Source organism: Gorilla gorilla, chromosome 6 (assembly GCF_029281585.2).
Source record: "Gorilla gorilla gorilla isolate KB3781 chromosome 6, NHGRI_mGorGor1-v2.1_pri, whole genome shotgun sequence".
NCBI lineage: Eukaryota > Metazoa > Chordata > Mammalia > Primates > Hominidae > Gorilla > Gorilla gorilla.
The window spans coordinates 57,178,864-57,467,221 of NC_073230.2; the positions used below are offsets into that span (position 1 = coordinate 57,178,864).

Here is a 288,358-nt window from a genome sequence, read left to right on the forward strand (position 1 = left end):
AAACTAAGATGCCATGTGTTTTTTTCATTGTCTTGTTTTCTCATGAATTAGTTGAGAAGTGTTCCAGAATCATAGTGAGGTATGATTATGTAATTTCTCTGATGACTGAGGGGATGTATAATTATGTATTCTAGTGATTTAATTTCTAATATGATATTGTTAGCAGTAATGCATTTTAATAAAACCTCTTCGGAGTCCTCAATAATTTCAAAAGTAGAAAGGAGCAGGAAGACTAAAAATTTGATCACTATTATTTTAGGCAAATAATCATGTTCTCAACACTTGCAAGAGTTAATTTCTTTTTTTCTTTATGGCAATGGTGCACTGTCCAAACATGTACTGTCCAAAGCCTGATTTGAAACATATAATGCATAGTTACCACATTTACTTACGTAGGATTGCTGTAATGAGCCTGCTCCAAGATTGGTTTTTCATGCTCCAGCATTCACTTTTTTGCAAGAGGTCTAAATGGCTCTTTCAGGAATCATTTTTATTGAAATTATTCTCTGCTTATACATTTTAGTGTCTTTGACTGCAAGTACTCAAGCATCACCTTGTCTATGATTCTTTATCTGACCAAAATATTTTAAATGGCTAAACCATTGTCACGACCCACACCTGCAATACTATATAATATATATATTATACAAATGGACAAATCAATATAAAATATATTTAGATATAAATTGACAATGTTGAGAGAAAAGTATGTCAGGGAAAGGGACTAGGAATACAGGCAGTTATGGGTGGGTGACAATGGTTTCATTATTTTAAATAATTTTATTATATATATACAATTTTTTGTTTTTATTTTATTAAATATAATAGATATGTACATATATATATACACACATTTGTGTCTTACCTATATGCATGTTTACTTTATATAATTAAACGGAAGCTCCAAGAAGAGCTGTGAAATTTTTCTGTTTTGGTTTTTTCTTTTAGCAATGACATGTACGCCGTATTTATTTAATGAATAAGGAAGAAAGAAGTTCTATTTATTAAATTCCTTACTTTTAATTTTTTAAACTAATAAATAATTGTAACAATGTCTCAGAACACAAGCTGAATATGAACGAGTCAATTTTATTCCTTTTTTTTAACTTTTATTTTAGTTGCAGTTTGTTATATAGGTAAGCTGTGTGTCTCAGGGGTTTGAAGTACATACTATTTTGTCACCCAGGGAGTAAGCATAGTACCCAATAGGTACTTTTGATCTGCACCCTCCTTCTCCCCTTCACTCTCAAATAGGCTCTGGTGTGTATTGTGTCCTCCTTTGTGTTCATGTGTACTCAATGTTTAGCTCCCATTTATAAGTGAGAACGTAGGGTATTTGGTTTTCTGTTCCTATGTTCATTTGCTTAGGATAATGGGATCCTGCCCCATTCATGTTGCTGCAAAGGACATGATCTCATTCTATTTTTATGGCTGCTTAGCATTCCATGGCATATATGTACTGCATTTACTTTAACCAGTCCACCATTGACGGGCATTTAGGTTGATTCCATGTCTTTGCTATTGTGAATAGTGCTATGACGAACATAAGACTGGATGTGTCTTTATGATACAAAGATTTATATTCCTTTTGATATATACCCAGTAATGGGATTGCTGTGTCAATTGATTAAGTTCTTTGAAAAATCACCAAACCACTTTCCACAATGGCTGAACGACTTTACATTCCTACCAGCAGTTTATAAGTGTTTCTTTTTTTCCACAACCTCACCTGCATCTGCTGTCTTTGACTTTTTATAATAGCCATTCTGACTGGTGTGAGATGGCATCTCATTGTGGTTTTGATTTGCATTAATAGATATATACACAATTAAACAGTAAACCCTTGAAGAACACAGGTTGGAACTGCATGGACCCACTTACGCATGAAATTTTTTTCACCTCTTCTACCACTGAGACAACAAAACCAATCACGTCTCTTCTTTGTCCTCCTCAGCCTACTTAACGTGAAGAAGACAAAGATAAAGACCTTTATGATGATTCACTTCCACTTAATGAATAGTAAATCGTTTTCTCTTTCTTATAATTTTCTTAATAACATTTTCTTTTCTCTAGCTTACTTTATGGTAAGAATACAGCATATAATACATAATATACAAAATATATGTTTATTGACTATGCAATCAGTAAGGCTTCTGGTCAATAGTAGGCAAATAGTAATTAAGGTTTTCAGAGTCAAAAGTTATATGCAGATTTTTGACTGTGCAGGGGTCATCACCCCTAACTCCCATGTTGATGTTGTTCAAGGGTGAACTTTACATATACAAATAGAGGATCTATCTATCTTTTTATATCTATCTGTCCATCTCATATAATATACCAGATAGATAGATAGATAGGTGATAGATAGATAGATAGATAGATAGATAGATAGATAGATAGATAATCTCTCTTTAGAGGTTAGCACAATCCTGAGTGCATAAACATATAATATTAAATTAAGGACATATATAATATTAAACAAGGACAAAGGCAACAGTACCAGCTATATTTCAATGTCCCTAGAAAACTGTAAGACAGAGATGCAACTTAAAAGTAAACGTGATGCATATTTTTACAATTTTAAGTTTTTAAAAATTGTAAATATGTAACAAAAATTTCCATTTAAATAATCTTAAAATGTACAATTTAAATGGCATTAATTATATCTGCAATGTTCTGCACCTGTCATTAATATCTATTGTTAAAACTTTTTAATCACCTTAAGTAGAAAGCTCCATAACCACCTAAGTAATAACACCCCATTTTCTCCTCCTCTAGCTCTAGCTAACTTCCAATATACTATCTCTATAAATTTGTCTCCTCTAGATATCTCATATAAGTGGAACTATGTGATATTTTTCCTTTCATGTCTGGCTTGTTTCACCTAGAGAATGTTTTCAAGGTTCGTCTATTTTGGCATGTATCAGAATATTTTAGTTTATCTGTTTTTTGTTTTATTTTTTGTCGTTCTGTTCTTTTACTCTAGGAAACCATTGCCAAATCCAAGATCATGAATATTTGTCTGTATCCTTTCTTCTTCAAGTTTTATGGCTTTAGCTCTTAAATTTTGGCTTTTGATCCATTTTTGAGCTAATTTTTGTATATAGTACAAGATAGATGTCCAACTTCACAATTCTGCATGCAAAAATCTAGTAGTCCCAGAACCTTTTGTTGAAGAGGGTATTCTTTACCCATTGAATAGTCTTGGCACCTTTTTCCAAAATTAATTGGTCATGTATATACGGTTTATTTCTTCACTTTCAATGTAATTCTATTCCATTGGTCTATATGACTATCCTTATGCAACTACCACACTGTTTTTATTATTGTAGCTTTGTATTAAGTTTAAAAATGAAGAGATGTGAGTCCTCCAGCTTTCTTAATTTTCCAGATTGTTTCAGCTATTCAGACATCATGCTACTCCATCTGCATATGAGGATCAAAGTTTGTATTACTGCGATGAAGGCCATTGGAATTTTCATAGAGACAGTGTTGAATCTATGTATCAATTTGATATGATTGACATCTTGACAATGTCAAGTCTTTCAATTCATAAACACAGAATGTCTTTTCATTTATTTAGGTCTTCAATAACTTTTTTCAGCAATGCTTTGTAGTTTTTAGTGTATAAGCATTTCATCCATTTCATTAACTTTATTCCTGTTTTATTCTTTTAGATGTTATTATTAATAAAATTTCTTTGTTAATTTTTTCAGGTTGTGTATTGCTGGTGTATAGAAATGTAACTGATTTTTGTTTGTATTGAGATTGTTTTGGAATCTAACATATAAGCTATCCTGGAGAATGATCCTTGTGGACTTAAGCAAAATATGCGTTCTGCTGTTGTTGAGTGAAGTGCTCTATATATTTGCTAGATATATTTGGTTTACAGATGTAAGTCCTCTATTTCATTATTAATCTCTTGTCTAGATGTTTTATCCATTATTGAAAGTGATGTATTGAAGTCTTCAACTAAAATTGTAGAACAGTCTATTTCTTACTCATATTGGGTTAATATTTGTGCCATATATTTGGAGCCCTTTTGGTGTATTGTGTTCAAAATTGTAATATCTTATTCATTAATTTATAATGTTATTACTATGAAATGTTTTTTCTTGTTTCTTGAAACAGTTTTTGGCTTAGTCTCTTTACATGATGCTGTTTGGTTGGTACAAAAGTAATTGTAGTTTTTATCCTTTAAAAGTAATAGCAAACCACACCAGCATATAGTTGAGTCATGTTTTATTTATTCATTTGGCCAATCTCTGACTTTTTATTGGAGACTTTATTCTATTTACATGTAAAGTAAATACTTATAAAGAAGGGCTTAATTCTGCCATTTTGTTACAGTTTTTACATATGTCTTATTACTTTTTGTATTTCATTTCCTCCATCACTTACTTCTTTTGCATATAGTTGATTTCAGGGAACCATATTGATTCCCTTCTCATTTCTTTTTGCACAGTTTAAAAATATTTTTTATTATCATGTGGATGACATTTAACATATTAAATTTATATTGGTCTCATCTGAATTCATTTCATTCAATTCATTACCATGGAGATAACATTTAACATTTTAACCTTATATTAGTCTTATTTGAATTCATTAACATGTAAAAACTCTACTGCTACACAGCTTTTTAACACCCTTATATTATTGTTGCCACAAATATATCTTTATACATAGTGCACCTCATAACATATATTTACAATTACTTTATGTGCTCATCCTTTAAATCATATGGAAAATAAAAAGTAAAACCAAAAATACAATAACGATGTATAATGGATAATTTTATATTTATCCATATATTTGCCTTTAGTAAAGACCTATGTTTCTTCCTATGGCTTTGGGTTATTATCAGTGTCCTTTCACTTCAATCTTTAGGACTCTGTTTTTCACTTCTTCCAGGGGAGGTCTAGTGGTAACATACTACCTCAAACTGTGTTTATTAGAAAATGTCTTAATGTCTCTTTCATTTTTAAGGAACAATTTTTCTGGGGGTAAAATAGTTGACAAGTTTGTAGTAATGTTGTTTTCCTTTCAGCACTTTAATTATGTTAAACCACTGCTTTCTGCCTTTATGGTTTCTGATGAGAAGTTGATTGCTAAACTTATTGAGAATCGCTTTGTAAGGGATGAGTCATTTCTTTCTTGTTAATTTCAAGATTATCCCTTTGTCTGTAGACACTGATTGTAATGTGTCTCAATGTGGATCTCTTTGAATTTATCCTACTTGGATTTCATTGAGCTTTTTGGATATGTAGATTAATATCTTTCATCAAATATGGAAAGCGTTTGGCCATTATTTCTTGATATATTTATATCCCCTTTTCTCCTTTTTGGAATCCTAAAATACATAGGATAATTTGTTTGATAGTTTCCCGCAGGTCCTTTCTTTTTTGTTTGCTTGTCTTCTTTCTTCTTTTTTCCTTTCTGCTCCTCAAACTTACTAATTTTAATTGTCCTTTTTTTTAAGTTTGCTGCTTCCTCCTTCTGTCCTCTCATATCCATTGCTGAACCCATGTAGTGATTTTTAAAATTTTATTTATTCCACTTTTCAGCTCCAGGATGTCTGTATGGCTCCTTTTAAAATTGCTTTCCAGCTTTATTTAGGTATAATTGACAAATAAAAATTGTGTATGGTTAAGGTATATTATATGATGATTTGATATATGAATACCTTGTGAAATGATTGCCACAATCAAGTTAATTAATACATACATCACCTCACCTAATTACCTATTTTTTGGTGGGAAGAACAATTAAGATGATACTCTTCCTTTGTCTTAAAGGGGCTACAGAAGGGCAACAGTCCATCTTCTGTAACTGCTTCCTGCTGAGTTTATGGGCATAGGTCGTTCCTAGCACAGGAGGAGTAAAATTCTCTGGATACCTGATCTAAGAGGCCCAGAAGCAGGACCTTTGATTCTCTGGGTCAGTAGATAGGATGGATTAGAAGCCTTGTGCCAATATTATCTTTACGTGGAACTGCTGTAATTTAGAAGACACAAACTTTACTAAGAGGTTAAACTAGCAAGGGCCAAAGATTAGTGATAACAAGACAGCAGTAAAAACCAGGTGATATTTGGGAAGACACTTTTGATAGTCAACCAGGTGGGGGTCAGTGCCCTGATTATTCTTATGTAACAAAGTAGCTCTTTGTTGTTAATATATGTGCAGCAGGTTTTATTAATAACTGCACAGACTCCAACTTGTTCAGCTAGTAAATAATCCAATTCTAGCTGTTATATAGAACTACATTTGCCAAAGAGCCTGGGGACACTTGAATTCCCTTTAATACCTGACTTGTATTCATGGCTGAGAATTTTAGGGTTTCACTTAAGTTTTCTTAGGGTTAACTCATGATAGGCAAAGCTACTCCAGAGTACTGCTTATTCTATTGCTGCCTTGATTTTTGCCAGATTAATCCTGTAGCTCATTTACTATAGGTATTATGGGTCTTATGGGTTAAAGACTGTGACTCTTAGAGAAGCAAGGATAGCCAAAATACATTCAGCTTCATTCCAACTTTTTGATATACGATAGAAAGCTACTCCTAAAAGAACAGGTGGTTCCTGGGGTTGCCAGGATTGGTTATGAGGGAGGACTTTTTTCCCGGTCATGGCCACAAACAGAAACCAGACCAGTTGAGGTGCAAATAGAAGACCTACAGGGTGTGATTTCTATCCATTGCTGCCAAGCTGGGTCTATAGAAATAATCTTTCTTTGTTCCACTGGGGGTGGCAGAACAATCTTCATTTTCCAGAAGGGGATTGGAACCTTCCCAAATCAGGAAGTTGCTGTTGTTGTTTCCTGTATGTTCTGATCTGGGAGAAGGCACCACATATGGTCTCCTCACATACAAGTGGAATCCCGTTTACCTTGCTGCAGCCTTGGGAACTTGGCAACTAGAGTTGGATCAGAGCATTGCAGGAAAACATCTGCTTTTGTGTCACTAGCGCAACAATGGGTACAAAAGATAGAATCATTAGTTCACTGGAGATATAGATACTCAACTTCCCAGGCTAAGGTAATAGTGGCAGTGGGATAAGGGTTTCAGGTGGAATCCATTGAGTGGGGGAGCGTCCCATCTAACAAGTAGGGGTCTGGGTTCTTAGGGGTTGCTGTGGTTAGTTAGAAGATCTGGAGAGATGGCCATGGGATTTTCTAGATAAGCCAGAAGATGGAACCCTCTATCTGGGGATGTTGATGACAAATCTAGCAACCATTAAGATGATTCCATGATGCAATAATTTTTTAAATATTTGCTATAGAGTTTCATTCCCATCCACACTGAATTAGGGTAACTGGGGGACCAAACAGGATTCACAGTGACAGCATGGTTTCCAGCCGGGCCTTAGAGTGGCCTCTACACCTGACAGGGAAAAAAGAGATATTTTCAAGGAGGAGGAAGCTGGCTAAAGTGATAGAAAAGAAGCATTTCAGTCTGGAAGAAGAGAAAAATTAATGCTCCTATTCCTATGCACAACATCACATTATCACTCCTGGCTGAGTGTTGATTATTTTAAATAGGTAGTGGATGTCATCAAAAGGTTTACAGATGTAGGTCATAGTGTCCTTCCTTTGTCCCTGTGATTCATAAGAAACAATTTTAATATTTTACAAGTATACTCAAGTAGTTTTTTCCTGATGTTTAACAGAGGTGGGGCTGTTTAACAATACCTGATAGGACCTCTTTTATTTTGGTTATAATTAATTTTCAGGAGATCCTTCATTTTACATTTTTTGGTTGGAGGCAATATTTTATTTCCATGTTCTTGAAGGGCCTGTGAACCTAGCCTAAATTTTAAAGGGAACATAGTAAGTCATGGCCAGCCCCATTTCCCATTATGGGAAATCTCTGGGATTTCCTTTGACCAAGGAACTTGGAGTCAAAAGACTCATAGGCAACTAAACATCATAGGTCAGATAGTAATGGAGGTGGTAAGGCACTCATTAGCCCTGAAAACTCTAAGTAATATGAGTAAAAATTTAAAACTCCAAATTAAGTTTACACATAAAGAAAAACAAAGAGCATAGAATTAGATTATATTGGGGAAAACACTACTCCCATAGACCTCTAAGGAAAAGCACTTTAGCATCAAGCCACAACAATCATAAAAACTCACAGGAGCTGATGAAAAATCCAAAGGAGAGAGTTACATGAATCAGAAAAGTTTTCAAAAGAGATAGATTATAGGAGTAAAAAGCAATATTTATGGTAATTTCGTAAGTTGATACCTTAAGAAGTTGGTTTTAACATGTAGACCACTCTTTAGAAATTCTATTATAAAAAAATTCCTTTTAATTACAGGTAGTTTAATCACATACAAGATGCCTTTCATAAATTCCCCTTTATGAACCTTACCCCAGCTTACACACACCTTTGACAATACGCTTGGACTTTCCTAAATAACCAGTCATTTTACTGTAGGACAAAAATTTACTATACAGGATCCTTCCTCACACATAATTATGTTTTCTTTATATTATTACTTGTAAAAATGCAATTTTATCTGTAACATTTTCTACATGTCTTTTTTTCTTCTCACTGGCTCCTTCATATTTTGGGTCTCCATTTTAGTAACTTCCCAGTTAGACAGAAATTATTTTTTCCCTAATAAAGAATATATTTATTTGGCACATTTTAAATAAACCTAAGAAGCAAGAAAAATCACTGGCATTCTATCGATGAGAATCACTTTATAAAGTTAAGATTTTAACTCTACAAAAAACTCACTATTTAAGTATATATTCCTACATGTATTTAACTTTTTCACTTTTAAGAGTTTCATCGAGACCACCTCCCAAGAACCAAGATATCACACAAAGGTAGTAGCCATTTAAAGCCATTTTAAACATTTTAAAGCCTATGAACATCAGTGATTTACCTACGTAAAAATATTAGTTATATTTTAGAAGAGGCCCACAACATTCTCTTCAAACTAATAAGTTTAGACTAGTCTTGTTTAATTTATGAGTGCTCTTTTATTTATCATCTAATTTGAGAGTATGCTAGACACAACACATATCACAATACCTGGATATACACCTAAATAAACACATTAAATAAAACAACTTATAAAAGACAACTGGATTGAAGTTATTTACAAAGTTGAGACCTATCTACGTGATCAAATTTTTTCCCCAATAGGTACACAAGACAGAAAGAGGTAGGTAAGGGGACCCCATAAAATCAAATAAGGAAGGGAGGGAGTAAATTGTGTTGCTCTAGGGGAGACCCCAAAGTCCCAAGCCATCAGAGAGCTCACCCAGCAGTGGAGAGACTGAAGAAAAATGTTCAGGTGGCTGCTTGTCTGCCACTCCAGGAAGCTGTCTGTTGGGTTAAGGGTCCAAGACTCACAGTAAACTTACTTGAGCAAGGCAGCTCACTGGGACTAGTGGAAGAATGTTATCTCTATTATTGATGTGGAGTTTTTTTTTCATCTCTCACACATGAGAAAGTTAGGACATTCTCATTGTCAGTGACCCTTTTGCTTATAGTAGACTCACTGATTCTGGCCTGGGGGCCTGCAAGTTGGGGACTCTTGTCTGAGTATCCCAGATGCCAATCTTGTGGCACTTTCTTGAGACAGGTAACCAGGAGCGGGTAAGGGACTTTAAGCATTTGCTAATAATTGCACTTTTTTCCTCCTAATGTCAGAGGCAGATTGAATAATGAAATATATACCCAGCAGTGCTTGCCATTCTGGGGAGTCTTGGTCTTCAGTAGTATATTTCTTGAATGCCTCAACTAAACAATGCTGAAACAGAGATGGATTTTCATATTTTCCCTGAGTTATTTCTCCAATCTTATTATAATTGGCTGGCTTAACCACACACTTTTTTCTGTACTTTTTTCCATGGCACAACAAGTAGACAGCAATACTTACCAGTCATCACAAGTCGAATCAAATAACACAGGCAACTTAACAAACATTCTATAAACTTTTCTGTATTCTCTGAAAACTGGATAAATGTTTCCTTGTGTGAAGCCAAATTAGACACAGAAAATGGCACATGTATTCAAAATGTTCTTTATTTCCATCAGCTACCTCCCACAATGGACACAGGTTTGACTTTAGTGACTGATATGGGACCTCCCTTGTGGTGGTACTGATTGAGCTTTTCCTTGGGCAGCAGGGGGTACAGGCTTGGGACAGCTGGATAAAAAGGGATGGTGCCTGATGAATTTCGGGTGGAATCCTTCATTAGAGAACTGGTGGGAAAGCCTCAGAATTGGGGAACTAAGGAGGAGTACTCTGGGAATGGCATAGGCAGGGAAATAGTTAGGAGAGGATTCCTTCACTATGGCTTTCTGATCCTGGAAGTAATATAAGGCAGTTAAAGGTGATAAAAGCCTGTACATAAGGGAACTCTTCTCCTTTTCCTTCTTTTTACAGAATAAGTCCAATTGTAAAATATCATTATAATATATAGAACCATGTTTAGGCCAAATCTGTTAGTTTTCTAATTTGTATTGACCCTAAATGGTTTTGCAATAGAACATGGATTCATTTTTCTTAACACCAAATTTGGATTTTCTCAAATAGCCTAAGACACCCTAATGGCAAGTCTTCTCAGATGCTCATCATTGTCCCCATGACTAATACGTAATTTTACTGGACACAGAAATTTTTCTAAGTCTAATGAGAGGCAAAGCAACTGGGCCTTTGCTATGCTTTTTCTTTTATATTTTCACTTAGTGCAGAGAAGGTATAATTATAGGTAATAAGTCATTACAAAAGTGGATTATAAGTGTTCGCCAGGGAGTAGAATATGAGAAAAGGTGTATTTTTAAAGCAAAGTATAGAAGGAAAAGTGTAAATAAAGTGACAACAAGAAAATAAAATGCAAGGTCAGGTGCAGTGGCTCATGCCTGTAATTCCAGCACTTTGAAAGGCTGAAGTGGGAAGATTGCCTGAGCTCAGGAGTTCGAGACCAGCCTGGACAACACAGCAAAACCCCATCTCCACAAAAAACACAAAAACTAGCTGGGCATGGTTGCACATTCTTGTAGTCTCAGCTACTTGAGAGGCTGAAATGGGAGGATTACTTGAGCCCAGGAAGTGGAGGTTGCAGAGAGCTGAGATTGTATCACGACACTCCAGCCTGGGCTACTGCACCCTCTACTGAGGGAGACTGTGTCTCAAAAAGCAAACAACAAACAAACAAAAAAGAAAATAAAATGCTGTTACAGAAAATGATATCTTAGGGCAGAAAACAAGAAAAAGCAAGACAAAGATCCCCCTAGGGTGGTCCTTCAACCCACAATCCTAGAAAGAATGCCATTGCTAAAAATCCCGGAGCATCCGGGGGGCAGCCAACAGTATCAAATGCTGAAAACCTAGAGTACCTGAATGTCAGCCAGTGAGGACCCCCATACCAAATGCCAGAAATGTGAGTCTGGGGACTAGCCAAATACCAAACACCCTGGAGAATCAGGAAGTGACCAAACCCCAAGGTACTAGTTAGGGCCACAGAAAAAGGTGACTCTGGCATCCCAGAGTTAACGCAATGGGATATCTCTCACAACCAATTGTCCTGCCTTTTATAATTGCACAGGGAGTTAAAGAAAAAAAAAAAGACTTCAAACGAAGCATTCATTTTAGGACTGAAAATAAAATGACTGCTGGAGTCAGAGGAGTAAGGACCAGGGGAAAGGATGACAGGGACATGTTTCAGGGCACTTATCCCATCATCCCATAATCTTGCTACCTCTCACAATCTCGCCATCCCACCGCTTCTCTCTCTCTCCAATTGCTGTCTTGCCATATTGCCTCTCCACTGATTGTTGTTGTCTCCACTGTCTTGCTGCCTCTCACTTGTTGTATTCATCCCTTTGTGGTTGGCAGACGATGCCAGACAGGTGAGCCCCAAAACTGGGGCTTAGCCTGGAGGTGGTTCTTGGCTTTTCCCAGGAAACAGTTCAAGGGTGAGCCAGTGGTATTAGCACCTTCGATTGAAGCAGTAGTGTACAGCAGCATCAGAGGTACTGTTGCTTGCAGAGCAGGGCTACCCCATAACCAATGTGCCCAGAGTAGCAGCTCAGTGGTAGTTCTGAAGTCATATTTAAACCATATTTAATTATGTGCAAATTAAGGGGCAGATTATGCAGCAATTTCTAGGAAAAGCATGGTAACTTCCAGGTCATTGGTTCCTTGCCGTAGAAAGGGGCAGTAAATTCTGCATGTTGCCATGGCAATGATAAACTAACATGGCACTGGAGGCCATGTCTTATGGAGCGGTGCTTTTCTCTCGTCTTCATTAAAGTCCAGAGTCTAAGCCCTGCCTCCAGAGTCAAGACCCATCTCCTACCTTGGAATCATCCTTGGATTCCAGGTAAAGATCGGATTTGGTCATGGTGTATTATTTTTTTAATGTGCTGTTAAATTAGGTTTGCCTTTGTTTTCTAGAGGATTTTTGCATTTATGTTCTCATCAAGGATACTGGCCTATAATCTCTTTTCTGGTATTGTTTTCATCCAACTTTATTATGAGAGTAATGCTTATCTAGTAAAATTAGGTTGGAAGTGTTCTCCCTTCTTCAAATTTTTGGAAGAGTTTGAGAAAGATTGTCATTAATTTTTCTTTTAATATTTGTTAAAAATTACCCATAAAACCAACTGGTTCTGAGCTTTTATTTGTTGGGAATTTTTTGATTACTGCTTCAAACTCCTTATTTGTTATTAGTGTGTTCAGATTTTCCATTTCTTCATAATTCAGTCTTCATAGGTTGTATGCATCTAGAAATTTATCCATTTTGCTAGATTACGTAATTCATAGGTGTATAATTGTTTATAGTAATCTCTTATACTACTTTGTCTCTCTGTAGAATCTATTGCAATACCTCCTCTTTCGTTTATAATTTTGTTCACTCGAGTCTTCTGTGTCTTATTGCTTAATTAGATTTGGCAATTGTGTCTATCTTTTAAAAAAGTCAACTCAGTTTTGTTCATTTTTTTCTATTGTCTTTCTAGCCTGTTTTAATTTCTATTATATTCTTTCTTCTACTACCTTTGGGCATTTTTTTTTCTTTTTCTAGTTTCTAGTATGTTAAATTGTTTATTTGCAATCTTTCTATTCTTTAATGTAGGCATTTATTACTATATAATGTCCTGTTACAACAGCTTTTGCTTCATCTAATCAGTCTTGCTATGTTGTGTTTTTATTTCAGTTTCCATCTTAGACTGGAGTTGGGTCACAGAGTATTTCAGGGCCCACTGTCAGGATCAAGACTAGAGAGCCAGTTCTCTAAGTCATGGGTGGATATGACTCCTCTTGGGTTCCTTGATAGGTGGTGCTTGTGGCAGGCTCAAGGCCAATTGGGGCTGTAGCTTAGTCCACATAGGGATGGAACTATTTCTGGATCTGTAGCCAGGACCATGGTTGGTGACCTTTCTTCCTAGGTGCAGACCTGACTTATCAAAATGGCCTTCTTTGGTCTTGGCTCCACCATGATTTTGAAGCCTCCTATTTGGATCCCAAAGCTCCCATACATTGCTTTTGATTATGGACAGCTGCAAAAATTTTGGTGCTGTAGAGGAATATAATTGGAGTCTTAGCCTGCCAACTTACTGAAGTGTTTGGTCCTTTTTGTAATTTTTATCTATTCATTGAAGTTTATATTTTGTTTATAAATAATTTTTCATATTTCTTTTAGTTTTTTGACCAGGTTTCAATTCCATGCTTTGGGCATATTTAAGACAGTTGTTTTAAAGTCTTTGACATGTCCAGTGCTAAAGACTTTAAGGTAAGGCCATCCTTGGCCTCATCAAGGACGGCTTCTGACCATTTATTTAGTTTCTGTTTTAAATGTGTATAAATTTAAAGAATAAAAGTACAGTTTTATTACATGGATATATTGCACAGTGGTGAAGTCTGGATGGACTGTTTTTTTTTTTTTTCCTTTTATAGGCCATGCTTTCCTCTTTCTTTCTGTCCTTGGTATTTTTATTGTTGAAATCTGGACACTTGAATGTTAAATATAGTATGGTAACTCTGGAAATTAAATTCTCTCTCTTCCACAGTTTTTTTTCTTTTTTATAATTGGTGAAGGTTGTAGTAGTCCATTTGTTTAATGACTTTTGCCAACTACATTTGCAGGGTCTATTTTTTTTGTTGTGTGTGGTAACTGAGTCTCTGTTTCTTGTGTGTGTGTGTGTTTTTTTTTGTCATTGTTGTTGTTATTTTACAGAGATGTTCTTGAATGCCAAGAGAGAGAAAGAGAGTGAGAAAATGATAGAGAGAAGGAGAAAGAAGAAAAGAAATAAAATCTCTACTGGCCTTTGCAGATTGGCTATATACTGAGGAATTGTTTCGAAATTTATGCAGGCTGCATTGAACCTAGTGATTATCCTAATGTGAGACTTGCAGTCTTCTTAGGTCTTTTCTGAGCATGCATCTTGCCCTGGGCATGTGCTTGGCTTTCTAAATTCCCGCATATACACAGATGTTTTTGAATGCCCTACTTTCCAAAAGAATCTCTCTCCCCACATTTTCCTTTCAGGCTTTAGGAAGCATATTGTATGTCTCAACCGTAATCTTTTGCTCTGGACAGCTTCAAGTTACCTGATTACTTACAATGTTTTTGAGCAATGCCCACTGCTTTTCCAGCCTTTGTAAGTTGTGCATTAGGCAAAACCTAGAATCACGTTGTGCAAGTTCTTTAGATTGACCCCAGGCCGGTTATAACAGACGTAAGCCAGAATTGCCAATAAGATATCCTCTGTTCCCTCTGAAATAGGGACTCACACTGCTCAGGGATTATGGGTTGATGTCTGCAAGACTGCTGCCACATTAGACATGGGGTGAGGCCTGGTAAGGGAAACATACTATAAAGCTTTTTTTCCATTTTTTATGTTGTCTTTTTCTAGTTTTAGCAGTTACTTGTTGCTTAACCTTTGACTGTTTTCCAGAGTTCTGACAAAGTTAGTTCTTACTGTTTTTGCTTGTTTTTCGATGTTTCTATGTGATGTATCTACTCCATCATTTTGCTGACATAACTTTGCCAGGGATTTTTAAGTAATTTATTTTCCTGTATCTTGCAAAGATACGAGAGGTTGCAGAAGCTAACTTAGGACCAAAGACAGGATGAATATACCAAAATAATATGTTTAAAGAGATTTTGAAAACTCCCTTCTTAAAACTTTATTGAATACTGGTAACAGCATGACTGATATAATAGCAAGAATCCCAGATTCAGAATGAACAGAACTGAGTTATGCCCCCGGGCTCCCTGCTTACTACTTGAGTGTTCTTCCTTACATATGTCATTAAACCTTTCAAGCCTATTTTCCTGTTTCTAAAATGCTAATAATATTAATTACTTAACACTCTTATAAAAAGATACTGAAAATTAAGAGGAAAAAAATCGAGATCATGGCTAACATATAAAGTTCTATTAAAAATAATTTATAAGAATAACCATTCCCTTACCTAAGTGTTGTCACAATTTCCATCGTAGCACATTAACTTATTTCTTTATATTTTTCAACTTTAAAATTTTCATGTGAAGCTTATTTAAAAAATCAAAATCACTTTCTTAGAATTACACAATGTTTCATATGTAAAGAATCTGGTCAATTTACTAAAATGTCTACAGCTACAGGAAAAAAAAAATACACAGAAGGAAAAAGACTCAATGGACCTGTTCCTGAATCTCTGAGTACACTAGTTCCTCACACTTTGACGCTATTCTACTTGGGTGCACATAACTAAAAGTAGAAAAAAAAAGTAACATCAGCATTAGTGAATTATTTAGGTTTGGCTCAGAAAAGTTCATTTTAATCCACTTTAAATTACATGGGGAACTTATCTCAAATAGCCTTCAGATTTAAATAGAGAGCTTACATTTTTGGGGGTTCACATAGAGCAAACAATCCTTTCCATATATGAGAAAATCAAAGGTAAAGGAAATGTTTTCATAAAATTTGCAATGCTTAAAAAATACCCAAGAAATAATTTTAATGCAGCAAAAATAAGGTTCCTGATGTATAAATGATTCATTGTATGAGGGATTAATGCATAGCTGCTGTGCCTTTATTGATACATGAATTAAATGAAAGGACATTTCATTAGATCTCCAAGAAGTGATTGGCCGGTTGGGTTCAAATCACAAAGATGATTATTTCTAACAGCAAAGAATACTATTGGCACATCAGTGTTACAGTCTAACAATAAAGGATTTTTTTCAACTTTCTACTTCAGACACATTTTTAAACACCCTAATATTCACATTTTCGTTGTAGAGGAAACGCTGAAATATATTCCCACAAATCTATCTCCAAGATCCAACAATTATGTACAAGAATTAATCTTGTTTCATCTTGCCTTTCTTATTCACCTCCTCCCCCAACCCCCACATTCACATACACAGTGGATTATTTTGAAACAAATTCTAGAAAGACAAGCCAGTAATTATATAAATACTTCAAAATGCTTCTCTTAAAGATAAGGGATCTATTTTTAATATAATGTAAATAACATCATAACAACTAAAAACAATAATTCTATATTGTTTTAAAATATTTGATCAGTATTTAAATTTTCCCCATTGTTACATTTTTCAAATGGTTACTTATTAGAATCAGGATCCAAATAAAATTCATATATTGCATTTGGTTGATGTGTTTTTGCAAGGTTGTTTTAATCTGCAGACTTCTCCATTCTTCTTTATTTTCCGTTTTAATTTATTCGTTAAAGACACTAGACAGTTTTCTTGTAGAATTCCCTGCCATCTGAATTTTATGGTTGCACATCACCTTGTGTCATCTCATAAGTTCTCTGTCACGTGCATTGCTTACAAAATTGTTGTTAAGTTTACAGTCTTGAAATATAAGATGATATACTTTTGGAGAATACAAATCTCAGTTCACAAAATCCAATTTACAAAAAAAAATGACTTTGTTCTTTACAATTCAGCATTAATTCTGACTTTAGGCTGGCAGAAAAATTAACTTTCCTATTTTCCAAAAACAAGGCAAAATGGAGAACTTATAGTCAAAAGTAGCATTTCTTAGAATAAACAGATGTCATATTTCTTGCATACTTACATTTGCAAATGAGTCACACTAACTCATGAGCAATTTTTTCCTATATCCTTACACAAGCCCCTTTGCACATTTTGCATATATTTATGTATTAATTACCTAGAAGTGGAACTACTGGATTTCAAAGGTTATGAATCCATATATTCACTGACCTTATCTAATTTGCTTCTGAAAAGTTGCTTTGGTTTACACCTCATTCAAAATTGTCCCCATTTTTAGAAAATGTATTCACTGTTAAATTTTTAATTAGAAAAGAAATTACTAAGGGCCAATTTCTTTCGCATATGCCATCTCATTTTGTTATTATAATAATTTTATGAGTTAGATCACAAAGTCAATTTGTAACTCCACACAACTTCAAGTTTACAAAGTGTTAGTTGAACCTTAATCTGTCAACTCTAAACTCATACCCTTGGTACAATCCTAGGCTACTCTCTTAGGGCTAATTGCTAAGAGAGAGTTCTTTGAGAGTAGAACAGATAGGCTAGTCTTTTAGGAGTTGTTTTAGAATAACAAGGTGTAAATGTGTAAGTTTATAGACCTCTATAATGTAGAGGACCTGAGATGATAGTTATAACCTTAATGACCTTTATCTGACCTTCCAGGTTAGAGATTTAAGTAAAGAATCAAAATCCCACATTATAAAACTCTAAAGACATTTTCATCTGGCATATATTCTGATCAACAAAGAAGTGTGTGTGTGTGTATCTAAGAGATAGTGCTTAAGATATTTAATGCTTTATTCCCTCAAGGAAGTGATTTTTTCTGTTATTTTTTGAAATAGGTGTTGTTTGAGGGATTTCAGACTATTTTTCCTTTTTGTCCCTACAAACAAATAAATCATTCTTTCCCAGAAAGTTCAGTCTTTCATTTGTGACAAATTTAAAAACTGACTGGCTGAAAAATGGGATGGTTTATTTTTCTTTCCCTTTTGCGAATGAGGCATTAAGTCTGAAATTGCCTTCAATGACAAATTCCTTTCATCCTTAATCCCTCATAGAAATACCTTAGTGAACTATAAGTGACAGAAGGCTTCAAAGAAAGAGGTGGGCTCAGTCTTGTAAATAAACCTATCCGAAAAATGGAAGTAATAAAGATAGGCTTACCTTATAGTATTTTATTTTTTAATTGGACTTAAATGGTTGAAAATGTAAAACAAAGTATAGTTGCATCATCTTCTAATTATTTTGTCATCTGAGTTTAATTTTTTACTCTCTATTATTTATTTGGGAATATGAAGAAAAAATAGCCGTGACTTTTAATTTCTTTAAAATTGTCAGTGTCGTTTACAGAGGAAAGTCCTTTAAATGTTAGTATAATGATCAGATCTGCTAAAATCTGATTAACATCTTAAGCTACTTTCATACACTTTTACTTATTGAAAGATATGTTGTTGACCTATTATGTGCTGAACATTGTGCCAAGCCCTGAGAGATGCTGAGATAACTAAGATGATGGCCTTAGTCCAAGGACTATACCACCATCTACAGACTTAAACATGGAAAATTGACCAGGAGTAGAAATAAAATGCATGTGTAGTGAAATTGCTTTGAATGGCAATCAAAAGTTCATTGTTTTGCTTTTAACTAGACCTAAAAGAATGAAGAGGCACATGTGCTGAAATTAGAGTAGAAATAAAGGAAAGGCAATATAGACCAAGGAAACACATCTGTAAGGTAAAACAAGTTTTAAAAGCACTGCAGAAATTGTTCTCTAAGACTTTGTATGGAGAAACTGGAAATTAACATTAATGTTTTAAGGTCAACTGGCAAACAATTTAAGGAGTAAAATGTAAATTTGAACTTGATCTATGACAAAGGGGTGCAAAGACTGCAGTAATTGAAGAGAATCCTGGACTTCTTTATCAATATATTGGTTTAAACTGGCTTAAATTTGGATAAAGATTATTTTCAAATATTCAACTTAAAATCTTGAAAACAAATTGAATAAAAGCAACATTTTCTTTAATTTTTAAATATTATATTTGGTAAATGGGCACTTATGTTTTCTAAATGGTTTGAGATATAATTCACATATCATAAAATTCTTCAATTTAAAATGTGCAATTCAATAATTTTAAGTATATTCACAAAGTTGGGCAGTTATCACCAGAATCTAGTTTGGAACAATATTTTTTAATTTACAAAGAAACCCCCTACCTATTAGCAGTCACTTTCCATCCATTCCCATCCTCCAGCTACAAATCTGCTTCCTTTCTCTAAAGATTTGTCCATTCTGGACATTTCATATAAAGAAATAGTACAATGTAAAGTTTTTTTGTGATTTTCTTACTTCACTTAGCATAGTGTTTTCAAGGTTCGTCTATGTGGTTTCATCATATAAAAGTACTTCATTCTTTGTCATTACTTAATAATATTACATTGTTTGAATATACTACATTTTACTTATTCATTTATATATAGATTGATGGACATTTGATGGGTTGTTTCCACTTTTTGGTTACTAAGACTAATGCTCCTGTGAACATTCATGTGCAGTTTATTATGCGAATGTAATGTGTTAATTTTTCTCCTGGTGGATTTTCTTGATCATGTGGTAACTCTATGTTTAACCTTTTGGCAGAATTGCCAAGTTATTTTCCAAAGGGGCTATATCTTTTTATACGCCCACCAATGATATAGAACAGTTCTAATTTCTCATGTCCTATCTAATTGTTATAATTTTGTTTTTCTTATACCCGTCCTCATGGGTGGGAAGTGGTATCTCAATGTAATTTTTGTTTTTATTTTCCTAATGACTAATAATGTTGAGTATCTTTTTATGTGCTTATTAGGCATTCATTTTTCTGATTGACATGAGTCTATTCATATAATTAGCTCATTTTGAACAACTTTATTGAAATCCATTCATACACCAAATAATTTACCCATGTAAGTGTGCAGTTCAGTGTTTTTTTAGTAAATTAGATTCTTTTTAGAAAACTGTGTGAAAATATCTACAACATAAAATTTGTCAACGTAATCACTAAGTGTATAATTAAGTAACATTAATTACATTCATACTGTTGCCAATTTGTATGTTGAAATCTTAACCCCCTAAGTGATGGTACCAGGAGGTGAAGTCTTTGGGAGGTGACTAGGAGCTGAGGGTGGACCCCTACTGAATGTTGTGTAACCATCATAGCTATCCATTTCCTCAAACTTTTAATAACCCTGAAAAAAGACTGTGTAACCATTAAGCAATAATTCCCTGTTACCCTTCCCCAAACCTTGTAAACTCTTTTGTAGTTTTTGTCTCTAGAATTTGCCCATTTATGTACCCATTTAAGTGAAATAATAGAATATTTGTTCTTTGTTGTCTAGTGTATTTTACTTACCATATGTTGTCAAGGTTCATCAAGTTGCAGTACATATCAGAACTTCATTCCTTTTTACGGCTGAATAATACTCCATTATACATAAATGCTATATTTTGCTTACCCATTCATTGTATGATACACACTTACGTTGTTTTCACCTTTGGACTACTGTGTACAATACTGCAGTGAACACTAACATGCAAATATTTATTCAAGTCCCTGCTTTCAAAATCTTTGGGCAAATATCTAGGAATAGAATTGTCATATTGAAATATGGTTCTAGGTTTAGCTTTTTGAGGAGCTGCCAAACTATTTTTCTATAATGACTGTAATATTTCATATTTCCCAGCAGCAGTGTACAAGATTCCAATATCTCAATATCCTTGCCAATACTTATTTTTCATCTTTTTGCCAATAGACATCCTAAAGGGTGTGAATTCGTATCTCATTGTGGCTTTGGTTTGCATTTCCCTAATTAATAATGATACAGAGCATCTTTTATTGTGATTATTGGCCATTTGTATATCTTTTCTGAAAATATCTACTCAAATCCTTTTTATTTTTAGATTGGGTTGTTTGGTTTTTCTTGGTGGGTTGTAGGAGTTCTTTATATATTCTGGATATTAATCCCTTATATGTTGAGATTTGTGAGTATTTTCCCTCATTTTTGGTTATATTTTCACCTTTTGATAGTATCCTTTTAAAAAAAATATGAAGTGTAATAAACCTGTTATTTTCCTGTATTACCTGTGCTGATGATGTCATGTCAAAAAAAAGTTGGCAAATCCAATGTAAAGATGTTTCTCTATGTTTTCTTGTGACGGTTTTATAGTTTTAGCATTTAAGTGCAAATTTTTAATAAATTTTTAGTTATACTTTATGTATGGTATAAGGTAAGAATCCAACTTCATTCTTTTAAATGTAGACATCTAAAATTTACAGCACCATTGTTGAAAAGACTGTTCTTTCCCCCACTGAGTCATGTATTAATTTGCTAGGACATTGATAACAAAATACAACAAATTATTTTTAAAACAGTAATTTGTCTTTTCGTAGTCCAAGAGCTAGAAGTCCAAGATCAAGTGTTGGCAAGGCCATGCTCCTTCTGAAGGTGTTAGTGAAGAACTTAATTCAGGCCTTCCTCCTAGCTTCTGTTACTTCCTTGGCTTGTGGAAGCATGACTTCAATCTATACATTGGATTCTCTTTCTATCACTACTTCCAAATTTTCCACTTTTATAAGGATACCAGTTATATTAGATTAGGGGTCCACTCTATTCCAGTATGGCCTTAACTCATTACATTTGCATTGGACCTGCTATTGCGCAAATGTTTGTGCTCTTCCTTACAATTTGTTTGTTGAAAGCCTAACCCCCAAAGTGATAGTACCAGGACGTAAAGTCTTTGGGAGGTGATTAAGAGCTGAGGGTGGACCCCTATTGAATTAGATTTGTGCCTTTATAAAAGAGGCCTCAGAGAGATCTGTGCCCATTCCACCATGTGAAGATACCAGGAAAAGGCAGCTGTCTGTGAACCAGAAAGTTGTTTCTCACCGGACACTGAGTCTGCTGGTGCCTTGATCTTCAACTTCCCGGTCTCTGAACTGTGAGAAATACATTTCTCTTATTTATTATTTCTGTTATTTATTTCCATCATATTTAATAAATTTGTTATTTATAATTTATTATTCTGTGGCTTATAAATAGTATAGTATACTCTATTTATATAAAGATTAACAGTATAGTATATTACAGATACACAATCGATAGTAATTTGTTAGATTAGCACAAATGGACTAAAACAGGCCTTATTTCTAAGTAAGGTCACATTCTGAGGTACTGGTGTTAGGATTTCCACAGTGAATTTTGGAAGACACAATTCAACCCATAAGAGTCTGCCCTCTACTCTTCCCAAATTCATGTTCTTCTCACATGCAAAATACATTCATCCCATTCCATCATCCCCCAAATTATTAACTAATTTCACCATCAACTCTAAGTGCAAAATCTCATCCAACTGTCTTCTAAATTAGATGCGGGTAAGACTCAGGTCATGATTCCTCCTGAAGCAACATTTATCTCTATCTGTGAATCTGTGAAAGCAGGCAACAAGTTAATCTGCTTCCCTGTATAGTAGTATGCAAAAAGGATTGATTCTAGGACTCCCTGTGGATTACTAGGTCTGGAAATACTCAAGTCCCTTAGCTGGATCCGCAGTCAGAGTTATAGGAGGAGGGTCGGCCCACTGTATAATGGTGGGACAGATATAGATAGCATAGATATTCTGATTCATATCAAGAGAAATTGGAAGAAGGAAAGGGAATCAGAGGTTCCAAGATAGTCTGAACACTGTGAGAGAAAACTCTGTTATGTTTTAAGGCTTGAAAATAACCCTCTTTAACTAGATGATCTGCCCTCAGGCTCACCAGGGTGGCAGCCACCCCCTGCCCTGGGTTGCAGCCCCACTCACTGGAACTGAGGAGGTAGCTCCGCCCTCACTCTCATTCTTCCCTTTTGTGAAGGATAACATGGATCAGCCTGTTTCTTGCCAATAGAATCCCCAAAATCTAGCAGCCTTCCTTCATTATGCCTCAGTTATCTCCCCTTAATCCAACCTGTCAGGGTTTCTGTTGAGATGGTTGGTTAGATCCTCAGGTTACAGGTCACATGCCTAATCTCTTTAGCGAATGGTTGTCCAGCCACACCCTTAGTGTTTTCTCCAGAGCACATTCTTTCAATTTTTTTTTTAAAAAGGTGATAGACTGATAATTGCATATTTACATTGCAAAAATCTTCTAAGTTCATATTTATTTTTGCTTGGGATTTCCTTTTTCAATTTGTCTCTTCCTCTCACATAAGTAGCAATGAGAACAAGGCTGTGAATTCCAAACTTTGGTTGCAAATCTCCTCAATTAAATATTAAAGTTCTTCACTTACATGTTTTACTTTCCACAAAATAGTAAAACGCATATCAACCTACCTCTCTGTCACTTCCTATTAGGATCACGTGTCCTCCAGAGTCTAATAAAATTTACCTTATTTCTGTCTGAGACGTTACCAGAAGTACCTTTAACATTCATATTTTAGCAGCACTCTGTTTATGATAATATATGTATTCCCTAAGACCATAAGAACTTTCCCTCCAGCTTTTTTTTTCTTTCTGAGCCCTTAACTAACTTGCCTGTCACATCAGTATTTCTACCAACCACCTCTTTATGACAATGTAGGCTTTTTCTATCATGCATCTCAAAACTCCCAGCCTCTATTGATTACCCAATTTCAAAGCCACTTCAACATTTCCAGATATTTATTAGAGTCATACCCCAATTCCTGCCACTAATATCTGTATTAGTTTTCTGGGGTTACCATAATAAAGTAACACTCACTGAATGGCTTACTACACAGAAATCTGTTGTCTCACATCCTGGAGACTAGAGGCCCAAGATCAAGGTGTCGGCAGGGCACTTCCCTGTGAAAGTACTAGCAAGCATCGGTTCAACAATTCTGCCTTACCTTCTGGAATTCCTTGGCTTTGGGCAGCATAACTTCAATCTTTACAGGGCATTCTCCCTGTACCTCTGTGTTCCAAATTTTCCCTTCTAATGAAGATGTTAGTCATATTGGATTAGAGGCCCACCCTACCCCAGTATGATCTCATCTTAACTAAGTACATCTGCAATCACCCTATTTCTAAACATGGTCACGTTCTGAGGTACTGTGGATTAGTACTTGCACGTATAAATTTGGGGAAAGACAAAATTCAACCCATAACAAATTATCTTGGCAGCTTGGTGAAAAATCGCTTGACTATATATTTGAGGGTTTCTTTCTGGGTTTTTTTAATTCAAGCTTTTGATCTATATGCCTGTTTTTATGCCAGGACCACACGGTTTCAATTGCAATTGCTTTGAAGTAAGTTTTGAAATCAGCAAGAGTGTGTTTTTAAATCTTTTTCTTTTGTTTCAAGATAGCATTGGTTTGGGGGAATTCCTTTATATTCCACATAAATTTTAGGATGGGTGTTCCTACTTTGCAAAAAAACTTCATGTTCTGATAGATATTAAATTTAATTTGTAGAGCGTTTGGGGAGTATTGTCATCACAAAAATATTAAGCATTCTAAAGCACAACATGGGATGTTTTCTCATTTATTTACATCTTTAATTTCACTCTAGAATATTTTATAGAAGTCTCATCTACCTGGTTATATTTTACATGTCTCACCTCCCTGGTTAAATTTATTTCTAATTACTTTATTTTTTAGATTAGATGCTCTTATAAATTGAATTTTTCATTTAAATATTTTTGCAGATTGTTTCTTTTGAGTGCATAAGAATATGATTATTTGTGTCTTGATTTTACAATCAGAACTTTGATGAATTTATTAACTCTAACAATTGTTTTGTGGATGCTTTGGGTTTTCTACCTATAAGATCATAATGTCTGCAAACAGAGACAATTTTACTTGCTGGGCTTTTCATATATGGCGTTTATCATATTGATGAAGTTTCCTTTCATTTCGAGTTTGTCGAAGGCTTTATCACGAAAGAGCGTTGAACGTTGTCAAATGTTTTTTCTGCATCAATTGAGATGATCATGTCATTTTTGTTCCTTGATTCTACTAATGTTATATTTCATTCATTTTTGTATGTGGATGCATCCTTTGCATTCCAGGAAAAAAATCCCACATAATCGTGATGAATTATTCCTGTAATGTGCTTCTAAATTCAATTTGCTAATATTTTTAGCAAATTTTAGCAATATTCACAGGGGATATTGATCTAAATTTATTATTTTTTTCTTCTAATATCTTTGTCTGGTTTGCTACTAGAGTAATGTTGACATAATAGAATAAAAAGAGAAGTGTTCCTTTCTCTTCAATACTTTTGGAAGACTTGAGACTAAACGGTTTTAATTTTTCTTTACATGGCAGAATTCACCAGTGATGCCATTTACCCTGGGTTTTTCCTTCATTGGGCAGGCAGTTTTTTATTATTGATTCAATCTCTTCACTGATTGTATATCTATCCAGATTTTCTATTTCTTCTTTAGTTAGCTTATGTAGATTGTATATTTCAAAAAATTTGCCCATTTCACTTAGGTTATCCAGTGTTTAGTGTATATTATTCATAATATTCTCTTAGACTTCCTTTCACTTCTATAAAACTATTAGTAATTTTCCTACTTTTAGTTCTCATTTGCTAATCTGAGTTTTCTTTTTTTTCTTAGTTTAATATAAATTTTTTCAAGTTTGCTTTTCTTTGGTAAAGGACCAAATTATTTTTGCTTATTTTCTTTATTGCTATTTTCTCTCTCTTTTATTTATCTCTTCACTAACCATTATTATATCTTTTCTTCTTCCTTCTGCTAGATTTGGGTTGGGTCTGCTTTCACTAGTTCTTAAGGTTATAGTTAGGTTACTGATCTGAGATTTTTAAAAGTCTGATTGTGGTATACTATTTTGATTTCCTTCTTTTTCCCTCTCTTGTATATTTTTCCAGGCTTAATGAGGAATAATTGACTAATAAAAACTGTGTATATCTAAGGTATACAAATTGACATTCTGATATGCATATGCATTATGGAGCAATCACAACAATGATGCTAGTAAACATATTCTTCACCTCACATAGTTATCATCTTAATTTTCTTTTCTTTTTTTCATGGTGAGGACACTGAAGATCTACTGCTTTAGCAAATTTTAAGTATACAATGCAATATTGGTAACTATAGTTACATTGCTGTACCTTAGCACTCCAGAAGTTTTTCATCTGACATAACTAAAACTTTGTAACCCTTAGTCAACATCTTCTAATTTTCCCCTCCCCGCCGTGCCTAGAAATGATCATTTCACTGTCTGTTTCCATGAATTTGACCATTTTAGTTTCCACATATAAGTGAGATCCTGCAGTACTTATCTTCCTGTATCTGGCTTATTTAACTTAGCATAATGTTCTCCAGGTTCATCCATGTTGTCACAAATGGCAGGATTTCCTTCTGTTTAAAGGCTGAATAGAATTCGTGTGTGTGTGTGTGTGTGTGTGTGTGTGTATTTGCATGACACTTTTTGTGTCTATTTATCCATTGATAGATAATTAGCTTGTTTCTATATCTTTGCTATTGTGAAAAGTGCTATTGTGAAAAGATAGCTAGGAGTCCAGGTATCTCCTCAAGACAGTGATTCCCTTTGGATATATACTTAGAAGGGAAATTTCTGGATCACACGCTAGTTTTATTTTATATTTGTTTAAGGAATCTCTGTACTATTTTCCATAATGGCTATACCAATTTACTTTCCCACCAACAATGTATAAGAATTCCCTTCTCTCTTCATATTCACATCTTTTGTCATTCTGCTGTTGAAATTTGGTGATATTTCTGGAAATGTTTCTTATACAGAGATGGATAGCAATGATAATCCAATTGTGCACAGAAGTGACTGTATATAAATATATTTTTAAGTCCAAATTAAATGGATCTCAATTCAGCTTCCCTTAGCTGTATCTCTGAAATGAATTCTGAATCATTGGTTGTGGTTACAAAAGAACAACACAAAAATTCTGTGTTGTTGGAACACAGTATCTTTACTGTGGTGGTGGCCATAAGTGAAAATAATATATACAGCCAAATAGGAGAGAGAGAGAGAGAGAGATTAGTACAAGTAAAACTGGGGAAATCTGAATAAAATCAGTGCATTGTATCAGTGTCAATATCCTGGTTGTGAAATTGTACTGTAGTTTTTCAAAATGGTTCCCTTTTCTCCACAACCTCAACATTTATCTTTTGTCTTTTTGATAATATCCATTCAAACATCTCATTGTGGTTTTGATTAGCATTTCCCTCATGACTAGTGATGTTGTGCAGATTTTCATATACCTTTTGCCTACTTGTATGTTTTCTTTTGAGAAATTTCTTCACAAGTCCTTTGCCCACTTTTTAATCAGATAATTTGTTATTTGCTATTGAGTTATTGGAGTTCCTAATAAATATTTTGGACATTAACCCCTTATCAGATCCATGGTTTACAGATATTTTGTCATTACCGTTTCACACTATTGCTTGCCTCAGTTGCTGTGCAGAAGCTTTTTGGTTTGATGCAATCCCATCTGTCTATTTTGCTTTTGTTGTTTATGCTTTTGGTGCTGTATCCATGAAATCGTTGCCAAGCCCAATGTTAAGTAGTTTTTTCCTTATTTTTTCTTCTAGGAGCATTATGGTTTCAGGTCTTATATTTAAATCTTTATTCTATTTTGACTTGACTTTTGTATACAATCAGATATAATGGTTCAATATCATTCTTCGACATGTGGATATTCAGTTTCCCCGATACAGTTTATTGAAGAGGCTGTCCTTGTGCCATTGGTGCCCTTGTCAAAGATCAATTGATCATAAATGTGTAGATTATTTTCTGGCCTTATTTTGTTCCATTGGTCTGTATGTCTGTTTTATGACATTACCATACTCTTTTAATGACTAAATTTTGAAATTAATAGATGATCCTCTAGCTTTGTTTTTCTTTCTCATAATTTCTCTGACTATTCCGTATCTTTTGTGGTCCCATATGAATATTCAATTTGTTTCTTATATTTCTGTTAAAATGCCACTGGTGTTTTGAAAAGGATTGCATTAAATCTATAGATCACATTGGGTTATATGAACATTTTAACAATATTAATTATTCCAGCCTATAAACACAATATGTCTTTGAGTGGCATGGATTCCAGACTATTTGTTAGCTGAGGCCTTAAATGTGCTATTCAAATCTTTCCTCAGATTTGCAAATTTTCAGCCATAAATCCTCAAATATTTTTTTTTCCCCTTTCTTTCTCTCTTCCCTGTCTGGTATTCCTACAATGTGTATGTTGGTAAGCATGGTAGTATTTCACTGGTTGTTCAGCTATATTTATTTTTCTCATTCTTTTTTCTTTTGCTCCTCAGACTGGAAAATTTCAAATGTCTTCAAGCTTGCTGCTACTCTCTTCTGCTTGTGTGAATATACCATTGAATTTCTCTAATATGGTTTTAATTTTAGTTTTACTAAATAATTTATTAGATTTTCCAGAATTTCTTTTCTGTTTATTTATATTATTTTTCTTTATTTCTTTTGATATTCTCATCTTGTTCAGACATTATTTTCTCTGATTTCTTTGGTTATTTGTATGTTTTCCTTTAAACCATCAAACATATTTAAGACATCCGACTTAATGTTATTGACTAATAATTCTAATGTCTGCGCTTCCTCAGGAATTCTTTCAAACAAATTCTTTATTTTCTGCAAATGAGCTGTATTTTCTTATTTTTTATGTTTTAAAATGTTTGTTTATAACTGGAGGGAATTCTGAGTAATATGTAAGGTAATTCTGGAAATGCAATAATCTCGTTTTTCAGGGATTGCTTGTTCTTTGCTTGTTTATGGCTGAAGCAATGCTATTGTGATTTTCCAAACTATTTTGCAATCATATTTTGCAAACCATTTATTTGCAAACAATTTTGCATATTTGTCGTGTATGGTCGCTGAAGTTTCTGTTCCATTCTTCCATTTTATCTTCAGTCATTGGTTACCTGCCAATAATTCCCTTAAATTTCTGGTTCCCAAGTGGGTAGGGAGTGAAATTCCTGTCTCTTTGAATCTCTTCTTGTCTATAAATCAATTTCATCACACTGAGGTTGAAACAAACTTTGCTAAGCTCATTTATTGCCTCTAATGTTTTTAGTGGATTCTTTAGAACTTCCTGTGTACAAGATGCTATCATCTGTATATAGGTGTAGTTTCACTTTTTTTTTTTTTTGAAATCTGGATATAGTTTGTATCATTTCCTTTCAAATTACCCTAGGAGAACTTCCAGTAAAATATTGTATACAAAGAAATGGCAAGAACAGAAATTTTATCTTGTTTCTTATTGTAGAGAAAATGTTTCCAGTCTTTCACTTTTTAGTGTGAGGTTAGCTGCGGGGGTTTTTGTAGATGCCCATTATTAGTTTGAGGAAGATCTCTTCTATTCCTAGATGTTCAATGAATGCTTTTTATATGAAAATGTGTTGGATTTTGTCAAATGTTTTTTCTTCATTTGTTGAAATGATCATGTGGTTTTCATTTTTGCTCTTTATATTTTTAACATGATGTATTGCATTGACTGAGTTTTAAATGTGAAACCAACAGTGGTTTATCAGATTACATCCCTCTTGGGAATGTTTTATTGTTCTTATATCCTACCTCATTTCACATGCTGATATTTTACTGAATTTAATTGTGTCTATATTCATAAGGGATATTAATCTGTAGCTTTCTATTTGATTTTTTTTTCTTATTTTGGTATCAGGATTATGCTGATAAGAATAGTACTGAAAATAAAATGAGTTGGGAAATAATTGTTTTTTTTCTGTGTTTATGGAAGACTTCATAAAGAATTTGTATTAATTCTTTTTTAAATGCCTGGTGGAATTTAGCAGTGAATCCATCTGGGCCTGAACTTTTATTCATGAGAAGTTTTAAAGTCATTAATTAAATCATTTTAGTCATTACAATTATATTCAAATTTTATATTTCTATTTGAGTCAGTTTTTCTAGTTTGTGTGATCCCAGGAATTTTTTTTCATAAAGTCGCTTATGGTATTCTCTTTTTCTTTGTATTTCTTTAAGGTCAGTAGTGATATCTCCTTTTATTTTATATTATTTTAGTTATTTGAATCATCTCTCCTTTGTTCTTGATCAGTCTAGCTAACAGTTTATCAATTGTGTTGATCTTTTCAGAGAACTAACTTTAGTTTTCATTGATTTTCTCTATTGGTTTTTACATTTTCTACTTTATTTATTTCTGCTCTAATATTTATTATTTCTTCCTTACGTCATTTGGGTATAGTCGGCATCTCTTTTTTCCTTTTTTTAAGCTGGAGTGTCATGTTATTGATTACTTATTTTCTAACACAACTATAAATTTTCCTCTGAGCACTGGCTTATCTATATCCATTAAGTTTGGTATATTGTCATTCCTTTTTATTCATCTGAAATTTTTTTTCTCCTTTACCTTGTGATGTATTCTTTAATTATTGTTATTTTCACATAATTGTGAACTTTTTACATTTTCATATGGCAATGATTTCTAATTAAATTCTATTGTTGTTGAAGAAAATACACCATATGGTTTGAATTCTTTTGAATTCATTGATTTTTGTTTTGTGGCCTAGCATATGGCCTATGCTGGAGAATAATTGATTTGCACTTGAGAACCATGTTGTAGGATAAAGTGTATTCTGTTGTTGTTGCATAGAGTGTTTTAGAGATATCTGTTTGTTCTAGTTGGTTTATAGTGCTCTTCAATTTTTTATTTTGTCATTATTCTTCTGCTTAGTTGTATCTGTTATTGAAAGTGGGACTCAAAAGTTTCCAACTAATATTTTTATTTTTAAAATTATCCTCAGAGTGCATACATGTTTATGATTTTTATGTCTTCTTGATGGAATGAGCCTTTTATAAGAAATTTGCTAATTATTAAAATATTATTTGTTTAAATTTTAGCTTAAATTTAAGTATTTATCGAATGTCAGTATGTGCCAGGCACTGTTAAACACTTTAGAGGCTACATAATGAATGAACATATACAAATTGTTGTTTTTATGGAGCCGGCATTTTAGTTGAAAAGTCAGATCATAAGTAATATAAATAAGTAAATAACATGTTAAAGTAGAAAAAATAATGAGCAAGGTCAGGAGATCATCAGCACTAGTTGGAGATGGTTGAGGGATTGAGAGAGCTACAGACTACACTGGGTAGTCGGAGGGTAGACCATAACAAACACAACTGAGATTTATTGTTAGGATAGTAATCCTGGATTTATGGTTTGAAATACTAATGCACATTGAAACGAAATGCAGGTGTAAGAAAAAGAAATGAAAATTAATTTGAGTAACTCATATCTACAGCACTGTTTTAAGAGTATCATAAGCACCATTGTACTGAATTTTCATAGCTCTATAGGGTGTTGTTCATTATTATCCTTATTTTACATTGGATAGATTGAAGCTTAAGGCATTTGTTACCTGTTCATGGCCATAGTATGAAGCAGGGTTTCATTAGATAAGCTAGGCTGCAAAGCTTTTGATAGAGGCAGGAGGCAGACAAATGACTAGGGATATAAGGAAAGGTCTCCAGAGAATCTCCAACCCAACTCACAAGTGTTTACACCAAATTTTTTGTGCAGCTACAGGAACCTGCACAGCATCTCGCTTGGGCATCCCTACAACAGACTGGAGGCCCACATGCACTCAGGGAACAGGGTGGAGCCACCAGGAATTCGCACCTTATGCAGGGGAGGAGCCTGGTCTCTTCAGCTGTTGTGGGAGTTCTGGTATTCAATGTGTGAGGTGGAAACCTGCGTGGAAGACACTTCTCTTTTCTGAAAGTTTTCCTTTCGCTTAATAAATTCCCCACTTCTCTCCTTTCAATGTGTCTGCGTGCCTAATGTGTCCTGGTTGTGAGACAAGAACACAGATTTAGCTGAAATAAGGAACAAAAAAATCCTGCATCACTTTTACATGACTTTATTAAATATCAAATGTGATCCACACATATTCTATAATATTTTCAACAAAATTGTTTTTAGACAAAATCCTTCATATAAGTTATTTTAAATGATTCTCTCAAAAGGGCAATATAAAAGCACTAGAAAGCTGTTTCCATTTAGAGTGATTTGTTAAAGTAAAATTCCAGAGTATGTCTACATTTTGTTTAAATAATTATTATTTATGCACCCTTCTGTTTGTTTCAAAATATTAAAAGTAAAATGTGAGTCCCAGTAAGTAAACAGCCTACATATTTAATGTACCTACTGGTATGTCCAAAAATTCAGCCTAGGTATTATTTATACTTTAAGTTACTTCCATAATACTGATATTAAGAAATAGTAAAGTTTGAAATCCAATGGATAATATTATTCACATTTATTATTTAGGTACAGACACAGAACAATCTTGTGTGTGACTAGAGAAATTATTTTTGGCATAATCTGACATATCTGTCTCTTTCAAATGTTTTCTTTATAAGTATTCCAATGCTTTTAGGCACTGGATTTCAGACATGTTTTCAAGCACATGTTTTTTTAGTCTGAAGCTTTTTAAATTATTAAGTAGATTATCATGCATTAATTTGACTTACTTTCATGAACAAGTTAATTTATACGTCATTAAGTGGGAAACAAGATAAAGTCCAAAATAAAATGAAATCACTACTAACTCATTATATTAATACTCTTATTAGGATGAGACACTTCAATTAAATCTATAAACTGTCAGGAAGAAATAAAGATAATAAAAGAAAGACTCTAGAGTTACATATGTATAAAAGATGGAGGCATAAGATGGTAATTAGATTTTAATATTAGCTGATCTTATTTAGGGCCTTAAGGAAGAAATGAATCCTGTCAATATTATTATTCCATTTAGAAAACACAGAAAGAAAGAAATGAATAAGTATGTAAAAGTGTAATGGACCATCGTTGTTTCCTCCAGTTTTATGCATTTTCAGCATGTCCCTCAATGTCCATCTTCAACACTGCTTTGATATGAATCCATGTGCTTTATTACCTCAACTGTTCACTTCTGGAGGAAGAGACAGATGATCTTTATGCATATTTATTTATTATCCCAACCCAGCTCTGCCCCCAAATTCTTACCTAGGATCTACCAAAATCTTCCTTTGGCACATTGATAAATAAATGAGTAGTTGTACCTGATTTTTATTGTTTAGATTTATATATTTATTTTTGCCAGGTTTTCAAATATGGTAGTATTGTACCAAAATTCCTACTAATTGCACTGAAGACTCACCAAAATCACTCTCGAATGAAAAGCTTTGATTTCTTTAGTTGGGGTTTGTTAATATTGATGTCTTCCAGTGAGTTTGATTCCATATCACCCAGAAGCATTATGAGACAGCCAAATAAAAAGGGCTACCCAGATAATCTCCAACCAACCTGTGCACTAGGTGGACAAGATGGGGCCTCAGGATTTTCACAGCATTTGCAGGAGAGAGGAGCATGGCCCCTCTTATACCTGTGTGGTAACCCAGGATTCAATCTGTGAGATGGGGGCTTATTAACAGGAACCCCTCTTTCTTTGCTGTGTTGTTTTTTGTTTTTGCCCAATAAATTTCATAACCCCCCTCACCCTTCAAAGTGTCTGTAAGCCTAATTCTTCCTGGTTGTGTGACAAGAACCCAGTTTTTTCTACAAATTATCGGGTGCCCAACATGGGGCCTGAGGAAGGATGAGTGAAATGGGGACCCAAAACCTCTCACTTTCACTTCTGAGCCTTTTGGTCCTATGGCATTTATCTTCTTTTTTTCAGGACAGTAACAGCACCCATCTTTTCTTTTACAATACTGGAGGTGGTTCACATCTGCCCCAATGGCCACAGGTGCATACACAGGATGGTTGGGCAGGGAAGCTCCCTGACCCCACTTCCCTACCAGCTGGGGTGCATAGCCATGTCTCCCACATGTGTGTGCAGTGTCCAACAGCCACACAGAGCAGGAATGAGCCACAGTCAATGCCCAGGCCCCAAGATGCCCCACGTGGCTGGCTGGTGATCCCTGCTATGCACTGTGGAGTCTCCCTCTTCCATAGCTGGGGAGTCCAGGTCCATCCCACAGCAATTAAGCTTTTCTCCCTGGTGGAGGAAACACTGCATAAGAATAGGAGGTTCTTCCCCCTGGGATAGTTTTCTCTTCTCCACTCTGTCAGCAGTTAACATAGCCCTGCATTTAAGCAGTCTCATCCTTTTCTCTACCCTGTCAACAGCTGACTTTTAAATGAGGATTTTTTCTTTTAGAAGACATTTTGCTGGACCAGGAATGATGAGGATCACTGTTTTTAGTTCCCATAGAGTTTTAATTGTGAGAAAGGATATGTGAGGTTAGTCTTAAGCTGTAGCCAATCTGGTTTGCTTTGTGCATCTTTCTGTACAGTCCATACCAAGCTTTACTACAGGCCTCCATCTTGTTTTATATCATTTGGGGCATGGCCTGTAACCCAGTGGCAAGCTTTGTTTAGCTTCCATGTGGCCCAGATTCAATCCTGGCTAGCAGATGAGTTTCATATCTGCATGACCTTTTGCTATTTGTTGATTCCCTTCCCCTCCATGAAATGCCTTGGATTTTCCTTTCTCTGAGCCTTTAGGAAAGTTTGAAAGGCAGAAATATTGGCCACTTGGCACCACTAAAGTTAGATAATAGGGGAGTTAAAAGAATTTTTTTGAGAAGTGCCCAGCTCAATTAAAGGTGGATATCCAACATATAGTAATATTTAAAAGACCTTTATGTTTTCCTTTTTTTGAACCTTGGTTTGCTGGAAAAATACATGGTTTTTTTTTGGTAAACTGAATTATTTTTCTCCATTTTGGCTTGTCACTTTTAATGCATGCATGAAAGGGGAGAGACCTCTGTTTTCCTCATGAAATCCCAGGAATTAAAAGCATCTGAAGGCCAATAATTCAAATAGAAGATTGGCAAATGGAAGATCTTATGGGGACTGGATTTTCTTCTGCTGGTCTGCATAGTTACATATGCATTGCATGTGTGATATCTATAAAAAGAGCTTTAATTAATTGGCCTAAGGGAAGATAAGCACTTGGATCAAATCTTTTGTAAAGAGAAGACAAAAGCTGTGGTACCTTTCAGTTCATGTGACTTAAGCTTATTCTTTGTGAAATAAAAACCGCCTTAAAGATTATCAGTAAAAAGCAAATGTCATCAAAATATAAATAGGCAGACTAAGTTATGCAGGTCAGATACTATGTATGCTAAATGTTTTAAGGTTATAAACTGCTTTTTTGGTTTTTCAATATGCCGGCTTCACAGTTGGTAAGGCCAGAGGACATATGGAACTAACCATACCCTTAATTATGCTGAGAAGAGTCAAACCTTGGCTGGACGTAGCACATAATCAAAATAACTTACCAGATTTTACATTAAAGTTAAAAATTGCTAAAAGTTACCATTATGACATATAAGTGAGACTGCTGGAAATAGATTTACATGTGAGGTGTGTAAGAACAGTAAAATGTGCTTTTAATAAACAGTTATAAGAAGGCATAAAAGTGCAAATTCTTGACTAGGGTTAAATAATTGTTTTAAATTAGATAAAATAAAGCTAAAAGTTCAAACAAGTGGTGGAAGGGTTGTAAGAATTAATCTTGCAAAAATTCCATGTGTGAATGCATTGACTAAATTCAAAAGGGTATTATTTGGTTTTTCTGTAAATTGAACATTAAAATAAAAGCACAACAAGGTACTTTTAAGGCACCAATCTTTTCTTTAGTGAAATTTGTAAAGAGTTATAAAAGGTTTTTGTTTTTTTAAAATTTCTGAGTCATTCAGGCAACATGAATAATTTATGGTAACCTGGAATTCTGTTTAATAACATCAAGTTTCTTAAACCTCTAACATATTTAACAGGCTTCCCAAATCAGACTTCAGTTTCAAAATTGTCTTTCTGACATCTGGCTTTTTGGATGCATCACAGGGCCCCTGGAGTATCCGGAAAAGGCAGGTAAAGAGGATTATTTGACATGTTTAGGTACATGGGATTGCCAAAATGGTGCTCAATCTTCTTTAGGTATATTTTGGTGAATAATACTAATATATGTTCCAAAATTGTATGGAATTTCTAAAATTCTAATGTCTGAGTATATGCTATCTATCTTAATTAAGGTTATTATGTTAAGTTATTGTAAACCACAGAGATAACCAAACTTCTTTGTCAATTGTGTTTCTAACTGTAACTACCCTGGACATTTTGTTACTCACAAGCACTTGTTGCCTTGTTTTAATCCTTTTTCAAAAGATGGTTTATAATAAGCTATGTAAGTTTGACAGGTGAGGTCAAATACAGTTTTCTAATAACTTTGGAGATTGTGACATTGGAATAAAGGAAAAATGTACAGGACTCATAAAGAGCTGAAATGTTCAACATATCAAGCAAAACAAGACCGAATCTAACGAATTCAGAAAACAGAAGCAATCTTTTTCACTTTTGCTTGTAATATTGCTGATCCTTGTGTTAGTTTTCAGAGTCAAGGAAACTTATTTTGACGTACTTATGGTCTTTAATAATTGAGTAACATCTACTTCTGTGAACAAAATTTGGAGCATGTTTCTTTCTCTCTGCCTGGTTTGTCCAGAATTTGGAAACGATCTGTGAGTATTCTTAACTTATGGCAATATAGGTTTTTTGTTTTTTTGTTTTTTGTACTTTAAGTTCTAGGGTACATGTGCACAATGTGCAGGTTTGTTACATATGCATACATGTGCCACGTTGGTGTGCTGCACCCATTAACTCGTCATTTACATTAGGTATTTCTCCTAATGCTATCCCTTCCCCCTCCCCCCCCCCCCCCCACAACAGGCCCCGGTGTGTGATGTTCCCTGCCCTGTGTCCAAGTGTTCTCATTGTTCAATTCCCACCTATGAGTGAGAACATGTGGTGTTTGGTTTTCTGTCCTTGTGATAGTTTGCTCAGAATGATGATTTCCAGCTTCAGCCATGTCCATACAAATGACATGAAATCATCCTTTTTTATGGCTGCATAGTATTCTATGGTGTATATGTGCCACATTTTTTTAATCCAGTCAATCACTGATGGACATTTGGGTTGGTTCCAAGTCTTTGCTATTGTGAATAGTGCTGCAATAGACATATGTGTGCATGTGTCTTTATAGCAGCATGATTTGTCATCCTTTGGGTGTATACCCAGTAATGGGATGGCTGGGTCAAATGGTATTTCTAGTTCTAGATCCTTGAGGAACCACCACACTGTCTTCCACAATGGTTGAACTAGTTTACAGTCCCACCAACAGTGTAAAAGTGTTCTATTTCTCCACATCCTCTCTAGCACCTATTGTTTCCTGACTTTTTAATGATCAAACTTAGGGCAATATAGTTGTTTGCATCAGTGCAATAAGAATTTATTTTCTTTTGCAACAGGATGCAATTGGATGCAGTTATCTTACCAAAGCTTTGACTGGAAGGGTATGCCTCCTGTTAAAAAGTCAAGCTCAACCTGACCTGTAGTCAGTGAAGAATGTCACCTTTCAATAGGCCCAGGAGCTCCAAGTTTACATTGGGACCTTAAGAGGATAAGATCACCCAACTCACAGGAATTTGAGAATACAAACCCATGTCTGGGCTCAGCTTTAAAAGGTCTTATCTGAGATTCCTTGTGGAACAGAGTTCCATCAAAGCCAATCTAAAATGCTATGTAGAAATAATTATTCTTGCTGCAGGTTATGCAAATAATTGGGCCAAGTGTAAGTTTAAAGCTTATTTTGCAAACAACTCAGTCCTGTCATGACTTGTTTTTTTAACAAAAATGAGTACTGGAGAGAGAGAAATTATTTTTCAGAACTTATCATACATTTGTCATTAAATTCTAAACTCAGATATTTTTAAGGTGTTGCCTACATTTTAGATGAACCCTGCTTATTCCTGAGAACCAACCAGAAATCTCTGGCTGCAGCTCAGAAAGAACAAGAGGGTTAGGTAATGTAGAAATTTGGATCTATATTCTAGTTCTGAACAATTATACTGCAAATCCTGCCAGGTGATGGGAATAAATAGGATGCCCATCACCTGGAGGTTTCCTTTTTGGGAAAGTAAGACCAAGGGAGCTAACAAAAGCCAAGCAGTATGTACCCAAATCCTAGCAAGCGTAACTATAACCACCAGTTATCTGGGCATGTCACAGACATTCTTTTATCTCCCTTGTTGGAGGAGGACTCAATTCCACAGCTTCACCATAGCATTTGGCTTATGATAAGGAACCCATGCAATCCCCACTGAGACACATTTTTATCCCAAACGCAATTCCAAGCTTCATGTAAAAGCTCTAGGAAAGAAAACTGGATCTGAAGGATCCAGAGGCAGACAATAACAGAAGTTAAAAGGCACAGTGCAGGTGAGTGTGGCTGATTTCTGACAGTTAAGCCATGCTTCCTGTTACATGGTTAAAGGCCATGCTAGAATCCATGGCAAAAACGAGGTCTAGAGAATTCAAAGGCTATGGACAGCAGGGAAGACAGGGCATGCATGGGTAAGAGTGGACATTCCCACTCTCTAGGCTCCCTGTTAACATGGGTAAAAGCCACTTTAATACCCATGGGTGGCACTCTGTCACAGTAGCCAGGACTCGGGGATATAAGGAGGGAGGAAAGAAACAGGAATGCCTCACTTTCCCTCCCTCGTGTACCTTGGGTATTTGCTAAGAAGGGAAAGGAACCAGGGATGCCTCAGTCCCCTCTTTCTAGATGAGTAGCCATTCATCTTCAGTCTGTACCCCTTTCAAATGCATCCTGAACCTCTGGGACTCCCTTGAAAAAAAATCTTTCTTTTTATTTTTCTTCCTCTGTCTTCTCTTCACTCATAGGTAATTGTGCCTCCGTACTATGGGACACTCCCCTCAGAGTGCATCCTCCAAACTGGAAAGTGTTAGTTTCCTAAACCTGGAACTAGTTGGCTTAGGATCGGGCTCAGGGGAAGGGAACCCAGAAGCCTGACATGCTGGCAAAAGGGAAAACCTTTTTTTTTTTTTTTTTTCAACTAGTTGAGCTTTTGGCCTCTCTCTCCCTGTGCAAACTGGTAAAAGGACTCAGAATTTTTGAGCTGTCTTTACCCCTTCCCTTGTTTTATTTTGATACATGTTTTCTAATAACCCAGTTTGTCTATTCTTCCCTTCAGGCCATTAAACTTCAAAAGGTCATGCAAACAGATCCTCTGACGGTGGCCCCTTCTGCCAGGGACCCTTAGATTGGCCTCTGAGTGAGCTCTGACTGCCATTTCCCCAAACTAGCTCTTCACAACAGCAGGAGGCAGTTAAGATCGGTCTTTGTCCTTATCCTTATCCTTATTCTAATGGCAGTTATATGTATTTCTTTAGAGGAGGGAATGAGACAGCCAAATAAAAAGGGATCCCGAGAGAACCTCTGACCAGGCTGTGCACTGGGAGGACTGGGTGGGTCCTGGGAAGTTTGTGTTATTTGCAGTGGGAAGGAACCTGGCCTCCCCTGTTTTTGGGTGGTGACCTGGGATTCAATCTGTGAAATGGGGGCCAGTGAATAGGAACACCTCTTGCTTTGCTGAGTTTTTTTCCTTTTTCCTTTTCACCCAATAAATTCCATAACCCCTCACACTTCAAAGTGTCTGCAAACCTTATACTTCCTGGTCGTGAGACAAAAACCTGGTTTTTTACTACAAAAATTGGGTTGAAGAAACCCTGGACAGTTTATTTAAGCTTTCTGAATATTAATTTGTTCAATTATGTGAATCTAGTTATGCCCACTTCTAGTGCTATGGTGATTAAAATACATTGTAACACAAAGTGCCTAATGCTTCTAATTACTATTATTCAAACATAGTGATTTTGTTTCTTTCTAATGATCCTCACCACTCTCAGAGTTTACATTGTTGTTTTAAATGAGGGAAGGCGATAGCAGTGAGATGGAGAGGGGAGAGATTATAAAATTAGTGCAGCTTAACAGAAACCAAGTAATGAGGCACTTCATTAACCCATGAGATTGGAATGGGATCCTGTCATTGCATAAATTTTCTTTTTCTTTTTGGCTAGATGTATGTATCTAAGCAATCACAGAAGAGAAATTAATACATTCAACAGAAGAACCAAAATTATCATATTTCATAACATAATTTTTCTGTTATTTGATAGGCTGTGTTTACCCAAGTATTTAGTCTTTTAAATTAGTTAACTATCCACATCATCAACATTTCTGAGATAAGTCATAAAAGTGCGAGCTGAAAGCTGCTTCAGAACTTTTAGGAAGACAAAGAGCTTAAAGGAAAATTCAGACTTTATTTTAAACTGAAAGGATATACCTTGGACAACTGTTAAAAGTGTAAACTAAAATTCCTTTCTTCAAAATGTACTCATATTAAGTTATAGCACCTTTCCAGTCCCTGAAGAAGCACCTATGTTATATAACAGATTGAAGCATGTGCCCTTACTACTTTCTGCGCTGTCTAAATGCTTATGGTAGCATATCGTGAATACATGTTTATGGAATTGAACTGAAATCAATTTAATTGAATTGAGGAAAGAATCAATACACAGCTCCCCAGTGGCTACCCTCCAGAGTCTGAAAGCCCAGATAAGTTTTAAAAAATATTCTCATTGTCTTTCAAAGTGTACATTAAGAATGGCAACATTATCTTATTTTATTTTTCTTTTAAATTCTGATTCCAGAAATTCATTAGAAACAAAGAAATCAGAATCTTTGGCCATCGCCCTCTTAAAAAGCTCGTTAAGGTGATTTCTGGGTGCAGGGAAATTTCAGAACTGTTTTGTCAACATAAATAATCTCTTTTATAATGAAATAACTTTCTCCCCTCCTTGATAACAGCCATGATGACAGTATAAGATAAACATACCTTCACATATATTTACATACGTGTGTGTGTGTAGCCTGTGGTATATGGATCCAGATATAAATTAAATGTCTGTCTTTGATGATTTTTATAATACACCCATTCTTATGGGCAGCAGTGCGCTTTCTGCCCATGCTCAGGCCCTGGTGCCACGGTCTTGCTGTCTCCTGCCTGCAACATCTACATCACCATGAACATTGTCCTCTTAAGGCTGACCCTGAGCTGTGTGTGTGTGTGTGTGTGTGTGTGTATGTGTGTGTGTGAGCGTGCATGTTGGTTATTTCCTGTAAAATTCTAAATATTATTCTTTCTTTTATATACTTTTCCTTCTGCTTTCATTTTCTTTAAATACTAAATAACACAAGAAGTGCTGCTGCTCATGCATTTACTGACGACTCTCCACCTGGATGCTCTTTAATCCAATATTTGGTCTCGGGTGAGATTCTGTCTCTCACTCTAATGTTTAGGTAACAAACGTATAATAAAATTGCCTAAATTTAACTAAATTGATAGAGATACCTCCACAGCCATCTCAATGAGTATTCTTAGACTTGGGCTAGATTCCAGACTTGACTAGAATAGAATCTAGTCTTGGAATAGATTCTAGACTTCAACTAGATTCTAAAGAACTGCCAGTTAGTCAATGGAAGCTACGTGTTGGATAAAGAACAGTTAACTGAAAGGTAAACTAGGAGATGATATGGAACTTCAACCTGGATTTGTGTAATATGATGTTAATTACCACATCTTTACTACTTATCTCTCAGGTATATAATTCTACCCCGATCATCTGTTTCACATCTCCGCCTATCTGCATGACACCACTATCACACCAGCCTACCTGATTATTATATTATAGAGGCTGACAGCTGCTCCTCTTCATGATTTATTGATTTCTTTTTAATCAACTGCCATTCAAGATATCACACCATTAATTTCAAACATTATTATTATTTTTAATTAATAGACTTTATTATTTAGCACGTTTAGGCTTCCAGTAAAACTGAGTGGATAGTATATCACCCTCCTCCTCAAGTTTTTTCTGTTATAAAGATCTTGCATTAGCATGGTACATCTGTTACAATTGATGAGCCAATATCAATACAGTATTATTAACAAAATGTTATAGTTTACATTAGGGCTATATACTATACGGGTTTTACAAATGTATAATGACATATATCTGCCATTATGATATCTTGCAGAACAGTCTTATTGTCCTAAAAATCCTCTGTGCTTCAACTATTCATCTTTCTGGCTCTCTTTCCCTACATCCTTGAAATCCACTGATCTTTTGATTGTTTCCATAATTTTGCCTTTTCCAAATGTCATGTAGTTGGAATAATACAGCATGTAGCCTTTTCAGACAGGCTTCTTTCACTTAATAATATGCCTTCAAATTTTCTCCAAGTCTTTTCATGGCTTGATATTCATTTCTTTTTATTGCTGAATAGTATTCCATGGTATGGATATACTACAATTCGATTATCTGTTCACCTATTGTAGCATACATATCTCAGTTGTCTCCAAGTTCCACCAATTATGAATAAAGCTGCTATAAATATTTATGTACACTTTTTTGTGTGGATATAATTTTTTTACTCATTTGGGTAAATACCAAAGAGCACAATTACTGGATCATATAGCAAGAGTATGTTTAGTTTTGTAAGAAACTGCCAAACTGCCTTTCAAAGTGACTGTATCATTTTGCATTCCCACCAGCAATGAGTGAACAATCCTGCTGCTCTATGTCTTCATCAGCATTTACAGGTGTTAATGTTTTTGGATTTTAGCCATCCTTGTAGTTGTGTAGGATTAAGTCACCATTGTTTTAATTTGCAGTTCTCTAATGATACATGATTTTGAATATTTAATCACATACTTATTTCCCTTCCATATACATTCTTTGGTGAGGTGTCTATTGAGATATGTTGCCCATTTCATTAAATTAGGGTTATTTTCTTGGGGAGTTCAGAAAGTTTTGAAAATTATGGTTGCTAGTCCTTTTTTAGTTTGTTTTGCAAAAAATATTTTTCTCGTAGTGTGTGGTTTGTCTTTTTATCTTAACATTGCCTTTTTCAGAGTAGAATTTTTTAGTTTTAACAAAGTCCAACTAGTTAACATTTTCTTTTATGTGTTGTGCTTTTAATGTTGTGTCTAAGAAGTCATTTCAGAACTGAATAAAACTAAATTTTAGAATGCGTTTGTTAATATCTACAAAATAACTTTCTGGGATTTGATTAGGATTTCATTGAATCTATAGATCAAGTTGGAAGGGATTGATATGTTTACAATATTGAGCCTTCCTATCAATGTACATGAAATATCTCTCTATTTATTTAGGTCTGTGATTTATTTCATCTGAATTTTAAAATACTTCTCATACAGATCATGGACAGATTTTGTTTGATTTATACCTAGGTATGTAATTTTGATATTAATGTAAGTGGCACTTTATTTTTCATTTGAAATTCCAGTTAGTCATTTCTGGTATTCAAGAAAGCAACTGACATTTTTTTTTGTATTAACCTTGGGTAGCTTCTCTATGATGACTTATTACTTCCATGAGAATTTTTTGTTGTTGTTGATTCTTTGTTTTTGTTTTTGTTTTTGCATAAACACATGACATCTCCAAACAAGACCAGTTTTATTTCTTCCTTCCCAATCTGTGTTCCTTTTGTTTTCTTTTTTTCTTTTTTCTTTTTTTGCCTTATTGCATTCACTTGGAATTCTTGTACAATGTTGAGTAAGACCAGAGATAGTGGCATCCTTGCCTTGATGATGATCTTAGGGGAAAACATGCAGCTTTTCACCATTAGGTATGATGTTAGCTGTAGGTTTTTGTAGGTGTTCTTCATCAAGTTAGGCAAGTTCTCTATTTTTAGTTTGCTGAGCATTTTCATAATTAATCAGCATTTTCATAATTAATAACTATTTGACAATATAATTATTAACTTATTGTCAAATAACTTTTCTGCATCTCTTGATATAATTATATTTCTTCTTTAGCCTCCTGATGTGATGGCTTGAGATTTTTAAATGTATAATTGACTTTTGAATATTGAACCATCTTGCATACCTGGAACAAATCCCACTTGGCTGTGGTGTGCAAACTTTAGTTATTATATTAGCCAAACATATTTTATCCATGTATGGTCTTTTTCCCTAGTCAGCATTTATTTTTAGTAAATTCAACTTCAAAAATCTTTCTTGTCTGGGTTCGGTGGTTCATGCTTGTAATCCCAGCACTTTGGGAGGCTGAGGCAGGAGGATCACTTGAGGCCAGGACTTCAAGACCAGTCTAAGCAACATAGAGAAACAATGTGTATTAGTCCATTTTCACACTGCTGATACAGACATACTCAAGACTGGGCAATTTACAAAAGAAAGAGGTTTAATTGGACTTATAGTTCCATGTGACTGGGGAAGCCTCATAATCATGGCAGAAGGCAAGGAGGAACAAGTTGTATCTTACATGGATGGCAGCAGGCAAAGAGAGAATGAGGAAAATGCAAAACCAGAAACCCTGATAAAACTATCAGATCTCATGAGACTTATTCACTATCATGAGAACAGTATGGGGGATGATTCCCTCATGATTCAATTATCTCCAACCAGATCCCTCCTATAGCACATGGCAATTATGGGAGTACAATTCAAGATGAGATTTGGGTGGAGACACAGAGCCAAATCATATCACTCCAGCCCTGACCCTTGCCAAATCTCATGACTTTACATTTTAAAACCAATCATGCCTTCCCAACAGTCTGCCAAATTCTAAACTCATTTCAGCATAAACTAAAAAGTACACATCCCAAAGTCTCATCTGAGACAAGGCAAGTCCCTTCTGCCTATGAGCCTGTAAAATCAAAAGCAGGCTAGTTATTTCCTAGGTACAATGGAGATACAGACACTGGGTAAATACAACCATTCCAAATGGAAGAAATTGGCCAAACAAAGGTGCTACAGGGCCCATGCAAGTCTGAAATCCAGCAGGGCAGTCAAATCTTAAAGCTCCAAAATGATCTCCTTTGACTTCAGGTCTCACATCCAGGTAGTGCTGATGCAAGAGGTGAGTTCCCATGGTCTTGGGCAGCTCCATCCTGTGGCTTTGCAGGGTGTAGCCTCTCTCCTAGCTGCTTTCATGGGCTGATGTTTAGTGCCTGCAGCTTTTCCAGGTGCACGGTGCAAAGCTGTTGTGGATATACCATTCTGAGGTCTGGAGGATGGTGGCCCTTGTCTCACAGTTCCACTAAGCAGTGTCCCCGTAGGGACTCTATGTGGGGGCTCTGACCCCACATTTCCCCTCTGCACTGACCAGCAGAGGTTCTCCATGAGAGCCCCACCCCTGCTGCAAACTTCTGCCTGGGCATCCAGGTATTTCCATACATCTTCTGAAATCTAGGCAGAGGTTCCCAAACTTCAATTCTTAACTTACTGTGCATTCACAGGCTCAACACCACATGGAAGCTGCCAAGGCTTGGGGCTTGCACCATCTGAAGCCATGGCCTGAGCTCCATGTTGGTCCCTTTCAGCCAGTGCTAGAGTGGCTGGGATGCAGGGCACCAAGTTCCTAGGCTGCACACAGCATGGGGACCCTGGGCCTCCAGTCCTGTGATGGTACAGGCTGCCCTGAAGACCTTGGACATGCCCTGGAGACATTTTCCTCATTGTCTTGGGGATTAACATTGATTCATCATTACTTATGCAAATTTCTGCATACGGCTTAAATTTCTTCTCAGAAAATGAGATTTTCTTTTCTATCACATTGTCAGGCTGCAAACTTTTCAAACTTTTGTGCTCTGTTTCCCTTTTAAAACTGAATGCCTTTAACAGCACCCAAGTCAACTCTTGAATGCTTTACTGCTTAGAAATTTCTTCCACTAGATACCCTAAATCATCTCTCTCAAGTTCAAAGTTCCACAAATCTCTAGGGCAGGGGAAAAATGCCACCCGTCTCTTTGCTAAAACATAACAAAAGTCATCTTTGCTCCAGTTTCCAACAAGTTTCTCATCTCCATCTGAGACCAACTCAGCCTTGATGTTATTGTTCATGTCACTATCAGCATTTCAGGCAAAGCCATTCAACAAGTCTCCAGGAAGTTCCAAACTTTCCCATATTTTCCTGTCCTCTTCTGAGCCCTCCAAGCTGTTCCAGCCTCTGCCTGTTACCAAGTTCCAAAGTTGCTTCCACATTTTCAGGTATCTTTTCAGCAATGCCTCACTCTACTGGTACCAATTTATTGTATTAGTCCGTTTGCAAGCTGCTGATAAAGACGAACCTGAGACCGGGCAACTCACAAAAGAAAAAGGTTTAATTGGATTACAGTTCCACATGGCTGGGGAAGCCTCACAATCACGGCAGAAGGCAAGGAGGAGCAAGTCCCATCTTACATGAATGGCAGCAGGCAAAGAAAGAATGAGGAAGAAGCAAAAGTGGCAACCCCTGATAAAACCATCAGATCTCGTGAGACATATTCACTACCAAGAGAACAGTATGGGGGAAACTGCTCCAGCGATTCAATTATCTTTCACCAGTTCCCTCTCACAACATATAGGAATTACAGGAGTACAATTCAAGATGAGATTTGGGTGGGGACACAGAGCCAAACCATATCACAGTCTCTAGAAAAAATAAAAATAAAAGAATTAGCTCGGTGTGGTGGCGTGTGCTTGTGTCCCAGCTACTCAAGAGGCTGAGATGAGAGGATCACTTGAGCACAGCAGGTCAAGGCTGTAATGAGCCATGATTGTACCACTGCACTCCAGCCTAGGCAGCAGAGTGAGACTGTGTCTCAAGAAAAAAAAAAAAATTTCTCTCCTTTGCATCACCATTATCAGATTTTAGTACATATATCCTCTGTAAACCAAAAAGTACCTTAGGCAGGTTTCAATCAATTTAGAGGTTTATTTTGCCAAGATTGAAGACATGCTGAGGAAAAAGAAACACAAAACCACAGGAACAATCTGTGATCCATGCTTTTACCAAAGAGGATCTCTGGACATCAATATTTAAAAAGGAAAGGCCAGACAGTATGGAAAAGAAGAAAGAAGAAAAGGGGAAGTGTAGATAAAAGCGGAAAGCGGTTGCATTTTTTTAAGGCTTCCATCAGCGTTCACTGAATCCACGTTTTACATGTGAAAGGAGTGGAAAGAAGAATAGTCAATTATGTATTCCTCTCATGCTCAGTAAATGAACAATTTACATAAGATAAAGTAAACATAGAGTAGCACCTGTGGAGACATCTGGCCTTCTATCTCCAGCTATTTGTGTGACTCAGCTTTCAGTTTAACGTTTCCCTTTGGCATAGTGCATTTAAGGTCCTGAGATTTTATTTTCCTTTCACAACTGCTAAAGTAGTTTAAATCAGACTCATTACAATAGCTTTTAATCACTTTCTGCCCTTACCTCATCGTTCTGTCTGCCCCTGGACATTAATTATTTCTGCTAAGCAACAAATATTGCAATGTCTTATTCCTCTGTCTGGCATGCTTTTCCCTGATCAACAGGGCTCCCTGACCCTGACTCTGGCTTATCTTCTCTAGGAGCCTTTTTCTAATCACCCTAAGGAAAACTGCAACATCCTCTACCACCAACATTCCCTCTTCTCTTCTATGCTTTATGCTTCTCTGTAGTATTCTCAGCATCTGAATTAGCTTTCTATTGCTGTCATAAGTAATTTCCACAAACTTAGTGGCTTAAACAAAGTAAGTTGGGAACTCACTGCACTGAACTGAGCACTGCACAAGGCTGTGCTCCTTTCTGGAGGCTCTAGGAGAGAATGCACTTCCTTGCCTTCTTTAGTTTCTAGAGACACTCACATTTGTTGGCTCATGGCTCCTTTTTTCAAAGCAAGTGATATATAATCTCTCGGATCCTGCTTCTCTCATCACATCTCTTCCAACTACAGTGGGAAAATATTCTTTGCTTTTAATGACTTCTGTGGTTAGGTTGGACTCAACTAATAATCCAAAATGCACTTCCTATTATTTTAAAGTGTATAATCTTTATCCCATCTGCAAAGCCAAGTTTCATGTAAAGTAACATTTTCCCAGATTCTGGGATTATGACGTGGTCACTTTGGTGGGGGGAATTATTCTGCCTACCATCCATGTAGAATTCTAAGCTTTCTATATTCATTTTTATTATATATCACCAACAACTAAAATGTAAATTTTATAGAGACAGCATAGTTGTTTTAAATTTTGTCTGTTTCTGTTTTGATTTTTGCTGTATTTCCAGATAGAGCCTGGTGCATATAAATAAGGTACTTAATAAACACTTGCTGAGTGAGTAGATATCACTTACTACTTTGGGTCCTAGTGCTTTGGGTACATGTCTAAACTTGCCATTGATTTGTACATTTATTAAGGTCAAGGCTATGCCCTATGCCAGCAAGTTTTCTACATATCCTGCTAAGTGATCAATATGAATAGTGTGTGCTGAGTAAACAAGTTTAGAATGTAATGAGCTAAAATATCTTCTGAATTTTAAAAAATGGTGATATTAAAAATGCCAACCACAGTATTATATTGGCTAAAACCAAAATGCCATTAAGCAATAGGATTGTTTCTATGACAATAATGCAATCCCAAAATTTGTTCACAATGTTTTGTAAATTATTTGGATGTTGGCATTTTATATATTCTTAAAATCATCTAATTTTCCAAAGACTTCCAAAATAGCTTCTCTATGAGTATGCTCACACCCTATCAGTTATATCTTTTCGAGGCTCTGAGGTCACATTCTTTTTTTCTCTAATGGTATCTCCTGTAAGTGAGCCCCCTTCTACCTCAGGACATCAAGGAAGAACAAACATAGTTATACCTTTAATTTGTGAAATGCACTTAAATCTACATTATGCATCTTTCTTAATAGCTTAATCTCCCTTTTGGTAGAATCCCAAGTACTTAGTTATCTATTGAATATTAGGTCTGGGGGAGGACACACCTGTGTCTATGAACCTCCTTGTTCTGTGCCTGCACTTTTCAGGTTTTCTTGTCTCTGTTAACACCTAGGTGGGGACATATATTGACTGCCCCTCTGCCCTATTAGCTGAATTCAATGAAAATGGAAACTGATGTATTCAACCTGGTAAGGGAGGACTTTTCTGTTGCCATATATTCCATAATAAACAAATGCAATATTTGTAGCAAGAGCAACCTCCATGACTTCAAATGAAATTGTTATACCAGGACATCCTCTTTCTCTGACAGGACATATCCATATTCCCGTTAATTTCTCTAGCACAAGAAGGAGAAGGGAGTTGAGGACCTTTCTGAATGCGTAATGTATGCCAGCATCCTATGAAGTTTAAAATAAGGAGGACTTTATTCTATTGCTTGTGGGAATATTGGTGTCACCTATTACATATCTGCATTTGAAAGATGCTTTCAAAACTTACTTTAAATGTGGTCTCAGTTTCCTCATCTGTAAATTGAAAATGTAAAATGATTCTTACTACATAATGTTTTTATTAGAACTAAATTAAATAATTGATCTAAAACAATTACATGGCTCTGCTCAGTAAATTGCATATTTATGACTATCATGTTATGTTGTGCAATTCTTCACAATATATAAAGTAGACTTCCACCAATTCACTTTATTGGTGAATTGGTTTTAACATACATATTTAAAAATTACATATCAGTGTTCTAAACTTAGTTCCCTTTTCTTTTTCACATTCTCAGGGTACCACACCCATTCCTGTTGAGAAATAATCTGAATCATTTTGATTGTTCAGTAATTGTCACATTATTTTCATCAAGACTGATCACCTCCAGTAAGGGACTAGTTAGATGCTAGAAATGATCTCTCTTAAACACACACACATGCTCACACAGACATGCACACACACACATACACGGTCTTGCTACCAGGATGATTGTATAATAAAAGAAGTATAAAACAGGACTGCAAAGCATACAAACAAGAATTTTCTTTTCAAATTAGAGACTGACAACTTACAGCTTCCTCCTGAAAGCTTTTTGGAATTCGTTTTGTCTATCCTAAGTAAAGTTTCTCTAAGATGCTCTTGGTTGAATGGTTCCATCTAAAGTGAGTATAATGTTATTTTGTTGCTGTATACCAAACTTCTAGGTAGATAAGGCAACAGAGTTTGCCTTTAAGTGGGTTACCCAGGACCAAATAGAGTTCAAGATCTAGGTTAATACTCCAAATGTGCAACAGGTGTGGGCACATCACATTTTTATACCCATTCACCTGAGATATGGAAGTAACTCTACCAATTTATAGCCAGCCATTTATCTTAAATATAAACGTCACTCACTTCAGTTATGAAAAATTATTCCTATCTACTGTCATTCTAAATACAAAATCTCTGATGAAGGTTGAGATAGCAGGAGTTCAAGAACTTTGGAGATAGAAAGCCTACTCAGAGGTCTTCAATGCTAACTGTTCATTTTTGGTGTGTGTAACCCTGATTAGGTTAATCCAGATTTCAACTCATCAGCCTGGATTTGCAGGTTAAGATTAACTTACAAACAAATATATTGCACTATTGTCACTTACTATTTTAAATTATACATTTTTTAAATGGATTACAGGCAATTAACAACTTCCAGAACCTGGAAATATGTTGTCTCATATAGCAAAAGCAACTTGGCAGATGTGGTTAAATATTCCAGCCCTGAGGTGGTGAGATAATCTTGGGTTTTCCAGGTGTGCTAAATCTAACCATGCAAGTCTGTAAAAGCAGAGAAGCTTTACTAGCAGCAGTGAGAAGGAGAAAGAGAGATGTGAAAATGTAAGAAGGGTAAGAGCAGAGTCCCTGGCTTTGAAAATCTAGTAATAGAAAATTCTCATTTACGCCCAGCTTTCAATAGCATGAGTATTTCATGAAATAGTTACCTATGAAGAGCCATGATTACATGGCAACACATTTAAGATGTGTGTTATGAATTTGAAATGTTGAGTTGGTGAAATTTGCAGTATCATTTCATACCTTAGGATGCACTAGTGAAACAGAATCACTTGCAGAAAAACGAGACGGTTCTGGAAGAAGTCCCAGATCTTTGCAACAGTGCAGAATCTAATGTGGGATAGGATAAATTTCCAGCTCAGACAGAGGTGTGAGTGTCCAGTGTGCAAAACTGTGTTAAGAAACTTTGAGTTTGCTTATTACTCCTTTTGTAAAAGTTTCTAATTGAAAATATAGTGCACATTAAATAATTTCTGATTAATATTAGTTTTAAGCTGGCAAATAGTCATGATTCAAGAAGATATTAACTTTAAAGAAACCAAATTAAATAAACATAAATTAATGTGAAGAGTGTAAAGCCCAAAGAAGGCTTGCCTGCAAGTCAGAATGCAATTCATTCTGACAATTGCAAGAACATATCTGTTGGGTAAATTCAGGAAAAATTAATTTATCCAGAATTAATCAATCACTACTCCCTTCACCTCATGGAAATGCTGCTCTCAATGCAAGTGTTCCACTGCAGTGGGATTATCCAGGTATCTTCCTGTGCCCTCCAAAATGCAGGAGAGATGAAAACCCTGGAAATCATCTTAACAGAATTGTCACTACTGATGAGTGATTTGTCAATAAATCTGTGTTGAATAACTAAATTCTTCAATACATAAAAAGTAAGCTGAATTATCACACAATACAGATCAACTATGAGATTTATTACAGTTCCTTTCTAGATTTGTATTGGTTAGCTGAAATAATGGTGACCTACATTACCTATTTTCATTTCTCGCCACTAAGAGCTTATAAATTTGTTAGTACTCTTGCTTATCTTTAATTTTACAATTGTGCTGCATTTTCAGTCTATTTTCTAATTCTTTCCTATAGCTGGGAAAAGTTCTCAGGTAGATATGTACACATTGGCAAATCTCCACTTGCCCCTTTCCTCAGACCATTGTCCGATCTGTAACTGGAAATGTCCACTCTGATTATTTGTCATTTTTCTCTCCAAAGCCAGGTGCCGAAAGTACCATCAAAATCATTCATTTTTGACTGATGCAAAAACCTCTTGTGAGATTAGAGTGTATAGGGTGATGGTCAACAGAGGCAATGATATGTAAACAGGATCTTTAAAAAGCACTATAATTGGTGATAAAAATTCAGATTTCAATACATTTTTATGATGTCAAATATAATGATGTTGTTGTAGTATTTACCAAGATGTTATACTGCAGTACAGCAATGTTACTATAGTATTCGTCATGGCAAAGTTTGTCCTTCCTAGCCACAGCCCACTTTTTCTATTTTATGCTCTGCCCATAACCCGGTACAACCAGTGCTGTGAATACAGCAATCTGTCCATATGCATAATGAAACAATGTTCCTGCCTGCTTTGAGGCTTTGATCTCCTTGGCTTGATATCTGAGATATCCTTCCATATTTTACTCTCCTACGTGAAATCTCTCTAAATTCCCAAGACTCAGTGTGAAAAAAAAACAAAAAAAAAACAAAAAAAAACTTATTATTGAAGAATTATTTCCCCCAGATTGAATTATTCATGTGCACCTATGTTTCTTAGCACATTGAGCATATTTCTATGTTATTATTATTAATTTCCTTGAGAGTGGGAAGTAAATACCTTGGTCATGTCTGCACCTCTGCTTTGCAACAGGGCTTGGCACTAAGTAAAAAGCACAGAAAATACTTGTTGAGCATTTTTGAATTGAATCAGATTAAAGTGAATTGACCTGATTAAGGTTTATAGAATTGCCTGGGATGAGTTGGCCTCCAAAGAGCTGTTTTCCTTTTTTTTAAACAAATAAATTCAGACTTAATTACAGCAATTAATTTCATTTTAAATACTATTATGGATGGGTCTTTAATTTAATATTGCTTCACCTTTACATTTACTGTAATAATGTTCTTCTGTAGTTATCAATCGGCAGTATTTATTATTTTCCCTGTGGAGTTAATTATAAAATTATAAGAACCCAGAGGATGCACTGAATTTTAGAGGGTAAAGTTATTTTGGAACCGTCAATTTTGTTCTATTTTGTTGCTTTATATGAAGTGGTAGACATGACTAAATATGCTTTAGAAATTTAGATTATTTAAAGGAACAGAACACCAGTATCAGAGACAAATTCTTGTCTCTCATCATAAAAATTTAACACATCCAGGACATGCCTTTTGAAAGGAATAGACAGAGAGCTCTGAAGTGGCCTTTCCCGTGAGTGGCTACCATCTCAAATGTGACCCTTATGTCTCACCAAAAAGCAGAAAAACCTCTTTCACAAGTTACTACTTGACTTCCAGAACTCTCCCTTGGCTCTTTCTCTGCACCTGTACTCCTCCTGTAAACCCAGCTCCCCAAAATCTCCTCCCTGTGGGCTAGATCTGTTGGGGAGAAGCCATTCCTCAGCCTGCTCACAGGTCCAAGAAAAAACTCTTCATAGCTTATTTATAGTGTCCCATGCCTCTTTGTCTGCCTCTTCCATTAGAACAGAAGCTTTCAAACAGAAGGGATTTAGTCTTTTTACGGTTAATGCCTACCACAATGCCTATAATCTTTTTACATATTGTTGTGTGAAAATGAGTGAATGACTGAGTAATGACACGGTCTGCTGCGGTGAGCTAGCCATGACACATAGGTGCTGTATTTGACATTCCAGATATTGGCAGAAGTAATCAGCAAGCAAAAGGAGAACCACTGAACCAAACAAATGCTGTCAGATTCATTTACTCTCTACCACCCAGGGGGCAGACAGTGGAGAAAACCTTGCAGAAATGGACTTCTCCAGAGATCCAAGAGGTACTGATTGCGAACGGACTCCAGGCCCTCTGAGTATGCACTATATTTGCTTTCCTGCCTAAAGCAGGCACCAATTACTGACCCAGTGCATTTGGTAAGTCAGTCTCCCAGCTAGAGGAGAAAGTTTCCAACTAAAGGGATGCCAGCATTTCAGCCTGGAGGTAGTTTTGCAGATTTAGGGACTAAGTCAGAAAGAAAATCAGAAAGAATAGCATTATGAGAAGACTTAAGAAAATCAAGACCAGTTTTAAGGTGCTGGTGAGTAAAAAAGACCCAGAGGACAAACACAAGTAGGGACAGCTCATTTCCACTGTCAATCATAGGGAAAGGCCATCCACAGACAGCAGGAGAAAAGTACTGGAGACAGCCGCTGTTTGAACTTCTCAAACTGAGTTCCCATTGTACACATCAGGATGTCTTGAAATGTTTAAGACAACTCTTGGGTGACAGAAAAAATAGGTCAAGATATAACCCTTACATAGAATACGTGCTGAAGATGAGTGAGCATATTTTCTAAAGAAGTTCATCTACTTAGATGGCACTGACTGCATTTATTTACATTTTGTTTGGCACTAATGTTCAGTAAAGTGTTATCTATTGTTCTCAATCTGGCTATGCCCTATCAGAGAGAACTGGAATACTTGCCTGTGTTCACAATTAGGCCAGACTGACAAAGGGCAGTATGGTGTGGCTGCCTTATTTTTTATTTATTCATCTACATTTATTAATTTAAGACAGCATCTTGTTCTGTCACTCAGGCTGGAGTGTAGTGGTGTGATCATAGCTCACTGCAGCTTCAGACTCCTGGGCTCAAGCAATCCACCCACCTCAGACTCTGTAGTAGCTGGGAATACAGGCACATGACTGCTTTAACTGCACAGAGATGTCCACCGCACACATGCAAGACCCAGTAACTAGTCGGCTGCAATTGTTGACTTTTCAATTAATTGCCACAATTTTACTATTAAAGAAAATATGTCTTCCTTAAAAGGGATACAATTTGAATTAAGTCTGGATGGCTTATTTTTTCTTGATTAGATTTTTGTGAATCTGATTACAACGATAGCTCTCAATAAAATATTCTCAAAAACACAAACTTTGCATGCAATTTCATGATATTCATAGATCTATAAACCTACTCATGAATAACAAGTAGAAACACTGCCCTGGAAGGAACTCTGCCATGGGGTGAAAGAGGAACCAGAAGCAGCTGTTGCAAAATACAAATTCAAAGGTCTCAAAAAATTAAAAAAAAACATTAAAAGTATGTTTGGTGAACCAGGGGCTTTGTGCTAGAGAAATGGAGGTGAACCTGGCAGTTCCTCTGGCAGAGTTCCTCTGGCAGTGTCACTCATGTCTCAGGCTGCCTCTCTAAAAGGGTGTCTGACAGAGGATGATAGCAATACTAATGGCTTCATCTCTGTCATATTCAACATGTAAAGAAAACACGGTGAGACTTGAATAAAATAAGTTTCACAATCTATAACCTCTACACAATTAATGTTAAATGAAACCAAACGTGTAAAGGGAGAGAAAGAGAGATTCTGTTTCTCAGCTTTAATCTAAATGAAGAAAATGGCAAATATCTAAAAATATACTTAATGTGGCCTATAAAATGATGAACTTGGGAAGAGCAAAGTTGATAATATAAGACTTTTGAATCAAGGAAACTGAAATAGCGAGGGATATAAGCAGCCACCCCAACTTTCTTCCCAGAATAATTTGTTAAAATATAAACTACACAGTCTGACTCCAAAATTGCCTGGGGGAACAGTTACGGATTTACAGAGAAAAGTTAAGCAATGTGCTCAGGGCCTTCCAGCCCATTCATTCCCAAGAGCCTGTGGAGAGGACTCAACAGCAGCTTGAGGTTTCTTGGCTTATTTTCTCCAGAAAGCACAGCATCAGCGCTCAGCCATGTGCATCCTCTGAAATATACTGCACCCCTTCCTTCTCCCTCATCAGAGCCTCTCGCTGCCAAAGACCTGCTTTGTGAAAGCATGTGGCCTGTCCACCTGAATTTCTGAATTGTTTGAGGTTTCTCTGATCACTTCAATGCAAGTTCTATCCTCCTCTCAAGATTGGGCAGGGACTCTGAGAGGCTACTGGAGCTGGTAGCAAGAGAAAAGCCTCAAAGGTGTTCCACACCAAAGCAATGATTGACAAGCGAATGATTATGGACATGCCAGGGCACTGGGCTTTACGAAAAGTGTCAATTTTCACCAAGGAAAGGAAAGTTGCTTTGGGTCATAGTGCAAACGTGTATGATTGTGGCCAGAATTTAATGGGCAGCATATGGAGTCACAGCAAACGGAATGTCTCAGCTGCACATTTGCAATCCTCACCACACTACTTCAGCCAAATTGTCTGACTCATGCAGAGGCTGGTGGGAAGCAGACAGGTATTGTGGCTTCCGGAGAAACATCCCAGCTAGCTGCAGCAGCAGCTGTACAGCTGGGTGAGAAATGAGAATCTATACCAGAAAATAATAGGAGTAGGGTGCAGGCTGTATGCCAGAAATGAGATTGCAGCAAAAGGTGGTAGAGGATGGACTCAAGCCTGGAAACTACTAATTGGAACAGAAAGAGCAAAGGATTGGAACAAAAGAGGAGCCAGAGACAAATTCAAAACCTGGGATCAGCCTTCCGTATAATTTAAATATAGTTTACAGGAGTCTTGAAAGTCATTTGCAATTTTTCTCTTGACATATAATACCGGCCTCATTCTCTGCCTTTCAGTTATTCCCTTTTCTCCCGCTGTGTTAGTTACATTCAGCATATTCATTATACGTTCGTGATTTTTCATGTGATAATAATTTTCCATGTTAGAAATTACCTTTCCTATTTCCTAAAACTGACAAAATTCCCTCAATGCTTTATAGTCCAGTTCAAATATTTATGCTTCTCTTAAGACTTTCTGCCTCTTCCAATGAAAATTCATTGATGTGTCTTGTGTTCCCAAGAGGTTTTCAATGCCTCTCTGAATAATTATATTGCACACTATCATAAATAATTGAAGCATGAGATGGAAGCTTGTATGCGCGCATGTGCGCACATGCGTGTGTGTGAGTGAGGGGGTTCGTGTGTGTGTACCTGAGTGGGTATGTGTGAATGAGTGTGCATGTGCATGTATGTGTATCTGACTGCCTTGTCTCTTCTAGAAGGTAAACTTTCTCAAGATAATTCCTGTGTTTTATTTATCTTTGTTTCCCTAAACATTTCCATAGTGTATTTCACATAACAAATGTTCAACTCATGTTTATTCAATAAATAGATAAGTTATATTAGACATTTTAGGCTGTAGAAATAGAATTTTAAAAACATTTGCATCCATACATGAAAACGACAATCCAATCTGTAGCCTGCTAATTTGAAAGCAAACCTTGATTGCTTTCAAATTTTTTTTTTACAAGCAACTCCTTGAGTCAATTTCAGTTATCTGAACTTCCCCTGCCAAAGCCCATGTACTCATGTACTTTCATGCTTTCAAATATCCAGCAACACCTATCTGTCATGATGAAGCCAGGAATAGAAAAAAAAATCCTCCCAACTCTATTACACAAAATTGTCATTCAATAATGACATAAATAATATAAAATCTTTCATATAAATAATACAAGACCAGAAAGTAATAAGTTGGAAACAGAAAAAAATAAAATAACTAATAAATGAGTAAACATTAAAGCTCTTTCTTTGGAAAAATCAACAAAACAGAAAAACCTTTATTATACATTAAAAAATAATAGGTGTGATGAATGGAGAATGTGCAGTATAAGAAGTAAGAATATCAAGCATTAAATAATTAAACAAAGAGAGAAATTATACATAAACATATTTACTCCAAAATGCAACTCCATAATTATTTACTTTACTTATTATTAAACTAAATATATTGGTAGTATGAAGTATAAAAAATCCAATTTCCATGGAAAAAATAGTGAGAAATTTTAATTATTTGTCCCTTAAATTTTTTTTTTTGGTTTGTTTCCACCTAGGTTTTAAAGGGGATATAATCATACTACTAAGAAAACTGTTCAAAAAAATAAAAACATTTTAAATTGTTTGTTGATGTGAGCATATTGATATGAAAACTTGTAGCCATTGCTTAAAAATGAAACTCAATTCTCATTTTTAACTATCAATGTAAAAATGGTAAATAAAATATCATCAAACAAAATCTAATAATGCATGTACCACATTATAACCAAGTAGGATTTATTCCAGAAATTCAACCCAAATATATCAAGCAGATTTTGTGAACACAATTCTTAGAAGAAATAAAAATAGCCTTGCATTTGTTAGATTTGAGCTTGGACGTGTGCACAATTGGAAACACTGTCAGTACCACCCTAAGGGCAGGAAAAAAGATGGAAAACTGCAAAGTAACCAAGTTTTTGAGCCCATTGGAAAATTAAGGTAGAAAGATAAACCACTAACTCTAAATCTGGAACGAGACTGGCAGCTGCAGAGAATGAAAACTTGAGCAATTGCCTATGGGGATAGATGCCTCAGTGTGGTGTTAGCCAGCAAGAAGGCTCAGCTAGAAATATTCAATGACTTGCCGTAGGTTTAGAGAGCTAGTATGAGAATGGAAGCTTCTAGGGGCTACAAACGTATTATGGTTTGCAACTTCTTGCAGACTTTTCCCCCAGGAGTCCCACAAGCTGTTCCCAGGAAAGAATAAATGGAGAGAAAACACTCCCATCATGGCACTGCAGGGAGAGCACCAGCCACCGCTGAGTTAGTTCTCCTTCCTGCAGTGTGGGTTGGCCTGGTGATTCACTTCTAGTACATAGAGTATGAATCAGTAAAGTAGCAGCTTTGTGCTACAGAAACCTGGCAGACACCACCCTAACCAAATGTTCATTATTAACATCCCTAATAATGTCATGTTGTTATCATGTACCCCATGATAAGAAAAGCACTTTCCCTTTGTCACCTTTTTGCCTAAAATACATAAGCCCAGTCTAACCATAAGACAACACCAGAAACAAACCCAAATCAAGGAATATTCTACAAAATACTTGCCCAGTACATTTCAGAAGTGTCAAACAAGGAAAAACAATGAAAGGCTAAAACATCTCCATTTGGCAAAAACTAAAGAAACAGGAAGATTAAATGCAATATGGTATCTTGGAAAGGATCCTGAAACAGAGAAAATACCTTAAAGGAAAATACAGCAAAATCCAAACAATGTTTGTCTTTTAGTTAATAGTATTATATCAATACTAATACCTTTGATAAATTAACCACGATTATTTAAAATAACATTAAAGGAAGCTGGATACAAAGTGTAATTGAACTCTCTTTAATCTCCTTACCACTACTTTGTGAGTCTAAGATAATTTTTAAAACTAAAAGTGAACATAATTGCCTTGACAATATGGAATAATTCTCAAACTCAGTTATTGTGGAAGAGATACAAGTTAAAATTACACTGAAATAACAATCATCATCAACTGGCAAAAATAAAAACCTGACAGCAGGTAATATGCACTTAGGTTGTGTAGAAACTGGCACTATCATATATTTCTGGTAAGAATGTGAAATTGTACATTTTTTATGGAAAATAGATTGGTGATATCTGGAAAAATGGCATATATATTTACCTCTTATAACTCTTACTTCTAGACATTTATAACAATGCATACTGAACAAAAGTAATAGTTTCTGTTATAACTTTATTTGTAATAGCAAAAATTGGAAGCACATCAAGTGTCCATGAAAATAAAATTGATTGTGTAAATAGAACCATGCAATGGTATATTATGCATCTATTAAAAAGGATGAGAAGAATCTGATATGAACTCTTGGACACTAGAGCACTGAATTTTATTCAATTAAAGAGGGTAGGAACTCTATAAAGGATACTATACTTTGTAACTGTAGATGAAAGAGGATGGGGGATAGGATGGTAGAATGGAAAGAGAGTATAGACTTCCAATAGAAAATCTGGGATCAAATGAATAAATATTACTTTATTAGCTTATAATAAGCTAATAAACTTAATTACTTCCAAATATGGAAAGAAGGAAACCATTTATTAGTAATTTTATTTATTACTTTATTAGTGCTTATAATAAATAATAAATAAAATATTTTTATATATTATATATAATATTTATATAATTATACATGGACTATATCAAATAATATAATTTATAATATAGTAAAGTAATAAATAGAATTTAGAAAGAGGAAAATAGAAGGCACAGAGATGAAGGGGAGACTTCTCTAAAATATTTTGTTAAATAATGTTGACTTGAAAATCCTTTAATTTTTTTACACATATAAAAAATAAAATTTAAGAAGAAATGACATATGTTATTAAATATTAGAAGAATGCTGAAACTAATCTAAATATATATTTTTGTGATAACACAATAATGAAGATAAATTAAATTTCAGGAAACAACATTTTGATTATATATCTTTGGTGGAATATAAGCTACGGGTACAAAGAAATCCTAAGCTTTAATTAATAAGCTTACAATAATATTAGTTTTCTTATTCTAAAACCATTTTATTTACATGGTAGAAAAATGCAGATAATTAATATGCTATTCTTGTCAGGAACCAATATTTTCGGTGTAAGAGAAAAAAGAAAGCAGCACAAAACAATGAAATTAAGTAAAACCTATATATGTAAACTTTGCATTAAAAATACTAATATGGACTTATGTTTTATTTTATAATACACATTTTTCTAGCTATGTCTGCTGAAGTATAGTGACCATGACAACCCAATGGCAAAAATCATAACTAGTGACAAGTTCACAGCCTCTAAATAGCATTTCCTCAATCAAGACCACAGACAGAATACTTTGGATAAATGATTAATTCTACATCTGGAGCAGAAAATATATGAGATCAACTGTGGTTACCTTACTATTCAAGAAAGGTAGAAGGCTATCAAAGATGAATAAGGTCACGAAAAAACAACACAAGATTCAACATAAGGGTCCCATTAGAATGGAAATTTTGTGCATAAAAATATTAATAATGATGAATACCCTTGTCAAAGGTTAAATGCATGAATAACCTATGAGGAGTTTAGCATGGCATTAAAGAAGAAAAAGAAAAAAAGAAAGGAAGAGAGAGAAGGAGAAGGGAAGGAAGGAAGGAAAGAAGGAAAGAAGGAAGGGAGGGAGGGAGGGAGAGACGGAGGGAGGGAGGGAAGGAGGGAGGAAGGAAGGGAGGAAGGAAGGAAGGGAGGAAGGAAGGAAGGAAGGAAGGACACTATGTTGGTTTTAAAATGTGTCCACAGTACTTTCCTCTCTTTAAGAGGTGAGGCCTAATTTCTCTTCTCTTGAGTGTTGACTAGGCTCAGTGACTCACTCGAAATGAAAAACTTAGAGCAGAATTGGCAGTGTATGACTTTGGAGACTAGTCATGGAAGGTACAGGTGCTTCCTCCTTGCTCACTTTCTCTTTGGGATTCTTCACTCTGGGAGAAGGAAGCCATTATCTGCTGAGCAGCCCTGCAAACAGCCTCCTGTGGCAAGGACCCAAGACCTCCTGCCAACAGCTAGCAAGGAGCAGAGGCCTTCAGGCAATAGCCATGAGCTTTCTTGAGAGAAGTTTCTCCACTCCCAACCAAATCAACTGATTATGCCAGGCCTGGCCCACAGCTTGGCTGTAACCTCATGAGAGCTCCTGAGCCAAAACCTTCAGTGAAGCTGCTCCCAGCTACCTAACACTCAGAAATTGTATGACATAATAAATGTTTGTTGTTTTAAGCTGCCATGTTTAGAGATAATTTGCTATAGAGAAATAGATAATAAATGGAGATACAGTTGGAAGCAACTAAGGCACGGAGTCCTCACTCATAAAACTAGTCTCAATAGGAATGATTGAGGCTTTGTTTTACAGTTCAAGTGTGAATTATATTTCTGGATAATCAAAGACCAAATTGATAAGGAAAAGTTTCTTTTTACAGAAGCATTTCAATTAACAAATATGGAAAGAAGGAAACCATTAGAAAATCACATTTTGCAAGCCCTAGGGTAAATGATTGATTTAGGCAACTATCAGTAACAAGTGCCAACGTTAGATTAGATGAGAAAATTTTCAATGGAGGCACTATTGCTGTCACCAAATGAGCCCACTGATTAGTTTCAGCATAACAGCTACATTGATGTGTGGCCTGTATTTTCTTCTTGTTCTAACCAACCAACAGAAAAAGCCATTATTTGACGAAATCAGTGAAATATGAATATAGTATGCGATAATACCGAGGAATTACTAATAATATTATAAGGTATGAACATGACATTGTGTTTACACAAGAAATGCCCATATTTTTATAGATGCAGATTAAGTATGTATGCATGAAATGATATGATATCTTGAATGTCTTTTAAAGTAAAGAAGCAAAGAGATAAATCTAATCTATATTGAGACACACACGGGTAGGCATACCTGTTGTTAAAATTATGTGTAAAATTTAATACAGAATTATCACCAAATTCAAGAGAGTTTTTACCACTCATACAGGGGTCTATGGAACTATGAACACAAAGCAGTATCTCAGGGCTTCTGGAGCACTGGTCTGTTTCTTAGTGTATTAGTCTGTTCTCAGGCTAATAAAGACATACCCAAGATGGGTAATTGAGTAAGGAAAGAGGTTTAATTGACTCACAGTTCCACATGGCTGGGGAGGCCTCACAATCATGGTGGAAGGCAAATGAAGAGCAAAGGGACATCTTGCATGACAGCAGGCAAGAGAGCTGCGTAGAGGAACTCCCATTTATAAACCACCAGATTTGGAGAGACTTCACTGCCACAAGAACAGCACAAGAAAGACCTGTCCCCATGATTCAATTACCTCCCACTGGGTCCCTCCCATGACACATAGGAATTATGGGGGCTACAATTCAATATGACATTTGAGTGGGGACACGGCCAAACCATATCACTTAGCCTGCATTATCTGGGCATTTAATATATATTTATTTGTTATATGCTACTTAGAGGTTTTACATACAATCTTCTACGTGGGCTCTAGTTTATAATAAAACTAAAAATGAAAACCTGTATTTGGTTATGAAACATAATTTGGACTGATGGTAAGATGTTAGTAAGAATTAAACTTTTCTTAGCAAGGAGTGAATCTATACTCTCCACATTTGAAAAATGAAGAAATAGGTATTTAGGATTTGAATTTCCAATTGTAATATTAAGAACATACAAAACCAAAAATATAAATAGTTCAGTTTGGGAGGCCGAGGCGGGCGGATCATGAGGTCAGGAGATCAAGACCATCCTGGCTTACATGGTGAAACCCCATCTCTACTAAAAAAACACAAAAAAAATTAGCTGAGCGTGGTGACGGGCACCTGTAATCCCAGCTGCTCAGGAGGCTGAGGCAGGAGAATGGCGCGAACCCAGGAGGCGGAGCTTGCAGTGAGCCGAGATCGCGCCACCGCACTCCAGCCTGGGCAACAGAGCTAGACTCCGTCTCAAAAAAATATATATATAAATAGTTTAAAATATTTACTTCTGACTAGTGAATCTAGGAGAGAATGAGACTTTTTATTTACTACTTTCCTGTAATGTTGTACTTTTTTTGTCCTGTATGTAATTTTTCTTTTTATAAATAAACAAAAACACTCACAAGGTAAAGATAGGAAGAGACTCCAGAGGATCTGTCGTGGCAGGCCAGTGAAGCTTTACGATTGTAGCACCAGCCCACATGTGGTGTCTACCTGGGTTATAGATAACATTACCAGGATCATCCTCTCCACCTGAGACTTCGTCCATTTCGTTGTTCTTGCCACAATCCTGATTTTTCTGTGCGCTGATATTTGCCATCAGCTTTCCCTTAGTTTTTGTTGTTGTTGTTGTTGTTGTTTGTTTGTTTGTTTTTGAGACTGAGTCTTGCTCTGTCACCCAGGCTGGAGTGCAATGGCGTGATCTTGGCTCACTGCAACCTCTGCCTCCCATGTTCAACCAATTCTCCTGCCTCAGCCTCCTAAGTAGCTGGGATTACAGGCACATGCCACCACACACAGCTAAATTTTGTATTTTTAGTAGAAATGGAGTTTCATCATGTTGGCCAGGCTGGTCTTGAACTCCTGACCTCAAGTGATCTGCCCACCTCGGCCTCCCAAAGTGCTGGGATTACAGGCGTGAGCCACCGCGCCCAGCCTCACTTAGTTTTTATAGTAACTGCTCGCTTGAATTTTTTCCAAATATTAGCTTTCACATAGTTTTTTTCATGGGTTAGACTTTTCCTTGGTTCTCCTGCTTTCCAGGATGCCTGGGCTCCAGTCAAGAACTCACTTCTTGGCATTACTGCACCAAAGAACATCTTATCTGGGGCAAAGTGTTTGGCTTCCAGAGTCCTACTAGAACACAGCAGCTGAGAATAACAAAAATAAATAAACAAAAATAAATCAACACAAACTTCCTGGGCCACACAGGCTTTTCTGCTTGGCTATTTTATGTTTCTTAGTAATCAGTTAAAGAATGAATTAATCTATAGGTAAGAAATAAATAAGCAAACACAAACTTATGTTGTATTATGGAAGCTTATTTAAGAAAGACATGGTTACTTCAATTGAAGCCCCCATCTCTAGGGTAAATTGATAGCTGTTTATTTCATTATTGTCACAAAACTTAATAGGTCACTGGTTTTTGAGATCATTACATTACACAGCACTGATACAATGAAATATCTTTTATCTGGAGAATGCAAGTCTTTTTAATTATTAGGCCCAGAGAAGCATTAAAATGAGATAGTAATCTTACTTTCCCCTTGAGCAATATATTCATCTCTTGAAACCACTTGCTATTATTGTCACAAATAGCTATAAATTAACTTAATACTGCCACACTGGACACTATAATCCCTACCCTGTGGCTTAACAATGTAGAACCAATCCATAATCGGGGTTATTTCTGTAAATCAATGAGAATTCCTGGCAAATAGCTTTGTATCAGCCCATTATTCATCCCCCTTTTTTGCTTTTAAAAAACCAACTTGTAACTGCTGCTAGTCAGAGTGTGTATTCAGGGCAACTTGAACCTATGCTCCCGATTGCAATCTTTACACTTGGCCCAAATAAACTCTCTAGTTATATTAATTTTGCCTCAGCTTCTTCCTTTTGGGTCTACAGAACCTTAGTATAAAATTACATCTTCCTGATTTATCCAAGAAATAGTGTTGAGGAATTGTTAACTATTTAGGAAAAATATTTATATAACATTGAAACGTTCATTTTATGTTAAAACTTACTGAAATAATAATACCTAAAGTGAAAGTTCCCCATGCTTGAAGAAAAGCACAGCTGTAGTTTAAAAATTAGTATTTACTTATATATTTTTTGAGACGGCATCTCACCATGTTGCCCAGCCTGGTCTAGAACTCCTGAGTTCAAACTATTCTCCTGCCTCAGCCTAGTGAGTAGCTGGGATTACAGATATGAGCCACCATGCCTGGCTCAAACTGATAAGGGAGTGGGGCAGGGAAGTGCTGGGTAGAAAAAGGTGGGGTCCCTGGTGAGGGCTCTACCCTCAGGCCTGTGCCCATGGACCTAGGTGAGGACAGGCATTCCTATTTTTGCGCCCAAATGTTCCATTTTCTAAGACCACCCTTGTCCTCCAAGCCCCCATCCTGTGCATATAATATTCCTGAGACCCTAGTGGGCACAGATAAAAGTGGCTGGATGTCCAGAGGAACAGAGGAACACACCGGCAGAAGAACACACCCGCTGCTGGACGTCGAGAGGATCAGAAGAGCACACTGACAGGCACTAGCAAACACTTACAGGCCATCCATGGTGGGACGACATGGATCTGGGCCAGGGGCAGTTGGAGGAGAGTCCAGACACTGGGCGGCTAGACTCCGGGGAAGACCACCTTCCCACCCCATCCGCCTTCTGGCCTCCTCATTCACCTTGCTGAGACCTGCCTCCACTCAATAAAATCTTGCACCCATCCTCCAAGCCCATTTGTGATCCAATTTTTCCGGTGAAACACTAAGGCTAGAACGCAGGATACAGAAAGCCCTCTGTCCTTGCATAAGGCAGAGGGTCTGATTGAGCTGATTAACACAAGCTGCCTGTGGAAAGCTAAGCTGAAAGAGTGCACTGTAACACACGCCCACTGGGGCTTTGGGAGCTGTAAACACTCAACCCTGGATGTTGCTGTGGGGTCGGTGCTCCCCACGACCTGCCTGTTTGCATGCTCCTCCTAGGGGTATGAGCAGCAGGGCACCAAAGAAGCGAGCCACACCCCCACTGCACGCCCTGCAAGGGGGATAAGGGAACTTTTCCCATTTCAACACATTAGTATTTATTAAATCTACTTTGAAATTGTTTTTACAGCATTGTTTTATCCTCCAGAGCAAAAAAAAGGGGGGTAGGTTAAAGGTTTCAAAAAAAGAGCTAAATTATTATTATTATTTAATCTGGGAAAACTATAGAAACTCTCATTTTTAAATGAGAAAGTGTTCTGTATTTGTAAAACTAAGTGAAGAATAAAGACAAATCTACAGAGACAGAAAGCAGATTAGTGGTGCCTGGGACTGGAGATAGTAATGGGGACTGATGAGAAACAGGCATGAAGAGTGCTTTGAGGTTGATGAAAATAGCACTGTGACAACAGTGGAACAACTGTGAGAACTTATAGATGTGATTGAATCCTACACTTCTAACAGGTGAATTTTATGGTATGTAGTTACAGCTCAATAAAGCAGCTTAAATTAATTAGCTGTTTAATAAAATGATTCAAGTTTCAGCTCTGACACATAAAGAGCTTAGAAGTCATCATCATCATACTTACAACAAAGAAAAAGCTGGAAAACAGAACATTAATAATCTCTCTTGTGCCTATTCAAAACCGAGCTTCTAGGGCAAAGTTAAATCCCCAAATCCTTTGACGCAGGCACATCCAGAGAGGTAGAAGTGTAAAGTGCTTACCTGTATTAGAAGGCAATGAAGACATAAGCTGGAAGAAACACTTAAATAGTGACAAATTTGACTAGTGTCAGAGTGAGACAGTCCAGGAGCCGTAGCACTAGGGGAGGGCATGTTTGCATAGGCTTTTCCTCCTGGTACTCTATTTGACTCTCTTGGGGAGGATCCAGAAAATATCTTCTTGTGATTTTGGCAGAGGGAAGGGAAGAGTAGCCATTGGAAGTACACTCAGAGCCTTCTCTATGACCTAGACTGATTTGAATTTGCTAAAGCTTTGTCTCAGCTGAGAAAGGAAAGTCCTCCCCACCAGGGTTCAGGGATTCCAGGAAATAAATTAGAAATATGCAGCAGGGATGGTAATAGGGATCAGGTAGAGGGAAAGCTGTACCACTGCAGAAACACTTGGGAAGGTTACACTCCAAGATTCAAGCCAACTGTAAGACTGAAATCTAATCAGATAATTACAGAATACTCCCTCTCCTACAGACCTTACCACCACATCACACCTTATTATTGTACCAACAAAATCCAATGTAATAAAAATAGATGACATCGGGAACTGAAAGACACAAACCATATCTGAGAACTGTATAGGTAAGCCCAAAGAGAAGAGGGGAGAAAAACACAAGGATACTGGGAAAGTTTAAAGCCTCTGGTACCTAAAACTACAGGAAACATCAAATACAGCCAACTCTTAGCCAGATTAGCAAAAATCCTGACAGTAAATTCTTATGGGGTTCCTATTGCCCAATACAACATGTCCAACTTTCAACAATACAGTATAAAGCACACCAAAAGACAACTGAAACTAGCATGTATGAGAAAGTTAGTTATTCTCTCTCTTTTCTGATTTCTCAAATCAGGTAACATCTTAGTTTTGGTTTGGTGGCATGACACTATAGCATGAGTGACTCCATTTTGTTTTTTTGTCTGGTCTGTTGAGGCATAGTACGGGAGCTTAGTCCAAAACGTTACCCTTCTATAAATTTTTTATTTAACAGAGCTCCAATGAGGAAAGTAGACAATATCCAAGAATAGATAGGTAAAGTAAGCAGAGAGATGGATGCTCCAAGAAGGAATTGCAAGGAAATGTTATAAATCAAACATCATAACAGAAATTTGAAAATGGCTTTAATGAACTCACCAGTAGACTCAACACAGCCAAGAAAAGATATAGATGAAATATTTGAAGGAATTATGTCTACTAAATTCCCAGAGTCAATGATAGACAACCACAGATTCAGGAAAGTCTGAGAACATGAAGCAGTATAAATACTACAAATAAAACAAAACAAACAAAATGAACAACATAGGCATATCTTATTCAAACTGCAGAAAGCCAAAGACAATGTGAAAACCTTAAAAGAATACAGAGGAGAGGTTGGGGAAAAGCTCCCAAAGAGAAACAAGGAGAAGAATAAAAACAGACTTCTCAGAATCCATGCATTAAAAAAAGATAATGAAGTAAACTTTTAAGGTGTCAAAAGATTGAAAACCACCAACATAACGTTCTATATCCATGATTATTCTACAAGAGTGAAAGAGAAATAAAGATTTTCTCAGACAGACATAAACTGAAGTAATTCACAGACAATAAATTTGCCCTTTTAGAAATGTTAAGAGAATTTCCTCAGATGTAAGGAAAATGATAGAGGTCAGAAACTAAGAAACACAGAGAAGGCATAAATGAAGGTAAAATAAAATATGTTTAGAAGAAACATCTAAAACTATAGCTTAACCTTCCACATTAAGAAAATAAAGGAGAGCAAAGTAATCCAAAAGCAAGCAGAAGAAATAAAATAATAAAAACTACATCAGAAATCAATGAAACCAATAAGTGGGTGCACAGTTCAAGAAAGACAAATATTAAAAACTCAATTGTTTTCCTATATACTGGAGTAAATAATTACAATTTAAAATGAAATAAAACATAAAGCAATTTATAATCATATACATGAAGAAATAGGCATAAATTTAACAAAATATGTTCAGGGGTTCTTTGCATAAAACAAAGATGAAAGAATTCAAAGAAGATGTAAATAAATGGTGAGATATTTCATGTTCATGGATTGGAAAACATAATATTACCAAAATTTTGACTCTTCCCAACTTGACTTATATTCTCAATGCAATGTCAATCAAAATACCAGAAAGTTATTCTGTAGATACCGGCAAAATTCTTTTAAATTTATATGGCAAAGCAAAGGACATAGAACATCAAAAACAATAGTGAATAAGAACAACCATATTAATGGATGTACACTACCCATTTGAAGGCTTATTATAAAGCTACCTCAAGACATCATGGTTTTGGAGAAACAATAGACAAATCAATAAATGAAATAGACAAATCGATAAATATAATAGAGATTTCAGAAACAGTGAAAGGCAATTTAGTGAAAAAAGATAATTATTTCAATAATGTTATTGGAGAAATTGAATATTCATATGCAAAAAAAATGAACCTAGACACACACCTTTCATCTTAAAAGAAAAAGGAACTAACTATGGATAATATACCTAAATGTAAATGCAAAATTATATCACTTGTAATAGAAAACAAAAAAGGAAATTTATGTGACCTAAGATTTGGTAACAAGTTTTTAGATATTACATCAAACCTAATCAATGAGAGAAAAAAAATTGAAAAATTGGATTTAATTGAAATTAAAAACTTTTTTCTGTGGAAAAAAAACTATTAAGAAAATAAAAAGACAAGCCAGAAACAGAAAATATTTTCAAAAATTATATCTGATAAAGTACTTGTATGCAAAATATACAAATAACTCATAAAACTCAATATTAGCAAAACAAACCATTTTTTTAAATGAGGAGAGAAAAATCCCAGATACATTAGAAAATAAGATAGATGGGAAATAAGCATATAAATAATTTCCCAGCATTATTTGTCAAATAAATTAGAAATTAACACAATAGTAAGCACTACACACCTATTAGAATGACCAAAATCTATAAAACTGACAATACTAATTTCTAGTAAGGATACACAGCAACAGAAACTTCCATGCATTGCTACTGGGAATAAAAAATGGTGCAGCCAAATGAAAAGATGTGCCTGTTTCTTACAAAGTTAGACATGATCTTACTATACAATCTAGCACTCACTCTCTTAGGTACTTACTCAATGACTTGAAAACATATTCACAAAAAATTGTGCACATAAATGTTAACAGCAGCTGTATTCATAATCAGCTCAAACTAAATAAAACCAAAATGGCTTTTAACATGTGTAAAGATCAAATGAGGTAACCCTAAAATTGAATACTATTCAGTCATAAACAGGAATGAGCTATCAAACCACATGAAGGCATGGATGAATCTTAAAAACCTATTGCTAACTACAAGAAGCCAGTCTGAAAAGGCTACATTCTGCATTATTTCATTGACATAACATGTGGAAAATATAAAATATGGAGTCAGGAGAAGATCAGTGTCTGCTAATTGATAAGAAGTGTTTACAGAGGATGTTTCAGGGTGGTGAAATGATTCAATATTATACTGTAACAGTGGGTACATGACACTATGTATTTATCAAAATCCTTAGAACTTTGTATAAAGAATGAAACATGCATATTTCAAAAACATTCAGTGGATCCAGAAGGTAATGCAGAAGTTGACAAAATAATATAACTGTATTATACATGTATAAAATAACCTCACTGAAGGAGGTTCTGACCTGAGTATCTCTGTAAATGTGTCGAGTCCATAAGATTAAAGGCAAAAAGGAACTGTACATAAGCACTGTATTCTGGTTGACAAGATTATTTCCCACATAGGTATGGGTTAACTATTCAGATACCGCTATCAATATATAAGGGAATTGAATAATTAAGTAAATGGAAGGCAGATGAGTGGGGCCAGGTTTCTCATTGTTGGAGTGAGACTTACAGATCATCCAGAGGAGGCCAGAATGATCCACATGGCAATAGATTCAACTTAGAGACCCCTGAGTGGATTTCCATTATATATTGGAATGTTTATAAATGTGGGTTAGTTTCTTCATGAACTGAGAGAGCCTAGAAACGACTACACCGTAATATCAATGAATACAACTAACTTCCAGAACTTGGTGTCTAATACCATTTTTTTCCAATAAAAGACATCAGGGCTCCTTGGGAAAATGGCTGGTTCTAGTATTGGGGCAGGAAATACAAAAGATGATCCTTGAGCATCTTATAATGCCATGGTATAAGGAAGTGCTCAAAAAATTTCACAATCACAGGAATATAGCACAAAGACACAGGGGAAACTCAAAGAGCTCCTATGACCAAAACTGGAACAATATGAATAATGAAGTAGTTGAGATGGCAGTGGACTATAATACAAAGTGGAAAATAACTATCTATGAATTCATACTAATATAGTCATAGCATACATAAATAATTAAGGGATAATACACAAATTTCCCATGCAGAAGGGTTCTGAATAATTTATGTAGGTTTTCCACCTTAAGAAGTAGAGCTTAACTTCCCACTTTGTAAATGTGGGCTACACTGTAGTGACTTCCTTCCAAAGATTATAGTACAAAAAAAGGCATAAAAGAACAACTTTACAGTGAAGAAATCTGACAAACACTATCTCAGACAGCTGATCAAATTTAACATCAACTTTGTTAAGTTATATTGATAGCATGTCCCCTTATATGATGTGATGATAATGGCACCTTAATTCTATTGCTTTTTCTACAAACCAGTAACCTGAGTCTAATCACAAGAGAAATATCAGGCAAATCCTTTTAAGAGACTGATGTGGATTGGCTCTGTGTCCCCACCCAAATCTCACCTTGAAATGTAATAATCCCCATGTGTCAAGGGAGGGACCTAGTGGGAGGTAATTGAATTATGGGGACAGATTTTCCCCGTGCTGTTCTCATGACAGTGAATAAATCTCATGAGATCTGATGTTTTTATAAAGGGGAATTCCCCCACACATGCCCTGTTGCCTGCCACCATTTAAGATGTTCCTTTGCTCTTCCTTCGTCTTCTGCCATGATTGTGAGGCCTTCCTAGCCATGTGGAACTGTGAGTGCATTAAGCCTCTTTCCTTTATAAATTACCCAGTCTTGGTTATGTCTTTATTAGGAGCATAAGGATGGACTACAGAAACATTTTACAAAATGCCTGAATAGCACTTCTCAAAACTACCATGGTCATCAAAAATAAGAAAAATCTGAGAAATTGTCATAGCCAAGAGGAGCCTAGCAAAATATGAAAAATAAATGTAATGTGATATCCTGGATGAGATCTTGAGACAAAAAGGATATTAAATAAAAACTAAGGAAACCTGAATAAAATATTGGCTTTAGTTAATAATACTAATATTGATCCATTAACTGTGGCCCATGTGCCAAAGGAAGTAAGAGGCTATTAATAAGTGATAGTAGGTACGGATTTTATGGAAACTCGTGTGTGTGCTATTTCCTCAATTTTTCTGCAAACCTAAAACTTGTCTAAAAATGATATTTAAAGATCAGTAAAGAAAATTGCAAAAGAAAATGTTCATAAATTTGACTGAATGATAGTAGAAATACACATGCATAGACGAAAAAACAAATGGAATAAAAGCATACATAACTGAAGAAAAATACATTGACAAAATATGCTACCATTTTTTCTTAATCAACGTTGCTTTAAAATTATTATATTATATAGATATCTACATAAACTGAGACAAGTTTCTGAAAATAAATGTAAAAATATAAATTAAAACTTTAGTTATATTCATACATTTACCTAAGTATTCTACTTTAAAATGTCTGACCAAAAATTCTGACATTCTGTCATTATTTTATTACTATTGATAATAAGGATTACTTTAGGAAATTCCACTAAATTTGTATCATGGAGTACTATACCTATTAAATTGCCTGAAAATAATTCTTTATGACAAAGGGAGATGCTAATTACACAAATGGCTATGGTAAGAGTGATATATATCAAATGACCCCAAAGAAGTATAAACAAAGGACAATGAAATATTTACAGCCTTATTTCAACATGGGTTTTCTTGGGATGTTTGGACTGTGATTGAAGATTGTGTTCTCATTTATAATTTCTTGCTCTGAAACCAATTATCATTATTTTTGGAATAAGGGGGGAAAGGGTAGTGAATGTAAATATTCTAATCTTGAGTTGAAAGCCCCAGGCCATCCTTTATTAATAATAGATTGTGTCGACAAAATTTTCAGCAGAACCTTTGTCTTAAGATGATTTATTTTTCTCCTGAAAGATCAGATATCCTGCCAGAATACAAAATTTATTGCAAATTCCAATGGTCAACCCAACCAGACCTCTGAAGTAAGTAACAATTTGCCTCTATCATCTCTTCACTCCTCCCTGATCATTGTGTTATCTCTGTTAACTATAGCACCTCCAAGGACCCAGGTGGCTTCCTTCCCAAACCCACAAACTCTAGATAACCCAAGCACACATCTGGGACAAGATTTTACAATAAGTATAGAAAAAACAGTGAAGTCCATTTGGATGAATAATAATATAATGCCATGAAATTGGAAAGATATTCAAGGATTAGAGACAGTGGTGGACTTTGATCTGAATCTTTAGTGGAAAATACAGTTAGGAAGTTGGTTTGAGAGAAAGTGTGTGTCAAGGGTGAGTCTGCAATATTTTTTAGGATACTCAAGTCTTGGGAATTCATTTCTCAACAATAAATTGTTCAGTGCATACTGCATGCAATACTCTTCTGGGCACTGGAAATTAACTAGTTCAGGTACGTAAGATAGACCAAAACAGAAGAAATATGGTGACAACTACACAGAAATATCTGTAGATGGAATGAGTTTTAAAAAGTCATAGTAAGTACCTTTATAAACTAAAAGTAAGGAACAAGAGAAAAGTAAGTATTGAAAACCAAAGAGAAGGTAGTAACCATTGAAAGGAAATTTCACTAGAGAAGTGTATTAGTCCGGGTGGGTATGGTGACTCACGCCTGTAATCCCAGCACTTTGGGAGGCAGAGGCAGGCAGATCACTTGAGGCCAGGAGTTTGAGACTGGCCTGGCCAACCAACATGGCAAATCCCCATCTCTACTAAAAATACAAAAATTAGCAGGGCATGGTGGCGGTTGCCTGTAATCTTAGCTACTCAGGAGCTGAAGCAGGAGAATCACTTGAACCTGGGAGGCAGAGGTTGCAGTGAGCCAAGATCATGCCACAGCACTCCAGTCTGGGTGACACAGTGAGAACTTGTCTCCAAATAAATAAATAAATAAATAAATAAATAAATAGAACTGTATTAGTCCGTTTTTACGTTGCTATACAGAAATACCTGAAGCTGGTTAATTTATAAAGAAACTATGTTGTATTTGATGCATGGTTCTGCAGACTGTACCAAAAGCACAGAGCTGGCATCTGCTTTTGGTGAGGGTTTAGGAACCTTATAATCTTGGAAGGAGAAGGGGGATCTGATGCATCATATGGCCAGAGCCAGAGCGGGAGAGAAGGGGTAGGTCTCAGGTTCATACAACCTAACTGTGTGAGAACTCACTTATCGCCAAGGAACACTCAGCCATTCATGGGGGATCATTCCCCAACATCCAATACCTCCCACTAGGCCCCACCTCCAAATTTGGAGGTCACATTTCCACAAGAGATTTGGAGGCAACAAACATCCAAACCATATCAAGAAGGATGTGGTCTGTGGCAAGCTGCTAGATGTTTAACAATGAGACCAGGCTTTGAAGTTCAGATTTTAATGTGTCATAGTCGATGACTTTAAATATGAAACAATTAGCAGCATGCCTGGCACAGTGGGTGATTGGTGAAGGGTAACACCACGACCTAGATGCCTAGGAGCAATCCTGTGGGGAGCAAAGTTGGTTAGCTATATTTACTCGTTTGATGCACGCTGGTTACTGGTTGTCCCCACTTCCTTTTCCAGAATTAAATAAGCCATGCTTCCAATAATCTATTTGATTAGTGTTATCGCCTTCATTTTACTCATTTTCCCAGTGTCTATTCCTCCTCAAACATCTTCATCTCCAACTTGGCCATCTTGGCTGCAGGTGTTCTCCTCCTCTTGAGAAATAATCTTCAGGGCCTTGGGACAGGAATGCACTTTGAGAAAGCTGGTGTTCTCTTAATAAACTTCTCTCCTAGCTCAGCTAAGAATTTCTTGTTCCTAATATTGTGTTCCATTTCCAGTGTGAAGATTGATCTCCTCAGCAGGAAAGACAGAAACCAAATAGGATTTTGAGCAGCTCTGCTTTCCTACAGTCTGTCTGTTAGTGCTGCACTTGTAGTTACACCTGGAAATAAAGACTGTAGCCAGGTATACAGACTCTGATCTGAGGTCAGCCTGCCTGTAAGAAATTGGCAGCACTGCTGCTGAGAAGCTGTGCAACCTTAGGCACATTACGTAAAATTTTTGTGCCTTAGTTTTTACCTAATATAAAACAGGAATGATATTATCATTACTGGCTATCTAGAGTTTAAAAAATCAAGTTTAAAAGCGTCCAGATGTAAGACCATTTATATGTAATCTCAAATATTGTTACATTCTGGTTTCCCCAAATCACTTTCATTTTGTTTACTATGGATTTTGAAAATGTACTAATTGATATACTATCAGTAAGATATTATGTTGCATAGGTGGTCAAGCCATCTTTTATATGTTAAGAATTACCTTGATACCTGCTGAATGATTAGGCAAATTACTTTTATTCATTGTGCCTTCATTTCTTCACCTTATAAATGTAGTTAAGAATTCTGAAAATACTCCTACATATGCCCCATAGTTTTACAAAGACATAAAATACCACATACAAAGTGCTCATCACATTGTCTGCCATATATAAAGCACACAGATATTAGCAAATGTTACCTGCAAAAAAATATTTACTTGAGTGACCCATCCTTAAAATCATTCTTTGGCATCTTCTGATTCTTGGAGTTTTTCCATGTCTTTTTATTTTCCTGAAAGCAAAGGACTGCTGTACAGAAATAAAAATTGACACAACTAGAGATATTGAACTCATAATAGTTGCAAGTTTAATAGAGGGGAAGATATGGGTTTTCATGGAAATTTATAGGCTAATTTTGCCACAAAAGACTTTGAATAAGTATAGAGCTCTTCAATATTCATGAAAATTTTGTTTATATTTATTTCTTTCATTATTATACTATACATTAAATATTATCATTACAACTCAATAATAATTCATTTAAATGGATGCTTTGCAGTTGATAAATATATTTGAGTAATAAGATGCAGAGAAAAGTTATGCAATATATAAAGAAGACATTTAAAATTAACATCATAAAATATAACAAAATAGTAAAAATATTAATAAAAAACCCTTCTATGTCCTGCATTAATATGTCTGTAAAACAGTTGAAGGTGAAGAGAAAAAGGCCATTCCTTTATTTATATTTCCATTGTAGATTTGATGGACATAGAAATTTAGGAACAGTATCCTCATTTAATGTGGCAGGTGTTTTGAATAATCAGAAAAGCATTTAAAGAGATTTTCATATTGAAGCATGTAGAGAAGCATGGATTGAAATGAGGAGACATAAACAACAAGCTGGGGAAATATTTGGCAAATGAGAGCATCTCACTTCTTTGCGTGGGTTCTGACAATTCTGTTGATGAACTGCTCCTTTGGAGTGTGTAGGCTACTCTCCAGCAAGGAGGTTAGCACTTGGAAGACACATTAATCACTGAAGTTTATTGAAGTAACCTACTCCTTCGCTTAGCAACATCTCTTTCCTGGATATATTGTGCAGAATGGACAAGCTGCCGGACTTATGGCCTTGTGTGTTGACACATTAAATGTGGGATAGATTTAAAGGGAAGCTATTTCACAGCAGGGTAAATGAGGAGAGTGAATGACAATAGGAACCCTTTACTGAGATTTATTATATGCTAATTCCCACAATAAAAACATGGCTGATCTTATTTAAATCTTCCATTACTTCTGTGAAATGTGCCCAATTAAAGATGAAGAACTGAGTCTATGAAGACCTTGTAATGGCACCCACCACCCAGCTAGTTAGACGGAGCTTCAGACAAATGCCCATGAACATGTTAGTATACTGTATTTTACTATAAGGATTTTACATTTTATGCAAAATGTTTACAAATTATCCCCTGAAAATTCTTTAAATACCTAACCTATCTATCACCATTTTCAAGTATATACATATAACCTATCTATCACTGTAGGTTATTTTATATTTTATATGTATTTAATATTTATGTGTATATACTTGAAAATAGTGATAGGTTATATTCGTAAGTATGTACATATTTTTCTGCAACAGAATCCCAGATTTGGGGTCATAAGTCATCTTTCCCTTCTTATTCAGTGTGATTTGAGTTTAACAGATACACCTATTCTGAGGTTAATGGGTGTGATTCAGCCAGGGAAATGAGAGGACCAGCTTCCTCTGGTCTCAGGGATCATTTAGATATGGGCACATGTCTCAATCTTTACCATATGTTAAATAAGGTAAAACATGGAAATGGCACTATATCTGTTGGAATGAAACATGCTCTATTTTCTTCTGCACCCTTTTTTCTGCATTGCTTAAAATTTATTAATCTGTATTTCTGAAACTTTGCACTGTAGTCCATGAGGAACAGAAAGCTGGTGCTGAGATTTTGATTAAAGAGAAACACTAGGTTGTGGAGTAACATTACAGGAACACATTTTCTCATTCAATCACCTAATCACTGTGAATATCATCAATAAAAGAGACGGTGACTGAATTTCTCTGTGCTTTTCTGGTCCTCATAGTGAGACTCAAAGCTCGATTCTTTGCACACATTTCCAGCACCATTCTACTGTTAGTGCACAGCAGTCATTGTGGGACCCCCTTAGGACCTGTCTCTTCTCTTTGGTCTTCTGTTTCCTGTTCCCCATATGCTCTTTCTTTCAGTGGCACATACACTTCAGTGGCATCCTGATACATGGTGTAAGGTAACTGCATTTTTGGAGGACTTGCCAATGTAAACATATCTCTATTCCGCCCCCACTTGACTCATGCCAGCTAGACATATAATTGTAGGTAGGAAATCATCTTTCTTCAGAATTTTGAAGGCATTGCCTTACTATCTTCTAGCTCTCGTGCTGCTGTTGAGAAGTCTCACCTTTTTCTGCTCTGTGGAAACTTATCAGATCTCTTTGTCCCGGGTATCATACAATTTCTTAAAGGCACACCTTCCTTTAGGTCTATTTAGAACTCTATTTTGGACAATTTGTGGAACCTTTCAACCTTCCTATTTATGACCTTAAATTTTGGGACATTATTTTAAATTGTTTATTGTAACATTTTAAAATTTTGTTTCTTTCTGGAACTTGTATTATTTGAATGCTGATGGTAATTGCTTATCCTTTCATTCTTTACTTTGAAAAAAAATTCTAATTCTTCTTTACCATTTCTGTAGCCTTGTGCTTTATTTTCTGGAATATTTTATCAATCATATTCCAATCTTCTTTTGATTTTATATTTACTTTATTATTAAAGATGTCTTAAAAATTATTCAATAGTTCTTTTTGTTAAGTGTTAACTTTAAAAAATCTTGTATTAATGATAGTTTCCAAAACTGTCTTCTCTTTGTAGTTTTTTGTTTCCTTTATGTCACAATTTTTTTCCACTTCTTTAAACCCCTATCTTCCTAAAAAGAGACTATGCTAATATATCTGGCAAAACTTGATGTCTTCTACTGAGTTAAGAGTAAGAAACTGAAAAGCTGACATAATGTTCTGAACATATGGACAAGCGGATGGCTTCTATCTCTGAACTTCACATAGGGTGACTGAGGAGGCTTTTCTGTTGGGGAATCTTTGTTTCTCTCAGACAGGGCTGAGTTTGCTAGAGAAGAGCGTTTCAGTCTGTGTGTGGATAGCAAATCTAATTTCCATTGTTCTGGAACTTGAGTGATAGGAAGGTGCTGGGGGAACAACACTTAGCACACATGTGGACACAGGATCCTCTTGGTTTAGCTGTGGTACGTTGGCCTCATCTGCACCTAGGGTGCCAAGTAGGGAGACCATCTGTATTGTCTTCTTTATGGAACACTCCAAATGTTTATTGCAGGGGAAAGGACAGTCACCAAGCAGCATGGAAGAGTGAAGGTTTTTTGTGATCTTCTCAAACAGCTTTCACCTATTCCTTCTTATTTTAGGTTCTTGGTGCTTCTATTTTGAGTGCCTTAATGATTCTATGGGGAATATAATGATTGTCAACTAACCTCTGCTAGTGGTAGTTCAGAACTGCTAAACTAGTTAGGACCTGTCTATCTGCCTCCCAGATAAAAGGTGTTATCTCTTCTCCTGCAGTTGTGTCCTCTCCTGTAGTTGTGTCCCCTCCTGTTCTCTCTTCTGCTGCTGCTGTAGACACCCCTCAAGATTAACATACTAAAGTCCTAACCCTCAAGATGACTGTATTTGGAGATAGGGTCTTGGGAGGTAATCAAGGATAAAAGAGGTCATAAATTGTGGGACCCTAATCTGATAGGACTCGTAGAGTTGTAAGAAGAGTAAGAGAGACACCAGAGCTTTCTCTCTCTGCCACGAGGACACAGCAAGATGACAGCCATCTGCAAATCAAGGACAGCCCTTACCAAACACCATCCCTGCAGGCACCTTGATCTTGGACTTTCAGTCTCCAGGGTGTGAAGAAATAAATTTATGTTATTTAAGCCACCCAGTTTATGGTATGTTATTATGGAAGACTAAAAAAACTAATACAGTGGCATTATGACATTTTATAAAAATATATACTTACTTGTAAAATACATAGACTAATATGTATTTGTAAAATACATAAACTATATATATAAAACTATATATATAGTATTAATATATTACCCTGAATTTCTTCTACCTGTATTTTGCTTTCTTTTCAAGTGAGGTCTACTGTAAATATCTATTATGTGATAGACAGATGTATATTTACTAACTATGGTGAAGGTCTGGGAAGAAATGAGACCAGATGTCTGTATTCAAAGTGATGTATTAATCTAGATCCCATAAATACGTTTTATTAAACCTGTGTATGTTGATACATTGTTGGGGTGTGTTTTAAATGTATTTTTAATTGATAATGATGTTTAATTTTATCAGGTGCTTAGATTGCAGTGATTGAATTGAAGCTCTAAAAGTGTATTAAGAGATTGAATTTGACTATATTTAAGCAAATGTTGAAAAGAAAATGGCAGCTAAATTTTACTGAAGAAAATAGCAACTAAATTTTACTGAGTACCTGTTGTGACTGATACCATTAACATATAGATGCGTCATGTCAGCATTCTAATTACCTAAGTGGTATTTAACACATAATAGATGCTCAACAAATATTTCTGAAATTTAGATTGTGATAAATGAATAAGGATAGATAGATGTTACATTCAGATAGACCCAAAGCTGGTCCGTTAATTCTTCCTCTTTACCATGACCTTCCTGGCTGTAATCACAGTTGTTGCCTTTTGATGAACTTTCCAGCTTTTCTCTAGATTTGCTCTGGTTTTAGTGGGGGTATGGTACAGTCAAGTGAAGGCAATTTTTATATCCCCTTGTGTGACTTTTGCTCACACACTTACAAAAATCTAGCCAATACTTGAAAGCTAGTATCTAGATATATTTCTTTTTTCTTGATCTGTCTTTCTCCTTACTACAAGATGGAAGCTGATTACTTGCAGTTCCAAATAACTCATTTTCTATTAAAAGTCAGATAGTCTAATTGCGTGAACTAGGACAAGTTAGTCAGCATCTCTGAAACTCAAGTTCTTTCTCTGTAAATATGCACGATTAGATATGTCTTACAGGACATTCAGATGATTAATGAAAATGACATTTAGGAATATATTTTAAGGATTAGTCACCAAATAGGATCTTTATTAATTATTCTGGAAGTAATGACAGGCATGTTTCTTTTTTTCTTAAACTTTCTGAAAAATATTGTAATTCTATGCAGTGCTCCAGTGATAATTCAATGTATTACTGAGTTTCTTCTACCTGTATTTTGCTTTCTCTTCAAGTGAGGTGTCTTGCTCATTGCACTGGGAAACATTTGGGTATCAGGACGAAAAGAAGCAATGGAGTTCATGAAAACTTTGTCATCAAAGGCAATAGCCTCCTGAATGAATTAAGCCTATTGTACCTGGAAGTATCAGGAGGAAAGGGAGTCTTGAATTTCCTCGCGTGTGTGATTGTGTGTGTGTGTTTGTGTGGTGCACACGTGTTTATTGGTGGTGGTAACGTTTTTATAAGACTGAGGAGAGGCAGATTTTCCTCCTTCCGGTGAATTTGGAAGTCTATTTCCTTGACTTACCTCCAGGAAGAGTTAGGTCCTAAGGATACTTAGTGCTCTCTTCACTTCAGAGTCTGTGCATACCTCTCCGCCTCTTGTTTGCCCCCTTGGCCTTGCACACGCTTCTGTAAGTGACGCTTTTCTTCATCCTTCTTCATCTTCTTCATTATAGTAAGGCAAACATGATGGTTTTTGTGGGAGTGTGGTATGGCCAAATGTTTCTCCCCAGTTATGTATTTTTCCTCATTTTCCAAATACTCCCTAGTTCATAGGGATTATTATATAACCCTATGAAGTGGAGAGATCTAAAAAGTATTTAAAATTGAATATATAACCGAACTATCAAAATGAGAGGTTAAAATTAGTTTTCAAATGTGTTGAAAAAAAAAACAAAATTGTGTTTGAATAAATAAATTTGTAATTTCAAATCTATATCCACTCCATACTAGAAGTATTCAAATAGCATGAGTATTAATCATTAAACAAACAAAAAGTACATGATTATAATCATTAAACAAACAAAAAGTACATTCATAGTACCTAGTACAATACCTTAGGCATATTATTTGCCAAGTAAATATTAGCTGTTCTTAGATTTTTATCTTATATAGTAAGTCCTCACTTAACCTCATCAAGAAGTTCTTGGAAATTGTGACTTTAAGTGAAACAATGTAGTGTGCAAGGAAAGCAGCCTTACCATAGGCTAATTGATATAAACAAGAGTTAAGTCCTATGGTAGACAGTACATTGTTTCACTTAAAGTTGCAGTTTCCAGGAACCTATCAACAAAAAAAAATGAGGACTTACTATATTGTGATAAGCAATCGTACAAATAATTTACTGTCTGTATTAAGAAAAAAGATAGTGGGCTACATCCACTTACTTAACTGAGAAAGTTACATGGAAGCTGTTCCAGGAGCCAGATACAGGTTGAGGCAATGGTAAATGTGGGCTCTTCCTCACTTTGATTCTGAGGTGATACAGAGCCAGAAAGTCAGGTGGTCAGTTGTATTAGTCTTTACTTGGATGGTTACAGCTTTAATTATCTTTATTATATATCTTTAATGTTAAATTGAGTCATCTTACAGAGCTATTTAGAATCGTTTTCTTGATATTGCCTCAAGTGTATGTGAATACTGATTCATATATGATGTAGTATATCATGTGCAATAATAATACCATGTATGCTATGAGGCAGCAGGTAATAAAAGGGATGGTGGGTTTTGCTGGATAAGAGGAAGATGACCACATGATATGCTATGAATAGCAGGACTGAATTTAACTCTGTCTTAGTGTGGGAGAGAGCTGGCTCATCTGTCTAGGCCTCTGTTATCTGTAACAGTGTAATAATACTTTTCACGGAAGCTAACTTCCTGACAAGCTCACTGCCTTTTCTCAGTGAGGGCTTCTGAGTTCTGTATGATTTTCAAAATGAAAACTGTGGGTGAGAAATCCACCACTATTTTCTAAGATGCCTATCCACGGTGCACTTAAATAATGCAGTTTTTTAACCATAAGTTATTGAGAAACCATATAATATTGTAATAATAATCTTAATTCAGTAATTGAAAGTGTCTTTCAGCCACAAAATAATTCCTTTCCTTTACAAAGCCTTTTCATGGAGTTGCCTGACAAACTCCAGAGGTTAACTGGCAATCACATCTCCAGTCGACCTCAGGATGTACACACTCCATTCCCTTTGAATGCTGAACTAACCGACTGATTATGGTAGGTCATCTGACCAAGAAGTGCTTGTTAAGAAATCACTTTTACATTAAAGACACTGACGAATTCCAAATACTGAAGGAAAAAAAAGTGTATGTTTTCTTTGTCACATCTGAGAAAAGATGCACAATGAAACAGCTGTTTAATATTGGATGAGTCACAGTGTATGCAGATGAAGGGTGCTCCTCAACTAGTGGTGCCTGTGAGAAGCAAACTTACCTGTCCAAACCCAAAGAATGGACTTAGAGACCCCGAGAATGGTGAAGGTGAGACTTTCAATGATGGTCTTGCAAGATCAGGTGTCTGATAGGCAGGCACACCTAGCACAGTTTCAGCAAGCAATTTATCCCCTAATGTGCAGGTCCCTCCCCTGGTTCCTTATAGACTGAGTACTATGGAGTTACAATCTTTCTGGACATTGCCTGTTGATTGTTGGATAGAGGCTTTAGGTGTTTTTTAGGGTTGTCTTGTTCTTTTTTTTTTTTTTTTTTTTGCAACCCACAATGCATTGCAATCCTAGTTACCTCAAGGCTTCTTTAAGTATTTGACTTACGACCTAAGCAACTGCGCAGGCTGATAAGAACAGGAAAAGTGAATTATTTTTCAGCCTAGTAAACTTCTATCTTTGACTAAACTTCTTTGGTTCAGGTGAAGGCAACTAAGAAGGGGCGGGAAAGGGGAGGCCAACAAGCAAGTATTGGCTGTCCAAGCTGGGGCCTCATATATCCTGTTTCCTCTGTAGTTGGCTGACCTAAGCCGATTCAAGGCACTTTGTCTTGGAAATGGACCACTGTATACATTATTTCCTTCAATGCCCAACTAGAAGCAGGAGGAATACACTCTACACTCTTTGCAGACAGCATTCCCACAGCAGTCAGAAGATCAGGCTAGGTGATTTCTGCAGTCTGCAACATTTGCAAGTCTGTGTGATTCTGAAATGGGAGATCTACTTAGACATAATATTGCATTGACTCTGACATATGCATTCTCTAATTAAAAATTAAATTCTATCTATTATATTAAAATACAAATTGAGTTGAAAAATAAAACAGTAAAAACAGAGCATGTAAGTTTATTTTCTCTACTGGTCTGTGAACACCTCTTCTGAAGTTAGAATGTCTGAACTATCAGCAATTTTTTTAACTTTCTGACCTTCAATTTTATTTTCCCTTATTTGTGAAATAGGGATAATTCTCATATATTCTCCTCAAGGTTTTTGTGAGGATCAAATGTCAGAGTCTTTATCAGCACTTGAAGGCAGTGATGATATATACTAATGTGAATCATTATTCTCTTCAATAAATTATAAACATCTACAAAACTGATGGTGACATAAATGCAAAAAAAAAGGTTTTGGAGTGATTTTGAAGAGAGAAATAACATAATGCTGGTGAGGTATTAGGTGGGAGAAAGTTAAGAGAGCTGAGAGATTAAAGTAGACTCAGATACATGCACCAAAGATGAGAACTTGAATGATCACGAGCTAACATGGAGTCCAGAATGTGACTGTGAATAAAGAGGATGGGGAAGCCCAGGAAAAAGGAGAGCTGACCGAATGGCTCCAGCTTAATTTAATGAATGCATTAGCTTCAGACAATAACATCCAAGTATAGCCCTGTCTTCTCTTAGGGAATTCAAGGTCAAGTCTCTCAGTAATATCTGTAAGGGAATTGCTTTTACAGATAACCTGATAACACTAGGAAATAGGCTATAGGAACATGATGGATTAATTTTATTAAGCCCTAAGAAGGTTATTCATTTTATGATGAAATTGTCAAATACTTGAGATTTTTAATACATAGTCTATGTGCAAGAAATCATCATAACTTAGCATCATAATAATTATGTGACCAAAAAGTGAAAAACAGGTTTTTCATCTAGGTAGGAAGGATATTTACTCCAAATATCAGCAGAGCCAACTATTAAGTGCAGATTGTGAAGGTATATAATATGGCAAATGTGGGAAGGTAGATGACAGGGGCTTAATCCTTTAAAGGAATACTGGAAAATCCAGGCAAAAAGGTTGGAGTCTACTAGTTTGGCTCATGGAATTAAAAAAAATAATATTAATAATTTTTGACAATTTATAAAACATGTTCTCTATCACCGGTTGCCAAAGCACTTTCACAAGCTGGGGAGAAAAATGTTTCCTTTTTATGGTTAATTAAATTATTTGGCAAATTACATGCTCACAACTCAAAACTACCAGCTCAGCCTCATCTCCTCTGTGAAGCTATGTTGGAAATACTGGCTAATTGTTCATGCCTTATACATGAAATCTATTTTCATTGTACTCTTGGGCATGGGCCAGACATGGGGGACATGAAAAAAAGTTTTGTTTTTGTTGTTGTTAAGATTGATGAAAAGCCACTGAAATATTTTAAACAAGGGAGTGGCTTGTTTGGTTATGCTGAATCAAGGGTCACCAAGTTGAGCAGAAGAAAACAATTATTGTCCACACAAGAAATGAACAGCTTGTGAAAGTGAATGCAATTCAATTTACTTCACAAAGTAATAGTACTTTCTTTAAATTTTGTACACTTATTTCATTCAATAAATTAATATTCAACTAAATTTTCTTTTTTAAAATAATTGGCATAAGCATGTCAGGGTTAAACCCAATGATTGTTGGTAGTTATAGAAGCCAGTTCATAGAGGCAGATGTTGATGAGTGTGTAAGAGAGTGGGATCAGCTGTAAGAAATTTGGGGTGCAGGAACCCCAGTCAGGATATTGCAGAGGAAAAGTGAATACTGGTCCCTTTGTTGAGTTTGGTTAAGAGGAAGGTTTCAAAATTCTTTTTGAGGGGCTAACATGATTGATTTTCTCAAAGACAGATCCGAATTCACCACCTACTCAATGTTAGTGACAGCAATGACAATGACAACAACACTAATAGTTCACATTTTTGAATCCTTACTCCCCTCTTCTAAGTGCTTCATGTAGAGCAATACCTCCTTTAATCCTCACATCAAACCTCAGCATTATTATTAAGTCTATTTTTCAAAGGAAGAGACCAAGGCAGAAAGCTGTTCAGTAACTTGCCCAAAGCTACCCATTTAAGCAGCAGAATCCTTAATTTAGACCTTATACCACTCTGCACTATTTCTTCCTAGTGTGTGTACTGCTATAGGAGTCTTTCATGGAACCTGAACTAGCCTCACTCCTTTGACCCGTTTATAAAACAAACGCAACAAGCAAACATAAAGTTTCAGAGTAGTATTATCCCTGAAGAATGCATAGGATAATTTTTTGAAGAAATAAATGTCTTTGTTAAAATCATGTAATATGGAAGAAGGCTAGGAGATCACCATGTCTAACTTTATTTTGCAGGTATCTAAATTTCCCAAGCTAAAGTCGTCAGCCCTGGCTTTGCACTCTCTATCCCTCTTACCTCATGCAGAGGCAGGAAAGAGGTCCGCTGGAGGACAAAGTTCCACTACATGGCTTCTGCCTGGCTTTAAGTTTTGTTTCCATAACATCCGGTCACCAAAAGCCACAATTAGCCTTTTTGCCCAAGTGGCTTCAATTCCACAGCATTTGTAGCCACTTTCCCATTGTATCATCATGTTCTGGGAGACAACTTATACCAGTGTTCACCCTTTGGGAGACAAACTCATTTGCAAATACAGCCTAAGTGTTTGAGTTGTTGATTTCATACCTATATGCTTCTCTTCTATTAAATATGTTCTGTGTGTCTCTCTTTCTCTCTCTATCTCATACACACACACACACACACAGACACACACAATGGGCCTGCCGTGACTAAACAGTTTACCTAGAGGCTCAGTGCTCTCATCCAGCTGACTTTTATACTTCCTCCTGACTCTCAGTTCCATCTATAAGAATAAACAGAGCATACAGCATACTTTGTGTTAGAGTTTTTCTGCGATTCTTGCCAGGACAGGACCCAGACACAAATGAGATGACAGGAGGGCCTATCATATCTTGGCTGAGAAAGTTCTGTTACTATACATTTTTAAAATTTCCTTTGCCATTTTTCAAATAAATATTAAGAGTTGAAAAGGAAATTTCTGTTTGCTTCTGTACCGGACTCTCCCTGGGAAAGAAATGCTGTCAAGTTGTTCTTTACATGCATCACTATCTGAGAACAACATCAGCAGGTGAAAAGAAGAAAAACTAGCAAAGAGTGTGAACCCTGGGGGTTATACAGAAGAAAATATCAGCAAATTTAGTGTAAGGAAAAAACTAGGAATTAACCAGTGTCTTTCCTTAGGAAGGCAAAGATCTTAGACTGCCTATGGGTACCAACCACTTTTAGATATTTGCATGTTACTTACTGTATGTATAGCATTTACTGTTTGCAAGCTATCTGCACAATCTCTCTGGCATCTTACCAGAAATGTCAAAACTAGAAAGAGCATTTGGCATTAAGCATAATTTGAAAATAAAAACAGTTGTAAGAAGGTTGTGATTTATGGCTATCAAAGATTTGGATTTTTTTAATGAAATCTGAGCCTGTTCTCTGACAGGAAGAGGCTTGTCTTGGTGAGTTTTGCCCTTTGACCTCTTTGAACTGTACCTTGCTTGTCTCTCATAGACATCATGGTTGGCTGAAAAATTTAGTGTCTCACATCAAAGTAGATTCATGTTCCTAGAGAGGCTGTTATGTCCTGGGAAAGTGAACTTTCCACTAGACTCCTAACAGTGGGAAAAGAAATGTTAGAAATCATAAAAATTACAGTATCTCTAATCCCTTGATACTTGATAGTTTTATGAAAATAAGGTATTTTGGTTAATGTTACCTTTTAACTCAGAATCAGACATGGCTATTTATTGATTGACTTCCTTGATGTTTCCCTATGAAAGAAGACTTTGCCACTTCTTTTTGGAGCTGTCATCATAGACCCATAGTTGGTCCTCCAGTTTCCAGATTCTCCCTCTGAGACCTGAATTGTATACTGCTGCTATATGGAATCATGCCACTTTCCTGTTAAAAATGCTACATAGCTTCCTATAACTTTTAGATTAAGCCAAACTTAGCTAATCATGACCAAAGAAAACAAGACCAAACAAAGAAGACTTTCGTCATACAAAACCCTCCTTTCTTCAGAATCCCTCTTGTTCCCCTCTCTTAATATGTATGGTCTCTTACTCAACTTATAGACTGTCTCCTGTTTCCATGTTATGCCCATACCCTCTCCTGATAATTCTTTCCTCTTTTACTGCTTGACTCTGTCTCATTGGCCCTTGAGAATTTATTTCACACTTCATGGACTCCAGGAAGTCCACAGTTTGCTTTAGGTGTTCTGTGTTTTCTACGTATTTTGTGTGCCTTCATAGAAACTGTTGAACTGGTGTGGTGGTTAGTTTGTCTTCTGCTTTTCCCTGATGGAATGTGATATTCTTTACGACAAGAGCATTTCATACTTATCGAATTATCTCCAGCATCAGCATTAGTGCCTGGCATTCAAAGATGCTCAATAAGGTCTATGGAATTAAATTAATTTTCCAAATGTGTAATATTTTCCATCTTTGGCTCAAAGCATAGAGGGCACAATTAAATCTATTTCCCGAGAGTAAAAAAAAAAATAAGGGTTTATCTGGATTGACGTTAAGCATACTACAAATTACTAGAGGCAGAGTTGGACAAAGTGAGGTAGCACAGGCTTAAATTTAAGGAGTAAAAGGGGCAATGAAGCTGTGGAAAATTGTTAAATTTCAACGATAAATGATAACAAAATGTGAATGTGAGTGTTCTTGTTTTATAGCACAAAAATCAGATCACCCAGAAATTCCAGAAGTTTCTCAGTCTGATATTAAAGTGAATATGTATTAAAGTGAGGGAAGTGCAGATACCCCACATAATGAATTGTTCAAATACATTTCAGCAAGTGAAGTATCTTAAACACAACGACCACTTCCTGGGAATGAACACCTTCTAGGCTGTTCCTAATCGTCGTGGGGATGTTGGTCATTACCAAGTTAACTGGGGCAAATTATTAGTCACTCTGAGAAAAAAAAAATTCTCATTTATAAAATTGGGGGACTTGAATTTGATGATTCTTAGGTTCGCAAACAACTCTGAGCTTTGTGGAGTACGCATTTCTAATCATGGAGAGGTGCCTCAGCCATAATCAGGAAGCCAAACCATTCAACCTCCTCTTTAATTCTTAAGTAATGTCAGGCACTGTCATCTGCAATTTACATTTATGACCCAGTATAATCGTCAGATAAACCCCATAAAAAGGTTATTATTTTCCTCATTTTACAGGTAACCGAAGTCCAGAATGTTGAAATGAATTGCAAAATTTTTGTAGCTATTTAGTTTTCAAAACTATTTGACAGTCTCTCTGGATAAAATTTATATTAGGTTCAGAAATATAGCAAAGTCATGTTTTCAAAGAGATTTATTTTCAAAACAATAATACTGTTAATAGTGATAAAAATAACAACCACAATGTTACCTGTGCCGGTGGACAGGTCTTCTCTGGAATCTTGATGCTGGCAGCCACCTGACCTCCTAACATGGATGAGCATTTATCGAGCAAGCCTTGCCTATCCCATCCTGTGTGAGTCACGCATGAGTACCTCTCTGGTTTCCTATTCATGACACACTGTCTGTGAGATGTGCTATTTCCATTCGCCAGTTGAAATGTCACTTAACCACTCAGAGTCTCAGATTTCTCTCTATGAAATAAAATAGCTCAATGAGATTCATCTTTAAGATTTCTTCCAGCTATTATATTAAGCTAATAAATTTGCATTTTAATTACAGCCAAACCCTTAGGCTTAAGATTTGTAAATCTATTCTGACTTTTGGGTAGGGAATATTCACTCATTTGCTAAACCACATGGAAAAATGGGGTTGCTACTTACCTTTGTAAATTCATAAAATAGACTTTTAACAAAGTTACACATCTGCGCTCTTTTCTTGTCAATCCTGGAGTTAGAAACCATATTAAAATTACCCCAACTGAGTTACTAAGCATACAAAGATTAACTATCCCCCATTTTAAATATTAGCTAGCTAATAGCACTAAGATAAGCAAATTAGACAGACATGATAAATGGAATCCGAAAATAAAAGGAACAGCAAACTACCACATAAAAGTTTCATTTTACTAAGTATAGGTTTCCTATAGTCTGACTTTAAGTCTTTTATTCTTCATAACTGTCAGCTTTTACTCTTGGAGAAACAAGAATCACATTTCACCTAGGAAATGTTTTTTAATGCCGAATACTGATTGGCAGAGCACAGTGAAATGACTCTCATGGCATCTGCATGTTTCTAGTCTGCCTCTACAGGGGCTCCTTAGATTCCTCTCTGAGTATAGATGAAGTTTTCTAATTAATTTCCCTTTCTCCATCATTGCCCCGTCAGAATCTACCATAAATGTTATCCCATGATTAGCATCTGTGTCACTTTGTTGATTTACACACACACACATACATACACACACACACACACCCCTCCAGTGGATCCCTATGGAGTGCAGAACATGGTCCATCATCCTGATACAGATGTTCAAGGTCTTCACCTTGACCATGGTTAAATTATTATCCCATCTCCAGACCTCTGGTCCTTTTCTTCCTTTTTTTCTTATGTACTCAACTCTGTACCAAAGTACTCAATGCTAATGACACATACCAATTGTATTTCCAGTGTTATGTTGCAGCTGGCTTGTGCCAGCTCACAAGAACTGATTACTACGGTTTTCAAATTTTGTGATCCAGCTGTAAACACAATCATCATTAGAAATTAAATTATATAAACTTGCAATTAAATCAATTTAAAGAAATAGTAATGCGTGCTCAGTAGTCATAACTTTCAAATTATTTTATACCCTTCACTATTGTCTAAGCTGTTGAGGTATCTGCAATACTATATAATGGTGTACTACCATTCCTCATTGCTCAATGCAATAGTTAGTGAAATCACAATTAAATTGGCATGATGGGGTAATTGCACCATGGAAATTGACCACCAATGCTACAATTCAGTTTTTTCTTCCTTCCAGAGAGACAGCTGCTGAAGTTTCTGTTTGTCTCTTACAGCCACCAGTTAATGAATCAGCATGTATCTGAACTACATTGGCATGCTTTCTGTTAACTTTATGAAAATAGCACAGTAGGAAGTGATATCACCTGTTTATAGATGACAACACAGAATTTCAGTCAAACAACTTTCCCAGCTCTAGAGTAGGAAGTGGGGCCAGGGTGAAAGGGAAGGTTTGTTTCACTTCAAGACCCATAGGCAACAGATGCCAAGAGTGGCAGTGGTGGATTGGAGAAAGGCACTAGGGTTTGTGAGACTGGTTTTAAGCAGGATATTGAACAATGTATTTTACTTTGTCTTGTGATTTTTCCTGAGGACAAGATGAAATGTGAGCTGAGTGAGAACACAAAGAACAGGATTTATCAGGGTTGGGTTACTATATTCCAGTCATCGTTCCATCTGTCATTGATTAATTTTGCAGAGAAGTGGTTCTCGAACTGTGCGAATCAGTTACTTGCAAAGCTTGTTGAAACACAGATTTACGGGCCTCAGCCCATGAATCTGTAGGGTTCAGTAGGTCTCGGGAGCCTGAGAATTTGCATTTCTCACAAGCCCAGCTGATGTTGATGGGTGGGTCCAGCCACACCTTGAGCAACACTGCTCTCCTGCACATGCATGTGATCTGCCTGACCTGTACAATCATCGTATGTGGGCTGGGATTTGAAGATTTACTAAAATATTTATATTCATAAATGACAAGTGCTTTGTTTATAAAAGCAGATCATTTATATTTTGAACAACATAATTTGGACCCAAATTTTGTTTCAAACACAGGAAATATGATCTAATTATAAACAAGTTAAATAAGTGGATAAAAATGTAAAGTTCTGGCTTTTTATTTTTTTTTTCTAATGGGCATTTTGTTTCTGTTCTTGTCATAGTGCTCAAAATGTTTCACTGTAGAATGCAGCTCAGGCTCAGAAAATAACAATTAGTTTGTTAACAGTTTTAGGTGACTACCAAAACAAGTCATACCCTCTTAATCTCCAAGATGAAAAGGGCAGCTTGTATCTTGGAAGCACATATTGGTGGAGAGCTGCCCACATTTACAGCTTACACCAAAGTGTGTGGGAGTTTGTCTTTTTATATGAGAAGGGGAGAAGGGAGTATCCCATTCCAGAATCAGGTTTCTTATGTTTTAGAACATAGGAGCGGAAGCTAAAAGAAAAGGAGACAGAACAAGAGTTACTAAAAGGTGTATGTGAATGATCAAAAGTCAACTTTAAAATATAGAGTGACAGTTTGCATTCCTAAACTACTCAAAGAGACAACTTTGACCAAAAACAGAGGAAATACAGGGCATACAACTCTGTGTTTGTCATTCAGATTTCTCTCTGCTCCAGCCAGCCAGGAGCACATGCACACTCCCTGAGTGGATGATTGCTGACAAAATCCAAATGACCTCTTCCTAAAACCCCCAAAGAGATATTGAGACCAGAGTAGTTGTTCCAGGGCCAAAGTAGAAAGATCTGGGGTCACATGGAATGGACTGAAAGAAGTGGTAGAGAAGCTTTTTTTTCCCCGTAATTTCCCAGAACATTGTATAGTTTTCAGTGTCTCCACACTGAATATTACCAGAAAATATACACTGGTACCTTGAGGAACCCAAAAGCCTGTGCACCATCAGAGGAAACAGTGTCCGGGTGAAAATAACCTACTGCCTTTAGGTGATGACCTAAGGGCATTTATTTATTTAATGAAGCAGTTTTTGAGGCACTTTCATTTCTATACCTAACAAATTTTTGTTTGTGTACATTTTTGGGTTTTTGTGTTTTGTTATTTTGGATTTGTTTGTTTTGTTTTCCTTATTTTCTCAAGTTCCAGCCACTATTGGGTACATGGATAGATGGCAAATATTAAAGCAACAGGGTTCTTTTTTTCTTGGAGTTTGCATTCTATTGGAAGAGACTGATGATTAACCAAGCCACACAATGAAGTATCACAGACTACAGGAGCTCCTAGAAAGACTAAGTGTTCCATCAAGGGGGGCTTCAGGCAGCTCTGAAGACAGCGAAAGAATCTGTAACAGGCATGATTGAAAGGTAAAGAACAAAAGAAGAAGTTTAAAGCTACCAGATCACAAGAATTCCTATACACCAATAATAGACAAACAGAGAGATAAATTATGAGTGAACTCCCATTCACAATTGCTACAAAAAAAAATACCTAGCAATACAACTTAAAAGGGATGTGAAGGACCTCTTCAAGGAGAACTACAAACCACTGCTCAAGGAAATAAGAGACGACACAAACAAATGGAAAAACATTCCATGCTCATGGATTGGAAAAATCAATATTGTGAAAATGGCCAAACTGCCCAAAGTAATTTATAGATTCAATGCTATCCCCATCAAGCTACCATTGACTTTCTTCACAGAATTAGAAAAAATTACTTTAAATTTCATATGGAACCAAAGAAGAGCCCACATAGCCAAGACAATCCTATGAAAAAGAACAAATCTGGAGGCATCACGCTACTTGACTTCAAACTATACTAAAATGCTACAGTAAACAAAATAGCAAGGTACTGGTACCAATACAGATATATAGACCAGTGGAATAGAACAGAGGCCTCAGAAATAATGCCACACATCTACAACCATCTCATCTTTGACAAACCTGACAAAAACAAGCAATGGGGGAAGGATTCCCTATTTAATAAATGGTGTTGGGAAAACTGGCTAGCCATATGCAGAAAACTGAAACTGGACCCCTTCCTTACATTTTATACAAAAATTAACTCAAGATGGATTAAAGACTTTAATGTAAGACCTAAAATCATAAAAACCCTGGAAGAAAACTTAGGAATACCATTCAGGACATAGGCATGGGCAAAGACTCCATGACTAAAACACCAAAAGCAATGGCAACAAAAGCCAAAATTGACAAATGGGATCTAATTAAGGTAAAGAGCTTCTGCACAGCAAAAGAAACTATCCTCAGAGTGAACAGGCAACCTACAGAATGGGAGAAAATTTTTGTAATCTATCCTTCTGACGAAGGGCTAATATCCAGAATCTACAAAGAACTTAAACAAATTTACAAGGAAAAAAACAAACAACCCCATCAAAGAGTGGGTGAAGGATACGAACAGACACTTATCAAAAGAAGACATTTATGCAGCCAACAAACATATGAAAAAAAGCTCATCATCACTTGTCATTAGAGAAATGCAAATCAAATCCACAATGAGATACCATCTCATGCCAGTAAGAATGGTGATCATTAACAAGTCAGAAAACAACAGATGTGGAGAAACAGGAATGCTTTTGTACTGTGGGTGGGAGTGTAAATTAGTCCAACCATTGTGGAAGACAGTGGGGCGATTCCTCAAGGATCTAAAACCAGAAATACCATTTGACCCAGCAATCCCATTACTGGGTACATACCCAAAGGATTATAAATCATTCTACTATGAAGGCACATGCACAAGTATGTTTATTGAGGCACTGTTCACAATAGCAAAGACTTGGAACCAACCCAAATGCACATCAATGATAGACTGGAAAAAGAAAATGTAGCAGATATACACCATGGAACACTATGTAGTCATAAAAAGGATAAGTTCATGTCCTTTGCAGGGACATAGTTGAAGCTAGAAGCCATCATTCTCAGCAAACTAACACAAGAACAGAAAACCAAACACCGCGTGTTCTCACTCATAAGTGGGAGTTGAACAGTGAGACCACGTGGACACAGGGAGGGGAATATCACACACCAGGTCCTGTCAGGGGTGGGGAGCTAGGGGAGAGATATAATTAGGAGAAATATCTAATGTAGATGACAGGTTGATGGCTGCAGCAAACCACCATGGCACGTATATACCTATGTAACAAACCTGCACGTTCTGCACATGTACCCCAGAACTAAAAGTATTTGAAAAAAGCTACCAGGAAGGCAAGATATATTACTCAAAATATAACAACATATTCATATTAAGTATTAGTTTATTATGTATTGCCCTTTCTTGGTTTCCGATATTTTGTTTATGAATTTTGCACTCATATTCATAAGTAAGATTGAGCTGCAGTTTTCCTTTGTTGTTGGGTTTCGGTACAAAGGATATGCAGACCTCGTGAAACCAATTGAGAGTTTAGACTTACTCTTTTTCTATTCTTAGAATTGTCTGATCAACTTGGTTATTTCTAATGGAACTAATTGATACAGTTCAACAGAGGACCATTTGTCAACATATCAAATCATATCACACCATACCATTCCACACATCACAACATACTATACCAAACCTCCTCACACCCATCCACACCAGCCACATCATCTCATACCACACCATACCAATCCATATAATACCACATGATACTATAGCACACCACACAAGACCACAGCACACCACACCAATCTATATACCATATCGTGCCATACCACACCACATAACACAATACCATACTACATACAACACCACACCACGTAACACCACAACACATAGCACCACATCACATAACATCATACCATACCATACCATAGCATAGCATACCACACCAATCCATATCGTACCACATCATACCATACCATACCACATCACATAATACCACGCCATACTATACCATACCATACCATGTCATACCACATCACATAACACTACACACCATTGTACTGTACTATACCATACCATACCACACCATTTTATAGTATACCACATCATACCATACCACACAACACCTCATAACACCACACTACACCACATAACGCCATAATATACCAAACCATGCTATATCATACCACACCAATCCATATCATACCACACTATACCAAATAACACCATTAATACCATTATACTATACTATAATATACTATACTATACTATAATACACTATACTATAATACCATTATCCTATACCGAATAACACCATATAATACCATTATACCACACTATACCAAATAACACCATACTATACCACAGAATACCACACTACACCACACCACACCACATAACACCACATGATACAACACCACAGCATACCATACCACATCACAATGCACCACACAACACCAATACTCACCACATCACACCACTCCACACGGCACTCTTTATACCGTAGAGTATAATACCACACCATACTATGCAAATGTAACACTCATTAAGTCTAAAGCATCACTTAGTGAATTATCAGCAATTGTGAACTTTATTAATTTAGTGGAGGGTATGGACAAAAAGAAATGTACAGTCAATATTATACTGGTAAAATGTTGAAAACTTTCGATTTGAAATTAAGAATGAAACTTAGGTGCTGACTATCAATGCTACATCCAATGCCAGTACCATTGTATTTTAGGTACTAGCCATAGCAGCAAGAAAGAAAACTATGCAAGGTTTGTAAAAGGTGAAAATATAATCATTAGATAAAACTCTCATTACTGATAGATGACATATAGCAATTTTAGAATCAATATGTGAGTTGAGGAAAGTTGCAAGATACATATTTAACACACAAATTGAACTACGTTTGTATATTTTGACAATAGTTAGAAATAAATTTAAAATATGCCACTTCTAAAGACAGAAGAATATTAACTAAAGTATATGTAAAGAAAGTTGTGCAAGATATCTCTTCAATTTTTGTCAAACTAATTTATAAATTAAAGTCAATCCAGATGAAGATATTAGTAGGTCTCTATTTACAGAAATAGAAAAGCTATTACAAGATTTGCATGCAAATGCAAAGGACCAAGAAAAGCCTAGACAATCTTAGTGAAAAAGAACGTGATAGGGGAACTTGCTTTACTAAACATCAAGACTTATTAAGCCACAGTAAAGACACTGTGGTTTTGACTACCTAGTTGGCAAATACTCCACTGGAATACGGTGGAGAACCCAGAAACAGAGCCACATAAGGATTGACACTTGTCCCTGACTAAGATGGCACGTCAGAGCAGTGGCAAAAGATGTTCTCTTCAATACATGATACAGGGTCCACTGGATATCAATGTGGAGAAAAATGAGCTTGACTTCTAGATCATATTACAGAAGACTGTATTTCAGGTGCTTTTGAAATCAATGTAGGAAAAGTAATATAATCAAGTTTAAAGATATAAATTAATATTTACTTGATGTATGTATTTTGTAAACAGGAGAGCAAAACATCAACAGTGAAATAAAATATTAATAAGTTACACTTTATTAAAATAAAACATTCTTTATCAAGAAACATCACCAAGTAGGTGAAAATGAGAGCAGTCAAGTTATTTGTAACAGATATAAGCAATCACCTCCAAATTATTATACCAACTGATTTCCCCAAGAGCAAGCACTATTCAGTAGACATTAACCAGTTAGGAAATCTTTGTGACCTTGGGCTAGAGAAAAATTTCTTACATCTGAAACAAAAAGCGTAACAATAAAGACATGATACGTGAATTGTATCAAAATTGAAAACTTTCGCTCTTCAGAAGATGCTACCAAAAAAGAAAAAAAGTAAGCCATAGAAAAGGAGAAAATATTTGCAAAGTATATGTGACAAAAAAAAGAACTCTTCACAACTCCATAATAATTCCAGTGAAATATAAACAAAATTTTGAGCAAACACCTTACAAAATATGTGAAAATTCAATAAGTACATGAACAGAAGCTCCACATTGTGACTCATCAAAGATTCAAATTAAAAACACAGTGAGTTCCTCTGCACACTCAGTAGTATGACTACATTTAAAAGATTAGCAATATCTTGTGTTGGTGAGGACATTATTATGGTGAGGTTAGAAACATTATGCTAGAGAATGAAGCCAAACACAAAAGGAGGCACGTTGTTTGATTTCTCTTCTATGAAATTTTAGAAAAAGCAAATCTATTCTCTAGTGCCAGAAAACAGAACAATGATTAATTGGAAGTTGGTGGGGTGTGTATTGACTGGGAAAGGGCACAAGGGTAGTTGTTGGAATGATGAAAATGTTCTGTATCTTGATTGTAGCAGTGACTCATATATTTCTTAAAACTTATTGAACTGTAGATACACTTAAAATTAATTATAAATAGATTATATTTATTATATGTAAATAAATGTGCTGAACAAAACAAGAACATATACAAATAATAGGTTTCAAAAGAAGTTTTAAAAGAGAAAGTAGATACAAATATAAATTCTTATTTTTTTTCCTGTTATCCAATTGAGTTCCCTGCACAGCCCTCACTTTGAAGACGTAAGTGTTGGATGCTGCGAATGATGGATTAAAACCTCATTTCAGGCCAGCAGCTCCAGAGAATATTGGACTATTCATCATAATAGTTACCTGAGTGGTGACCAGACATTCTGTAGAGCTCATCTTGATAAGTAGTGCTCCCCAGAATAATTTGGATCATAACCCTCTATTTCTTCAGTCTGAAATGGAGCCAACTACCACCTGTCTGACATCATGCACCTTAGCTGCTCAGATTTCCTGTTTTACCCTTTCTTCCACCTCCATATTTGGTCATTATATGCTTTGTAGCACATTTGAGTTGTCATAAACTTTATTTGACATTTGAATGCACCAGGTCATACTTTCTGCTCTTTCCCACATGCCCAGGTAGTTATTGTTGTTGCATTAAAAAAAAAAAGAGAGAGAGAGAAAGAAGTTCCAAATTATTACAGTTCACATAGTTATCACAAGGTTATTATTTAAAATATTTATCACAAGGTTATTATTTAAAATATTAATCTGTAGAGTTCTGATGTCTGCTAGCTACAGAACTGAATTAAAGAATACACTTAGGAAAGATGATAGTGACCACCTTATCCACCCAAACTCACCTTAGGCTTTGGCTCTTTCTACTGTTCCTATGGAAACAGATACAACACTAGCAAAGTTGGTGTCAAGTCCTTTAATATAATTTTTCATCACTAGTTATTTTAAAGTATCAGATTTTATTTTTCCCTGATAGAGATCATTACCTTATGTTGCAAATTAACCGGTGCCCTCACTTTCATAGAAATCACTGTATAGCTCATTTAAATGCAGTATATACATGAAGCTATTGCTTTAGAACAATACATCTTGATTCTCTGGTTTAAATGACATCTGACTCACAGTTCTGACACTGATTCCCACAGGTTGTTAAAAAGATACCCCTGTAGAAACAGAAAGAGACAAAAAATATTCCAGCAATATTGAAAATTAGGACTTAACCTTCAAAGTACCTGAAATGAATTTTTATTAACAACTAGGCCAAAGATTTGACTTCAGAAAAATAATCATTTTTTTCTCATGGCATGTTCTAGGAAAAAAGCAAGTCAGTCTGGCCCTCTTTCACCTTTTCTTATTGCCTTTACCTCGTTCAGAAATGCAAGATGTCGTTTGTTACAAGACTGCTATGGTTTTGTTTTGTTTTGAGGCATCTAGAGCAATCTCTTCCCATTCCTCCAGTTAGGCAGACACTGTGGCCCTGGACTAAGTGTCAGAAAGTTACCCTGTGTATTCTAGGTGTATACTTATACATGCCTTGTTGTGTGGTTGTGGAATGGGAGAAATGGAGAAGTTCTTGTTCTTCTTTGTGATAAAGGTTTAGAAGGAAGAGTTCCTGTGGCAGCGGTATCTTACCTTAGGGGGCTCGACCCAAGTGGATGAAAAGTGGAATGAAGGACAATTCGCACTGTTGCCATATTCTCTGAAGCTGTGGCCTGAGATTAGGTCTTAGTCCATCCTCAGAGCCCAGCACTTGGATGCTGTAAAGAGAGTATAACTCACCAATCACATTCTTGAGTCAGGTATTGTATCTGACTAAATAGTATGACAAATATCAGTAAATCCCATTTCTTCTGGAAACTTCAGTCATTTTTTGTCTCTGCTGTCAAATGAGAGGTTTGGAGTTAAGCATTTGGAGTTGAGCATTTCTCAGTCAGCACCCCCTCTCCCATCCCCCACCCAGCCTTTAACATTTAATTATATGCAGGGACAATCAGTGGAGAGTCTCATGCCAGGTGAGCCTCCTCTCCTCTTTTGTGGCAGACCTCAGAAAGCCTCTCACTTGCTTTCCTTGTACACCACCACCACTATACACTCTATCCCTTAGAACATTCACCTGCAAGCCTGGTTACAGAATGTAGCACATCCTCCTCATCTCCCCACCAGAAACTCGAGATGGCACCCACATTCACCCACTGAAAAACATTTAAGATATGGGTAATTTTCCTCATTTTTCTATGGAAATAGAGTGATAAGCTGAATAAAAGGAATGGATAATCTGTAAAGTTTAAGAATTAAATTTCTAAGATATTGACCCTGGTCAATTATTCATACATGAGTCTTAATTTATAATGGTTGTTCTATTTTAGTTCTGTTCATAGGTAGAAATACAAACCCTGAAGAAAGGACTTCCAGTGACACCTTCCCTGAACCTCTCCATGCAGTTCCTTCTACTCAGCACTCAGCCTTATTGCAGAGACCGACACAGTACTTAAGAGTCCTTCAGGTACCTACTCATCTCATGAAAGGAATTTGCATTGTGAGGTCTCTATACCCGGGATTCACATCTCTGGTTCAGAAACATCTAAGTTGCTTCTACCAGGTTCTTGTTTCTTTGGTCACATCCACCCATGGGTCCTCTGATGTCAGCTAGTGGGACTACATTTTGGATAAATTGTTAAGAAGTTATCTGTTTTACACAGCATGTTTTGTTGGTTTCAAAGGAAAATATTCATTGGATTCTTAGATCTGGTACTTGGTGGGAGCACAGACTCCAGAGAAATCCCATACACCTGACCGGGGTGGGGCACAATCACCAAGCAAGTCCTATGACATGACCATTTCTAGTGCTTCTGCTGCTTCTGCTATGGAATCTATCAACACCTAAAAGGTCACTTTGTGGTAACCACAAGAATTAAAAATAGAGTTGAAAGAGAGGCAGCACTGGCTACCCTGTGGTTAAATAAATGACATTCAAAGAATTTTCTTTTGGCCTTTTCAACTATCCACCTTACCCTGTACCCCAGTAGTAATGAACTTCCAGGGATTAGGTTAAAGAATCCACCCTTTTTAGTTATCAGTGTTCCCTTGACAAAAAGAGATATAAGTAGATATATTTCCCCACTGTGCTTGTCAGATGTTAAAGCCTCTAACTGGAAAAGCGACAAAGGAATGGAAGTCCCTCATAGCCAACTTATGCATGTATATCTCTGGGTTTGAGCTCAGGCCATAAAATGTAGGATCACTAAATGATTTGAATTGCACAAAAGCACCCATAACATCAGTAAAACTGTTATATTTATTACAGATGTTTCAAAAAGCAATGTTTTCAGAGCTAGCTTTTACACATAAGGGAAAGACAGAGCTTAGAAACCCTGGTAAAGTGAATGTATCAGGCTGATGGAACACTTGCAGCCCTCTTCTCACTGACTCCTGGGACTTATAACTCTCCCAACAACAGCAAAAATGATCTGAGCAAGACTTGGGGATTGAAGTCCTCAAATTCAGGAACTTAATATAAGTTACTGAAACCGAGCAATTTACCATTGCCTTTCAAAACTTAATGAGTGACTTCAAATAGTTCTGGGGTGTGTGTGTGTGTGTGTGTGTGTGTGTGTGTGTGTGTGTGTGTGTGTGTGTGTGTGGTGTGTGTTTGAACAGCTTTATTAAGATTTAATTCAGATATTACAAAACTTACCCACTAAAGGTACACAATTTTTGTTTTTAATATATACACAGAGTATCTGACTATCAGTGCATTCTATTTTTAGATCATATTCATCACCCCTTCCCCCAAAACCAGAATCCTTTAGCAGTCTCTCTTCGTCCTATCTCCAGCCTAGCAAGTACTAACCTACTTTCTGTCTCTACAGATTTGCCTGTTCTGGAAACTTCATATAAATGGACTTATGCAATATATGTACTTTTGTATCTAGTTTCCATCACATAGTGTTTTCAAAGTTTATATTGTAGCATGTATCAGTACTCAGTTTCCTGCTATGGATGAATAATATTCCATTGTGTAGATGTGCCACTTTTATTTATCCACTCATCAGTGGATGGACATTTGGGTTGTTTCCACTTCTTTTCTATTATGAATAATGTTACTCTGAAGATTCACTTACAAGTTTTTAGGTGGATGTATTGTTTCATTTCTCTTGAATAAATACTTAGGAGTAGAATTATTGGGTCATATGATAATATTTAGTTCCTTATCTTGAGGAATTGTCAAACTTGTCTAAAATTGTACCAATATACATTCTTACCAACAGCATTTGAGGGTTTCAATTTCTCTACATCCTCACCAACACTTGTAATAAGTAACCCGGGGTTTTGTTGTTTTATTATTATAGTTAGCCTAGTGGGTATAAAGTGGTATCCCCAGTATAATTTTGATTTGCATTTCCATAACAGCTAATGAAACCAAGTATCTTTTCATGTGCTATTGGATATTTGTATATATGTTATGGAGAAATAACTATTCATATCCTTGCTCATGTTTTAATTGGGTTATTTACAATTAGTTCAATTGCAAAGGTTTTTATATATTCCGGATACATGTGCTGTGTAAAAGATAATATGCTATCCCATTTTGTAGACTGTCTTTTCACTTTATTGATGGTATTATTTGTAACACAACCTTTTTGTTTGTTTGTTTGCTTGCTTGTTTAATGAAGTTCAATTTATCAATTTATCTTGGGTTGCTTGTACTTTTGGTATTACCTCTAAGAAACAATGACTGGATCCAAAGTCAGGAAGATTTACTGCTGTTTTCTTCTTGGAGTTTATTATTTTAGCTAATATATTTAGGTCTTTGCCTATTTTTGTTTACTTTTTGTGTATGGTGTGAGGTATGAGTGGAGCTTCATGTTTATATGCTTTTATACAGTTTTCTTAGTGCCATTTGTTGAAGACTATTTTTTCACCATTGAAAGATCTTGACACTGCTATTGATAATCCATTGACCATAAAGGTAAGGGTTTATTTCTAAACAATTATATTCTATTGATGTATATGTCTATCCTATTCTAGGACTGCTTTTTCTCTGGTACTATTGAGAGATGAAGCCAGCTGGGCTTCTGGGTCAGGTGGGGACTTGGAGAACTTTTCTGTCTAGCCAAAGGATTGTAAACACATCAATCAGTGCTCTGTGTCTAGCTAAAGGTTTGTAAATGCACCAGTCAGCACTCTGTAAAATGGACCAATCAGCGCTCTGTAAAATGGACCAATCAGACCAATCAGCAGGATGTGGGTGGGGCCAAATAAGGGAATCAAAGCTGGCTACCCCAGCCAGTAGCAGCAACCCGCTGGGGTTCCCTTCCATGCTTTGGAAGCTTTGCACTTTCACTCTTTGCAATAAATCTTGTTGCTGCTCACTCTGAGTCCACAGTACCTTTATGAGCTGTAACCCTCACCACGGAGGTCTGCAGCTTCACTCCTGAAGCCAGCCAGACCATGAACCCACTGGGAGCAACAAACAACTCCAGACGTGCCACCTTTAAGAGCTGTAACACTCACTGCGAAGGTCTGCGGCTTCACTCCTGAAGTCAGGGAGACCACGAACCCATCAGGAGGAATGAACAACTCTGGACACATCTGAACATCTGAAGGAACAAACTCCGGACACTCCATCTTTAAGAACTGTAAAACTCACCACGAGGATCCGCGGCTTCATTCTTGAAATCAGCGAGACCAAGAACCCACCAGAAGGAACCAATTCCGGACACACTATGGCTTGGTAGTAAGTTTTGAAATTGAGAAGTGTGCATTCTCTAATATTTTTATATCTTCCAAAAATGCTTTGGTTGAGGTGGCATCAGAAAGATGGCAGAGTAGGAAGCTCTGGGCGCTCCTTTCCCCAACAAACACATTGATCCAGTAACACTTCATGGACATTTATACCTTTTTGAGAAATCTTGAAACTAATTTACGAGTTTATGCGCTCCAAGAGAAGCTAAAACTAAACTGACCAAAACTCGTAGGGAGATTCAGGATACGATTCCTTCTTGCTAGAATCTCTATCCCTGGCACAGCATTGCAAAATCAAGATGACATCCCCTACCTCCCAGCTTCTCTCTGGGGAGGAAAGGGGTTGGTTGCATGTCTAGTGCCCCAATTTTCCAAGGTGGCTCCCCAGAGGACTGGCTTCTTTCTTTTCAGCCTTAAAACTCAGACAAGACCAGCACAGTTTAGCCATATGAAAGAGAGTAGAGATAGAAGGTTGAGCTGATTGATGTAGATCTTCTCACTTGGTCAGCACAGAGTGCTGCAAATGAAAAATCCCATATCTCAGTTACATCCTGGGGAGAGAGTTGATTCATGTATCTCATGTCTTAATTTCTCCAGGGCTGTAAAGATAATTAGCATTGTCTTCCTGGTCTTAGAACTCTGATGGGTCCAGCAGAGTCTGGCTGCCTGAATGACAATGGAGAAATAGAGATGGAGATTTAGACTGGTAAACACCAAAATCCACCCCTGCCCACCACAAAACCAGCTCAGCACAGATTAAGCCAAAAACAACAACAACAACAAAAATGCCAACAGCTGCCTGCTTCTCCCTAGAAAGGGAAAGAGTTGTTAGAGACTTAGAGACTCCAGAATCTCTGGTTGAGCTTATTGTTGGGAAACTTCTTCTCTACAAAGTCGGTGTCTGAAAATTGGATGAGCTATCTGCTTTGTCTAATATACAGTCACCAATGAAGAGTTTCAAGACAGTAAGGACCCAGGCAATGATGTTTTAAAAAAAGCAGCAAGATAAATCTCCAAAAGCAAACTCTAATAAAAATGATTTATATGATATATCTAACAGATAACTCAAAATAACTGGCATAAAGAATCTTATTGATATCAAAAAATGCATAAGCAAAGTGAGACTGCCAACAGAGATAGACCATATTTTAAAGTACCATATAGAAGTCATAGAACTGAAGTACAATAACGTAACTGAAAATTTTCTGAAAACCATAAGAGAAAAGCAATTTATCACATGAGGAAACATCAATAATACCACTAGTGGATTTTTCTGCAGAAACTTTACAGGCGATAAGAGAGTAGGATTGCATATTAAAAATGCTAAAAGTAAAGAACTACCAACCAAGAATACTATGCCCTACGAAACTATCCTTTAAAGCTGAAGGATAGATTAAGATTTACACAGACATAGAATAGCTGAGGGAAATCATCATTACCAGACATGGCTTAAAAAAAGGCTAAGGTGAGTTTCTCAAGTTGAAGTGAAAGGACACAAAACAGCAACACAGTAGCCTAAGAAGTATGAAACTCATTCATAAAGGTTAATATATAAGAAATGCAGAATACTTTATTATTATAGTGGTAATGGGTATAAATCATTATTAATTGTAGTATAAACATTAGAATGTAAAAGTATTAAAAATGACTATAAAATATGTTAAAAGAATACATACAAATTATGACAATAGTACCACAAAGTATGGGGAGGAAGTTAAAGTTTAGAGATTTTGTATGTGATTGAACTTAAGTTGTTATCAGCTTTGGGTGTTATAACTATAAGATATTGTATGTAAGCCTAAAGGTAAGGATAAAATAATAACTATAGACATCACACAAAATGAAAATAGAAAGAAATCAAAGCACATCAATGCCAAAACTCAAAAATGGGAAAAAGATAGAATGAGAGAGAAAAGCAGACAAAAGAACTATGAGACAAGCAGCAACAACTAACAAAATAGCATTAGTAAATCCTTTTATCTCAATGTCACTTTAAATGTGAACTCCCAATAAAAAGATATAGAGTAGCTGAATGGATTAAGAAAAACAAGACCACACCATATGTTATCTATAAGAAACTCACTTTAGCTTTAAGAACACACTATAAATCATGCTGCTATAAAGACACATGCACACATATGTTTATTGCGGCATTATTCACAATAGCAAAGACTTGGAACCAACCCAAATGTCCAACAATGATAGACTGGATTAAGAAAATGTGGCACATATACACCATGGAATACTATGCAGCCATAAAAAATGATGAGTTCATGTCCTTTGTAGGGACATGGATGAAATTGGAAATCATCATTCTCAGTAAACTATCACAAGAACAAAAAACCAAACACCGCATATTCTCACTCATAGGTGGGAACTGAACAATGAGATCACATGGACACAGGAAGGGGAATATCACACTCTGGGGACTGTGGTGGGGTTGGGGGAGGGGGGAGGGATAGCATTGGGAGATATACCTAATGCTAGATGACGAGTTAGTGGGTGCAGCGCACCAGCATGGCACATGTATACATATGTAACTAACCTGCACATTGTGCACATGTACCCTAAAACTTAAAGAATAATAAAAAAATAAATACATAAATAAATAAATAAAGAACACACATAGGCTGAAAGGAAAGGAAAAATATATGTAAATAATAGCAAAAACAGAGTGGGGTAGCTATAATTATATCAGACAAGATAGATTTTAAGTAAAAATAATCAATGAGAACAGAAGGGCATTATGTAATAATAAAAAGTCAATTTTCCAGGCAGATATAATAATTGTAAATATATATGTACCTAACATTAGAGTACCTGAAAATGTAAAGCAGAGTGGCAGAACTGAAGAAAGAAATAGATGACAATGCAATAACAGACTTCAACAGTAAACTTTCTATAGTAGAATAGTCAAACTTTTATATGGGCTCAAAATTACCCTAATACTACAGCCAAGGGCACCATAAGGAAAGAAACAATAGTCTACATTCCTGAGATAAATCTCACTTGGCCCTGGGGTGTAATTTTTAATATGTTGCTGGATTTGGTTTTCTAGTACATCAGTGAGGATTGTTGTGTGTATATTCATAAGGGATAGTGTTTTCCCAGGCTTTTTTTCTTTTTATGTTTTTATCTGTTTTGATATCAATGTAATATTGGGCTCATATAATGAGTTTGATAAAGATCCATTCTTTCGATTTTTTGGAAGATTTTGTGAGAAAATGTTGGATTAGTCTGTTTAGGATTCCTTAAAAAAATCAAACTGACTGACTTTAACAGAAGAAATTAATTCTCTCTCAGTTCTGGAATTTAGGAGCATATGATCAAGTTGCTTGCAAATTCATTTTCTCATCAGGGCTCTCTTTCTGACTTGAAGAGTGACTTCTAAATATGTCCTCCAAAGGCCTTTTCCCTGTGCTTACAGGGTAAGAGAACTATAGCAGTTTCTCTGTTGTCTCGTTTTACAAGAACACTAATCCGTATCAGATAGGGTTCCATCTTTATGTCTTCATTTAACCTTAATCATTTCATTACCCAAAATACAGCTATACTGGGGGTCAGTGCATTGACCTGTAAAAGCTGGGTGGGTCCATGTATTCAGTCCATAACAATTGCTCTCAGTTCTTCAAGTGTTTTGTAGAGTTCACTAGTAATGCAAAATGTACCTAGGCTATTCTTTGTGAAGTTTAAAAATGACTAATTCAATCTCTTAACATTTTTCTAGGTGTATTCCTATTTTTTATTTCTTCTTGAGTCACTTTGGGTTCTTTATGTCATTCTATAAATTTGTCTATTTTATCTAAGTTTCTAATTTGTTGGCATTCAGTTATTTATAGTATTCTCTTATTTTTTTCTCTAAGTTGATAATGATGACCCTTATTTCATTCCTAATTTTAGTAATTTGAATCTTACCTGTTCACTTCTTGTTGAGTCTAAAAATTTATAGATTTCATAGATTTTTTCAAATAACTTTTGATTTTTTAATGATTCTATTATTTTTGTCTGTCTTACTTTTTTGCACTCAAATCTTCATCAGTTCCTTTCTTCTGATTGTATTAGATTTTGTTTGCTTTTTGTTGTTATTGTTGTTGCTTGTTTTGTTTTGTTTGTTTTTTGTTGTCATCGTTGTTGTTGTTGTCATTTCGGGACGGAGTCTTGCTCTTGTTGCCCAGGCTGGCGTACAATGGCCTGATCTTGGCTCACTGAAACCTCAGCCTTCCAGGTTCAAGTGATTCTCCTGCTTTGGCCTCTCGAGTAGCTGGGATTACAGGCACCTGCCATCACACCTGGCAAATTTCTGTATTTTTAGTATAGACAAGGTTTCACCATGTTGGCCAGGCTGGTCTTGAACTCCTGAACTCTGGTGATCCGCCTGCCTCAGGCTCCCAAAGTGCTAGGATGTCCTAAATGCTTCTGAAGCTCTATTAATATTTGTTTATTACTTTTCTTCTCTGTTCTTCAGAGTAGATAATTTTAATTGATCTATCTTTAGGTTTACTGATTCTTTCTTCTTTAAGCTCACATGTGTTGTTGCTCTCCCATATAGTAAGTTTTTAATTTTCTGTGTTGTTCTTTTTGAATACAGAATTTCTAGTTGGTTCTTCTGTATAATTTTGATCTATTTCATGACATTTTGAACCTAGTGAGACATCATGTGATGTTGTCCTTTAGTTCTCCAGGCATAGTTTCCTTTAGTTCTTTGAACATATTTATAATAGTGGATTTAATACCATTTTCTAGTCAGTCCAAATTTGGGCCCTCTCAGGGACAGTTTTTTAAAAATCTTGTTGCTTTGCAAGTCTCATAAATATAATTTATTGTTCAAAACTGGACCTTTCAATTTATATAATGTGACAACTCAAATTATATCATACACCCTCTTTTATAGGCTTTGATGTTGTTGCTGTATTTCTTGTTGTTGTATTGTTGTTTTTTATTTTGCTTTTGTTTGTTGTTGATGTTTTGTTTTTGTTTTTATTTTTCTGGCTGTTGTGTGTTTGTTTAGGCACTTTCCTGGATTAAGTCTGTAAAGACTATGTTCTTTGTAATGTGTAGCCACTGAAGTTTCTGGTTAGTTAGCTTGATGGTCAGCTAGTAATTGGCCAGATATTTTCTTGAGCATCTTGAACAAATAAGTTTTCAACCCAAGGGCCTACAATGTTGGTGCATTCTTTACATGTTTAATTTATGAGTCTGCCTTAGCCTGCACTTCCTACTTGCACAAGACCCTAGGGTCAGTTAGAGGTGAGAGGTAAGAGCTTTATACAGCCCTCAATAGATACCTCTTTCCCGGGTCTTTCCTACAAATTTTTTATTAGGCCTTTGTTTCCTATTGGTATCACAGGTTAAATAAGTGATCTAAAAACAGTGTTTTCAAGAGCTGTGATATTGTTGCTGTGATAATGGGATTTCTGAAGAGCTCTAAGCCTGTCCATGCTAGGAGTAGTAAGACTTCTAGTTTTTAAGGCTTCAGTGACACTGGGAAAGAGAGATGGGAAGAGGTCAACAGAGCCACACACCTCTTTATTTTTATTCTGGTACAGCAGGATTTTTATGAGTAAATGCTCTTCAGATTGTTAGAAGCCTGTGATTAATATCCAGAGTTCTGATAAAGTTTATTTCAAAACATTTTGAAAGTGTTTTTACTGCTTTTATGTAAGAGCATATTAATATAAGTTCCATGCATCAACATTCTGGAAGTCATTCCCAGTACTAGCTTCTCTTGTTTGTGTAATTTAGTGTGGGAAGAATTAAACTTCCGAGGCCTTGACAGATTCAGAAAAAGTGTCATCATTATTATAATAATTAGGGAAATAATCTAAACCTGTTGGTGTTTAATTTCCCTAATATATAATAAAAACTTAATAGCAAATTGAAAGGTTTTTTGTGAGGATTAGATCATTCACTTCAAAAAATATGAAGCATACAAGTGCAGTGTGTCTGAAGTGCATATCATGAGATGAGGAAAGCAGAGATGAAGATACAAAGATAAAAAATGACAAGATTTTAAGGTATTCAGAGGTTTAAAATGTCACTGAACTTTGTAAAGCAGATATGGAATATGATCACGTTTGTGCTAAAAATTATTTGCAGTGTAGAAAGCAAAAGTATCTTTTTGTCAAAAGATATTCTAATGGAGAATATTAAAATTAAAAATTTCGGTTAAGAATTGGCACAGAAGACTATCTTTAGACAAAAGAGGTTCTAGAAATTCAGATGAAAGCAGGAGTAGATACAGTTATCTCAGCTGAACTTCTCCCTAAGGCTCTCCTAGTCCCTAACTTGCACAAAACATCCTTTGACAGAATGAATCTGAATAATTTAATTTTGTATGGTCTCTCAGTTCTGTGTACATATTGGTTGCACCAATATTCAGGAAGAATTTTTGTAATTCACTATGCACTTAATAGTCTGATTTAAATAATAAGTAAAATGTAAGGAATGCTGCCTTAGTGTTTGAACTAACTTATTGACAGTGAGGACACTCAAAAGACAATGGCCACCATTTCTGTCTTTTACCATTGAGCTTCCCAAAGAAAATTCCTCCATGTACATCTGTAATTGTTATTACCAGTGGTTTCTATTTTTCTGCATGGACAGTGAGAAAATGTTAGCAGATATAGCCTCTTGCCCCATGCTTAGAAACAAATGGTCTTTAAGTCAGACCCTAACATCCACAGAGTAAAGGGAAAGTGCAATTGTTGAAACTATACCAGGGAATATGGAAGGGCCTTAACTTATAGTTCTTTATTTTTCACAAGATTATGAAGTCTAGAGTATAAAATCAATATTATAATCTCCAGTTTATATATGAGGACACCAAATAATTCAAGCAAGGTGAGAATGAGTATTAGAGCCTATATTTGAATAAAGCTTTGTGTGTGTGCCTCCCTTTATAAGGAAAGTGCAGATAGCTCTGACCACAGGGTTCTTTTCAGTAGCTGCTCCAGAAGAAACAAACACAGGGAACATGTAAGATAACTTCCTTGTCTGGAGGGAACTGATACCTACACTCCCATGGGAGGGAACACTGATACCTATGCTCCCATGAAAGGCAACTATTGGCTTACCATCCAGCCTGTCAGCCTCATTACAGAGATATGGTTTAGAGTCTGTATTAGTCTGTTCTCACAATGCTAATAAAGACATACCGGAGACTGGGTAATTTATGAAGAAAAGAGGTTTAATTGACTCCCAGTTCCACATGGCTGGTGAGGCCTCACAATCATGGCTGAAGGTGAACAGCAATGTCATGTCTTATATGGTGGCAGGCAAGAGAGAGCTTGGGCAGGAGAACTCTTCTGTATAAAAGCATCAGATATGGCGAGACTTATTCACTATCATGAGAATGGCATAAGAAAGACCCACCCCATGATTCAATAACCATCCACCAGGTTCCTCCCACAACAAGTGGGAATTGTGGGAGTTAAAATTCAAGATGAGATTTCTGTAGGTGAGAGGTGACAGCGTGCTGGCAGCCCTCACAGCCCTCGCTGGCTCTTGGCACCTCCTTGGCCTTGGTGCCCACCTTGGTGGCACTTGAGGAGCCCTTCAGCCCGCCGCTGCACTGTGGGGGCCCCTTTCTGGGCTGGCCAAGGCTGGAGCCGGCTCCCTCAGCTTGCGGGAGGTGTGGAGGAAGAGGTGCGGGCGGGAACCAGGGCTGCACGCCCTGCTTGCGGGCCAGCCTGAGTTCCGGGTGGGCATGGGCTCGGCGGGTCCCGCACTCGGAGTGGCCGGCCCTGCCAGCCTCCGGCAGGGAGGGGCTTAGCACCTGGGCCAACAGCTGCTGTGCTCAATTTCTCACCGGGCCTTAGCTGCCTTCCCGCGGGGCAGGGCTAGGGACTGCAGCCCATCATGCCTGAGCCTCCCTCCACCACACTCCATGGGCTCCTGTGTGGCCCGAGCCTCCCCAACGAGTGCCGCCCCAGCTCCACTCTGCCCAAGGGCTGAGGAGTGCGGGCCCACGTTGTGGGACCAGGCAGGCAGCTCCTCCTGCAGCTCCAGTGTGGGATCCACTGGGTGAATCCAACTGGGCTTCTGAGTTTGGTGGGGACTTGGAGAACCTTTATGTCTAGCTAGGGGATTGTAAATACACCAATGGGCACTCTGTATCTAGCTCAAGGTTTGTAAACACACCAGTCAGCACCCTGTGTCTGGCTCAGGGTTTGTGAATGCACCAGTCGACACTATATCTAGCTACTCTGGTGGGGACTTGAAAAACCTTTGTGTCCACACTCTGTATCTAGCTAATCTAGTGGGGACGTGGAGAACCTTTGTGTCTAGCTCAGGGATTGTAAACGCACCAATCAGCACCCTGTCAAAACAGACCACTCAGCTCTCTGTAAAATGGACCAATCAGCAGGATGTGGGTGGGGCCAGATAAGAGAATAAAAGCAGGCTGCCGAAGCCAGCAGTGGCAACACAGTCCAGTCCCCTTCCACACTGTGGAAGCTTTGTTTTTTCGCTCTTTGCGATAAATCTTGCTGCTGCTCACTCTTTGGGTCCACGCTGGCTTTATGAGCCGTAACACTCACCATGAAGGTCTGCAGCTTCACTCCTGAGCCAGCAAGAACACGAACCCACCAGAAGGAAGAAACTCCGAACACATCCGAACATCAGAAGGAACAAACTCTGGACACGCTGCCTTTAAGAACTGCAGCACTCACCGCGAGGGTCCGCAGCTTCATTCTTGAAGTCAGAAAGACCAACAACCCACCAATTCCGGACACACAGGGACACAGCCAAACCATATCAGAGTCCATCCCTAATGATACATGAATTTGTTTCTGATTCTTAGGATTTGTTCTGAATATTCTTATGCAAGCTCCTCATTCTAACTTTTCCAATAAAATAAGCCGTTGTTTCATGCAAGATCACTTAAGTTATGGACTCTTAACAAAACATGATCAGCAAAGGTTACTTGTGAATCTGTATTTCTGTAGCCAATGAAGGTCAATTTGTGGCCTGGGTCCTCAAACTGAGCAGGTACGAGGTATATGAACTGGAGAGGCCCCAGACTGCATTTCTACATGTTTTACTTTATTCAGAATTAATAGAAAACTAGAGAAACCATTCTTACAGCAGTAAGAATATCTCATAAGGCTTAAAAAAGTCCCCAGTGGGTTAACAAAAAATGGAAAAAATATGATTGAGAAAAAGGAATTAAGTTACCTTAGTATTCAGGCCAAACATGATCCAATGTGCATCTCAAATTTATGGAAAGCAGGTGCCAAAAAGTAAGACAAAACCAAGAAAAAAACCCTGTGACTGAAAATAAGTTTTATTACAAAAGAAAGAGATCGTGAAATACAAAAGTATTTTTTAAATGTTAGAAGTATGCTTTTGATGGTACAAAAGATGATAAATGAAAGAGAAGTTGGAGGACCCCCAAGAAAATAAGGTTGTTACATTAGAAGCACTCAAATAGAATCAAAGAGTACCCTCAGGTAATATCTGTAAAAGATTTATCTATCAGTGAAATTTTTAAAGAAGTATAGTCCAGGTAGAATAAAAGAATATTAAATAAACCTTAAGAATACTTGAAAACTGTAAATTGGCAGACATTATAAAATTTCTGGGAACAACAAAATGAGTTCTTAACTTTAGCAAAAGCAGAACAAATGACCACTTTTTAGGCGTGAATATTCAATGATAATAACAACAGTTACCACTCACTGAATACTTATTGGGCTGTACTCACCAGTTTATAGAATAATAGTAATAATAACAGTAGTGACAGTGGCACATACAGAGATGAATGAAATTGTGATTTGACCATATATAAGACTAAAGAGTAGATCACTAATAAATGTTGTGAGTCCCTTAGCATAGAACCAACAATCATTAGGATGTAATTTGAGTTCAATTAGTCACCATCACACTAACTCATTTCTCTTTGAACAGAAGACTAGAATAGGAAAAGGAAAATGTACAGGAAAACCCAATCTGCCTAGACATCAGCAAATATTACAGAGAATGTTCATGTGTGATGTCTACATGACAAGGCCATTTAAGGTCAGAAACAGTGATGCATTGATCACTGGACTTTTTCTTTTATTATAGTCTGCAGGGTGATTATTTAAAGCTGCAGTGTACAATACTGAAAACGCTAATGAAGGGAAATTATATATGTAGTTTGTAAACTTTGAAAATTAAGCACAACTTTCCATAAATTGGAGCATCCATCTGCAATGTATATGTGTGTGTGTGTGTATTTGTGGTTGTGTTTCCTTACAATAAAATGTTGCAATGATTATAAAATGACCACATGTACATTCAAACGAGCACATTTTAAAAATCACCAGAAGTAGATAGTTCAATATTTTTTTTTCTCTTGGCAAAGGGTATCCTCAGATACCCTCTGGGGTGAGTGTATAACCAGCCACACATTTTGGAAATGGCTTTGGGTTGTGACTATGAAGGTGCCTTCCAAATCTGAGACTTCAAATAATTGTTGTAAAAAATACAGATATGTTTATTTGTAACTACTTTCTTTTTCTTGAATTTTAATATTCCTAAGGACTAAAACAGTATTTTGAAATCCTTTGAAAATCTCAGAACCTCAATCAGGTAATGCACTCTGTGGTAGCTTCATACATATTTATTGACCAACTGACTGATTGAATGAGGAAAGAGATAAAATATCAGAGAATACTTACACACTCAATCTGCTAGCAGTGTTTGCTCTTAACTCAAAATTATTTGGAAAACACATGGAAAGATGCCTGTCTCTGTGGCAGTCTGTTGACTAGAAATTTAGTTCCTGCATCTCCATATGCTACCAGTACTTCCTCCAAATAGCATTTCTGAAGTTGGCTAATTTATGGCTGCATGGTGCATTTGCCCCTCCTCATCAGATGCCATAATCTATTTTCCTTATCTTTCACTTGGTCTGTTGTCCCCTATGGACAAGACCTTCTTTGCCCCACCAAGAGAGAGTTTCACATTCTCTTCTTACTCTGAAGTACAATTCTTATAGATGACAGATTTCTTTTTTTATTTGTGCCTAAGGTTTCCTTTTTTCATAACATACATTAAACACGCACCATAAAAATTTTAATTAACTTGGCAGTAAGGAGCAAGAAGGAAAATTTAGTGATAAGCTCATGAGTCCAGTTTTTTTTTTTTTTCATTTCAACACTTTGAACCCTTAACTTTCGGTGATCCCAGACACTTACTGGACTTAGGTGGAGATTCCCTCTTCACCAATGAATAAGATTAATTGTTTTGATCAATCTTATACAGACCTGTGGACTAACTCTGACCTATAAGAGTGCTAGCTTTTAATACGTAACATAATCTCATGAAATCTCTGCTTTGTAGCATTAAAAATACTGAGTTCCCTGTGTAGTTAATTACTCAGTGAATTTCTTTACTGCTGTATTTTCCCTTGAGTGGCAAGTCAGTGAACTCATAGATGTTTTATATGTGTGTATGTGTCTACATATATGTGTGTTTGTACAAATGCATGTATAAATATATGGGTATGATCACTGTATATTAGCTCTGGTCATCTTTGCTCTACTTACCTGGTATTAAACATGAGGTTAAGATATAAGAATAAGCCACGCCCAGTTTGCCATCCCTCAAATTTTGAAGTGCTTCCATATCCTCAAGAATACTTGGTATCATCAGTCTTTTTCAATTTTAGCCATTCTAACAGTTGTGTAGTAATTTCTCACTCTGTTCTTTATTTGCATTTCCTAATGACTGATGATGTTGAGTATCTTTCACGTGCTTAATTGTCCTTGAATCAACTTTGCTAAAATATCTTCAAACATTTTTCTAATCTGTAATTGAATTTTGAGAGTTAATTATTTATTCTAGATACAAGTTCTTTATTAGATATGTGATTGGAAAATATTGTCTTGCTGTCTGTGATTTATCTTTACATTTTCTTAACTGTCTTTCAAAAATAAATTATAATTTTGATAAAATCGTTCATAAATTTATTTTTAATGGATTGTGATTTTGGTGTTATATCTAAGAAATGTTTGCCTAACCCAGGGTCACAAAGTGTTTCCTCTGTGTATTATTTTAGAACTGCTGTAGTTTTAGGTTTTACATTTAAGCCTATAATCCATTTTGAGTTAAATTTTTTTTTATTATACCTTAAGTTCTAGGGTACATGTGCACAACCTGCAGGTTTGTTACATATGTATACATGTGCCACGTTGGTGTGTGCTGCACCCACTAGCTCATCATTTACATAAGGTATATCTCCGAATGCTATCCCTCCCCCTCCCCCCACCCCACAACAGGCCCCGGTGTGTGATGTCCCCCTTCCTGTGTCCAAGTCTTCTCATTGTTCAGTTCCTACCTATGAGTGAGAACATGCGATGTTTGTTTTTTTTGTCCTTGAGATAGTTTGCTGAGGATGATGGTTTCCAGCTTCATCCATGTCCCTACAAAGGACATGAACTCTTATTTTGAAAGACAGTGTGGCAATTCCTCAAGGTTCTAGAACTAGAAATACCATTTGACCCAGCCATCCCATTACTGGGTATATACCCAAAGGATTATAAATCATGCTGCTATACAGACACATGCACACGTATGTTTATTGCGGCACTATTCACAATAACAAAGACTTGGAACCAACCCAAATGTCCAACAATGATAGACTGGATTAAGAAAATGTGGCACATATACACCATGGAGTTAAATTTTTAATTTGTCAAGAAGTATGGATCCAATTTATTCTCCTCTTCCTTCCTTTTTTTCTTCTTCTCCTCTTCTATCTTCGTCTTTATCTTTTTCTTTTCTCCTCATGAAAATCTAATTGTTCTAGCAACACTTGTGGTAAAGTCCATTCTTTTCCCACTAAATTGGCTTTGAATCTTTGTCAAAATTCAATTGCCTGTATATGCAGGGGTCTAATTCTGAACCCTCTGTTCTGTTGCACTGATCTATTTATCTGTCTTTAAACAAATTTCACACTGTCTTGTTTGCTATAAGTTTATACTAAATCTTGACTAAATATATAAATAAAAGTTTTCAAGACACAAGATACTGGGAAGCAAAGAACTAGGATCCCTGAGAGACAAGAAACAAACAAGGTGAGTCCTAAAGCTGCCCCACCCTACTGCTTTTCAGGCTATGGTGCAAGGAGAGGGAGCCCAAGAAGAGCCTGTAGATCGTTAGAGTTGAAAAGACAAAGGAGAGAGTTCAGGGAAAATAAGGTGACTACAGTTCATAGAGCTGAGTACCGGAAAGACCAGCAAAAAAAAAGCGAACTCTGGAGATGTGTCTTGAAGTCTCCCTCAGTGTTCAGTTGAGGACTGATCAGTGTATGCACAGGAGGAAATCACACAGATAGTTGAAGAATGATGAGAAAAGGTTAGAGGTCACTGTACCTGATACTCTTACAGGAGAGGCAATACTGTCCATATCAGGATACTGCCTGCAATTTAATCAACTCATGATTTAAAGGCCATTAGTTAGAACATTCAGAAAGAGTCATGACTCCATATTGGGAAATAATGAGTCTGATAAGGAAAAAAGAGAACATGCAAACTGCTAATATCAGGAATTAAAGAAGTACAATCACTACAGATTCTACAATATTAAAGGAATTACAAGAATATTATGAACAACTTTTTGCTAATAAGACAAAACTTGTAAAATAAAGCTAAGGCACTTAAAATTTATAGCATTCATATGTATTTTGCACCTTAGATAATACTAGGAATGAAGAAGATGAAAGTCCAAATCAAAAAATTAAAAAGGAAAACATAAAACAAACAATATTGAATGAAGAAAAAAATGAAGAGATTTTACCAAACTAATTCATTAGAGAGATACAGAGAAACACAGATCTAGAGACTGAAATCCAACAAAAACAAAGGGCCTGTTCAAAAAGGCATAAAATAAGCCATTTTCTGCCACAATCATGATTGGAAAGAAGGGAAAAGCACAAATAAATCATGGTAAATTTAAAAGAGCTATAACCTCAGCTAAGTTAAATATTATGTTTATTGCAGCACTATTCACAATAGCAAAGACTTGGAACCAACCCAAATGTCCAGCAATGATAGACTGGATTAAGAAAATGTGGCACATATACACCATGGAATACTATGCAGCCATAAAAAAGGATGAGTTCATGTCCTTTGTAGGGACATGGATGAAGCTGGAAACCATCATTCTCAGCAAACTATCGCGAGGACAAAAAACCAAACACCACATGTTCTCACTCATAGGTGGGAATTGAACAATCAGAACACATGGACATAGAAAGGGGAACATCACACACCGGGGCCTGTTGTGGGGTGGGGGGAGGGGGGAGGGATAGCATTAGGAGATATACCTAATGTTAAATGACGAGTTAATGGGTGCAGCACACCAACATGGCACGTGTATACATATGTAACTAACCTGCACATTGTGCACATGTACCCTAAAACTTAAAGTATAAAAAAAAAACTCACAAGGTATTTTTACAAAAAATCTTATAACATTCAATATGTTTTAAGTTGAAATAGATAAATTCCTAAAATATAAAATGTATCAAACCTAACTCTAAAGAGGAAAACAAAAAATAGAAAACATGAATATATTCAAAGTTATTAGAGTAAGTAAATCAGGTAGATAAAAGCTTACCCACTCAAAACATTAGATCTGTGCAGTTTTGCATGTACTTTTTACTGAAACCTCAAGAAAAAGTAATATCTATTGTTTATAAAACTGTTCTAGGGCAGGAGGAGGAAGATATTAAACATCTGCTTAATATCTAGGCAATTTTGTGAGAATAGCATCATTGATAGCATAATTTTACAATAAAGACAAACACAATTATGAAGAAATTTTTTTTTCCGTCGAGAAACTAGCCAAAGAATTAAAAAAAAAAAAACAAAGAAGGAAAGAAGAAAAATAAGAGAGAGAGAGAGGGAGGAAAAGGAAGAAAGGACGAATCAGGAAGGAAGGCAGGAAGGAAGGCCTGGAAGGAAGGAAGAAAGGAAGGAAGAAAGGAACGAAGGAAGGAGGGAGGGAGGGAGGGAGGGAGGGAGGGGAGAGTGAAGAATAAGAAAGAAAATAAATAACTGTCATAACCCAGTAAGCTTCATTCCAGTAAAGCAAAGGTATCCTCACATTAGAAAGCTTTTGAATGGCTGTTCCTAACCATATGACAAGCCAGGTATCCTGAATACACTCCCGCATAAAGCATTAGAAAGAGTGAATAAAATAAATTTCAAAATTTTCTGGGCAAGTAGGAGCATAAGGAACGTTCTTAAATGTCAAAGACAATGATCCTGCACAGGTCCTGAAAGTATGTGAGCACTGAAGCCAGCCAGTATCTGCTAAGCTGAACATAGATGACTGGGAGCCTCCAAGAACTAAACTTGGTTCACAGGAGACGATGTCTGGAAAACTGCGAAACCAGAATGAAAATTATGCAAATCTTAGACCTTTAAAAGGCAATAGGCTAAATATGTGCACGTGGAGGAGACCTTTGCTTTATAAAGAGCTGTACTATAGGAATTGCTTTTCTCAGGCTTCACTCCTGGTAGAGAGGGAAGAAGTTATCCCATAAAAAGCTCTAGAAATATGATTTTTCTTACCTGTGCTTAACATCAAAATTCATACTTTATGCTTTGTCCACAACAATGTCAAGCAAAAATGTAGAAAAAAATATTCCCAAGTTGGCATTAAGCCAAGGTATTAGCTATTCGGAAAAATAACTCTTAAAAAAGAAAACAAGACATCAAAAGATTCCCATAGGTAAAAATCCAAGGAACGTGAAAAAAAGAAATATGACGCAGAAGAGGAAACAATTCCCAGTACCAAAGAGTCAAAAGAACAAACCAGGGTAAAATCATATCAATACAAGCTACAAGTATGTAAATGGTCTGACACTGATTCACTACACATTATACATAGTTTCATCACACTTCTTAAACGAGAGAGTATTAAGTGTCAAAAAGGACAAGAAAAACTATTCAGAATTATCAAGCAAATTTGAAAAATAATCAAATAGATGTTCTGAAATTAAATTTTCAATAATAAGGTTTAGTTACACTGCATTAGAAGGACGCATCTCCAAGTCCCTATTTGTTGAGATAGGTACACAGTTTTTATTTTACTGAGATCCCTGGACTGAGGTGAGCAAGGAGATGTGCTGTTGTAGGCACCATCAGGGAAGATACCTAAAAACCTGAATGTGTGCATGTGTGAAAGACACCTGGCTGGCTACTACACAGTGTGAGTGCTCAGAACAGTGAGCACAGGCGTCCCTCCCTTCTGAAGCTCAATGATGAGGAAACAGGGGCTCTAATACCTCTAATTCTACGGCGCTGACACAGCACGTACAAAAAGAGATTCAGATCTGGGTCTTCTAATGCCAAATCTTGCGTTATTTTTACTAAATCTTAAAACCTCCAAGCAATATTATGTAAAATATGCAAGCAGCTCTTCTGCAGGATTATTATGTGAATCTTCACTAAAAAATAGGTGCAAAAATAAATGTCTGGTGGCCACAGAGGTGCTTGTGTCACCCCTTCCCCAACTCCAAGCAGCCTAGATGAAGACAGAGAGACTGTCTTTTGGGGGCAAAGTGAGGGAAGAGAACAAGAGACTCTGCCTGGTAATCCAGGGAATTTGCCTGGATCTTATCCAAGCCCATAAAGGTGATACATCTAAGAGTCTACAAGAATTGCAGCATTACTGGTATTGGGGCGTTCCCTAGTGCAGATACTGTTACAGTGACCCAATATTTCAATCACAACACTCAATACCCTTTGAATAACCGGAAATCCTTCTCAGGAAATAGGTACAAACAAGCCCAGACTGCAAAAATTGGAATAAATACCTAACTCTTCAATGCCAAGATATCAACAAACATCCATGAACATCAAGAACATCCAGGAAAATATGACCTCACCAAACAAAGGCAGGCACCGCTGACGAATCCCAGAGGGACAGAGATATGTGATCTTTCTGGCAGAGAATTCAAAAGAACTGTTTTGAGGAAGTCCAATGAACTTCAACATAACACAGAGAAGAAATTCAGAATCCTATCAAGAAATGTAATAGAGATTGAAATAATTTTAAAAAATCAAGCAGAAATTCTGAAGCTGAAAAAATTCAATTGACAAAAATCACAGCCTGAATGGCAGAACTGATATAGCAGAAAAATAATTACTGAGCTTGAAGACAGGCTATATTAGTGAGAACATGCCCTATTTGATTTTCTGTTTCTGCATTAATTCACTTATAATAATGGCCTCCAGCTACATCCATGTAGTTACAAAGAACATGATTTAATTCTTCCTTATGGCTGCATAGTATTCCATGGTGTATATGTATCACATTTCCTCTATCCTATCCACCACTGATGGGCACCTAGATTGATTCCATGTCTTGGTTATGGTAAATAATGCTGCAATAAATATATAAGTGCAGGTGTGTTTTTGGTAGAATGATTACTTTTCCTCTGAGTAGATATTCATTTCCTTTGAATACCAGGACTGCAGGATCAAATGGTTGTTCTATTTTTAGTTCTTCGAGAAATCTCCATGCTGCTTTCCGTAGGGGCTGCACTAATTTACCCATCAACATTGTATCAGTGTTCCCTTTTCTTCACAGCCTAGCTAACATGTTACTTTTAGGCTTTTTAAAAATAGCCATTCTAGGCGTGAACTGAGGAGGTGGAGCTTGCAGTGAGCCGAGATCGCGCCACTGCATTCCAGCCTGGGCAACAGAGCAAGACTCCGTCTCAAAAAAAAAAAAAAAAAATAGCCGTTCTAACTGGTATGAGATGGTATCTCACTGTAGGTTTTGATTTGTATTTCTCTAACAATTAGTGTCTGTTTGCATCCTTTGTCCACTTTTTAATAGGATTTTTTTTTCTTGTTGATTTGTTTAAGTTCTTTATAGATTCTGGATATAGTCTGTTGTCAGATATAGCTTGCAAATATTTTCTCCCATTTTGTAGGTTGTCTGTTTATTCTGTTGATAGTTTCTTTTGTTGTGCAGATGTTCTTTAGCTTAATTAAGTCCAAATTGTCAATTTTTGTTTTTGTTTCATTTGCTTTTGAGGTTTTGGTCAGAAATTCTTTGTCTAGGCCAATGTCTGGAAGAATGTTTCCTAGGTTTTCTTTTTGGATTTTTATAGTTTTAAATGTATCATTTTCTTAACAACAGGGCAACTTAAAAGCTATTACATTCAATATAAGTTCCAGCAAAGTATGTTTTAAAATATTTCCCGGATTACTGTTATTATCGGTTTGATGCTAAATCATGCATTATATATTAAGCATCTTATAAAATTCAGTGCCTTTTCCATAGATTCAGTTGATACGGAATGGGGGGTAGGGAATTTTGAAAGTAATGAAAAGAATCATGCCAAATTACTATAAGTGCCACTGTTTGTTAAACTTCTTCAGATATGTTCTAGAATGCCTAGAAATTCTTCTAAGAAAGTCAAGGAGGGATAGGATGCCAACTCTCCTGTTTCATAGCATGCTACATATGTGAGCCAAGTAAACGTGGCTTTTCTTTTTCCTTTCTTTCTTCCCCTCTCTCTGTCTATCCTTGTCTTTACATTTAACTGCATTCTTGTTTGTTTTTATTTATTTATATGTTTTTTAGGGATTTTTGTTCTAACTCCCCAGGAAGGACAGAATTCTTAAATTGAGTTATGACACACAATTCTGTAGAATAAACAGACAATAGGAATCCCTAGATGACAAGAAGATTATAACTCCCATAAGGTAAAGGGAGGCAGTTATAGAAATAGAGAATGGGCAGATGCATTTTATGTTCAGTTTTGGACAACTAGGATGCCCAGTATAGGATTCAAATTGTCCTTCCTGGGTTTTGGAACTTTCCTTGGGAAAAATTGGAATAAATACCTAACTCTTCAATGCCAAGACGTCAACAAACATCAAGAGTATACCGGACCTCAATCTACTCTTCTCAAAAAAAAGCACATAAATGTCAATGAAGGCCTTGCCATAAGGCAGGAACTAGAATTCCCAGAGGGCATTTACCCCACAGATTTTATTCTCTTGTCTCCCTTTGCAAACACCACTTATGTCTCCAGGTTTTCCCATTTTATAATCACTTCTGTATTCATGTTTTATTTGGTTTACTTCTTTCCATTTTCTGAACTGTGAAATTAGTACGGAGCTTCTTCCTTGGACCTAGTATGTTCAGCATATTTCTCACACTTTTCCTTTTGCTCTCTGAGAAAATTTAATCGACTCATTATACTTTAAGTTCATTCTAGCTTTCTCACTGCAGTGCAGAAATAAGTGCATGCCCTCCAGGTGCCCAGTCCAGCAAGCGTTATTAAAAGGGAAATAGATGGTTTTTTGGCAGGAAGGGTGTACCCAGTATTATAGGACCATGAAAGAGGGAGCACAGATATTTGCTCCAGGAAGTCAGAGAGAATTTCTAGGGAGGGTGAAATTTGGGTAAGACTCTGAATAAATGAGTGGTGCCAGAACCAGTGGAACCTCAAGGTGAGCCAGCAATTCACTTACATCCAGCACCTTTATGAGGTAAATGTGAGGTACAGGCATGAGGCAGGTGCTGGAGATGCAGGAGAGAATAAGGCTGGGTCACTCCCTGCACCAAAACCTGCAATCTAACAGAGGAGCCACCATGAAAGTCACAGGAAGTAAAAGAGCGATGATGAGTTTACAAAGGCATTCAGTTAATTTAGGTATTAGAAGAAGGCGTCCCACAAAATGTTATTTAGGTTGAACTGTAAAGGATGAACAAGAGCTGGGTAATTAAGAGGTGGCAGGTGCAGTGTTAGGAGCAGAGGGAAGGATAGGAGAAGGTCTGAATGTGACATGAAGCAGGGAAATTATGAAAAAATGAAAGAGATTTTAGTATTTCCGGGATGCCCCGAACAAAGAATATAGCACCACCTAGGACAAATAAGGAGGTAAAGTCAACATCACTGGCAAATTATTAATGCCAATTGACTTTTGGGGGTTGGAAAATCTCTAAGTGTGCTGATGAGAATTCTCATTTCATTATTTGTAGGCTAGAACTAGATATTATAAGATATTATACCATTATTATTTAAGATAACTTTAATAGAGAAGTAACATGTAGCAGGAACTCCTATATGCAACTTTTCATGTATTGCACATTGATCCTGCACAACAAACATTTGTGATTAGATGTCATCCTTCCATCATAAATGAAAGTAAGCTTCACAGCTGTAAACTCACTTGAGTTGAGTCTGTGAGTGGCAGTACTGGGACTTGTTCTTGTCGGCCTGGACTCCAAAATGCTTCCATTAGCCTCAGTATTTAATTGCCTCTCTAGGACTACTGATAACCCCAGGGTAGCAGAGCTAAAGCAGTAGTCTCTGTTAGTCTGACCTGTGTCCTATCCTCCGGAGTAACTTGGTTTAGTCAATCTTAGGATGCCTTTAAACTGCGACTTGTTTCTATGGAAAGCTTTCTTATTTCTGAAATCTTCTATAGGGACTGCAGTAAGTCACCTCTATCCTGAATAATCTCCATCAACATTATTTTTGAAAGTCACCTTCTTTGTCCAACGTAACTTAAAGAGAGGAAGTTCATTAAATATTATGTAATTCTACTACTATAATGACAGCAGAAACTGGAGACTATCATAATGCACTGTATACTGTGGATCTCTTGCCATAGGTGGCTGGTGTGTGTCGATGAAGCACACTGCATTCTCAACATACCTCAAGGTTTTCATCAAATCCTGTTAAAGAACCCCTGTAAGTGGTGCTATATTTGGATATCAGGACTAGAACAAATCAGCACAGATTTTGGTCTCTGGAGCAAAGGGAAAAAAAGCCAGTTAGAAGTCCTCTTGCAGAACTTTGTGGATTAGCCTAAGTGATCCGTGTGTGTGCTATGTTTTCAAACTCACAACTCAGTCTGAGCTCACAGTCAGCTGTGGAACTAAAGGGGCTTACATAGCATTTTCATGGCTATCATTCCCATTTAGTACAAGGACAAAAACACTGCCTGATTATCCCCTCTTCTCAGTAATATTAAGAACCTGCTCCAAGACTATGAAACAAACTTTAAAGATAAAAGAGATTCCTAAAACATTAGTCATCTTTCATTTGTTTAGTAGGTTAAAAACCCACACTTATCCATTTAGAATGGATATAGCACAGACTCAGTGAAAGCAAGAGAAAGAAGAGTTTTAAAAGAAGATTTCTAAGAACAGGAAGTGTATTACAATGTCCTTTGTCTCCTTATGGTAAACGATAAACATGTGTATGTCAGGCAGTGGGCTGTGTTTGCAGCATTTTCTATGCTATCTCAAATGCGTATCCATTGGTTACATAATGAGTGGGAAGGGGAACAGCTACATGAGGAAGCGTGATGAGAGTCCTCCATATTGCTGGCAGTAGTATGGAAGTTGTCACCTAGTTTGGCTTCTTACTCTTCTTAAAGTTCTTATAATCATGTGAAGTAGATGGCATCATAATTGCCACTTTAAAGTTATTTATTCTAATTGCTTTCATGAATGATGTGTTATCAAGCCCAAAAACATTTTTAGTTTTATTTCTCTGCTAATATTATTTTATATGAATCCTTTTGCCCTCTTTTCCATGTAATGAGGATCTGTTCCTACTTCTCTAAAAGTAGCCAAGTATCAGATTGCTAACAAGCTCTCAATAGCAAAAGAGTACAGTATTTGCACTCACTTACAGGATCTTGAAGAAGAGAGGAAATTAAACCAATGTTCAATATAAAGATTTTAATAGTTTTTTCTCTGATGAGCTAATTTCTATCACTTAAGAATAAAACTATATATGAGTAGCTGCTTTAGGTAAAAAGCAGTGTGTTAGGTGTGCAGAAAGTCTGCATGGAAACTTGATTTAGGGTCCATTTGAAGAAGGATAGATGAGATAATACCAAACAGGCTGTTCTGAATCTGTCATTTTGAGTTAGCAAATTTAACCCAGAGACAGGGTTGTCATTGTGATGGTGGTAAAAATATACATAACATAAAATTTACCATTTTAATCATTTTTTAGTGTACGGTTCAGTGGTATTAAATATATTCACATTGTTGTACGATCATTACCACCATCCATCTCCAGAACTTCTTCTTCCCAAAGTGAAAGTGTGTCTCTATTAAACACTAACTCTCTATTCCTCCCCAGCCCTCTAGTTTGCAGCAGCCACCCTTCCAGTTTCTGTGATTTTGATAACTCTAGGTGTCTCCATCACTAGACACTGGAATTTGACAGTGTTTGTCCTTTTGTGATTGGCTTATTTCACTTAGCATGACGTCTTCAAGGTTGGGACAGATATTTAACTTCCCAACAATCAATATTCTTCCAGTCTTGGTTCATAATAATCAACTCTCACCCTCTGCTATCCCACACATGGCTATTTTAACACGTCTGTTTTAGAAAGCCATTTCCACCATGTGCTGGAAAAATGGTATCTGCCAAACATACATCTAAATTGGTTTGTTCTTCACTAGGTTAACATCTGTGAAAGACACCCTTGATCCTCATTTGGTCTCTAAACATAACCCTCATTATGGAGGAGTTTGCTTTTCATTCTTTATATTACTATGTCATTAGAAATTTTTATAAGAATACTTAATTTTTGAGGTACTAGCTTTAAATAAAGATTTATTCTTTAGGTAGTGAAGTGTGGTTTGCAATTATTTTGCTTCTGATAAATGTTGTAGGTTGCACTTTTTCTATTATGAACTTATTCAAGTATTCAAAATGACTAGAAATTTATGTAATAGCTCAAATATATTTTAACCAATAAAACTATTGTGGCTTAAAATTTGTGACATTCTAAGATTGCAGTCAGCTGTGTGGAACATACTTGCCTTTCTTAGATGACTGTTTGCAAGTGATGACCCAGGATGCACCGATGGGCGAAGTTCTCCAGAATGGCAGGCAGCTCTGGAGTTCTGGCCGTGGAGTTCTGGCACACCTTTGGGAATAAGACTGCAACTCTTCTCCTTTTCCTACTGTTGCAACAGATCCAATGACAGCTGGGTTCTGGCCCAAACAGGAGATAATTTTATTGCACTTTTTGAGAATCTTCTGTTTTTCCTCCTCATTGATCTTGGAAGTTTCCATCTCCCATTTTGCTCTTTGTATTAAAAGCTAAGTTGGAAGAAGACACCCTGTCTCTTGGCTTCATCTTCACCAGGGACTTCATATCTTACTTGTCATTTTAGATGTCATTGTCATTACCAATTGTTTTCTTGTTCTTTTCCTCTGTACTCTTGTCCATGACAAACATGACCAGGTTTCCAGTAGCAACAATGTAAAAAACATCCGGAACCTGTTCTCATGTAACTGAAAGTCCTTGTCAAGATGATAAATTTTCTGAAAATCTGTCTTTTTGATAGTAATAATGTCATGATGTTTTGTCAAAACACTCATAAATTCAAACCAAGGAATTGAGGTTCCTAACACTTCAAATTTGTCTCTGAAGAAGACTGTTCAGATATTGAAAGCCTCATCAAGGGTGATGTTCTTATTCAATTCCTTGTCTTTGAAGATTTGGGCTGCAGAAATTTTGAAATCCTGGAGATGTACCAATAGGAAACCATCATGGCTGTGAAGCTCGTCTGGCAAAATGTAAAGGAACTCATCCACTGGGTCTAATGTGCATGAAAGACATCAAAATTTAGTTTTTCAGATACATTGTGGTCTGGTGAATGGTGTGATATTGTGACATGTAATAAGAAATATATAATTGATTTTCATCTGCATTTCATGCCCACATATCCTAAAATTATTGTAATTTCCTAAACAATATGTGTGCTGGGAGCATCTTGTTTTGTAATATTTGGTCTTTGACCCAAGTTCTTGACATAGAACTCCTAAATGCCTTGGAAGCTTTTGTTCTACTGAAGTGACTCTTGGTGGCCTTCTGAGTAGGTGCTGCTTACAGGAAAGACCAAACCATAATTAGAAGCTTGGAATTTTTTAACCCCTCCCTTCATTCTGTCAGAAGAAAATAAAAGCTAGCAATTGAGTTAACAATGTGCCTACATGATGAAGCTTCCATAAAAATCCCTGCAGTACAGGGTTCAGAGAGCTTCCAGGTTGGTGAACACATCCATGCGGTGGGAGGGTGGTACACGTCAACTTTGCAGGAATACAAGTTCCTGCTCTTGGAACCCTCCCAAACCTTGCCCCATGTATCTCTTCATTTATCTATTCATTGGTACTTTATTTAATCATATCTTTTCTACCAAACCAGTAAAATAAGTGTTTCCCTGTGTTCTGTGAGTCATTCTAGCAAATAATCAAACCTGAGGAGGGGGCTGTGGGAACCTCTGATTGGTAGTAGTTCAGTCCCAGGGAGCCACCACTTATGATTGGGTTCTGAAACTGGAGATAGTCTTATGGGACTGAGCCCTTAACATGGGGTCTGTGATAACTCCAGGTAGATAGTGTCAGAATTAAATTGATTATGGGACATCCAGTTTTGTTTGCAGAGAGTTGCAGAATTTCCTCGCACATTTTGGTGACAAGAGTGAAGGAGTCTGAGTAAAGAGAAAAATAGAGTTTTTCTGTAGAGAAGGGTGACATTAATCTTTTAGAATCAATTTTAATTCTCGCTTGATTTCTGGAAGAGAGAATGTATTTGCCTAGATCAAATATTATGGAACACTCTTGTTCGTACTGAAATTCTTAAAATTGTACTTGAAATTGGTTGTCATAACCTTCCCTATCGATTCAGGTGTTATTTTACTTTGAGGAGTTTGTTTGTCTGTTTGTTTTTATCTCCACTCAGTAAAACGGGTGGCCAAACTGTAGAACTGACCTTCAAAATTTAATTTTCCACAGTGAAGAAGCATTCAACTAAAGTGATAACTCCAAAGTCTAAACATTTCTATCCATTTCAAATTTCCTTTGCAAGCTCTAAATCATAACAATGATTATGATTTTCACATACAAGAAGTATCCCATTCAAATATAGGTCATAATGAGATCAATGTTATTATGAATCAATATTAAAAAATTTTGTCTCAATTCTGCCACTTATCAGCTGTTTAATCTTGAGGAAGTCACGTCACTTCTCTGAACTTGTCTATAAAATGGAAAGAGCAGTAAACAATTTACAATTTTCTCATAAAGAAAAAATGGTAGTCTGATTAAGAAAGTTGTAATATATTTTATGTACCATGAATCTATCATTATATTGTTTAAATAAAAGACTCTTGAAAATGCAAAATCAATATTCTGTTGTATTCTGTTCCCAGGTCATTTATTCCTGAAACAAAACAAAATCTTAACTTATACATTTTATAAACTTTTTTATTTTTTTGAGACAGAGTCTCACTCTGTCCCCCAGGCTAGAGTGCAATGGCATGATCACAGCTCATTGCAGCTTCGACTTCCCAGGCTCAAACAATTCTCCTACCTCAGCCTAGCCTCTCAAATAGCTGGGACCACAGGCACACACCACTATGCTGGGCTAATCTTTTTACGTTAATTTTTATAGAGATGGAGTTTCCTTATGTTGCCCAGGCTGGTTTTAAACTCTAGGGCTTAAGGGATCCCCCTTTCTCAGCCTCCCAAACTGCTGGGTTTACAGGCATGAGCCATGTAGGTCTTTCTCTTAAAAAAAAATTTTGTTGTATTTTAATATCATCTGTTAATGTACAAGAAGGTACAAAGTTATCTTGTTAATTTTTTTGTTGCTTAAATGTTGTGACATCAATAGAATTGAGATATATAGGTCAAAATATAACAATTATATATTTATATAATGTTGCATATTTTAATATATAAATATTGTACTATATTTATAGTACATAGGAGTGTACATTATATATTATATAGCATTTATTATAGTCATATGTTTTTCTATCATTAAGATTATATGAAGATTAATAGAATTTGTATCTTTAATCTTCCAAATTATTCTATTTTTTCATAAATTTTATTAAAGCTAACCATATAAAAATGTAACTCTTAAGGCAAATTTAATAAAATCTTCAGCTGGTAGCCAATGCTAAAGTGTTAGGATGATTTAAACTAGCCGCATTTTGTTCACTTTAGTAAGGTCTTTTCATGTCCTTTGGCTCTTAATGTGTTTGTATTTACATCAAATTATGGATTAACTGTTGTGTTAAAATTGGTCTTTTATTTCAATGAATCAGACAATAAATGTAACCAAATGAGATGTTTCCTCTTTAAGTGATGAGTGGATTGATTCAGTTGCCAATATTGACTACTCAAGCACTAGACAGGTAGTGGAGCTGACAAACATTAAAACAAAACAAAACACCACCACCAACAACAACAAAAAACAAACCACTTTGAATTCCTGTTATCGTTTTTTCTTTTTTTGCAAAAACAGTTGCTATTCAAAATATTTAAATATGAAATCTTAAATAATATGCTTAAAACCAATATTGCTTGTATTATCTATGTAATAAATCGTGTTAAACATTTTTTATCTTTAGAGACATGGTTGATTAATTTCACACATGGACACAGTCAAATGCAGTAAGAAACCTTCCTAATACTCAAATACTTTGATATTCACATGCACCTATCTTCAGGCTACTGCCTGATGCTAATGTAACCTTGGAAACAGGATTATGGCAATCGTAGTAAGCGGACAATAGTATTAACCATGACTTGTTCTTCAAAGAGGAAGAAAAGAATGTTAAATTAGTGTATATTTGTACACACTGCCTTTTTAGTAATCACATACTGGACAACACTGGACAAGTCTCATGATTGTGTACTGGAGAGTTCACAGGGATTTGCTCTGACCGTCCCTATTTCCCACTGATCATTTTGTATTAAGTCTTCGCTCTGCTAAGTTTCCAGAGATCAGATCACCAGCAGAATATTAAATAAATTGTAACATTTCCCTTTCTGTCTTCAATCAAATAATCCATAATTTGAAACCTAGAGATTTTTATTAATTTGCTCCCTCAAACCCGGGGCTCATATTCTGCAGTGTCCTCAGTCCCTTTTGCAAAGGATTTGCTGCCCAAAGGCTAGCTATCTGGTGAAATTGAAGGCTATCTATGAGGACAGAAAGTAAATATGGTGGGGAAGAGGGGTCAATATTAGAGATTGTACAGTGGTCTATGTTCTGGAGAACTGATTGAAAATGGACTTAGTAACATAGACACAGAGTATAAGGCAGACGAAATATTAGTCTGAGTACATGTTTGGAAATGTTTCAGGGTAGGTATTAGTTATTATATTAGTTCATTCTCACACTGCTATAAAGAACTTCCCAGGACTGGGTAATTTACAAAGGAAGGAGGTTTAATTGACTCCCAGATCCACATGGCTGAGGAGGCCTCAGGAAACTTACAATCATGGGAGAAGGTGAAGCAGGCACCTTCTTTACAAGGTGGCAGGAGAGAGATGAGTGACGGAGGAACTTCCAAACATTTATAAAACCCTCAGATCTTGTGAGAACTCACTATCATGAGAACAGCATGGGGAAAACCACCCCCATGATCCAGTCACCCCTCACCAGGTCTCTCCCTCAACACCTGGGGATTACAATTGAAGATGAGATTTGGGTGGGCACACAAAGCCTAACTATATCAGTTATAACATATGAGACTGGGTTCATATTTTCCATGATATGAAGCTTATTGATGAATGAGATTCCAAAGGTGATGGAGGTTTCTGCTGATTATATCACATTTAGTATATTTTGTTAAAGTTGAAGTATGACATTGTAAAAGAAACACAAAAAGAATCCATATGATCACAAGTGTGATTTTTAAAACTTAAGAAATAGGATAGTATAATATTAACAAAATGTGCATTTAAATGGTAGAGGTACCTCAAATTTAACCTGGGCAAAGGGGAATAATCCAATAAATAATGCACTTTTCCTAAATTATTGTATGGCTACATAGTGCCATCATAACTCCCACATCAAAGAGATTATTGATTTTTATTTTACAAATTGAGTTTTGGTGTGTTTGTTATAACAAATGTCACACAAATAGAAGAGTGCATAAACCCATATGTATAGCTCATTAATAATTATAAAGTAAACAGACATCTATCTACTGTTCTGATAAAGATGTATGGTGTTGCAAGACATCAGAAATATCTGCATGCCTTGTTCAGTCACTACTTCCTCTCAAACTTGTGCTAATCAGTTTCCTTTATGATGAAAATATTATCTTACTATCTTTAAAATAACACTCTTTCTATATGCATCTTAAATCATATTCAATATAGTTGCCTGGTTTTGAGCATTATATAAACAAAATATGCTCAATTTATTTTTTTATTTTTAACTTTTATATTAGAGTGATGGGCACATGTACAAGTTTGTTATTTAGGTATATCGTATGTCATGGAGGTTTGACGTGCAGATTATTTCATCCCCCATGTAATAAGCATAGTATCTAATAGGTAGTTTTTCAGTCCTCACTGACCTCCCACCATTCACTGTCAAGTAGGCCCCAGTGTCTGTTGTTTCCTTCTTTGTGTCCATATGAACTCAATGTTTAGCTCCCAATTATAATTGGGAACATGTGGTATTTCCTTTTCTGTTTCTGTGTTAGTTTGCTTAGAATAATGTCCTGCAGCACCATACATGTTCCTGCAAAGGACAAGATCTTATTCTTTTTTATTGCTGTGTAGTATTCCATGATGTGTGTGTACCACATTTTCTTTATACAGTCTACTGCTGATGAGCATTTAGGTTGAATCCATGTCTTTGCTATTGTGACTAGTACGGTAATGAACATGAGTATGCATGTGTCTTTACGGTAGAATGATTTATATTCCTTTGGGTATATACCCAATAATAGGATTGCTGCGTCAAATGGTAATTCTGTTTTGAGTTTTTTGAGAAATCAACAAACTGCTTTCCACAATCGTTGAACTAATTTACACTCCCAGTACCAGTTAATAAGCATTCCTTTTTCTCAACAGCCTTACCAGCACCTGTTATTTTTTGACTTTTCAATAATAGCCATTGTGACTGAATTTTTTTTTGTTTTTTTGTATTTTTTTTTTTGACGGAGTCTTGCTGGGTCGCCAGGCTGGATTGTAGTGGCGTGATCTCGGCTCACTGGAACTTCTGCCTCCCTGGTTCAAGCGATTCTCCTGCCTCAGCCTCCTGAGTAGCTGGGATTACAGGCAGGCGCCACTGCACCCAGCTAATTTTTGTATTTTTAGTAGAGACAGGGTTTCACCCTGTTGGCCAGGATGGTCTCAATGCTCTGACCTCGTGATCCTCCTGCCTCAGCCTCCCAAAGTGCTGGGATTATAGGTAAAAGCCACTGCTCCTGGCCCTGAATGAGTTTTTGTAGTCCTTTGAAGAATGTCATTAGTAGTTTGATAGAAATAGTATTGAATCTGCAAATTGTTTTGAGCGGTATGGCCATTTTAATGATATTGATTCTTTCTATCCATGAGCATGGAATGCTTTTCCATTTGTTTATTTCATCTCTGATATCTTTGAGTGGTGTTTTGTAATTCTTATTGTAAAGATCTTTCACCTCCCTGGTTGGCTGTACTCCTAGGTATTTTATTCTTTGTGTGGCTATTGCGAATGAGATTGCATTCTTGATTTAGCCCTCAGCTTGGATGTTGTTGTGGCAGAATGCTACTGATTTTTTCACATTGATTTTATATCCTGAAACTTTGCTTAAGTTGTTTATCAGCTGGAGGAGCTTTTGGACAGGGACTAAGGGGTTTGCTATGTATGGAATCATACTGTCTGCAAACAGAGGTAGTTTGACCACCTCTCTCCCTACTTGGGTGCTTTTTATTTCTTTCTATTGCCTGATCGCTCTGTCTGGGACTTCCACTGTTATGCAGAATAGGAGTGATGAGACAGGGCATTTTGTCATATTCTGGTTTTCAAAGGGAATGCTTCCAGCTTTTGCCCATTTAGTATGATGTTGGCTATGGGTTTGTCATACATGACTTATTATTTTGAGGTATGATCCGTCAATACCTAGTGCACTGAGGGTTTTTAGCATGAAGAAATGTTGGATTTTATTGAAGACCTTTTCTGCATCTGTTGAGATGATCATGTGTTTTTCGTCTTTTGTTCTGTTTATGTGGAGAATCACATTTATTAATTTGTGTATGCTGAACCACCCTTGCACCTCATGCATAAGACCTACTTGCTCGTAATGGATTAGCTTTTTGATGTGCTGATGGATTCTGCTTGCTAGTATTTAGTTGATGATTTTGGGATCTATGCTCATCAGGGATTTATTGGCCTAAGGTTTTCTTTGTTGTTGTTGCTGTGTCTCTGGCAGGTTTTAGTGTCAGGATGATGCTGGTTTCACAGAATGAGTAAGGGAGGAGTCCCTCCTCCTCAATTTTTTGGAAATAATTTTAATAAGAATGGTACCAGCTGTTCTTTATATATCTGGGAGAATTGAGCTATGAATCTCTCTGGTCCTGGGCTTTTTCTTGCTGATTCAATTTTAGAACATATGATTGGTCTGTTTAGGGATTCAATTTATTCCAGGTTCAATCTTGGGAGCTTGTATTGTTCCAGGAATTTATCCATTTCTTCTAGGTTTTTAGCTTGTGTGCAGAGAGGTGTTCATAGGAGTCTCTAAGAGTTTTTTGTATTTCTTTGTGGTTGGTGGTAGTGTTCCCTTTGTCATTTCTAATTGTATTTATTTGGATCATCTCTCTTTTTTCTTTATTGGTCTAGCTGGTAGTCTGTCAATCTTATTTATTCTTTCAAAAAAAATTCCTGCATTTGTTAATCTTTTACATGGCTTTTCAAGTCTCGATTTCCTTCAGTTCAGCTCTGATTTTGGTTATTTCTTGTCTTCTGCTAGCTTTGAGATTTATTTGTTCTTGTTTCTGTAGTTCCTCTAGGTGTGATGTTACATTGTTAATTTTAGATATTTCTAAATATCTATAGCACTATAGATGTGGGTGTTTAGCACTCAAAATTTTCCTCTTATCACTACTGCTTTAGCTGTGCCCCAGAGATTCTGTTATGTTATGTCTTTGTTCTCATTAGTTTCAAAGAATTTCTTGATTTCTGGCTTAATTTCATTGTTTCCCCCAAAGTCATTCAGGAGCAGGTTGTTAATTTCTTTGTAATTACATGGTTTTAAATGATTTTATAGTATTAATATCTATTTATTGCACTGTGGTCTGTTAGTGTGGTTGGTAGTATTCCAGTTTTTTTTTAATTTGTTGAAGATTGTTTTATGGCCGAGCATTTGGTTTATTCTAAAGTATGTGCCATGTGCGGATGAGAAGAATGTATATTCTGTTGTTTTTCTGTGGAGAGTTCTGTATATGTCTGTCAGGTCCATTTTGTCAAGTGTCATGTTCAAGTCCTGAATATCTTCATGAGTTTTCTGCTTTGATGATCTGTCTAATACTATCAGTGGGGTGTTGAAATCTATCTCTATTTTTTATGGTTGTTTAAGTCCTTTTGTAAGTCTCTAAGAACTTACTTTATGAATCTGGGTGCTCCTGTATTGGATGTGTATATATTTAAAACAGGTCTTAAATTGAACTTTTTACCATTATGTAATGGCCTTCTTTGTCCTTTTTAATCTTTGTTGATTTAAAGTCTGCTTTGTCTGAAATGAAAATAGCTTTTCTCTGTTTTTCATTTGTTTGGTAGATTTTTCTTCTTCCCTTTACTTTGAGCCTATGCATGTCATTACATTTGAGATGGGACTCTTGAAGACAGCATACCATTGTGTCTTGCTTATTTATCCATCTTGCCACTCTTTGCCTTCGAATTTTACCATTTAGCTCCTTTATATTCAAGGTTATTATTGATCTGTGAGAATTTAATCCTGTCATTTTCTTGTTAGCTGATTATTATGCAGACTTGTTTGTATGGTTGCTTTATAGTGCCAATAGTCTATGTACTTATATGTGTTTTTATAGTGTCTGGTAACAGTCTTTCCTTTCCATATTTAGCACTCACTTCAGGACCTCTTGTAAGGCAGGTCTGGTAGTAATGAATTCCCTTAACATTTGCTTGTCTGAAAAGGATCTTATTTCCTCTTTGCTTACAAAGCTTAGTTTGGCTGGATATGAAATTATTGGTTGGGATTTCTTTTCTTTAACAATTCTGAATATAAACTCTCAACCTCTTCCGACTTGAAGGGTTTCTGTGGAAATGAATGAACACTATTAGCTTAGATGGGGTTCCCTTTGTAGGTGACCTATCCCTTTTCTCTAACTGCCTTTAATATTTTATTTTGACATTGAAAAATCTGATGACTATGTCTTGGGGATGGTTGTCTTGTGTTATATCTCACAGGGATTCTTTACATTTCCTGAATTTAAATATTGGCCTCTCTAGGAAGATTGGGATAATTTTTATGAAAGATATCTTGAAGTACGTTTTTCAAGTTGCTTGCTTTCTCTCCCTCTCTTTCAGGGACACAAATTAGTTTTAGATGTGGTCTCTTTACATAATCCCACATTTCTCAGATGTTTTGTTCATCTTTCTTTTATCTCTTTTTTTTTTTGTCTGACTGAGTTATTTCAGAGAACCATTCTTCAACCTCTGTAATTCTTTCCTCAGCTTAGTGATTCTGCTGTTAATACTTACTATTATATTCTCAAAGTCTTGAAGTGAGTTTTTCAGCTCTGTCAGATCAGTTTTGTTCTCTCTGAAAATGGCCATTTCATCTTTTATCTCCTGTATTATTTTATTGTATTTCTTAGAATCCTTGTGTTGGGTTTTTCACTTTATCCTAATTTCAATGATCTTCTTTGATATCCATATTCTGAATTCTATTTTGATCACATCAGCCATTCAGCCTGGTTAAGAACCATTGCTGGGGAACCCATACAGTCATTTAGAGGTAAAAAGACACTCTGGTTTTTTTAAGTTGCCAGTGTTTTTGTGCTGGTTCTTTTTCATCTGTGTGGGCTGATGTTCCTTCAATCTTTGAAGTTGCTTTCCCTTCAGTGTTTTTGTTTTGGGGTGTGTGTGTGTGTGTGTGTGTGTGTGTGTGTGTGTGTGTTTCTGTTTGCTTTTATCTTCTTTGATACCCTTGGGTTTGATTGTGATCTAAGGTGGCTTTGTTTCTGAAAGGTTTTAGAGGGCCAAGGCTCAGTTCAGCACTCCTGGTTTGCATGCTGTCATTCTTGAGGGTGGGGGGCTGGCATCAGGCCCCCAATTTTGTTATCCTGCCCCCAATTTTGTTATCCAGGTTAAGAACCTGCTGCACTGGAGGGGCTGAGGTATTCCCATACCACTGGCCACAACACTCTGGCAGGTAGTACCAGCCAAAGCACTTTGTCAGGGTGGTGGCAGTGGGTTCCTTGCTCCTTCATACTTGCCAGCAATAGTGGCAGGGCAGCAGGGTGAATGCTTGTCAGCTGTAGCAGGGTGCTGGCAGGCACAGGGCTGCCAGCTTCCATATTTGCATTTGTGCCACCCTCAACATATTTTTATTTTGACTAGTTTACTTATCTTTTAATACACTTGGAGCCATACTTGGTTACATGTATACTATACACATGCATGTCACACATGTTCATTTGTATGAATATGTACTTATTAATTACATTCTTCAGTTCTTCTAAAACTTTAATGACTTTTTCTTTCTATACTATCAATCACTGAGAGTGAAATCAATGTCTGCTACTATGTTTTCTGAACTTCTCATGGTAGTTCTGATCTTTTATACTTTATGTGTTTTGAAGCTGTTATGAGATGCCAACAAATTGAAAATTTCTTCTCTTCTGTGCTCTTCGTAGGAGCCACACCTCAGGAGCTAATAAAGGCTTGTGCTTGAGAAACCACTGAGTAGACAATACTAAAATAAATTGCACACAAATACCACCTGGCTTAGGCAAATCCTACTTATTTCCTGCAACTAACTAAGTGGCAAGTATGAACAAGAGAGGAAAGAAGGTAGAAACCAAGATGTCCAGTCTGTCAGTGCCCTGACTGCCATTCACTCTCAGCTGGCACTATCTGTCACAATCTTTAGTGAAACACAGTCCTCCCTGCCATGTGGTAAATATTTGTTATGTGTTTGACAGTGTTAGACTAACTATGCACTCAGAAAAGAGGCAAGGCTTTGATGCAGTGGTTTGGAGAAGTGGACTTTTATCCTACCTGGAAATCTTCCCATTATATCTGCTCAGTTTCTCAGCCACATTCTGAATAACATCAGCCATTATGTCATTGGTTATACAAGTTGCTTACTACATATACCATTCTTTATCGGTACATTCTAGGTTGTTCAGTATTTTAAAAAATGTATTTACAACTTTCAGTGTAGGGAATGTGTTTATCTCTCTGGGGTGAGGCAGGCATATATGCAAACAACATGTATTTACCAAGAATGACATACTTATCAGTACTGAGATAAACTTGTGTACAAATTTAACCATTTTGAAAAGAAAACAACTATTCAACTGCTTTGAAAAAAACATGTTTGCCAGTTCACTTTGAGGAAATCATGTTTTCATGTAAAGTGTCCATTCCGAGCTAAGGCTTGTTTACCACTTTAAAATACAGCTACACACCCACAGAGTTATCACTCTGCTACAACATTCATTTTTTTTTTGAGCATCTTTCCCAATGGGCTATGGATACAAAAGCTCTTTCCTTCACATCCATGTCTTCAGGAACCAGCATGAAATCTTGAAATGTAATAAAGCCACTGAATAAGTATTAAAGGAAAGATGATATTTAGACTACATATCACAGGAAAGATTATTTTAGAAACCTTATGATGCCTTTCTTCAAATGTCTAGAGAACATATTTGGAAATAAAGAACAGAGAACTGACTCTATGGTAGAGTTAGAACTAGCAGGGAAAGTTTCAAATAAATGATTTGTTTTTGAGTTAAGTATTTCCAATAACAAGCACAGTTCAAGAACAGGCTGTGCTAGTTCCTAAATTTTGAACTCCTTTTTTCAGTGTAAAAATTAAGACTCGTGGATATTATAAGGTGGAATTCTACTTCAGTAGCAAAACACTATAAGTGACCTTTGGAGCCTGCCTCTTAGGAGCTTTGTGGTCTTTGTACATGGAAGCAATAAAAATGTTTAAAGTTTCAAAGTCAAGGTTTTTTAATAAACAAGATCACTTTTTTTCCTTCCTCAAAAGCTTTTTTTGTTATTGTTTTGGAAAGAAAACCTATTACTCTGATATATCAAAAGGCACCACATTAAAATAATATCTCTGTGATTACAGAAGATTTGCTGCCCTAGTTTTCTTTTGCTTTAAAATACAATGTCTTCTAAAGAGCAAGACTTTTTGTAACTAATATACAAGCATGTTAAGTCTAAAAATGTCAAAATAGTGTATATGAGAGCAACATATTCTTAATAAAATTTCAGAGGAAGGAAAACATAACCATGTTAACAAAAAACATACTAAGAGTCAAACATTAACAGATATTGGTGAGGTTAGGGAGAAAAGGGTATGCTTAAAAGCTGTTGGTGAGAATGTAAATTAGTTCAGTCACTGTGGAAAGTAGTTTGGAGATTTCTGAAAGAACTGAAATTGGGCTACCACTTGAAATTTGGACTACCTCCTCAATCTCACTACTGGGTATATACACAAAGGAAAATAAATCATTCTACCAAAAAGACACATGCACTTATATGTTCATTGCAGTGCTATTCACAATAGCAAAGACATGGATTGAACCCAGGTACCCATCAATGGTGAATTGGATTAATAAAATGTGGTACATATACACCATGAAATACTATGAAGTCATAAAAAAGAACAAAATCATGTTCGTTGCAGCAACATGCATGCAGCGAAAACCAGTATCCTAAGCAAATTAGTGGAGAAACAGAAAACCGAATACCACAAGTTTTCACTTATAAGTAAGAGCAAAACATTGAGCATAGATGAACATAAACATGGGAATAATAGACGCTGGGGAATACAAGAAAGGGAGGAGAGGAGAGAGGGTGTAATGGTTGGAAAAAAAAAAACTAATTATTTGGTAGCCTGTTCACCACCTGGAGGGGCAGATTAAATTGTACTCAAAACTTCAGCACCACACAATATGCCTGCCAAAAAAACCTGCATATGCACCCTCTGGTTCCAAAACAAAAGTTGAAAAACCAGAAATAGGTAATAAAACAAAAAAAATGAATAGGCATTATGAAAATATAGCAGGGCTTCACAGTTATGATGGTGGTATCAAGAAGAAAGTGATCTGCCTTTCTGCATAGCTAAAAATGACTGCATCCCTAAAGGCCATGATAAATATGTATGGAAGAGGAAAAAGAATGAACTAATAATTAAAACTCACTAACTCTGGCATTGATGTATGTTGCATATGAAAATGTTGATCTTCGAAATGTTATCATTTCCCTTAGCAATAAGATATAAATCTTGTCAGCCATCATTTATTTTATGTATAAATGGATATAGGACCCAACATGGAATATTGCTTCAATAATAAATGCTCCATATCTTGTGTGGTTGTCCCACTCCAATGGAGCTGTCAGCCCATGCACCACATAGCCCCTATTCCAATATGAGAAGGAAATTATACTGGAGAGCCAGGCTCATCTAGCACTCACTCAGCAATGTGGATACATTGCTTCCTCATTCTCTGTGCTGCACCTAATGTTACATCACTTTGCATTACTGCAGAGCCAGTGTGCAAAAACTGGTATTCTCATTAGATCTGCTTGACATCTCTCAGTCAGAGACTAGCTCCTGAGAATCTTCACATATACAAAGAATCCTATTCCTAAATGGACTGGTAATAAAGAAAGGTGGCATAGAAATTGGGAAAATAGAGAAATAGGAGAAAAATATAGTCTGTGGCTCTTAATCACAGACTCCATGCTCAAGTGTCCCCAATGATTAATTAACTTTCTGATCTAAAAATGAGTCAATGGGATTCAGGTAAATGTGGAGAAGAGTGAAGACTCTGCATGGATTGAAATGGGAAGCATGTTTATGTTTTCTTCCTTAGAGAGACATGGCTAGAAGAACAAATGTCTCCCCCCAAAGGCTTCGATGTTTATTTATTGCTTGAATACTTTCTGGCAGGTACTCTGTCCAGCAGGGTGCAGGATTGAGTGAGTCAAAAATCTCTGACATTCAGGAACTCATGCAACACACCCACTCACATCCTCCTCAGTGTTCCAATTGGCTCACACAGCACAGAGCCTTGCCCTGTGGAATCCTGTAGAGGAATCCCTTCTAGTAGAGTATTTAAGGGAAGAGGCTGTTAATACAGCCGTCTCCACTGTGGGGAAGGTTTTGGGGAAAGGGAAATTCCAAAAGCAGCACACATAACTCAGAAAATAATCTGACTCCGCATTCTCCCTTTCTCAAGAATGTTGGTAAACATCTCTCTTCCTCTCCATACCTCAAAAGGGCTCCATACCTGGTGGCCTTATGCCCACACAGCAAACTAAGACAAACAAATTTCATAACATACCTTCAACAACCCCCATACATCTTCTCAGAGACTGTTAATTTCTCTAGCCCTACACACAACATATTCCCAGGAACACAGGGAATGTATTGCCCATTCCTTGCCAACAGCTTGCCAATACTCGTAGTGACCATGCTAGAATATCATTTTGACCTACGAATTATTATTTTGCAGTATAAATTCTTGTCCCCATTCTGGCCTCAGAGTCCCACTTCAAGCCTGTCTGAATTTGATGGCATATTTGAACATGACCTTCCCCAACTCTAACTTTCTTAGATGCAGCATAATGCTACATACTCATACAGCCATTGGCTCACTTACCACAGCTGGTGGGGGTAAGGGACAAATTGCCCCACTCAAGACTGGAGGAAGCTGTCAGGCTTGGACGTTTGCTTTCATCACTGTGAAAATAGATATTTATTATTCCAGTGAACCTGATCCAAGGGTACTCACTCTGAGACAACAGATGACATGGAATCTTTATTCCATTCTGTGGAGAAGGCATCACTGCATCATCACTGCAAAATGCAAATATGGGGCTGAGGTCACATGCCAGTACCCACCAACTGCCTGCCGGAATATCCAAGTTTATTCTGCAGAGCAGGCATTTAAGTTATTTGCACACAGGGTGCTATACTTTGCTTTATTCTTATTAAGAAAAGTACCATGTTATGTTAGGTAATCTAGAGGCCCAGTACATGAGGATTATGTGGGTTTTCAATACTCTAGAGAGGTTTGTTACAACTCTTTCTGCAAGGCAAGAATCATACCAATGACTAACTAGCTTTCCTCTACCTGGAAGAAGGCCCATGTAAAGTTCTATGAATAAATGAATGAATGAATGGATGAGTGAATACAGGGAAGATGGTTAGCACCCATTCCAAGGAAGTGTATGTCATTAGAAGACTTTCTATACACTTAAAAAATATTCGGTCTCCAATTCGGCCATAATTTCCTGGTCATGCAATTGCAAATGCATCTTTTCATGCACATTTGCCTTTACTTTGCTTTGCTTAATCTTCCATTCTCTTATTCACAAGGACTCAGGAAGTCTGCATGTCTCAAAGAAATAAGTGCTCCCTGATCTCACTGTAGCCAGTTCTTGGTTCCATTTCACCGAGAAAGTTACAGCCCAAAGAATATGTGGAAACCTTAAGCCTTTTTATTCCAATTCATGAAAATCATGAATACTCTGACTTGTGGACAAGGTTGGGAGAGACTGAGAAAACTATTAACTCACTATTTCAGCTTGTCTTTTCTGGATCTCAGGCCTCTAGGTTCCAAACTACAACTAACCCCAGGACCCATCTAGTGAATATCACACTTGCTGGGCCTCTTGTGTGTACTACTCAAGCCCTCTCCCCAAAGCCTCTCCCAGATGCACAAGGGTATTTGTCCTTAGACCACACTCTTGAGGCCAAGATTAACAGATGTTCCTACAGCTGGCCTGGGCATCTTAGAACTCTTTCTGAAGAGACCTTATCAGTTATCTCTACTGGGGGGGAGTTGGAGATTTGAAACCAGAAACCTGGAACAGTTCAGCAGAAAGCTCACCTGTGAGCACCTCCTGCCACACTCAGCATGCTGGGTTACCTGCTGTCATTCAGAACAAGAGTACTAGCTTGGGGCATTCCAAGAGACGTTCTGGTCCCAGACCTAGGTAAAGAGTCTGGTCCTCTTCATGGCAATGAAAGAAACCTCTGTGTTCATGAAGGAATGATGTGATATGATGTGCTTTCATTACTACCAGAACTGGATGGTGCTGAGGACCACAGTTTGCAAGCCAGCTCTACTTCCCAGCAGCTGTGTGTCTTTGGGAAACTTCTTTAACTACACTATGCTTTTGTTTGCCATTTGTTATATGGGAAGAAGAATAATATCTACCCCTATAGGACTGTTGTGAGACTTTATGTTCATAAATATCTGGACAATCTTAACCTGCTTCCTGGCACACAGTGTTTATTGTGCATTGTCTGTTATAATAACTTTGCAAGTATCTTTTCCAAAACAGTCTTTCTTCTGATAAGACAATTTTTAGAAGGTGAATATTTCCGAGTTTGCTCCCAAATTCTGAGAGGGAGAAATATCTTCTTTTGGATTAACAGTCTCTTATATATGCTGATGTGTGATTTTACTATCCCTGAAAATTATTTTGTACAGAGAAGTGTAATTAGAGCTTTATTTTTGTTTTATACAATTAGTATTCCAGTTGCTAAAGGTACAAAAAGCTAGATATTTATTAATATGTAACATTCAATTTATAAAATATTCTATTTATAAATCTTGCACATTTTAGTAATCACTTCAAATGAGCATTTCAATATTTGATTCCATTTACAAAATTTGTTAGTCACCTTTAAAATCTTTTTATACTTAATTTCATGTTTAGTTTCTAGTTTATGTATTTGAATTTTGTAGCCAAAAATATTCTTCTCAAGAGCTTAAATGTTTTAAATTTAATAAATTTAATTTATAGTTTTTATTTTATATGGTTTATAATTTATGTTTATTTAAATGTATCTTATACTCAAAGTTTAATTATATAACTCAGTACTATACATTAATAATTAGCTTACAACTCACAGATCTAAATTGATTATTCAAGACATATTTTAAAATTGTATTTGATAGGGTTTCTAAATTCTTTTAAACATCACAGTTTTATAAAATGCTAACTAACATCCAGTTCTTTCTGATCTAAAGAGATCTTAACTGATTTTGATTCTTTTAAATTCATCTATTCTTAATTGTATATGTTTTCATTTTTAAAAGAGAAGGATCCAGTTACAAAAGTAACAACAATCTAGTTAATTGCATTTAATTAAAAGTAAAAAATTGTGAGTAGACCATTTTATGTAACTCTGATGGGACATGCTGACTTCTATTTATATTTCTATGCCAGTGACTAAGGAGGTGGAACATAGCCCCAGATTTCAGTCACCTACCCACAGCAGGGCGCACCTGCCACTCATGTTATGATTGGTTGAATTTTACATTTCTTTAGCTCTTACGAAGTAGAAATGTTTTTCATCCTGAGTCTAAAGATTTTTGGACACAGTGAAACCTATCATTCTTCTATATTCTCAGGGCTACATGATATCTGATTGAATTTTGGATAGCCCATGACTGTCCTCTCACAGTCACTATATATAAGTTTATTCTAGTGACAACACCTTAACAGTGATGACATAAGGGAGAGGACACATTAGTGACACTGAGGACTAATTTTCTTAAAAGTCAATAAAGATTCTAGTGTATACTATCTTTACAATGGCTCAAGCTTTAATGTTACACAAATGGTTAATTTTTTTTTCCAAGAGGTAAAACAGCATCCCTCCCAGGATATATTAAAGTAGGGAACAGTGAACAGACATAATCCTTCCTTTAAGGAGAGCTTTGCTACAGAAACAAGGCAAAGGATATCAACACTTAAAAGTAGGAAACAGGAGAGTCTCTCTTCCCTGCCCACTGATGTGCATTTCAACATCTGCCCCTCAGGTGGACAGCTGAGGGAAGTAAAACAACGTATTCCCAGGGATAAAAAGCATTTGAATAGGAAATGGATTCCAGCTCCTGGCATTGAAATCAATTTCTCCTTTGTTCTAATTTCTCCATCTAGGATAAGCATGATTTTATGATTTTAGTGGAGAAAAACAAACTGTGAAATATGTTAAAGAAGTTTATTGTGAGCCAATAGGAGTCACTGTGGCCCAGGGATACACAGCCTCAAGAGGTCCTAAAAAGATGTGCCCAATGCAATCAGGTTACAGTTTGGATTTATATGTTTCAGGCAGACAAACTTGCAGGTAAAATCATAAATCAATACATGGAAGGCATACATTTGTTCAGCCCAAGAAGGTGGAACATGTTCAAGTGAGAGCTTGCAAGTCATAGGTAGGCTTTAGGGATTCATTACTTGACAATTGCTTGAAAGAGTTAAGCTTTGTCTAAAACGCGTGAAGTCAGTGGAAACGAATGCTTGAGTTAAGATAAGGGGGTCTGCTACCTGTCATGCAATGCCATACCTGAGTCAGGGTGGAAAGTAAGCCACATTATACTGGGTTATAAAAAACAAAACAAAACAAAAACGAACAGGATTTTATGGCTTGGAGGGCATGACTTAACCCTTGCCTTGCATGATCTTAGGTCTTGTTTATAATTTGGTATTTTATTGCCAGAAAGAGTCTGTTTTGTCAGCCTTATCATCTGCATGTTAACACTAATGCTGCTCGATTGAGCCTAAACTCCAGAGAGAGGGAGTTTAATGAGGCGCATTCAACCTCCCTTCTTGTCATGGCCAAAAAGTCAGATTTTCAGGTTTCTCTAGGGTCCCCTTGACCAAGAGGGGGGTCTGTTCTGTCTGTTGAGGGGTTTAGGAATTTATTTTTAGTTTACAATGTGGTTTGTTTCTAAGAACTCTTTCATTTTTATTTGCTTATGACAATAAAGTTACGGTTCAATAAAATCTAATCTAATTTTATTGTTTGAAGAGAAAATAACTGTGGTACATGTTTGTGTTTCAAAATGAATATCTATAAATTTTACAGTATAACTACAGTGAACAGGCTGTTATAGAAACTGACTAATCATGAGATTTTTAATTAAAAAAAAAACCTGTTGCTTTGATTGACTGTTTAGGTCAGTTCTCAAGCACTAGACCTCCTATGCTCATTAAGGGAACTATTAATACATACAATTTTCACTCTCTCACTTATAATTTCTCTCCCTGAAAATTTCTTTAATGAGCTTTGTTGTACATTTGGGAGTCTGTTTTTGTTTTTTTTGTTTGTTTGTTTGTTTTTTCCAATTGCCCAGACGATTCTGCTGTACACATAGTTTAGGGCACAATTAGCACCAACGATACCATTGACAAGCAGATATGGTGAATATAAGAAATGAAGAAAATATTGAGAGTGAAGGGGCCCAGAATATGCCACAGTGGCATAAAGATTATGTTAAGCTGAGGATATTTGAGAATCAACAGCTGTAGGAAGAGGCTTTTTCTGAAGTCCCCTTATCTCCCTAAAAGCAAAGCCTCCACAAATAATTCAACTGTCACAAATCCCCTCCCTGGGGATTTCACAGCCAGGAAAGACTCAGTACCCTTTTATCAACAAAGAGAAGTCCACACCTAAGTCAGCATTCAGATAAGAAATCACCTAAACTGACATTGTCATAAAATTATCATATTTCTAATCTATTCTTCTGAGGGCCCATTTATTTTTTCTAAAAGCCATTTTTTTTTTCTCCCAGAAGTGCCACTCTGCCCCTCCACATTCCTTACTTAAATGGTGTATGCCCCATATTCTAACCACCTCCTCAGAATCACATTTCTTTGTGAACTCCCATGCACACATATGTAATTAAATATCTTTTTTTGTTCTCTTGTTAATCTGTCTTCTGAAAGTTTAATTTGCAAGCCCCCAAACTGAAATAAGAAGGTAGAAGAAAAGTTTCTCCTCCTAGAAAAAGTGTCAAACGTGACCAAGTGTAATAGGCTATAGAAGAGACCTAAGGTTAGGAGAGCTACTCTAACTTGTCAAAAGTCATTTAGACTTATGGTCTATAAATTTTCCTCTCTATATCATAAAATAACATTGAAAAAATGACATACTCATTATATATTTTTTAGAAATTTAATTTTTTTAAAAAATTAAATCTTCATGCCTTTAAAAACTTGCAAAAATGCAATGACTGGCATATTAGAATTGCCAATATTGAAAATAAAATAATCACATATATCATTTAAATATAACAAATGGAACTTAAATTCCATAGTGTATGACTACCCACACATCACCCGTCTAAAATTTATCTGAAAAAGTTATTTTTCTATGCAATGAATTTAAATCTTTTGTTTTTGTTTTTATTCTACACAACTTTTTTATTCTACATCTACCACATTTCAATGTAGTATATTTTGGTCCTGAAAGTTTATTTTATGTTATCATCCTTTTATCTGAAAAATTACATATATAAATAGAAATTTCAATTTTTAAAGACCTTGAGGCACTAAATAATAAGCAAATCTTCTGGATTGATACATATTTTCCATTATTACAGGCTCACAATTGATAAAACAATGTAAATATATTCAAAATAGGTTTTAAAAGTAAAATTACTTTGTAAATATATTCCTCAGTGAGATGTATAAAGATATTTTCAACTCAATCAGTTCAGATTAATTAAACATTTTTTCCATATATAAACAAATGGGAATAGAAGGGGATTTTTTGTAGCAATAATATTTAATTATTTGAACTCATTCTTAAAATGTTACATTGTTAAATATTATCAAAACTTTCAGCTGTCAATTTAATAAGGTCTCACTCAATTTTGTTGAAAATAAAAAATGGAGACAAATTATATTCTATTGTAAAAGGATCAGCGGCCCACAATTAGTGTCTTCCACTTTCTCAATTTCTGGGCAGTACCAAAGAGACTTTAATACAAAATTATCAAATGACTACTAATATTTATGTTATTCTATTACTTAGAAGCATATTGATTAACATGATATAACATTAAAATATCACTAAATACAATACAAATTTTTAAAAAAGTTTTTCACGGTTCAAAACATTTATGTGCATGCTTTAAGACCATCAGGAAACATGTGTCATTGAACATTGCAATTGTTTATTGTACCCAACGAGACCTCACATCATTGGGATCTGCAGATGTTACAATGGTAGTGTGTTATATATCTAATAAGTTTTGTAGAATACAAAATCAGCTAAAAATAAATTGTATTTCTATATACTGTCAATGAATGTTTGGAATTCAAAATTAAGAAAAAATTCGACTATTATAGCACAAAAAAGATTTAGGTATAAATGTAACGAAATACGTGCACTATCTATATACTGAAAAATCTCAAAATTCTACTGAAAGAAATCAAAGAAGATGAATAGGTAGAGACAATTTTCATGGACATTCAATTTTTTAAGATGTACCAACCTCCCAAATTTTTACTACAGGTTCAAAAAAATTTCAATCAATATCTAAGTGAATTTTTTATAGGTAGTAATAAGCTGATTCTAAAATCTCTATGGAAAAGCAAAGTGACTACAATAGCCAAAACAATTTTGGAAAAGAACAAAGTTGAAGAACTCACACTACTTGATTCCTGAATTCATTATAAAAGTATAATAACCACTGGACATGGTGGCTCACACCTGTAATCCCAACACTTTGGGAGGCCGAGGCAGGTTGATCACCTGAGGTCAGGAGTTCGAGACCAGCCTGGCCAAAATGGTGAATCCCAATCTCTACTAAAAATACAAAAAAATTAGCCGAGCATAGTGGTGCAAGCCTGTAGTCCCTGCTACTCGGGAGGCTGAGGCAGGAGAATCCCTTGAACCCAGGAGGAGGAGGTTGCAGTGAGCTGAGATCACGCCATTGCACTCCAGCCTGGGTGACAAGAGTAAAACTCAATCTTAAAAAAAAAGAAAAGTATAATAACCAGGAAAATGTACTGTTGTAAGCTGAATTTCCAGAACATCCATGGAAGCAGCCTCTGCCTCCATGACTTAAAGCCTGAGGTTTGCCTTTCTGAAAAAGACATCAGAAAAAGTCTGTCCTAAAGCTCAATGGAAAAGGTCTTATTCTGTACTATTAGCAAATGACACAGCAGTGAATCTCCTGTTGATCCTTGGATTCATATTTCTCTTCGTCAAAGACTGACACCAATGTCTCTTGACCACTTTATGGATATCCACTAGATATCCATCAATCAGGAGCCCTGAACTGAGTGTTCCTAGGAATTATCCACACTACACTTATAAAAGTATTCAGCTTGTACTTGTTAGTAATGAAGCTGGAGATGTCATAGGACTCCCAAGCTTCTTGTGAGGTAGAAGCTAGGATTTGGGGCTTTGGAAGTAGCAGAGAGGAAAAACATTTTCTGTACTCTCTTACATTCAGCTTTTAGGGCCTGCAAATTAAACCAACAAAAGACAGATTAGCAAGAGAAAAAAAAGCCGATTTTAATCACATATACATGTACGGGAGTTCACAGAGAAATGTGAATGAAAGGAGCAGCTAGAACTTAGGGCTTATATGTCACCTTAATAGGTGAAGGTGAGGAGAGTAAGGTCAGGTAGAGGAGGACACATATAGGAAAACAAATAACTTTTAGCCAGGATAGATGGGCCTTTAGGCAAATACATGAAAGATACAATAGTTTTGTGACGGTGTCTGTTTAGGTGTAGTGGCTGCATCTCGTTGTCTACTGGAATAGGAGTCAGTCTTCTCTGGTTGCTCCTAGGGAGGGGATTTATAACAGTTGAATTATTGTGAGTTCCTATTGGAGGTTCTGCTTCTGGGTAGATGAGAGATTTTATGACCTTAAACATCTTCAGCCCAAGAAAAATTTTGTCCCACAGTGGCTTATTCTGGAGCCCTTCGGAAGTTTGAGAGGTTTATGGACTTCAGTGAGTTTAGTCACTTAGTTCTTCTCTTATTCATGTTTATTACCATATGTTTATTGCTTACTTATGTTATGCCATTTATTTTACTGATGTTTATGGATAGTAATGAGACTAGAAATTGGGAGTAAGAAAAGTAAAGCTTTCAGGGCTCTTTGATACAGTTCCATTAAAATGTATGCCCCAATACTGGGGAAGAAATTTGGGATTCAGCATGTTAGAAAAATGAAATACAGCATTTGTTATTTTTTTAATGTTTGTGATTTTTAAACCTCAATCTACTCAAAGAACAAATTACAATATCAAGAATGTCACCCTAACCCACTTGGGGTTCATTATAACGGGCTTTTGATTGTTGTCTGTGTTGAGTTTATTCTCTTGCCAGGGTGGTGCCATTGGCAGATAGGCAGGCATGGGAACCGCCTCTGCAATACTCTTAAAGTTACTCTGTCAGTGTTGGTTTAATGACATGCTCACATTTTTTTATTATTTATTATTATGGGTAATACAAGGAAGGACTTTTACTAAACTCTACCTTTATTGTGGTTATCTCCTTATGTGGTAGTAAAGCCTCTCAAGATCGTAATAATTTATGGCTCATTTCATATCGGTTCCAGAAGTAGTCAGAAAATCTTTGTTTCCAAGTAATTTCAAATTCAAATTGCTCTTTGAAATAATACAATGTCACATACCTTCTATCCGTACATTTGCTCTTTTATCTTTTGTCAGTGAGAAGGTCTGGGCAAAGATAATTAATTTAATCACCTGAACTGCTTTACTTCTTATGAAAAGTTTTTATTTCAAGGATAAAGTTATGTCTGTAATAGCATAGCCTGTTTGGCAAGCTTTAGTTTAAAAAATGTGAACTATCAATACACAGAAATCAGGATTATCCAAAAGAATCATATCTGGAAGATTCTTGTAGGACAGGATAGTTCCCTATCAAAGGTTGTTATCCTAGGATTCTCCTTGTTCAGGTAAAGAATACAAAATGGTTAGGTTTAAGGTGTTGTAGCAAGGTATAATTATGTATAAAGAGACAAAGAAAAACAACAGAACTTGACAGAAAGGGAATGGCTGGAAAATATTGAAGGCTTCATGTCAAGAGAAGAGTCTATGCTGTATGAAGACTCACTAAGGTTAGAGAAGATTTTAGAACTAAAACGAAGTTTTCACACATTTCACTCTTGCTGCTGCAGCTCTTAGGTAAAGTGACTCTGTCTTGGCTACTGGATCTCAGGGGAAGCTGAAACAAGCAATTGCTAGAGTCAATACCCCAGTACCTGTCCAAAACTTTCAAGAACAGAAAGTAAAAGGAGTTTATGGAACTGAAATCCTTAAAACAAACCTTTTTGCTGACAGTTACTATTCCAGTCTCTGTGCAAATTGTAGGCAGGCTTCCAAAATGCCCCACAAAGTTCCTGACCCCTGGTGTGCACAACTAACTAATTCCTGCCTTTGAGTGTGGGTGGGCCTGACCTAATCAGTCAAACCCTTTTAAAAGAGGATCTGGAGGCCAGAAGGGGAAGAAATCAGAGAAAGTAGGAGAGGGCCTACAGACAGGTTTATGTGGCAAGAACCTAAGAGTGACCTTGAGGTCCCCAACTGATAGCTATCCAAACAACACTTCATATTTGTTTACTCTATTGCCATTTAAAAAAGGGGGTCAATTAAAATTATGTTTGGAAACCAATGTTTTGCATCTTTTTCTTACTTATAAAATGTCCAGCCATTCAAAGATTATTTGTGTATTAACTTAATCATTTGCCTAAGAGCTGAAAGTTAGGTAAGGATCTGGAAATCACAATTTTAGCTAATACATTTTTATGACTTGTAACATTGTGAGAACAGTATATTAATCTCTTTACAAATGCATCCAGTATTATCCCATGCAGCTGAACATAATTTTGTATATATAATTTTTAATTTTAAACAACTTATAGAAAAATGATTATTTATCTCACAAAACCAATGTAGGAATTTTAAACAGCTCAAATCAGCAAAAAAACTTAATGACAGTCATATTCAAACCCAAATACTGTGTGACGTTATTTTTGGTTTTTGTATGGTAAAGACTTTGAATATTTAAAAACTTTGAATTATGCCTGGAATTTAGCTTTTATCTTGGAATTAAAGCCAGGTTTTTACACTTGTAGTTACAGTAACAAAGACTACTTTGTAAATGTACTTTTTAGGATCCACAAAAAGAAATAAAGTTGAATAACATTTTTTCCTTCTTTTAGATAAATTTCACTATTTGTCTGGACAAGATATTCACAGTGTAAACACATATAAAGTGAATTATTTGCTTTTTCATCAGTCAACTTTTAAACTTTCCCAAGAGGAGTAAGAAGAAAGGAAGAGTAATAGAAAATAAAATAAAAGGAGGCAAATATGAAATTATCATTGTAGAAGCCTAATTATGCACCTGGGAATAATATTTAAATACAGAAAAAATAATTTTCTTATGTAAGCATACACACAAATGACGGATATGTGGCTGGTTTTCACCTAATTTGGGCTTTGACAATTTTATCAAACCGTACAATTTAAAAATCAGCACTATTCATCCTTATAGTACAGAAAGGCAGGAGGGAAAGGTGCCTATATTAAACAAAATGATGTCTCTTAAACAAACAACCTTCTCATGAAATTCTTCTATTTGTTTTTTCTAAAGTACTTTTCAAATGCGCGAACTTGTTTATGCTCAAAGGTCCCCAAAACACCCCCTGCAATTTGAAATGGTCTCTGGTGAAATTGGGCCAGTGACAGAGAAGCACACAAGTGAGCATGATATTAAGAAAATGTGCTGTAGTCCCAGCTACTCAGAAGGCTGAGGCAGGAGAATGGCTTGAACCCCGGAGGCAGAGCTTGCAGTGAGCCAAGATGGCGTCACTGCACTCCAGCCTGGGGGACAGAGCGAGACTCCGTCTCAAAATAAATAAATAAATAAATAAATAAATAAATAAATAAATAAATAAATAAATAAATAAATGAAAATGTGAAGGAGACAGGCATTGGCTTGGGAGAGACTCAGTTTTAGATGGAGCAGACCAAAAAGAATTGAACAGACTGTAAGGATAGATCCTGTGTCATTTTGTGTGGTCATAACTTGGCCAAAAGCAGATCATCAAAGACAAGGGGCAGGAGTAAGCCAATGATTTCAGATGGATGAAGCTGCACAATGCAGCTTTCAGAGAGACAAGGCTGAGGAAGGTGCACTTGTATGAGTGGTGACCTGAGGCAGGTTTTCAAGGGACACCAGTTAAGGAGACCTTCTGAACTCCTAGCCCCGGAGACCTGTTTGATGGCAAACTTAGCAGACCTGTGCCCGCTTTCTCTTACAGAGTTTCTCTAATAGACAAACATTCAGCACACTAGAAAAGCAGACACATAAGGGGCAGGAAACAAGGACTATGCTCAGATTGCATGTGTTAATAAATCTTATCTATAAGGATAAAGGATCATATGGTTGTGATTGAAAAGCAGGCAGCTGTCACTCATATTAGCCAGGAAAGGGGAGGGTTAGTTGTTTTTGTGTTTTGACAGTGTTTATGTTTTCCAGTGAAACTAGAACTGAAGTCTAGTGCTTAGAGTTTGAAATTCAGGTTACTTTGCTTTTCCCTGTACCCAACTGTTTATGACATTGCCTATGAATCATGGCATTATTTTGTAAAATGCACTTGTGAATGCCTTTATTCCTTGAGTCATTTAAGCCTGGATGCCAGTTTTCTAATTTGGAAACAGTGACAATGGTCTGTTAGTAGAGGTATGGGAGATGGAGACGGGATGCCCGAGGTGATGTCCAGCAGACGCAGGGTCAGCAGGTCTCTGGGGGTCAGCCCCTGGAGAGTGTGACAAAGTGCATGCAACAGAGACCCTCCAGAGCCCAAAGCTTCTCAGAAGATAATTGTTTTATTAAATAAAGAATTATTAACTTTTTTGTTAAAAAGGGAAATATCTGTTAAAAGCTAAAACTGCATGATCAAATTGCAATAATGTTTTGAAAAGAGGATCAGTCTAAATAGATTTTTAATTAAAGACCTATCTTCTAAAGACGTGAGTGCTTTTTCTCAGATGTGAAGTCTATCTACCTGTGATATGTCAGGTCTTCCTTTCAAAATGTCTGACGTAATTGCCTTTTTTGTCCTTCTCATCTTTCCTTGAACTCTGTGATAAACCATTTATAACTATTTCTGCCTAAATTCCACAAATATATTTGAATGAAGAATATGTGTTCCATACTGGAAATAATGATTCATTTGACACTTTATTTCTGATGAGTTAACATGATAACTATATATTAAAAAAGAAAACCCCACCTTTTGTTATTATGAGATTATGCTGTATATAATCTAAATCACATTTAACCAGTATTTGGTGTGCAGTTAATTTTATAACTGGAAGACATAGTGGACACTGGCATGTATTCTTCTTCATTAGGATTATTTTTAAATGAACATTTAAAAATCTGAAAAAAAATGCCATCAATACTAAAGACAGCACTGGGATTTTACATTCTACCAAGAAATTTCTTAGCTAGTAATATTAGCCTTTCTTTGAGGGAATATGAAAGTATGTTGCAGTAACAAATTAGTTCAGAAACCTCAGTGACACCATACCACAGGTTTATTTCTTGCTCATACTATATATTCAGTGCATTTTGGTGGAGGATGCTCTTCTATCTCATTGCTCAGGGACTGAGCTGCATGAAGATTCTTCAATTTTTTCATGTCAGTGCTTCAACATGCAGTTCTGTACTTGCTGCAGCAAAGGAAAAAGAGACAGTATTTTTTAAAAAAAATAACCTTTGCTTATAATTACCTTCAAATGTAAATAACACAGGTCTCTTTAACTCATGGGGTTTCTAGCAGAACCAGAAACTTCTCTTCCAACCCCACACTATCTAGCCAGGGTACTGGGAGGTCTTCCTGTGTCCCCAGGAAGAGAGGAACATGGACTATGGTGAGCACCTGTCACCCCACCAGATAATTAAATAGTAGTAAGCTGGGTGGTACGTGGTGGAAATACCTAGGAACTACTGCAGAATCCATGTCATTCATTGTTTAATTAGGAAACAACAGTATTTTATTTCACTGTCTATAAAACACTTTATTCAGAGAGTATCTTGAAGGATCAGTATGATCTCCTTTGTTATATTTTTTATTTCTGCTGCTCTGAAAAGCAAAATTTCATAAATAGCTTTCATACTTGCTCCCAGCCCCGTGGAACTGTGTCCCTTTTAGACATCTTTCTCTGGTCTCTGCAGCCTTGGCCACCTCTGCGGCCTTCCGGGACTTTTTACTTTGTCATAAATTACTGCTCTTGTTCCTGCCCACTGGTTTCAATCTCAGGTCATAATAATAACACCCGAAGAGCTTTGTTAACACACTAGTGCTAAGGCCGCCACCAAGAGATTCTAATGTAATGGGTCGTGGTAATACAGGAGGCATGGGTTAAAATCTACATTGATTCTTAGAAAGCACTGGTCCCTCTTGGGACCTGCATTTCTGGATCTATTGGGGTTGACATTGTCATAACATATTTGATATCTGTGTGTAATCAGTTACAAAGTCTTTTCAACTGGATGGACAAGGGATTTTAGCACCATGCTTATTATACCTTAAACCATGAAATACATTTATTTTATGAGGTACATTCATGCTTACTGTAGAAAAAAAGACAACCACAACAAAACACACCCACAATCCCCCACTCAAAGGCCAAAACAAATGAGATTTGATGCTTTCTCTCCAGTAATTTTTTTTTTTTGAGATGGGGTCTCACTCTGTCACCCAGGCTGGAGTGGCAGTGGGGTAATCACAACTTACTGCAGCCTTGACATCCTGGGCTCAATCAGTCCTCCCACCTCAGCCTCCCAAGTAGCTGGGACTACAAATGCAGCACCACACCCAGCTAATTTTTGTTTTTTATTTTTTGTAGAGACAGGGTCTCCTTATATTGCCCAGGCTCAATATTTTAATTATGCATTGATTTATTCATGCAAGTTAGAAAACAGTGCACATACAATTTGTATATGTTTCCAATTGATATTATAGCTTTCATTTTTCCAGGTCATTTGCTCCTCTTTTTAAACATTATTTCCATTGGATTTGTAATAGTCAAATAATGCTTATTAATTTTAAGTTAATTCATTATGCAAAGGGGTATTTATTAAGTACATATTTAAGTAATACTGTTACTTTTCTTGTTTTTGAAAAAAATAGTTTTAGAGATAAGGTCTTTCTCTGTGACTCAGACTGGAGTACAGTAGGGCAATTATAGCTCACTGAAGCCTCAAACTCCTGGTCCCAAGCAATCCTCCTGCCTCGTCCTCCTGAGTAGTTTGCATTTTTACTATTTCTTTAGGAGAGAATCTCGGCTAAGGAAATTAGGGAATAGAGTTAAATAATTTTAAAACATTTTTTGAAATACACTGCAAAATTTCTATTCTTAAAGCTCTTACTAAATTCTAGCCCACATGCAAAAACAATATAAATGAATATGTATTTACATTATTATAACTTTCCTCTTATTCACCTGCCAAGCTATGAGACCAAGTAAATACATATCAGGTGATTTATATTCGTTTGTTTTTGATGATTAGAGTGCCTAAATTTATTTTCAGGTGTTAATTGGTCAAGAATATTTTATCTTTGTATACTTACATTTGTTTTGTTCACATATCTTCTGTGGATTTGGGAATAAAGAACAATAAAAAGACAAAGCAGAGGCTCATACCATGGTTTAAGAGGTGGCCTTTAGCCTTAGAAACTTCAGGGTAATATTTCCAGGCACAAGCTCACATAAAGGCCAGGGCTTACCTCAGCAGCTCAATAAAATTAATGGCAAAATTAATCTTTGGTACACAGCCCAGCTGTATATTCTAGCTTAATTATATCCTATTTATGAATTTTTTTTGTTGGTGGTGGCTGGTTTTGTTTGACATGTTATTTAAGCTTTTTAAATTTCCACTCTTTATTTTGTTAATAGGGCTGATTCTATAGATAATACATAAGACCCAATCATGCAGAATCTAGCAAATAATGCATCTTCATACGTACAGGTTTTATTACTCTCTACTGTGAACCAAGACAATTAAAATCCCAGGCTCACACACTTACCTAGGCAAGTTGATAAACTTCAGGATTTTTTAAAATATAAAAATTGAGATAACGGTCACTTTGAACAGCCCTGGTAAGGCCCAATCAAATACCATTTATAACACCCCATAATAATGACTGCCGCTGTGAGTTATTCACAAAGACCCCAGGGACCCTCGGTCCCCTCTTCCTCCTTGATCTATTTATCCTCAACTTTCAGTTTTCCAGAGCTGACGTTTTCTCTCACACAGAAGTCAGATACACTTCTCAGATAATAATCTGCACCAAACTGAAACTAGGACACACACACACAGACACACAGACACACACACACACACACGACAAAAGTCTAACTTTCAGGATGCCTCTAGTCTCCTAAAAACAGTTCAGCCTCCTTGATGTTAAGAAGGAAGCGGTCGAAAATTGTTCACAGGTGGCTCCACCGTGTCCTAGGCTAGAGGTGGTTTCGGGCAAGGGAAAAAGGAAGAGGGCAAAGCATGAGTCTGGATGAAACTGCTCATCGGGATTTCTGTGCCAAACATGATTGGATGTCGGAATAATGACAGTGATTTTCCAGAAATGAATCTTTCCTCCACTGGAGATCATAAGTACTGATTACAGCTGAAGGTCTGTGGGACCCATTCCAGTAAAAAGAAATGACAATAATCCTGAGAAGGACTGATGATAGCAGAGAATTTTGTAGTAAAAAATTTGCGGTGAAGAGAGGTACCATTTGCCTTTTCATTCTAAAGGATTTTACTCCTCTTTTGAGTGAAATAACTAAAAGAAGATACAGGCTAAAGGAGAAAGAGCAGTGCTGTTTCCATTTTTATGATATTTCTTCTCAGTATACAATGTGGCAATATATTACCTTTCGTAAGCATCCTCTGGTGACTTAAGAATGATAGGTATGTCTCAGAAGTTCAAAAGAAAGCATACTTCTAATTTTCAGTTTCAGCAGATAGAAATAACACAAATTACTTTGACAGTAGAATAATAAAATCAGATATAAAATGATGTATTATAACCATTGAAATAATAGAATTTCCTTCCATAAGGTACCTTGAGTTCATGTAGACCAACCTATTATGTGGCACAAGTTTTGGGACACAACCCTGGTGTGCATTCCAGATTAATTACATCTTGATTAGTAGATGTTTTCGTTGTTGGTTTATTGATGAGATAAGTAAAATGTGGCCCAGAGAGTCAAAATGAGTTCTCCAAGTTTGTGTTAACTTAACTGAGTGACTTTCCTTCTTCCTACTCTTCTAATCCCATAATTCTGTTGTGACTGTCAGATCCTCTTTTCATGTATCACAGAACTCCAATATCCTATGCTAACATAATTTAGGATATATGTTTCATTGGCCAACAGAATCTTTAAAAGTTGTGAAGAGGATATAAGCTGCCTTTTTTTTTTTTTTTTTGTATCTCCGACTATAATCTTGATATCAGGATATGGGGACTGCCATTGTTCACCACAAAAGCACTTCCCACAATATGGAGCTTGTGACCGCAGGTGGAATGTGGATTCCAGCCCCTTTGCACATTCATGCCTTGTAGGTCTGATACTCAAGACAGGCAGTGGCTGCCACCTCTCTTTTCCCTTTTAAACTTCTGGTGAGTATATCTCATTGGCACAATCTGTATTGCATGTAGAATTCTACCTGCGAGGGATTTGGGGATAAAAGTTTTTGTCTTTCCAAAAACTTTCATGCACAAAGAAAAAAATGGGCTGAATACTGAATGCAGTAAACATTATCTGGCACAGTCTGTAAATGGAATTGTAAACTGCTTCAAGATTTTGAATTTTTTCCACTTTCACTTTTTTTTTGAGACGGAGTCTCGCTCTGTCACCCAGGCTGGAGTGCAGTGACGCGATATTGGCTTACTGCAACCTCTGCCTCCTGAGTTCAAGCGATTCTTCTGTCTCAGGCTTCCAAGGAGCTGGTATTACAGGCACTGCCACCATGCCTGGCTATTTTTTGTATTTTTAGTAGAGATGGGGTTTCTCCGTGTTGGCCAGGCTGGTCTCAAACTTTTGACCTCTGGTGATCCAGCCACCTCGGCCTCCCAAACTGCTAGGAATACAGGCGTAAGCCACTGCGCCTGGCCCCACTCTCACTTTTGATTCACGTTTTAGGTGACTATAAAGACCAGAATGACCTTTATTTTCTCAGTCCTCAGCACTGAGAAAATATAATTATAATATTCTCTGGTGTTATTTTCCTTTGGAAAGAGTGCATTTGGTTTTGTTGGCTGTAGTGTACCGTCTACAGAAGCCTTAATCCAATTCAGCCAGAGCCTGAATATTTATATTTTAGCTATGGGTATCCCCAACAGCTACCCCTCTACGAATGCATTTTTTAAGGAAACTCCAACCCGCTTTAAGATGGGGGATATTTTTAAGATTTTTATTGTCGTAGTGGTCACCGGCTCTCTATCATGTTTCTTCATTTTTACTAATCCTGTTTAGCATTTATTGTGTTGCTTCAAACTTAAGATTCACAGTTTTTCAGTCATGTAAAACCAGCCACTTCCTCTTTGAACATTAGCTATCCTCTGTGCATTTTCTCTTTCTCTAGAACTCTTATTTTATGTATATTTAACAATCTCGTTAGGTTCCATGTATTACTTAAAGCTAATATCTCATCTTCTGACTCATTGTGGTATTAAAACTCATGTGCTAGCCTGTAAGCTGATTACCTTTAGGGATGACAGGTGTTTTCTGCCCCATAGGCATTCAATTATTGCTTAGAATTGAATGAATATTCATTTATTTTAATAGTGCTGATATTATGTAGTGTAAGGAATTGCTAGATGCTGAAGTGGGAAGAGATCCAGTTTAGCTAGATCTCCTTGTTACAGGAAATGGAAGTGTTGTTAGCCACTGTTCTGTTTGTTTAAATATGTCCCTCTTACATTATCTTCAAGTTGGTCCTATACTGATTCCTCATTGTTGGATGAAGTTTTTTTAAAATAAATTTTTTTAAAAAGTATACTAGACCAGATAGAAGAAAGTGAGTTTATTCACAGGTATCTTAGATGTCTCTTCTATACGTTTTCTGCTTCCTCCAAGCAGTTTCTCTCTGATAACAGTTATGTCTGTGTTCTAGGTAAGTTGAACGTGCAAGTGGCCAGCAGCAAGGCCATGAAGTTGTTCCCCTTTCATGCAGTGATTTAACACATTTGTCTTTCCCCAGCTGACTAGTTTTATTAGCTATGGAGCTGATTGCCACCCACATTTTTCTCCCTCACTTTCCCATACTGGCAGCCCAACAGCTTGCTTTTCTCCCAGAGGTATGACTACGAAATTCTTCATTTGGATTATACTTTCCTGAGGCCACATCAAAGAAGGCTGAACCATCCCCAGCAATGCCCAAACACAGTCCAACTTGCTTTTCCAACAAGATATGGAGGTTTTGCAATTCACTTTTATAGGCTGTGTACAGAGCTCTCATCCATCCTCAGTTTTCTCACTCCCAAAACTAGACCCAACTGTCATAGCCTTTGCCAGCCTCATGTCATCTTTGGCTCAGGAATACATTTTTTCCCCTAATTTTATGCTTTTATGGCTTTCTTATTACTGTCAGTTTATAACGCAAAAAAATAAGTACATTATTTTCTAAATTTTAACACAAACATCACTTTTATTGGTTTGGGAGTTTTTCTTCAAGCTCAGTCTTCCAGCTAATGTTTAGGCATGGCTAGATGAAAAATAATTCAGAAAGAAAATTGCATCTCCTTTGAGCTAAGTGGCTGAGCTTGGCCTCAGCTAAACAAAAGAACTATCTTTGCTTTATAGTGGTCAAATTCATTCAGGCAAAGCTTGTGAAAATACTTAAAGTTATTTCACCTGATAAACGTTTAATGTCCTCTTGTGAGTTCATGATAGGAGTAGGCATCTATTTGAGAACCTGCAGCTTCATGATTTTAGCCATTTTCATATCTCTCTATCACAGATATGACTAATGGTTGGCAGATTTCAGCAGCTGCATAAAATACATAAAATATGGAATCTGGGTTTGGGAATCAGTTCCTGGAGAAACTCAAGCTGTAGGAATAGTGAACTATTCTGACGATCAATCCTTAGTGAAGAACAAAGGTGTCATCAATTCTAGTGGATATAATCTGGCTTTGGTGGGTAGACAAGAGCTTTCCAGTCCTGAACCAGCAATCCAGAAACTCACACTCCAGATGGAATTGCACTTCTTGCTGGCAACACCTGTTACAGAGGACGGTGTTTTGCAGTGAAACAACCGGTTGTTTGGAGATTTCTATTTGGGATATCGTCCTGATATCTCTTTGAGATGCTGCTTTTAGAACTGCACATAGCATGATCCAGCCTCCCATTTAAGGGCCAGAGCAACCATGACAGCAGGATAAAGCAAATGGGCTGGAGTCCCGAGGGGAGGAGTGCCACAGACGTGGTCTGACAGCCTTTCAGTCTGGGACAGAACAGTCCTTCCTTCCTCTCTGTGAGTAGTCCAGTCCTGGGCTCTAGCAGTAGTGATCGAATACATCCTGCTGATCTGAGTGTGTCACACACACACACTCACACCACTATACCCACAGAGCTGCTGGGGACCTAAGGAAAAAGTGACATTACATAAGTTTTATTTGCAATTGGTTCAAAACTTTTTTGCATATGAATCTAGACATACAGAAATATGTTTCCATTATTATCAAAGTGAGCTTCGTATAATGTAGGCATAAGAAAACCTAAAAATCCCTGACTATAAAAGTAATCATGAAAAAAACAGCAGCCTCAGGGGATTCACTTCTCTCCACTTTCTTTACCAATTAGTTATTCAGGAGAAGTTTGAAAGCATCACCTTTGAGAAGAATTCTCTCTGGGGAAGAGGAAGAATTGTTTGGCCATGAAGACGGAGAATAAAAAGCGGGTGTGTGATTGATGGGCTCAAATCTCAAGGCTGCAGAGAGAAAGCCTCTTTTCGCACCTGTCCTCAGCTGAAATAGTTTTACCTGCTGAATTTTGGCACTTGCTAGGAGATCTTCTAACTCAAGGGGAGATTTCAAAAAGAAGTTATAAACTCTAAAATGAACTTAGGGAACAGCAGAAAGGAATAGGTACTGTTATAAAGAGTTTGAATTCAGAAAATAAAATCCTAGAAATTAATCTCAGAAGACGTTGCCTCCTGGACCAGAATTACCATTTATTTAAAATGGAAATCGTTCTTTTATTTTTTCACAAAAAATAATATGTGAAATATGATGTAAATATTGAAGTAATATTTATATTGCATTTTCTTCTGCTCCCTTCCCTAATCCCTTAAAATCACTGATCTGTACTCTATCTCTTTATGATTGTCATATTGAGAATATCTTATATGTTGAATTACATAGTAGCATAGTAGGTAATCTTTTGATGTTGGCTTTTCTCACCCAAAATAATGCCCTGGAGATCCATAAAAGTTGTTGTGTGTATCAATAGTTTGTTTTCCTGCTATTCAGTGGCATTTTGTTAAATGAAGGTGCCACCATTTGTTTACCCATTCAGCTGTTAAAACATAATTCAGATTATTTCCAATTTTTGACTATTCCAAGTGAATAGGATATAAACATTTGTATACAGGTTTTAAAGTAAATATAAGTTTTTATATCTCTAAGATAAATACCCAGGAGTGTGATCGCTGTGTCATTGGTAAGTTTAGCTTAATTTTGTTTTATTAAAAACCACCAAACTATTTCCTAATGTGTTTGTATCATTTTACATTTCCGTCAACAATGCATAAGAGGTCTGATTTCTCTGTAGTCTCCTTAGGATTTGGTACTCTTAGTTGTTTTTATTTTGTTTTGTTTTGTCATTCTAATAAGTGTACGGTGCTACCTGGTCATGATTCTAGTTCATTTCCCTAATGGCTAAAAATGTTAAACATTTTTTCATGTGCTCATTTGCTATCTATATATTTTCCTTGTTGTATTGTCACTTTGGTTTTTTTGGCAATTTTTTAATTGGACTCTTTGTTTTCACTTTTGAGTTTAAAGTGGTCTTCATATTTACAGGAGTCCCTTATCTTATATGTGATATTCAAATAATCTATCCTAGTTTGCGACTTGCCTTTTCATTTTCATAATAGGATGTCTCAGAGAGTAAAAGTTTTACATTTTAATGCAGTCCAGTTTCTTATTTTCCTTTTAGACATTTTAATGCAGTCCAATTTATTCTTTTCCTTTTAGGGGTTATGATATTCGGGTCGTGTCTAGGAACTCTTCATCTACATTTAGGCCACAGATTTTTTTCATATGCTCACTTGTAAAGATTTTACAGATTTTCATTGTAAGTGTATTCTTATCATCCATTTTTATTCATTTTTTAATGGTTCTCTTCACAGGTGATTTTTCTTTTTATTTTTATGTGGTTTGCATTATATTTCTTTTCAAATTTTAATTTTAGGGTTGGGGGTGCATATGAAGGTTTGTTACATAGATAAACACATGTCACAGAGATCTGTTGTCCATTTTATTACATCACCCAGGTATTAACTCAGTACCCAATGGTTATCTTTAAAAATTATATAGTCTGGTTTATTTATTTATTTTTATGTTTTATTTTTAATCAAGTAATTTTTTTAAACCTCAACATATCCATAATTGACAGAATAAGACATTAGGCATGAAATGAGAATATAAAACCCAGAGTGTACAGAAAGGCAAACAGTGCTTCAGTCCCTCCAGATGACTGTGCGCGAGTGAAATGCATTCCAAACAGCTACCCCTTTCTTGTCTTTTAAAAACATACAGTTCAAGTGTTTTTATTTTCACTTGTAAACAACATGAGTCAAAATGGACAATGAGGTAATCTAAATACTACACAGGATAATCTAAAAACACTAGATAAAACACCATTATTAAAGACATATAAAAATCAGGGTTCACTTTGGTCTCTAGTATGGTTAGAGTTGTTAATACCAAAAAGCAACACATACTAATTGAAGCTAGCTTGGTGGTAGGTGCCAGTGGTTGATAGATGTGATTCAAGAGGTAGTCAACACCATCATTTTCAAGCTGGTAACTCTCACAAGTGTTAAGCCACAGATGCATTAAATATCATAATACTTTCTCACAGTGCAGTACTTTACCATAACTTGCAGCTTCGTTCCAAATATAAAATTTAAAAATGAATCATAGGTCAACTTCTCACTCTAACTGAACAATTATGACACAGATCATACAACCACCACATCTTAAAGAGGCTGTTGACAGCTACGTAAGACAGAGTTTGATGCTTTTAACAAGATGTTCTTCTCTAAAACAAATAAATCTCATTAAGACATCTAGAAAATTACAGTCAGTGCAGCTGCACTTGTACATACTTTCCCAAATTTTATAACCAAAGGGGAAATACACATATACATTTTATGATAAACTTTTCTTAGGGAAAACAGATAAATTAATTTAAATTAACTTTAAGACTTAATGAGATTTCCCATGTCCTGTGTAATTCATCTTATAGTGAATGTTACGAAGTCTATTAACACTTATGGGCTCCTATTCACAAACTAAATACAACCAGCAGTAACTTGGGGCTGCACTGGTGCAAAATAAAACTGAGCCAGAATAAAAAAAAAGTATCGGCAATATCGGAGGTGGACTGATGCTAATAACATGACATTTCTTGATCTTTTTTCTTACATCGCACGCTAAACTTCCAAGTTATAAGCAGGTAAAAATCTTTCTAAATCTTTCAACTGCAAAAATATATCCAAGGTCTTCTAGTGAAGACCAGAAATCCAAGTATAAAAATGTTTTCATTATAGTCTGCCATGTAGCAAATGATTAGCTTACAGGGCTAAGAGACTGGCAATGCATCTTGTTTAGGAATTACATTTGTGTTGACATGAGGGTGAGGTCAAGAGATAACTTAATTCACAGACCTGCTGCCCCACCATTAGTAATCCCTGCAAAGTGATGCTTCACACAGACCCTTTTCCCTCAATAGCTAGTAATGGCATGGCATGTTCATTCCTTGGCAAGCCAGTGCTAGTTAGTTATGTGCCTGGGGCTATAATGCTATAATACACTTGGCTTCAGGGCAGCACAGTCAGTAAATGAAGGACATTAGCATCTTTTAAACTCTTTGCCTAGCACGAATACCTGCATACAACAACCCCTCTCCCTATTTATGTGTTTACTTTTCCTACTGATATACAATTGCTGCAATGAATTGCTATTGAAACTTTCTCTAAATTACTTGGCCATACTTCTTTGGATCTATTTCAAAACTTTCCATTCTGTTCCATTCATCTACATGTCCAGCCGTCTGCTAGTATCACGCTGACTTAATTACTATAGCTATGGAGTAAGTTTTGAAGTTGGGTACTGTGATTTTTTTCAAACTTAATTTTCGTTTTTTCCAAATTGTGTTTGCTAATTGTCTTAGTCTGTTTTATGCTGCTGTAACAGAATACCATAAACAGGGAAATTTATAGTAAACAAAAATGTATTTGCTCAGAACTCTGGAGTCTGCGAAGTTCAAGGTTGAGAGACTGGCATCTGGTGAGGGTCTTCTTGCTGCATCATCGCATGGCAGAAGGGCAAGAAAGTGTGAGAGAAAGAAAGAGATTGAACTCACAGCCTCAAGCCCTTCTATAATTGGCATTAATATATTCATACAGGGCAGAGTGTTCATGACCTAAACACCTCCCATTAGGCCTCACCTCCCAACACTGTTGCATTGGGGATTAAATTTCCAAAATATGCTTTTTGAGAAACGAATTTGAACCATAGCACTAATCTAGATACTTCGCCTTTTCATATTCAGTATCATTAGTCATTAGGAAAATGTAAATTAAAACCAAATGAGACCAGTACACACATACTAGAAGGGCTGCAATCAGACAGATCAGCAATACTAAGAATTGATAATTACGTGGAGAAACTTGAACTCTCCTACATTGCTGGCAGTAACGTATATGTTATTTCCACTATAGCAATCTATTTGGCAGATTTTTAAAGTTAAATATAATATATGACCCAGTAATTCCACTTCTATTTATTTATCCATGAAAAAATGGAATCTGAAAAATCTTTTTTTTTTTTTTTTTTTTTCTGAGACAGAGTCTTGCTCTGTCACCCAGGCTGGAGTGCGGTGGTGCGATCTTGGTTCACTGCAAGCTCCGCCTCCTGTGTTCATGCCATTCTCCTGTCTCAGCCTCCCGAGTAGCTGTGACTACAGGTGCCCACCACCACGTCCGGCTAATTTTTTGTATTTTTAGTAGAGACAGGGTTTCACCATGTTAGCCAGGATGGTCTGGATCTCCTGACCTTGTGATCCGCCCACCTCAGCCTCCCAAAGTGCTGGGATTACAGGCGTGAGCCACCACGCCCACCCTGCACAGTCTTTTTTTGTGAATGTTCATGGCACTCAACACGTAGAAACAATCCAAATATCCATCACCTAGTGAGGAGATAAACAAATGTGGCATATGCACACAACGTATCGCTGTTCAACAATAGAAGAGTTGTTGTTACTGATACCTAACACAACATGGATGAACCTCAGAAACAGTGTGCCAAGTGAGAGAAGCCAAACACAAAAGGCCACATATTGTGTAATTCCATTTACAGAAAAATGTCCAGGAAAAGACAAATCTACAAGATAAAAAATTTGGTTAATGGTTGTCTGAGTTCAGGTGTGGGTGTAGATGTATACTGAAAATGAAAGGGAAAGGGAACTTGGAGGAAAAATAGAACTTTTCTACAACTGAATTATGGAAATGGTTGCACAACTATTGTATGAATTTACAAGTCATCAACCTGTCCACTTACAGTGGTTGAATCTTAATAGTATGTAAGTGATACCTCAATAAACCTCTAATAAAAATGCATCATCAATACCCTAAGCAAATAACCACAATTAAATTTATTTTCTCGGTTCACTGAGTTCTACGCAACTAATTGTTGTTTTGGTGAATGTGGGGTCAGCAGTCTTCTTTCATGAAGTACCTCTGCCACTAACTGGAAATCTAAACTAGTACATTCTGAAAAATTTCTAAGCAAATTAAGTTTAGACTTCTTTTCCCTCTGGTCTGTTCCTTGAAGTATCAATAGTTTAAGTCCCTGCAACAGCTGTTTCCATAGGGTCCTAAGCTGGCTTTTGTTTAAATCACAAATTCCAGCTTGCAGCACATAGTAGAGTCTTGGGGCAAGCATAAGAGGGAAACACAAACCTGTTTAGTAAGACTAAATAACTCTTGTCAGTTTATTATATTAATCGATAATATAACAGAAGAGAGTAAAACTGTGTATGAAGTATAGTACATACGATATAGAATGATTTCACAAGGGTTTGATTAATGTTTCTGCTATAATAAGAAAGTTTTCTGAAAAGTAAGGGAACTAACAAATCCCTAGGGCCTTTATATAAAGTGCACAATCTTTTAAACAGCTAAGTAACTAACCAAACTTTGCAACTGTTTTTTTTTTTTCTTTTTGAGACGGAGTCTTGCTCTGTTGCCCAGGCTGGAGTGCAGTGGCGTGATCTTGGCTCACTGCAACTTTTTTTAAGACATTTGCTAGTATATTTTCAGACTCATATATTAAAAAACTATGCAAACAAAATTCATTTTCCTCAAACTTGCTGAACTTTCTCAAGCTGTCTTTCTCTACTGTTTTTTATATTCTGGAAAAAAATACCACTATTTTAGACAAACCTAAACATCCCCTTGTTTTTAGTAAAAAACAAAAGCCTATTGATAATATTGGGTACAAAATTGTATTTCTCTGTCACAATTACTCTAGTTATCACCTATGAGCACACAGTGTACAAACATGTAATTTGTGGCAATAACAGCATAAAGAAGGGTGGAAATGTATAGGAACAGTTTTCCATACTATTAAAACTAAGTTAATATTAATTGAAACTGGATTGTTATAAATTTAAGATGTTAATTGTAATCCCGAAGTAAACACCTATAAAATAAGTTTTTAAAAATACAGTAAAGGTAGTAAGAAGGGAATCAAAATGGTACACTTGAAAAAATTGTTGAACACAAAATAAGCAGTAATTAAACAACTGAGAAACAAATATATACATACACATATATATACTATATGTATACACTATATATATATACACACTATATATACATATATATGTGTGTGTGTGTATATATATATATATATATAAATATATATAAAACAAATAGAAAAATTGCAGAAGGATGTCCCCCCACCAATAATTAGATTAAATGTAATTTTAAGTCCCAAAGTAAAAGGCAAAGATGGGCAGAATGGATGGACAAATAGTACCCAAATTTGTACTGTCTGCAAGTCTGCAAAAAATTCCACAGATACAAGTAGATTGAAAGGAAGGGATAATATCTTAGTCCACTTTCCACTGCTATAACAGAATGCCACAGATTGGATAATTTGTGAAGAAAAGAGATTTATTTGGCTCATGGTTCTGGAGGCTTGGAAGACCATGACCAAAGGGTTGCATCTGGTGAGGGCTATCTTGCTGCATCATAACATGGTAGAAGGGAATAATATGGTGAGGAAGTGATCACATGAGACAGAGAAAACTGGGCCAAACTCATCCTTTTTTAGTAGAAACCTACTTCCATGATAACTAATTCACACCCACAATAACAACCTTAATTCATTCATGAGGCTGGTGTCCTCATTACCTAATTACCTCATAAAGGGCCCACCTCTCAACACTATTACATTGAAGATTAGGTTTCCAATACACAATTTTTTGGGAGACACACTTAAACCATAGCAGATAGAAAAGTATAGTCTATGCAAATAATAATCAAAAGAGACATGGAATGATTAATATCAGAAAAATATACACTTTATGTCAAAAATTGTCATGAGACAAAGAAAGACATTGAATATTAATAAAAATCGTCAATTCATCGAGAAAAGATGGTAATTATAAACACCATTGCATCTAACAACAGACTCTAAAATATATGAAGCAAAAATTGACAGATTTGAAGGCTAAAATAGGCAGCCCTACAATAATAGCAGGACATTTTAATATCCTACTTTCGATAGTGGCTATAACATCTAGAAATAAATCAGTAAAGTAATAGAGAACTTGAACAATACTATAAACCAATGAGCCCTATCATATAGGAGCCAACAGGAGTAGAGTACACATTTTCTCAAGCGCATACCTCAGACTTTTCAAAGTTGATATTTTTATCTAAAAGATCCTCTATGAGCTGAATATTACACCATTTAAATAAAAGAAAAAGAAGCCACTCTTAGTGCTGTTTCTTCTTCTGCCATGCCATCTCGTACTGAATATGGGAACTGGAAATACTGGACAACCTTCAGTTCTCAGAAAATTGTGGAAGTCATTTGGGGTGAATGCCACTTTTTATACTGGGATTTTGGCTAAATTCCATTGTGAGGCAGCTGGCCTGATCCTTAGATATGTGCTTGCTTATATCTGCAAATGGAATAAATGTTTTGTGCTAATTCCGGGTCATATCATTTATGGGCTGCTGAAGACTACAATTATGTTAAGTGGTATGACCAAATTTCCTGGGACCATAGATCATTTTTGTTGTTGTTGACTAAATATCTGCCTGAGAACTTGTATTTTAATCTCCTAGAAGATGACTACATAATACATAAAATTTATTCAGGATATACTTGGACAGTTAATTAGTTTCCTATTGTTGTATAATAAATTACCAAAAATTTAGCAGCTAAAAACAACATATGTAGTTTCTGTGGGTCACAATTATGAGCACAGCTTAACTGAGTTCTAAGCTCAGGATCTCACAAGAATTCAAAGGATGGTTCAGGCTGTGCTCCTTCTGTAGCTCTGGATTTCCTTCCAAGCTTTCACGGTGTTGACAGAATTCAGTTCCCTGTGACGGCAGGACTGAAGCCTCCATTTATTGCTGTTGTCTAAGGACTACTTTCAGCTTTCATAGGATGCCCTCAGGTCCTTGCAACATTAGTTCTTATAAGCACTCTGAAAACACGGAGCCTTATCTCTTCAAGGCCAGCAGGAGAACCCCTCACTATAATCTGCTAAGATGGAGTCTTAGTAATGTAACATAATCATGAGAGTAACTATCTCATCACCTTTACCACCTTCTACTGTCTAAAAGCAAATTTCAGGCTCCATCCACACTCATGGGAAGGGTACTATGCAGAGGCATGACTCGCTAGGGGTCCTATCATAGAATCCTGTCTACCATAGGTACATGGATATAGGGCTCTTTCGGCAGATGATCAACCGCCATCCGTATGATGGCTTGGGGCCTATAGGAAGTTTAGATATAAATATCATGATGAATCCTGGGTTCTGCTATCAAAGCCCATTCCTCCGCTCTTGCTGAAAAATTTGCCCTCCATGATTTTGTTCAGAGGTAACTTGTGCAGTGGTCTCTAACACCCAAGCAGACTTTAGTGAAGGAAGAAATGATCAAGACACATATGTTTCATCAATTGCTTCCTCAAAATTTTGTGTTTTCTTTCCTACACTTCCTAAGGTCAAAATGGGAGATTTTTTACAACCTGCTTTTCCTATATGAGAGGAATATTTTACTAAGTCATACCTTACCACTTCCTTGAATGGTTCTGCCCTTCTTTCTTCTCTGAAACTTATTATTAAATAAAGAGCAAGAAAGAAATAGCTTACCAGTAAGAGAACATTTGTAAATGCTATCATCTGCCCTTCAGTATTCATTTTTGCTTCATTATCTCCTACACTGGAGTTCTTGATGGTAACTGCTTTATCTTACAAAATCCTAGTAGTTTAGTTGTACTTTCCAGCATGAGTTGATCTTTCTAAACTTGCCCTCTTGCTCTTCTGAATTTCTATATCCAAAAATGTCTATTATTTGCCTTGATATTATACCAGGAAAGAACATGGGCTGTGTTGTCTCACAAACAAGATTTCAAAAGCTACCCCTGCACCATTTAGAAGCTGTATGACATCAAACAAGTTATTTAAATCTCTAACCCTTGGCTCCTCTGCTGTGAAATTGTTTGTAAATCTACATGTTATTTCAGTTTTAAGTGCTTAAAATCTTGTGTATTTTCCTAAGTTGTAGTGAAAAAATCAAAAGAGGAAACTCATGGCCCTTTACCAAATGCCATTTGAGAATAGAATACATCAGCGTGACTCTGAACATGATTGGTCCATTGATTGAGTTCAGAGGCTTTTAAATGACAGGCTATTTAATTCACTTGTATATATATCTCAACCCTTCCTCTGGACAGAACCTTCTCAACAATCCCATTGTGGTTTTCCTTTGTATTAATTACTCTATCTCACAAAGAGGTAGTACTGCTCAGCCAGTGGCAGCAGGGATCCATCATCGAAGGAGCAGGTTCATAATGACACTCTGGGGAATGTTCTATTGTTCAGGTCATCTAAGAGCATCCATTAGTAGCAATTTTCAGCCAGGATAAGACTAAACATTAATCCAAAATATGTCTTCTTGTCTTTCTGAGAACTGCACTACTCTTTTTTCACATAATAGCCTTAGTGTGTAATTATCAGCATTACACAATAACAGAGAACAGGAAGTTACCAAGGCAACAAACCAAACAACCCAAAAGTCCTAAGAGAAAAAATCTTAGGGTTGCTTTCCTGGCCATCACTTTTAGTCTCTTCTTAGTTCACACTTACATCTAAACAGTTTTCCTACCAGTGATAATAAAAGCTCATTTGTCACGCCTATGTTATCTGTTGTCTTCAAATCTTTTCTTCTAGTTATCTCTAACTTGTCTTTCTCCTGATCAATGGGACTTAAACACTTCGTTTCAAGAGTGAAGATGAAAATTATAATTTAGTGATCATCAATCATGTGTCAAACATCATGCTATGATTATTCATATACTTACACTTTATAATAATTATCTATAGTAGGAATACTCATCCTTATTTTACAGGTGAAAAAAGAGAGGTTCAGAGAGATTAAAAACTTGTCTAAGGTTACCCAACACAGTTGGGATATAAATCCAAGTTTCTCTGATTCCAGGTCTCAAATTGTCCACAAAACTGTTTGTACCTAAACAGACTAAAACCCAAACAAAACACAACATTATGCTAGCTTGTGCCCACTCATTCCTCAATACCAGGACTGGGAATTTTCTTAAAACTTATTTTGCTTAAATATTATAACATTTTATTTTTTATAACCTATATTAAATAGATGTTTGGATTAGGCATTTACAGTAAAAGTACCTAATATGCAAGATGATATGTAGTAAAAAATAAGTTGACTTCCCTCTCCTACCTCTCCTAATTACTACCACCCATTTCTCCTAGGAGAGGCAACCTGTATTTTTCCAAGCAATAAACCCCCTAAGGTCATAAAGCCCTCTCTTCGAGATGTCTACAAATAAGCAATACCAAGAGAAATTGCCCACATACACTACTTAGTTGGCACAGCTTTTACTCATCTATTTCCGGTAAGCAGCCACTGTGAGCACACCAAGAGAAAGTGGATAGAGGATGCCTACTCTGGTACATGGCATAATCATGGACTGCTTGTGCACTCTCTCTCTCTCTCGGCTGCTGCTATTCTTTCCTGGCTCATGTGTCTAGAGACCTCTGCCCGTGGATGCTCTCAAAAGGGATTAGAGCTGCTTTATTGCCAGGATGTAGCCCTCTGCAGACAGCCCAGCACACTCCCAGGTGTGAAGAGGACCAACATTCTGGGCCAGTTAGGAAGGTTGGGGTCACACAGTACCTAAAGGGATTCTGCTCTCTCTGAATTCACCTCACATTCCATTGGCCCACAGTTGCATCAGCTGCATTCTTCTTAATTCTACCCCAAATTGTGTATCTCATTGCAACAGCTAGGTATATGATTTATTGCAGTAGTATACTATCCTTCACAATACATTCCAGAACCCATTGGTACAAAGCACATTTACTACAACTCATCTACAACTTTGAGGTGATCGGCTCTAACAGAGAAATATATTTATAGCAAGGTTACACTTCTGGTAGAAAATCTAGTTTTAAGTTTAACAAATAAATGTTTACGTGTACATTAAAACGTAGAGTGAGAGAACATATACAAGCTTACAATTTGACATAACACAGCCCACCCTAGGATGTCTCATTCTTAAATCTTCATATATCATTATGTGATGGTTTTTTCTTTTTAGTAAATCTTGGTAATGGAGTGTTAGACTGTATAGCATTGTTAAGAAAGCATTGAAGGATGTCTAGCCTCAAATATACATATTTAAACTGATGAATAGGTTATGGTAAAATACCCATACAACTGAATGTTGTTCTATAAAAAATGAAGTACTTGATACCTGATACATTATGGATGAAACTTGAAAATATTAAATAAAAAAGATCTAGTAACAAAAGACCACATACTTTTTGATATCATATATAGTAAATGTCATATATAGTAAATGAATAGAGACAGAAAGTTGAGTTCTGTTTGGCCAAGGCTGAGGGAGGTAAGGTGGGGTGCCAAGCATAGAAGGGGTGATAAGGAGTGTCTGCTAAACAGGTATAAGGTTGTTTTGAAAATGATGAAAATGTTCTAAAATTAGATTATGAGGAGGGTTACATACTATAAATATACTTAAAATATTTAATTGTCCACTTTAAATGGATAAATTTTGTGTATGTAAATTATACCTCAATAAAGCTATTAAAAATACACCTTTAATCAGAGGGTATCATGATCATTTCTGTTAGATCAATTCCCCTTTCAATCTGGATTGCTAATGACACCTACGGACCACACCACAGTGTGTGTTTCCAATCTAAAGGACCTAAGAGTCCTCTTTGCTTATTACTATCAACAATATTGTCATGGTGCCTGTTAGAATAATATGTTATTGGCCAGGTGCGGTGGCTCACACCTGTAATCCCAGCGCTTTTGTAGGCTGAGGCAGGTGGATCACGAGGTCGGGAGTTTGAGACCAGCCTGACCAACATGGTGAAACTCCATTTCTACTGAAAATACAAAAATTTGCCGGACATGGTGGCATGTGCCTGTAATCCCAGCTACTTGCGAGGCTGAGGCAGGAGAATCGCTTGAACCTAGGAGGCGGAGATTGCAGTGAGCCGAGATCGTGCCACTGTACTCCAGTCTGGGTGACAAAGTGAGACTCTGTCTCAAAAAAAAAAAAAAAAAAAAAAAAGAAGAAGAAGAAGAATATATGGTTATTAACTCAGCAATAACAAAAGGATTCCAAATGGTCCAGTGTTTCCACACATCCAAATCAAGACGTGATATAGCTATACACAGTGGATCTGATGTCTACCTTTGTCAAGGTACTTTCCATCATTACATTTGCATGTGTACTATCCATTACTGTCTTTTTGGTTATCTCCTCCATTTGGTGCCCAGAGGCTCTTTATAGAAATGTTTACCTTCATGTGGTATTAAGAGAAGAGGAGGCTATACTTACAATTACCTCATTTCCTCAGAAATTTTAATGTTATTATGGTAGGAAAATCCACCCTTTGGGGGCAATCCAGATTTTCTTTTAGTATTCCAAGTTTTCTGTTTGCCTGGGCAATACCATGTGTACTCCTTGTCAGTCATATTCATAATTTGATGTACATTCTCGCATGCCACATCAAGTTCTTTTGGCTTTACTTTTCATCTAAAGAGGGAGCGCTTTCATTGTCTCAAGTCGATTTTGTGGTAGATTTAGAGTTAGAAGCAAATTATAAGAATCATTTCTCACTGAATATATCCATAAACATTATCCACAAATTTAATCCAATTACATCTAGAGCAGAGTTTGTTTTCTGTTATCCAAAAATCAGATGCCAGGAGTGATTGTTTAGTTATAGATCTAACAGAAATGCCATGTGGGACCTTTTTTACTTCTCTCCAGATATTACTTCTCTATATATTTGAAAATTTCCGTTATTATCACAAACATTATTTTCAATTTTTAATTCTGGTCCTCTTAAGAACCCCTATGCTTGGGTTACGTATCTCATTCTGTTTCATTTCGTCCTTCCATACCAATTGTTTTCAACCCATTGGCTAGATGGCATTATATATTTATACACTATTTCTTTTATATTAAGATTTTATACATATAATTGCTTTATATGAGGTTTTGCTCTGGTTGTGTAAATCTTTAAGGTCTTATTAACAATCTGGTGGTATGATTTATCATGCCTTCTACATAGCTTAACATTTTAATTAACTTTACCATCATAACCACTGAATCTCAGGTCTAAATTTGTAACCAACCCATTTAATCATGTCCTATGCTATATTGTTGTCTTAAGCTTTTTACATTCCAGTCTTTATAACTGGCTTTCTTAAGAAAGTCAGGATCTAATTCTGTTCCTGCACAATCAGTGAGATCTCTCTCTCTTTTTTTTTTTTTTTTGCATTAGTTTATATTGGGAAGAATCTATAAACTTTATCCAACTCCTACATCCCTACATTCTAGCTTTGTTTTAGGTACTTCAGCATCTTGTGTCTTAAACTTTATTTCTTGGTTTTAGTGATAATCTTCTGTCTGCTCCTGATGCTGTAAAATCAATGGGATTCCAATCTTTTGGCCAAGTGGCATTTATGTGTGTTTTTATATAATTCTACATATCATTTAGGCCATTGCTTAACACTGAATTCTTAACTTTCTCTTCTGATGGCAATATTCTTCTTTTTTTTTTTTTTTTTTTTTGAGAAGGAGTCTCGCTCTTTCACCCAGGCTGGAGTGCAGTGACACGATCTCGGCTCAGTGCAGGCTCCGCCCCCGGGGTTCACGCCATTCTCCTGCCTCAGCCTCCCACGTAGCTGGGACTACAGATGCCCGCCACCTCACCCAGCTAATTTTTTGGATTTTTAGTAGAGACGGGGTTTCACCCTGTTAGCCAGGATGGTCTCGATATTCTTTTAGAAAGACAAATGAGAAAGTCATATTAATACCTCCACAAGTATTTGACCATAAACCATTGATATATCATGCCGTTTCATCTTACATGCAAGAAACAGGTATATATTTTGGTTATACTTCATAAGGGGTGCCATTAATATTTTGTTCTCCATCATATTCTATAATCTTGTGAGGTTTCTCCCCTTCCTCAATGGTGTTGCTCTTCCAGTTAAAACCTTTGACGAACTGTCTTTGGACTCTATATTCTGGTGCATTTGTGTTTTCATATTTGTTTTTTACTGATTTTTTTTCACAGCTTTATTTGTATCATAGGAAATATGTTTGGAACTAACTTCTAGCATATTTTAATGAATAGCTTCAATTCCTTGCAATAATTTTTGTCAGGTATACACATTATCTATTTCTCTAGATTAGTGAAATCTAGAAACTTCTTTTTGCCCAATTTGTAAGACTTATTTGTGGTATAGCTAAATTAAGTGTACGAGTTTCCAGTGTCAGCATTAAGTTTTTTTTATTCCACTCCTGCAGCTTTGAAAACCTAGTTATTTTCCAGTTCTGGAGTACCTGAATCATACAATTACAACTTGGTCTTAACCTATCTGTCAAGTTTCAAAATATTTCCCTTAGTCTCAAAGGAGACCCTACATCCTGTAACACTTCATTAGCCCTTCTTCCCCAGCCCTTGGCAACAACAAATCTGCTTTCTGTATCTAAGCAATATGACCGAGCAACTCCACTTGTATGCATATACTCTGAAGAACTGAAACAGATATTCAAATACTCATTTCATGAGTGTCCACAACAATACTACTGGCAATAATCAAATGGTGGAAACAACTCTAATGTTATCAACAGATGAATGGATAAACAAAATGTGGTATATGCATATAATGAAATATTATTCAGCCATAAAAATGAAGTACTAGCAAGTGCTGCAACACAGATGAACCTCTAGATTCTTCGTTTCGATCACTATTCCCATTCGAGAATTATGAGGTTTTCCAGGGCCTGCCATTTGCAGAAAGTTTGTGAGGAAGAGAGAGAAGGCAATGTTCTAGATGGGCAGGAATTCTCTCTGGTCTGTAGCACAGATACCTGTGTCCATGTAAGTTATTTAGCCTGTATTTCTCCCCAGGCCAAAGCATCAAGGGCAGTCCACAGGACAGAACTGTTCTCCTCCAGCTGGCATCCCTCTTTCCAGGGAGAATAGCACTCTCCAGTTTTGTCCTGTTTGTCTGAAATCTACAGCTCCACTTCAACACCTTCCCACACCCCTACCTGAAATTCACTCTGCTCAGCAGCCTTTCTCATATTTTGTGTTTCAGGATTGTGTATCTTTCTTAGTATTGTTGTACCGGGAGTTGAAATTCCTCCTTCTCATTTGTCTTGTTTTTGAATGATGTTCTAGAGGCAAAGGTGGCTGCAGCATTTTAACTTAGCAATTTTTCTGAGAATAGCTGCATAGTGTTTAAAAAGTACTTTCATATGAATAATCACCTTCTGTCTTGATGACACCTCTGTGTGGTTGGGATATTATCTCCAAAGTATAAATCACTCAGCGTCAATGAGGCAGTAAATGGTGGCAGGTTGATTAGAAATAGGTTCTTTTGTTTCTCAAAGACTTCTCTTCAATATTTCGTAATGCACTCTGTCAGATTTGGAGGAAATTAAGTAAGATATTTGAGCCTAAATTCTTCATATACCAAAAGAGCATTATCAGGCTATTGAGAGGATTTGATGAAATAATATGCATCCAGTATTAATTATATAGCACATGCTGCTCAATGAATGCTGAATTGAGTTGAATTGAAGTGAACTGAACACTGAAATGGAACAAACTGTTACCTTTACTGGTGAATGCATAATTTCCAAATCACTGTGCAAAAGACAATCTTTAAAAAACCTTAAAAACAAGTCTCAGTTAGGACCAAACATCTCACTTGGCCTCATGAGCCCCGAAGGGTAGCATTGCATTGATCAGTGTTTGACGGAAGGTATAGTATCTGGATGCTCATTTGCATGTGTGCTAAGGGTTAAGAGAGAGCTAAAGCCAGCCTGCTGCGGTCACAATAAAACACACCGCTCACTAGCTCTGTCACCTCTGGCTGACAAAAGCCTCCACTTCTCTTTGGAAATTAGTGAAAATAACAGTATCTACTTTATTGATTGTTGAGTTTTAAATAAGATCTGACATATAAAATGTAGAGAACTAGCACATGGTCACAGGTTGATAAACATCTGAAATTATATTATTATGATTCCACATTCATGCTACCATGGATGAAATTTCTTCATAGGAGACAGAGCATCCCACGCACTGGGAAAGGGTCTCTCCCATTCAGTTTTGCAGATCAGTCTTTGATGTATAAGCCAGTCTCCTGGTACTTGCTTAGCGTCTGTTTTTCTCCTTGCATCTGATCAACTCTGAATGTCTTTAAAACTGCAAAATGCTGAAACTGCAAAGCTGAGAACAAGAATCCAGATCACAAGAATCCTATAAATGGCACAGCCTAAGAAGACAGCTGGCCTCCTTAGATGACACTTCTACTCCCACATAACCCAAATTCTAATGGAAGGGATTCGTGTAGAAACCACATCATTCACAGGGACTTGACTGCATGCCTATGTTCTTGATGAGCTAAACTCCTCTGGAAGGATGGAGGCTTTCTCCTTTTGCCTCAGCCCACACTATTTATTGAATACCATAACAACCCTCCATTTACTCAGAGGAAGTGCTTTGCATTTGCAAATCATTCTGGGAAGCCAAGTGAATTGGCATTTCTAAGTTAAAAATGTTTTGTTTTTTTAAAGGATGCTTATCCATTTAAATCCTGAAACAGATCCAAATCTTTACTCATCACATTAAAAAAGAAGAGCATAACACAGAATTCTCCCGTTCAAAAAAAAATGGTATTCTTCTACTACTTGTTTTAAATCCAACATACATACCTTAAAGATTCAGATTATGATACCTAAAAGTTGACAGCATCAGTTCGAGGCCCATTGTCATGATGTAGGTGTACAAAACAGAGTTGAAGTACGCTCTTCCTAGCAAAACAGATATGAATGCTACCATTGTTCACTTGTGAGGAGAATACAAGGCCTAGATTTATTCTGAAATCAACTCCATGAAGTTTATGAAGGGCCAGAGGAGTCACCTCAGGAAAAGGTGTCAAGAACACAACACATGCAAATAAACAAGGATGGGTGCCTTGCTTATTTAAATAACTCCTGTGCTCCATGCAGAATCCTTTCACTTTGAAAACACACCCTGCCACAGCAAAAAAAAAAAAAAAAAAAGTAATAAAAATTAGGGAAAAGAAATTTAAATCACTTGAAAATGGAAAACCTTACTAGCATGTTCTGATTGTTATTTTCAAGGCACAGTTAACTACATTAAATAACATCACCCTTGTATTTCCTAGGTTACCCTGGCACAGAGGCATTTTGTAGATTACAACCACCCAGGGGGCTTTCCAATGATCACTAGAGCATCTTCCCTTGCACCCAACCAGGAACCTCTTTGATCTGTTTCTTCCCTTTGTCTGATTCTTGATTCTACTCTCATTTATATTTCTGCCTTTGATCAAAGGCATCTCTCTGACCCTGAATTTCAGCTCAGTCCCAAACATTTCAAATGAACGTAAGTTTCTGAATCTATCTCATCAATCTCCTTGAGAATTCCACCTTCTGCCACTACTTTTGGAATCAGCCCCAGGCCCAGCCCTTTTCCCTGTGAGTCACCCAAACTATTTGTTTGTCCAAGAGCAGAGTTCTACCACGTCTCACCATTGCACACTGGGTTTATACACTTTCCCACAGATCAGCAAGATGAATGTAATCCTGAGCTTTGGAAAGATGGTGGTAAGAGTGAGGACACACAATACGTTCTCCTACAGCCATGTGTCACATTCATAAGGTGTGAAATTTTTACCAAGATTGATATTAACATTACCACAGGAAACCCAGTCTGCTCAGAGACTGAAGATTGCTTCAGAGCCAGTCCTGCTGGCATACCAAACAATCTGCAGGTTATAAAATTTAACCCTTTATCTACATATAAATCATCTCCAAGAGTTGCCATGGGCAGCATCTCTAAAATGAACCTTATACCCTTCTCTAGAGTACCTGGAATGGCCATTCATCAACAGATACACTCTCCCCGCTAGACCTGCTGTCAACAATGGGCCACTGCCTCTTTTTGTAAACAACAATGGAATGATTATCCATTTTTGCATTGTCTACGGCTGCTTTCTCATTATACTGGCAGAGATGAGTAGTTGAAACAGAGGCCTAAATTCCCCAATATCTAAAATATGTATTCTTTGGCCTTTACATTAAACAAACAAACAAACAAATTGCTGACTACAACTCAAGGTCAGGAGGTAGTTGGCTTTTTGATAATGTTGATATTTATTTCTACTTGTATGGTGCTCCTCTCTATTTTCAGTGGTCGTGTTCAATATCATATGGTGTTCCTCTGACATTGAGGCAGGTAATGGCATACCTCACAGTTAGTTTCTTCAGAGTGTGAGCCATCCCTAACAGAATATGAATATTAAATGTATAATAGATTTTACAGTTAGATTACAAAGGTATCCATCAGAACCCTCTAACTTAGGATTGTACATTCATAGCATGCATTAAAATCAATTTTATATTTTAAACACTTTTCTTATTAATGTAACAATTTTTCTTGATTTTTATAAAATGTCATAGGGAATTAACAATATGGAAACTTCTGTTGCCTACTCCTTTCCTTTGAAGCCTGGGTTATTCTGCAGGAGAAATGCTGCATGTGATCACTCAGCCTGTGCTATAGCAGAACCAACTGTTCATAGTCTACAATGTAAATAGAGACCCCTAGAGTTGTGCAGTACCCAATCTACACAATTGTAAATGGTGGCCCATAAATTTCTTAGCCAAATTTAGGAAGCAATTGAGATAAAACAGGATCAGGTTTTCAAATAAGACTCATGAAAATCTCAGATCTTTGTCAGCGCCAAAGCATATTCATAATTTCAAGGGTACAAGTAACCACAAAGTGTAGTGAAGCATAGTGAGGTCTGGAGTGTTGCCCACAGGTCCCTAGGTCTTTTCTCAGTACACTGGACACTGGCTCTATTTGCATATAAGGTCTCTAAATAATATATATAGCTAATCCTCAGGGGAAAGAAAGGCACCTGGGTCAAGAAACATCTTCAGTTCATACTCAGATAGTTATCTAGCTTACATGACATTTTCTTCAGTATCATGCCTTATAACTTCATGGATCCCAAGTGTATGTATCATGAGCAATACTAAACAACCAAGCACAGCCCACTCAAAGCTTCCCATTGATAAGGATTTTCTTCTCTCCCTAGCAAACACTATTAGTTCATTTGCCAGTGAAGCACAGTTATAAGGAGATTTAACTGAGTATCCTTTTTTCCCTGAAGCAGCTCCTTAACTTCTTACTTCCCAGAAGTGTTTGCCTGAGGCAGCCGAAGTGAAAGTGGCCAGGATAGAGTGCCTGACTCATCATCCAGAATAAGCAAAAGTAAAGAGCCTGGGAATTTAGAAACAGGTCAGAATCTATTTGAAGAGTGACACAGAATTGAGGTTGAGACCAAAAAAGTGTGTGCTCTAAATCATGTTTTTGCACAAACTAAGTGGAAGTTTCCAGTGTGGATGTCATTTTGGTTGGGAACACACATTTCCTTAGGAAAAGCAGAAGGCTGTGATGGAAGAAACTAAGGATCTTGAAATTGGATAGACCTATTACCACCTTCCCTAACTTCAAGACTTCAAGGTACTGTGAATAAGTTACCTGTTGTTGTTTTTTTGTTTGTTTGTTTGTTTGTTTTTTGACGAAGTCTCACTCTGTCGCCCATGTTGGAATGCAGTGGCATGATCTCAGCTCACTGCAACCTCCGCCTCCTGGGTTCAAGCGATTCTCCTGCCTCAACCACCCGTGTAGCTGAGATTAAAGGCATGCTCCACCAGGACTGGCTAATTTTTGTGTTTTTAGTAGAGACGGGGTTCCACCATGTTGGCCAGGCTGGTCTCGAATTCATGACCTCAAGTGATCCGCTTGCCTCTGCCTCACAAAGTGTGGAGATTACAGGTGTGAGCCACCGGGCCTGGCCTACTTACTTCTTTAAGCCAGATTTTCTACACCAATAAAGGTGAGCTTGCAATGCCTACTGTGTGGTGAGGAGTAAATGAGCTATAGTATGTGAAGTTCTCAACACAGTGCCTGGAATAATGAAAGTCTCTTCCTTTGGTTCCCTTTGCTCCCACCACCTCATGCAGAATTTCAAGCCAAACAAATATACCAAACTACTAAGAAAAATTATCTGACACTTGGAAATAGGCCATCAAAAAAGTCTAAGTTTTCTTTTAGTGCAGCACTGGTGTTAACTTTCTAATCAATAGGCTATTTTACAACTATGTGGGGGCTTAGGATACCTTGGAGATTTTTATCCAGTAGAGCTGCCAATAATTTCCATCCAATTGAATATATAATCCCAAATAGCATGGTTTATAGCCCTGTTGCATATTAACCAACATTGCACTTAATCCAGGCATCTACTAAATTGTCCATATATCTATATCTTGGTTATCAATTGTTTTTTGGACTGCTGTTAACATCATATGTGTTTCCTCATTATTTTATGATTTGAGGATGACGTCTGATACATGCTCAATTTATATTTGGATGGAAGACACATTTTTTTTTAACATTATTATTTAGCGAAATGTACCTAATGGTTTACAGTGGGATTCAAAGGCTATACTGTGTCCTTTACAACATGTGTTAAGTCAGTCATAGATTAAGAGGAAACGTTGACTCAGGGTACCTGGTGGTAGAGTGTGCACTGTGAGAGAAGAGGAGAAGGCTCTGAATGTATTCAGCAGAGGTCTCTTTATCAACTTACTTACCTCCTACCCTCTTTTCTCCAAGTGGTAAGTGTGGCATGATGACCTGTGGTATCCATCTGGTTTAGGGAGACCCATGTGGGCAGAGGAAATCCACTCTGCTCTAAGCCTCTCAGGTCAACCCTGTCTTTTGCATTTTGCCTGCCACACTTTTCACAGAATCAGTTACCTTCATCTTCAGAATACCAAGATCTAACAGGCCAAGATTTGGGTATAGATTCAGGATCAAAAAGGCTCAGAATGTCTCTTGATCTTCTCTTAGTTATTTTAAGCCACTTAGGCTAGTTACAAGTTAGACAAAACTAGATACCCATGCCATCTAAGATAAATCACTAGAAATTGAGGCAAGATAAATCACTGTAATTTGTGGTAAAACAAACGGTTAATTTTGCAAACTTTGTCTTCCATTCACATATCCTCTTTAAAGACTGCAAACTGCAATAGGTGGCTGTGTGAAGACAGAATTATCACATATGAGATCCTGAGGGTCCAGCCAAATACTATTTCTCCAATGGCAGCACTTGGTTGGGATTAAAATTTACCTAATTTCTTTTAATGAGAACTCTGTCAATGTCTTTTTTTTTTTTCCAACTGCTTCAGAGATACTATTCTCTCACCCCTTTACCTTTTACATTCTATCTTCAGGAGTCATCTCATTTATCCCTCTGGGTTTCCAGTCTATCTCCTTGACCTCAAGCTCTCTAAAGGACATAGCTTCTGTTTCCCTTGCCTTTAACTACTTATATCACTTCAACTAAGACATACCACTGCAAATAAGCAAGCTTGGTGTAGAAAGCCTATGGCTATAAGTAACTGGAAATATTGCGTTGAATATTAAAGGGAGTTAAAGATTATACAGGTCTTGATCATTGCTATATTTGCCACTCACGAATGACATTAAGAAAAATATTTCTTATCACATTTAATGGGAGATATTTAGGGTGGAAGTGCTAGAGAAAATTTGCATATTTCTTCCTTAGTGTGAAATCTATTTAACTGCTAAAATTCAAATTATACAGAAAGAATAAAAGCATATTCATAAATAAAATTTATTGTAAAATCCTTAAAATTCATGCTTGGAAGCCTATATTCCTTTTACAGAGTGTTTCTCCACCTTAGTCATACCTTAGAACCCCCTGAGGAGACTATAAATGTCCTGACACTTAGACTGTACTCAAGGTCATTCAGTTAGACTTTCTGGGGATGGACTTACAGATCAGTATTTTTCCAAATGTCTCTGGATTCCTTTGGGGTTCTGCATTAATGCACTTTCCATATGTCTACAAGTTAAAAGCAAACTAAATTAAATAATGGATGTGGTGTGTTCAAAAGAAATCATAAGGCTTATGTTTTATAAAAAAAGCATATGCAATTTTAAGTGGCGTGTTTCTAATTTATATCTCATTTTAAATTAAGTATAATACTAAACACCTTACAAGAGCTACTCAATTAGGATAAGACCATCTTTTCACAGCTTCAACCTTGATGTAACTATATTTGGTAGGAATGTAACAGTACTTATACTTTCCTAGAAATATCAACCCGTCTTTGAACTCTGAAGTGGCTACAATCACTCTCTTGCTCTTTTCCTATCTTCGACTCTCACAGTCCCTCATGTACAAATGCACACAGATGCCACAACCTCTGATCATGCTTTTAATGTGTATGTAGAAGCATGATATTTCATATGTTTAAGGATATTCAATAGTTTTACTCGGTTATATTTATCTCAAAGGAACTGCTCTATCTAATATTGAACTTGTAAGAACACGATTATTCTCTCAGACTTTCACTGTAATTCTTTTAGCATCCCTCAAAATGCACTGCTGAAGCAGAAATTACATTTCCAATAATGTCTGTGTCCTGGATGAGTTATGTTAGTTAACTTTCCTTCCTGCTGGCTCTGGGGCTTGATTGCTTAAATACCTTAGAGATATCATGACTCATACTCTGTTTGGTTGGTGTTTATGAGAACATCATCCAAAAATCAGAGTCCATATTCATTTAAACTATAGTGATTGAATTAGTTGATTTTTAGCTGAATCATCTGGTGTAGATTAAAACATAAAAATAACCTATACTTCCTAAATGTTAAGTCAGGTTTTTAAGAAACTTGAAGAGGTTAATTAGGATAAAGGATAAATAATTATATTATTCAACAGTGTGAGTGCTAAGGCTTAAATCAGCTGATTTTGCTCAATTCCAAAAATGATTCTTCAAGCACACCGTTTTAGTCCATTCTTATGCTGCTATAAAGATCTTCCCAAGACTGGGCAATTTATGAAGGAAAGAGGTTTAATTGACCCACAGTCCCACAGTTCCACAGGGCTGGGGAGGCCTCAGGCAACTTAGAATCATGGCGGAAGGGGAAGCAAACAAGGCCTTCTTCATCTGCGGCAGGAAGGAGAATTGCAGAGCAAGGTGGAAAAAAGCCCCTTATAAAGCCATCAGACCTCATGAAAACTCACTCACTATCACAAAAACAGCATGGGGGAACCACCTCCATTATCTAATCACCTCCCATGAGGTCCCTCCCCCAACATGTGGGGTTTACAATTCGAATTATAATTCAAGGTAAGATTTGGATAGGGACATACAGCCAAACCATACCACACACAGTCAAGTGGATTGCTTTATCGTTGACATTTTCAAGGAGGTCAGAGATTAAAATATGCTTAACGTTTCTTTCTTGGGTAGGAACTTACTTGAAATGCTCCAAATAAAAAATACATTTTATAATTGCATAAGTTCAATAATTGTTTCTGGGCTTTTGTCATGCTTTATGAATTATGCTAGGGGAACATGGTATGGTAAAAATTCTCAGCCACACCTGAAAGGAAATCACGGTCAACATACAAATGAAAAATTAAGCAAGTAAGCAATGAAAATGCAATGTTTTATGATGCTATCTTGGATAAAGTACAGGAGGTTATGGATTTTGAAAAGAAGGAGATCTAACTGGTTTAGGTGGTCATTGAAGGTTTCTTAAAGAGACATTTAAGTGAAGACTCATGAATACAATTGTCCCTTAAACAATGCAGGGGTTCGGTGTGTAGATCCCCTTTATAGTTGAAAATTTGTGCATGACTTTTGACTACCCCGAAACTTAACTATTAATAGCCAAATGTTGACCAAAAGCCTTACCAATAATATAAACAACTGATTACCATATATTTAGTATCCTATATGTACTATACATTATATTTTCACAGTAAATTAAGCAATAATTTATTGTAATTTATTACAATAAAAGAAAATGCTATTAAGAAAATCAGGCCGGGTGCAGTGGCTTATGCCTCTAATCCCAGCACTTTGGGAGACCAAGGCGGGCGTATCACCTGAGGTCAGGATTTCGAGACCAGCCTGACCAATATGGTGAAACCCCATCTCTACTAAAAATACAAAAATTAACCAGGTGTGGTGGCGGGCACCTGTGGCCCCAGCTACTCTGGAGGCTGAGACAGGAAAATTGCTTGAACCCGGGAGGCAAAGGTTGCAGTGAGCCAAAATCATGCCACTGCACTCCAGCCTGGGTGACAGAGTGAGACTCCTTCTAAAAACAAAAAAGGAAGAAAAAGAAAAAAAACATAAAAAAAGAAAATATATTTACTATTCATTAAGTGGAAGTAAATCATTATAAAGGTCTTCATCATTGTCTTCACACTGAGTTGACTGAGGAGGAGAAAAGAGAGGGGTTCTTCTGCTTTCTCAGGGGTGGTAGGGATGGAAAAAATTTGCAGATAAGTGGACTCATGCAGTTCAAACTAATGTTCAAGAGTCCCTTGTATATGTAAAATCAGGTATCAACCAACCAATGGAAAGGGTATGCTAAGCAAGGATAAAAACGTATGAATGGTTAGAAGTAAGAATACGTAATTCATAAACTGCAAGTACTTCAGAAACCTTTGTGAGGGGTTTTTTATAATTCCCCATAGGTAGAACTGTTGTGGTGTGTGGGTGCATGTTTGCATGTGTGCGTTTTGCCATAAGATAGGTTAATCTGATTAGCAATATAAAAATGCTGCTTTTATAACAAACAATAGATTGGAGAGACTTACACTTTCAACTAAAATGAAATAATAGAGGCAGAACTTAACCTTTTTCCTGAAACAACCAGAAAATTGATAAACTATACCAAGTGATGGTTTTAAGACAATGAATTTGAGAAAGCAATGGACAGTTATCCCTGAAGGATGTTAAGCAAATGAAGTGAGGGCTACAATCTGCCAGCTCACTCCAGTGAGAGAGTAGGTACAAGTTAGAGTACAGGTGAGGGAAACCCAGAGAGAGTCCAGGGAATTTTCTGAGTTAAATAAATATAGCCGGGACTCTGAAGAGACCATAAAAAAGGAGTATCAGAGAGAAGAAAGCTATGTAAAGAAAGAACTCTGAATATCCTCAGAGGTTTGCCTTCAAGTAGTCATCTAAGTACTAATCACATATATTTCTGAGGAAAATATGATAGGCTGGGAAATAAATGCCTAAAACAACTAGAGGAAACTGTGTGATTCAAACAACAGGTCCAGAAACAATGCCTGTTATTTCAAGCCAGACTGGAAAGACTCATAATTCCTAAGACATCGGGGAAGCATGCAGATGTGTGTTAATGCAGTAGTAAAGAATAATTAGGATTAGTTTTGTCCCACTCAATAATTATTAAAAATTAGACCTGAAAAGATCACAGCATTTAAAAATAATTTAATTGCATCTGAGAACTAAGCTAATGAATATTTATGGTAATACAAAAATAACCAGCACAAAAGAAGATAGATGTGTAATTTCTAACATCGAATCTAATATCACTAGGTATATAAAGAAGTAAGAAACTGTGCAATGTAATGAGTACATCCTTAAATCTATTGAAACAAACCGAACAGACGTTAGATTTAGCAGATAGAGACTTAAACAGATATAACTATTCTACACGTTAAAAACATTAAGTAGTGATACTGAAGATATAAAAAAGACCAAAATTCAAAATTATATATGAAAATTTCACTGTCTGAGTTTTTAAAATCTACACTGAATGTGACTGATAGGAGATTGGATATCAAAGATAGAAAGGTTAGTGAATATAAAAATATATCAATAAAAATTGTCAAATATTAAATAGTGCCAGTTCCCAAACAGCATGATTCAACTTCATGGTATATTAACTGGCAGTAGTTGAATAGAGTACGAACTTTCTTCCAGTTCTTTAGTCCACAAATCACAATATAAATAACAGATTTGGATTATGATTAGTGACCAATTATAGCACTTATTACAAAGTCCACTGGTAACAAGTAACTGCATCTGTTATTTAGTTCCCACACAGGCAGGAAAGCATGAAGTTGTGCTTCTTCCTTGTCTTCATGTGGTAAGTCAATATAGATAATTAAAATGAAGGATTTGGTTAAAAATTATATATATATATGTGTATATACATGCAACAAATAAATGATAAGTGATATATTAGAAATAAAATTTGAATTGAATTAAAATGGAGTTATGGAAATAAATAGCCAGCTGTGGGAGTATTAACACCAACACTGTTCAAGAAACTATAGATGTGTAGCCACAGAAACTGAGTGAAGTGAATCTACTTACGTAAATGAGGAAAGTGATCAAAATAAAGACAAAGTTGTTGCAGAAGTAGTAACACTGGCAGGAACTTCACATTAAAGGAATTTGGGGGATTGATATCAGCAAGATGGTGGAATAAGAGTTTTCAGTCATGGTCGGGCGTAATGCCTCATATCTGTAATCCCAGCACTTTGGGAGGCCAAGGCGAGTGGATCACATGAGGTCAGGAGTTTGAGACCAGCCTGACCAACATGGTGAAACCCCATCTCTACTAAAAATACAAAATTAGCTGGGCGTGGTGTGCAAACCTGTAATCCCAGCTACTTGGGAGGCTGAGGCAGGAGAATCGCTTGAACTTGGGAGGCAGAGGTTGCAGTGAGCCGAGATTGTGCCATTGAACTCTACCCTGGGCAAAAAGAGCGAGACTCTGTCTCAAAAAAAAAAAAAAAGAAAAAGAGTTTCCAATCCTCATCCTCCCACTGAGACTCCAATTTAACAATCATTTACAAACAAAAATACGTTCATGAGAGCTCCAGAATCCAGGTGATCCAGGTGAGAGGATTCTTTACCCAATTAGAGTACAGAAATGATAAAAGATATTGAAGAGGGTAAGAAAAACAGTTTTGCTCACACAATTCCCCCCCTCTCAAAAACTCACATAATGCAGTGTCAAAAAAGAAAAAAAAAAAAAGATAACTCTCAGTCCATGAGTTTGTCCATGAAAGAAATTGGCAGCAAAGTAAGCATCTGACTTCTCTGCAGATTCTGAAATGAGGGCCACCTTCAGATCTAGGCACCAGGCCTGCACCCATGTACCTGACTATAGGCCCACCTGAATAAACTGGCAATAGACCGAGTGTCCCATAGACTCCTCCAGCCAGCTTACCCAGACACTCTGGCTAAACTGACTGGTAAAAAAGGTTTCCCTGCTGAAGCCAGTCTGTAAAGGATGTAAGAGTTAATTACTTCTTCAAATGCATAAATACCAGTGCAAGATAAAGAGTCATAAAGAATGAAGGAGGCATGACCCTACCAAAAAAAAAAAAAAATGAAGCTGCTGTTACTGACCCTAAAAAAAATGGAAATCAAAAAACTGTCAAAAAAGAATTCAAAATAATTGCTTGAAGATAATCAGTGAGCTACAAGATGACAGAAGGCAATGAACAAAATATAATCAGGAAAACAATACATGAACAAAATACGAAGTTTATTTTTTTATTTTTATTTGTATTTTCTTAATTTAATTTAATTTTATGTTCCAGGATATATGTGCAGGATATTCAGGTTTGTTACATAGATGAATGTGTGCCATTCTGGTTTGCTACACAATCAACCCATCACCCAGATTTTAAGTCCCACATGCATTAACTATTTATCCTGACGTAGTCCCTCCATCTGCCACCTACAACAGGCCACAGTGTGTGTTGTTCCCCTCCCTATGCCCATGTGTTCTCATTGTTCAGTTCCCACATGTAAGTGAGAGCATGCAGTGTTTGGTTTTCTGTTCTTGTGTTAGTTTGCTGCGAATAATGGCTTCCAGCTTCATCCATGTCCCTACAAAGGACAAGATCTCATTCCTTTTTATGGTTGTATAGTATTCCATGGTATATATGATACCACATTTTCTTTATCCAGTCTATGATTGGTGGGCATTTGGGTTGATTCCATGTCTTTGCTATTGTGAATAGTGCTGCAACGAACGTACATTTGTATGTATCTTTATAATAGAATGATTTATATTCCTTTGGGTATATTCCCAGTAATGAGCTTGCTTGGTTAAATGGTATTTCTGGTTCTAGGTCTTTGAAGAATTACCACACTGTTCCACAATGGTTGAACTAATTTACATTCCCACCAACCGTGTAAAAGCATTCCTATCTCTCCACACCCTTGCCAGCACCTGTTATTTCTTGAATTTTCAATAATTGTTATTCTGACTGGCATGAGATGGTGTCTCATTGTGGTTTTGATTTGCATTTGTCTAATAATCAGTGATGTTGAGCTTTTTTTCATGTTTGTTGGTCACATAAATATCTTCTTTTGAAAAGTGTCTGTTCATGTCCTTCATCTACTTTTTAATGGGGCTGTTTTTTCTTGTAAATTTGTTCAAGTTTCTTGTAGATTCTGGATGCTAGACCTTCGTCACATGGATAGATTGCAAAAATTTTTTCCCATTCTGTAGATTGCCTGTTCACCCTGATAATAGTTTCTTTTGCTGTGCAGAATCTCTTTAGTTTAATTAGATCCCATTTGACAATTTTTGCTTTTGTTGTAATTGCTTTTGACGTTTTCATTATAAAATCTTTGCCCATGCCTATGTCATGAATGGTATTGCCTAGGTTTTCCTTCAGGGTTTTTTAGAATTTGGGGTTTTACATTTAAGTCTTTAATCCATCTTGAGTTAATTTTTCTATAAGCTGTAAGGAAAGAGTCTAGTTTTAATTTTCTGCAAATGGCTAACCAGTTTTCCCAGAACCATTTATTAAATAAGGAATCTTTCCCCATTGCTTGCTTTTGTCAGGTTTGTCAAAGATCAGATTATTGTAGATGTGTGGTTCTATTTCTGAGATCTCTATACTGTTTCATTGGTCTATGTGCCCATTTTGGTACTAGTACCATGCTGTTTTGGTTACTCTAGCCTTGTAGTGTAGTTTGAAGTTGAGTAGCATGATGCTTCCAGCTTTGTTCTTTTTGCTTAGGATTGTTTTGGCAATATGGGCTCTTTTTGGTTTCCATATGAATTTTAAAGTAGTTTTTTCTAGTTCCATAAAGAATGTCAATGGTAGTTTAATGGGAATAGCATTGAATCTATAAGCTACTTTGGGCAACATGGCCACAAAATGTGAAGTTTAATACAGGGGTAGGACCAAGCAAAAATTCTAGAGCCAAAGAATATGATTATTGAACTAAAAAAAAAATCGTTGAGTGTTCAACAACCAATCCAATCAAATAGAAGAAATAATTGGTAAGCTAGAATACAGGTCATTTGATATTACCCAGTAAAAGGAACAAAAATTAAAATGAAAAACAGTAAAGAAAGCCAATGAGACTTATGGAAAACCATCAAATGAACTAATCAATATATGCATGATTGAAGTCTAAGAAGGGAGGAAACAGAAAGAGGAAGAAAGCTTATTTTAAAAAATAACTCAGACATCTAGAGAGGGAAATGAACATACAGATTCAAAGATCCCAAAGTATCCCCAAATAATCTGATTACAAATAAATTCACAGCAAAGCAAAAATTATAATCCTATTTTCCAGTCTAAGACAGAGAATTTAAAAGTAGCATGAGAAAACTGACTCATTACATACAAGATAATTTACCTAAACCTAAAAGTGAATTTCTCAGCAGAAACCTTGCAACCCAGAGAACTAGAATGACATATTCAAATTGGTGAAAGAACAACAACAAAAAATGCCATACAAGAAAACTGTACCCAGCAAAACTGTCCTTTAAAAATAAAGAAGAAATCAATACTTTCCAGACAAAAACACAGTTCATCACCATTAGATCAGCCTTACAAAGAGTGCTGAAGTGAGATCTTCAAGTTGAAACAAAAGGATACTGTACAGCAACACAAAAGCATATTGGAGTATAAGTATCATTGGTCAAGGTAAATATATACATAAATACAGAAAATATAATAACACAACATTGTAAGAACATTATAACAATATCACATTATAACAATAGAACATTGTTGTAACAATATCACATTATAACAATAGAACATTGTTGTAACAATATCACGTTATAACAATAGAACATTGTTGTAACAATATGGCATTATAACAATAGAACATTGTTGTAACAATATGGCATTATAACAATAGAACATTGTTGTAACAATATGGCATTATAACAATAGAACACTGTTGTAACAATATGGCATTATAACAATAGAACACTGTTGTAACAATATGGCATTATAACAATAGAACACTGTTGTAACAATATGGCATTATAACAATAGAACACTGTTGTAACAATATAGCATTATAACAATAGAACACTGTTGTAACAATATAGCATTATAACAATAGAACACTGTTGTAACAATATAGCATTATAACAATAGAACACTGTTGTAACAATATAGCATTATAACAATAGAACATTGTTTGTTATAACAATATAACATTATAACAATAGAACGTTGTTATAACAATATAACATTATAACAATAGAACATTGTTATAACAATATAACATTGGTGTATAATATAAGACAGTGGTGCATAAATCACTTTTAACCCAAATATTAATTTTAGTAGACATAGTATTAAGAACAGATACAACCACAAAAAACGATGTACAAAGAAGTAAATTCTGACATTGATAATATCAAGTGGATGCTTCATGAATGAAACTGGAGAGTTTTTGTGTGTGATTAAAGTCAAGTTGTTAGCAGTTCAAAATAGACTGCTCTAACAATAAGAAGTATGCAAGCCTCATGGTAACTGTACACAAAAAGAAAATGTATAGCAGACACAAAAAAAGATTAAGATAAAAGAATCAAAATATATTACTCCAAAAAATTATCAAATCACAAAAGAAGACAGCAAGAGGGAACAAAGAACTGCAAAACAAACAAAAAAAAAACAAGATGATAATAGCAAATCCTTATCTATAAATGATTAGTTTAAATGTAAGTGGATTAAACTCATTGAATAAAGAACATAAATTAGAAGAACAGATAAAAACAAAACAAAACAACATTCAACTATCTACTGTCTGCAAGACACCCACTTTAGATTTTGAGATACATATAAGCTAAAAAATGTAATGATGATGAAAGACATTCCAAGAAAATGGCAACCAAAAAAGGGGGTGGCTGGACTTTTATCAGATAAATTAGACTTTAAGTCAAAAACTATCACAAGAGGCAAATAATGTCATGACATAATGGTAAAAAAGTAACTTCCATACAAATATATAACAATTATAGATATAAATGCATCCAATATCTGAAGGAAGAAATAGCATTACAACAGTAGGAGACTTCAATATCACATTTATAATAATGAGCAGATCAATCAGACCTAAAATCAATAGGGAAATACCAGACCTGAACAACATTGCGGACCAAATGGACCTCACAATCATACACAGACCATTTCACCCAACAGCAGCTAAATACACATCTTTTGCAAGTTCACATGGAACATTCTCTAGAATAAATAATATGTAAGATCACAAAATAAATTCTAACAAATTTAAAAAAATCACTGACTATCCTTTCTAACCACTGTAATATAAAACCACAAATCAGTAACAAAAGGAAAATTAAAAAAATTACAAATGCATAAATACAACAAAGTATTGAACAGCCATTGGGTCAAAGAAAATATCAAAAGAGAAATTAAAACTTATCAAGATAAATGAAAATAAAAATACAACATAGCAAATTTTGTGAGATGCAGTAAAAGCAATTTTAAGAGGAAAGTTTATAGTAATAAATGCCTACATTGCATATACAACCTAAGATTACATCTCAAAGAACTAGAAAAAGAACAACAAATTAAGCCCAAATATAGCAGAAGGAAGGAAATAATAAAGATTGAAGCATAAATAAACAAAATAGACACTAGGAAAACAATAGAAAATACTGAACAAAAATTCATTGTTCTTTGAAAAAATAAACAAAGATGACAAATAGTTTACTAGACTAAAAGAAGACAGAAGATACAAATAAAATCAGAAATGAAGAAAAATATTATAACCAATGCCATATATAAAGCAGATCATAGAGAATATTATGAAAAATTTTACATCAAAAATTGTACAAAATTATTAAAAACATACAACCTACCAAGACTGAATCAATGAAAAATAGGAAGCTTAAATAGATCAATTAGAAATTTTAAAAAAACTGAATTGGTAATTAATACCTTTCCAAAGAGAAAAAGCCCAGGGCCAGATGGCTTCACAGATGACTTCTGCCAAACCCTTACAGAAGAATGAATGCCAATACATCTCAAATTCTTTAAAAAATAGAATAGGTAATTTTCTCAACTGTTTTTATGAGGTCTGCATTACTCTGATACAAACACTAGAAAAAGACACTATAAGAAAAGAAAACTGTAGACCAAAATGCCTGAGGAATATGGTTGCAAGTATCCTCCACAATATTAGAAAAGCAAATTCAACCACATATTAAAGCCCATTTATGCCTAGTGTTCCCTTTATTGGAACACTAAGCATGTGCGAGTTATTTATATCCTACTGCTCAAGGTCATAGCTAAGGTCTGATTGCAAAAATTCAAAAAATTGCAACCTCAGGCATAAATCGATTAAAAGTATCATACAACATGACCAAGTGAAACTTATCCCTGTGCTATAAAGATGGTTTATCACATGCAAATTTATCAATATGATACACCAAATTAAAAGATTGATGGATAAAAATCAAATGGTCATCTCAATAGACGCAGAAAAAAACATTTAATTCAACACCCTTTTGTGATAAAAATTCTCAACAAAATAGGTATGGAAGGAACTTGTCTCAACAAAATAAAGGCCATTTGTGAAAAGCAGACCTCTCACATCACACTCAGCAATGCAAAAATGAAAAATTTTCCACTAAGGTCTAGGATCTTAGCAAGGCAAGGACGCCCACTTTCACAACTTCAAATCAACAAAGTACAGGAAACCAGAGCAATGAGGCAAAAAATAAATAAAAGGTATAAAATAAGAAAGGAAAAAGTGAAATTTTCTTAGTTTGCAGATGACATAATCTTACATGCAGAAAACCCTATAGATTACACATACAAACAGATAAACTAATACACAAATTCAGCAGTTGTATAAAAGGATCAACATACAAAAATCAGTTGTGTTTTTATACATTAATAATGAATTATCCAATAAGAAATTAATAAAATAATTTCATCCACAATAACATCAAAAAGAATAAAATATCTAGAAAAATCTTAAGCGAAGCTGATAAAATACTTGTATATCAAAAACTAAAAATCGCTGATGAAAAAAATTAAAGCAGATACAGGTAAGTAGAAAGACATCCCACATTCGTGGACTGGAAAAATTAATATTGCTAAAATGTCCATACTATTAAAAGTGATCTGCAAATTTAATGTAATCTCTACCAAAAGTCTCAGTGGCATTTTTGTCAGAAATTTTTTAAAAATCATGAAATTCATATTGAATCACAAAGACACCAAACAGCCAAAGCAGTATTGAGTAAGAACAAAGCTGGAGACATCACATTCTTGAGTTCAAATTATATTACAAAGCTAAAGTAATTGAAACAATATAGCACTGGCATAAAAACAGACATATAGACTAACACAACAGAATACAAAGCCCCAAAATAAACCCACTTATAGGTAATTAACTGATCTTTGACCAAAATTCCAAGAATACGCAATGAGGAAAGGATAGTCTCTTCAATAAATAGTGTTGGGAAAACTAGATATCCACATGCAACAGAAGGCTATTTGACCCTCATTTTTATCCCATTAGTAAAAATGAACTCAAAATGAATTAGACATTTAAAGCATAAGATCTGAAACTGTAAAAGTCCTAGAGAAAAAAAAAAACAGATAAAATCTTTTCAACATTGGGCCTGGCAATGATTTTGCCCATGACACCAAATCATAGGCAACAGAAATACAAAGTGATAAGTGGGATTACATTAAAGTAAAAAGCCTCTGCTCCAAAGGGTGCAATCAACAAAATAAAAAGGCAACCTACAGAATAGGATAAAATATTTGGAAAAAATCTAACTGACAAAGTATTAACATCCATAATTTATAAGGAACTCCTACAAATTAATAGCAAAACAAAACAAATTACTAAAAATGAGCAAAAGAACTCAACAGACATTTCTCCAGATATATGAATGGTCAATGGTTATATTAAAAGGTGCTCAACATCACAAATAAGCAATGAAATATAAATCAAGATCAAATTGAGATACCACCTCACACCTGTTAGAACGTCTGTTACAAAAAATAAAGTAACATGTTGGCAAGAATGTAGACAAAGAAGGACCCATGGACACTGTTGGTGGGAATGTAAGTTGGCACAGCTAGTACAGAAAACAGTATGGAGGTCTCTCAGAAAATTAAAAGTATAATTACTGTATGTTTTGTCAATCTCACATCTGGGTACATATCCAAAGGAATTGAAATCAGAATCTTTAAGAGATATCTGCACTCACATGAACACTGCAGTATTATTTACAATAGTCAAGACATGAAAGGCACATAAATGTCCACTGACGAATGAATAAATAAATGTGGTCTATATATATGCAATGGGATATTCAGCCATTAAAAAGAAGGAAATCCTTTCATTGGTGACAGCATGAATGAATCTCAAGGACATTGTACTAAGTGAAACAAGCCAGACACAGAAGCAGAAGGAGATGGGAAGGAATTTAGGAAGGCTTTCAGACTTCTTGGATTTTACAGGATGAGAGCATAAAGTTATTCACCTGTGAATGTGTACTATTTCTCAAGACAATAAATGTTTGAAGCCTCCCAGTCTGTGGTACTTTGCTGTGACGGTCTTTGCAAACTCATATTGTACCCATTCTAAATCACAAAAGGAATAAAATTTTTTTTTTAATGAAGAGTGATCAGCCAGGCATGGTGGCTCATGCCTATAATCCCAGGACTTTGGGAGCATGAGGCGGGTGGATCATTTGAGGTCAGGAGTTCGAGACCAGCCCGGCCAACATAGTGAAACCCCATCTCTACTAAAATTACAAAAATTAGCCTGGTGTGGTGGCACATGCCTGTAATCCCAGCTACTCAGGAGGCTGAAGCAGGAGAATCACTTGAACATGGGAGGAAGAGGTTGCAGTGAGAAGAGATCGTACCATTGCACACCAGCCTGAGTGACAGAGGGAAACTGTCTAAAAAAAAAAAAAAAAGAAGAAGAAGAGTGATTCAGGGACCTCTGGGCCAACAACAAACAGATAACATTAATGCCATCAGAGTTTCAGATTTAAAGGGGGCAGAAGGCAATTCTGAAAAAAATGTTTGAAGAAAAAAATGGCAGAACAGCCTCAAGCTTGGCAAATGTCATTGCTTTGAACTGAATGTTTATGCCCCCCATGGCAATGTGGTGATATGTGGGGCCTTTAGGAGATGATTATGCCTTGAGAGTAGAGCTCACCTGATGGGATCAGTGTCCTTACTTACATAAAGAGACCAGAGAAAGCTTACTTGCTCTTTCTCCACTCTTCTCCATGTGAGAATACAATGAGAACACAAACATCTGCAAATAAGAAAAGGTGCCCTCAGCAGTTACCATGTATGTCAGCACCTTGATATTGGACTTCCAAGCCTCCAGAATTGTGAGAAATAAGTGATCGTTGTTTAAGCCACACAGTCTATGGTATATTTGTTATAGCAGTCCAAACTGGCAAAAACAGAAATTGGTACTGTGAGTGGGAGTGCTAGTAAAACAAATACTTGAAAATGTGCAAGCAGTTTTGGAACTGGGTAGTGGGTAGGGTAGAGGCTGGAAGAGTTTTAAAGTTCATGTTAAAGGAAGCTGAGATTATCACGAAGGATATTTAAAGGTGAACTTAGTGAGAACTCAAAAAAGAAAAAGTGTAGCTGTCAAGAAAGCATCTGTCTTTTTTGAGAATCCATAACTAATAATGTACTGAATATTGGTAGAAATATAGACAGTACAGGCCATTTTGACAGGATCTGAGAGAGAAATGAGGAATATGTCATTGGACAGTGGAGAAAAAGATGATCCTTGTAATGTGGTAATAAACTTGTCTTACTTGTGTTTGTGGTCTACTGTGTTGTGGGAGAACTTGCAAGCAATGAAATTAGACATTTAGCTGAGAAGATTTCCAGTTAAACTGTTGAAGGAGTATTTGGTTCCTGCTGACTGCTTATAGTAAATGCAAGAGGAGATAAGTGACTTGAAGATGGAATTATTAAACAAAAAGGAACTGGAATGTAAAAATTTATATCAGTATATCTTTTTTATTTTCACTTTAAGTTCCGGGATACATGCACAGAACGTATAGGTGTGATACACAGGTATACATGTGTCATGATGGTTTGCTGCACGTATCAACCCAACACCTAGGTTTTAAGCCCCGCATACATTAGCAATTTGTCCTGATGCTCTCCCTCCCCTTCCACCGCTAACAGGCCCCCTTGTGTGTTGTTCCCCTCCCTGTGTCCAAGTGTTCTCGTTGTTCAACTCAACACTTATGAGTGAGAACATGCAGTGTTTGGTTTTCTATTCCCATGTTAATTTGCTAAGGATGATGGCTTCCAGTTTCATCCATGTCCCTGCAAATGACATGATCTCATTCCTTTTTGTGGCTGCATAGTATTCCATGGTATATGTGTAACACACTTTCTTTATCCAGTCTATCATTGATGGGCATTTGGGTTGATTCCATGTATTTGCTATTGTGAATAGTGCCACAATAAACATATGTATGCATGTATCTTTATAACAGACAGATTTATATTCCTTTGGGTATATACTCAGTAATGGATTACTAGGTCAAATGGTATTTTTGGTTCTAGATCCTTGAGGAATTGCCACAGTGTCTTTCACAATGGTTGAACTAATTTACATTCCCACCAACTATGTAAAAGCATTCCTTTTTAAAAATTAACTCAAGATGAATAAAATACTTCAATGTAAAACCCAAAACCATCAAAATCCTAGAAGAAAACCTAGACAATACCATTCAGGACATAGGCATGGGCAAAGATTTTATGATGAAATCACCAAAAGCAATTGCATCAAAAGCTACATTTCACAAATGCGATCTAATTAAACTAAAGAACTTCTGTACAACAAAAGAAACTATCGTCAGAGTGAACAGCCAACCTACAGAATGGGAGAAAAATTTTGCTATCTATCCATCTGGCACAGGTGTAATATCCAGAATTTACAGGTAACTTAAAAAACTCATAAGAAAAAAACCAAAGAACTCCATCAAAAAGTGGGCAAAGGAATATGAACAGACACTTCTCAAAAGAAGACATTTATGCAGCCAACACACATACGAAAAAAAGCTCAACATCGTTGATCATTAAAGAAATGCAAATGAAAACCACAATGAGATCATCTCATGCCAGTAAGAATGGCAATTATTAAAACTCAGAATTATTTTTCAAATAATATGTTCAGAAGAGAACACTAAGGGTTTGGCAAAGCAACAGTTTGATAAGATTGTATAGGTGTGAATCACAAACTTAAATCAGACACCTCATCAACTGCCAGTTTGAACTGAAGCAGAAGGAGATGGGAAAGAATCAAGGAATGCTCTCAGACTTCTTGAATTTTACAGGATGGGACCATAGAGCTTTTCATCTTTGAACGTGTACTGTTCTCCAACACAGGGGAAGCATGGCTGCTAAAAAGATTCAGAGATCATTAGAGGTGCTGCCTCTGTTTCAAAGGGGTCACCGTTACCTTGCTTTTTAATAAGCCCAATGCTTTCAGCAGGCCAGATAGACACCACTCAGAGTTTTGGGGGTGCAATCCCTTCCCAGCCCCAGTGGGTGCAGGTGGGACCACCACCCCAGTAGGTCCTGGGGGTGGTACTTTTGTCCCCACTGGTTTTGAAAAGCAGAGATTCAAGCCAAGGAGGATTATTTTCATAGCCTAAGATCTAATGGGATTTTACTTACTAGGTTTCGGGCTTGCTTGGGACCCATCACCACTTTCTTCCTTTTTTCCTTTCTACTTTTCCCTTTTAGAATAAAGATGCCTGTCCTATACTTGTCTTACCATTGTATTTTGGAAGCACATAGATGGTTGCACAAGTTTGCAGCCCAAGAGATATTTTGTCTCAGAACAAATTGTACCTTGAATCTCGCCCTTATCTGATTTAGATGATATTTAGATGAAACTTTGGACATTAGACTTGAGAATTGGTGCTGCAATTAGTTATTAGTATTGGGTTTGTTGGGATAGAATGAATGTACTGTGCATGTAAAAGGACATGAACTTTCAGGGTCCTGGTGCAGTATGTTATAGACTGAATATTTGCATTCCTTCAAAATGCGTATGTTGACACCAAATCACCAATGCGACGGTATTAGGAAGTGGGGCCTTTGAGCAGTAGTTAGGTCATGAGGATGGAGCTTCCTCTCTGTTCTCCACCATGTGAGAATACAGATGGCTGAGAAAACAGCCATCAGCTGTCAGAAAACCAGAAAGAATGCCCTCAGCAGACACCAGATCTGCCAGCAACTTAATATTGGATTTCCCAGCCTCCTGGGAAAATAAATGTATATACTTTAAGCCACCCATCCTGTAAGATATTTGTTATAGAAGCCTGAACTGACTGAGACAGATGTAAACCTACCTATTCAAAAGCAGAATGAACCTCCAACAGGAATCATGCACAGGAACCTAGCAATCAACCTGTTGGAAACTCAAGAAAAATAAAAATTTTGAGAGCAGTTAGATAAACAAGGCACATTTTCTGTACAAAACAATTCAAACTATCTGAAATTTCTTATCAGAAATCATGGAGGCTAGAAGGATGGCACAATATTATGAAATTGTTGGAAGGGAAGAACTGACAGCCCAGAATTATATATTCAGTGAAAACATCATTCAACAATGAAAGTAAAATAAAGAAATTCTCAGATGAAGGAAAACAAAGTGGGTTTGTAGCCAGCCGATGTATTCTGAAAGATTTTCCAAAGGAATCTTTTCTGGCAGAAGGAAAAGTTACCAGAAGGAAACTTGTAACATCCAAAGTCATAAAAATGAGAAACAGAAATAGTAAAATTGGCTACTTATAATAGATATTCTCGTTCTATTTAGTTCTTTAAAATAAGTTTGTCAGTAGAAAGCAAAAATCATCAAATTTTCTTAGTTTTCAGGGTATGTGGATAACATATATGTAACATATAAATATATATTTCATTTGAAGATGAAAGAGGGAAGAGGTCTCTGAGGTAGGGTTTCTACATTCCAATTTGAAGTGGTAAAATATTGATTCTAGGTAGACCATGAAGGTTAGTTACATGTTTTTAATCTCTAGATCAACTCCTTCGGAAAAACTTTTGGAAGAGACATAGCCAAAATTGCAATTAATAAATTAAAATGGGCCAGGCTCAGTAGCTCCCGTCTGTAATCTCACACTTTGGGAGGATGAGGCGGGTGGATCACTTGAGGTCAGGAGTTCAAGACTAGCCTGGCCAATATGGAGAAACCCCATCTCTACTAAAAATATAAAAATTAGCCAGACTTGATGGCACATGCCTGTAATCCCAGCTACTCAGGAGGCTGAAGCAGGAGAATCACTTGAACATGGAGAAAGAGGTTGCAGTGAGAAGAGATTGTACCAGCTACTTGGGAGGCTGAGGCAGAAGAATTGCTTGAACCCAGGAGATGGAGGTTGCAGTGAACTGAGATCATGCCCCTGCACTCCAGCCTGGGTGACAAAGGGAGACTCTATCTCAAAATAAATAAATAATAATTATAAATAAAAATGGAATACTGAATAAATGTCTAGTAACCCAACAGTAGGAAGAAGGCCAGCATAAATAATCAATCTATTAAAATAATAACCTACTGCATGGACAAGATCTCAATATCAAACTTATTTTAAGACTACTGTAACTAAGACATGGTGGCATTTTTCTGCAGCAATAAACCAGTCAAGCAATAGAATGGAGTGGAGATTACAAAAATATACATTCCCACAGATGAACACTTGATTTAAAACTAAATTGACACTGCAGAGTAATAAAGACAAAATTTATGTTTTAATTTAATATTGAATTTATTGAATATCAGCATCAAAATTAATAAAAATGATACCTATTTTATACCATAAGAAGTCAATTTTGGATCAATTTTTATCAAAATGTCAATGTAGAAAATAAAATTCTAGAAAAATATTATAAGTAGCTCTACATTCTCGGTATAGAGAAATATTCTCCAGATAAGACACAAAAACACTCATCATAATCGAAAATATTGATAAATTCAACTACATTAAAATTAACAACCATAGTTTCTCAAAATACATCATTTTGAGAAGGAAATGGCAAGCTATACAGTGAGAGACTATGTCTACCAATCTTATAACCATCATAAAGTTTGTGTCTGGAACATATGGATAACTTCTAAAAATAAATTACTCAAAAATCAACAACACAAGAGACAAATGGTCAAAGTATGCTGAAATGTTGCATAAAATAGATAGTATATGAATGGTAAATGAAAATGTGAAAGGTGTTCTAGCTCATAAGTATTATCAGAAATGAAGGTTTAAACCACAGTAAGATTTTCACTGCCACCTTTCATGGTGTGCCTTGTGGAAGACCAATGGTCCAGTTTGAGAATAGCTAAATAAAGAATTTTACAAACACACACACACACATATATTCTCTTTATAATTATATTTAATTTGTTTAAAATCTTGGAACATGCCAAGGCACCAAGTACTTGAGGAGCAAAAGCATAGAAGGAAACAGAGCCTTCTGAACATTGCTTATTCCTCCCACCACATGTGGTTCTTGGAGCAAGGGGGCAGGCCAGAATTGTCTAGAAAGTCCAGGTATCTCTCAGAGCTTCAGGCAATAGCATGGAGGCATAAAGGAAAATAAATTAGGGTTTCATTCTGTCAAGGCAGATAGAAAATGAGGGCCCAGGATCCTAAGGAGAAAGAGGGCTGAAAAGAAGTGCTACCAACACTCACCACCTATTTTCCCTTGAGATGATTAATCAGCCTTCCATGCCAAGAAACAAAAAATTCAAGCACAGTGACTGAATAGCAAGCAGAGATTTTAGCAACCTCATGCTGATGGTGGACAGAATTGGAATTCAGGAGCCATCAAAGGAGAGGAATCGTAGAAAAGGCCACAGGAACTCAGTTGGGACCCCTGGAGCACCAGATTCTAGGAGTGGGGGTAAACCAGAAGTAAAACAAGTCATGAAAAGCCAGCAAGCTAACCCTAAATGGGTTCCTGGACTGTATTGGATGGAGATATTTTGCCTCTTTGCTGCCTACCAGAGGAATTATATTCCCAGAGATAATAATCTTCAAATGTGAAAGCACCATAGACTTTTAATGGGAATGATTTACATGAGCATGAAAACAGAAACCGTGATGGTAGACTTAAATACAAATATAATAGTAATTACTTTAAACTTAAATACATAAAAAGTTCCAATTGAAAGACAATTGCCAGGCAGATTAAAAGACCAGATCTTGTGCTTACAGAAGACATGTTTAAACAAAGTTTGAAAGTAAAGGTTGAAAAAAAATATCTTACGCAAACATTAACCAAAAGGACTGCTGTAAATATATTAGTAAGATTACGGGAAAACATATTACTGAGACATAAAGAGGGACATTTCAAAATAACAAAAGGGTCAACTAAATAGGGAGGTACTAAAATCTTAAAATCCCCTGCATCTATTAACATTGCTTGAAAATATGTAAAACAAAGTTGAGAAATGAACAAATTCATAGCCATCACTTGAAAATTTAATAAACTGGTCTCAAGAACAGAAAAAGCAAAACAAATCAGTAGAGTTATTGAAACTATAAAGAAAAGTGTTAATAAACTTGATTAACTTGGTATATATATGGAACATGTCAACCAACAACTTCAGAAATGTATTATTTTCAAGTGAAAATGGAATATTTACAAAATCCATCATATGCTTTGCCTTAAAGCAAGTCATGAGAGATTTCAGATGATTCACTTGAAGTGAGTTTGCTATCTAATCACTTTGGAAATAAGGTAGGCAGAAATTTATAACTAAAGGAAAACTAGAAAATTCCTAAATGTTTGGAAACAAAACAATAAATCAATACTAAATACTCATAGGTCAAAGAACTTAGCTTAAAAATAAACTAAACAAATTAAACACAATGTAATAGAAGAAAGGAAGCTATGGCAATAAGAGTAGAAATTAATAGAAACATATGCACATTTAAGAAAAGTTAACAAAGTCATAATTTAGTCCTTTGAAAAGAACTTAATGGTGAAATACTGAAAATGTTTCCCTTGAGATCAGTACCTATAAAATATATCCACTATAAATTCTTCTTTTCCTCTTGTACTACACCTTCTAGAATGTGAAATAAGGCAAATAAAAAATATGACAACATACTTGTATGTGGAATATGCAACATACTCTTCAGTTAAACTATTAGAATTTAGTAAGTGGCTTTAGTGGTTCAGTTTATACAAGATCAATACACACACAAACACGCACATCAATTTTGCCTCTTTATGCCAACACTAACATGCTGGGAACTGAAATTGAGGGAAGAAATCACTTATGAATGGATTAATCAACATCAAATACCTAGGAATAAATCAAATAAAGATTTGCATAACCTCTACATAGAAGATGGAACTCAATGGACGGACATATCATATTTGTGGACTGGAAACCTCAATATCGCATTTTGAAAATGACAGTTCTCATCAAATTGATGTATAGATTAGATGTAATCCCAGTGACTGTCTTGGCAACCTGTATGTATCTGTGCATGTAAACTGGCAAGCTACAGTAACTCTAAAATTTGTATCATAATGCATAGAGCCAGTAAGAGACAAGACAGTCACGGAATACAACCAAGCTAGAAGACTTATACTACTAAAGAGCAATACTTACTATAAACGGTCGTAATTCAAACACTGTGATGTTGGTGAGAGAATAGACAAGTGTACCAATAAAAAAGAATAGGGCTCCAGCAACAGAGCGACACAATGTCACTTGGTATATGATAAAAATAAAACTGCATAATGGATGGTCTTATCAATACCAACACTGGATTAATTCCCCAGTTATAGGAGAAATAAATTTTGATTAAATAGCCAAAAATCTAGTCTAGATGAATTTGATTATTAAAATCTAGTTATAAAGGTAAAACAAGCCTCTAGAAGAAAACAAAGAACACCTTAGTGTTGTTCATGTAAGCAAGATTTATATAGGAAAATATAAAGTGGAAACCACACAAAAGCTGGAAAAATAAACAAAATTAAAATTATGAATATGTTTATGAAAAACACAAGACAGTTCAAAGAAAACCCTCTGATTAGAGGAATTATTTGTAACACATAGTCTTTGAAATTGTTTTTAGTAGCTATTTAGAAACACTACAAGCATATTTATATACTTTATTATTTTATATTGAAAGAATTTAGGGATATTAATTCACTCACAAGTACCCAGAATATTTTAATTTATTTTAATATTTTCTAGAGAGTCTACGAATAGAGACACTATTTCCTCTCTGACAATATTCTTATGGTTGTGTTTATTGATTTCTAAGTAATTCATAATTTCAACTATTTGCTGTATATTTCTAAATACACTTCTAGTTGTATTCATTTTGTTAAACAGGATATCCAGTACAATTATTGTTCTTCAAAATTAATAAGGTTACCTTTGGAGAACTATTACATAATGCAGTTGTCATATATTTATTGTATTTGCCTTAAAAGGAAATTTTACAGCATCTTATTAGCTAACCAAAATTTTTTAAATTAATTATACAAATTTTATAAATTATATATAGTTATTAATAATCATTCAATTTTCTCTTCAAGTCCTCTATATTGCTGTATTTCTGTTTCTTTCCTCTGGCAAAAGTCTATAAATTACAATGTTTGGGACCCAAATGTTCTGGATTTTTATAACTTTTTGTGATAATAATTTTTGGCTTATTAAAAATAAACTGTACAATTTCATGCTTGCTGTCTTCTAATTTTATTTTGTCTCATTTAATTTTCTTTCTTTATGTTTCCAGAACTCACTTCTTTCATGGGGAATTCTGTTCCGCCATTCTACACATTTATTTGTTAGGAAACAATTCTTCTTAGGTCTCCGGTGTTTCTGCACATCAGGTACCAGCTTTTGTTCCAGAATGTCTTTGCAAAGATGTTTGGGTAGCATATATCTTTGAAGACAGAAATAGTGTTTCCCTTCAGAATAGAGGACAAATTTGTTTGCCTTTCGAGATACTTAAAATTTCTTTCTCCAGGACAAATACTGGGTAGGTGTGCTTGCACTTCCTTTAAGAATTGGCTTTGCCCAAGCCTGGGGATCATCGTACATGATGTACACCCAGTGTGTGTGCAGCAACCTTCGGGGCTTTGGTTGCAAAGGGAACTGATACAAATGTGAATCTCAGAAAATTCCATTCACAGTGGCTTCAAAAATAATGAAAGATTTAGAAATACATTTAGCAGAAGAAATACAAAACTAATACTATGAAAACTACAAAATGTTGTTAACAGAAAATAAAGATGATCTAAATAAATGCAAAAACATCATACATTCAGAAATTGAAGACTTAATATTTTTAAATGGCAAAAAATCACTAAGCCGATCTATAGATTTACCACCGATGCTGTCAGAATTCCAGCTTTCTTTCTTGTAGAAATTGACAAGCTGATTCTAAAATTCATACAGAACTGCAAAGGACTCAGAACAGCCAAAATATTCCTGTAAAAAGAAGAATAAAATAGGAGACATAAGTGGAAGAGCTAAAACTTTAAAATGCTTGGGACAAAAACATGGGCCTAAATATTTATGATCTTGGATTTGGCGCTGGATATACCTAGATATGACATGAAAGGTCCAAGAGACGAAAGAAAGAAGAGAAAAGATAAATTTGACTTCATCAAAATTTTAGAAATTATGCATCAAAAGATCTTAAGATCATCTTAATGATGCTGGTGTAGGCAAGATTTATATTAATGTAATATATCTATATTATATATTATATACTATTATATATAATATTTAATGTTATATATATTATATATAATATTAAATATTATATGTAATATTAAAATATTACATACAATATTTAATATTACATGTAATATTTAATATTATATGTAATATTTAATATTGTATGTAATATTTAATATTATACATTATATATAATATATTATATATAATATTTAAATATTATACATTATATATAATATATATAACATTATAATATTAAATATTACATATATATAATATTTAATATTAAATATTACATATAATATTATTTAATATATTAATATATTTAATATATAGTATAATATTTAATATTATATAATATATAATATTAAATATTATATAATATAATATATTATATAATATATATTTAATATAGATATGTATTATATCTATATATAGATTTAAGTTATGTAATTAAATAAATGTAACATGTAGATTTTTGCCAGAGGAAAGAAACAGAAATACAACAATACAGAGGACTTGAAAAGAAAATTGAATAACTATGAATAAATATATATAATAATGTATAAACTGTATAACTAATATAATAAATGTTGTTTAGCTAATTAAACTACCATAATAGTTTCTTTTAAGGCAAGAAAGTGATTCTTCAACATCGTTTAAGTGATCCTATCACCATCAAGAAAATGAAAACACAAACCACGGAATGGTAGAAAATATTTGTTAATCATATATCTAAGAGACTTGTGTCTAGAATACATAAGGAACACTTACAAGTCAATAATAAAAAAAGCCCCATTTAAAAATGAGCAAAATACTTTAGCCATTTCTCAAATGAAGATAAACAAAAGATGGTCAACATCACTAGTTTTGAGGGAAATACTAAAAAACAAAAACCACAGTGAAATACTATTTCACACCATTAGGATGACTAGGATCAAGAACACAGATCATAACAAGGATTGGTGAGAGTGTGGAGAAATTGGAACCCTTACACACTGTTGGTGGGAATGTAAGTGGTGCAGTCACTTTGGAAAACAGTCCAGCTGTTACTCAAACAATTAAATACAAAGTTACCATATGACCCAGCAATTCCACTCATAGGTATATAACCAAGAGAAACAAAAATTAATATCTACATAAAAGCTACACAAAAATGGTCATTAATCATAGTAGCCAAAAAGTAGATATAACTCAAATGTCCGTTGACAGATATATGGATAAACAAAATGTGATATAGCCATACATTGGAATATTATTTGGACATAAAAATAAAGTATTAACACATGCTACAATATGGGTGAAACTCAAAAGCATTACGCCAAATGAAAGAATTTAGTCAAAACTTTTACAAACTATTATTTCATTCACATCGAAGTAAAAAACAGGGAAATCTATAGAGACAAAAAGTAGATTAAATGCTTTCTTAGGGCTAAGGGAAGGGGAATAGACAGTTGGAGGAATGGACAGCTAAACGTTTCAGAGATTTTTTTTAAGGAAACGAAAATCTAAAATTGACCGTGAAGATGGTTGCACATATCCGTGAATATATTGAAAAACATTCCTTTGTACACTTTAAGTGGGTGAATTATATGGTTTGCAAATTCTGTCTCAATAAATCTATTTTTACAAAACATAAAGCTCAGGCTGTGTGCTGCACCACTAGTAACAATGTCCTTTGTTTTTACTCTGGAAACTTATGTCTTTTGCCAGCATCCATGAGTCTGTGGCAGCCTGACCCTCATAAGTAGGATAAAATCTCAGAGCCTTCACCTTTCTTAATAATATTTCCTTAAGAAATTTTCAACATTTCAACACTTCTCCCTTCTCTGAGCGGAATCATCTTGGGTGGAAACCTGGCTGGAGTCAGGACAGTGAACTTCCCCTGTACTCTGGAGCTTAAGCCTGTGCTAAAGCTGTACGATGTAAATTTAGAAACTTTCAGGGGCTACATTTAACTGATTGTGGAATAAATTAGTTTTTAATGAGAAAGAAGAGAGCTAAAAGAAAATAATCAATATTGTAGTGTTCCTGAAGTCCAGTCTGAACCTGGCCCTTCCTATCTATGGCTTGGCTGTTCCATGGAAATACCCCACATTCTTCCAATAACTACATATTTTTGCTTCATGTAACTACTAAAGGAACCTGTACTATTTTAATTTTAAGCAATTATTTTTAATTAAGTGAAAAAATTTACATATCCTTTTCTTCATCATCATCCTATACTTTGCCAAGGCATTGCCTTTTTTTAAACATTTTATTTATATGTGTTATTCTAAATGTAATAGTTGTTATTTTGTTCAATTTTATTATCAGAGATATAGATAAAAGGTTTAAAGTCACCTCCACTCTTGTGAATTACCATGGTAGTCTTTCTACAGTATGACTAATTCAATCTTGAACTATTGCTTTGGATGTATTCATCAACATCCAAATAGGTCGAATTACACATTTAAGCCAGCTCTTTGGAAAGAAAAAGAAGACAGTATAATTTTTTAATTATTGTATATTGTCAACACTCTTTATTTTAACATCTAAATCTGCTTTAATTATACAGACATTACCCACATAACATCAGCCATTTGGCACCAAACACTAACTTAATACCCATTTCTGATTAACTGTCAAAAAATAGAATGTGTTGATGACAACCCAAAATCCCCAACCGGTTTCTTAACACAAAGTGAAAGAACTGTGTATAACAAGTCTTCATGTTTAAAATGTAAAAGGCTTAAGAACCTTCTCTTTAGGATCAACAAATTAACAAGGCTATTTACTGTTACCTCATATGTGTTAACAAGGTCTCTCAGTGCCCACAGCATTAGAGAGACACACACACTGTTAACACCGCAACAAATTTCACAACGTTACCCTTGACAATGATGAATTAACACTTGCACTTGGAATGAAATGTAAGATGACTTTTTTCCTTCACTTTGTTTTGTTAAAAACATCATATAGAGTGGTAGGGCAGTAATCATACATTTTTCAAAATGTACTTCTCAAAGATGATGTATTATAAATCATGTGCATTTTATGTAGAACAGAGATTAAAAACAAGGACTATAGTACCTGGAAATAACTAGAGAAACTTATTGCAATATATGCCTTCATTATCTGGGCACAATAATTTCTATTCCAACTTTTGAATGTACATTTTCTAACTTTGGTTCGATGATGTCATGTATAAGCCAACTTCATTTTTATACCTCTGTAAATAGCCTGTAGGATTTTGACCTGAACGGAAATTGGCTATATCTGGAGATTGTTTTTAATAAAAAAATCACATGAAGACATATACTAATGCTTTTAATAATCTTTTTTGAGCATCTCCTCTCTGCCAGATACTAGACAGGGATGCAGTGGCCCTCAAAGGCCCAATAATTATATGATTATCTCTGATTAGTTGGTTGTTTTGTGTTTGTTTATTTGTGGGTTGTCAGGGTTATTTTTCTTTGCATGTTAATCAGTATGTTAGTACAGACGCTTAGAAAAAAATTTTCTTTCATGTATTTTGTAATACAAAGACTTAAAGATCTAGACTCAAAAGATTAAAGTATAGGCCAGTTTTTCCATCTTTTCTTTGAGAGACCTTAGCTATTGCATATGATGGTCCGAGACTCAGTTTACAAATGTAAAATGAGGACAATAGAGATACTCAAATGGCTAAAGAAATAAAACATATACAACAGTGAATATTTAAAGGAAGAGCATAATGCAATGGATAGAGATTAAGCCTTGGAATCTGACAAAATGCACACTTGATTCTCCATTAATGACTGTGTGCAATTTTTTTGGCCATTTATGAGCCTCATTTTCCTCACCCGTAAAGTAAGCCTACTTTAAAGAGTTGCAGTGACGATACAGAGAATGAGATACCATTTCCTTTACCCAGTAAACTGGCACCTAGAAATTTCAATGTATGCATTAGCAGTCCACATTATCTTCATTTTTGTTAAGGTGAAAGTTTTAATTTATATAATATACTACCCAAATGTTAGAGATCAGTGTGGACATAATAACAAATACAATTTAAAATGTTTCTGGGCTAAAATTTTTCCTTAATGCTTAAGTGTGAGTGTGAGTGTGTGTGCATGTGTGTGGTACCTCTCCAGGGCCTCATTGTCTACTGCTGTTGTTTGGGAAAAAAATAAAAATAAAAAAAATACAAAACAACTAAGGGAAGTGGGTTACAGAGTGACACACAATTATATATCATCAGGAAAATACACTTTCAAAAAACATAGTAATTAGAAGAGTAACATTAAGTCGGATGTTATGGAGACCATTACAATCTATTTTCCATATAACTCTCAAATGAACAATGATGAGCTTGGGTTTGAGAGGAAAGCAATTTGGTTCTCACTGGGTCCTGCCTAACTGAGCTGTTGAAATGACTCACTATGTCTCTGTCAGGGTGCTTTATTTGTAGGTCATGCTGGCCTAAGATAACATACGCAGTTACTGGCTATTCACAAAGAGAAATTTGGCCTTTTTGTATCATTGAGGGCATTGTATCTGCATTTGAGGATACTGAGCCTCAAATAATTTAGATAACTAGATCAAATTGGGTTGCAAAGTGTTGATTCCCATGCAAAAGTCCATATTCCCAAGACATTGTCAGGAAATAAGTGATGTTTCTAATGCTTTAATTCATTGGAAACCAAGGCATTAGCTCCATGAGGCTACTTTCAACTTCTCTTTTTGTTTTAACATAAGCCTTAATTCAAAATTTTGTAAATGCCCCATGGAAAGGTCAATAAAAAAGGATCAGGATTTGTTTCAGTTAAATCAAAGATGCTTATCTATTCTCATTCAATTTGAATTAACACATAGTTATTAGGAAACAAGAAAAAGTGATGAATAAATTTACTTGGGTGAAATATGACTACTTTTAAATCAAAACTATTTCAAAATATTATAATTAATATTAACCTTCTATGGCATATTTTCTATAGTTTTACATTTTCAAATAAAAAGTTCAGCATTTGGATTTCTATCACTGAAATTCGTTTCTATAGAAAGTACTATTTCAAAATTTGACTTAATTTAAAACATAAAATTATGGTTAAAAATGAATACTTGAATCCTTCAGTTTCTGGAAATCCACCTATGTGTCATTATTACATTTTTAATTTATTTTTCTGAAACAAGAAGATGAAAGTGTAACCATGACTGGGAATATTTGAATAAGAAGATAAAAGTCCAGCAATCAAATACATTTTTAGTATTTCATGTTTCTTACAGTATTTTTACATTCTATTCACTCTACCCATTTTTAAAGTTTCAATTAAAATGTAGATATGGCCGGGCACGGTGGCTCACACCTGTAATCCCAGCACTTTGGGAGGCCAAGACGGGTAGATCACCTGAGGTCAAGTGTTCAAGACCACCCTGGCCAACATGGTGAAAGCCCATCTCTACTAAACACACACACACACACACACACACACACACACACACACAAGCCAATTAGCTGGGTGTGGTGGCGGGCACCTGTAATCCCAGCTACTTGGCAGGCTGAGGTAGGAGAATTGCTTGAACCCAGGAGGCGGAGGTTGCAGTGACCCGAGATCGTGCCATTGCACTCCAGCCTGGGCTATGGAGCAAGACTCTGTCTCAAAAAAAAAAAAAAAAAAAAAAAAAAAAAAAAAAAAAAAAAAAAAAAAAGTAGATAGGACAGCATGCTGCCATCCCAGGGAACAGGAGAAACAATAAATACAGTAGTAGTAATGCAGCAGTAATGTGTTTGAAGGGCCAAGAGGAGAAAACTTTCCATCCAGACTTTTCTGTTTTGCAAAACTCTGTTAAATCCTAACTGTATCTAGGGATTTAACCATGCAGTGGAGGTTGTGCTGCAGAAGGAATCACCTTATCTCTTAAAAATGGAAAGCTTTATATCTAAGCCTATGCCAAGCAAATATAATAGAAGAACATTTTAAATTAGTTTGTGAAAGTCAAAAGATTGTCTAATATTTGCACATCAAATAATTTTTACCAAACAATTTTACATACATTTCTTACAATAATTATTTGATGATATTATGATTGCCTACATTTAACAGTTGAGACGTTGTATCTGCATTTAAGGATACTGAGCCTCAAATAATTTAGATAATTAGATCAAATTGGGTTGCAAAGTGTAGACTGTCATGCAAAAGTCCATATTCCCAAGACACTGGGCTCTCACTTCCACATTTTCTAAGGATATATGAAATATATGAAGTTCCCTATGTCTTCCTGATTTTGTCCATTAAAGATAATTTCAAATGGCCTTAATTTCTAGACTAATAAATGGTTTTTTTCTGTTATGAATATATGCTTCTCTCTGTATTATTTTAATTTTCATCACCATGGAAAGTGTCTACCTGAAGCTGACAAACACATATTTAGTACAGACAAAAGGTTAAGGAAAAATAAATCCATTCTTAAGGTCAAGATTACAAAGAATATAAAACTTAAGAACAGAGCAGGTATCAGAGATGTTTCATTTGTAAATAAATAAGTGACATGAAACTTAAACATTTTTAAAATGAAATCAATTGTTCAGAATATACTCAATAAAAATGATAGTACAGAATAAAGTGGTACTGTAAAGGGTTTATTGATAATAGCTTTTTTAGACCATAGGATTAGATTTGTAAAAGCCAATTAAAAGAAAAGTGTGAAATTAGATAAATGCCATGATCTATATGGCAAAGTAATTTGCATTTGGGCTGAAGTTTTAATAGAATATAAAAACACAAAACTATACAAATGATATGTTCTATGAGTGGGACACAGAAGTACTTTCAAAGAATCATTACCTCACAGGCAAAAATTATACAAGGAAAAAGATTAATAGGTGCGAACTATTTTGTGTTTAAAGTTGCAAACACGCTGTGTTTAAAAGTTCACCAAACATAAAATTAAAAAAAAATTGAAAGATATTTTCAAATAAGAATTAAGTATTCCTTATAAAACACTCTTACAAAAGAGTGTTAAAGTTAGCTCAATAGAAAATGAGCAAAAACTTTGAACAGATAATGTGCAAAGAAGAAAACAAAGAAAATCAGGTTATGAAACGTTCATTAAAAATTAAAGAAAAGCATGATCAATCTGAGAACCAAATCAAGAAGTTAATCTCATTTACAATAGCTACAAAAAAATAAATAAAATGCCTAGGAGTCCATTTAATCAAGGAGGTGAAAATCACTACAAGCAAAACTACAAAACCCTGATGAAAGAAAGTGTTGATGACACAAGCAAATGGAAAAATTCCATGCTCATGAATTAGAAGAATTAATATTATTAAAACGACCATCCTGCCCAAATCAATCTACAGATTCAATGCAATTCCGACCAAAATACCAACATCATTTTTTACAAATCCTAAAATTCATATAAAACAAACAAACAAACAAACAAAGCCTGAATAGCCAAAGCAATCCCAAGCAAAAATAACAAAGTTGGAAGCGTCACATTACCTGACTTCAAATTATACTACATGGCTACAATGACCTAAATAGCATGATATTGGTATAAACACAGACACATAAGTCAATGGAACAGAATAGAGAAACCAGATATAAAACCACATACCTACAGTCAACTTATCTTTGACAAAGTTAACAAAAACATACATTAGGGAATGGACACCCTATTCAATAAAGTGTGCTGGAAAAATTGCATTGCCACATGCACAAGAATGAAATTGGACTCATCTCTCACCAGATCCAAAAATTAATTCAAGATACATTAAAGACTTAAAAGCAAGGCCTGAAACTATAAAAGTACTAAAAGAAAATCTAAGAAAAAAGCTTTTCTGGACATTGACCTTGGCAAATAATAAATGATTAATACCTCAAAAGCAAATGCAACATAAACATAAACAAATGGGACTTAATTAAACTAAAATATCTGCACAACAATAGAAATAATCAACCAAGTGAGCAAACAACCTGCAGAATGGTAAAAATATTTGCAAACTACGCATCCAATAAAAGACTAATATCCAAAATCTACAGGGAACTCAAACATCTCAACAATAACCAAAAAACACTACAAATAACCCCATTAAAAAGTGGGCAAAGGACAAGGACAGACGTTTTAGAAAAGATGACATAGAAATGGCCAACAAGCACTAATCACCAGAGAAAGGTAAATTAAAACCACAGTGAGATACTATCCTACACAAGTCAGAATGGCTTTCATAAAAAAATCAAAAAAGAATAGATGTTGGCAAGGATACAGACATAACAGTGTGCTTATATCCTATTGGTGTGAATATAAATTAATACAACCTCTGTGGAAAATGTGTAGACATTTGTCAAAGAGCTAAAAATAGAACTCCAATTCAGCAATCCCACTACCAGTAGTCTACTCAAAGGAAAAGAAATCATTATACCCCCAAAATACTTGAATTTGTATATTTAGTAGAGTGTTATTCACAAGAGAAAATGTATGGAATCAACCTGTGCCCATCAATAGATGATTGGATAAAGAAAATGTGGTGTGTGTATATAAGTATACTATAGAATATATGCTATGTATGTATTTTAATGTGTATATATACATTAGAATATATATATATACATACCACAGAATACTACCCAGTCATAAAAAGAATGATATCTATATCTTTTGCAGCAACATGGATGAAACTAGAGGCCATTATCATAGGTGAAATAACTCAGAAGCATAAAGCCAAATACCACATGCTCTCACTTACAAGTGTGAGCTAAACAATGAGCACACATGGAATAGAAAGTGGAATAAGAGACAATGGAACTCAGAAAGGTGGCAGGAGTTGGAGGTGGGTGAGAGATGAGAAATAACTTGATGGGTACAATATACACTATTAGGGAGATGGTTACACCACTATGCTACCTATCTATGTAACAAAACCGCACTTGTAACCCTTAAATAAATAATTAAAAAGAAAAGTGTTTGTTCATATCCTTCGCCCACTTTTTGATGGGGTTGTTTGTTTTTTTCTTGTAAGTTTGTTTGAGTTCTTTGTAGATTCTGGATATTAGCCCTTTGTCAGATGAGTAGATTACAAAAATTTTCTCCCATTCTGTAGGTTGCCTGTTCACTCTGATGGTAGTTTCTTTTGCTGTGCAGAAGCTCTTTAGTTTAATTAGATCTCATTTGTCAATTTTGGCTTTTGTTGCCATTGCTTTTGGTGTTTTAGACATGAAGTCCTTGCCCATGCCTATGTGCTGAATGGTATTGCCTAGGTTTTCTTCTAGGGTTTATGTGGTTTTAGGTCTAACATGTAAGTCTTTAATCCATCTTGAATCAATTTTTGTATAAGGTGTAAGGAATGGATCCAGTTTCAGCTTTCTACATATGGCTAGCCAGTTTTCCCAGCACCATTTATTAAATAGGGAATCCTTTCCCCATTTCTTGTTTTTATCAGGTTTCTCAAAGATCAGATGGTTGTAGATCTGTGGTATTATTTCTGAGGGCTCTGTTCTGTTCCATTGGTCTATATCTCTGTTTTGGTACCAGTACCATGCTGTTTTGGTTACTGTAGCCTTGTAGTATAGTTTGAAGTCAGGTAGTGTGATGCCTCCAGCTTTGTTCTTTTGGCTTAGGATTGTCTTGGCAATGCAGGCTCTTTTTTGGTTCCATATGAACTTTAAAGTAGTTTTTTCCAATTCTGTGAAGAAAGTCATTGCTAGCTTGATGGGGATGGCATTGAATCTATAAATTACCTTGGGCAGTATGGCCATTTTCACGATATTGATTCTTCCTATCCGTGAGCATGGAATGTTCTTCCATTTGTTTGTGTCCTCTTTTATTTCATTGAGCACTGGTTTGTAGTTCTCCTTGAAGAGTTCCTTTACACCCCCTTGTAAGTTGGATTCCTAGGTATTTTATTCTCTTTGAAGCAACTGTGAATGGGAGTTCATTCATGTTTTGGCTCTCTGTTTGTCTGTTATTGGTGTATAAGAATGCTTGTGATTTTTGCACATTGACTTTGTATCCTGAGACTTTGCTGAAGTTGTTTATCAGCTTAAGTAGATTTTGGGCTGAGACGATGGGGTTTTCTAGATATACAATCATGTCATCTGCAAACAGGGACAATTTGACTTCCTCTTTTCCTAATTGAATACCTTTTATTTCCTTCTCCTGCCTGATTCCTGGCCAGAACTTCCAACACTATGTTGAATAGCACTGGCCATCAGAGGAATGCAAATCAAAACAGCAACGAGATACCATCTCGCACCAGCTAGAAAGGTGATCATTAAAAAGTCAGGAAACAACAGGTGCTAGAGAGGATGTGGATAAATAGGAACACTTTTACACTGTTGGTGGGACTATAAACTAGTTCAACCATTGTGGAAGACAGTGTGGTGATTCCTCAAGGATCTAGAACTAGAAACACCATTTGACCCAGCCATCCCTTTACTGGGTATATACCCAAAGAATTATAAATCCTGCTGCTATAAAGACACATGCACACGTATGTTTACTGTGGCACCATTCACAATAGCAAAGACTTGGAACCAACCCAAATGTCCATCAATGATAGACTGGATTAAGAAAATGTGGCACATATACACATGGAATACTACGCAGCCATAAAAAGGATGAGTTCATGTCCTTTGCAGGAACACGGATGAAGCTGGAAACCATCATTCTCAGCAAACTATCGCAAGGACAAAAAACCAAACACCGCATGTTCTCACTCATAGGTGGGAATTGAACAATGAGAACACACGGACACAGGAAGGGGAACATCACACACTGGGGCCTGTTGTGGGGTGGGGGGAGGGGGAAGGGATAGCATTAGGAGATATACCTAATGCTAAATGACGAGTTAATGGGTGCAGCACACTAACATGGCACATGTATATATATGTAACAAACCTGCACGTTGTGCACATGTACCCTAGAACTTAAAGTATAATAAAAAAAAGAAAAAAAAGTTAAAAAAGCAAGTTGAAATAACAAGGAAGGCCATGATGTCCCAAAGACTATTTGTTAAAGGTGACATCACCTAAAATAGCTAAGTAGGGAACTAGAAAACACCACCCCACCACAAAAGCAATAAATAAGTTGGCAAAAACAGAATTAAATATTTTAGAATTCTAGAATCTAATAACAAAAGTTACAACAACCAGGGGAATGCTGAAAGAGAAATTAGCAGCTGGATTTCAATAAGTGAGCACTGTGGTATCATTCCTTACCCACTTACATCCTCTAATCCCCAGCTTGACAGTTGCCAAGAAGATGGCAGTCAGCATTTTTTTATGCAGGTTACTCTAACCAGAGGGTGCATGCAGGCCTTAGTTTCAAATAATTGAGTGTTTTGATCTGTCTTGTGGCTCCCTGAGCTATCATCTCCAGGGATAGCCCTTGTTTTGCCTGCCTCAAAGATTCTCCAGAAAGGAAGTGGTTTGCTTTAGTGGTGTTTGCAGAATGAATTTAAAGGCAAATGAGACAAGAAACGATATACATGGTAAGCAATAGAGAGAATGAAAATATTTGGAAGGAAAAGTCTGGGGAAGGAGGTAGTTGAGAGAGCGGGCTTTAAAATGTAAATTAAAACTACCAAAAGGTATCCACTCATACTTGTGAGGATGGCTATTATTAAAAAGTCAAAAGATAACAAGTGTCATTCAGGCTATGAAGAAAAGAGAACCATTGTGCACTGTTGCTGGAAATGTAAATTGGTACAGCCATTGAAAACAGTATAGATATTCCTCAAAAAATTAAAAATGGAACTACCACATGATCCAATCCTCTTCTTGGTGTGTAATCAAAGGAAAAAAATAACAGTTTCAAAGAGATATTTGCACTCCCATGTTCACTGCATCGTTACTCATAATAGCCAAAATATGGAAACAACAACCTAAGCATCTATCAACAGATGAATGGATAAAGACAATTATGTATATGTTATATATTCCTTTACATATATATTATGTGTGTGTATATATATGTATATAAAAATATTACTTAGCCTTGAAAAATAAGAGAGATCCTGCCATTTGTGATAAATGGGTTTACCTTGAGGACATTATGCTAAGTAAAATAAGTCAGATGTAGAAAAGCAAATACTGTATTATCTCACTTATATATGAAATATAAAAAGAAAAAAGATAAATATATAGTATAAGATATTTGAATGGGTGTTATCAGAGGCTGAATGGTTAAGGGGAAAAGGGTATAAAGCAACAGGTATAAAATGAATAAGTACTAAAAACCTAATGTACAATAGGGTGACTATAGTCAATTATAATGTATTTTATACTTCAAATTTGCTAAAACAGTAGATCTCAAGTGTTCTTATCATACAAACACAAAAAATAGTGACTGTGATGTGGTAGATATTTTAATTAGTTTAATTGTATCATTTCAAATGTATACACAAATCAAAACATCACATTTTGCCCCCTAAATATATATAATTATTACTTGTTAATTATACCCTAATAACGATGTGAGAAAAACACCCATGATACCATGGACCCTTGAAACTCACCTGCATGCTCATCACTGGACATATGCTAGGATTACAGTTATGTGCTACCAATCCCAACCTAAATTTCAACGTGAGATTGGAGGTGACAAATATCCAAACCACATCTTTGATGATACAGCTAGATATTAAAGACATTTCCAAAAATAAAAAAACAAAATCACTCTGTTCATTATATTATTTGTTTGGAAGTAATAATTATCTTTCATAAACTCTGTTATTATTTTAACATTTAGTGGGCTTCTGTCATTTAAAATAAACTAAAAATTTATATCTTAAGGTCTCTAATAAGGTAAATGTTGATAGATGCAATCTAAACAAATAAAATGGATCTGTGGATTTTAATAATTTTAAGGACTTTAAAGGAGTATTCAGACCAAAAAGATTAAAAACTGCTGATATAAATTAATTTTCAAGCAAGATCTATTTACAATGTAAGTTTCCTAATTAATGTCCATGGTATACCTCTATTTTTATTTAAATAATGTTTTATGACTTTGAACAATATTTTATAATTTTTCCCAACAGTTGTGTGCTTTTAGAGAGATTTTTTTCTTAATTTTTTTGTTTCTGTTATAAACTGTATTTTTTAAATTTTATAATTTCTCTTTGTTACCAATATATAGAAATATAACTGAATTTTATGTACCGCCAATCCAGCAAATGTCCTAAGCTCAATTATAACTTTTACAATGGTCTTTACATTATTTTGGATGTTTGTACATAGGCAAAAATTAAATATTATAGTCAAAAATGACATATTTTTCCAACTTTTTGATGCTTATAAATTTATTTCTTACTCTCACATAATTACATTAACTAGGATTTTCAGTAGAATGCTAAGCAAACATATGAGAGTGTCTCACATTGCGCTTTATATTAAAAGAAAGTTTCAAAACCTCTGCATTAATTATGATATTTACTGCAGGCATTTATTCCCAGGTTTATATTGTTAAATGAAGTTAATAAATGCCTTCCTACTTTTTAAAATAATAAATGAATGCTGAATGTCACCAAATAATTATTCTGCATGATTATAGTCAGGCTTAACTAAGCTATTGCTGTGTTACATATAAAGCCCAAATATCATCATATTACCAGAATAAATAATTATATCTTATATTGCATCATAATTGGGAACAGGAGAAATGAAAAGTTCTAATAATTCTATTATCTATTAATGATATTTTTGTGTCTTAAATTTAAAACTTCCCCTCAAAGAATATGCCAGGGCAAGGCAACTTTACTCATGATCTCCTACAAATTCCTGCCAGAAAAAAAGGAGAGAGGGCCACACAAGATGGCAAAGTAGGCAGAGACAGGAAGTGCTGCTCCCACCAAGAAAGACCAAGTTATCAAGTAAAACAACGTAAATTAGGCATATCTTTAGAGAGAAAACACCAAGTGAATGAAGAGGTGACACTGAGACTGAGAAGGGAGGAAGCTAGGAACCGTCATGGGATACCCAAATGCTAGGGCTAGTTCCTGGACCTGAACAGTTCCTGGGGAAGTGGTGAGTGAGGGGACAGAGGAATAGCCCACTCTCAACATGGACCTCTAGATTCCCAGCTACAGGGCCCCCACACTCCCTATTGACAGCTGAGCTGACAGGGGCATCTGCCTGGGGAGTAGGCAGAGACAGGGCTTCAGCTAACATGGGGCGCAGCAGCTTTTGTGTGCAGGGCAGCTCTGGTGGAGCATGGTCACTGGTACCCATCCCACAGTGGTCCCCATCTCCCTCTGAGAGGCTCTACCCCTAGCTGATTACCAGGCCAGGAAAAAATGAGGCCAACTTCGCTATAGGACAAAGATGCATCTGTTCTGCAGGGCTTCCTGCCAAACAGCTCCTCCCATGGCCCCTGCCGAGCTGCCCCATAGGAGTTCCTGCACAGTGCAGCATCTGACGCACAGTGTAAGTGCTTTGCTTCATCCGAGTACTTTCCCAGCAACCTGGGAGCACTTCGGATATCCCAGAACAGCTGGAGCCCAACCCCAAGCTACAGGCCATCTCAGGGCCCCAGGGCTGCAGTGTACAGCTTGGGAGTGCTGAGCCAAGATTTGTGGCTTGCACTGAAATGGGATAGGAGCCGCTACTCTCAGAGCACTTAGGGTAGCAAGAAGTGTGTGTTAAGTGGGTGAGCATAGGAGCAGAGTGTACCTCACTCCACAAGTCCAGTCCAGAAAGGATGTAGCCTACCTCCCTGCCACAGCCTTTGCCTGAGGGAGACTTGCAGCCTGGAACATCTCACGAAAGCAACAGGGATGTGATGCCCATGATTGGGGGATCCCCACATGGCCCAGGAGTGGGTCTGCTAAGAAGGTCCTCTTCCCCCACCCAGGCCATCCACTGCAGAGCACGCCTGTGAATGTGAAATAATACAAGGAGCTGTATGGCTTAGTAAGTGCCTATTTATCAGCCATTACTCTTACCCAACTACTGGATTGCAGTCCAAACTACAATACCAAAATTATTCAGCTAAGATGCACAGCTGTGAAACCAAATGCAAGAATTCGCCCATGCATAAAGATACTATACAGAGCCTCTGAAAGCAGCAAGAAATGAAACCAAATGACTATACTCAACTTACATCACAGTTAAAGAAAAACTAGCCCCCTCCCCCAACAATGAGAAAAAATTCAGTGCAAGAACTCTGGCAGTTCAACAAGCCAGAGTATCCCCTAACTTCAAAATGAGCCTACTAAACCAACAGCAATGGTCATTAACCAGACTGGAATGTCTGAAATGACAGGCATAGAATGCAGAATCTGGATGGCAAGAGTGCTCATTGAAATCTGGGAGAAAGGTGAAACACAATCCAAGGAATCCAGTTAAAAAGAATCCAACAGCTGAAAGATGAAGTAGTAATTGTAAGAAAGAATAAAATTGAACTTCTGGAACTGAAAAATTCACTATAAGAATCTTATAGCACAATTGGAAGTATTAACAGCAGAATAGACCAAACTGAGGAAAGAATCTCAGAGGTCAAAGATCACTTCTTCAAATCAACTCAGACAAACAAAAATTTTTTAAAAAATTAATAATGAGTAAAACTTCCAAGAAATATGGGAATAAGTTTAGAGACCAAACTTATGATTCATTTTCATTCCTGAGACAGGAGAATGAGTAAGGAAATTTGACAATATATTTGAGGATACAGTCCATGAAAAATTTTTCAAATCTTGCCAGAAAGGTTGAAATGCAAATTCAAGAAACACAGAGAACGCCAGCTAGATACTATATTAGATGACCATAACCAAGGCGTGTAGTAATCAGATTGATCAAGATCAATAAGAAAAAAAATCTTAAAGGTGGCTAAGAGGAGGGTAAGGTTACATACAAAGAGAAATGCCTCAGGCTAAAAGCCAACCTCTCAGCTAAACCTTTACAAGCCAGAATAGATTGGAGGCCTATTCAGCATTGTTAAAGAAAATAAATTGTAACCAAGAATTTTGTATCCTGCCAAAATAAGCTTCATGAGTGAAAGAAATAAAAACTTTCTCAGACAAGCAAACACTGAGAGAGATTCATTAAAACCTGACCAGCCTTACAAGAGGTTCTTAAGGGAGTCTTAAACATGAAATCAAAAGAATGGGATCTGCTATCACAAAAACCCACTAAGCCACATAGCCCACAGACACTATAAAGCAACTGCATAATTAAGTATACATAACAACCAGCATACAACACAATGACAGGATCGAAATCTCACATATCTATACTAACCCTGAAATTAAGTGGACAAAATACCCCACTTAAAATATATAAAGTGGCAATCTAGATCAAAAGATAAAAACCAACATCTACTGTCTTCAAGAGACCTATCTCACATGTAATAACACTCACAGGCTCAAAGTAAAAGGGTGGAAAAACATGAACCGTGAAAACAGAAACAAAAAAAGAGGAGGAGTCACCATTCTCATATTAGATAAAACAGACCTTAAACCAAGAATTATTAAGAAGGACAAAGAAAGGCATTACATAATGATAAAGGGTGTAATTCAGCAAGAATACTTAACTATCATAAATATATATGCACTCAACATTGGAGCACCTAGATTCATAAAGCAAGTTCTCCCTGACCCATGAAAAGATTTAGATAACCACACAATAATAGCAAAAGATTTCAACATCTCACTGACAACGTTAGGCAGATTATCAAGGCTGAAAACTAACAAAGAAATTCTGGACTTAACACTAGGGGGAAAAAAAGCTAGCAGAAGTAAATAAATAACTAAAACTAGAGAAGAACTGAACAAAATTGAGGTGCAAAAATCCCCACAAAGATCAATGAAAGCTTTTTTCAAAAGAATCAACAAGACTGATAGACTGCTAGCTAGATTGCCAAAGAAAAAAACAGAAGATCCAATTAAGTTCAATCTGAAATGGCAAAGGTGACATTACAAGCCATCCCATGGAAATAGAAAAGGTTTTCAGAAACAATTATGAACAAATGTATACACTCAAATTAGAAACTTAAATTGGAAAAGCTAAATGGATAAATACCTGTAAACACACAACTTCCCAAGATTGAGCCAGGAAGAATATCAACCCACTGAATAGAGAAATAACAAGTTCCAAAACTGAATGAATAATTTTAAAAAGCCACCAACTAAAAACAGCCCTGAACCAGATGGATTCACAACCAAATTCCATCAGATGTACAAGGAAGAACTCATACCAATCCTACTGAAACTATTCCAAAAATCAAGTTGAAGGGATAATTTCCTAACTCATTCTGTGAATCCAGCATCAGCCTGACACCAAACTCTATCAGAGACATAATGAGAAAATTAAACATCTGGCCAATATTCCTAATAAACCTAGACACAATAATCTTCAACAAACTGAATCCAGCAGCACATCAAAAAGGTAATACACCACAATCAAGAAGGCTTTATTGCTAGAATGCAAAGTTGGTTCAACATACGCAAATCAATATAGATGATTTAGCACATAAACAGATTTAAAAGCAAAAATCATATGATCATCTCAATAGACACAGAAAAAGCTTTCAGTAAAATCCAACATAGCATCATGATAAAAACCCTCAACAGACAAGGTATCAAAGGAACATACCTCAAAATAATAAGAGTCATCTATGACAAACCCACAGCAATATCACAGTAAATGGGCAAAAGCTGGAACCATTTCCCCCTGAGAACTGAAACAAGACAAGAATGCCCTCTTTTACCATTCTTATTCAATATAATACTGGAAGTTCTAGCCAGAGCAAGAGAATCAGACAAGAGAAAGGATTAAAAGCCATTCAAATAGAAAAAGAAGTCAAACTATATCTCTTCATTAATGATATGATTCTATACCTGGAAAACCTTAAAGGCTCTGCAAAAGATTCCAAGAACTGAAAAAGAATTTTATTACAGTTTCAGGATACAAAATTAATGTACAAAATCAGTAGTATTTCTATACACCAATAATATACCAATAATGTTCAAGATGAGAGTCAAATCAAGAATGCAATCCCATTTGCAATAGCCATAAAATATTGAAATGCTTAAAAATAGTCAACCAAAGAAGTGAAATATTTCACAGGGACTACAAAACACTGCTGAAAGAAATCAGATACAACACCAATAAATGGAAAAACATTCCATGCTCATGGACTGGAAGAATTAGTATCATTAAAATGACCATACTGCTCAAAGCAATTTATAGTTTCAGTGCTATTCCTATTGAACTACCAATGTCATATATCATAGAATTAGAAAAAAAACTATTATAAAATTCATATCAGACCATAAAGGAGACTGAATAACCAAAACAATTCTAAGCAAAAATTGCAAGCTGAGGGCACCACACTACCCAAACTATACTAAAACGCTACCATAGCCAAAACAGCGTAGTATTGGTACACAAATTGACATATAGACCAATGTAACAGAATTGGAAACCCAGCAATAAAGCTGTACACCTACAACCATCTTATCTTTGATAAAGCCAATAGAAACAAGCAATAGGGAAAGACTCTCTGTTTAATAAATGATGCCAAAATAACTAGCTAGCCATATGCAGAAAAATGAAATTGGACCCCTACCTTTCACTATATACATAAACTAACTCAACATGCATTAAAGATTTAAATATAACACCTCAAACTGTGAAAATCCTAGAAGAAAACCTAGGAAATACCCTTCTCAACATTATTCTTGAGGAAGAATGTTTGATTAAGTCCCCAAAAGCAATTTCAACAAAAATGAAATTTGAAAAGTAGGACCAAATTAAACTAAAGTGCTTGTGTACAACCAAAGAAACTATCAACACAGTGAACAGACAACCCACAGAATGTGAGAAAATATTTGCAAACTATGCATTTGACAAAGATTTAATATCCAGAACCTATGAGGAACATAAACAATTCAACAAACAAAAAAGCAAGTAACACCTTTAAAAAATGGTCAAAGGACATGAAAAGACATCCATCAAAAGAAGATATACAAGCAGCCAATAAACATATGAAAAAATGCTCATTATCACTAATCATCAGAGAAATGCAAATCAAAATCACAATGAGATATCTCACGCCACTCAGAATGACTATTTTTAAAAAATCAAATACTAACAGATGCTGGCAGAGAAAAAGGAATTCTTATACACTGTTCGTGGAAATGTAAATTAGTTCAGCCACTTTTGAAAACCGTTTGGAGATTTCCCAAAGAACTTAAAACAGAGGTGCCATTCGACCCAGTAATCCCAATACTGGGTTCATATCTAAAAGAAAATAAATATTAATAATTCTACCCAAAAGACATATGCACTTGTATGTTCATCACAGCTATTCATAATAGCAAAGACAAGGAATCAACCCAGGTGCCCATCAATGGTGGATTAAATAAAGAAAATGTGGTACATATGCACTATAGAATACTACACAGACATAAAAGGAACAAAATTATGTCCTTTGCAGCAACATGGATCCAGCTAGAGACCATAATCATAAGTAATTAACACAGGAACAGAAAACTGAATACGGCATGTTCCCAGAAGTGGGAGCTAAACATTGGGTATGCATGGACATAAAGATGAGAACAATAGACAATGTGGACTAACTGGGGAGTAAGGACTGAAAGATTATCTATTGGGTACTATGCTCACTACCTAAGTTATAGGATGCATGCTCCAAACCTCAGCTACACAATGCACCCATGTAACAAACCTGCATATGTACCCCCTGTATCTAAAATAAAAGTCAATATTTTTATTATTTTATTTTATTTTCATTTTTATTTATTTATTTATTTATTTTGAGATAGAGTCTCACTCTGTCACCCAGGCTAGAGTGCAGTGGCATGATCTTGGCTGCTTGCAACCTCTGCTTCCTGGGCTCAAGCGACTCTCCTACCTCAACCTGCCCTGCAGCTGGGATTACAGGCACAAGCCACCATGCCCAGCTAATTTTTTTGTATTTTTAGTAGAGATGGGGTTTCACCATGTTGGCCAGGCTGGTCTCAAACTCCTGACCTCAAGTGATACACCTGCCTCAGCCTTCCAAAGTGCTGGGATCACAGGCATGAGCCACCACACCTGGCTAATATTTTTAAATTATAAAAATAATATGCTTAATTTATAAAAAGAGTAAAAGCAGAGAAAACCCAACAGGCTTCATAATGTTAGTATAAATTGATATCAAATCTGGATAAGGAAATTATGAGAAAGATTGGAAAATATCTCCCATTAATATAGATGTGAAATTAATAAATAAAATTTTAGCAAATTTAGTTTGGCAATATATACAACTATAAATACCTCATGATTAAGTGGTATTTATTCCACAGTTGGTTTAATATTAGAAAGTCAATGTAGTTCATCACATTAAAAAGATAAAGACAAAATACCATGGTACTCAGAGACACAAAATAAAGCATTTGATAAAATTAAGGAACTAGAAATGAAATTTAGAAAACTAGAAATAAATTGAAGCCTTCTTAATATGTTAGAAAATATTTATAAGAAATGATCTTAGCAAATTGCAGAACAGGAAATCCAAAACCTCATTCTCAGACAGAGACATTGATTTAACTACCATGTCTGGTCCACAAAGTCTTAATGAGACCTCTAGAAATCAGTCAAGAGTTGTAGTATCCCAGACAATTTCAAAGACACAAACATCCATAATGAAATGGTCAAATCTCAGAAAAAAACTAAGAAGGCATATGAAGAAATGGGGCAATATGAGCTAAACAAAGGATTAAGATAAATCTTCTGAAACTGACCCTAACGTAAAGGAGGTATATAAATTACTTGAAAAAGAATTCAAAATTTGATGAGTTGAGGAAACAAAAAAGTAGTCAACAAAATGAAAACACCAACAAAGAGGTATTATAGAAGGTATTAAAAAGCAAAGAATTCTAGACATGGGGAATACAATAACTGAACTGAAAAATTCACCAGAGTGGTTTAACAGCAGACTTGATCATGGAGAAGAAAGAATCAGTGAACTTGAAAACAAGTCATTCGAAATTATCAAGTCAGGGAAGAAAAAAGCAAAAGGAATGAGGGAAGCAAAGAAGGCCTAAAGGACTTACGGGATACCACCAAGCATACCAAGTCATGAATTATAGAAATACCAGAAGGAGAAGAGAGAGAGAGAGAATGGAACAGAGAGTTTATTTGAAGAACTAATGGCCAAAATCCTCACAAATATGAGGAAGGAAATGAGAATTCAATTTTAAGGAGTTCAAATGCTCCAATAAGGATGAACTAAAACAGGTCCACACTGAAACACATTAAAACAAACTGTCAAAATTAAAGATAGAGAGGATTTTGAAACAGCAAGAGAAAAGCAACAAACTACATACAAGGGCGCTTTCCTAAGATTATCAGATGATTTCTCAGCAGAAATATTTTATGCCATAAGGACATGGGAGCATATATTTAAAATACTGAAAGAAAATACTTGCCAACCAATAGCAGTATATCCGTCAAAGCTGTCCTTCAAAAATGAAGGCAAAATAATTTCTCAGAAAAAAAATTTAAAAAGCTGAGGACTTCATCACTACTAAACCTGCCTTACAAGAAATGCGAAAGAAAAAAAAAGCCATTCAAGTGGAAATAAAAGGACATTAGACTGCAATACAAAAACATAAAAGTATAGGCCTGGCACGGTGGCTCAAGTCTGTAATCCCAGCACTTTGGGAGGCCGAGGCGGGCGGATCACGAGGTCTGGAGATCGAGACCATCCTGGCTAACACGGTGAAACCCCGTCTCTACTAAAAATACAAAAAAATTATCCAGGCTTGGTGGCAGGCACCTGTAGTCCCAGCTACTCAGGAGGCTGAGGCAGGAGAATGGCGTGAACCCGGGAGGCGGAGCTTGCAGTGAGCCGAGATTGCACCACTGCACTCCAGCCTGGGCGACAGAGAGAGACTCCCATCTCAAAAACACAAAAACAAACAAAAAAATAAAAGTATAAAGCTCTCTAGAAAGGGAAATATATAGACAAATATAGGCATATGTAATACTCTAAGGGTGGCATATACATCACAATATTCTAGTATAAAATTTAAAAGACAAAAGCATAAAAATCACTATATAAAACTAGTTAATGGATACAAAATAGAAAAAGATAGAATTTGTAACGTCAATATAAAATGGACAGGAAGATATAAATGGAGTAGAGTTTTTGTATGCAATCTGGGTTTAGTTGCTATCAATTTAAAATAGATTTTTGTAACTATAAGATCTTCTATGTAAGCCTCATGGTAACTCCAAAGAAAATACCTATAGAAGACACACAAAAGAAGCTGAGAAAATAAATCAAAGCAAATCACTACAAAAAAATCAACAAAATACAAAGGAAGGCAGCAAAAGAAGAAAAGAAGAACAAAATAACTACAAGACGTACACAAATCAACAAAATGGCAACAGTAAGTCTTTCCTTATCAGTAATTAGTATGAAGTATAAATGGATTATACTACCCAATCAGAAGACATAGAGTGGGTAAGTGAAAAAAGAACAACAACAACAACTAAGATCCAACTAGAAATTATCTAGAAGAAGCACATTTTATATAAGGACACTCAGAGGCTATAGGCTAAAAGTGAAAGGACAGAATAAGATATTCCATGCAAATGGGAAACAAAATAGAGGTGGCCATGCTTATATCAGACAAAAATGAATGTAAGTCAAAAATAATTCCAAGAGACAAAGAGCAACATTATATAATGCCAAAAAGATCAATTTATCAAGAAGATATCACTATTGCAAATATATATGCACCTAACATCAGAGCATCGAAATATATGAAGCAAACATGGACAGAATTTGAGAAAGGAATAGACAGTGAAACAATAACAGTAAGAGATCTCAATACCACATTTTTAGTAATGAATAGAAAAACTATGAAGATCAGTGAGGAAACAGAAGACATGAAAAACACCATAGACCAATTGCAACTAACAGACATATACAGAATACTCCACTTAACAACATCAAAATGGCACATTCCTCTCAAGTACACATTCAGCATTCTCCAGGATATGTCATATGGGAGGCCACAAAAATGTCTTAACAAATTTAAGAAGATCAAAATTATACCAAGAGTCTTTATAGACCACAAAGGAGTCAGTAGCAAAAGAATCAAAAGAAAAAGGAAAACGGTAAAATTCACAAATATATAGAAATTGAACAAGATATTCTTAAACAAGAACAATGGGTAAAATAATAAATCACAAGGAAACTTAGAAAATATCCTGAGGCAAATGAAAATTAAAACACAACATACCAAAACCAATGCAGTAAAAAAACTTTTAAGAGGGGAATTTATAGAGGTAAACACCACTTTAAAAAAGAAAGATCTCAAAAAAAAAAACACTTTTAAATTTCAAGAAACTAGAAAAAGAAAAAACCCAAAAGTCAGCAACACAAAGAAGATAAAGATTAGGGTAGAATAATAAGGAATAGAAAAACAACAGAAAAATTAAGTGTTTTTTTAAAAAGATCAACAAATTTGACAAGCCCATAGGCAGATGAAACAGAGAAAAAAGAGAGAATGTTTACACAACAAACACCAGAAATGAAAAAGGAGACATAATAACTGATGCTGCAGATATAAATAGGATTATAAGAGACAAACTGTGAATAACTATACAGCAATGGACTGGATAATCTAGAAAAATGGATGACTTTCTAGAAACATACAACCTAACAAGACAGTTGAAAAACACCAAAGTACCCAACAAAAATAAAATGGAAAAACCAATTGTGTTATATATATTATTACAATAGACTACTATTGAGAATGAATGAGTTACAACTACTACGACATGCTTATCTACAACAAATATGATAATGAGCAAGAGCAGCCAGACACAAAAGAATGAATTTTGTATGGTAAGTACAAAACAAGGGAAATTCATATGTGCCGTTAAAAGCTGGGCCAGTGTTTATTTTGTGGAGGGTCGTGGGACTGAGAGGCACATGATGTGTAGATTCTGATGATATTCTGGATTCTGATGATATTCTGACAGTTATTATAAATATGACTTTTCAGTTTGGAAACTGCTTATGATATACATGTACAATTAAACAAGTTTCAGAAATTTTAATTAAAGTCAAAATAATTAATTAATACTATCTAATTAAATTAAATACTATCTAATTAAATACTATTTAATTAAAAAGATTAAATCCTGAAATTTAATCCTAAACATACTTTACTTGTAGCCACTCCCATTTCAGCTGATGGCAACTTCATCCTTCCATTCATCATGGCAAAAATCATGGAGTCATTACTGAGTCTTTTTCTCACTTGCACTTGACTCCATCTGCTCAGGAAATAGTGTTGGCTGTACTTTCAAAATATATTTATATTTTCACCTCTTTCCTCCCCCAGTGTTTATAACCTGGTCCAATTCACCACAATTCCTTGCCTAAATGACTATAATGGTTTGGTATCCCTGTTTTTACTCATGTTCCTTCTCATTTATTCTCAGCACCGTGGATATATGATCGCACTAAAATATGAGTTGGAGTCAGTTAACACCTGGCATTGAATCTCCTTTTCACATCTTGCAGAGGTTGACAAAGATTGGCACAATCTCTTCCTTGCTAACTTTTTGTCATATCTCCTACTTCCCTCTACATTGTTTTACAGCCACATTAGCCCCTTTGCTTTTCCTTAAATATGCTAGACATAAGTGTCCAGCCCTTCATGAAACTGCTTCCCCAATCATTGATGTTGCTTCTTCTATCCATTAAGTGTCAGTTAGACGGACTAGCCCATCTTCACACATGCTTCTTTAATGCTCATTGACCTTATGTCCTAAAACTGTGAAATGGATCAATGTATTAAATTATTTTTGAAATGTCTGCCCAAAGAGAACACTGATATTAAGGTAAAAATGTAATCCCAATTGTATTTTCCATCATGAATTTGACTCAATTTACAAAATGAGATTGTATAATATGTACCAAATGACAGTGTTGTCCAAATAATAGGCTTTCAGAATTATTATCAGGAACTAATACCAAAACCAAATTCTTCCAACTTTCCATATGTAAGTCACTGTAAAAAGGTTTAAAATATAATTAGATAATAAATGGGATATATTATCAATACATTCTCTGAAACATGGATAGATATTAAGCCAAAATCTCCAATATTTAATCCTATCCTACTTCTGCCCCTTTAAAATGGAAGGGAGAGGGAGATAAACACAAATATCATTATATCTAAGCTTTGGCCCCAAACCCAGGCTAAGAAGCATTAGTAATTTTCCTCTACAGTGACAGACTCTAATTACATATATTCTGTGTGTTAATCACAGTACTATGATTACTACCTCTAGAGGCTCAGATGAACCATGCAGAACAGAACCTGCAGAAATACTATTTGTCAAGGTTAAGTAGATGTAAACTACCTGCCCCAGGATGGTTCTCCTTTTGTCTTTCTAAAGTCTAGAGAGAGCACATGTTGTGTGATGAAAGGGGGTCCAGATTTATTTTTACCCATCAGCTCAGAAACTGAAGAAATGGAAAACACTAGAAGAAAGATAAAGGAACAATGAGCAACAGTGAGTATGTACATGTGACATGTTATCCTACTAGACTAGCACCAATGCAGGGTATTTGCAATCTATCTCTGAATCTGAATCACTAATAAGATATAACACTCTGATTATCTTTTAATTTAAAGGATATAATCCTTAATTTAATATCTTTATGCAAGGAAGCATAAGATGAGGTCAGGGAGAATAAAGGAAAGTAAAGGCAGTGCACCAACAGCTTGACGAACACAATCATGGATTAACCTTATTCTTTCTCTACACTGCCTAATCAGACCCAATGTTAGGGCTAGGTCTTCCTTGCTCCCTGGGTGAAATTTGGGTATGATTTTTCTGGTGACTCTCAGATAAGAATGCAGTGGCCCCTTCAATCAGCCTTTTGTCTGTGGATATTTTTCAGGCATAAGTCTGACACCTGTCTACTTTGCCCCCTGAAACATAGCAAATATGTTTACTTTTCTTCAAACAGTTTCCTTGGAATCCTTCTCAGAACTTTGAGGTGATAGAAACATGGGTCTCACAGCACACTGGCAAATTTTACCAAAGAAATCTCCCTTCTGATAACTTCAGTTTCAAGATTTTGATCCCTGCAGAGGGCATGAGATTATGGGTTGCAAAACTCTTTTTTGACCATTGTCTTTGCACATATTGCATCAGTCATATTTGGGGATGTGAGAGTACCTGCAGCTCTTCTTGCCTGGGGGGACTAAGCCAATCCTATATTCCATTTTAACATCCTATTCGGAGACATAAGCAAATTCCACTAGTTGGGCTCATTATATGAGCCGGTAAGAATGACCTACAGGAACAGGATTGGGATGGATGTTAACCTTCATACATATTCACAATCTTGCCCAGCCTTGGTGGGGTGAGGGGGATGTGTTTCTTTTTAATGGGTGTGTAACCTTAGGTATATCTGGTACATCTCTGCACTTTAGTTTCTATATATATAAATCATGGCTTACAATATCTGTTTATTACAATGTCTGTGAATTTAATGGAGTAACAAGCATTAACAATTTTCCTATACAGTAAGAGACTCTAATTACATATATTCTATGTGTTAAACATGGTACTCTGAGGCATAAAGAATGAAAAATAAGTCCTAAATTCATATCATAATTAACCCAGCAGAAATTTTCATCTAATGCAATTATGTCAGGAAAAAAATCAAATGTGAATATATGTGTGTGTATATATATACACGTATAGATATGTGTATATATGTGTATGTATATGCGTATATATATGTGTATATATACGCATATACATATATATTCAGTTTCCAAATAAAGAATACTAGCATTTTATCATTTCCTTTAAAAATGACAGCCTTGCAGAGCTGCCTGTTCCTACTCCAGCTTTTTCTAATACCCTTTTCCAAATTTCTTAAGAAGAAAAGGAAGCACCCTATGTTTTAGGCCATGGTTCCTTGTTCAAGTTCCATGCTTTCTGTTAGTGAACAGGAATTAGAGGGAAGTTCTGGAAAACTAGCAGATGGCAAAGCAAAGCAGTATTTCCAACTCCCAGCTCCAATGTCTCCCAATTCTAAGATAACATTTTTTCCACATTTTTCTTAACCTCAATATCTTTGCTTAGGAATGTCAACAAAGTTTTCTCTCAAAATGTTCAGGCACTAGAAATGAAAACGTTCTTTTTAGCAAAATGACAATACATTGTCTAGATAAGCGGCTATAACTAAACATTAAAATGATAATATGACACACTCTTATCATTGAGTCTTCAGTAAGTTGTTTCAAGGACATTTCCCTTGTTTTTCTGGAGAGCAGTATTTTTAAACTAGAAGCTATTATATTCACTTGTTAAATGTCACACCGTTATAAAGCCTTTGAATATTTAAATATTCAACCAGAATCTGGTGCTATGTATGCCTCAAAATCAATGAAATGTTTAAAACTACCAAAAAAAGTATAATTTTTTTAACTAGAACTATGGTTAATGTTTTTGTTTTATATCTTTATTATTAGGATCTCAAGTTTAAAGGTTCTTAGATCCCTTTTGTGCTGGTAACAAGAACTGGGGAGATGGAAGGCCTGTCTCCTAAGCCTGATGTAAGAAAGTATGATTTTTAAAAAATAAGGAATTCTAACTGGAATATATGAAGTGTATGGCTGGGAAGACACCACCCTCTGACATTAATCCTCAATACTTGTCAGGGTTTTATGATGATTGAAAACGATGTCATTATTAAGCTTTGTATGTCTGTATACCAATGACAGATTGTTCTGTTTTTCTAATGGCTAGGAATAGAATTTAGGTTTCTGGGGAAATATAGACAATATGAAAGAAAGAGTTGAAACTAGTCTTTTATTTTTCATGTTTTTCCTCCCCCAATCCAACTAATTTCCCTATTAACTGAAATGAGGTGCATCTTCCATTGTTCATTCACTAATTCTTTCATTTATCCACTACTTATTTCTTGAGTTCACTGTTTCATGTAGGGTTCTAGACACCTGAGATATTTCATGCTGTTTTCACATCCACTGATGCTTCTTTGTTGGTTTGTGGTAGATTCATGACCTCATCTGAATGCTGTCACAATTTTTATCTTGTTTATCAAATTCAGGCAATTAGACTCTAGGCTTTCCACTCCTCTGTGCCATCTGCATCAGCTGTACTTACTTAGTACCCACATAAAAGAAGTTTAATCTCTAAGAGTATCATCAATTTCCAACTTTGATGGGCCATGCATGGTGACTCTGGAGCTTCTGTTCTGTCGTCTGGCAGCTCCCTCTGCAAGAGAAGATGCAAGGGGAGCAAGAGGGGAAAGATGGAGTCAAGCTTTTACCCCCTCCACTTTTCTAATTGCTTACCTCAACACTTTTAGCAATCTTCCAAAGAGAGGAATAGAACTGTGTGCTACAATAGGAGGAAAGAAGAGGAAGAATGAGATAGAGAATATTCTCCATGTCTCTGTACCAATTTTCAGTTCCCCCATACCAACAGCTCCAGTAAGCCCCAGGTGTTGAGCCCAGAAGTTCCATGTCATGAAGAGGGTGGAAATTCTGAAGCTTCTCTGCACCTGTTGTCAGAGTGGTTTTGAAACTCACAGAAACCATAAGCGGCACCTTCTACACATGATAGGACTATTCGGATTATTTGAAAACAGGCAAGAATTTTGGAACTCAAGGGGAGAGGAGTCAAAAAAGAATTACTCACCTTATGTTTGTCATTTTTCTAATTTCTTATAATGAATACTTTAGTCATTCTTAATAATAGACTGTACCTATTTCTTTTGGTAAAATAGGTTTGTCTGATAAATTGAGTTAGGAAATATTCTAATTGCCACTGGTTTTTCACAGCTTTCCTTTATATTCTCTCTCCCTGGAACTTCTCATCTATGCTTATGATTTTAACTACAACATTTACACAGCAGACTTTTCAAGATAGATTGCCAGGCTAGATGGCTCTTCATGATCTAGATTCATGATCAAACTTATGACCTTTTCCCTGAAAAGAAAAAAAAAACTTCCAATGTGTTCTATCTTGATTAATGTCACCACCATCCATCATTTTATGCAATTCAGAAAGCTAGAACTAGTTTTGACACCACTCTCTATCTCATCTTTCAATTATAATCTATCATTAGGTTCTGGTATATTATTTCTAACAAATCTCTTCCTTTTTTTCCATCCATCTATCAGTATCTTGGTCAAAGCTATTGTGATCTCTCTCCTCTCCTGGAACAATCTAAGAGCCTCCAAAAGTCTCATATATTAGCTTTATTCACCCTTAATTCCTTTCTCTACATACACTAAAGATGTCATCTCAGTCTCTAATTAGAAAGTTCAATGGTCTTAATTACTTATTATGATAAAGATAAAAAAAATCACCTATGATATCCCATGGGATCTGATGCTACAGCAATTATAGTCTGATCATATGTCATTCTCCTAACTCTCAAGCTCTGCCAGTTTTCCTAGGGGCTCTCCTTTTCCAAAATCTTCAGACTTTCAAATCCTGTAATTATTTTGAGTCAATGCAATACATAATTTTTAAAGAAAGACAATATTTGTAGCCTACTTGTGCATTTTCCCAATTTCATATAATTTTATCATAAATTGGATATGGGTTAAAACTATTCCCAAAATTCTGAGTTTAAGGAACTTGCTGTTAGTATCTTTATATAACAACAACAATAACAAAAGGCACATGCCCTCAGAGCACTGGCTGTGTGCCAGTCGCTTTTTGTGTTTATTGCTAGGGGCGGTGGCAGTGTTGACATGAGCAGTAGTTGTAATAGCAGCAGCGACCGCAGCACGTTTCCCACGGGGGGCAGGCACAATGCTAGTGCTCCTGTTTGTGCTTCCACTGCAGCCACAAAACACAACTGAGGGATTGAGGTTCCCTGCCCACTTTAGAGGCCGGCAAACAGGACCAGAGCCACAGCTGGGGAGGTGCAGGGCTCTGTACCGCTGAGGCCACAGCACTCCCCAGCCGAATGCTGATCGCCGCCCGACACTGGGAGCAAGCCGATCTCAGAAATGGCCACAGGGGTGGGTTTCTGTGTAGCTCAACGCCTGTCTAAGTCCAGGGAAACTCTGGGAGTGGGAGAGTAAGAGAAATGACTGGCAGCTAGCTCCTCATGCCACTCCTCCAGCCCCTTCCGGAGAGGTGTGGGCTTAGAGAAGCCAGGGCCTGGGGTACAGGACCAAAATGCCCTAGGGGCGCGGAGCTGAGCTTACTTGATACTTGATGGAGAGGCCCTAAGAAATATAAATGAGCTAGAAATATAAATGAGCAGTTAGCAGCCCTGAGGACCGACCTGCGTGGCTGGCATCCAGGAACCGCCCTCTCCATCTGCAAGAGGTTTTTTAAACTATATTCTCCGGTGGTTAGTCCGGCCAGCCTCAGGCAAGGAGATTCTATGAAAAAGGAATTCATATCAAACCTGTATTTCTACTCTAACAAGTTTTTAATTTGGCATTTTGGTAGTAGATGCACCTGCTGCATTTTCTGGTGAAAACCTCTGCTCAATGTGCAAATCCCACGTGTTGGCTGTTGTTCTCACTGTTAAGCACATGCCTGGGCCGCGGGAGGCACTGCACTTCCTGGCTGGCGGCCTCAGTACCCGCTGGGTGAGGAAAATTCGCCCCGACGGCTGCGGTGGAGCCGGCCCGGCCCCAAGGCCCCACCGTTGTTCTAGGAAGGGCGCAGTCCCGGGGCGGCCCCTGATGCCCTGGCTCAGAAACGCAACCTGAGCCAGAAGTAAGTGATGAGGGGGTTGTTTTGCGGTATAACTACCAAAGAGGACTGATAGGCTTTATTTTCGATTCTGAAATCTCGCTTAATTCAGGTGGGAGTAACAGACCCAATCCCTCACCCCTCCCAGAGTACCGTGTTTTTCTCTGCCATGGCATCTGCTGATTTAGTTGTCATGTGTACAACTCTGAGCTCAGTAAACTGTCAGCTCCCTGGAGGTAAGGGACGTTGCCTCTTCGCAGCATGGGGGTCAGCCAGCCAGAGACTGTGTCCTGGGATTACGACTCAGAGTCTGGATGAAGATTGCTCGGGCTGTAATCCCAACTGTGCCATTTACTATGTTATCTTGGCCGAGTATTTCAACTTCTTGCCTCAGTTTTCTCTCCTGCAAAGTGGAGATGACAGTATAAACTCCTTCAGGGTTATGGTGAGGGTTTCACAAAATGACACCTACAAAACGCAGCAGACTTTGACACGTAGTATGTACTTAATAAATGTTCTATAAATATATGCAATACAGTGCCCAGCACATTCTTTCTGACAGAGAATGTCAGAAAGTTTTTGATGAATTAAACAATCAATCAATTAATCATACTAAGAAAAAACTAGGAAGTAAGAAGAGGAAGAAAAGTTAATGAGTCATAAAGTATCCACATACTTGATGGAGAAATATAAATGAGCTAGGTTTCTCTAATGCCAACAAAAAGCAGGCATTTGAGAAAATTCTTTCTCTCTTCTAAATTGTATTCATAATTTTGTGTGCATTTACTCAAAATGGCTTCAAATTATGTAAGTATCAGGTGTCTCAGAACCTGGATATACCATGCCTGGCACCTTTTGTTAAAGAACTGACATTTTTGGACTTTATTCAGTGCCTCTCTATTTTATAAGCACAAAACGGGTAGCTTCCCCTTTCCCCATTCTTTGGAATGGCATTGAGTCTCATTTACTATTGGGTGAACATGGCAAAGAAAAGAAATATGTGATGAGCTACAAGCATGTCCTGAAGAGAACGAAGTATGCTCCTGTGCAAGTCAAGCCAGAATGCTGTGCAGGTGTCAGGCATTGTCAAGGAGCTGGAGCTGAAGGGACATGGGTGCCTTGCAGTCTGTGGGGGTTTGTTTATGTGACTGGAAACTCTGTTAAACAAAATCTTAATCAGATTGGACTTCCATTCACTGTTACATTGGAAAGTCACATCTCACATCACTTCCCCATTCAACACATAGTGACAATTACTGAAATTTAAAACAAGCAAATGTGACCAAAGATTGCTGGACAAAACAGATCTGTATACTCATACTGCCACCTTCATTCCAAAGCCACAGCGATTATCAATAAAATGTAAGAAGAGAAAATTGCCCATTTTTAATCTAAAATTCAAATGTAACTGTGTGTGCTATATTTTACCTGTTAAATGTAGTAACTCATCAAGCATTTCTTATTTAATAAGAAAGTATCGATGGGCAGTAGTGAGAGGGGGACATTCAAGGACAGTAATAAAAAATACAACTTAGAGGACATTAAACCAGACGAAGACATATAAATAAACGAGACAATATGGGGAAGAAAAACACAAAGTAGTGGTGGTTGCTGTAGTTATTTTTGTTTTTGTTTTTGTTTTGTTTTTTTCAGTTTTTGTACTACAAACTTGAGGGGAGCACAATTAGTGTAGAACAAATTGGACACAAGTTTCATTGGGAGTAAACTGGCATTTTCCACATAACATGCTAAGAATAGTCCAATAAGGAAATAAGCCATGCACAGGAAATAAACTATAATTAGAAGGAAGTCACCGCCCATGGACTAGAGACTAGCACATTGATGGCAGATATAGGCGGGAATTTTAAGTTGTCTGTGCCACAAACAAAGAATAAAGGAAAAAATGAGTCATGGATGAAAGGGTTAACTCAAGATTGCTATTCAAGGTATTCTGTGACTGATGATCTATTTTTTCTTCCACTAACTCTGGTCATCTACGTTGGTGAAAATTCTAGTGTGTGTGTATGCTTTGTCTTCTATCAGCTTTACTGACTAGAAACAATGTGAACTGAAACAGCCAAGAGCTCATTCTCCCGAAGCCTGTGCCTATTGGTCTGGGGTTACAACACCTCAGGCCACCAGTGCCTTCCATGCCCTTGCAGCCCTTTAGTTGCCCAAAGCAGAGAATAAAGAGAGAGTTACCATCTCCATTCTACCCCTAAGTACATAAAAAATAATGAGTATAACATAACATAACATGACATAATAATCCTTTTAAACTCCAATGCCTGTATATACTAATTTCATCATATACAACTCATAGACAGTGAATGGTAATCCAACCCCACGCAGCTTGTTTAAAATTCTCACTCATGCTATAACTGCATGTTCAAGGTTTAAAGAAAATATTTACCAGGGTTACCCACAGTTACCTCCCTGTCAAAAAAATGTGCTTACCACTGTCCCTCAATAGTTTTATTTCCAAGCAACAAATTAACAGTCTTAGAATATCTACATGTTCCAGATTTACCTTGAAGGTATAGTTGATCTATTTCCTATTTTTTCCCCATTGTATAGAGCACCCTTGACGTAAGTAATTTCATTTTAGAAAAAAGACTCCATCTTACATCTCAAAAGGCATCATACCAACAAGGACCAGAGGTTTGCCTAATCCATAGAGACTGTACCCAACCACAGAAAAACATAACTGGACATCAGCCCTCACCAGAGGACTCTGTGGCCATAAAAAGAGCAGGATTTCACCAGCTCATGATGGCTGATTTGATAGACTCCCATCTGGCTGTCACTTCTGATCAGCATCTGTTGGTCAAAGGTTCTGCCCAAATCAAAAACTCTTCTTGGAAGCCATTGACTCCCACTCAGATCAAGCCATGACACTATCCTTGTCCACATTACTCTTCTTGGACTAGTTCATTAATCCCTTTTCCTATTTTATTCTCTCTTGACTTTAAATGTTACTTTGATGTGGAATGCTTAATCTATAATATTTATACATTGATTAAGTATACTACTACATAGGGTTTGCAACTTTGACTGTCTTATGGAGTGACTTGAGACTATGTGTCCACAGCTCTGACTACTGAGTGAAATGGTGGTACTAAGGAAAATTGCTTCCTTGGGAACTCCATGTAGCTCATGGCTTTTATGATTGAGATAGCATCACTGAAAGTCTGACCTTGTGGAAAGACACAAATGTGCATGAACCTGGTTATGTCTGATGTTGTGCCACTCACAACACTCATGAAATGAGCTTAGTTTCTGTATGACACATTTTGAAAATTGAAGCTGTCCGACTGCATTCCCTTCACTCCTATCTCATTCTCATCACCTCATCCTGGATTATTAACATAAACTCTGTCACTGGTTGATCTCTCTTTGGTTTTCTCCCCGTTACTCATTATTTTATTCATTCACTCTATTGCTCATTGATTCAGACATTTGCATATTAATGCACCCACATAATATGTAATGTGTGTACTATGTATCAGGTACTGTCACATGCTTTAATAATCATAATCATACTTAGTTATTATGCAAAATATTATTAATCTCCCCAGTTACATGGCCAATACTAAAGTCAGCAATATTTTTATTAAAGTATGTCATCATATATACAAATGTGAAATGAGATTAAATCCAAATTTCCTAATTTGAACTCTATCACATAAGAAAACTTTCCTACACTGTTAGCAATCTATTTCAAAAGATTCTGGAAGAAAAAACAAACATGCAGAAAACACATAAATTTCAGAAAGACATGCATAGGGCAATGAGTTGATAACAGGTGTAACTATTCATAGTGGGTTGAATTGTGTGCCCCTTCTACCAAAAGAAATATTCAATTCCTAACTTGCTATAACTGTGAATTCGATCTTATTGGGAAATAGGGTCTCTGCAAATGTAATTAAGTTAAGGATGTCAAGGCCACACTGGTTTCAAGTTAGATTTTAACTCTTTGGTATCCTTGTAGGAGAAGGAAGAAGGAGATTTGAGACCCAGAGAAACAGAGGAAGAGGCCATGTGAACATGGAAGCAGAGACTGGAGGGCAATCATGAACTAAAAACCACCAAGGATTGCAGAAGTCACCAGAGGCTGGGAAAGAGGCACAGCCTGGATTCTTCCACAGAGCCTCCACATGGAACCAGTACTGCCAAAACCTTGATTTCAAATATCTGGCCTTAAAAACTGTGAATAAATAATTTCCTATTAAGTCACTCGGTTTGTGGCTATTAGTCATGGCAGCCCTAGAACACTAATATGCTGTCTAACAGAAAATGTGTGGCTCCCTGTCCTAGACTAATATGTCGGATACATAATTTGTGTGATATTTGAGCTCAAGAGAAGACCACCACCTTGGGAAGTAGCAGAGAGCCATTCCCCCTTCCTATATTTCTGTCCCATTCTCCCTTCCTATATTTCTGTCTCTGGTCATACAGTTGGGCTTTCTGGCACGCTGCTGTCTGTGCTAGAGGGTGTGAGGCAGAACATTCCTGTTCATGTGACTGTTCAGGTGGCTCTTTTGCAAGTCCAATGATTCCTATAGGTGGCTTTATTGAGTGTTGAAGTATCCAATAAAGACACTGCTTTTTTCTTATGAGATTGTATTTAAATTTTTAAAAATTTAATTATAAGATAGCCATCAAATATAATAAGGTCTTTATTCCTGAGGAAGTCTAAATGGGAGGATGTAGAATATGGTTACTGTAGAGAAAAATGGGCTAGCCGACTGACATCCCAAGCTAAGCAGATGTGCACACACAGTTCCAGGGTCAGTAAGACTTCCTCCTCCTCAGGTACAGCAAATGGAGAAACAGAAAACTGCTCCCTATAAGCACTTCCTGGAGCAAAATGGGGAGTTGAAACCAGCATGCCCAGTTTAATCTCTCTAAAAATGCCAATTAGAATAAGTTATACATCCTCCCCTGGAGCAGAGCAAGAGAAAGGGTGGTAGATGCCAGACAGGTCTCACCAATGAAGTTGCCTCACCAAGGAAGGAAGAAGAATATCCTGCTATAAAGTCACAAGTCTACATTTGAGAGGGAAAACCCACAGAAGAGCTTAGTGACCTTTCCCAAGACAGCTTTAGCAGTAATTATGACAATTAAAGTGTGCTAAAGTGCTGTGTGAATGAACGATCCAATTAAAAGTCAGTCATTCTTTCCTCAGCGTCCTAACAACTTTTTGTCTATATTTTATCATAGAATTTTGCAAACAGTACTGTATATATTGGTTTACATGTCTGATTTCTCCACTAGACTATGAGAACAAGAACACTTACGTATGTTATTGATTTCTATATTCTTAAATACATTGCATGATTTTGCAGTTCTTTCCTTCATTTAAACCTTATCTCTCTCACTGAATTATTAGCTCTACACAACTTGCTGCACATCGCCTGGAACAACCAGAGCAGTAATCAATAAGGGCTGATTGACATCTTGTTTCCTGCTTGCTTCTTCACTTTTATATAGGGTTTCTGCTTAGATTCTGGTTGACATTTTCCTTGTATTTTGCAGCTCACTGATATGAAAGTGGAAGCAGACTCTTGGAAATTAAAGACCCATGTGAGCATAAATGCTTGAAACCTTTAATTTAAATCATAAAGTGCACTTGAAACCTTTAATATAAATTATAAAGTATGTGCATAAGAGAATATAAACACAAAATGTGGCTTATGAGAGAAATAATCAAATGATATATCAGGAAAATATATACACTGCGATCATGATTGGTTATTATTAGAAAAAGGACTAAAGACTACCTTGGAAAAAGATGAAAATCTTAAAAATGCCCAAACAGGGGCATCTTAATTCGTTAAAAACCACTGGCCCCCAAGGTATTTGAAAACAGTATGAGTAGGAGAAAGGTCAAGTTGATATTTGGAAGTGCCGGCCACTCTTATGTGGTGATTTATATATCCTAGTTTGACTGATTTGAACTTTTCATTTATTCACTCATTCACTCACTTACTTATTCAAGAAATGATTTTCTTATGTGTCAGAAATTGGAATTATCTGCATATGGGAGGCGACTTGGAAGGCAAGTTTATAGATTTTGTGCCTTGGGCAGTTGTTAAAAATGTGTTTTCTCACTAGTTTGCCTCTTCTACGGTATGGTTTCTCTTCAGTTATGAAGAGCTGATGATTTAGACCCACCTTAATCCCTACAATTCCCGTTGGCTCACTGGAAAGGTTGGTTATTCTCAGTGAGTTGAAAAAATATTTTCTTCTGATTCTTCTATTAAAATATTTATTTTTATTAAGAAATAGAATGACTTTGCTTTTATGAAAGGTGTTCATAATTTGTATAAAGCTTAGTAATGTATGTTATTTTAAAATAAACTAATATGAAATTCCTAAATTTGGGCCAGGTGCAGTGTAATCACAGAATTTTGGGAGGCCAAGTGGGGCGAATCACTAGAGGCCAGGAGTTCAAGACCAGCCTGGCCAACATGGTGAAACTCCATCTCTACTGAAAATACAAATGTTAGCTAGGCCTGGTGGCACACGCCTGTAATCCCAGCTACTTAAGAGGCTGAGACACGAGAATCGCTTGAGCCTGGAAGGTAGACATTGCAGTGAGCTGAAATCATGCCACTGCACTCCAGACTTGGTGACAGAGCAAGACTCTGTCTTAAATAAATAAATTAATTAAATTCCTAAATTTGTATTGTATTAAATTTGTGATGTGAAATACAGCCTGAGTGATAGTATCATCACTATACGACGCTTAACATAATGTAACAACATATTTCAAAGTAGTCTTTATGAAATATATTTTATATTTTTAACTAAAAATCTTCAGATATATGAATAAAAATTTTTAAATAAATATTGTTGTATTTCTATTTGTCATGCACCCACTGTTTTGATTCCCTATCAAAGTATCCAGAATTTTTATTTCTAATGATCACAAACAATTTCCTAATGGCAATAAAGACTGAAAATTATATGTAGACTTTTAAAATGCTGAAACATATCTTTATAAGTTGGCAAAATTTGGGCTTTCAGGACAAATTTTCTTCATAGAATCATCCATTCAGAATCTGTTAGAAGAACATTTAAAAAGTAAAATATGTCCATCAACAGATAAGCGGATAAAGAAAATGTGGTACATGTACACAATGGAGCGCTAATCAGCCATTTAAAAAAAATAAGATCCTATCATTTAAAACAACATGGATAGAACTGGAGGTCGTTATGTTGAGGAAATAAGCCAGGTACTGAAAGACAAACTTGACATGTTCTCACTTATTTTGGGGGCCTAAAATTTTAAAACGGTTGAACTCATGCAGATATAGAGTAGGAGGATTGCTACCAGACGCTGGAAAAGGCACTGGCTGCGGCGATGCGGGGATGCGGGGATGCGGGGATGCGGGGATGCGGGGATGCGGGGATGCGGGGATGCGGGGATGGATAATGGGTACAGAAGTGTAGTTAGAAAGAATGAGTAAGATCTGGTATTTGAAGTACAACACGGTGATTTCAGTCAACAGTAATTTATTGTACATTTAAAAATAACTACAAGAGTATAATTGGATTGTTTGTAACACAAAGAAAGGATAAATGTTTGAGGTGATAGCTACTCCTTTTACCGTGATGTTATAATTACACATTATATGCCTCTATCAAAATATCTCACGTACTCCATAAATATATACACCTACAATGTACCCAAAAAAGTAAACGATAAAAAGACCTTATTTTATGGTAGGAGAAAACTAATGTTTTAAAGTGAAAAGAGGCCTTATCATGGAGATCTGAGTTAAATATGAAATATACCATTAATGAATTATAAGAATTCTAGTGGGCATTTTCCCCCTATAGCTTGGGTTTTCCTTCTATTATGTTGTCTATATGCCCAGTTTTGTAGGACTGCCCTTGTACATGCTTCTATCCTGGGTTCCATCATTTTTCTAATTTTTCTTGTTTTTTTTTCTCTAGTTTTTATAAAATTGTTTTGAAGTATCATTGATATAGAAATAGTGATTAGATATAGAAATAGTATATAGATTAAAAGTGAACTGCTTTATCGATTTTCACAAAGTGAACACAACCATGTAAAAGTTCCCAAGATCTAGAGAGAGAATATTAGTGCTTCAGAAGTCCACTTTTTCCACTCCCTGTCCAGGTTACAACCTCCTCTCTAAATAGCCCCTATCTTGACTTATAACCATAGACATGCTTTACCTCTTTTTGAATTTTATGTAAATGTTCTTGGATTCTTTCCCTTAATATTATTTTTTGTTGAGGCTCGTTCATTTTATTGGAGGTTGAAGTTATGCATTGATAATAACCACTGTACATTTTATGAATATATAACAACTAATTTAATCATTTTATTTATTGGTATTTGAGTGTTTCCCTTTTTGCCTATCTTATATATTTCTTCTATGAACAATCTTGTCTATATTTTTACATGAAATTTTATATAATTGGTCTTCTAAATATATATATATATATATATATTTTTTTTTTTTTTTTTTTTTTTTTTTTTTTGAGACGGAGTCTCGCTCTGTCTCGCTCTGTCGCCCAGGCTGGAGTGCAGTGGCGCGATCTCGGCTCACTGCAAGCTCTGCCTCCCGGGTTCACGCCATTCTCCTGCCTCAGCTTCCCGAGTAGCTGGGACTACAGGAACCCGCCATCACGCCCGGCTAATTTTTTGTATTTTTGGTAGAGACGGGGTTTCACCGTGTTAGTCAGGTTGGTCTCGTTCCCCTGACCTCGTGATCCGCTAAATACATTTATATTGCTTCTAAAGTTAGGCTTGAATTTCAGGGTGATAGGCACTGTAAATTTAGAATCCCAAAGTGGTTATATCTGTATAAACCCCACCAGCTGTCTACAAGAGACCAATTGTGCCACATCTGCACCATTGTTGCTATTGTTCATCTTTTTTTATTGTATCTATTTTTGAGCATATATTAGTAATATTATAGTGTAGTTATAATTTGTATTTTTTCCAATAACAAATAATGGTGAAGTTACAGTCATTTGTCAAGTCTCTACTCTGTTCTTTTATTTTTATTACATTTATACATATATGCAAATATTTTCATGTTAGGTCTTGTATCTTAGTTATCTTAACATTTTCTCTTGATAAATAAGTTTCTAATTTAGAATTAAAACAAATTATTAATTTTTTATAGCTACTGCTTTATAAATTCTATTTATGAAATTTTTGCCAAACCGATATCATGAAGATATTTATTCTTTTAGATTTTCTAAAAGTTTTGTGTTTAAATCTGCAATCTATCTGGGATTGGTGACTCATATATTTGGCAAACGACAGGGGTCATGATTCATTTTTTTTCCTTATGTGTACTTAATCGAACCCACATTCAAGAGAACAATTTTTCTACTACATCACAATATTACCTTTGTTCTAAAGCTAATATTTCTATATTGATAAATGTTTTCCAGAACTCTTTATTAAGAAACCATTGACCTACTTGTCTTTCTTTGAGCCAGGGTCACACTTTCTTATACCACCACTTTTAAAACTATGTGATATCACCTCTCACCATTAGGATGGCTACTATCAAAAAATGGAAAGTAGCAAGTGTCAGTGGAGATGTAGAGAAATTGGAACCCTTGTGCACTGCTGATGGGAAAATGGTGGAGCTACTATGGAAAACTATATGGAGGTTTTCCTAAAAATTAAAAATAGACCTATCATATAATCTACCAATCCCACTTCTGCGTATATATCCAAAATATTTCAAAGTAAGGTGTTTGCACCCCACGTTTTTTATTGATCTGTATTCTACCTCAATAATAAAGTGGAAAATTTATTTATAAATTTATGTATTTAAATTTATAAAGTTAAATGTAGGTATAGGACAGGGATCATGTTCTATACCTTTATTGAGGCCATGGACATGACCTGAAAGCTCTCTTCTTTTTAGAGGTGGTTGCACACTCATGTTGATACCAGCACTATTCACAATAGCCAAGAGGCAGACACAACACAAATATTCTTTGATGGAAGAATGGATAAGCAAAATGCAGCGTATACACACAAAAGAACAATATTCTCCCTTAGTAAGGAAGGAAATTTAGTTATATGCTAAAACATGGCTGAAACTTTAGGACATTGTGCTAATTGAAATAACCCAGTCCAGTCACAAAAATACCCATACTGTATGAGTCCACTTATGTAAGTTTTCTAAAGTAGTTAAATTTAGAAAAACAAAAAATAGAATGGTAGTTACCAGGAGTTAGGGAAAGGGGGGGAAAATGAGTTGTTATTTAATGGATATAGAGTTTCAGATTTGCAAGATGAAAAAGTTCTAAAGATCTGTTTCATAACAATGTAAGTATGCATAACACTATTAAACTGCACACTTAAATTATTAAGATGGTAAATTTTATGTTATTTTGGAGGGCATTTATCACAATAAATTTTTTAATACATGTGATATGGTAAATTTCTGTGTCTTCAAGATTTTCTTGGCTATTCTGAACCCTGTGAATTCCCATGCATTTTTAAATTAGCTTATAAATTCCTGTAGAAAAAGTTTGCTGGGATATTTGGGTGGGATTGACTACATTAAATTCTATAGATCAGCCTGAGAAAATCTTTTATATCTACAATTTTAAGTTTTCTAATTATTAAAGATGTTACTTGTCTCCATTTATTTGTTACTTACGTAATCTCTGTTATATAGTTTTCAAGACAGAAGACCCATATACATTTAATAACATTTCTTTCTAAGTATTTAATGTTTTCCAATATTATTGTGATATTTTGTCATTTGTATTTGTTGCTAGTGCATGAAAAGTACTTAATGTTTATATCATGTCCAGCAAGTTTTCTAAATTCATTGATAAACCCGAGTTTACCTTCTGCTTACTTTGGATTTTCTATGTACTCAATTATGTTATCTGAAATATGATGAGGTTTTTTTTCCCTAGTCTTTAAATTTCTTATTTCATTCTTTTTTTTAGTATTTTGGCTAGAACTGAAGTATAATGTTGAATGTAGATGTTAATGGCAGTCATGATTTTCTGTAACTAACTTCAGTAAAATATATTCTCTTTACTCTTTTGGTTTCTGTACTCTATTCTGGACATATTTGATTGATCTATATTCTCCTTCAATAATAAATTCTTTTGTGTTGTCTAGTAGCATGATAAACACATTAGTTGAGCTCTTTTTTATTTCTAAAACTGTATTTGTTTATATATTTCAATTACATGGTAAATTTCTCCATTTTAAATATTTTATCCATCTTTACACTATTTGTAATCATAGCTTTTTAAAATTATTTTCTATTAACTATAATACCTATATCATCTGTGAATTTGTTTGTAGTCTCATTTTATTCTTAGTTTTCAGTCATATGATCCTGTATCTTGGGATGCCTGGTAATTTAAAATGTAATGCCAAATGTTTATAAAAATTGTGCAGATATATGCATATGTTCAGAAGAAAACATTATATACGATTGTTCATAGCAGCAATCTATAACAGGCAAAAAACAGATACATTATAATGCTACAAAAATAGGATAAATAAATGACGATTCTTTCATATATTGGAATGCTATACAGAAATGAGAAAAAACTATTATTACATGTTGCAACAAAAGTAAATCTCATAAAAACAACATTTAACCCCCTCAAGAAAAGAAACTGTAAACAAAAGAGCATTTACTGTACAATTTGATTCAGGTAATTGTGTAAAAATAGGCAAATCAAATTGAGGGTTTTAGACGTTAACATAATGGTTACTTTTGGGTGGATAAAATTCCTGAGTAGGTCTTCTGAAGGGCTGGCAATGACTAATTCTTAACTGTAAGCTGATTATACATCCATAGTCATTTTATGAAAAATCATTGAGTCAGACACTTGTGTTTTGTGAATTTTTCTGTATGTATATTAAACTTTGATAAAATTTAAGGGGAAAAACTACACTGAGATATTTCTTTCATATCAAATTGGCTAACATTCAGATGCTTGACAACATAATCTGTGCTAGAGCACAACAGCAACTCGCATACAAAATGTTAACTGTGTAGAAGAGAATTTCGTGCTATCCAGCAAAATTTCATCTGAATCACAATTTGAGGAACCCGAATTCTGAGTATGTACACCAAAGGCAAACTGGCAAATATCCTGGAGAATGTATGCATATGAAGTTTCTCATATGAAGTACTATATGCAGGAACAAAAGACTGTAAGTGAGCTGAATATCCACCAGTGGGGAACTAGATGAATAAGTAATAATGCAATAATTCCAAAACTAGGTTTTATAAAATAATATATGAATTCATACTGATCTATGATAAATGCAGGACATCTAATTCATGAGAAAGAAAGACTACCAGTGTGCTTTTGATAATGGCAAAGAGATGAATTACAGAAGTATCTTATTAAAATCATTTGACATCTGCTTAAGAGGATTTTTACTTCTGAAGCTACAGTTATGCTGTGTTTAATTGAAAGTTCATAAATAAAAAATCACAGGGATTTTTTTAGACAGCTGTAGATTAATGTTTCCAATCATTGTTTAATTTTCCTTTAAATATGGAATTTATATAAGTTGTCCATTTGTTTATGGTGGAGATCGTGCACACTGGATGCGCCCTAATCATTCCTTTGCATTTTGTTGAGTTTTTGTGTGTTTTTTAGGCTGAATTTTATGCATACTGTGTTAGCTAAATGTTTAATTTTTTATTGGTTCCTAGGGTTCTGTCAGAATCTACCCTTTTAAAATACAATCCATGTGTAAAGGAGCTGATACAATAGCAAAAGCCAAGGAAAGTAACATGAGACAGTTGTCCCAGACTAGCTGATGAGATATGGATCGAGGGAGGAAGGGAGGGGGACAAGGGAGAGCTGTAAACAGCGTGATGAAAAGAGGCAATCAGAGTGTCCAGACCATCCTTCTCATGGCCTTTAAATGGGCTTTGGTCAACCGCAAAACAGATGGGGAGCGTATAAAAAAGCCCTAACTACATAGAATTCTGTAGAGCACAGTGGTTAGAAACATGGACTTTTGTGTGGCTTGCCTCAACTGAATCCTCAGTTGTATCTCTTACAAATTGTAGGTGACCTTATGTGAATTACTGAAACTTCAGCTTTCTTTGGATAGTTACTTTATTTGTAATATGGGAATGATGATAATGTTAGTGACCCCAAAGGAATTAACAAATCCATTAAAGATATGTGTATCAAAACTAGGTTTCACCAAGTGAAACACTTAACATAAAATATTTGAAAAATTTTAAAGCACTTAACTCTGTGCTGCTTCTAACTTAAGCACTAAGTACGTGTGAGCTACTATTATTATTATTACTACGAGTATTGACTCCTCATCTCTGGAGTTAGACTCTCGCTTATTTAACCATCTAAGCCTCTGCTTCTTGTATTTTCTTCACTGAGTAGCTAAACTACAATTAGCTCTCTGTACCAGATTCAGATTCATTATTTTTTTCCTATACCATTAAATAAGTATTACTTAAATGTTATCTATGTGCCTTGCACCATTATGTACTAGCTCTTCCTCATTTGTCAGAATATTTTATTCATGCTTTTTTTAACAAAAAAATCTATTTTTAGCACTTCTTATATTCATCCTTCAACTCTAAGCACTCTGAGGTTAGTTCAGAAAAGCTACCTCTGTGCCCACCACTCGGCAAAGTTAATCAGCTGACTTGATCTCTTATCTAGCTTCAAACATAATGTAAGCATCCAATAAACCAAAGAAAGGGGTATGGAACAATAATGTGCACTAACAGGGAGTTCCAAAGATTATTTCAAGAAAACCCACACAGGCCTAGGGAAGAAGAAAGAAAGTTATTACACGTGTTTCTGCTTCTTCTGTTTTCATAACAGAAAGTTTCTATGCCTTCTGAAATCCTTGTGGATAGAAAGATGATAGAGCAAAAATAATTGAAAAAATATGTTAATAGAAGGCATACAATGGATAAAGATAAGCTTATATTGAATTTATGGACATCATGATCTGAAAACCAGATTGACCCTTTTTTAATTAATAGATTTATTTTCATACTAGGAAGCACGCATACCAATAGAAGGCAGAGCATCAGGCAAACAGATGCAATGCCTTAGGCAATCAAACACTCTATGTAGGGCCATGGTTGAGTAAATTTTAAGAGGCAAGGATTCCTTCCACAAGCAACTAGAATAATAGGCAAAATATATAAAATAACTGGGTTCAGTCATTGGATAACAGGTGGTACAGGATTAGGATCCCCGAAAGAAGGAAACAAACAATATGAGCATCATGGTTATCTCAGTTCTACCTGGAGGCACTTCCCAGATGGCAGTATTGGGACAGGAAGCCTGAAGAAAACACAGTAAGGTTTCTGAGCTGGGAGGACAAATCAGGGCTTGGAGCTATTGAAGTAGCTGGGATTTGCAACAGGCTTCAGAATTCTGCATAAGGATCTCCTCTAGTATTGTGCTATGTCTGTACAGGTCAGGATCCAAAGGTCAGGTGAAAAAAAGGCATCAGAGAAAAAACAGCTACAGGGACGCTGTGAATGGAAAAACAAAGTTTGCACAAAATGATGTTCAAGTTCCAAGCAGGCAGATAGGAGAAACCTTGTTAAGTACCTGGTAGTTCACAAGAGAATCCCGAAAGTTTATACCACAGGATTAAGGTTAATCTAGCCCTACACTGAAGGCTACTCAGAACCAATTTTTTTTAAGCCTTGGGACTCTCAAGCTGATTTACAGTAAACCTGAAGGGAAAAAAAAATAACACTAAAGAGTTTGAATGTTAAAATATGCAATATTTAATGTACAAGGAAAAATATTAGAAATGCAAAGAAGCAGGAAAATTTGATCCATAAACAAGAGAATTACAACTTAACAGAAATGGACACAAAAATAGAAGGCATGATGATATTAGCAAAGAAGCACATTAAGCAACTATTAAAATTATATTCAGAGATTTAAAGAGAAACATTAATGTACTTAGGAGATATTGAACACATAAAAAAGAACCAAATGTAAAATCTAGAGCTAAAAGATGCAATATGTAGAATAAAACTTTTATGGATCAATGAACAGGAAGGCAGGATAATATAAACTCACCAAAAAAAGAAAAAAGAAAGAAATACATAGAAACAAAAAGGAGAACAATGAATAAACAGAGCCTATGTAAACTGTTGGACAATATTAAGTATAATACATATACACTGAATATGAGAGAAAAAAATGAAAGGAAGATTGGAGCAGAAAAATCATAAAATCGTTTGAAGAAATAATGGCCATACATTTTCCAAATCTGGTGATCCATGAAACTCAATGGACTCAGGCGTTATAAACCAAAACCACAGCATATTATTGTCAAATTCCTAAAATTCAGTAAGAAAGAAAAATAATAAAATCAGCCATAAAGAGAAAGACGTTATATACAGAAGAACAAAGATAATCGTTACCACCATATTTCTTGTCTAACACAATGCAAGATAGAACACACTAGAGAAGAAAAATTAAATGCAAAAGCCATCTGCTAACCCAGGATTCAATATCCATTGAAAATATCCTTTAAAAATCATGATGGACATTCCAAATTCACCCTGGAGATGTAGACAGTTGAAAGGAATCTCCACCCCATACTTACAAGAACAATCTTGGGTAAACATGCAAATTAATGCAAATTAGCTAATTAATTTCTCATCAGAGACCTTGTAAGCAAGAACAAAATGGAGCACGGTCTTTAATGTGCTGGGGGAAAATGCTGTACTATATCCAGTGAAAATAAACTTCAAAAGTAATGCAGAAATACTATCTTAGGCAAAATCTGAAAAAATTCTTTGCCATCAGAGGTGCTCTATAAGAAATGTTAAAGTAAGTTATTTAGGTAGAAGGAATAAAATATAGGTGAGAACCTTGAACCTACAGAAAGAAATGAAGAGTGTTTGGAATTGATGACAATAAAATAAAATATTTCTTGCTTATAATTGCTCTCAAGGAACAAACTTTTTATCTCTTAGTCAAGAGAGACCAAAGTACATGAGGGTAAAGGATGTAACTTCATTTTATAATGTGCTGTGTTGGAGCACGCCAGGAGAGACAGGTGATGCCTTTTCCACCTTTCTTTTATCTGGGAATGGAATAAGAATAATGAGGTGGAGGTGGTAGCAGAGGAGAAACTATGTCACCCACACTTATGTCAAGCAGGGGTCGATTTGGAGAGTGTGAACAAAATACGGGGTTGCTTACCCTGCTCTTGCATTTTTCTGTCTGTGCTGTTCTCACATCATTGTGGTACTTCTGCTAACATTTGGCACATGGTGTTGGACATTGCCATTGACCAGAACTCTTTGGAGGTACCAGTATTATTTAGAACATGATCTCTGAGTCTAGACCATTTGTCATAATTTGGCAAGCACTACACCGCTGTGAGAATCTGTTTTTCATATGCCTCACAAGGTACAGTATCATGGTTCCTTCATGACTCAAATTCCTTTAATCTGAAAATATTTGTCAATAAATACTTTCAGCATAGAGGCCTTAAATATCTCAGCAAATATTCTTTGTGGGATTTATGTGGTTAAGCTCACCACCAGTCTTTACTGCACAGAATGTCTCTGAGAATGCCATGATGCTGGCCCCATTCTCTAGAGGGGAAAAATGAGCAGCCAGGGGGGTTGCGTGTTTTCAAGTCCATTAACAAGTTCCAGCTATCTCAGCTGTTGTGTTGGAATGCCCTCACTGAGGATAATAGAGAAAAGAATTGCACAAATACTTATGACAATTGCCTCGGGAAAGCTATTTTGACATACACAGTTACCCAGACCTTATGATTGTGATTCAAGAGAGATCTTAAAATTGATAAGCTTTTAACTAACTCCCTTATTCCCCTTCCTTCAAAATTTATTGAGTATTTACTATGCACTCTTAAGTCTAGGGATATAAAGACAAATGAACCACAGTTTTTAGCTGTGGTTGAAGAAGGAAATGACAGAGGGCTGGCTTTGTTTTCACATCCTGTTTTTGTTGGTTTATTCCCTACAGTCAGTGGGAAGCTCTTGGGTTTTAATAATTGGCTTTCTATTTTTGTTTGTATGGAGGTAACAATTTCCCCAGAACAATTTATAAATCATTACTTATTGCAAATATATGGAGGATTCATGCAGTGGGAGCTGCATGAAGTAGCAGGAAAATATTATCAAGAATACTTCTTATAATAATATTCAGGTCAAATTTTTGGTTCCAGATAAGTGAAAACATTCCAACATTTCCATAAAGGAAGTAGTGGTTAATACTCAATACAAAGGATGTTAAGTTACCTAATTCAAATTACTTTATAGTCTTCTTCCCTTTTCTTTAAATCAATATTAGGAAGTTTATTTTCTTTATTCCCCTAGTGAAACTAAAAAATCAATAATACTATAGAATTACTTGTGTTAACGATAATAAGCTCTCAAAAACAGTAGATCTTGTGCAGTGAAATGCCTGAGCTAAAGGCTGCTGGGCATACCTTATCAAAGGGTAGATTTCGTCTTGACTTTGCCATCCAGGAAGGCTCCTTGGAGGAAGAGATACCTAAGGATGGGTCAGAATTGTTAGGTGAGGTTGGAAATGTAGTAGACAGAGGCTAGCATGTGATAGCGTCATGAGTGAGCACATCCTGCTCCTGGAGAAGTTTCTTGTGGTTTGCTGGCATAATGCACAGAGAGGAGTGGCTGGAGATGAAGCTGGAAGTGGGGCAAGCATGTGCTATAGTAACAGGCTACAGTAACAAGTTTGGACTTCAGCCTGTGGGCATTGGAAAGCCATTGAATGGTTTTACAAATGGAAGTGACATAATTGGGTTCATTTAAAAATGTTCTCTCTGGCTGTAGGATGAAAAATGGACTTGAAGAGACCAAGACAGGAAATGAGAAGACTGGTTTGAAGCAATGCACAGAGAAATGACTGACTCAGATATTTTAAAAGGGCCATTCTCTGGGGCCTGCACAGGCCAATAGCAGACCATCTCAAGTTCTTTGAGCATATACTGTTCAGAGATTTTCCTTCTATAAATGAAAGATGACTCTATAGAAAAAACAAAGAGTTCTCAGTTTATAGTGTAGTTTTAGAGATTTTTAGTTATATCTCAACTGAGAAGTCCACATTTAGAGAACCCTTTAAGACATAATTACAGGTAGGTATCAGGACTATGGGTATCTCAATTGAAGGCAAAATAAATTTTAGTCTCAGCTTGGAATGCCACAGTTAAGCAACACCTTAAGTCGAACTAAGCCTGCTCATATTTTATAATATATGACTAAGAAGCTCATTTTAGGCTTTTCAGAGCACAGTAACAAAGAGAATAAATTCTATTTTTTACACCAGTTTTCAACATTTCCTTCAGGATCAATTATGAGCCAAAAACTGTGCACTAGGGACCCTTTGTATATCTTTCATAAAATGTGCAGTGACATTCAGCTTAACACAATAAGACAAGTCCTCTGTGTATTCAGAGTGTGAACTGCTGAGTGCCAAAACACGATGTTCACATGGGATGATGTAAAAGACCTCTCTAGCAGAGCAAGGATCTCCTCACCAAAATCAAACCTACCACCTTCAAGTCATGTATTTTAAAATGCATTACTTTCCAACTGCAATTTTTATTTTGCAAAAGACTAAGATATAACTTTGACATTAATGGCTTTTTTAATCCTGTTGATTTCTATTAGAAGGTAGATACACCCTTGAGTTTTACTCTTCAAGGGTAGCAACATCTGTGTAGAGTCTTGTGGGAGAAGATATTGTAAGGAGCTACAAGGAACAGAATAAAAGAGAAGGAAATCATCCAAACGTGACCTCTGAAAGCCCTTTTGGTACATGGTAAAATTTACTTTATTTAGACCACTCGACATAATTATATGTAGCTAGATATTATTATGTCAGTATAACACAATTGTTACAATTATAGAACCTATTAGTCCGGGCACGGTGGCTCACGCCTGTAATCCCAACAATTTGGGAGGCCAAGGCAGGCGAAATCACCTGAGGTCAGGAGTTGGAGACCAGCCTGGCCAATGTGGTGAAACCCCATCTCTACTAAAAACAGAAAAATTAGCCAGCTGTGGTGGTGCATGCCCTCAATTTCAGCTACTCGGAGGCTGAGGCAGGAGAATTGCTTGAACCTGGGAGGCGGAGGTTGCAGTGAGCTGGGATTGTGTCACCGCACTCCAGCCTGGGCAACAGAGTGAGACTCCATCTCAAAAAAAAATAAAATAACTTATTTTATTGATAATTACTAACTACAGCCCATACTTTTTTCAAATTCCCTTATTTTTTACTTAACTCCTTCTTCTGAACTAGGAATCCATTCAAGATATTACCTTAGCTTTGGTTGTTCTATCTCCTTAGGCTCCTTTTGGATGTAATGGTTTCTCAGACTTTTTACCTTTTTGAGATAATTTTGGCAGTTTTGAGCCATTGTGGTCAGGTATTATGTAGAACGCCCCTTCACTGGGATTCATCTGATGAGTTTCTTACGATTACACTGGGGTTATGGGTTTGACGACGTGGGACCATGGAAGTAAAGTGTCATCCTTATCAAATCATATCAAGGTAAATGCTATCAATATGACTTGCCACTGTTGATGTTAACCTTCATCACCTGAATGAGGGGAGTTTTCAGGTTGCTCCGCTTTAAAGTTACTCTTTTTCCATCCTTTCCAAACTGTAATTTTTGAAACAAGCCACTATGTGCAGCCCGCACTTAAAGGGTTGAGGATTGTGCTCATAATTCATCAGTGGCTCTGTAAGAATACAGAGGAAAGGAGCCAGAAGGTTTCTGCTTAATGCATGTTGCCTCATCTTTTTTTATTACTATGTACAAAGATGTTTTTACACATAGACACTTGGTACTGTATTAATAAATTCAGTGTGTAGCTTCAAAGTAAAATAAATTATTAAAGTATTTGGAACTTTGTCTATATAGGGCATTTGTCTATTCTCCTGAATTCATTTGTTTATATTAGTATGAGCTCATAGATATGCACTTTATACTTTAGGTAATAACCCATGCTACTTACCTGGGACCATTGCTGCTCAAGTTTTTCCAGCCTTGGTGATAGGCGATGCTTTCAGTTAGCTCCTGTCCCTTTGACATACTCCCATCATGTGGGAATTTTATTTGAACACTTCCTTACATTGGGCACTAAAAGAGGCCCCCGACTCCTCTTGTCTATTTCCTGCCCCAGTCTTAGAATGAGTGATTTCTCTAAGGAGCTCCAGTTCCCTTCACTGGGGAATAGTATTAGAAACCAAGATCTGGGCAGCAGGTGTGTTCACTGCTAGTAGCGTAGCCTAAGCTCTCTCAGCTGACAGCAGGGAAATATATTTGTATACTAGCCCATATATAAACACATGTCTATACACATTTCTATATGTACACATCTGTATCTATATTAAACTAAATATGAGTTTATACTGACATTGCCAAGCCTAATCCATTGCCACATAAGTCATCCCAGCCTTCTCCCCTTGCTTATTTGTAAACTCGGTCTCTAAGAGTGAGAAACCTGGCTTACATCATCAGCCATTAGCTTACTAAGTTGTTCATTCTAGTGTACATGGGTATACCACTACCAGCACTGTTAACCAAAGCCCTGTGAATACTCCACTCATTTCCAGAATTGCTAAGGTCACGACCCTTCCTCCACCCCTTTCTGTTAAGTCGGTGTATACATTTGTAGTACAATTAGATTATTATGTCATATTCGAAGTTCCATCCTGGATTCTGTCAACCTCTTATTTTTATAACACATATCTTTTTTTTTCTTGTTTTTTTGAGACAGAATTTTGTTCTATCACCCAGGCTGGAGTGCAGTGGCACAATTACAGCTCACGACAGCCTTGACCTCCTGGGCTCAAGCAATCCTCCCATCTCAGCCTCTTAAGCAGCTAGGGCATGCCACCATGCCTAACTAATTTTTTTTTTATGTTTTGTGGAGACAAGGTTTGCTGTGTTTCCTAGACTGGTCTCAAATTTTTGGGCTCGATGCATTATTTTTAAAATTAATTTTTAATACATTAAGATTATTCCCCGTACTATAAAGTTCTATGGGTTTTGACAAATGCATACTGTCATGTGTCCACCATAATGGTGCAATACAACATAGTTTCAGAGCGCTAAAACATTCTTTTCTTCACCTATTCCACCCTCCCCTGAAGCAAACTCCTGTTAACCATTTATCTCTTTACTATATCTATAGTTTGACTTTTCTAGAATATCACATATTTGGAATCATACAATATCTGGCTCTTTGAAATTCATCTCTATCAATTAGTAATATGTACTGAAGTTTCATACATGCATTTTGTAGCTTGATTACTCATTTCTTTTTCTCACTGAATAATATTCCATTGTCTTTATTCCACAGTTTGTATATCCAGTCACCTATTAAAGGACATCTTAGTTGCTCTCAGTTTTTACAACTACAAATAAAGCTACTTTAAACATTTCTGTGAATGTTTTACTGTGGACATGTTTTTAATTCATTTGTGTAAATACCTAGGAACATGATTTCTGGATTATAAGTCTATGTTTAACTTGGTAAGAAACTGCCAGACTATTTTCTAAAGTGGCTGTAGCAATCTGAAAAAGGACTATATTAAACAACCAAAGCTAAGAATAATTCATGGTCCCAAGGAATAATAGAAATCTAAAAGTTTGGAAAACATGATCAAGAATAATCAAGAAAAACTTCCCAGACCATGCTAGAGATCTAGACATCCAAATACAAGCAGCTCAAAGAACACCAGGGAAATTTATTGCAAAAAGATCATTTACTAGGCACATAGTTATCAGGTTATCTAAAGTCAAGATGAAGGAAAGAATTTTAAGAGCTGTGAGGCAAAAGCATCAGGTAACATATAAAGAAAAACCTATCAGATTAACAGCAGATTTCTTAGCAGAAACCCTACAAACTAGAAGGGATTAGGGCCCTATCTTTAGGCTCCTTAAACAAAATCAGCCAAGAATTTTATATCCAACAAAACTAAGCTTCATAAATGAAGGAAGGATACCATATTTTTCACACAAACAAATGCTGAAAGAATTCACCACTACCAAGCCAGCATTACAACAGCTGCTAAAGGGAGCTGTAAATCTTGAAATAATTCCTTGAAATACACCAAAATAGAACCTCCTTAAAACATAAATCTCACAAGACCTATAAAACAAAAACACAATAAAAAAAACTTAAGGTATTCAGGCAGCAACTAGCATAATGAATAGAATAGTATCTCACATCTCAATACTAATATTGAATGTAAATGGCCTAAATGCTCCACTTAAAAGACACAGAATGGTAGAAAGGATAAGAATTCACTAAGCAAATATCTGCTGTCTTCTAGAGACTCACCTAACACATAAGGACTCACATAATCTCAAGGTAAAGGGGTGGGAAAAGATATTTCATGCACATGGACACCAAAAGTGAGCAGGAGTAGCTATTCTTACATCAGACAAAACAAACTTTAAAGCAACAGCAAACAGAAAAGACAAAGAGGGACATTATATACTTATAAAAGGACTTGTCCAACAGGAAAATAATCACAGTCCTAAATATATATGCACCTAACATTGGAGCTCCAAAATTTATAAAATAGTTACTATTAGACCTAAGAAATGAGGTAGATAGCAACACAATAACAGTGGAGAACTTTAATACTCCCCTGACAGCACTAGATAAGTCATCAAGAGAGAATGTTAGCAAAGAAACAATGTATTTAAATTATACCTTAGAACAAATAGACTTAATAGTATTTACAGAACATTCTACCCAACAACTGCAGAATATAAATTCTATTCATTAGCACATGGAACAGAGCATATGATAGGCCACAAAACAAGTCTCAATAAATTTAAGAAAATCAAAATTATATCAAGTACTCTCTCAAACCACAGTGGAATAAAATTGGAAATCAACTGCAAAAGGAGCCCTCAAAACCATGTAAATACATGGAAATTAAATAACCTGCTCTTAAATGATTATTGGGTGAAATGTCTGAAAGAGCACAAAAAAAAAAAATCTAAGGTCACACCTCAAGGAACTAGAGAAACAAGAACAAATCAAACCCGAAACCAGTGGAAGAAAAGTAATAATAAAGATCAGAGCAGAGCTAAATGCAATAAACAAAAAAAATACAAGAGACAAATGAAACAAAGAACTAATTCCTTCAAAACACAAATAAAATTGATAGACCATTAGCAAGATTAACCAAGAAAAGAAAAGATTCAAATAAGCTCAATTAGAAATGAAACAGAAGATATTACAGCCAATACCACAGAAATACAAAAGATTATTCAAAGCTATGAACACCTTCATGCTCATAAACTAGAAAACCTAGAGGAGTTGGATAAATTCCTGGAAATATACAACTGTCCTAGATTAAACCAGGAAGAAATAGAAACTCTGAACTGACCAATAACCAATAACAAGCAGTGAGATACTTGCACATGCATGTTTATAGCAGCACAATTCACAATTGCAAAAATATGGAACCAGCCCATATGCTCATTAATCAATGAGTGGATAAAGACATTGTGGTATGTATATACAATGGAATACTACTCAGCCATTAAAAGGAATGAAATAATGGCATTTGCAGCAACCTGGATGGAGTTGGAGACCATTATGCTAAGTGAAGTAACTCACGAATGGAAAAACAAACATTGTATGTTCTCACTTATAAGTGGGAGCTAAGCTATGAGGTTGCAAAGGCATAGAATGACACAACGGACTTTGGGGACACAGGGAAACGGTGGGATGGGGGTTGGGGACTACACACTGTGTGCAGTATATAAATGAATTAATTTCTATAATCATTAGATTGGTCATTTCGTGGTCTCTTTTCATCTGGAAACTCAAGTTGTTCAGTTCTGGAAATTTTTACTTTATTATTTTTTTGATAATTTTCATCCTTCTAATTTTAAATTTCTCTTTAAAATTCAAAAAATTTTACTTTTTTAACTTTTATTTCAGGTCCAGGGTTATATGTGCAGGTTTGTTATATAGGTAAACTCCTGTCTCAGGAGTTTGCTGTACAGATTATTTCATCACCCACCTACTAAGTCTAGTACCCAATGGTTTTGTTTTCTTTTTTTTCCTGACCCTCTCACTCCTCTCACCCTCCACCCTCAGGTAGGCCCAGTGTCTGTTGTTCCCCTCTTTGTGTCCATGTGTTCTCATCATTTAGCCATTAAAAGTAATGGCAAAGACCGCAATTTCTTTTGCAGCAAAATAATAATTCTGCTTTTAGCTCTTTAAGAAGTCACCATAATGATTTATGCAATGGTTGAATTAATTTACACTCCCACCAGCAGTATGCAAGCATTTGTCGCTCTCTGCAACCTCGCCAGCCTCCGTGATTTTTTGACTTTTTACTAATAGCCATCCTGATTTGTGTGAGATGGCATCTCACTGTGGTTTTGATTTGCGTTTCTCTAATAATCAGTGATATTAAGCTTTTTTTCGTATGCTGTTGGCCACATGTATGTCTTCTTGTGAAAAGTGTCTGCTCATATCCTTTACCTATTTTTTAATGGGCAAAGGACATGAACAGATACTTTCACTTTTTTCATTTGTTTCCTTTCTTGAAAATTTATGTAAGTCCCTTGTAGATGCTATATATTAGACCTTTGCAGATACATAGTTTGCAAACATTTTGTCCCATTCTGTAGGTCATCTGTTTACTCTCTTGATGTTTATTTTGTTTCGCAGAAGCTCTTCAGTTTAATTAGATCCCTTTTGTCAATTTTTGCTTTTGTTGCAATTGCTTTTGGCATCATCGTGAAATTTTTGCCAGGTTCTATGTCCGGAATGGTATTGCCTAGGCTGCCTTCCAGGGTTTTTATAGTTTTGGGTTTTACATTTAAGTATTTAATCCATATTGAGTTGATTTTTGTATATAGTGTGAGGAAGGGGTCCAATTTCTGTCTTCCACATGTAGCTAGCCAGTTATTTCAGAACCATTTATTGAATAGGTCCTTGAGTCCTTTCTCATTGCTTGTTTTTGTCACCTTTGTTGAAGATTAGATGGTTGTAGGTGTGTGGTCTTATTTTTAGGCTCTCTATTCTGTTCCATTGGTCTATGTGTTTGTTTTCATACCAGTACCATGATGTTTTGGTTATTATAGCCCCGTAGTATAGTCTGAAGTTGGGTAGTGTGATGCCTCCAGCTTTGTTGTTTTTGCCTTAGATTGTCTTGGCTATTCAGGTTCTTTTTTGTTGTTTTTTGTTTCATGTGAATTTTGATTTTTTTTCTACTTCTGTGAAAAATGTCATTGTTAGTTTGATAGGAATATCATCGAATCTATAAATAGTTTTGAGCACTATGGCCATTTTAACAATATTGAGTCTTCCTATCCATGGGCATAGGATGTTTTTCCTTTTTTTTGTGTCATCTGTTATTTCTTTGAGCAGTGTTTTATAATTTTCATTGTCGGGATCTTTCACCTCGCTGCTTAGCTGTATTTCTAGATATTTTATTCTTTTTGTGGCAGTTGTGAATGATATAGCATTCCCGATTTGGCACTTGGCTTGGCTGTTGTTGGTGTACAGGAAAGCTAGTAATTTTTTTTTTTTTTTCTTGAGACGGAGTCTCACTCTTGGAGTGCAATGGCACAATCTTGGCTCACTGCAACTTCCACCTCCCAAGTTCAAGTGATTCTCCTGCCTCAGCCTCCCAAGTAGCTGGGATTACAGGCATGCACCAAGATGCCTGGCGAATTTTTTTGTCTTTTTAGTAGAGATGGAGTTTCATCGTGTTGGCCAGGCTGGTCTCGAACTCCTAACCTCAGGTGATCTGCCCGCCTCGGCCTCCCAAAGTGCTGAGATTACAGGCATGAGCCACCATGCCCAGCTGCTAGTGATTTTTGTATGTTTATTTTGTATACCGAGACTTTGCTGAAGTTGTTTATCAGCTTAAGGAGCTTTTGGGCTAAGACCATGTGGTTCTCTAGATATAGAATCATGTCATCTGCAAACAGGGATAGTTTGACTTCCTCTTTTCCTATGTGGATGTCCTTTATTTCTTTCTCTTGCCTGATTGTTCTGGACAGATCTTCCAATGATAGGTTGAATAGGAGTGGTGAGAGAGGGCATTCTTGTCTTATACCAGTTTTCAAGGGGAATGCTTCCATCTTTTGCCCACTTACTATGATGTTGTCTGTGAGATAGTCATAGATGGCTCTTATTACTTTGAGGTATGTCCCTTAATGGATATATCCCTATTCTGATTATTTATTTCTCCTTATGTGATTTTTTGAGATTTGCATATTTCAAGGAATTTTTTCATTACATCTAAGCTATCATATTTGTGGGCGTAGAGTTGTGTTCCTTTACTATCCTTTCAATATCGTTGGGATCAGCAATGATGAATTGTCTTTCATTTCTAGTACTAATAATAAAATGAAATGTGTTTTATCTCTTCTTATTAGTTAACCTGGATAGAAATTTATCAATTTTATCAATCTTTTTAAAGAACCAGGTTTAGATTCATTAACTTTCTCTACAATTTTCGTACTTAGAATTTCATTGATTTCTGTTATAATTTATATTATTTCTTCTCTTTTCCTTGTTTTAACTTAAATTGCTCTTCTTTCTGTAGTTTCCTATGGTGAAAGCTTGGCTTATGAATGTTAAATTGTCCTTCTCTTCCTGTATATGCACTTAATGCTATGACTTTCCTTCTAAGCATTGCTTTCATTGTATTCTATAAATTCTGATAAGTTGTACTTTCATTTTCATTTAGTTCAAAGTATTTTTAAAATTTCTCTTGGCACTTCTTCTTTGATAGATAAGAAATGTAAGATCTTGTGGAAAAAAAACATAGAGATTTAGAGGGATGGCCACAGGGTAGAGATAGTATAAAATAGAAGATAGACAAAAGATGGGTGAGTGTCAACAGCAAGAGAAAAGCTGAGAATGCTGAAGGATGTGTTTGGGGATGGGAATGCCAGTGACCCACTAATGCAAGGATATTGATTACTCCTCAGATCCTGGGGATAACTTGGAAAACAGGAGGCATCAGGTGCTCTAATGGATAATATCAGGGTTACCATATGTGGAGGAAAACAGAAGGACTAATTGAGAATTTATTTAAGGAGCAGTTGGATACTGATATATACCCCACCATCATAAGCAGTAACAGATTTACCCATCCCTGCCCTGGAGAATTAAGAAAAAAATGCTGGTATAAACTTGACTTACTAATGAGGCTAACTCGGAGAAGTTTAGGATGCAGACACCAGACAGAGCTAAGAGCAAGAATGAGCCACCTTTGTGCAACAAGAGGACTGAATGAAAACGTGCATATTCAATTACTGTCTGCATGCCACAGTGCCTTAGGTGCTCAGTAAACATAGGAATAAATGAGTGAGTGAACGAATGAATGATTTAACCAGTTGGTTTCTAACTATTTACAGGTTTATGAGTTTTAGATTTTACAATTGATCAAATATTTTTCTGGAAGGAAAAATTAACCTAAAAGATTAACTGTTAATTGGAGGAAAGCAAGTACAGGGGCAATATAATGAAAGCGAAATAAAAGAGCATGCCCCATGTTCTCCTCACTGGTAAGAGGACATTGTGTCCCGTTGGCACTGTAACTGACTGGTACGTTTCACAGCAGAGCATGTACATTAGAGACAAGCGGATAAGCTGACTCAGCACCAGCAGCCAGTGAGACAAGCAGCAGAAGTCAATGATGATTTTAATAAAAGAGTAGTAATTTTGTTCAGACTTTTCCCAAGTCCAGAAATCATAATTCAAATTATATTTACTAGTTCAAGAAATATGCTAGTTCTTATGGCAGGATCCACACTCATATTTAGTGCAACAATTACTGAAATTCTCCTCACATGTCTATACATCTCTCAAATTAATAAAGGCCATAAGTACTTCTGTAGTCATTTACATTGATCTGCACTGAACATCTTTTTAGTAGTCTAAATGTAAATCATGGCAAGTAAAATAGTATAAACAAAAGGCAGTATAAGAAAGGCCAACATTACTTATTAATACGAATGCAAAAATCTATACATAATATTAGCAAACTAGATAGAATAATGTACAAAAAGAATGATGCACCATGATCAAGTAAGCTTATTCCAGATATGTAATGTGGATTTGACATTTTAAAACATTAATTAATATTATGGACATTAACAGATTAAATTATCAAATGTTTTGGTCATCCCAATAGGTGCAGAAAAAAGGTTTATAAAATATTATCTTCATTTTGAAATTAAACAGACAAAAGCAAAATAATGACTTTTAGCAAATTAGATTAAAAAATAAAGACCTTCCTTTACCAGATAAAGGATATCAACAACAAAAACTGACTTTGAGATTAAGGAACCAGATAAGGATGCCTGATTACCACTGCTATTTAAAAGTATACTAAATATTTTAGCTAGTACTATAGAGTACAAGAAGAAATTTTAAATTAATGTTGATCCGAAAGAAAAAAACAAAACAAAACTATCTCTCTTACAGATTATTCGATTGCATAATAGAAAATTAAAAAGATACAGGTGAAGCATTATAATGAATAGAAGTATATAACAAGGAAACTAGATATGAAATCAATGTCCAAAAATTATTTGCATATTTACCTATTAGATAAATAAGTTTAAAAGAGATACAATTACAATGATATCAAAATTATAAAGTATCTAGGAATAAATCTAACAAATATGTGATAGATATTCATAGAAACCTTTATTAATTTTATTCAATGTTATTAAAGAAAAGTATTTACAAAAGAAGTTATATAAATGAAGAAAAGCATGTTCATAGATTGGAAGACTCAATATTTTAGAGATTCTACCTTTCCATGAATTTATCTACAGAATCATTGCAATCTTCATCAAATCTCAAGAGGTTTAATTACAATGGCTTATGTATGCACATATGCACGTACCTAAGTATGCATGTATTTAGAGTCAGAGTCTCACTCTGTCACCCAGGCTGGAGTGCAGGGCAGTGGAAAGGTCATAGCTCAATGCAGCCTCCAATTCCTGTGCCTAAGGGATCTTCCACCTCAGCATCCCGAGTAGCTAGGACTACAGGCAAATGCCACCATGCCCAGCTAATTGTTTTCTTTTTAATGTAGAGACGGGGGTCTCTCTGTGTTGTTGCCCAGGCTAGTCTTAAACTGCTGGCCTCAAGTAATCCTCTGCCTTGGGCTTCCCGAAGCACTGGGATTACAAATATGAGTCACCACATACAGTTTATGTATTTATTTAACAGGAAAATGACTAAATGTTTCCAAAATTTCTCTTTACTTCTAAAACTTCCAAATCATTGAAAAATGGGACAAGGTGGAGAGATTAACCCTACCAAACACTAAGGTTTATTTTGAAGTGATAAAAATAGAACAGTGTGTTTTAAAATAAGTTCCAAAAGATAAGTGGAAAAGATTGTAGATCTCAGAAACGGATGAATGACAGAGGTGATATGACACATCAGTGGGGAAATGAGGTACATGTTATTAAATTGTGACAAGATAATGGCGTATCTTCAATGGGAAAAAATGAAGTCAAACCACTTTCTCACACCATGCAACTATTTAATTCTGGATGGATTAAAAAGATAAATTTTAAAGTTCAAAAATAATAGCATCAGCAATTATCAAGACTTTATATGAATGCTTTCTTAAGAAAGTAAAGCAAACATTGTAAAGGTAGATATTGATAGACTTGCATATAATAAAAATTTAAAAAGTGTTTGCATCAAAATATGTCATGAAGATTGTAAAAAATGTGTGCCACCTCTTTGTCTAGAATATGTAAATGAACACATAAATTAATAAGAAAAAGGCAAAAATCCAGTTAGAAGGGAGCAAAAGATTTCAACAGCCACTGCAAAAAACAGAAAACTTAAATGGCCAAGAAACACATGAAAATATGCTCAACATCATTAGCAATGAGGAAGACATAAATTAAACCTGCAAAAGACATCATTACGGCCGGGCGCCGTGGCTCATGCCTGTAATCCCAGCACTTTGGGAGGCCGAGGCGGGCGGATCACGAGGTCAGGAGATCGAGACCATCCTGGCTAACACAGTGAAACCCCGTCTCTACTAAAAAATACAAAAAATTAGCCAGGCGTGGTGGCGGGCGCCTGTAGTCCCAGCTACGTGGGAGGCTGAGGCAGGAGAATGGCATGAACTCGGGAGGCGGAGCTTGCAGTGAGCCGAGATCGCGCCACTGCACTCCAGCCTGGGCGACAGAGCGAGACTCAGTCTCAAAAAAAAAAAAAAAAGACATCATTACAACTCTAATAGGTTGGTTGTGGGCGGAGGATTACCTAGGTGCCGAGGCAAGAGACTGAAGGCACAAACTGTTTCAATATAATAAAGAAAATAGAATAACAATGGTCATAATACAAATTAGATATAGCGATGATCATGGACACTTATCAATCATTATTATAAACATTATTAATCATTAGCTTTTAATATTACTGTTTGTTGCATTTCTAATATAACCTAGGAATAACCGGTGGGTACAGGGTCAGGTGCTGAAGGGACATTGTGAGAAGTGACCTAGAAGGCAACAGGTGAGCCCTCTGTCACACCCACATATAGGCCACTTGAGGGCTCCTTGGTCAAGCGGTAACACCAGTGTCTGGGACGGCACCCGTTACTTAGCAGACCGCGAAAGGGAGTCTCCTTTCCTTGGAGGAGTCAGGGAACATTCTGCTCCACCAGCTTCTTGTGGAAGGCTGGATATTATTCAGGCCTGCCCACAGTCATCCGGAGGCCTAAACCCCTCCCTGTGGTGCTGTGCTTCAATGGTCATGCTCCTTGTCCACTTTCATGCTCCTTCCGTACTCCCGGGTCCTCTTTGAAGTTCGTAGTAGATAGCGGTAGAAGAAATAGTGAGTCTTAAAGTCTTTGATCTTTCTTATAAGTGCAGAGAAGAAAACGCTGACATATGCTGCCTTCTCTCTCTCTCTGCTTTGACTACCTAAAAGGGAAGGACCCCTATCCTGTAATCACGTGACTTGATTCACCTTGTCAATCACTTAGAAGATTCACCCTTCTTACCCTGCCCCCTTGTCTTGTATGCAATAAATATCAGTGAGCCCAGCCATTTGGGGCCACTACTGGTCTCTGTGACTTGATGGTAGTGGTCCCTGGGCCCAGCTGCTTTCTCTTTATCTCTTTGTCTTGTGCCTTTATTTATTACAATCTCTCCTCTCCCCACATGGGGAGAATACCCACTAAGCCCTGTAGGGCTGAACCCTACAGTTGGTAAATATTAAGACATTGTATTAATCAGTATTTGTCAGAGATAGAACCAATAAGATATTGATAGATGGATGGATGGATTAATGGATGGATGGATGAACGGATAGCTAGATGAGAGGGAATTTATTACTGGAATTGGCTCATGTGATTATGGAGGCTGAGAAGTACTTCAACAGACCAGAGTCTGCAAGTTGAAGGCCCAGGGAAGCCATTATCATGGCTCAGCCCAAGTCCAAAGTTTCAGAACCAGGGAAGCTGATGGTGTAATTTTCAGTCTCAGCGCAAAGGCTTGAAAACCCAGGGGGCTGCTGGTGAAAGCCTAGAGTCTAAAGGCTGGAGAACCTGGAGTTCTGATGTCCAAGGGCAAGAGACAAAGGCTCTCGAGCTCCAGGAGGGAGAGAGAAAGCGAATTTGCCTTTTCTTTGTCTTTTTATCTGCGACTGGAACCAACTGGATGGTGCTTATCCTCATTGAGGACAGCTCTCTCACACTCAGTTCACTGATTCACACACCAGTCTCCACTGGAAACGTTCTCAGAGACACACCCATAAGCAACACTTTACTAGCTACCTAGGCATCCCTTAATCAGGTCAACTTGACATATAAAATGAACTATCACAGACATCTTGTATGAAAAAGCATTAGAATGTGTAGCTATGGCAATTCCATACAGAGCAGATAAGTGTGTAAATTATCTTACTATGTTTTGTGCTGCTATCACAGAATACCTGAGACTGCATAATTTATAATGGAGACAAATTTATTGGCTCATAGTTCTAGAGTCTGGGAAGTCCAAGACATGGGCCCAGCATCTGGTGAGGGCTTTTTTTGTTGCGTCATCTCATGGCAGAAGGGCAAAGAAAAAGTGAGAGGGAGAGAGAAAGGGGACCGCACTCATCCTTTTATAAGAAATCCACTTATACTGTAACAGAACCACTCTCACAGTAACAACATTAATCCAACAATGAGAGTAGCTCTCATGACCTAATCACCTCTAAAACTCCTACCTCTTAATATTGTTACAATGGCAATTAAAATTCAACATGAGTTTTAGAGGAGACAAACACTCAAACCACAGCAATTGTGCAACTCATTTTGGCAAAAACCAACACTCACATGTTCTTAACTAAAGAAATTTCAAACCTAGGTACAGATTTTAAAGAAACTCTTGCATATGTGAGCTACAAGACCTGTATAAGAATATATAAAACAGCATCATTTGTAGCAGCCAAAATCTGAAAACAATTTAAATTTCCACCAACAGTAGATTAGATAAATAAATTGTGGCATACTGTAAAATGGAATATTACAAAGTAATAAAAAGGTTAGTAATACAGCCAAAGGCACCAAAATAGTTGACTCTTAGAAATATGATTTTCAGGAAAAAATGCAAGTAATAGAAGAATACTTATAATATGACTCTATTCATATGAATTGTGAAACAAGGTAAAATCAAATATCCCATTCTTTAAATATCCATGTATAGGTTATAAAATTATATTTACAAAAAGCAAGGGAGTGCTATTGAAATGTCAAAATAGCTTAAGAGAGAGGGTGGGAAGGTACAATTGGGGAAGAACATATACAGGTTGTATACCTGGTAGTTACAAAGTCTTATTATTAAATCTTAGTAGTGATTACACACATACTCACATTATTATTGTTCTTTCAAATGTGTATATAGAAATACATAAAATTTTTATTTTTTCCTGTTTCATGATGTATTTCTAATTAATGGGATCCTTATCAGACAATACAGTAGGCAGTAATATTGCATGAGTGTTATTATAAAGGCATAAACAGTCTGGTGTGCTGATGAAACCATGCGCTGATTAGGATAATCAGAGAGTGAATTGAAAAAGTAGAGGAAGGGATTGGGTGTCGATTTGCCAAAAGTAGATTCTAAATAGTGTGAGGGGCTTTAGTTGCTATCCAAGAAAATGGAATCACTCTGTGATCAGATAAGAGACAGCAAAAGTTTCTAAAGAAAAATGACATGTAAGAATATATATTCAGCACAAATCTTTGGGAGTATACACACACACATACACACACATGATGCCATGAGAAGGGAGTGTAGAAAGTACTTAGCTCACGGGCTGCAGGGTGTTCATAAACTGTAAGTTTTCTTTTTGGGGAAATGGAAATATATGCTTCTGCAGGTATTTGTGTTCATTTTTTGAAAAAACTACATTTTAAAAAGCCTTAAAAATAACCAGGTATTTCCAGCCAGGTGATTGGGCCTACAAATGAGGAGATGAGAGAAAGTGAGTAAAACAATGTAGGTTGAGAGTCTCTCTTCATGGAGTTAAAGTGTAACTATCAGAGAATAAAATCCTTGAGGGATTTACTGTAGTTGGGAATGACAGAGGGATAAGGCAGATCTCCAGCAAAAACCTACACACATGAGAGACAGCAAAGAAAAACACATTAAGGAGCCAGAGAAAGAAGGCTGTTAATGGTATAAAAGTAACTAAAATAGATTAATGCCCAGAATTCCAGGAAGAAGAAATGTCTGGGGGGAAAACCTAAACACTTAAAATAGGCTCTTTGCAGGCTCCTTTCTGTGGAAGTGTTGCCCTCTTTGGCAGAGGCCCAGCCGTGGATCAAGGCAGAAAGAGACCCCTTCCCAACTGTGGCAGACCAACCCTAAGATTGACCCCTAAATCTCTAACTCTTTAAATTCATACTCCTCCTTAGTGCTCTCCTTCTGAGTGTGGGTGGGACCCTGTGACTCACTTCTCAGCAGTAGAATCTGGCAAAGGTGGATGTCATTCCATGGCTACTTTGCATAATATGGTAACCTGTCTTGCTAATAGATTTTCTTATCCCTTGCCAGTTTTGATGATGCAAGCTGCTATGTTGCAAGCTTCCCTAGGGAGATGACCTAATCATAAAGAAAATCATAAGGAACAATGGGGTGGCCCCAGCCAACAGCCAAGAAGACACTCAAGTCCTTAGGCTTACAACTGACAAGGAACTATCAGCAGTCAACACTGCATGAGCTCAGAAGTGACTCACCAGTTGAGCTTTGAGATGAAATCAGTTTCTTGATCAACATATTGCTTATAGTCTTATGAGAGATAATTAATTAAAGGATCCAGCTAAGTCAGGCTTTGACAGCTGACACTCAGAAACTGTAATGAGTGTATGTCATTTTAAGCCACTAGGACTGTGATATTTTGGTACCTAACAATAGATAACAAATACCCCAGTCAAATGAACCAAGTTCACTTGGTGATAAAGGCTACAGTGAACATCTCAATCCAATGGCTCTCAGGTCCATGTCAAAGCCATCCATGTCAAATGCAAGTGAAGATGAAAACTTTATGCCAATCTTTAGCAGAGTTACTTTAGAAGGAAATAAGGACAAAATAACTTTGAAAGGAACCATGGGGAATTCCACATCCAGCATGGCAACATAAGGATCTCGGCAGACCAACTACCCAGAGAAACTTGTGAAAAATTTTAAGAAGGCAGCTAATTTGTATTTCTGGAACATGATAGAAAATCTAATAAATCCTTGTAAGTCTACTAAAATTGAATAAGAATATGAAAGTCTATGGCATTTAAGTTATAATATCCTTCCTTTCTTGTCTTCCCAGCTCAATGTAAAAGAAACTTCACTCCAGACTGGTGTAGCCAAAAACCGGTGGCTCCCATTTTGCCCAGCAGCAAGTCAAGGGCTAAGATATCTTCCCAAGAGGAGTAGCACATCAGCATGTCTCATCCTGTCCCCCAGCTACTTGTAGCAGAGGCTACATTCTAGGCAATTTCAGCCAAGGTATCATGAATTCCTTCTTCCATCCAGTTGCCACTACTAGGTGTAGACTGCTTCAGACATGGAGTGCTGAGAATCCTGGGGTCCCAGTGTCATCTGGCTCATTCATAAGGCAGTGGCTTCCAGTCAGGAGAGTCAATGTGAATACAAGAACAAAAAAAAACAAAGAAGTACAGTTAAAAGTGAGCAGGAGACTTCAATAGCCATGGCACAAAATAGAAAATTTTGAAATGAATGAAAATAACAGCATAGCTTTTAATGTCTATAGTTTAGAAAAGAAAAAAGTTCTTAAACCAACAACCTAAACTTCTACATTAAGGCACTGGAAATAGAAACGCAAACTAACTCACTGTAAAGTATGCAGAAGAAAGAAAATAATAGCACGTAAATTAATGATACATGGACGTAAAAATATAGAGAAAATAAGTAAAACCAAAAGTTATTTTTTTGTTAACATCAACAAAATTGCCAACCTTTAGTTAGGTTAACCAGGAAAAAGAGAAAAGACTCAAGTTAATATAATCAGATATGAAATGGTGGACAATACTACAAAACTTCAAGGAATAAAGAAATCTTATGAAGAATTGTGCACCATTAAATTAGATAAATTAGATGAAATAGAAGTCTTCTGCTCACTTTTAACTGTATTTCTTTGTTTAATTAGATTAATTAATTAATTTTTATCTAATTAGATAAATTAGATGAAATAGAAAAATACATAGGGCTGGGCATGGTGGCTCACGTCTGTAATCCCAGCACTTTGGGAGGCCAAGGTGGGTGGATCACCTAAGGTCAGGAGTTCGAGACCAGCCTGAACAACATGGTGAAACCCCGTCTCTAATGAAAATACAAAAATTATCTGGGTATGGTGGCAGGCACCTGTATTCCCAGCCTCCTGAGGCTGAGGCAGAAGAATCACTTGAATCTGGGAGACAGAGGCTATAGTGAGCCAAGACTGCGCCATTGCACTCCAGCCTGGGTGACAAGAGAAAAACTCCATCTCAAAAAAAAAAAAAAAAAACCTAGGAGGACACAAACTACTTAACCTAATTCAAAGAGAATTTGAAAATTTCTATAGGCCTATAACAAGTAGTGTTTAAATGAGTAATTAAAAAACTACCCACAAATAAGCCTAGGGTCACATGGCTTTACTGATGAATTTTAACCAACATTTAAAGAATTAATATCAATTATTCTCAAGGCTCCCAAATAATAAAAGAGTATGAAAAGTGCTATCACATTCTGTGAGATCAGTATTGCCTTGATAGTAAAACCAGAAAAAGACACTGAAAGAAGAGAAAACTAGAGGCCGATATCCCTTATGTATATAACCTTTACAAAATACTTACAAACCAAATCTATTGACATATAAAAAGGATTCCACACCATGAATAAGTGAGATTTATCACAGGAATGCAAAGTTGGTTTAATATCCAAAAACCAATTAATGCAATAACCCATATCAATATAATAAAAAAGCAAAAACCATAAGCATCTCAGTATATGCAGAAAAAGCACAGATCAATCCAACACTCTTTCATAGTAAAAAAAAAAAAAACATTAAATAAACTAGGAATAGTTGTGAGCTTCCTTAACCTGATAGGGGACATATACAAACATCCCCAGGTAACACCATACTTAATGGTAAATAACTCAATTCTAAGACTGGAACTGTAAGATCAAGAAGAAGAAAGGAATGTCCACTCTCACCATTTCTACTTAAAACTGTATTGGAGAGCATAGCAAAGGCAATCAGGAAAGAAAAAGAAATAAAAGGCAACTAGAGAGGAACAGAAGAAGTAAAACCATCTCTATTTGCTACTATCTCTATTTTCTTGCATGTGGAAAATCCTAAGAAATCCACTAAAAAATCATTAGAACAAATGAATATATTTAATAAGCCTAAAGGATCCAAAATCAATATACAAAAATCAATTCTATTTCTATGTACTTGTGTATTAGTCTATTCTGAGATACTATAACAAAAATACCTTTAATCAGGTGACTTATAAACAAAAGAAATTTATTTCTCACAGTTCTGGAGGCTGGGAAGTCTAAGATCAAGGCATCAGCAGATTGACTGTCTGGAAGTGCTTGGTTCCTTATAGATAGCACCTTCTCCTCTTTTGTCCTTACATGTTGAGAGAGGTAAGATGCTCTCTTCACCCTCTTTTATACGGGCACTAATCCTTTTCAGAAGGACAGAGTCCTCATGACCTAGTTACCTGCCAAAGGCTCTACATCCTAAAACCATTGAGTAGCGGGATTTCAACATATTAATTTTGTGAGGACACAAACAGTCAAGAGATGGACTCAATCTAAGTGTCCATCAGTGGAGGAATGGATAAAGAAAACATGGTATATGTGGACAATGAAAGACTGGTTGACCATAAAAAAGAATGAAATCTTATCATTTGCTACAACATGGATGAACCTGAAGGACATTATGTTAAGTGAAATAAGCCAGTCATAGAAAGAAAAATGCTACATGATTTCACTCGCATATGGAATCTTGAAAAGGTGAACTATATAAGTGGAGAGTAAAATGATGGTGACCAGGGGCTGGGGCAATGGGGAGGGATGATTGGAAAGACATTGGTCAAATAATACAAAATTTCAGCTAGATAGGAAGAATAAGTTCATGAGATCTATTGTACAACATGGTTACTAAGTTAACAACAACATACCATATTGTACTCTTGAAAAAATGCTAAAATAGTAGATTTCAAGTGTTCTTACCACAAAAATAACTGTGAGGTAATGCTTAACTAGCTTCATTCAGCCATTTATATATATATATATATGAGATAGTAAAGCATCATTTTGTACACAATAAATATATACAATTTTGCAAATTTGAAAATAAAATAAAATACTTAAAAGAAACTTTCTTTAATTTGACTGCCCTGACTTGTGTCATAGCTGCCCCCGGGACCTCACATGACATCCAGGCTCCTCACACAGTGGTTTGGGGATCTTTTCTGATCCAGGAGACCACGGCAGTCTCAGCTCCAGCCACCAACACTGGGATCCATGGTGGCCAGAGCACTCCTTGCTGTTTCCTTTGCCTTTCAGCTCTATTTCCCGCAATCCATTCTCCTCTTCCATTCCTCCAATTCCACCCACCATTTGCCTAGAGGAGTCCTATCGAGTTCCTGAAAGCCATCTTCCAGCTCATAAGTCATCTCCCTCTCTGCTCCCTCATGGCTTCATATCTCATTCATGTTTATTTGTGTGTTTTATCTTCAGCTCCTAACATATACTAATGCTCAATGAATATTTGTCACTAAACATTTTATTATTAGAATAAAATTGTACATTTCTTTTTTAAAATAAAGCCAGTACAGTATATCAACCTTTAACTCATAAAGAACATATATTATAATGATTGTATTAGTACAAATAACCTTGAACATGCAAAATGAGTAGATAACCTAACATATATTGAATACTTCTATTTATTTAAAATGTATGCTTTGGCATGTGCGACTACATGTACAAAAAGATTGGCAAGGATGTTAACAGTTATTATCTTTGAGTTATGGAATTTATGAGGAATTTCTCTAGTTCCAATATTTTTGGTAAAATTTATAATTTCTGAAATGAATATAAATCGTTATTTTTAATATATTATAAAACAAATTTTGAAAAGAAACAAATGATTAGGTGATGATGATTTAAAATGTTACTTAAAAGAAATAGACCAAGCATTACTCAGCAGCATTTAGGTTCTTTTTCCTTGAACTAGACTTCACAGTAAGTAGAGCATGTGCAATACTACCTATTGTCTAAGCGTTTGCATATGCATAAGTTGAATGTTCTTTCTTCGAATGCATGAAGAAATCGAAACACAGAGAAGTAAACTTGCTCAATGTCACTACACCAGTAAATTGAAAAGTCAAGACTTGTACCCTGGATGTCTGGCTCTTTCACCAACTGCACTGTCACGTCTAGAGTCACTATGCTATCTTTCTAGATTTAAAGCTTACATGTGGATAAAAGTAGACGGTTTTCTCATTGCTTTATTTTTACTTTGAAGGCAAAATATGTCAGGTGATGCATGTATAAATGAGTGGCTTGAATTAAATACAACCCTGATTATAACAAGACAAACTCTTTCCAACAGTGGCTTGTATATGTGGTTTCTATAATGGAGTAAAATATGTTGTTACAAACAAGATTTTGTTATGGTTTTGTCAGATTATCACCAATTTTCCTATGGTCTGCACAAATTATTCCTTCGTTTTTAAGAATGTCTGTAACTGTTGCTGAATGTAAACTGGCTCTTTCAGTCATCTGGAAAATTTTCCCATACAATGTAAATTTAAAGTTGTATTTGACAATCAGTGGAATTGTTTTCCCTTTGCTTTAATCTAAATGAACAGTACATATAAAAGTAAAGAAACTGGCAAGCATGGATGACTATCTGTGGACCAGAATTAGGTGTTTTCATCAAATTATTAAATACCCACAATAATCCCAGAGTAGAAATTGGAAACTCTGCCTTACAGATGGGAAAGTGACTGGTTTCCATTGTTGGAAGCAAGACGGGTCAGGATGAAAATGCAGTCAGCAGTTTTCAAATATATATTAATTTTATTTTTAAAAAACTATCAATTTTATAGCACTCCAGGTTTAAGAACAACAGGTTTGAAAACTAGGCAAATGAAAGGGGGAGAGAGAGAGACAGAGAGAGAGAGAGAGAAGAGAGAGAAATCAGATAGTTGGTTACAGACTGAATTGTGCTCCCACCCAAAATTTACAAGCAGACGTACTAACCTGCACCACCTCAGGATGTGTTTGTATCTGGAGATAGGGTCTTTAAAGAGGCGAGTAAGTTAAAATGAGGTCATTCGTGTGGGCCCTAATCCAATAGGACTAATGTCCTTGTAAGAAGAAGAGACCTCAGGAATGAGCACACACAGATGAAAGGCCACATGACAGAGTGAGAAGTACCATTTGTAAGCCAAAGAGAGGCCTCAGGAGAACCAAACCTGTCAACATTTTGATCTTGAACTTCCAGCCTCTGGAATTGTAAGAAAATGAATTTGTATTATTTATGCCACCCAGTCTGTGGCAGTTTGTCATGACCACCTTAATAAACTAATACAGATAGATAGAAAAATAGGCTTTATATATATGTATGTATGTGTGTGTATATATATGTGTATATATATGAGTGTATGTGTATATGTACACATGTGTGTGAATAGATATATTTATATATATTTCAATTATTCTGGACTCTAATTTTGCAGTTCCAATTTAAAAAAAAATTAGGTAGGCACTCAGGGAGGAGCACATTTTTATAAGCTATTTTTGCATTGCTTCTAACTGCACGAGTAATCTTTATTGATATATTGCCAGTATAATTTTTGTCAGAGATTGATTTGTCTGGAAATAATTTAGTTTGCAGACAAATTTTACCTATCTTAGCATCATTCTGCTTGGAGTTTCATCTTCTGAAAACAAAGCTTTCATTTTGGTAGTAATGAATAACAGATGTTATTGTTAATGAGCTCTCCTTGGGACTGAAAGAGTTTCCCCTTAGCAATAACCACCACAAAGGGTAGGAGGCTCACATTATTACCATCACAGGGCTTGGTGACCAGTTAGGATCCAGCATGCATTCCAACTTTGTGAACACATTCTTGAATAACAAAAGTTCTCTTCCATGATATCGTAATGCTATTTTAATATGTACATGTAATCTTCATTATTATGGAATTTTTGTTTCTTACATGAATTGTTTGGGCCTGTTCTAATAACTATTCTTTGTTCATTATGTTGCATTTTAACCTAATAATCCCATTAATGTTAATGGGAACTGCCAAGTTAAAACCCATGGAAGCAAATTAATATGCCCTGCAGTCCTTGGACATGACTTTGATACATTTTATATTATTAGTCTCATTCACAGAAGGATTTTATGTTGTTATAAATAGACATAATGAGACTGGATGCCTTCAGCAAAAGGGGAATGAGAAAGCTAGCTTGTAGGTTGTTAATTTAGGAACTGTAGAGAGCCAATCCAGAAAATTCAAAAAGAAAGTTCACAGAACATTATGGAGTGACTCAGTGCATTTGTAAAATGTCAGGCTTTCTGCCTATGATTTGGGCTGGAACTCCCACACCTCCAGAGAGTGTGACCCTCCTCCGGGTACTTTCAAAGAATGCTTGCAGCCCCACTCTGTACTAAGGTCACCATGTACTTTTCCGTTTCTCCAAATAGGATGAGAGCCATTCAAAGGTCTTCATGTGATTTAATTGCTTTTATACATTATTGGATCTAGGGCTTAGCTAAGATATAGTAGGCTCCTCATGCAGGCTAAGAAGAATCTGACCTTCAGAGTGATATTTTTGAGTCTTTGATTAACAGGAATTCAGAGAACAGACTTGGGGGCTGTGGAAGCAGAGCTCGTGGTGTCCACCTCTCATCTGGTAGACCTCACACAATGCAAGCAAAATACAAGCCAGAAAGTAACTGCTTTCTCCTAAGGAGGCGCTTTAGCAACATGTGAATGTTGTCACTGGACCATGTTCTGAGCCAGCTGCCTACTGATACTGCTCAAACCCACCAGCACACCTCTGGCCTTGCAGGCCATTCTGGAAAACACCACTGAGTCGTGTCTCTTCTTCTCTTTTCCTTTTTTGTTTTCGTCTCTTTTCTTGTCTTCTCATGTTATTTCCCTTCATTTCCTTTATTGGAAAGATGAGATAAAAAGCAGGCAAGGAAAACAAAAGGACAAGGTCTCCAGACAAAGCGGTGGTGATTCAAACACCAGACCCTGCCGTGCGTGTACCACTCTGCAATGTGCTGAGTGCTTCACTACCTGGTCTTATTTAACCTCCAGGAAGGAATGATTTCCCTATTTTTAACAACAAAGAGAGTAGGTATTACTATTCGTTTCCACCTTAACCTGACACGATGAGCTGACACAGATGGTAAATTGCACCATGGCAGTGGGTTGGCAGCTCAGCAGACCCGGCTCCCAGCGGAAAACATGAGAATTCAGGAGGAGCAAGGCTGGAAGAAGCATTGGAGCTGTTTGTGGGGGTGCTTCTCTTGTGATTTCAGAGACCAAAATAAATGCCCCTTTATCAACTAAGAGGGACTGCAAGGTTAAAGAAGCAGCATTACCTATACCAATAGGTTGAGGGTTCAGGAATTGACTGACATGACAACTCCCTAAATTCCTATGGCTACAAGAAAAACCGCATGCTTGCTAAACTCCCTAACAATAGGAGCTATCAGATGAATGATCAAACCTGTCTTAACGCTGAATTACAGTCCAGACCACAACAACTGCGAATGGACAGAGGACCAGCCTGACAAACACTCTTTCCTGACAGGCAGCTGCAGACTTAAGCCAGTTTCAGCCTGATGATAGAGATTGTGCACAAACTGTCTTTGTGTCCTATGGTCCATCTTTTGATGCAAACAGCCAAATTCCACCTCATTTTAAAGCTAAAACCCCATCAGAAATTGAACCTGAGATGTATATTACATACAAGTTTACTCATTGCATATGTGCTCAGCTCCCCTCATAAATTAGGCTTTTCCCTAAAGCCCGTGGAATATCTAAGACTCTATTGCGTGATATGGGCCTTGTGAGGCATAAAAGCCAACTGCCCTTTCCCTCCTTGAAGAGAGCAACTTTGGCATGTGTGGGAAACTATCTCTTCCTCGTTTGCAAACAGTTATCACCAGGAAAACTTTCCTTTCTACTCTTTAGCCATTCTGGTGTTCTTTTGGACAACACTCTTTTTTTTTTTTGAGACGGAGTCTCGCTCTGTCGCCCGGGCTGGAATGCAGTGGCGCGATCTCAGCTTACTGCAAACTCCACCTCCCAGGTTCACGCCATTCTCCTGCCTCAGCCTCCCGAGTAGCTCCGAGTGGCTGGGACTACACCCGCCCGCCACCACGCCCGGCTATTTTTTTTTTTTTTTTTTTTTTTTTTTTTGTATTTTTAGTAAAGACAGGGTTTCACCGTGTTAGCCAGGATGGTCTCGATCTCCTGACCTCATGATCCACCCGCGTCGGCCTCCCAAAGTGCTGGAGGACAACACTCTTTATCCATTAAATACAATCTAATGCATCAGTAGCCACTGACTGACCAACACAAATAATATGTGGATATCTCTCTAAATTTGTGAAAATAAATTCACTTTGTGGATTTTTTTTTAATTATTATTTTAAAATTACCAGCCGGGTGCAGTGACTCATGCCTGTAATCCTAGCACTTTGAGAGGCTGAGGTGGGAGGATCACTTGGGCCTAGGAGTTTGAGACCAACCTGGGCCACATGGCAAAACCCCATCTCTACAAAAAATACAAAAATTAGCCCACTGTAATGGCACACACCTGTGGTCCCAGCTACTTGGGAGGTTGAGATGGGAGGAACACTTGAGCCTGGGAGGACTTGGCTGCAGTGAGCTGTGATTGCACCATTCTACTCCAGCCTGGGCAACAGAGCAAGACCCTGCCTCAAATAATAATAATAATAATAATAATAATGATAATACATAAAATTAAAATTACCAATAATATATACATAGTATTTACTATGTGCCAGGCCATATTCCAAGTTTAATATATTAATTTAATCTTTATAACAATCTTTGAGGTAAATACCATCACACAGCTATTTTACACATGCAAAACTAAAGTGTGGGGAGGTGAAGGGACTTGCCAGAAGCCATACAGCTAACAGGCAGTGGAGCTGGGTTTCAGGCCCAAGCATCCAGCCCAGAGCTGCTATTTTTTGGTGACCAGTGTGGTCCTGCCCCACACTGGAGGACTTACCAAAGCTTGCAAACCCTGTCTAGTTCATTTCTGGTGTCTTTTTAAGAACTTACAAAAGTTGCAGTAGTTTAAATCCTTGAAAGAAAGAGATAAATTTGGGTAAAAATCATTAACCTTTATGGAAATAATTATAGGATCAAAAAACTGTACTTTTTATACACTGATATACTTGGTGTAAATGATATATATCTTCTAAGTATATATATAATATTAATATCCACTGTGATATACATATATCTCATTACATGATGTATATTACATATAAAACACATAATCACAATCATTACAAAAATAGGTATTTTCAAAAAATAGGTAGTTTCATCTCTTTTTGTCTTTTAATATAAGATATTTTTACTTATAGAAAAAACATTAAAAATAATTTTTAAAAATTCCTGCTCATACAACCTAGATTTTTAAAATATTAGCATTTTACTATTTACTTTAGATTTACTTTAGATCATTCCTTTTCTTCCTGTCTTTCTCCTTTCATCCATTTCTTCTTTCTTTACTTCCTTTTTTTTCCTTTGAAAAAATAAAATGTTACATACACAGATGAGTTTCATCACCCAACTTATTCACCCTTTCTAGAGCTACCTGAAGGGGTGTATTTACTTTTTGGATATTTTGTTCCTTTACTGCATGTTTGTATAAGTTTAATAATATAGAATACTGTTTTGTTGTGACTTTTTGATTTTCCAGGATTGGTGTACGTGTGTGTGTGTCTGTAGCTAAAATTCCTATTTTCTTACTTTAATTTTAATCCCCACCAGGTACACTTGGGGTCATTGTAGACATATCTCCCTACTGCAGCCATGGGTGGGCACCCAGTTTTTTAATGCATCTCACTTTCCTGCTACAAGGCTGGAAGGTCAAGCCCCTATTCCTATATATCCCACATTCTCTTCCTACTCCTGGCCCCTCATAATTCAGCAGCACTAGGTCTTCAACTCTCAAGTCTGGTTTTAAAGGACTTTATTTCTGGCACCTCAACTTCTCTTTCTTTCTCTTGAACCCAGCCATGGATTTTAGTTTTGGTTTCATCATTAGATTTTTATCCAGCATATTTATGTATTGTGAACAGGAGATATTTTGTAGTAGTTCATTTTACTATGTTACTGGAAACAAGGTCATGTTTCCATTTTTGCAGATGTAAAAATTGAGGCTCGGAGTGATTTGGCAACTTCCCTGAAGGTGTTGGAACAAGCCACACTGGCATTTAGCACTGGAGCACGGCTCTGCCTCCAAAGCCCATGTTCTTTCCTCCCTCCCTGCACCTGTTACAAATTGCCTCATTTTAAAGGTTAAATAGTGGTAGTTTATTTCAATTCTGTCACTCTTCCCAAAGCAATACAAGTGGGGATATGTCACCTCAGCTTTCCTAACACCAATGCAGAAAACATAAATGGACACATGCCAGAGGATTATTTTATGTTAATTCCAATTTGGGGGTTTCATGATGGGGCTTTAATACTCCTCTCAAGGAGAATAATCTGCTAAGAGACGAGTAAAGGTTGAGGATTGAAGTCCAGGACTTCTTCTGCCAGATCCCTCCACACACACTTTCTCCATCCCTAGATGCACAGTCGGAGGCACTTTCTGCCGAGACCTGCATCAGTCTCCCCATGTCACCCATGGTTTGCTTCACACATGCTGCTGACTGCCACAGCTTCCCACACTGGAAGTGTGATTTCTGCCCAAGTGCCTATAGCTTCCTGGATTAGTCTTAGAGGGCCTTGACTCTGACTGACTTTAGCGCTCACTTAAAGCTCATGAAATGTAACCTACTTCTTTCAGTTGAAGAGTTTTCTTTGAAAAAACATCCTGAAGAAAACCCATGGGGAATGGTCAGGTGACTCAGACTTGTTTAATTTTATTTTGGTAAGCCGGAGCCAGTGCTGGTCTTTGAAAATTACAAAAACACATACATACATCCAAGGATTAAAAAAGATTCAGTTCAGATTAAGCCCAACTTTATTGATTCTCATTAATGGGTCAGGTACTGTGCTAATTAGAAATGTGCCACACACTTTTATTTGGGAGAGTGCCTTGCATGATCCTTGGAGACATTCCTCTTCTTGTTAGGACAATCAATGTCCAAGTAATTCATTCCTCCATCCAAATGCCCATCCTCCCATCTATCCCTCAAATACTTAGGGTCTACCATGTGTCAGAAAACATCTCTTAGTAACCCCTAATGTTAAGTTGTTTCCCTGGCCTACTCAGGGTCCATATCCTTCCCAAAAATCCTTCTAGAAGTTGATTTCTGTATTAGTTTTCACAGACTGCCTTTAGAAAATACCACAGACTGGGTGTTTTAAATAGCGGAAATTTATTTCTGACAGTTCTAGACACTGGAGATCCAAGACCCGGGGGTGGGCAGTGTTGGCTTCTCCCGACGCCTCTCTCCTCGGCTTGCAGATGCCGTCCACTCTCTGTGTCCTCACACGGCCTTTCCTCCATGCATGCACACCCGTGATGGCTCTTTCTCTCGGAACGACAACAGTCCTATTAGATTAAGGCCCCACCTTATGACCTCATGTAACCTAAATTACCACTCTAAAGCCTTTATCTCCACACACTGTCACTTTGGAGTTCAGACTTCAGCACATGAATTTTTGGAGGAAGATAATTGAGTTCCTAAAAATAAGTTTTCTATTTTTGTTTTGTCCCCTACCACAAACTGATTAGGATTCATTTTTTTAAATGTTATAGAGCTCCTTGACGTCTATGTGCCTCACTGCTTTTGATATTGGAGAGTAACTTTACACCCTAGCACTTTTAATGTGAATTCAATAAGATTTCAGTTACGATAAGAGCTTGCAGCTTCCTTGAACAGGAGAGAAGGAAAGAAATTAGTTTTAGAGGAAGAAAGAGTGTAGTTGGTCCTGAGTGTAGGCTGGCAATGGGGGTGGGGGGGTTAATAGACCATACCACACAGCACAGACAGCGCAGCTCTAGAAGACATGTGCAAGGGAAGAAAACTTGTCAAAAACAGCTAAGACAGAAACAGGGAAGCCAGGACTAGCTGTCCTAGGTGTGCAGCCTCACTTGGCAGGCTGGGCTGCTGTGGAGTCAGGGAAAGACAGCATGTGAAAGGGGGCTCCTGCAGCCTCTGCTTCTGGATCATGAGTCAGCAGCATGGACTCATAATCCAAACCCAATTACAGCAAACCCCCTGTGCTTTCTGCTTGATAATTTGTTAAAAGGCTATAGATTGAGCTCTCAGCCTTGTTAACTGACCAGGTAAAAAACTGTGGCCTGCAAATATGTCTTCATCACATGCTAACTTTGGACTGAATCCATTTGAAAGTCATGGTAGTTCACGAAAGAAAAGACTCAAGTGTACTTGGGCAGCACCTCCAAAAAAGGGAACTGGGCATCTTGTTCTGACAATCTCTTTGGCAGTGACCCAAGGACAGAGTTCAGAGGGTTTGGGAAGAGCAAGACACCAGAAAAGATAACTAAAAGAAATACAACTCTCAAAAAAAGAAAAGGGTGAGATAGTACTTGAGCTCCCAGGACTGCTGGGGATAACCCCACAGGCTCACCTGGCTCTGAAGAAAAGCAGCCAAGGCAGAGAGCGGGTGAGTGCTCTCAGAGTCCCCAAGGCCGTAGGACAGGACCATAATGAGCACTTGGCTTTGGACACCCAGTCAGGCACCCTGCACATATTAAGATGACCTCTCTACTCCAACAAATGCATATGATTATTCCTAATCCTGGAATCATCCTTGCAGCTGTTTTCTAATTCCGTAAGTTTGTAAAAAATAATTCGTTTGTGCATACGCGTGTTCTTGTTCCCACAGAAGAACCAAAAAAAGAAAGAAAAAACCCTCAAACTCTTTACCACACTGAATTGCAGGCCTGCCTGAGGTCACTGAGACAATAGAAATGGGAATTAATCCAGCAGCAGAGAAAGTTGCTGGCAGCAGGCGGGATGCAGATGGAAGAGATCGGACAAGCGCTGGAACCCAGAGTCAGAAGAAAGGCTCAGATAGAGAGCACAGAAGTGAGGAAGACAACCAAGGAGGAGCGGGCCTGATGAAGTGCCTGGGCAGGAGACACTCCAGGAGAACTTGAGCCCCGCCCAGAGGGTGGAAAAAGGGATGCCACGAACAAGGTGCACTCATCTCTTCCAGGTTTCCCAACAGCAAGCATTCCTCTGAGCTTAATGAATCTTTTTTAAACTTACTAAGTGTATTGAGTATCCACTCCAGCAATCTGAGGCCATCTCAGTGGGAGTTGTGATGCCCCCATTACTTGCAGGTCTGCCCTACCAGGGGCCTGAGCTGCAAATGGGCTCCACACCAGCCTTGCTTCCAATGACAATATGCTAAGGACACCTGCAGAGAGGCCAAGTCTCCTGTCTGTCCAGCAAGAGGAAGCGCTCAGCTTCCAGAGGGTTGAATCTTTTCATCTTTTCTTTGCACCCAGTGCCTTATCTTTGCATCAACAGCAGTTAGTATTTAACACTTTGGAAAACTATAGTGCATCCCCATCCATAAGACCATCTACGATGCGGACAACTCCCACCCACCTCCCTCACCCACCTGCTCCCTGTATGCAGAAGTTACTTAATGCATGTCAGCCAACATGACATGCACATTTGCTGTAGGAGCCTGTTGGTGGGGCAGGGCCGCTGCTTCTGTCTAAGTAAACTTCAACTCTCTTCCAGGATTTGGAAGGGTACCCCAAGGACAAAGTGCTTGACTCAGCAGGGCAGAAGGAAAGAGCATAAGTTTCAAGTTAAACATTCTTAGGTTTGAATGCCAGCAAGTTAAATATGCTCTTACCCTAAATCCATTGCGGAGGAAATTAGTAATAAGGGATGTAGGGATCTGCCTCCTGGTATGTAATAAAAAGTTACAATTGTTACGTTTACTGCTAGCCAGTTTTCCCAAAGCTTGTATTTTGATCCTCTCAGGCGAGACACACATTGAGGTAGATGATGCTTTACTTTTGAAAACCTCTGATCCTCTCACCACCAGAGTGGGCTGCCTATGACATACAAAACCATATAGAAAGAGCTACATAAACACATATACACAGATCTCCTCACACTCCGATCTATATACACAGACTTCACACACACATCCATGTACACAGACCTCCTCACACTCACATCCATGTACACAGACCTCCTCACACTCACATCCATGTACACCTCCTCACACTCACATCCATATACACAGACCTCCTCACACTCACATCCATATACACAGACCTCCTCACACTCACATCCATGTACACAGACCTCCTCACACTCACATCCATATACACAGACCTCCTCACACTCACATCCATATACACAGACCTCCTCACACTCACATCCATATACACAGACCTCCTCACACTCACATCCATGTACACAGACCTCCTCACACTCACATCCATGTACACAGACCTCCTCACACTCACATCCATATACACAGACCTCCTCACACTCAGATCCCTATACACAGACCTCCTTACACACTTATCCATATGCAGCAACCTGCTCCCACGCAGGCAGAATGGGTCACACCTTTTCACACCTCCATTGGAGATGGCCCATAGCCCTTATCCCACCTAAGTCTAGCATCAGGATCCAAGTTCCTGAAATTGCAGCACCTCATTCTCTAAAGTGATTATGGAGTTCCATAAAACCTATTGTTGAGCTTAGTATTCTCCTTAAAACGTGGAATGAACATTATCAATTAAAAATATTATCTGGATGGCAGAGGCTACACTGCTCATTTTCTGCCAACCCCACAGAGCCCTACAGTTATCCTATCATTCATAAACATGTGTTATTTGTCATAAAATTTTCATAACATCACAGGCTTTTGTATTCATATTGTTTTTGACAATCATAAATAGAAATGAACATCTTTTAAAATCAAAGAGATCTACCTTCAAATCTTGCTTTCTCCACTTCCTAATTATTTGACTTTTGTGATCCTGTTTCCTCATCTAGAAAATGGAAATGATAACAACTGCTTCAGCTTCACAAAAGGCTGTGAACAAAAATTGACATCATGTGTATGAAATTCCCTACACAGTTCTTGTTACAGAGTAAGCAACTATCAAACCAAAGTTCTTTTGAGACCCAGAGGAATGAGAACATTAATGTTTACTCTCTCTCCTCAAGCATTATGTTGTGTAGGGTCTCATTTTAGCACTAGATCTCTCATAACTAAAATTAAATCGGAACAATTAATTACATTTCCTTCTGTGATGAATTAGTATAGTCTGATTTCTGAGGCAGTAAATGGAAACTATAACATAGAAAAGGAATTTAATTATTTAAATGAAGGTCATTGTACCTGTACCAGATTATGAAGTAAGAAGAATTAAGTGAGAAGAAAAGAATTAAGTGAGAAGAAAAGAATTAAGTAAGAAGAAAAGCATAAACAGTAGAGAGAATCCAAGGAGAGGAAGTAATTGGAGGAGGAAAACACACTAAATGTGTGTTACCAGTGCCAGGGGCTACCTCCCATGGGAAGACAAATATTTCTTTTCCAATTTCAGTATTTTACTCCATGCAGCCATTTCTCCCACGCTTGTGTACTTCAGAACATGAGCAGTGGAGTTCTGTGGTTGCTCTCCCGAAATGACCTCATGTGAGGGAAATGAGTAAGGTGCAGTGGAACAACAAGCAGAGATGGTGTGTATGAGTGGTTGGTCCTGCCACCCTTCTTGCTGCACCTAGAGCCATTTTCTGACCTTACTACATTTCAGACCATATAGGTGCCCCAGTCCAGAGAGAAAGAAAGGTAGAAGGAGACTCTTCAAAGGCAGGCATACGTTTAGATTTTCTGCTCTGGTACCCAGACACATGGGTGTGATAGTGCCTATGATTTCTTTTCCTTATGTTTTTTAGCTTTGGCTATGTCATAATCATTATTTCAGGCACTTTGCATGAATACTCTCATTTAATCCTCAAAACTATCCTGTATGTTGGTGTTCTATCCCCATATTATAGGAGGAAAACTGATGCTCAGAAAATTCAAGTCCCTTGAGTTGAATTCAGGCTTTCAGACTTAAAGACCCATGCATTAGTCATCACTTCAACCTTGCATCAATTTCAGTGCCCAGTCTTTATATTTTCATCTGTGACTGGTTGCGTTCCCTGATTTCTCTCCAGTATCCACTTTTCTTCAAGACCTCAACTCCACTTGGCACCACCTCCTGTTCCTTAACAATTGTAAAGATACACCCCAACCCCAAGTATTTCTGAGTGCACTCTTCCCCATCTCTACACACTGCCAGCTTCTAGACCCAATCCTCCAACTGCCTGCTGGAAACTCATAAGTGGAATCCTGTGTGATGTAGCAAACAACACCTTCCACAATTTTCCAACTGGAAATATAGCAGCAAGTTCCATGCCTTTCAGTAAGTAAATTATACACAATGATACCAGATGACACAAACCAAAAATGCAAGTAAGACAGTCTAGTTTGGCAGAGGGTCCAGTTCACCATTTCCCAAGCATGCCACCCCCTTGTGGTCTGACTTAATCCAACAGTCAAATGGGGGTAGCTAGAGGAATGGGCAAACTGAGAGTCTTCAGACCATCATCTGTGAATATGGACATGTACCCCTACGTGGAAAATACATGGCAAAGAGTTTGAGATTATGTTCCCTGACAAGAATCTGGGGAAAAGAAATTCCATGTTGCTGCCTAAGGCTACATCCATATGTTAGAATGGAATTCAGACCAGTATCTAAATCTTATCTTCACCAGTGTTTGAAGGTATGTGGTCCTGGG

At 36.2% G+C, this 288,358-nt stretch overlaps 1 long non-coding RNA gene across 2 annotated transcripts; it reads left to right on the plus strand.

The window, feature by feature from the left end:
* Positions 1 to 12,285: 12,285 nt before the first annotated feature.
* Positions 12,286 to 240,842, plus strand: LOC129534716 (uncharacterized). Of its 2 annotated transcripts, none has more exons than XR_010134526.1 (3): positions 12,286 to 12,348; positions 99,769 to 99,905; positions 240,745 to 240,842. It is a non-coding gene; the product is annotated as an uncharacterized lncRNA (long non-coding RNA). The 2 variants fall into 2 exon arrangements; XR_008681402.2 differs by lacking the exon at positions 12,286 to 12,348 and adding an exon at positions 72,712 to 72,779.
* The last annotated feature ends 47,516 nt before the right edge of the window (positions 240,843 to 288,358 follow it).